Source organism: Sebastes fasciatus, chromosome 10 (genome assembly GCF_043250625.1).
Source record: "Sebastes fasciatus isolate fSebFas1 chromosome 10, fSebFas1.pri, whole genome shotgun sequence".
Lineage (NCBI taxonomy): Eukaryota > Metazoa > Chordata > Actinopteri > Perciformes > Sebastidae > Sebastes > Sebastes fasciatus.
Window position 1 is genome coordinate 33122123 of NC_133804.1, and position 284310 is coordinate 33406432.

At 40.5% G+C, this 284310-nt stretch overlaps 18 protein-coding genes and 5 long non-coding RNA genes across 46 annotated transcripts in view; 11 read left to right on the top strand and 12 right to left on the bottom strand.

Annotated features, from left to right (window-relative positions):
• The window catches only part of LOC141774753 (uncharacterized), a 6002-nt gene extending 637 nt beyond the window's left edge, over positions 1-5365 (top strand). Inside the window, exon 2 of the long non-coding RNA XR_012595448.1 lies at positions 5268-5365. This is a non-coding gene — a long non-coding RNA (uncharacterized LOC141774753). The remainder of the gene's footprint in view (positions 1-5267) is intronic.
• Positions 1-5904, bottom strand: part of csf1ra (colony stimulating factor 1 receptor, a) — an 11808-nt gene extending 5904 nt beyond the window's left edge. For 2 of the 3 annotated variants that reach the window (XM_074647562.1, XM_074647564.1), the window contains exons 1-15: positions 5724-5904; positions 5326-5440; positions 3551-3832; positions 3107-3394; positions 2884-3020; positions 2637-2802; positions 2342-2543; positions 1931-2046; positions 1730-1841; positions 1424-1623; positions 1041-1132; positions 787-913; positions 551-655; positions 355-465; positions 55-217 (exon numbers count right to left, since the gene is read on the bottom strand). In XM_074647562.1, coding sequence (XP_074503663.1) covers positions 55-217; positions 355-465; positions 551-655; positions 787-913; positions 1041-1132; positions 1424-1623; positions 1730-1841; positions 1931-2046; positions 2342-2543; positions 2637-2802; positions 2884-3020; positions 3107-3394; positions 3551-3832; positions 5326-5377 — 2153 coding nt within the window. In that variant the 5' untranslated portion in view covers positions 5378-5440; positions 5724-5904. Of the gene's footprint in view, positions 1-54; positions 218-354; positions 466-550; positions 656-786; positions 914-1040; positions 1133-1423; positions 1624-1729; positions 1842-1930; positions 2047-2341; positions 2544-2636; positions 2803-2883; positions 3021-3106; positions 3395-3550; positions 3833-5325; positions 5506-5723 lie in introns of those variants that run through there. The other variant, XM_074647563.1, reaches the window with a different exon arrangement.
• Positions 5905-8592: 2688 nt separating this feature from the next.
• Positions 8593-36169, bottom strand: pdgfrb (platelet-derived growth factor receptor, beta polypeptide). 4 transcript variants are annotated; one of them, XM_074647560.1, is made up of 23 exons: positions 35869-36169; positions 25614-25691; positions 24791-25111; positions 23491-23748; positions 22752-22882; positions 21888-22053; positions 20860-21040; positions 18963-19078; positions 17931-18054; positions 17581-17792; positions 17275-17369; positions 16998-17130; positions 16389-16493; positions 15999-16109; positions 14129-14285; positions 13843-14009; positions 13317-13432; positions 12533-12655; positions 12206-12317; positions 11466-11565; positions 11281-11386; positions 10686-10975; positions 8593-8866 (listed from the first exon to the last, which is right to left on the bottom strand). In XM_074647560.1, exons 2-23 carry the CDS (start codon positions 25660-25662, stop codon positions 8716-8718), a joined length of 3324 nt encoding a protein of 1107 aa, XP_074503661.1. In that variant the 5' UTR covers positions 25663-25691; positions 35869-36169; the 3' UTR covers positions 8593-8715. The 4 variants fall into 4 exon arrangements, with proteins under 4 accessions (XP_074503661.1, XP_074503662.1, XP_074503659.1 ...); XM_074647561.1 differs by having other exon boundaries at positions 25614-25688; positions 35869-36168; XM_074647558.1 differs by having other exon boundaries at positions 24791-25114; positions 35869-36168.
• On the bottom strand, positions 12925-13193 carry LOC141774754 (uncharacterized). Its single transcript, XR_012595449.1, has 2 exons — positions 13154-13193; positions 12925-13035 (listed from the first exon to the last, which is right to left on the bottom strand). It is a non-coding gene; the product is annotated as an uncharacterized LOC141774754 (long non-coding RNA).
• Positions 36170-42908: 6739 nt separating the features above from the next.
• cdx1a (caudal type homeobox 1a) lies at positions 42909-49431 on the top strand. Its single transcript, XM_074647591.1, has 4 exons — positions 42909-42994; positions 43078-43564; positions 45347-45495; positions 48827-49431. The coding sequence occupies exons 2-4, from the start codon at positions 43234-43236 to the stop codon at positions 49010-49012; spliced, it is 666 nt and encodes a 221-aa protein (XP_074503692.1). The 5' UTR covers positions 42909-42994; positions 43078-43233; the 3' UTR covers positions 49013-49431.
• A 160-nt stretch (positions 49432-49591) lies between these two features.
• On the bottom strand, positions 49592-83891 carry LOC141774756 (hemicentin-2-like). 9 transcript variants are annotated; one of them, XM_074647569.1, is made up of 12 exons: positions 83721-83891; positions 82728-83048; positions 80410-80667; positions 74416-74736; positions 73978-74235; positions 73781-73900; positions 69862-70179; positions 58264-58584; positions 57836-58093; positions 57522-57758; positions 57285-57389; positions 49592-55339 (listed from the first exon to the last, which is right to left on the bottom strand). In XM_074647569.1, the coding sequence occupies exons 1-12, from the start codon at positions 83767-83769 to the stop codon at positions 55146-55148; spliced, it is 2760 nt and encodes a 919-aa protein (XP_074503670.1). In that variant the 5' UTR covers positions 83770-83891; the 3' UTR covers positions 49592-55145. The 9 variants fall into 9 exon arrangements, with proteins under 9 accessions (XP_074503670.1, XP_074503676.1, XP_074503675.1 ...); XM_074647575.1 differs by lacking the exon at positions 82728-83048 and adding an exon at positions 81629-81947 and having other exon boundaries at positions 83721-83849; XM_074647574.1 differs by lacking the exon at positions 83721-83891 and adding an exon at positions 81629-81947 and having other exon boundaries at positions 82728-82866.
• Positions 68210-84731, top strand: LOC141774766 (uncharacterized). The gene is made up of 3 exons (XR_012595451.1): positions 68210-68312; positions 79105-79202; positions 84653-84731. It is a non-coding gene; the product is annotated as an uncharacterized LOC141774766 (long non-coding RNA).
• LOC141774763 (uncharacterized) lies at positions 84582-89236 on the bottom strand. Of its 5 annotated transcripts, none has more exons than XR_012595450.1 (5): positions 89017-89233; positions 87291-88940; positions 86299-86619; positions 85861-86118; positions 84582-85783 (listed from the first exon to the last, which is right to left on the bottom strand). XR_012595450.1 is itself a non-coding variant. In XM_074647585.1 (5 exons), exons 2-5 carry the CDS (start codon positions 86672-86674, stop codon positions 85298-85300), a joined length of 1044 nt encoding a protein of 347 aa, XP_074503686.1. In that variant the 5' UTR covers positions 86675-88940; positions 89119-89236; the 3' UTR covers positions 84582-85297. The 5 variants fall into 5 exon arrangements, 4 of the variants coding, with proteins under 4 accessions (XP_074503686.1, XP_074503685.1, XP_074503687.1 ...); XM_074647585.1 differs by having other exon boundaries at positions 84582-85470; positions 85547-85783; positions 86299-88940; positions 89119-89236; XM_074647584.1 differs by having other exon boundaries at positions 84582-85470; positions 85547-85783; positions 86299-88940.
• A 7050-nt stretch (positions 89237-96286) lies between these two features.
• Positions 96287-97180, bottom strand: LOC141775791 (uncharacterized). The gene is made up of 2 exons (XR_012595684.1): positions 96557-97180; positions 96287-96465 (listed from the first exon to the last, which is right to left on the bottom strand). It is a non-coding gene; the product is annotated as an uncharacterized LOC141775791 (long non-coding RNA).
• An 852-nt stretch (positions 97181-98032) lies between these two features.
• Positions 98033-101877, bottom strand: LOC141774760 (arylsulfatase I-like). The gene is made up of 2 exons (XM_074647580.1): positions 101454-101877; positions 98033-100499 (listed from the first exon to the last, which is right to left on the bottom strand). The coding sequence occupies exons 1-2, from the start codon at positions 101765-101767 to the stop codon at positions 99101-99103; spliced, it is 1713 nt and encodes a 570-aa protein (XP_074503681.1). The 5' UTR covers positions 101768-101877; the 3' UTR covers positions 98033-99100.
• An 8489-nt stretch (positions 101878-110366) lies between these two features.
• LOC141774758 (uncharacterized) lies at positions 110367-116321 on the top strand. Of its 2 annotated transcripts, none has more exons than XM_074647579.1 (8): positions 110367-110627; positions 111898-111950; positions 112042-112118; positions 113775-113828; positions 113955-114137; positions 114747-115868; positions 115951-116054; positions 116186-116321. In XM_074647579.1, exons 1-8 carry the CDS (start codon positions 110520-110522, stop codon positions 116201-116203), a joined length of 1719 nt encoding a protein of 572 aa, XP_074503680.1. In that variant the 5' UTR covers positions 110367-110519; the 3' UTR covers positions 116204-116321. The 2 variants fall into 2 exon arrangements, with proteins under 2 accessions (XP_074503680.1, XP_074503678.1); XM_074647577.1 differs by having other exon boundaries at positions 110368-110627; positions 113775-113833; positions 113957-114137.
• Positions 116322-119452: 3131 nt separating this feature from the next.
• On the top strand, positions 119453-131041 carry tmco6 (transmembrane and coiled-coil domains 6). Its single transcript, XM_074647581.1, has 19 exons — positions 119453-119679; positions 120707-120813; positions 120897-121009; positions 121101-121284; positions 121381-121485; positions 121636-121727; positions 121832-121948; positions 122061-122175; positions 123453-123633; positions 124050-124144; positions 125082-125249; positions 125338-125472; positions 125556-127339; positions 127497-127636; positions 127777-127893; positions 128470-128526; positions 128615-128761; positions 128850-128963; positions 129353-131041. The coding sequence occupies exons 1-13, from the start codon at positions 119589-119591 to the stop codon at positions 125574-125576; spliced, it is 1524 nt and encodes a 507-aa protein (XP_074503682.1). The 5' UTR covers positions 119453-119588; the 3' UTR covers positions 125577-127339; positions 127497-127636; positions 127777-127893; positions 128470-128526; positions 128615-128761; positions 128850-128963; positions 129353-131041.
• Positions 131042-132655: 1614 nt separating this feature from the next.
• aldob (aldolase b, fructose-bisphosphate) lies at positions 132656-135523 on the bottom strand. Of its 2 annotated transcripts, none has more exons than XM_074647582.1 (9): positions 135362-135523; positions 134600-134712; positions 134306-134517; positions 134172-134226; positions 133885-134045; positions 133720-133803; positions 133455-133629; positions 133161-133360; positions 132656-132909 (listed from the first exon to the last, which is right to left on the bottom strand). In XM_074647582.1, exons 2-9 carry the CDS (start codon positions 134709-134711, stop codon positions 132814-132816), a joined length of 1095 nt encoding a protein of 364 aa, XP_074503683.1. In that variant the 5' UTR covers position 134712; positions 135362-135523; the 3' UTR covers positions 132656-132813. The 2 variants fall into 2 exon arrangements, with proteins under 2 accessions (XP_074503683.1, XP_074503684.1); XM_074647583.1 differs by lacking the exon at positions 135362-135523 and adding an exon at positions 135102-135143.
• Positions 135524-139301: 3778 nt separating this feature from the next.
• Positions 139302-151410, top strand: rnf20 (ring finger protein 20, E3 ubiquitin protein ligase). 2 transcript variants are annotated; one of them, XM_074647567.1, is made up of 22 exons: positions 139302-139460; positions 139615-139828; positions 141518-141586; positions 141698-141796; positions 141904-142051; positions 142167-142352; positions 142486-142601; positions 143553-143699; positions 143792-143866; positions 144022-144141; positions 144428-144607; positions 144678-144813; positions 144900-145021; positions 145150-145306; positions 145413-145731; positions 147058-147175; positions 147308-147457; positions 147553-147765; positions 148094-148219; positions 148391-148531; positions 148981-149085; positions 150462-151410. In XM_074647567.1, the coding sequence occupies exons 2-22, from the start codon at positions 139622-139624 to the stop codon at positions 150636-150638; spliced, it is 3111 nt and encodes a 1036-aa protein (XP_074503668.1). In that variant the 5' UTR covers positions 139302-139460; positions 139615-139621; the 3' UTR covers positions 150639-151410. The 2 variants fall into 2 exon arrangements, with proteins under 2 accessions (XP_074503668.1, XP_074503667.1); XM_074647566.1 differs by having other exon boundaries at positions 139303-139460; positions 139612-139828.
• A 1285-nt stretch (positions 151411-152695) lies between these two features.
• On the top strand, positions 152696-158768 carry LOC141774764 (uncharacterized). 2 transcript variants are annotated; one of them, XM_074647589.1, is made up of 4 exons: positions 152696-153693; positions 155894-155953; positions 157604-157706; positions 158053-158768. In XM_074647589.1, exons 1-4 carry the CDS (start codon positions 153460-153462, stop codon positions 158406-158408), a joined length of 753 nt encoding a protein of 250 aa, XP_074503690.1. In that variant the 5' UTR covers positions 152696-153459; the 3' UTR covers positions 158409-158768. The 2 variants fall into 2 exon arrangements, with proteins under 2 accessions (XP_074503690.1, XP_074503691.1); XM_074647590.1 differs by lacking the exon at positions 155894-155953 and having other exon boundaries at positions 152703-153693.
• Positions 158769-163756: 4988 nt separating this feature from the next.
• Positions 163757-172476, bottom strand: LOC141774774 (uncharacterized). Its single transcript, XM_074647602.1, has 8 exons — positions 172142-172476; positions 170177-170446; positions 169074-169376; positions 166882-167184; positions 166495-166646; positions 166293-166391; positions 166128-166172; positions 163757-165338 (listed from the first exon to the last, which is right to left on the bottom strand). Exons 1-8 carry the CDS (start codon positions 172185-172187, stop codon positions 165183-165185), a joined length of 1374 nt encoding a protein of 457 aa, XP_074503703.1. The 5' UTR covers positions 172188-172476; the 3' UTR covers positions 163757-165182.
• A 1176-nt stretch (positions 172477-173652) lies between these two features.
• On the bottom strand, positions 173653-181580 carry LOC141774772 (uncharacterized). The gene is made up of 10 exons (XM_074647599.1): positions 181484-181580; positions 181301-181349; positions 179456-179601; positions 179181-179316; positions 178792-179061; positions 178404-178703; positions 178151-178311; positions 177943-178059; positions 176140-176184; positions 173653-175964 (listed from the first exon to the last, which is right to left on the bottom strand). The coding sequence occupies exons 2-10, from the start codon at positions 181344-181346 to the stop codon at positions 175770-175772; spliced, it is 1416 nt and encodes a 471-aa protein (XP_074503700.1). The 5' UTR covers positions 181347-181349; positions 181484-181580; the 3' UTR covers positions 173653-175769.
• A 1752-nt stretch (positions 181581-183332) lies between these two features.
• On the top strand, positions 183333-192040 carry LOC141774769 (uncharacterized). 3 transcript variants are annotated; one of them, XM_074647594.1, is made up of 11 exons: positions 183333-183482; positions 183769-183826; positions 185734-185748; positions 185839-185966; positions 186056-186191; positions 186708-186992; positions 187168-187506; positions 187606-187787; positions 190678-190779; positions 190900-190998; positions 191085-192040. In XM_074647594.1, exons 2-11 carry the CDS (start codon positions 183775-183777, stop codon positions 191331-191333), a joined length of 1587 nt encoding a protein of 528 aa, XP_074503695.1. In that variant the 5' UTR covers positions 183333-183482; positions 183769-183774; the 3' UTR covers positions 191334-192040. The 3 variants fall into 3 exon arrangements, with proteins under 3 accessions (XP_074503695.1, XP_074503696.1, XP_074503697.1); XM_074647595.1 differs by having other exon boundaries at positions 185839-185963; XM_074647596.1 differs by lacking the exon at positions 185734-185748.
• A 1323-nt stretch (positions 192041-193363) lies between these two features.
• Positions 193364-200482, top strand: prpf19 (pre-mRNA processing factor 19). The gene is made up of 16 exons (XM_074647597.1): positions 193364-193566; positions 194271-194420; positions 195532-195608; positions 195825-195966; positions 196870-196943; positions 197057-197122; positions 197229-197270; positions 197421-197495; positions 197592-197667; positions 197797-197906; positions 198020-198175; positions 198268-198337; positions 198424-198597; positions 198992-199074; positions 199451-199556; positions 199666-200482. The coding sequence occupies exons 1-16, from the start codon at positions 193548-193550 to the stop codon at positions 199761-199763; spliced, it is 1518 nt and encodes a 505-aa protein (XP_074503698.1). The 5' UTR covers positions 193364-193547; the 3' UTR covers positions 199764-200482.
• Positions 200483-202899: 2417 nt separating this feature from the next.
• On the top strand, positions 202900-215576 carry tcirg1b (T cell immune regulator 1, ATPase H+ transporting V0 subunit a3b). The gene is made up of 21 exons (XM_074647593.1): positions 202900-203287; positions 204905-205027; positions 206342-206420; positions 206515-206657; positions 206745-206840; positions 207556-207617; positions 207695-207821; positions 207975-208057; positions 208146-208239; positions 208445-208657; positions 208765-208915; positions 209040-209179; positions 210115-210272; positions 210351-210441; positions 210556-210674; positions 210796-211009; positions 212772-212882; positions 212970-213053; positions 213139-213259; positions 213686-213857; positions 214777-215576. The coding sequence occupies exons 2-21, from the start codon at positions 204911-204913 to the stop codon at positions 214868-214870; spliced, it is 2469 nt and encodes an 822-aa protein (XP_074503694.1). The 5' UTR covers positions 202900-203287; positions 204905-204910; the 3' UTR covers positions 214871-215576.
• A 4037-nt stretch (positions 215577-219613) lies between these two features.
• mrpl18 (mitochondrial ribosomal protein L18) lies at positions 219614-223022 on the top strand. The gene is made up of 4 exons (XM_074649476.1): positions 219614-219903; positions 220822-220990; positions 222220-222454; positions 222543-223022. Exons 1-4 carry the CDS (start codon positions 219831-219833, stop codon positions 222621-222623), a joined length of 558 nt encoding a protein of 185 aa, XP_074505577.1. The 5' UTR covers positions 219614-219830; the 3' UTR covers positions 222624-223022.
• On the bottom strand, positions 221798-234175 carry LOC141775793 (uncharacterized). Its single transcript, XR_012595685.1, has 4 exons — positions 233919-234175; positions 233515-233658; positions 230979-231078; positions 221798-222452 (listed from the first exon to the last, which is right to left on the bottom strand). It is a non-coding gene; the product is annotated as an uncharacterized LOC141775793 (long non-coding RNA).
• A 3355-nt stretch (positions 234176-237530) lies between these two features.
• LOC141774780 (complexin-2) overlaps positions 237531-284310 on the bottom strand; it is a 62181-nt gene continuing 15401 nt past the window's right edge. The window contains exons 2-4 of the mRNA XM_074647608.1: positions 257202-257382; positions 242426-242601; positions 237531-241217 (exon numbers count right to left, since the gene is read on the bottom strand). Of these exons, the coding sequence (XP_074503709.1) occupies positions 241020-241217; positions 242426-242601; positions 257202-257232 (405 nt within the window). The 5' untranslated portion in view covers positions 257233-257382 and the 3' untranslated portion in view covers positions 237531-241019. The remainder of the gene's footprint in view (positions 241218-242425; positions 242602-257201; positions 257383-284310) is intronic.

A 284310-nucleotide genomic window follows, 5' to 3' on the forward strand; every position in this document is an offset into this window, starting at 1 on the left:
TTTTTTTTACAAATCCTCCTCCGTCCTCATCTGACTACATGTCTGGTGACGTACCTCCTGATGAACTTTCTCTGACTGCTGACGTTCTTGTAGTCATTTGAGTCTTCCGTAACGTCGGGAACGTTCATAACAAAGTTCTCAAACGTCTCTGCCTTCTGACGAAGGAAGTTCAGGAGGTCACCGAGGCTGCAGTACTCCGTGATCACAAGCACCGGTCCTGAGGAGGAGGAGGAGGAGGAGGAGGAGACACACACCATGTTATGCAATCGGTTGCATGCAAATGTGTCGTGAACTCAGTGGCTTTCATAAACATGTTTTTACAATATTCAAATTGCATCCAGGCTGCTGTCTGACCTCCGTAGGTGCAGGCTCCCAGTAGATTGACGATGTTCTTGTGGTGTCCCAGGTGGCTCAGGATCTTCAGCTCTGACATCAGAGCTTCCCTCTCATCTGAATGGGCGCTGGCTGCACAAACACAACACAGATCATATTATCACCTTCATCTGATCATGCACATCATGTTTAATCGAAGGTCTTAACGTCGGCTCACCTTTTAACATTTTCACTGCTACACGCAACACGTTGTCTTCCACTCCCAGACCGTAGGCTGTGGCCTCAACCACCTTTCCAAAAGCTCCTGCACCGAGGATCTTCCCTGGTGGGACAGAAAAATACAACGAGAAGATTCAGATTTTCTGATTCTACTCTATTCTATTTTTCTTCAGCACTGAATAGTTGTTTCAAAGTGAGTGTATTTGAGTCGATTCAGGATGACACGGTGCAGACCTAGCCTCAGCTTGTCTCTTGGGAACTCCCACTTCTCGTTGTAAGGCAGCTGAGTGGGGTCAATGAAGGTGTAGTTGTTTCCATCTCTGGCCTCGATGATCTGCCAACGGATCTCATACCGGGGTTTCTGAAGATGAAAACAGGAGCAAATTGTAGTGAAAACCACAACAAAGAAAGCACTGCAGCTAAGTGCTATTGCCCGTGGAAAATGTTGAAACAATATTTTAGACTGCTGTTATGTAAGTACATCTTACCTGCTTATATTTGTATAAAAGAAAAACCAGCAGCACGAGGAGGATCGCCAGAATGCCTGCTGCTCCAGTCAAAGTGGAAGTGAAGAGTTTGTCTGCACAATCAGAGAAACATCAATATGAATTATTAAATTTATACGGACTGACTGTTTGTCATAAAAGCTGATATTCTCTAATGTCATAAGTTGTTAATAAGAGTTATATTATGCAGTTAAATAACAAATAAAAAGGGATCTGCTGACCGTGACAACGCAATTTCATAAACTGGGACATTAGATTTAGCTTGAGCACCATGTGACTGTACAATAGCATATTGAGGAGTGCAGCACTTGTGATCACATCCCTGACAAAGAACAAATGATAATCGAATGATCTGAGAGACTCACCAGAAACCTCCATGGCGAAAGTGTCGCTGCTGACGCCGACGAGGTTGAAGGCCACGCACTCGACTGTCATCCTCCGGCTGGATGGCCCCACGGTGAGGACGCTCTCCACCTCCACGGCCCCGTACTCCTCCCTCTGGACCTCCACGGTGGGAGCCTGGAGAGGGATCGCCAGCTGCAGCCCTGTGGTGTTTTCATTACACCTGCCTCATTGCAAAAAAAATACACAGTCAGACAAAGGCCCCAACTGTTTGAAACGTAAAACACAATACACCAAACTTCTACTGTTCCCTGTGCAGTGGTACTCACGTGGGCCGTATCCCAAAACACTGGTACCAGATGATTCTGGGAGCAGGATAGCCGAACGAGGTGCAAGTGAGTGTGGTTATGTTTTCCCATCTCACCACAGCAACAGGTCTCTCTGCCAGGGAGGAGAAAATGAATGTACCTCAGGGAACTTAATCATGCCACAACACCATGAATGTGATTTGTGTTTACGACGTCACTTACGATACATTTGGACTTGGAACGCGATGGATGCATTGGCCAGGTTGCTCCTGGCGTAGAAGGTGTATTGGCCCTGCTCCTGTGCATTCATCCTCTTCAGCTGCAGAGTAGCATGGTATCTTAAAAAAAAAAAAAAAAAAAAGGATCTTTAAACTGAGAAAAAGAGGAATCCGGAGTGACTCATTCTGAATTCAGACAGTTCCAATGTTTCATCGCCGAGTACGTCAACAGATTAAAAAGAGAACACCACTCTTCCCTCTCGACCGACCTGAGCAAATATGACCTTGGAGTTCCGTGTCAAATGCAACCAAAAATGCACCGACAGCATGTTTCAAACCCAGCTTCCCCTTCCTATAATACATTTGTTTTTTTATTTAAACTAACAATCGGAGACCAGCTCTCGTGGTGTCGTACCTGTTGTTGTATCTGATGAGCTTGTGCTCCTGTGTGGATGTGTTGGGAGACGTCGGGGTGTGCCACCTGTGCTCTGTGATGTGGGGGTATGCCTCGATGAGCACGGTGAGCTCCAGATCTTCTCCCTCGTTCACCTCCACTGAAAGACCTTTATGGGCCAGTTTAGGGGAGAGCTGGGGCAGCAGCCTGATGTAGGCCTTGTCTGTTCACAAGAATCAACAACAGTTTGCGTTTAGTGGTTGATAATGCTCCATGCAGGCTTTTTTTAATAGGAGTGATTGTTTCTGTGGCTCACCTACAACCAGCAGGTACGTCGTCGAACTGTTCAGCCCGGCTTCATTGGTGCCGGTGCAGGAAATGTTTCCCGTGTCTGTGAGGTTCACAGCAGGGATGGTCAGGATGCTCTGTATGTCCAGGCGGTTCTCTCCACTGGAGCGGACCCTCTCCTCTATCGTTGGTTTCTGAAGACAAAAAGAGGAAATCAGAGTTGAAATCGTGACGACTATTGAGAAAAACTCCTAAAACGCCTCATGAATACTGACCGACTTGGTGGTGTATTGCCAGGTGACATTGTAATTGAAGTTGGGGTTGTGTGTCGTGCAGCGAATCTTGAGTTCCTCCCCAACGATGCGCACGTATTCTTCTGTCTCCAAGAGGACATACGGAGGGAATCGAAGCTCTGGAGCAAGAAGAGAAAATCATAAATGAGTATCACTACAATGACTCTATATGGGGTGATCATTCCTGACGACCAAGCGGCCTCACTCTGAATGACGTTGATGGAGAAAGCCTTGGAGGTCCTCTCCACTCCGTTGACCTTGGCCGTGCAGACGTAGTCGGCGTTGAAGCCGGGGTGGAGCCCGTGGATGAGAATACCGCGTTGGCGGTAAACTGTGAAGTTCATCCCCGGCGGCACGGAGGTGCCGTTATCCATACGGAGGCCCAGGTCTGTGGCCGCTGGGTTGGTCAGCAGGCAGGGCAACAGGTAGTCCTCACCTTCCTTCCTCACCACCCGCAGGGACGTGCTGCTGGTCCAGAACAAGCGGTTTGGATCTGATAAAGAAAAACAGATTCATCAGATTATAGAGAATAATGTGAGATCTACACTGGGAGGGAAGTCTAATCACAGACACAGTGTGGACGATGATCCATCCAAGTCAACATTAGGAAGCTCGTCCTACTGTTCTGTTCTCATTTATCCGAGCTCACCTTTAACGTACACATGCACTGAGGAGGTCAGCTGCGGTGACCCAGCAGTGTAAACACACTTGTATGTTCCGGTGAACTCCGCAGAGGGACGTTCCACCCTGAAGGTCCGGACGTTCCCGTTGCCCCTAGACACGAAGCGTTTGTGTTTGGCTAGCCTGGTTTTCCAGCTCACGGGCCCGTCACCCTCACACCTCAGATCCAGAAGGGTCCCGGGTCGGACCACCACCTCCGAACCCGCCACCACCACAGAGTTGAACTTGATCACCGGACGCCTCCATTCCGCTGAGAAGGAACAAAGAAAACATAAACTAATGAATGCATTTATTGACTTTTTAGGCACACTGAGAACAAATGAATCATAGATAGACTTTCAGAGAGTATGTTTGTTCTATTATGTGTTACACTGTTGATAATCCAGACTTTGTTTCTGTTTTGAGAACCCAGAGTTGTCTCGCCGGCGCCGTGATTCAGATCTATTTTTGAAGTAATTTCATGAATTCAGGAAACACATTGAGGACTCGGATAACATCCCTCGACCGTTCTCACTTCTGCTTTCTTTTTAAATGTCGCTCGGAGATGTAAGAAACTGTAAATATGAAAAACTCCAAATCTGTAACTGATGTAATTTTTTTTACTTTGGGCCCTCATGTTCAACGCCACAAATAAGAGAAGACACTCATTCAAGAAAATCATAAGCATGGAAAAAGGGAGTCATATCTTTCGGGCATCTTTTGAGGGAGCTCTAAAAGACCCCGACCCTCAGGGAGCGTAGACGGTTTAGTGATGAAGAACAGAGCTCCCTTTGAGGACTGCTTGTTCAGGATTTGGAAAATTGTAGAAGCCCAGCTGGACAATTCGTCGCATCTGAGATTTTTTCTGGGGTGTTTGGACGACTTCTGTAAAAAACACCAGAGGGACTGACCTGACTTTCCTCTCATTTCGTGTTCACTCTACACTTTCAGTAAAGGTTATAAAAGTGTCAATTTAGAGGTTTGGACGGTGTGTTATGAAGCTCGAAGCAGAACTGAGATTCCACACTCAGCATTTTTTTTTTTTATTCACCACAACACACCAGATAATGTAGAGAACTAGGAATGAAACTAATCAGCACTTTAGCTCTAAACCTCCTGATCATCAGCGTAAACAGTTGCATTTCCTTCAAAGAGTTCATCCAACCGTAAAATGACCCCAATCACACCTCATGCAGTAACGCGCCAGAAAGCCAAACTGATTCATTCAGCCATTATTTAAACCAAACAACAGAAGCTTTTATGTGCTCAAATGCAAACACATGAAATTGCAATTTCCAATGCTTGGCGGGTGATATTCATATGTGTTGAACCCAAAATGGGAAAAAAAGCAGAGAAAGAAGGCGTGTGTTAGATCTCAGACGGAGAAGCATGCAGTGTTTCTCAGCTCTCCGCTGCACGGACCACGAGTTTATGCCATGAAATGTGCGAGTTAGAATTAGAGCGTAATACAATAATAGAAGTCATGTTATATAGAGTATGTATTTTTATACATTTCATACATATCAGTTGTGGTGCAGAGAGAGAATATATATCTTGTTGTCATTGTGTTCAAAACATTGATTTAATCCAAACATTTTAGAGCTTTTGACATCCTACATCTTGACTTTACATCTTTCAAATCAACATGAAAATGATTAAGAAAAATCACTTCTGTGTGCTTTGTCTGCCTCATTGTTTCATTTCAGATTGTTTAAATCTACAGTAGCTGTTCAAAAAGCAACCAGACAGATTTAGCCGTCTTACCTGAAGCAGCTGAGGCCACGATCCCCAGCAGCAGAGCGAGGTAGGACTGCATCCTGGATCAACTCCTCACCTGCAGGTTTGAATGCTGATGTCTCTGATGTGCTCTTCTTTGGATCTGTGGCGTTGGGAGAAATTAGTTAAAACCACCTCTGAAGTTGTGTTATCACTCATCCCCCTCATCCACTTCTCTTTTCTGACTGGTCAGAGCAGCCCATAAAAAACTGCATACTCTACATGCAATCTTCTTAACTATACATTAAAAATCAGGAAACAGCACAAAATACTTTGAGGAAGCGTTTTCATGATTACAATGAAGGGAATCGATGAGTCACTTCAACTTCAAAAATACAGTATTACACATTATGGAAGCATCACTCGTTTATTCCAGAAGTACTCACCTGCTGCAGATGTCTTCAGGTTAACAGAGGAGGGGTATATATGTTTATATATTTATATATAATCACTTCCCTGGGTTTGATGTTTCCAGCATCCAGAGCTGGCAACATAAGCGTCCCTTCTTCCCTTTCTGTTTGCCTCTGCCCTTCTTCTTCTTCTCCCTTCTGCTTGTTTACAGTCACTGAAGTCACACAGCAAACATGAAATCTCTCAGACAGCAAGTGGTGGAGGGTGGAGGGAACTGTGTGTGTGTGTGTGTGTGTGTGTGTGTGCGTGGAGGAGGCGGATCAGCACATCACGCTCAACAAATTAATGAAGCAGTTCCAATTTGCCACAGAAAGGCCCCGATTCTACCGAGATATCCGTTGAGGTGAGACTAATCACCTCCACCACCACTGCCGGACCGTGGCTGCCAGGCTTCTCAAGCTTGGATTTATGGGGAGCGGCAAGGAGAGTCAAAGGGGCTCTTTGAAATCTGACCTAGGAATCAGAAAAAAGGGCACTGAGAGTGTCAATATTTAAGTAATAACATAAGTATGAAAACATCGATGCAGGACTCAGTGTTACTATGATAATACACATTTATTGTCACATTTACAACATATATAAAATGGCACATATAAAAAAATACATTTGTAAACGTTAAGAGGAGCTTTGGTACCATAGCTTGTGATACAGTGATCTTGTGCATAATTGCTACAGAAAAAAACGACATGTTGGTTTTAAATGGTGGACTATTTGTCAATGCTATAGTGTACTGACAGTAGGAAACATTGTGTGAGTGAATGCTAAACAACGCAGCAGAAGACTAAAAGCATAATCTTTTTTTACATGTAATATAAATGGCTATTTATCTCCTTGAGTACAGTAGCCCTTCATATCGGCTACGACGCTCCGTAATCGGCGAGCAACAATAGCTGCGAGGCAAAGATCAGTCAGTCTATATACAAAGGCACTCATGTGTGCCATCTTGTGCTATAAGGCAGTGATACGCTGTGTTTAGTATCTTTTCACTTTGAGACGGTCACCTGTCACCACAGAAACTGATTTACTGTCACATGTTTAAGTCCAAAGTTGAATCTCAGTTGAACACTAGATCATTATTTTTAGAGTATATTTATAATCTTCTTTTATGAATATCCACATTGTTCTAAATAAAGTGCAAATCTGGCACAGATCTATGAATTAAACCTATACAAAACAAGTATTCAAAATTCACAAAATGACATTTCACATAATTCTCACCAAAAAAAAAGAAAACAGGAAACGTCTAACTGAAAAGAAAGTATTTGTCGTAGTAAAACAGTGCTTGTAGAATCTTTCATGTCCTGGAAATAACATTTTACAAAAATATTATAATACAGCTGTTGGTCACACTTAAAGAAAAATGCAACATAAAGTTTAAAGGTCTTATTGATAACATTTTTATGTAGACAAATATTTTTTTCTTTTTGGAAAAGTGCCGCATAAAAGTATGTCTTTTCCTGAAATAATTATTATGATTGTGTATTAATCATTTTAAAATTAACCCGATCGTCGATCTGGACTTTCGTAGCGGCCAAACGGCGGTACTACAACTTCCGTGTCCGTCACGTGATGCCATCGGGCCCAAAAAGACTCCCCACAGACTTACATTGGGAAAGAGACGTCTGTCACTCGGCGGATAATTTTTTTTTTTTTAGGTGAATCAACTCCCCAGTACGAACGCTCTAATAGCCCTTATTTAAAAAAATCCGTTTTTAAAGTTGTAAAACGCACTAATAGCTGAATCCAGAGTTATTTCCCTTCCTCCGTTCATGTGAGTGAGACCCAGACCGAGGCTGGAGCACCAAACTCATGACCCCGCTGGGCCGGGATCCCACCTCAGCCGGCGCGTACCGGCCCTCACTTTCATTGCGCCACGGGGTTTTGCATGTATCCTCTGACTCGCGCACGCGTTAGACTCCTTGGTCCGTGTTTCAAGACAGGTCGGGTGGGTTGGATTCATCGCCGCAGACCCCTAGCGCCTTTTTCCGTGGGCCGAGCTCCGATCTGGCGGCACGACGCGGTTGGGGCGCACTGAGGACAGTCCGCCACCATCGACAGTCGCACCGGGAGCAGGGGGCCCCGTCCCTGGCGGGGAGAGAGGGTGCAGCGAGCCCTTTGTCCATGGTGCAGCGAGATCCGGGGGGGGAGCGCTGTAAAGCTGCGGCCGCGAGCCACCTTCGCCCCGAGCCTTTCCAAGCCGGCCTCGTATGCGGGACTCCCCAGCCTGCCGTGTGTCGCTCACACCCTCCAGCTGGCTGTTAACGAGGGTCTTTTGGTACAGAGAAGTACTCGTATCGGTACTCGGTATCGGAGAGTACCCAAATGTCAGTACTTGTACTCGGTCTGAAGAAAAGTGGTATCGGTGCGTCCCTGCTTTTAATACATCCATGGTGGAGGGGAAAAAAACGGATAAATGTCTGAGATTGATTGGTCAGTGTCTGGCAACGACTTGTTGTGAAGTAAATGCAATTAAACGGGGGGGGGGCTGAATGTTATCAAAAACACCTTTAAGTTCAATTGCTTCCTTTTCATGGCTGATCATGGTTTAGGACATAATGCTATAATGATTCCTATGAATATTGTTCTTGTTTGGACAGTATATTTCTTTATATATTCGTGTTAATCATTTTGTGTTATTAAAACTTTTTCTAAAAATCTACGCTGGTTGTGAACAGGGACATTATGGCTAAATGTGTCTAAGAAAGAGAGCACATATTATCTCTAGAAAATACATCTTTACTTGTCTTTAGAGAGCGAGGAGAGTACCGTATTCATATTATGAAGAGCTTCTATGATAACATCATGCTCATTATTTGTACGCATTTTAGTGTCAGAGGTACTAAGTTTAGGGCTCCGAGTGCTTAGTGGAAACAGAAAGATTTCCTTCTCAGTCTCCGTTTATGCTACATTCTAGTTTACTTCCCTTTTTTCAACTCCCAGAAAAAAGAGGATGTTTTCTCCGGGCGGCTACAAGAAGCTGTCTTCTACCTCGGGCGTCCCGGAGGAGCCGAGCAGAGCGTCTCTCTCGCTGGTCTCCTCCAGCCTGTCCTCTTCTGGGAGAGTGTCGGCATCGTCCTGCGACATGGAGTCCGTCTCCTCCTCCTCCAGAGCCAGAGAGCTGAGGGGTGGGACGACACAAAACAAAACACAACTTCACATTGTGCACTCGGTCACACAGGAGTCTTAGAGAGACACACACCCGCAGTCTGTGTTTGTTCACTTTAATAATAAAGTCTGACATCTTCCCTCAATTCTCACTTCTTCCTTCCAGCAACCGCCAGTCACAACTCAAAAAATGAAATCACTCAGAACATTTAAATGCTTTGTATTCTTCAGAGGAACAAAAGTATTTCCGAATTTCATGAGAAATGTTGTGTACTCCCTGTGTACTCATACACGTGTACTAAACTACTGGTTAGAAGACTTTATATAAGCCGGCCGACTAGAAATTAAACTTTGAAAGGCCATAAATAGGGATGCATCTTTTGATCATCATCATCAAATAATTATTTTGATAATCAACTAATTATTGGTCAGTCTACTAATTAATTAATTTCTACATCTCTAGCCATAACTGTGCAAGTTTTAAGACAATTATTAGGATGACTGTTGAATAATCCTGTTATTGATTGTAGGGATGCACCGATCCAACATTTCAGTCCCAGTCCAGATACCGACACCGATACTGATACTGATACCCGGGCTTTGGGTATCGGCTGATACCGCGTACCGATCCGATACCAGTGTTTAATTAATAAACTGTATACCTCACTGTGTGGAAGTGACTGAGATCATTATTTTATGTGTAAGGAAACATCAGGCTTGACTTAAACTTTATTTTCCTAACTTTGTAAAAACAAAGTGTAACAAATAAATACATAGATATACATTTATTGAGTTGTTATTATTAGAATAATAAATCGTGCACCAGCAACTTGGTAACAAAATCTTCAAAATAAAGAGGAATTACAATTCAAATCGAGGTATATAATGTATATAATATATATCAACATAGAATTGAATTGAATAGATTGTCATTGTGGGCTGCACGGTAGAGGGTCGCAGGTTCAAATCCGGCTCGAGGCCCTTCTGTGTAGAGTTTGCATGTTCTCTCCCGTGTTAGCGTGGCTTCTCTCCGGGTTCTCCGGTTTCCTCCCACAGTCCAAAGACATGCAGGTTCATTGTTGACTCTAAATGTCCCGTAGGTGTGAATGTGAGTGTGAATGGTTGTCTGTCTCTATGTGTCAGTCCTATGATAGTCTGGTAGACTGTCCAGGGTGTACTCCACTTTCGCCCAATATCAGCTGGGATCAGCTCCAACCCCCCGACCCCGAATGGGATAAGCAGTTACGGATAACGGATCGATGGAGATTGTCATTGTTGATACCCGATCCAGCTGTTTAAGTCAGTATCGGCCCCATATCTGATCCGATATCGGTGCATCCCAAATTGATTGAACTATGTAGTGAATATTTCTTATTTTATTTTGAAGCTGCTGCCTGATGTGTCCAACGCTGCTTCTCTATCGCTCAAGCGGGCCAAACACCTCAAACCAAAACCACAATGTTTAAACTCAAATCTATGATCCAGAAATGTAAAACAAAACTATCGCCCCACTGCCAAGATTCAAAACAAAGGGTTGGCATCTGCTAATACTCCCTAAACTGACTTCTACTAAACAACAACTAAATCCTCTTCTAAAACTGTGATTACATTTGTAAATATATCTGGATTTTTGTGCAGTTAAACATTTATTTGGCCAACCTTTGCTCGGCTGCATGTTTATATCTGCCTCCATAATGCAGCTATTGTCTCAGCTCAACATCTGGATGAGTGGGTGTGTGGTGGGAAAAAAAAAAACTGCTCTTGTAAAGCAAATACATCCTCATCTGTCTTGTAACGCCAGCATTTGGCAAACATGTGCAGCAGCTCTGTACCTTGCAGGGCTTTCTGACGGCACGTCAGTGAAAACGTCCTCCGGCTTGGGGTCTGGGATGGGGATGATGTATTCGTTGTATGAAGTTATGACTTCCTGCGTGTCTGCCTCCGGTCCGAACTCTGAGGGGCTCGGGCTCTGGCTGTAGGGGTCCGGGGGGACGTAGAGGGGGGGTGGTGGGGAGCCGAACGCCGGGTTGGCGATGGGAAAGGGCGAGGACAGTCTGGGTTTGGTGCGGGCGACTGCCGGGTGGTCACTCTTCAGGAAGTTGTCGTTGACTTGGCTGTATTTCTGTTGCCAAGGGGACAATAGATGGTGAGGAATTCATCAGCAGATGTGTGCTTGAGGTTAAAGATATGAAACATTGAGCAGCAAAGATTTTACATCACAGCTGATAAAAACTTTCTACTTTAAGAATCAGTGAGGAATCAAACTGTGAACTGAAGTTATCCTGCAAGACTCCTCCAAGCAGCCACTAGGGGGCAGATAGGCTGACTGAGTGGTCGAGTGGACGGATGAATTGGTAGATAAACTCACCCAAATGTGTGGAATAGAGTCCAAGCACATAGTTATATAATATTACATACATAAAGTACCTTTTTATAGCTTTCTGCCAGCATGTTCCCAACACTGTGGACCAGGAAGGAGAACTCAGGCCTTTTCTCAAACGTCTCATCCCAGCACTTCTTCATGATGTCATAACTGCAACAAAAATACAATTCATTTCATGTTCATGTCTGAGTTACTGGAGAGGTGACGTTAGTGGAGAGGTCACACTCACACTTCATCAGAGGCGTGGGCAGGTTTGGCCATGCGGTAGCCTCTCTTCAGAGCGCTGTAGAACAACTCGTTCATGGGCAGATCAGGGTAGGGGGTTCCTCCTGCAGAATGCATTTCATAAGTTAATGCACAGTCTAGACGTCTATCTTGAACCATAAATCTGAAGTCATGCACATTTATTTTCCGGGAAGATCACACCCAACTGATTGTTGTTGTTCTGACCCAGAAAAACCAGTTCTAAAAGGTCCAGTGGAAGTCAGATTAAGACGGGGAAGCACAGAGAATCTTTGGTTATCTCTTACAGAGGCTGGATTGTGAGTTGGTTTTTTTTCACCACTTGGGCTTAAGTTTAAGAACGAAATAAATTGTGTCCTTTGTTTTCATGGTAGGTCCCAAAAAAACGTGGCAAGAAGGGGGGGTTTAAAAAAAAAAAAAAGGAGGAAATGCTGATTTCAAAGCTCGACTGTGCCTAATGAGGTTGAGAGACGTCGTACGGGTCTTCGAACAAACTGGTATGGGCTTTCAATCAGACATTGTCATTTCAGACACCTTGAAACACATAATTTACAGTTTACCAGAAGAATGCAGGGGGGAGTCCGGGAATGATTGTGTGGCTTCAAGAAGGTTAAAAACTGTACAATGTGATATAGAAGATTAATCCCTCTAATGTGTAAACCAGTTCGGGTTATTGGCTTTTTTATGCGTGTTAATGTGCGTACATTTTTATTTTTTTTTACTGACCAAGTGTGAAAATCTCCCAAAGAAGAATGCCATATGACCACACGTCGCTCAGGGTGGTGTACAAATTATGGAAAATACTCTCTGGTGCCATCCACTTCAGGGGCAGGAAGGTCTGAATGAAAGAAATGAGACATTACATATTAGATATTAGATTTAAAGAGTCCAGTTTGCACTTATATTTGCTTCCACTGCGGCCCTACTAATGATTTTATTTGCATTGTGATATTTAGCTAAATTACATTACATTCATTTCGCTTTTGTCGCTGTCAAACTTTATAGGAACAATATATATATATATTTTTTTATCCTTTCTGATTTGATACTTACGCTGCCTTTAGAGATGTAGTTGGAATCGTGCATGATGTCTCTGGCCAGGCCGAAGTCACAGATCTTCACCAGTTTGCCCTCGCAGATCAACACGTTCCTGGCAGCGAGGTCACGATGGACGCACTGTGGTGGAATTAAATTCTATTAAAATAGTTGCTTTCACATTTCAGTCTTTGTACAGATTAAACAAACAAGATATAAAAGTGTTAATTAGTGAGTTGTGGAGGTGCTAGGTGGCTTTTTGTTGTCTTCAGAGAGGGTCACATTGAGGAAGAAAAATAAATCTGAGATTACGAGAATAAAGTCATAACATTATAAAGTAGTAATTTTACGTGTTATTTTCTTTTTTTCTCGTAAAGTTATGACTTTATTCTCGTAATGTTAAAAAAAAATTCTCGTAAAGTTATGACTTTATTCTCGTAATATTACAACTTTTTTTCTCGTAATATTCTGACTTTATTCTGTAAATCTCAGATGTTTTTTCCCTCAATGTGGTCCTAATACTCCGTAGTACATTGTCTCTTTGGCCCTCACTGCATTAGACTTATATACTATATACTTGGACTATAAACTGTGTTATCTTCATCACAATGATCAAACGTTTTGCGGCTCCAAACAGACCTAAAATGTCTCTTTTGATAGTAAAGGTCGCTGACCCCTGTGCTAAACTAAACTGAGAGATTTCCCAAAATGTGGAACTATCCCTTTAAATGTAAACAAACTCACAGAATCCAGTGAATATCAGCAGCTACATCTCATGCAACATTATTTTTTAATATCCTACATTCTTGGAGGCGAGGAACTCCATCCCCTTCGCCACTTGGTAGCTGAAGCCCAACAGATCTTCGTAGGTGAGAGCGGAGGAGTCACTGATGGCCAGGTCCAATCTGCCGCCGTCACCTGAACACACGATGACAAGGTGAGATGACCAAACAATGAGAAGAAGAAGAAGAAGAGGAAAGGAAGAAGAAGAAGGTGGGGAGCATCTGATGAATGAAGACATTGTGTTGCTGTTGTTGGGGGAACTCCAACAGATGTCCTGTGACTGCATGGGCTGAAATTAAGCTCATGCCCTTCATATGCTGTGACATTTGTGAGTCCTTTTTGATCAAAGAGCAGAGAGAATGCGAACTGATGTATTGATTTAAGAGGCGAAAACAATTCATGTGTTCGTGACATGCATTATTGGTTGGCCTCGCATCATACTGCACTACCAGTGTTTATCATCCTTCCTTGTTTCCTGTGTGCTGAATTCTCCACACAACCGAAGTCTACAGATTCATATCAACACAGACACACACAAATCAAACCTTGTTCCTGGTAGACGTCGTGCTGGTAGGGAGACTCGTACGGAGACGGCTGGATGTCGGCGTACTTGATGGAGTCCATCTGCTCCTGCATGGGCATGTAGATGGTGGGCTCGTCTTTACTCATGTCCATGTATCCTCCATCACTCTCACTGCCGAAGGACACGTAGCTGGAGGGATACACCACATGAATCCATATTTAGTCACGTGTCTTCATCATATCAAACTTTATGTGAGGAAGACGTCTGTTTCTATCTCTACACATTGGTTTGTGTGTTCTTCTTCTCACCCTTTCCTCTGGCTGAGCGGAGTGCTTCCTCCAGAGATGAGGCAGCCGTCGTCCTGGTTCTTCTCAGCGTAGCTCTGCAGGAGGCTGTGCTTGTTCCTGTGCAGGTAGTCCACCAGGTCGCCATAGCGACAGTACTCGGTCACCAGATACAGAGGGCCTGATTGGTGGAAGGAGAGAAATCAAAATAAAAACATTGATTTCACTATTGGCATGGCACATTTACTTTTCATACAAGCAAAAATATACACTAAAAAAAGCACATATTAATCTAGATGAAGTTATTTAAATATTTATGAAAGCCTTTACAGTAATATGAACTAAAAAAGGGGGGTTATTTAAATTAGATCAGATTTATTGTCATTGCTCATAGTACAAGTACAAGTACAACAAAATGCAGAGTGCAAACTAGTGAAGTGCTGAATAAGACAATATATAACAAATGTATATTTTTATAAGGATAATTATATCAGTAATTAATTTATATTTCTGTATGACAGAGATAAAAGGTAATAAATATAGTTCGACAGATTTAGTAAAATTGAATTAGAGTATATGTATGGCTCAATAAGGAAGCTGGTTTATTATTAATGAATGATTTATGGAGAAGGGGTGGGATTAAATACGTTTGTACTTTTTCTCACTCCTTTTCGAATATGTAAATAAAGGCATCACGTGTTTGACAATTTCTTTTTCTTATGCTATTCATTGTATGGAAATACTTTTTTATTTTTTGTATTCTACATGTTCGAAATAAATTTTGAAATGAAATGAAATATACAAATAAAGATATATATATATGCAGTGTATGTACAGTACATATACATATATACAGGTTGTAGTTAAGGTGCAAAGAATCGACATGTGTTATATTATGATGAATAAGAGCTTATCTATAAGTTGCACGCTGATAAAAAAAAAATGTGTATAACAGTATTATAAAGAATAAAATGGTATATAAAGGTGGAGTTATATTTATATCTATATACACAGAGAGGTTATGTACATAGAGTTATATGCATATGGGACTAAGTGAAAATATATAATTTTTATATATACAGCTGGAATCATAAGTTATATATATATATATACAGGAGAGATTATAGGGACTAAATTAATACTATATAGGATGAACATTACATATGAGACATTTTATTTAATTAATTTTATACATAAGTCACCTAAATAATATTGTATAGGCCTAAGTTAAGGTTTGACTTCTTTTGCAAACTCGCCCTGCCTCCTCCGTAACTAATCTGTGTGTCTTATCCATTTACCAGAACAGTATTTGAGGTGTTTAGTGTTTCCTGGTGTGCAAGCAGTCCCCATGGTGGCGATGTCTGCTCGTCTACTTCCAACTTTCTGTCCCCACCACTCTTTGCCACGTATAATTGTTGAAGTAAACATTCTGTGTGTTGCTATTAAATCTATCACTGACCTTTTACACAGCTGTGGTTAATAAATAAACGTGTTATAAATAGTTGAGATCATGCATAGGTGTGCAACAACCTCTGAGGCCACGTGAATGATGGAGCCCTTTGCATGAAATCTTAACTGTCTCGTCTTCTTCTCTAAGAAGTAAGAAATATGTCTGTTAATCAGATGAAAAAATCAAATGTAAATCTATTTATATTTTATACTGAGCATATGAGTTTTTACAGTGACATTTTAAGAGCATGCTAAACTATCTTCACTGTGAAGAGACGGGACTTCCCTTTTTGAGAACGTTTAAATGGAAAGAAATGTGGTTTTGCAAAAGTAGGCACCTCAGCCAACTGAAGAAAATGCTCACAGCTGATCTGAGGTACTGTTAATGCATAAACTATCACAGGTGTTGGCGTAGCTCTGGTGCTCACTGTGATGTGATGCTCACCATGTTTGGTGCAAGCTCCCAGCAGGTTGACGATGTTGAGGTGAGGACCCAGGTGACTCATGATCTTCAACTCTGACATCAGAGCCTGAGTCTCACTCCTCCTGGCTGTAGCTGGATGGTGACAGAGAGAGATGTATATAAAGGTATAGGGCAGTATGAGAACAGGAGGACTAAACGTACTGAGACCAGGACACACTGCCTCCTTGCCAAACTGCTCAATGACCTGTTGGCTGAAACTCAAACCAGGCTGGCAACCAAACTACAGCTCAGCAGGCTGCTGCAGGAATACGGCACTGGTGTCACAATAAATGTATGCAGGGGAGCCTGTGCTGTGGTCCACACAAGTACGCACACGGCTTTCCACTGTGTTCTTTACATCGTATGTCTTACATTTCAGCATTTTCACGGCCACTTTAGTGCTGGACTGGGAATGCGTGAGACCGTAAGCAGTTGCCTCGACCACCCTGCCAAAGGCTCCTGATCCAAGAGTGCGACCTGAAACACAAAGAGAGGCTCAGTGGGACGGAGTGTGAATGGAGCACATGGTGAGACCTGAACAGAGACGGGGGACGACCGTCTCTGCTCAGTAAAATATCAACCCATTTCTCTGGTAACCGGCTCGAGCAGCTTCTAACAGAAGTGGTCTAACGTGGAAGCTTCCTGTTTGTAATGAGCAGCTGACTACCGACGACACATCATCAGAAACAAAGAGCTTTGAAGACGAGGTGGGATTAGAGCCAAGAAGACAAGTCTAACAAAGCTCACTTAGTATTCTGGCCTCGACTACGCCCAGACGACCCAAACCACCCACAGCACCAGTCACCTGGTGACGGCTACGTAATCCTTTCTCTGCTCTTAAAGTCTGATATTAACAAGTGATACAGACACATTTTAGTTGCAACTAACAACCTTTATGTCTTTTATTTTTTAGTTCATTCTTACAGCCATATGTCATATAAAGTGTCTCATTGGGCTTCACAGCTCTCCATTCTGACTCACCGAGCACCAGGTTGTCTCGCTGCATTTCCCAGGCCAGGTCATAAGGCAGGTGGATGGGGTCCACATAGATGTACTCATGACCGTCCTGGCTCACCGACTCTATCACCTTCCACCTGATCTCATAGCGAGGTTTCTGAGAACAAAAACACACGACGAGAACGAAACTGAAACACCAAAACAAACACAAAAAGGCTTCTCTTCTACATTTTGATTCACTATACTTGTTATTTACATATAATTGTGAAGAGAGGGACTAAAAGAAAGAAATGTTTCTCACCTTCCTCCACACAAAGATGAGGATGATGATAGATATGATAATGAGGACCACCAAGGCTAAAACAGCAGCCAATACTGCCACCTGGGAGTACAGCGCTGCAACAGGCAAGAGATGAAGGAAAGGTTGTGAATTCAAACAGAACATTTAACCAAGTTGTCTCACATAAATCTTTATAAACATGTTGGCGATGATTTTCTAAGAAAGTTATACTTAGACAGATCTATGGTAAACATACAGACACTATAATGTCAGACATGTCCTTCAAATGGCACTGAGATATAAACACCTATGATATGTGACACCTACTGCTGGACACGAGTTTGACGTCTCTCCTGTCGAGGAGTCCCGCTCGGTTGCTGGTCTCGCAGCGCACCGTGACCTGCTGGGGCTTGTGGAAGGTCACCTTGCTCTCCACCCGGCTGGTTTTAAGAGTCTCGCTGTAGCTGACGTTGGTCTGGATGCTCAGCACCTCTGGCGCCGGTGTCAGCGGCTGCCACACCGCCGTCTGGTTGCTGCACCTGCAGACAGAGAGGACACGAGATCAGCGGTCAAAGCAGACACACACAGAATTTGAAAGTCAAATCTGTTTCTGTGTACGATCAAACACCGGGCGGGGGGGTGTTATGTGACAGTTCAGTGATGAATGGGCGACTTACTGGTGCATGCTGTCACAGCTGTACCACTGGATGGTCGGGGTTGGGACCCCCTCGGCTACACAGGTCACCAAGTGTCTCTTCCCAGGGAGGTGGTGGTCAGTCAGCGCTTTAATCTGAGAGGGAACTACACACAGGGGGGTGCAGCAGGCCATTAATCATTACTGACATGCATAAAAACAAAAGTCACCTGATTTTTCTTATGCAAAAACATTACTTTCAAATTGTCTCGTTCAAGACCAGGGTTGCGTTCGAATAGTCCTTTTCTCTTAGGAAGGTTCCTAACGGAGTGAAATGACCCGGAAGTACCTCAGTAGCAGCCGTGATAAGAGCTGTTTGAATCCTCTAAATGTTAAAGAAAGGAGCTTCAATGCTTCCTTTATTATCTCCTTTAGCAGAGGACACACTGGAGCATCCTTTACCAAAGGATACGAGAGAATAACATCCCACAATTCCTTGAGGCCGCAGCATTTAAAGCGACGCACCATTCGGCCGTTCCTGATAACAAACGATATGCTGATCTTGCATATTATTTTCATATACGAAAAGGAGTTGGAAGAAGTATATGATCCTACACCTTCTCCATAACTCCAACAATTAACTCAATATTTATCATATATTCCTTGTTGATTTCAGATCCAACCTCGGTAATGAAGTGATATTTTTCACCGCTTGTCCACGTTAGGTCAGATAATCCTTTATTATATGTTGATGTAGACTGTTACAGCAGCAGGAGGACCTGTGGTATCTCTCTTTCACACACCACAGGTGAAGGAGTCTGTCATTGAAAGACCTATTTAGCAACGCACGAAGGAAGCAGCGCCTTTTGTAGTCCATCTTCCAACATCCGCCGCCGTCGCATCATAATTACAGAGCTTATAGTGAAAGAGCAAGTCCTTCTGAATTCTCCTTCTCATCTTTCCTTGACCTCATGAAGTTTTCCATCGAGATCAAGGTTAGGAAAAGACATTAGGACGTAATTTTTTTACTTTTCGAACGCAACCCAAGACTGCAGTCTAAGAAACAGCCTCTCACCTTGGACCTCCAGGTCAAAGGTCACTTCCTTCGTGTCATCTCCGTTTGTGACGAGGACGCTGTAGAGGCCCTTCTGCTCCGTCCTCACCCTCACCAAGGTGAGCATAGTGACATACCTGAGGTACAAGACGTGTACAAAAGGTAAGATATATATATATATATCTGACTATTCACTGCTCTTTTGCATTGAATTCATTTAAGTCTTTCCTCAGTAGAAAATGTATATCAATTATGTGTTATCGATGAGTGTGTCACTATTTTATGGAGTGGCTTTTGCCATGTGGGCTTTTCAAGATATGTATATATACTTCTTTCATTATATTGTTGGTTGTCTTTGACTGTTTTTGGCCACTCCTCTGTTGAGCTGATGTGTCCTGACGGTGCAGCCACAGATGATTCCCATTAGGTAATTATGTAGTTCCCTTTTTCCTGATTGGTGTCTGTGTCTCACCTGAAGTATTTAAACTGGCATTACGGCTTGTTGGATCACGCTGATGATGACAATATGTATGAGCTAACAAATATTTGTCACAAAGGGATGAGAGATTTGAGTAATGAATATTTCGAAGATGTTTGTCAGGAGGCCAAAGAGTTGATTATATCTACTTTTCCATGTAACAAAGGGAGTACAAGATTCTCTACAGGCTGCATATCACCCTTCTTATCTTGTACAAAATGAATCATGCTCTCTTTATCTGGTGACGTATCTCCACTCCTTCTGGGAGTACAAAATCAATTCGCGATTTATTTCCAGGGAACTCAGCGGGATATTTAAAGCTGCAGTAGGCAGTATATATTTTTGGCATCATTGGGCAAAAATCCCATAATAACCTTTCAGCATATTATAATTCAAGTGTTCTGAAAGATAACTAGACTTCTGCTCCTCCTCATGGCTCTGTTTTCAGGCTTTAAACGGGAGACTTTGACCAATCACAGGTTATTTCATTGAGAGAGCGTTCCTATTGGCTGACCTCCGGTCATTTGACCGGAACTTGGCATTTCTTCACCAGATGGCACAATGGCGGCGGCAGTGGCGGCACAAACTTTCTCATTTTACAGCTAAACCGTGCACTACAAGATGATCTGAGAACATGTGAGGAGAGAAATAGACATTAACGTAACAGAATATTGATTCATATTTGATCAGCGCTGCCTAGTTTGACCGTTTGGTCGGAGTTCAGAGTGATTGACAGCCGGCTCTCATTGATGGCAGCTGATCAGATCAGATCAACTTTTACTGCTTGTTTTCCTCCGGTGTGTGAAATCTTGCAGATGCCGTTAGGAGCACCGGATTGATGATTTATTTCAGGTTACCTGTTTCATGTACTACTGTCACGATATAGCAACCATTTTATAAAAATAACTATTTTTAAATCATATTTGCTCCAATCTGCCTACTTCAGCTTTAAGAAAAGAAACACCCGATGTCGTCATGTGCTGTTCTCTAATTTATTTTTGTTTAAATTCAGTATAAAGTTTACTATACAGAATAGAGCGGGGGGAGGGGGGAGGTGGTGTTTGTTAACAGAAGGCTTGTTTCTCCATCTGTGCGTTGAGCACATCGACGATATTTCACTTTGTCTTTTTGATTTTTAATGTGTGTTGGCAAAAATGTGAAAACACGATCCTGCAATTACCACGTTGTTTGGCGTTTTTACTGACAGACATTTGTGAGTTGTGACAGGTATTCTGTGTTTATGGTTCCCGTGTGATGAATGATTGGAGTCCTGCCCTCCAGAGAGGATTGTGTTTCTCTCTGCGGAGGCCTTATCTGGTGATGACTGACAAGAGCTGGACGTCACCCTAACAGAGGTCCGGAGGCTAATTATTTAAATATCTTCAATTGCTTTATGGTATGTAGGGTGTTTTTTAATGGGTTTTGGTTGGTATGTCTCACCTGATCTCGTGCTCTGCTCTGGTTATGATGGTTTTGTCTCCCTTGATGGTGGCGCCGTCTTTGCTCCAGCGGACCTGAGGGGGAGGGTAGGCTTCTATCTCCACCCTCAGCTCCACGTTCTCCTGCAGCTTGGCTGAAATGTTCTGTTGCTGAGCGGCCTTCACGTCCACGAAGCCTCGTTCTGAGGAGGAAAGAAAATCATATCATCAGCAACATAATGCGCACGATCGTCTGCACAAATGTTATTATAAAATTACCTCACTACAAGCGACCTCTTTCATATACAAGTGGTCATGCGATACATTGTTATATAAAATATAAAAATGATTGATTATAGCCTAGTTATATATAATTGATTATATTACTTCACTGGAGAGCAGGCTGGAGACAGTACCGTGCTGCTGTGTCGGTCGGTTGCTGACCTTCTGTGGCCAGACACTATCTGTCTTTTCCACTGAGAGCTACTAAACTGTCCTAGTCTCCATGGAGCGTGGCGGTTCAAGTTATTCAAGGATTTTATAAACATAACACACCTCGCTGCAGATAGAATAAGCATTCACCAACCAGAACGCATTCAGTGACTGTCAAGCGACCGAGGAAGAGAAGTTCAGCACGATGAATCCTGCTTCTATCGGCCCTCAAGTTGCTGCTCAAGAAGATCACAAATCTACTGCGATGTCGGGCTTATTGACGTTATTTCTTGTGTATTTGGAGTTTATTCCCAAAGAAAGTCTAAATATAAACTTGACGTATCCCCCAGTATGAAGTTATTTAAGGCATCCACACCATGCGAACGGTTTATTTCACACTTTGAACAGAAATAAATAGAAGTCGTCTTCATTTCCTTCAAAAAGGATTCACCTCTTTCACCTTGAGTTGTAAAGGTTTACATAATAAGCAGTCTTCCCTCTGACAGCGAAACACAATAATAATCTGTCCAGCATCAGTTTGTTTTAGTTCTGTGTGTGTGTGTGTGTGTGTGTGTGTGTGTGTGTGTGTGTTTGTGTGTGTGTGTGGGTTAGTCTAACCGAGCACTGTGATGTTGACGCTGGCAGAGGCCATCTGGTCTTGGACGCTCTCGTGGACATGGCACACGTAGCTTCCGCTGTGGGCCACCGTGGCACGAGGGAAGATGAGGCAGGAGCGCATGTGCATGGCGGACAGGACGTCTGTCAGCGGCTCGACCTCGACGACCTTGAAGAGAGAGGGGAATGACGAGGAGGTGATATTTTTATTATCGTGTTGAATATGATATCATCTGCATAACGAGGCTTCATGAAATGTGCCAGGATATTTATCTCCGAGAAGCCTTTTGGATAACAGAGCTTGATCTTGTTGTTTGAGTTGCTGTTAGTAAATTGACCAAGCAATGTTTTTAAAGTGTCATTTTATGTACTTATGATCATGTGCCCTGATAATTATGTTTTCCTTCAATAGTGATGCGTGTTTGATGTTCTTTGTGTGACATGTGATGATGTCACTTCCTCAACCAATAGGGATGGCAGACACTTCCAATCATCCAATCACATTGATTTGGTGTTTAAAAGAACACACACCACCATTTTATCTTCTTAAAGTCCTGATGAAAGTCCTTGTTGACTGAAACGTTGACTAATAAAGCAGAGAAAAGTGTGTGTGGGAGTAAGTCATTTTTTATTTGAAAAAGGATATTTATCTTCCCCTTGATGGCACACATAGTTGAGTTTTTCCTCCTTCATCATTATTACAATACCAACACTGCATGTTATCAGTGGAGTTTCACAGCGGGATAAAGAATTGAGGTGTGTCTCTACATCTTGATGCGATTTGGGCTCGGCCATGAGGCCTTGAGAGTGATCACGGAGGGGAAAAAGCTGAACAAAAGCGCTTGTTCTTGCTCCACTCCTACTCACCTCTCTGTTGGGGATATCCCAGGAGAAATACACCAGCTCCACTCCGTGCACCGTGCAGTTGACCGTCAGCGGTTCGCCCTGCTTCAGGACGGTCTTTGACGCATTGACGTAGGCGTCGATGGCCTCCGGGACTGGGACGGGAAGAGAAGAGAGAGAGTTTGAGGAGGAGGAGGAGGAGGTGGCGATGATGTGATTTATCAAAACAATATGTAAGAAAAAAGTCTCCTTCACTACTAATCAGTCACAGAATAGTTCAAAAATAAACCCTGACATGAATATTTTAATCTCATCAGTGTTACAGCTTGTGCAGCAGCACTTTTTAATGTGTTTTTTTAGCCAGACTATTGCACTCTGACACCACAAAGTCCAGTATTTACCTTATTATCTCCTCTCTCTGCACACACTCCTGGAGCAAGACCTCCACCAGAGAGTTGTATGGTGACAAAAGCATATGTGATAATATGAGAATGAATTATACTTCTGGACTTGGCTACCGGACTTGTAGATTATGCTGCATAAACTGTTTGAAGAAATGTGATGAACATTTTATGGGTATTTTTTTATGACACTTTAAAAAGATAGACTCATTAACTTTAATAGTTTGGGTGTCGGCTGAGATTGAATTAAAGGGGCCGACTCTGTGTGTGTGTGATTGTTGAGTTCTCCGGCGTTTCAACACACACACGGGTGAGTTGATAATGACCACATTTCTTATTTTGGGATAAGACGTAACACCTACCGACAATGCTGTAGACGTAGAAGGCCTGCGACTCTTTCACCTCCTCGTTCAGCTCTCCTCGGCACATGTAGGTCCTGTCCTCCAGCGGGGCCTTGTACCCCTCGCTGGGAACGTAAAGCCCCCTGATGGGCAGCTCGGTGTCCCTCTCGTACAGGGTGACGTTGATGTTGGGATTGGTGACCACACAGGGGATGGTGGTCTCCTCGCTGGTCTTTGTCACCATGCCGTGGGAGCTCTCTATGAACCACACATCAGGGTCTGTGGACACAAACACAACTTGTTTTATTGTCTAAATCGTGGTGCTGTGTACAGTTCTATAACTCATCTTTACAGTATCCTGTTTTTACAGTTAGTATACATGATATCAGCATTTTCTACCAACAGAAAATGATATAATAAAGTCTCAGATGAACTAAAAATGTTTTCCCAATGATTTAATACTTATTTTTTTGTGGTGCTCTCTCACCATAATGTGCATCAATACCTCACTCAATAAGTGACTTCTCTAAATGTACTTTATTTTGTCACTTTACCAATGTTAAAGGGACTGTTTGTAACTTCTTACACGTATAAATCAATCCGGGTCGTTGTCCCATGCACGCTTGCGTGTGTCTACGCTGTTCAGACTCAGACTCCAACACAAACTACACGGAAGCACCAAAACCTCTTGGTTCTATCTAGTGAAGCCCGTCTGTTAAACAGTGTTGACCGCGGTCGGAGGACGCGGGGGAGACCGTAGCTTTGGTCTCCAGGGCCGGAGTCTCTGCTGTACTCTGCTCCTCTGCCTGCCTCACTCACACACCGCGATCGTTCTCACTCGCTCTCTCGCTCCACCTCACGTGCATGCGCGCACACTCCACACTGCAGAAGAGTTAGTTTAGCTAATAGATGCTGCAGCTCCTCAACAGAGGTTTCCCGTGTCTTGTGAAGTGACGGGGCTCCGCAGCGAGAAACGTTATCGTGTCCGAACAAAACTCCGGTGTCTCCCCTGTTCCCTCCGGCCGCGGTCGGGAGGCTGAAGCAGGAAAAGCCAACACTAGGATCAGCATTGATTCATGGAGAGACCTTCGTCTGGTCAGCTAACATTACTGCCAAGCAGCTGAAATATAGAGTGATATTGTGCTTTTAGCTGACGTGTGTCGCCTCACTGTTTTGAGCGATGCTCGTTCATGTCTATGTAGAGCGAGCACGAGCAACAGGACGCTGACTTTCGTTGACTTAACGGCCACAGGTGTCGCTGTTAACAAGTAAATTCTGATTCTTACATAGAGTCCCTTTTAAATGACAAACCAGGCCTCACCTGGGACAAAAACAGCCACCTCCTCAGATTCTCCAGTGAGTCGATCGATGCACTGATACACCCCCGTGTGCTTCCAGCTCACGTTCCACAAGGTCAAAACGCTGGATGTGTCGCTGCTCTGCACGATCTGGTAGCTCTGACCACCGTTTTGAACTTGTTCCGCTTGGAAGTAGGGCACGTCGTCCCTCTTAAACGTCCACGTCGGTTCCCCTGAGCCGGAGCAGGTGAGGGTTAAGGAGGAGCCCTTGACCAGGACGAGCTCTCTGTCATCGGGTGTGATCTCCAGACAGCTCAGCTCGGCGCAGAAACACAGGAGAGCTGCTGCTGCGGTGGCGGTGGTGGTTGGCACAACAAGAAAAAAGGTCAGGTCGGAGGTCAAAGGTTAAATCAACAATACATGCCAGATCCTGTCCTATCTCTACATGATGAAGGATATGAGTTGTCTGGAGTGGCTATGTGGGAGGGTAGTGATGCCTCGTCAGTGATAGATGTATTTTAAATGGCAGAGGTCAGTTTGAATCCATCAGTACATCAAAGTATTGTGTTATCTCACAGGCTGGACGGCTCATAAATAATCCAATAGAGTAAGTGTCTATATTTTAAGTAACTGTATATACACTAAATGAAACCTCTGGAAATATCCTACCCCCTCAGGAAGTACAACTTTGTCATGACTGCAAGTCTTTAGTGTATGACCCTTTCAGTCGTATAAAGTTTCATTTGGATAGAAGTGTAAAGATCTCTCCCTATTAGTTTGGCATCATGCTCTTCGCTTCCCCGGCAAAAGAAACCTGTGTTCCTTTTATTGAAATTGAGTTCTCACCTGTAACTGTGACTGTCAGATGGAGCGTGGATGCCGTCACCCTCCTCATTGTGGACGCCTTCAATGCACTTGGTTCTGCTGGACAAACAGAAGGGATAACAATGCCGATTAAACTATACAATATAATACCATGCCAACGCATAGCATGAAGAAACACAGATCATTCTGTCTGTAAAATATTCAGTAAAATTCAGCTGGCAAAGCTAGTTTGCTTTCATATTGGCCTCATATCATGATGGATTGATTCCTGCCCTCGTGAGCATAAGAGTTTAGAAAATAAATCACATTGCATGTCAAAAAAATCTGCTTCCAATCATAGAAAAATGCTCTGCTCATACTTAAGGAAAAGAAAATGATTTAGTGCATTGTCAGGCTGCTTTTCTTTAATGGTTTTCTGGCCGGCACACACAGAGAGGTGCAGATGCAGCTCGCTCATGGAGGTTATTTGACGCCTCGCTGCACCGGGACAGAGCGACAATGTCCGGCTGTTTTTGTTCCCGGTTCACCGGCATTCTGCCCGCTGACAAACGGGTCACTGTGTGCAGCTTTTGCAACACGCTCTCTCTCTCTCTGGCAACAATGCTGCGTCCAAGCTATTCCAGAGCCGCCGGGCTGCTGAGCCATTAATTGGTTTTGGTGTAAACAAAAGTGAAAATGAGGGCATTCACACAAGCTGCTGACACAGGAGAGTACTGAGGAGTTTTGAAAGGTTGCTTTGGTTGTGTAATACTAATAGGATATCATGTTGTACACCAACATAATATTATCGTTATTTAGAGCTATTGGGGTCAAAGGTGAATAATACTAAAACTGTACCATCCTCCCAGACTGAACATTAAGCGCTGTTGGTGAGAAGGCAGAAGGAAAGATTGAGGACGGGATGGAATGGTTTGTTATTATGTTTGGGATGGGGGTTAAGCCTTGCAGCACACAGACGTCTGGAAACAGTTAAGGATGGATCACAGGCCTGCATACGCAAGAGGGTGGGAAAGAGAGAGAGAGAGGGCGGAAGAGCGAGGCTTGGGAAGAGCGAGGGTGGAGGAGGAAGTGAGGGAGGGAGGGAGGCAATGGAAAGATTGTGAAATGTATCTTGAGAAATCTTAACCCCATTTAACTTTTTTACTCCATAATGCAATCCCGTTTTACAATCTCTATTTTAAGAAACTGGACTATCTTTACGCATTATGTAATAGAACATATTACATTTCTCCATCTTATCTCAGCGGGAGTTTCGTCTCATTATTCAACACCACCTTTCAGACTGTATCTACAAGTGGATCAAATATTTTTTTATTGGCTATATTTTGAGACATAAATGAGATGAAAGATCACTTTGTCAGTGGTGGTGGTCGTGGTGATGTCCAAGAAGTTCCATGACTAACTCGAACCCCGTTACTCAAACCACAGATACACGTTGTCTCTGTAAATTAACTGCCTTTGGCACTTCCGCTCCCAAAACGAAGAGCTCTTGAGTTGCTCCAAAAACATGACTGGTCCATTTCCTCCCCGGCCTCCTGGTTCTAATAAAAAGGGGTGAAGGAGAAGCAGACGCAGAGAGAGAGTTCACACACATGTGCACATTCACACACCCTTAGTAGCACGTAATGCACACACACTGTATCACAACCCCACCGTCTCCTACATCCACACACACACAGACCTCTCCCCCTCTGTGTCACTGGTCGCTGCGTACAGTTCACGTTCCCACAGTGTTCCTCTGGAACTTTCCCAGGACCGCTGATACCCTTGGGACCCTGCTGCTGGTGGTGATGACGGCGGGACCTCATCCCTTGGGGGCCCCCGAGCAACCGTCAACAAGGGGACCGTCCACTGAGGAAGCCATACATCAGCGCTCTTACGAGAAGCAGTGACCACAGTGTCAGCGGCGATGACTTTGAGCGACAACAGCCAAACGCGGTGACGCCAAAGGCATGTATCACTTGGCAGCATGGAAGAGGAGGACTAAGAAATGTTATCGTGACCGGCTGCTGAGGCTATTTCTGTTAAAACAAGCCACATTAGGGCTACTGCAGGGTACGGCTTTACATCAGCAGAAAACTGAACAAGAATCTCGGTGTGTTCAAATCTAATTTTGGGGGTTCTTTGGAAAAGGACGGAAAAATAATGTTTGGCTACTGCAACACGATGAGGTTTTATGTTATGCTGATCCTCAAGATAGGATGTGCTGACTAGGATCAGAGGGCCAAAGGGAGCCAGAAGACCACTTCAAAAACACTAGAACAAGATTTATTCAAGATTTAAGAACATGCAACACTAATATCAAAGTCGTAGTCTTGGTGCGAGGAGACACTTCAGCTGAAAACATTGCTGTTTTTGTGCTAATCTCTGTCATGGAAGGAAGGGAATATACACACAGTGAAGTGTTAAAAGGGGTCAGGACACCAGTGAATCTGCCAGAAAAGGTTTGGCAACGTTTCAGTGACTTTGTTTCCCACTTAATAATAAAAACACTTGGTAGCAGTTGGACCCCTAAAACAAAAAGTAGCTCTTAGTTTGAATCATGGAGACAACCGAGTGGTGTTTGAGGCAATTTACTGTCAGAATCATCCATGACATCCATCCAGTGAAGTGGCTCTCAATCTCAGGATCTCGTGGAGGGTCTTAAAAGATGATTTAAGGGATCTGAAAAACATTTTTCTAACACAGATGTTTATTGTTCTCGTTTTAATCTTTCGAAATGAGATACTCGCGTTCCCGCAATGATCGTGGAGGTCAAAAAAACAAAACCGTGTTTATGTAAGCGATGGCGCCGTAATCACCGTGGCGAATAAACTGTTATCCCACACTGTATAAGTTTTCCCACAGATGCTGGGAATTTGGTGGCTGATTGACCCCCTCCTGGTTTTCATAAACAAACGCTGCTAAACTTAAAAAGTGTCACCAGCTAACGAGGAAGAATGCTCAGCGGGACGCACGCTAGCCCACGCACAAACCCCACGGCAGCCTGTAATCCCACTTCTGCAGGATTATCTATATGTATACTGTATAGCTGCGTGTTTTAGTTAAACATCTGGCAGTGATGAAGCAGTCCTCGATGAGGTGGGAACTGCTTTGTGAACCGCATTTGCAGCCAAATGTTTGCTCGAGTGAGTCTCAAGGGGGTTGCATTTAGAAAAAGAAAAGGAGAGAGGGGGGGGGGGGATCTATAATAAAAGAGAGAAAGATGTCCAAAAAGCCTGACAAAGTGCAGCTGGAGAGCTCCGACTTCCTGTACGGGGAAATTTTCTGGCCGTGTGTGGGTGTAAGGCTGTGATGCATCAATGACACAGCAGACCACCGCAAACATTAACCAAATAGTCACGGAGACAACAAGAGACACCACAATGAGAAGAAGACAAACTGCTTTAAATAAGCACAGAAAAAAAAGATGTAAGCTCCCAATCAGGAAATCAGGAATGAGGAAAAAACAAGAACAAAGAAGAAACAATCAACAGACCAATTAAAGTGATGACAAAGTGTGACACACCACAAGAACACATGCACACAGCACCAGACAGTGGAAAAGACGACAAAGGGAGCACGCAGACGTACAGAACACACTTTATGGGAAACACCACATCAAAGCAGGGAGTGAGACGACGGAGGGAGCCGTCACAGACGCACACTGATGTTTACTCTGTACAGGAAGATGTGATCTGCAAAACAAACATCTCCAATTTAGAGGTCGCTTCTTTCCAACGCAAACAATTACAGCTCAGATAAGACGAGACCGTCACTGACACCGAACGCTTTATTAGGACATGTGCTCCATCGTGTCACCGGAATAGCTGCAGCGCAGAATAAATGTACTCTTCTTTTTTAGTTTTTAGAAGGATGTCAGGTTTTTCCTGACGTATCTCTGGACAGCTGGACTTTGGCTGGCGAGCTCTGTGGGAAGAAAATGACCCCGTGTGTCTTTGTCAAAACAAACCTCCATTTTTATCACTCGTCTTGAACAGACCAACCCCCCCGACCCTGAGGAAAACCTTCTGGTCCCTCGGCAGCAGACCCACGATGCACTGCAGCCACCCCCAACATGGTGAATACACATACTGTACATTACCAGAGTTGTAATAGTGACGGATAGACTGCGGGCTCTTGAGTAAAAAGGCGGTTTCAGCCGGGAGAGCAGACACGTGTCATTAACATGCTGTCAGAGTGTGAGTTATACTGTAAACAGGAAATGTGTGCAGTCTGCTTATGGAGCCTGTGTTTGTATCATAATAATCCATCTTTCATATTGTAAAAGAAGAGAGGAAGACAGTTACACCGAGGCCCTCGGACATCTTTGTTTATGCAGAAATATCAGTGCCACACAAATCTGTTTTATTGAAACACTTTCCACGACCATGTTTAAAGCTGCAATAATGGATTTCCTTGCCACTTTGGGGGGCAGTGTGGAAACAAGCTGTGAACTTAACACAAGTTTCCATCCAAATGTGGCGTAAATTTTAACAGAAAATCCAAAATAAATGCTTCAAGCCAGTGCCGGAGTGCCTTAAACCTGCATTCTCTCTACCAGCCAGCAGGGGGCGACTCCTCTGGTCGCTAAAAGAAGTCTGGTTGTATAGAAGTCTATGAGAAAATGAGCCTACTTCTCACTTGATTTATTACCTCAGTAAACATTGTAAACATGAGTTTATGGTCTCAATCACTAGTTTCAAGTCTTCTTCAATACAGCATGATGTTCATTTAGTAAATGATGGTCCCATTAAGAGTCAGATAGACCATAAAGCAGGGGATGCTTTATGGGTTTGGTGGCTACCACGTGATTGACAGGTCACTACCACGGCGTTGTCCGGTCTGGGAGTTGTCCGTGTTTTTGTCTTACAACTTTAAAGTTAATCATAACATTTTGGTCGTCTAAAAATGTGTTATTCAGCGTTCTGCGGCACTTAGCTCCATCCTCTAGTGTCACTTCTAGTTGCAAAAAAACAAGATGGTGACGGCCAAAATGCTGAACTTGCAGTCCACCAACCAGTGGGTGACGTCACGGTGACCACGTCCACTTCTTATACATACAGTCTATGCATAAGGAGTCGGCTACATCAAGATAAACAGCTGGTGGCCCTAAATCCTCCAGTCGAATTAATTAAACTATCGCAGAAGAAGACACCGCAGCATTTGATGATGTCATGTCACATGCTTCATGTACGAACTTGTGATGTATTTGCTAATTCTGTTTCCATGATCTGAAAGATGCTAAATAACGCTCTGAGGGGAGCTGCAGAGTCAGGTGATAATTCTCTGTAGTTTCGTCACCACAAGCAAATTAAAAACGCACACCACCAAAATAGAAACGTGTCACATATTCCTACACTACAGAAACGTGTCTGTAATAGTTTTGGCAAATGTTGAGTAAGTATTTGCAGAACAGATTGAGGCTGAAAATAGGTCTTAAATCTTTATTGCGATGGCTGCAGTGACTGACAGAAATAGTTATAGTTAGACTGACCCCCAACAAGAAGTTGCACAGCTGGACACAGGGCTTTGAAAACTTCTGTATCAGCAAAAAAAAACAGCTTGTATGCTGCAACTTTAGAGCTTGAAGCTGCACTAAAGCCATCTCAAGTTTGCAAGATCAGATTCTGGTGCAAAAAATCCCCTTACTGTTATTCCCGCTCATAAACCCCCCTCTGGTGTCATCCTATTCAGCGTTCAGCGTCGGGACTCAGTGACTGTGAGTGGTCTCACCTCAGCAACCAAAGTGACTCTGCACTCACGCTGAGGCAACACATGTTTGGGATACGGTGGATTTTGGTTTGCTTCCTCTCAAACAGAGTTGTAAATGCTGTTTGTAGTGGCGGCTTCTGGGTAAAACTGACGGTTGTAGAACGACAGCCTCAGATGTGGCTTGTGTTTGATATCAGTTTAATGAACCTAAATGAGGGAGAACATGATTAAGATGTCAAAAACTAAAGCAGCTGTTGTCATTGAAGTCCATTTTCTTGAGCAGTAAATCTTTAGGTTACAACCAGTTAGGCTGTAATTGTGTGTATGTGCTGCCCCAGCCCCAGTTCAGACTGCTCATATAGGGAATACAGGGATATCAGATATATTTGCTAGCATAAGCAGCGCCACATCCGCCCACGTTTTCTCCTCCTCTCCCTCCTCTTTTTCCTGCACACCGGCCATCACACCAACACTTGAGGGTATAAGCCCCCCGACCTGCCCCGTGAGAAATGGAGGACGCCTACACACACACTTCCAGCCCCTCCACTCTGACACACCCACACAAGAAACAGAAACAGCTGAATACAATTACGACCGACTGGCTTTAAATTCCACTCGTTTCCCTCAACACGATAATGTCGGAAGGAAGGGGAAAGAGGAGGGGAAAGAGTGACAGAGAAGCATCAATCTGCGTGATAATTCATACAACGTGTGCACTTTTTGATTTTGTTATCTTTGACATAAGATAAATATCCCCGTAAAGCTCAATGATGTTACAACTTTCTCTGAAAGCAGCTTCATGAGACAAACTGAGAGAAATCCAAACTGGTCTCCATTTTCCATTGTGAGGAATATTCGTATCTTGTGAAAGCAAAGGCTGTTTTTCTTTCGTCCTCCTGTCTTGACTGCACTGTATCACCAATTCCAGCATGTTTTTGTTGGACTGAGGACAGCACAAACTCCAGAGAAGAGAAAGAGTATTTGCTTTAAAAGAAGCTGATGGAGACCAAAACTTCCTGCTTTCCTTATGCAGTGAATTCAGAGAGGAGATTGTAATATCTTTCTGATGTTAAACACATACAGCGGTGGAATATGAAGTCAAATCCTTTACTTGAGTAAAGGTAGTAATCTAAAAAAAAAGTCTCTTGCAAACAAAACTTGAGTTAAAGGGGCTCTATGTAAGAATCAGAAATTGATTAACATTGACACCTGTGGCTGTTAAGTCAACGACAGTCAACGTCCTGTTGCCCGCGCTCACACTGCGTCGGCATCGGTCAAAACGGTGAGGCGACACGCTGTTTTGCAAGACGGGCTTCATTAGATATAACTTTGTTTTGGTGCTTCCGTGGAGCTTGTGTTGGAGTCTCTGAGTTGTGGTGGGGAGCTGGTCGTTTGTAGTTGTTAGCGAACTCCATTTCTAACTGAATGTTAGCACACTGTTAGCTCTGTAGTGAAGGTGAAAATACAGGCACTCGCGAGCGTGCATGACACAACACATCCGTTTTGCCGGGAAAAAAATAGTCTGCGTTCTTCAAATTAAAGCAGTTCACTGCAGGCTGTTAGAGGAAAGAAACCCATACATGTCTTGGAAGATCTCTTTTTTTAGGTTAGGTTACAACCTGTTCACACATTGGCAATAAAAAACAATTACGTGTAAAAACTTACATACAGTCCCTTTAAAGCCCCTGAAAATTGTTTCAAAACGTGTAGGAGGAATAGTTCGACATTTTGGGAAACGTATTTGCTTTCTTGCTGAGAGTTACATGAGAAGATGGAAACTCTCATGTTTGATTGATAATATGAAGCAGCAGCCAGTTATAGCTTAGCTTAGCACAAAGAGGATAAAACAATGTTAATTAGTGATCTTAAAAGGTGCTGGTTGTTATGTATTTCTCTATATCGTTAAATATTTCTGACTAAACAAGCAGCACTCAAGTTAATGGGTGGGAAAAAACACCATTATATATCAGTTATAAGAGTTCAACACTCAAAAACTCAGCTGTGGTTTGATCAGCTGAGCTTGACGGTGGATTGGAAACATAAACAGGCGTTTGGTTTATTAATGTGATAAAAGACGTAACTATTGTCGTCCCATGCAGTACATGTAGTGGAGTAAACATGATTTCAATGTAGTGGAGATGTATGCCATATCCACCACTGTGCTGATATGTTTGTGCAGCTTCTCTATTACATGTTTGAAAATGACCTCTTTGCATTTTAAGGCTGATTTTCCTTCTAAAAGTTTTGGCATTATAACTCAGATATTTCCTCCAGGAGTCGTCCTGTAGGAGTGGCTGCTCTCTGGCTGCAGATGAGATGCAGCTGCCTGTCAGCTCTGTGTGAGTGGGAGGGAGGGAGAGAGAGGAGGGAACGAGGGGGGAGGCCAGATGGACGGGCAGCCGTACAGGATGCTGTATCGCAGCACCACTTAGTTCTGATCATTAATGCTATAGGAGTCAGATAAGATTCTAAGTACAGCATTAAAGTACAGCAGTGACCTAAAGGCACGGCGAGGGCATGAGACTGATGGACTTCCAAAGAAACAGCTCAGCTCAAAAGTATGAAAGATGAATAATGAATCACCCAACAAATGACTGAGTCAGAGACTGCTATATTTAAATATTTAAAAAACAAAAACAATAATCATGTGATAATATGACTCTGAATCAAACTCTATACTTCCATCCAGAACGTCACACTAGTGTTTCAGAGCCCCGACGGCTGAACAGCTGTGTGTTCGGCTCACGGAGGATAAATCATCAAGAGGACAGACAGAATGGGATCAATGTGGGTTTTTTGTAATGGCTGTTACACATCGGAACACATACGAGCCTGAATCAGACTCCTCCTGGCATGTTTTTCTGCATGGTCATAATGTGAAGCACATTTTCTTCTCAGAGCGACTGGCATGCATGAGAGCCAGGAAACAGCTGATGACGAAGGATTAGGTCTGGGCCAGGGGAGTGGAGCCGATGGGGCCGCGCTGCATCAGGAGGCCGGGGAGAAGAGCAGTGCTGCGGTGCATACCAGTACATACCAGTACATACCAGCAGCCTGACGCACACGGGGGGGGAGAGAAATCCCCATTCGTCAGGAGACAAATGAAACTTCACTATGTTTTACAAATCCATGCTATAAAGATTTGTCAGACTGTTTTTAAAAGTTGTTGCTGTGAAATGTTCAGCAGGAGACATCCAAGTGATGGTAAAACTATGACATGAATGCAAAACAGTCTAGCACCGTTGATGGTAAAACTATGACATGCATGCAATTTTCCATCAGCTCATCTGCAACAACAGTACTTTAGACCGAAATATCCACAGAGCCAAAGATCAAAAACTTCAAAAGGAAACTCCTGACTGAAGAGGAGACACAAAACACATGCCAACGTTGTTTTGATTGCAGCTGATGCTAATTCAGATGCCCCCATATCAGAAAGGTCATCTGTATAAAGAAGATGGATGTGCAGTTAACCAACCCAACAACTAAACAGTTGTACATAGCAGGGAAGTGAGAGGGGGGGACTTTCAGGTGCAAAACATATGGCGGATTAGAGTGAAAAGACATGCATGCCACACGTGTCCTCCATGAAATAGCTCACATTGCTGTAATGTAACTCATTCCAGGTACTTAAAGCTTCTCCGGTGATGAATGAGAGGAGATGATTCAACTGATTGTTTATGTCTGCCGGGCTCTGCGTTCCTCAGACGAGACTCGAACCACGGCTTTATGAGCTGGAGGCATTAAGTTGTAAATTCAATGTGTTATCACTAAAAGCAGATCCATCCAGAGGATGCTGGTGACAGCGACTGATGCCAGGTCTGATATCAACGCACAGTCAACGCACTTTTTCAATGAGCTTCTCCGTGTGGCAATGCAGAGAAGATAGATTCTGTTAGGGCCATTCACAGGAGGGAGGAAAGAGACTGATGGTGTAGCGGTGAGGACCGCCGGTTCACTCAGGGTGACTGAAGAAGAGAGCTGTATAAACAAGCCCCTTTAGCAGTGGAGCACAAAGTGGAGCACATACAAACAGCTTGTGCTATAAAGCCTCAGTGTGTGTGTGTGTGTGTGTGTGTGTGTGTGTGAGAGACCCTGGGATACCTCGTCATTCTCTTAGCGAGAAGATAAACATTGTTAAAGTGTAAAGAATGAAAAGGTGTCTGTGCAGAGATGCAAGCCGTCACCATGCTGATGTTTGAACAGGTTGCTCACACTCTTTCACATTGTAATCCCTGGTGTGTACACATGCAAGTATGTGGGTGACAAACACCACCAACACATACACATAACCTCTAACTAACCAGCAACAACATCACACAACAAAACCAGACACTGAGGTGTTAAATCAGATTATTTTATCAGTTTCGAATCAAAGTTATCTGAACCAGTGTTGTGAGGAAGGATGAGATGCATCCTCTCGCTCTCTGACAGACTGCTATGAAATTGAATCTGTCACAGCGGGCTATCCCATGCTGGCTAAGTGAATCTTCCCCGCTTCGTACAGTTCATCTTCACATCTGTCAACAGCTGCCAAGCAGCCGTGACTAAAAATCCTTGACAGAGAAGTGAGACGTCTTACCTTCAGAGTGGTCCTAGAAGCATATAGACAGGTCTTCTTCCCTCTCTCTGTCCGAGGAGGTTGTCGGCCACCGGTCAGTCTCCTCCTTCTGAAATCAGAGGAGAGAGTGTCTCTACGGGGGGCTGCTGCCTCAGATGTATAGATCCCTCAGATGTTCAGAGTCTGAGGTTAATCTCTGCTGTCCTGGGAGTCCGCTGGAGGAGGTACCGGCTCTGAGCCCGGCTGTTTGTTTAGTCAAATCACAGTACCACGGGGGTCTCCTCTCTCACACTCTGGAAAAAAGCCTGCCCACCGCTCCCAAAAGAAGTGCTGTAAGTTTAAAAGAAGTGTTCCCAATGGAGACATGCGCACACACACACACACACACACTGCCTCCCTGACAGATTCACACAGAGGAGGGAGCCCGTGGCCCTGGCGAAGTAGAGTAAGAGTGGGTTGGAGAGGGAAAGGAGGGAGGGAATAGTGAGTGGGAGTTGAGCAAAAAAAGCAATAGAGGGAAGTTTGAAAAAAAAAAAAAGAAAGGAGAAGGAGAAAAGACAGAGGGAGGAACAACTTCAAACTACAGGTTGAGTTCTGCTTGTTGTTCTTCGGTAGCGGCTCAGAGGTCCCGGGCTGATTTGTTTATGAATGGAGTGGCGAGCAACTGGAGGTGAACTGAGACAGTCTCTATTGGCAATCTGGACCGCATCTAACCCCTTCATAAAACAACAAACACAATAAAAAGGAAGAGAGAGAGAGAGAGAGAGAGAGAGAGAGAGAGAGAGAGATAGAGAAAGAGTGAGAGGTCCAAGCGGTGCAAAGGGTTTTTTGGCAGAGCTCAGGGTGGCCTGCTTTGGAAACAAACATCTCAGTTTCTCAGGAAAATAACTTCCACACTGCTCGAATCAGGTGTAAAAGAGGATAAACACGTACTTTTAGCTCGTGTGAACACATTTCTCTTGTCTTGTTTTTAATTTCCTCTCTTTTTTATATTCATCCCACATCAAATACTCCTCTCTCTGTCCTCACCCCCCTTCCTCCCTTTCAGACACACACACCGTCTACATTGGCTCTCTCCCTAATTTCTTCCTTTCCCAGGATATGAAGGGGGATGGCTTGAAATTCATAATGCAACCCTGCAGCTGACGAAGGCCTTTTCTCTCTAACAAGGGGGCAGACGGGGGGAGGGAGGAGGAAGAGGAGGAGGAGGAGGAGGAGGGAACAGGGGCTAAATTGGACAGTAACCATGTTCTCCTCTAATTGTGAGGGTAAATCTAAAAGCCCTGCTCCAGCAGTAATTAGAGAGCCAGCGAAGCCCCAGTTATTAGATAGGAGGGGAGCGACACCACACAGGACCGTCCCACCTTCACATCCATCTATTTCTAACTGTGTAATCAACACCTTCTTGCAATAAATCTGCCCCCAAATCCACCGCCTCAGCCCAGCGAATCTATTTTTTTGTACGTTATAGTGCTTGCAATGTCAATTAAAATGTTTGCAAGAGATATTTACATAGATATATAGATAGATACGGAGACAGAGAGATAATATAGGGGTTAAAAGTGACGGAAAGGTAAATGAAGGGAGAGGTTAACAGGTTGCGATGTCCTAATATTTCACCGTCTTGTGCATAAAATAATTGCTCAACGATATGCAACCACAGTGCTTCAACAATATAAAGAAAACAAAAACAGTTAAGTGACTGACTTTATTTACCTCAATTGTGCAGCCATAATACACAGCATTAACATCATGCTGATGCATACCAGTGCACATAACTTATAATGCACATATTTATTTATTTTTATTATAACATATAACTCTTACTAGTGCTTTATTTATTGTATGTCCTGTCTTATAAAGTGCCATCCTATCCTATCCTATCCTATCCTATCCTAAGCAATGCACACAATCCTGTATCAGCTAGAGATAACATGTGCATACATGCTGCATCTTTAACTAAACAGATATTATGTCTAATGTGGCATTTTGTTATCATCTATAATTGCAGCATGTTGTTACAATGGAGTGGTGGAGAAGGAGGATACAAGAGGGTGTCTATGGCTTTATATCCTTGTTTATTCATACAGCCGGACAAAGCGGCCAACCAACGTGATAAACTGGACTCTGAATCATTCTGCCACAACAATAGCGAGCCTGTCCGACCTATCAGAACAGCTACAGAGTGGTTTCTCATCACTGCTGATCTGGGTTGTGTCAATGGCTGTGGAAAAAGTGGGAACAGGTGAACGGGAGTGGTAAGAGTCTGCAGTTCTTGAAAGCAGCCCCTTACCTGACTCCTCCTCCACCAACACACTAATCAGGCCAGGCTATATAACACACCTGTGAGCTTGTTAAGTCCTTCTTTTCTGCCTGGCATGCTGTTGTAGAGTCGGTGCTGCTGCAGGTTTGTGAAGCTGCTGTTTGTCTTTTAAATCATGTGTTTAGTGAGATCTTTGCTCTTTTGGTTTTAGCTTTGACCGTGTGACCCTTAACCTCACCCTGGCCCATGCTTCAACTGATTCTGCTGAACAATTCTTTGTGATGTAGGGTGGCTCAGTATTGAGTAGCGTTAAGTTGCAGCATTGTTAGCCCTGTTAATATTTGTGTTTCATTTTAGGTTGACCTTTGCCCCCTTACCTATACTCATTGTTTTTGTCCCTTTTAAAATACTTCTGTTTGTTTTGTAGTTTATTAGTTTAGTTTGTGTTTATTCTGTTTGGCTGTTTAATTCTTTGTATTAGTTTGTTCCTTCAGAAGCTGAGAGTCTCTTTGTTGGGAGGCTGGTCACCCACGGTGAGGTACCTCCACCTATTGCATGTTGAGTTAAAGAGCACTGGGACACTAATAGACTGCACCATAGTTTTACTGTGAGGTTTGCTGTGTTGCACCCGAGGTGAGTAAGTGGTAGCACCCTCCTCAGTGTAGTCTGCCTCTCCAACAGCGGCCTCAGCTTGGTTTAGTTTTGGACTGGCAGCTGTAATATTTTAAGGTGACATTTAGAGTTTAAATTTAGTATTGGGCCTTTTTAGATATTGTTAAAATAAAGAACAATTTTCATCCCATATTAGTTTGTGTAATTTTGAATCTGTTTAATCATCTTTTCTTTCCCTACAGCTCCGGTCCCATCTTCTTATTTGGTGCTTTTCTTTGAATTCCAATAAAATATTTGACTTGTTTTGCAAACGTGTCTCTGCCTCCTCTGTAACTAATCTGTCTTATCCATTTACTGGAACAGTATTCAAGGTGTTTAGTGTTTCCTGGGGTGCAAGTCCCCATGGTGGTGTCTACTTCCAACTTACTGTCCCCACCAAGCTTTAACACACGGGAAAGGTCAGGTGACTGGGACTGGATGGAAAGTCAAGGGCAGCTGGTGGGACAGGAAGAGACTGGCAGTGGATGGGTTTGAGGTAGAGAGAGAGGGAGAGAGAGAATGGGACACAGTCCTGTATTTGTGTTTTGCTGGATTTCAGATAAAGCTTAAAGTTATCTGTGTCTGACAGGCAGAGGCCCCTGATGGGGGGGAGCTAGAAGCAGGAAACAGCAGAGCTGAACCAACATACCTCTGATGGATGGAGCCATACAACAGTAAGTCTGGAGTCGGATAGATCCATAATAGATTATACCGATAAAGGATGTAATAGTCGGTGGCTCCTAAAGACTTGACTCAGATGTTCAGGTCCAAATCTGAAACTCAGAAAACACTGGGATGTTTCTAATATACGGCAATAATTAAATAATTGGCCGATTAAACAATGACGAATATTTCAATTACCAGTCAGAACATCATAAAAGAGATTAAACCAAGCCCAACATGAGAAACTAAAGGTGAGCATGTAATCACAACATTCCTGGTTTTGAGTCTGGTTTGAGGTCATTCCTCTGTCTCATTTCCTGTCAGCTCTCTGCTGCATACTGTCTAATAAAACGCAGAAACAAATATACTTTAAAAAAAAAGAAACACAAAATTGGGGACAGTCAACAGACGCATAAGTTAAAGATACATGTGCTACTTTTATGTTTTTTGTGTGTGTGTGGTTGGGTTGCATTCAGACTAAACAGAATCTGATTCAACTTTCTTTTTTTTAAAGCTAAAAAAAAATGTACAAAACGTTTTTGTGCATCCTGAACAGTGACCTGATTCAGTCACGCAACATAGTCCTCACTTATACTAAAGTTTGTCGTTAATGTGGCGACACAGACGGACAGAGTGGGTATACAGACCGCCTCATATGATCTAATAAAACTGGAACTGGGCTGGTGATTTGTCGTACTGAGTAAACTACTCAACTTAATGACCACTCTTTTATTAGCCACTATTCCGTTGTTTAGTTTATCAGGATAAATGATGTTTCTTGCACAGCATTTTATATCATTCTCCACATTTCGATGTTTTGACTGTCACGTGAAGCAGAATCTTCCAGACATGCTGTATGTGTTTAGTACGGTTTGCTGTAATGGCTCTTAGACTGTGGAAGATAAAAGCTCTGGGTGTGTCTGGGCACCTTTACAGCAGCTCTCTCTCTCTAACACATGTGAGCTTTTAGAATTGGTGGCCTCTTATTAGTTCCCCCTCGATGAACTTGAACGACTACAAGGAGACCAGTGGGAACGCTGTTTGTGCAGCATTGTTTTAAACTGAATCTCATTCTCTACAGTAACCCGTCCTTTAGATAAATAATATTGACTCACAGCTGCAGACAAATGCTTTAAATTTAAACTCTTCTGAATGTTTGAAGACATTTTTTAGTGCCAGTAAATCTTTAACAGTCCAGTGTGCAAATCAACACATGCTCTAATGTATACTGTAAGTGCTAAAAACCACATTATTTTTATCCAAGTCGGCCGTGATCTATTAGTGTATCTCAATCATTTTGCGATATGTGTTTTGATGTTGCACTTTCCATAATGTTCAGGCCTCTCCATTAACATGTGCCTGATTTATGCTACCAGCTGATAATGAGTGTTCTGACCAAGACATCAACATGAATCTTTTATGAATACTTGGTAGACTCGGACACAGAAAGATGAGCTCAACATGTGGAGCATACTTTGATATCGTGAGCACATCAACTGAATGTATACGATAAGCCCGTATTGATCATTATGTTTGGAAACTGCAGGTTTGTATGTCTGCAGACTCCAGACCTGGTGAATCACTGTGCATTATTTAGGTTTTTGCTGCCCTCATGTGGCTGTTTTAAGCACAGACTACGTCAACCTACACAACTTTAACATCACTTTAAACTTGAATTTTAACTTATTTGCCACGCATCTGTAGCCGATTACACAGTACAGATAGTACTGAAGATAGGGTTTGTATAAAAGGGAAATAAAGATAATTATAAGCTCACTGGTGTCTGTTTTTCACCCATGTGTTTCCCCACCTCACTGTCACGTCATAAAATCATATTACAATTGTCTTCCTGCAATTTGAACAATTATCTAAAGGAAAATAACTCAAAAGATATCTTACTGAAATTAACCTGTTTGATTGGGAATAAGAGGAAGTTTGCTATGTTGTTTAAAATAAACAAAGAGGTTCAATTTCATCCATAACACCTATTCTCGATGAACACGGAACATTTGGCCTTTTATTCAACTACCTACAGTTAAGATGAAATTATTTTCATGTTATTCCGTTTCCGTTTATATTTCTACATTTCACTGGAAAATATTGTGCTCTTCATACCACTACATTTATCTGACAGTTACAGTTACTACTACTACAGACTGACATTTTACATTTCAAATATATGATTAGCTCATTTTAAACTACCCATCTGTATATAGATTCATCAAAATCCCTTCAACCTCAATATAGCTACAACATGAAGATTCTGCCCACACAGTCCTGTCTCAGTATAATAATCTAATAATACTAATACTAAATACAATGTATATACCACCGACAGTATAGGTCCCATTGAGGGCAAGAAGGTCACATTCTCTCTAATATTTCTGTGAATTCAAGTTTATATTCTACTATTACAAAATAATTTGACATGTTGGGTTTCTTAAGGCTGGTTCTGATATTTCTGTAGTGTAAATACTTTAAATAGCAGTGTACAAAAACAACATTTAAATCTTAAATGTACTGTTTGTAACTTCTTACACGTATAAATCATTGTGGGTCGGTGTCCCATGCAAGCTCGTATGTGGCTACGCACCAAAACCTCTTGGTTGTATCTAGTGAAGCCCGTCCTGCAAAACGGTGTTGGCCGTGGTCGGAGGACGCGGGGGAGACCGTAGCTTTGGTCTCCAGGGTCGGAGTCTCTGCGGTTCTCTGCTTCTCTGCCTGCCTGCCTTCACTCACACACCGCGCTCGCTCTCGCTCTTTCACTCCACTCTCACGTGCATGCTGCTCACTCCACACTGCAGAAGAGTTAGTTTAGCTCTGAGAATATCTAGTGGACGTTTGTGCAGAAATAACTGCTGCAGCTCCTCCAGACCAACAGAGGTTTCCCGTGTCTTGTGAAGTGGCGGGGCTCCGCAGCGAAAAAAGTTATCGTCTCCGACCAAAACATTACTGCCAAGCAGCTGAAATATAGAGTGATATTGTGCTTTTAGCTGACGTGTGTCTCCTCACTGTTTTGAGCGATGCTCGTTCATGGCTATGTAGAGCGAGCACAAGCGCCAGCAACAGGACGCTGACTTTAGTTGACTTAACGGCCACAGGTGTCGCTGTTAACAAGACATTTCTGATTCTTACATAGAGTCGCTTTAATGTGGAGATATTGCATTTACAGAAAACACAATTGAAAAGTTAAATGTAATAATAAATCTGCATGGGACTCATTTGGACTCATGACCTCAGTATTTATATACCCCATGCTTACTGACCTGCTGATTTAATGAATACTTTTACTTTTCATGTTATTAATACTTTAACTTAAGATTGTGAATATGTTTTGCATTATGGTTCTGCATAATGTTTAATAAACTCACCACTGAGCTCATATCTTGATTTTACAATCTCTGTGCTGGATGTCACATGAGCCCTTCACATCTACGTGCACGTGCGCGCGCACACGTACATACAAACACCCACACACACCTGACATGATGGCCTGATCAAACTGATCCAGCAGGGCATGCTGGGTGAATCAGGGTCAATGCCCTCACGTCGCCTCAAGACGAGCAGCAGGTAGGCAGCTGCAGATGGGTCTCAGGTAAGGCGTGACGTCATGATGATACTTTTGAACTCTCCTCGGCAGTAAATCTATAAAGGTGTGTGTAGTCTCACCGCTCAGGTAGACCTTCGACTGGAGTGGAAACAGAAAGAGAGAGGCTGCTGGAGATAAACGAGGAGGCCTAATAACATGATCCAGCTATAGTTGGATCTACCTGAGAGTCACCTTACCTGTCGGACCAGGACACCTGAGGATGTACCCCAACTCACAGTCCTCCAGACACCCGGCTCAGACGCTGTCTCTGAACAGTCAGTACTTCCCGGCTCCGTATGACTTCACCGGTTATCCTCATCACGTCCCGGGAGTCGGTGACTCGTCCTGGAGCTCCGTGTACGCTCCCCGGGATGAGTATCCGTACGGCTTACCGGGATCGAGCCCCTCCGCCGGGCAGCTCAGCTTCTCCTCCCCGGAGCTCAGCGGTCCTCCGGTTACTGCTGCTGGAGGAGCGTTCAACTACATGACCGGTCAGGACCCCTTCAGCTCCAGGAGGAGAAACCATGAACCCATCAGACCGGCCGTCTCAGGTGGGCTTCACACACTGGAGACATCCACAGAGGTCACCATAGGGTTAATATCATTATAGGTCAGAGGTCAGGGGTCACAACCTTTACTGTCAAAAGAGACATTTCAGGCAAAACAAACAAAAAAAAAATATATATAAATATATATTTATATATATAAATATATGAATATATATAAATAAATAAATGATGAAGGTAACTCAGTTTATAGTCTAAGTATTTAGTATATAAGTCTAATGCAGTGAGGGCCAAAGAGACATTGTACTACGGAGTATTAGGGCCACATTGAGGGGAAAAAACATCTGAGATTTCCAGAATAAAGTGAAAATATTACAAGAGAAAAATTCGTAATATGACGAGAATAAAGTCATAACTTTACAAGAAAAAAAGAAAATAACACGTAAAATTACTACTTTATAATATTATGACTTTATTCTCAAAATCTCTGATTTATTTTTTCCCCCCCAATGTGGCCCTAATACTCTGTCATACATAAAAATTAAAATGTTAACAACAAACAGTTATTCATTTCCATTTTTAAAAAGATCCACAGGGAGCCCCTGGAGAGGAGCTGAAGAGCCTCAGGAGGCTCTGGAGGTTGCAGACCCCTGTTATAGGCTGAAGATTAAACCCAACATTGACCTATGATAAATAGCCTATGTTAAGATATGATAAAGAATTATAATTTATTTTTAAAATCTCTTATCTCTTATCCATGCTGTGTTATGTTGTATTTTCATTATGTTGTTACTCTGTACACACGACATCTATTGCACATCTGTCTGTCCTGGAAGGGGGATCCCTCCTCTGTTGCTCTTTTCAAAAAGGGTTTATTGGGGGGGAGTTTTTCCTCATCCGATGAGGGTCGTACATGTAAAGGACAGAGGGTGTCGTATATCCTGCTCGGATTGTAAAAACCCCTGAGGCAAATAAGTTGACTTGACTCGGCCATCTAGATAAAACACTTGAGGATGCTCAAATGAACGTAACTTCCTTGGTTCAGTCACAAGATGACTATGACAAGTTAAACCGCAGGCGTCGTGTGGGTGTTACAGATGACAGATATGGTAAAACACATTCATGGACAGGAACAGTTTCGACACAGAGTAAAGTCAGACACACACATTCATCAAGCTTATTTCAACCTCTCCCTTCCGCCAGCACGGCTTGAGATGTCAATGCAAAGCTAACAGTGGCGGCAGACATGTCATTCCCCACCCTCTCTGTCCACTGGGTGGGTGCTAAAGTGTGACAGCCTGCCTAGATAACGCGGGGCACTAGAGGAAGTCTGCAGGAGTCACACCGAGTCTCCTGTTAAGGTCGAACCCTCGGGCCTTTCTTATGTCTCTGTGTGTGTGTGTGTGTGTGTGTGTTGGTCGGCCTCGATCGATGCTGTCACATGGTCAAGACTTCAAATCAATAACTTTGGCTCACCCTGTGTGAACATGAATAGCTGCCTGTGTAAACACCTATGTAAACACCACTCACAGTGATAAGGAGACCCGCTGATGCAATGCAGCGGGGAGTCTTTACATTAGTTATAGTTAGCGTGATTAATAGAGTTGATGAGGCTTTAAGTGGCGCCTGAACTTGAACATGGCACCAGACGTCTTCAAATTAGTCATCTGTTTGCACGCAGCTCACGGTGCACGTGACTCACTGACATCATCATAATCATGTTTAACACACCTATTTAATCCCTAAATCAGTCACTCAGTCAGTCAATCACCGAAACTGGTATTAAGTTGTTTAACTAAATCAGGTGTTGTTTTTTGTGTGATTCAGGATCGAAGACTCGCACTAAGGACAAGTACAGGGTGGTGTACACTGACCAGCAACGCCTGGAGCTGGAGAAGGAGTTTCAGTTCAACCGCTACATCACCATGAGGAGGAAGTCCGAGCTGTCGCTGGCACTGGGCCTCTCCGAGAGACAGGTGAGGCTGGAGCCAATTAAAGTTAGTGGTTAGAAAGGAAAGCAAGTGTAGACACACCGTTATGATCTTCCTGACTCCATCTGCTGAGGAATACAGTGAGACGCAGCTAAAAGCTCCAGTAAATACTAGTAAGTGGAGTTAAGGAGTCTTGCTGAACAGCGGCCACCGTGGACACGAGTTTGCAATCTCAGGATATTTGTAAACGCACCATGAGCCAGGCTGGCTGGCACCTTCTGGCTTCACTAACCCTGACAACCGAGATCACACTAAACGGTCCCACGATGCTGGTTATCAACTCGGTAAATCAACCCAGGGTTTCTCCATCTGGTTATTAGCGCGTTCACATGAACAGGGCAGTGTTTGCAGCATCTGACCAATCACAGACATGGACAAGTCCACAGACTACAGACAGACAGGCAGAGCGGCACATTTTACAAAGGAAGAGTAAACTATATCAGACAAATAGGAAGAAGTTAAACACTTAATTCAGACTAAAAGTAACACAGTTGAAGCTGCCACATGCAAGAAGAACAGCTGGCAAAAGCGGAATACTCAAAAGTCAGATATAGTCTTCTAGATATAAATAGCTTTTAGACGTGTTATGGTAAATGGACAACACTTCCGTATGCCAAGTAAGAAAGATGTGGCGTCTATGACTATTTCAACCTTCTTTCAGCAGCGTCCCCGTCTCCGGCGGTGTGAAACGGACTCAAGACCAAGTAAAAAAGAAAATATAAAAACATAATTCAAAGCGGTAAACATCCACAGCATAAATCCAGCTGTCCTTCCTGCATTTATCAGTTTAAACTGTGTTGTTTTCAGTCTGATTATGACTCTTCGTATGTGTGTAATATTATCATACGATCTGCGCACCGAGCTCTGATTGGTCAGTAGGCGGTGCTTTTATACGAGTTGATCTCTTATCCGGAACATAACCTGCTCTGAAGGGTTAACCCTGAAGTTACCTCGCTAACGCCAAATCCTGCTTCGTAGCACAGGCCTCTTCTAAGGCTGTATAGCACCAAAACCCCAGAGAGTACTGGATTGAGCAAGGGGCGTGTTTACGAAGATATGACATATAATGTGCTAATTCTTCTTTCACATAAGGTCACATAGTCACACTTTAATGACTGGGCCCAGAAAACATTGAGAAATAGACTGCAAATAACTCAAAGGAACGGCAAGAAAGAGCTCCTTCTTTTCAGGAATGAGATCTTGGACACCCACTGGCTTATTTTGATTGACCCTTCATGTTTCTGTTTATATGTTTTTGTGAGGTGAGAGGAGCAACTTAAACTCAAATACAGCTATTGGTACAGAACCTCAGGTCCATGTAGTTGCTTGGTGCTGTATTTTTCTTATTGTCATGGATATAGTTAAAGCATCAGTAGGCGAGATTAGAGCAAATATGATTAAAAAAAGTTATTTTTATAAAACGGTCGCTATATCGTGACAGTAGGACATGAAACAGGTAACCTGAAAAAAATCATGTGTCCTCCGGTTTCCTCCGGTGCTCCTAACGGCATCTGTAAGATTTCACAGACCGGAGAAACCTTCTTTAGAAAGAAACAGCAGAAACCTCTATAAACCATTATGCTATGTGGCCATCAAACATCAAAATACTTCTCTTTTAACAGTCCACTGTACAAACACTCAGCGGTGGAGGAAGTATTCAGATCCTTTAAAAGTAAAAGTAAAAGTAGTAATGCAAATAATATATTTTTTTTCACCAAGTGTTATGTTTGATTACTATTACCCAGAAGTCAATGTACTAATCATGCACACACATGCACATTTGCTTATTCACATCATGCACACTTCCTCTTTTTTTTTGCTATATTGTATTGTTATTATATATATCTTGTTCTGTTTGTCATCACTATTATGTAGTCATATTATCTCTGTATATTAATCTTGTCTCTAGGTGGAAGCCCAGGTTTTTTTTTGTCTCTCCCTATACTGTATTTTATTATTTATTTGTTTGTTATGTTTGTGTAGTCTTAATTAGTGCAAAATATATAAACATAAACATACCACAGTCACAAGTCCTGCATTGAAAATGTTACTAAAAGTACAATCAGTAAAATGTACTCAAAGTATTAAAAGTATTCAGTGCAGAAACATGTCTGTTGTTATACTGTTGTACCTTTTAGATTATTTTTACTCATGCATGAGTGTAAAAGCAGGATTTTACTATAGTTGGTTAATGTGGAGCTCATTTTAAATGAAGTAAAGTAGAACAAAGTGACGTAAAAGAAAACTCAAGTAAAGTACCTCAAATCAGGGCGAGTTTGGAGCAAATATGATTAAAAAAAAGTTTTGTTTTTTTATAAAACGGTCACTATATCGTGACAGTAGTACATGAGACAGGTAACCTGAAATAATTCCGGTGTCCTCCGGTGCTCCTGCAAGATTTCACAGACCGGAGGAAAACAAGCAGTAAGAGCTGATCTGAGGTCTGCTGTCCAGCTGCCGTCTATGAGAGCCGGCTGTCAATCACTCACGAACTCCGACCAAACGGTCAAACTAGGCAGCGCTGATCAAATATGATCAATATTCTGTTACGTTAATGCCTATTTCTCTCCTCACATGTTTTCAGAATCATCTTGTAGTGCACGGTTTAGCTGTAAAATGAGAACGTTTGTGACGCCGCCGCCATTGTGAAATCTGTTAAAGGAACGTCAAGTTCTGGTCACATGACCGGAGCACAGCCAATAGGAACGCTCTCTCAATGAAATGACCTGTGATTGGTCAAAGTCTTTTCTTAAAGCCTGAAAACAGAGCCATGAGGAGGAGCAGAAGTCTAGTTATCTCTCAGAACTCTTGAATTACAATATGCTGAAAGGTTATTATCAGATTTTTGCCCAATGATGCCAAAAACATACTGACTACTGCAGCTTTAACGCAGCACACATTAACAGAACGTTCTTCAACAATCCCGTTGGGAGAAACCTTCTTTAGAAAGAAACAGCAGAAACCTCTATAAACCATTATGCTACGTGGCCATAAAACGTCTCGCATAAGTAGTGTTAATGGTGAATCCCTCATTCTCGCTCTCATGTCATGATGCTATTGTTATCTCACTACTCATTCTGCTTGTCGAACCCACAGTTGAGTGCAACTAATCCATTCTGGGAAAGAAGGAAATTGCTCAACTTAAGCAGAAGTACGTGAGGCAGAGAGCGAGACAATGTACACAAAAAAAAGTCGTCATCCACTTGATAACAGCTCAAAAGCGTGAGAACGGATGATGCATCATAGTTTGCTGTTTCTGATCAATATTTAAGAGCCCGTATACCTAATAAATATGTTTCTGATGTTGCTATCTCAGGTGAAGATCTGGTTTCAGAACAGACGTGCCAAAGAGAGGAAGATAACCAGGAAGAAGCTGCAGAACTCTCAGCAGGCCTCCACAACAACACCCACCCCACCGGCGCTGGGTGGACCCGCTGACACCCACATCAACACCAGCCCCAGCAGCAACATTTTGTCTGATACGATATCGGAAGAATACTAAGGAGGGGACTTCATTATGGAAGACTGATACAGCGTGAAATATGTACATAGCATTATTTTTTTTGTTTTTTATATACCACAGAATGAATGAAGATGATTCACATCAACATGATGTTATAATGCTGCACCTCCTCCTGCCTTTCACAATGACAAGCACTGAAACATGTCTGTTGCACTGATCATCTCTGATGGGCATTTGCCAATCACAGGACTTTAATGTTTTAATATACGTATATGGATCATTTTCAGCACCAAGATACTGATTTAAAGGACAAAGAGTGACTGGATAACTTGAGTTCCTTCTTCAAGAATAGTTGTTTAAAGCCACAATGAAAAAGCATTTCAGTAGTCCTTCTTTCTTTGACGTTTCTTTAATGTTGAAATTTGTCTGAATCTTGTTGGATAAAAGTGACGCTGTCTATTTACAGTCTGCTTTGTGAGTAAGAAAAAAAGGTCTAACCATAACCCCATTTGACGTACAGGAACTGCATGAGGAAATGCGTCTCAAAATCACACTCGGTCTAAAAATAAAAATGAATGCAGATTCTGCAAACATGTAAAAAAACGTAAGTAGATAAGATCTGATAAGATATTCCTTTATTAGTCCCCACAGTGGGGACATTTGCAGTTTACAGCAGCAAAGAGGGTATATAGTGCAGAAACAAGAAGCATCAGTAAAATAAAAAATCAAGATACAACACGGTGCAAAACAAAAGTAGACAAGACATATAAAATATGAACAATTTAAATAGAAGCAAATATAACAAATAGGAACAATATTGACAATAAACAGACGATTTACATAATTGCACAAGTGGAAATATGATATTGCACAGTGGAAATGATGCTAATTCATCTTTTTATTAGCATTTGAATTTACAGCAAATATAAATATAGCAAAGAGTTTGTTACTACGAAGGAAAGAACGGGGGATAAAACATTAAACAAGATGTTCATTTAATGTTCTTTCTGTTGAAATATTAATGCAGGATTTATTATGGGAATAGATCATTAAAAAGTATAAACCAGTGGGTTTTAGAAAGGCAGCTGTGTATGGCGTAACGGTGAACGCACAGAAATGTAAAAAAAAAAACAAGGAAATAAAAGCAGGGTGATTTTGATATGAAAACACTCATTTGGCATTTTCCATTTAGAAACTTGGACTTAAAATATATTTTTTTCTGTTTTAGCTCTAACATTGTGATAACAGCAAGGAACTGAGAACAAAAACGTGTTTTAAAAATGACCGTGTGGCTAACATGTTCAGACAGCAGGGTTTAGCCACATCCTTAAAAAGAGCTGCCTCATGACCCACGACTGTCGACCGACACTGTAACGCTAAATACACACATTCAGCTTTATCACAGTATTGTATAAGTGAAAAAAGTCACTGCTTATCTCGCCTTCTGGGACTCACAGTATGTATGACTTGTTAGTGGACACTGTACATGAAATGTTCACACGCTTTCAGACTGCTCTTGTTTGTAAGACACTTTAAAGAGGAAGGAAATGTGGCAAATGTGGCGATGTAAATTTAGTACCGAGCAGTCGGCCGAGGATTTTCAAAATAAACCACTGTACCACCAACGTTGTGCAACTATTTGTCAATCAATGTGTGCAGTAAAAGAATTCCCCTGTTTTCTCTTTCAACATACATCTCACTAGTGTGCTTGTATTTAGTAAGTTTAATGTTGGTTTTGCTGCACATTATATAAAAAGCATGGTCAGTGCATACTGTAGGTTTATCGATGTGGTTTGTGTTTTTTGTTTTCTGTTACTTGGCAGTAATGTTAGCTGACCAGACGAAGTCTCTCCATGAATCAATGCTGATCCTAGTGTTGGCTTTTCCTGCCTCAGCCTCCCGACCGCGGCCGGAGGGAACGGGGGAGACGCCGGAGTTTAGGTCGGAGACGATAACGTTTCTCTCTGCGGAGCCCCGTCACTTCACAAGACACGGGAAACCTCTGTTGGTCTGGAGGAGCTGCAGCAGTTATTTCTGCACAAACGTCCACTGAACATTCACTAGATATTCTCAGAGCTAAACTAACTCTTCTGCAGTGTGGAGTGAGCAGCATGCACGTAAGAGGTGGAGCGAGAGAGCGAGTGAGAACGAGCGCGGTGTGTGAGTGATGGCAAGCAGGCAGGCAGAGGAGCAGAGTACAGCAGAGACCCCGGCCCTGGAGACCAAAGCTACGGTCTCCCCCGCGTCCTCCGACCGCGGCCAACACTGTTTAACAGACGGGCTTCACTAGATACAACTTTGTGGAGTCTGAGTCTGAACAGCGTAGCCACACGACCGAGTGCATGTTACACCGACCCAGATTGATTTATACGTGTAAGAAGTTATAAACAGTCCCTTTAACCCTTACTCGGTTTTCTCTAAAAATGTTTCAGACGATTGTGGTGCAGTGAAAGCAGACGCTCTGTGCTGCTGAACAGAAAACACAAACCACATCGATAAACAAACAGTATGCACTGAGCATGCTTTTTATATAACGTGCGGCAAAACCAACATTAAACTTACTAAATACAAGCACACTAGTGAGATTTATGTTGAAAGAGAAAACGGGAATTCTTTTACTGCACACTTTGATTGACAAATAGTTGCACAGCGTTGGTGGTACAGTGGTTTATTTTGAAAATCTTCGGCCGACTGCTCGGTACTAAATTTACATTGCCACATTTGCCACATTTCCTTCCTTTCCTCTTACTCAGACACCATACATTTAAGAGAAAGGCTTCTTAATAAGTTCATGCTGCTAGTGAGGAGTGAACTGATGGTGTAAAGCTTTACCTGCCCTCAAAATGACTTAAATAATACACAGATTTAATGAAATTATAACCTGAGATGACCTCCGTTTTGTACTATACAATAATATAGTCACATTACAGGATGATCTTTTCAAAGAAACCTTAATACACTTCTTTACATTCACACTGTTGCGCAGTAGAGATGTACTGTACAAATACTGAACATGTACTGAACAATCTTAAAGTATTTACTTTCTTTACACATATTTGGCAGATGAAGGATATCTGAAGGATATCTGAAGGATATCTGACGTGCCCAGGATTGAAGAATTGAAACCAGCCACCAGTCTTAGTTTTTATAGTTCAATAAATTTGGCACGGCAGAGTAACATCACATGAATGTGTCACGACAATGATAAAAATCACCTGGTTTTTATGAGGAAAAAAATAAATGTTTAATTGTGTGTTCAACCAAAACTATCAAGAGCTGAGGTGCAACAGTATAATCTCTTTAGATTTCCATATTATATAAGTATTAAAAGGGCTGCCAGCTTCAACAACACTGAACAATTTGGTACCATTATGATTATTGTGCTGAACGAAGGGCTGACTGATCAGATGTGCTATAAAGGATACCGGATTGTTGGAGCAGCTTTATTGCACTTTTCCTGTGTTGTCAATTATTTGCTCAGTATGTCAGTCGGAAGTTCAACTGAGTTTCAACGAGAGGGTTCAACTTTAAAAACAAGATCTCAGGTGGTTGTTTGAGGACAACTATCATGAACCATAAACAGCAATTTTATGGCTCAGCTGATCAGCTGATTGGTAGTCCGACCTTTAACCTCAAGCTATCAAACCAAACCAATCACGTAACTTCTCTCTTTATTAAATGCACAGCAAGTAAACAGCTAAAAAATTGCACGGTTGCACCGAATATACATACATATATATATATATATACAAAATTAACATTGGAAAATCTTGTTGATAATGGATGCTTCTTTATATATTTCATGTAAAAACGAAGTTAGCATAAATAATAAAATCACACTGTAAAAAGTTATTTCATACAAAGAGGTCCTTAAGTGTTTCAGAGGGTGATACTAAGCTGAGAAAAGAAGGGTGCCCTGAGGATCAAAGGTCTGGCTGTACACTTCCTGACACAGTCCACGCCCATACCAACAGATGCAATAGCATCTGATAACAGCTTAAAGGAATACTTCACTTGTATATCAGTTAGCTACCCCGTGTTACCTTGAATTCTCTGAGAAAACTTTGTTTTTGCCTCCACAGTTCGACAGAGAATCCACAAACGGAGACAAGTCTTGGTGAATTTAAATGTTGGCCGCGTTTAACAACCACAAAAACTAGATCAAAACATTACGCAACTCCTGCAGTATAATCCAATTCTCATTTATGCTCACGTATGCTCACTACTTTTCCAAACACAGGCATCTCCACTAAATCCGTACTATTTAAAACACTTCACGCCTGCGCAAACGTGAGACTGTTTGTGTGGAAGTATTATAATAAGACTTGGTTTATACTGCACGAGTTCAGTGAGAGCTTGTAAAAACAGATGTTCTGATATAGTTTTGCTGTCATTAAACGCCCCATTTACTTCAATTCATCAAGACTTTGCTCTGTTTTTTAATTCTCCGTTGAACTGTGGAGGCATGCGAGAAAGTTTTCTTCAAGAATTGGAAGTAAACACGGAGTGATTACAGAATATTGATATAGAAATGATCACTATTTGTTTCTGTCCGTGTTGTTTATTGTTACGTCTTGTGCGTGGATCCAGACTGGCTCTTTTAGAAGAGGCATAAAAACCAAGAGTCTGAGGGAGATTTAGATTAGTTAATAGAGCATCTTACAGGAATGTGATGGGTACTGTATATGATGTCTGTGGTCTCACATTCTTAATAGTTCATGCTGAGACATTAATGCAGAATACACTGAGCAGTGAGAGTACAGGGTCGTAGCCAATACTTAAAAACTTACATTTTCTTGTGTATCATTGTCTCTTTACGTCTGACTGACTCTGAATCTGTTAAAATGTTATATTATGTTGTTTTATATGATTAAATCACTCTTTTAAGCAGAAAGTTACTGAGAGTTACTGGTCCTGTGTGAGCTTACATTCTATCATTGAATGTGCTCTGTGTTTTATCCCTGTCATCGGCTCATGGCAAAGAAATTGGCTATGAATTTCATATTGATCTACTTGATCTAGTCCTCAAAATGCATTTAGTTCAATCGATTCCAAGCAAGTGTTTGTTTTCTAACGATAAACCTTTTTGACAGTTGACCAACTGGTTAATACGAGATCATAAAACATTGATGTCAGCAGCGAGTGCGTTCAAGCGAAACCACAATTACATAGGAAACGTGTCAAACCGATGGTGTTATATGATAAACACATTGCGTGCTCGCAGTGAGACAACTTGTTAGTTCCTCACGCCAAATTCGTCTCTCTCAGTTCTCCCCTGGTTTCAGTAAAGGAGAAAAAGAAAGAGAGCAACATCCTCTTTTAAAAGGTGTTCCTCCTTTGCTGCTAACTCTCTTTATTAGGAAACAACTGCATGTACTGTAGTTATATAATGTAATTAGACTGTATGCTACAGTATGTGTGTCTGCATCTACTAAAATAGACAAAACTACACAACCCACTCATATTTATCATTGCATTAAGGACACAAGTGTAATAAAAGTGGTCTTAAAAATCCCCCTCTGCAAATGATAAACCGATTTTGTAAGAATGAAATGCACACGCCTGAAAAGAAGCAGAAGTGTTTACGTCATGGAAACAAATACGTGGTTAACTTCCTGAGAAACGAGACTTTATCTTATGTTCAAGAGAGACAAAGGAAGATATGCAGGGTCAAATATGAGATCGACTCGCACACAATAAATCTACACTACTAATGCAACATATACTCTGCCCACTCAACTAATCCACCTGGTTGATAAATACATTCTTAATCTTAGTAAGTGCAAACTTCATCACTTTGAAAAGTAGCCATTTTAGATGACATGTAAACGGAGACCAACATGAACGTACTGATGACATCTTTACAGAGCACTTTAGAGTATTGCTCATAGAAAAAAAAAGTGTATGCTCATAAATTAAAAACAAGTAAAAACAAGATAAAGGGAGGATTGTAATAATAATGTAATGTAATACTGTAATTAGAATACTTTACAAATATATATATTTCCTTAAGAAATTGTTAAATATTCTACAAAACTGAGTTGATACCTCAGAGTCCAGTCATAACCCAGCAAAACAGTAAAAGCGGTGAAAAATAATAATCATATCTAAGAGTGATATGAGATATTTGTGAAAGACAAACATCTGCCTCCAGTGGTGCACTCTCTGTGAATCACCTGTCCTTACGGACCATGGCGTACACACAGTCATCTGCTGGTGGTTCAACAGTCTGCCGCCGGGGTCGCTCTGAAAACCTGATCTGGCCGTACTCCACCTCAGTCTCCGCTCTCTGCTGCACCTGCCTCCCGGGCCGCTGCAGGATATTGACATCAGCGTAGGTTAACTCCTGGTCGTCTTCTTCTGGTGCTACAGTGAACAGAACAAGTGTCACAAACATATCATAATACATAATGACTAGTTATACTCAGTGTTTGTGGAATGTGACATGTGATTGTGATGCAATGAGAATATTACTAAAAAGACCAAGATGTTGCAGTGCAAGTGAAATGTTTGTGTCTGCAGGCATGAATACTTGTATTAAGGAATCTCATGTACACATTTATATGCCGGTTAAATCACTCTGAGAATGACATCATCTTGTCTATAAGATTCAGCACTACACGGTACCAATCACAGCTGTGGAGGCACTGGTATAGTTCTTTATATGTAAAGCATTGACGTATGTATATATTTATATTAATATTTATATTTTTAATGTCTTTTAATCATGACTTTTATAATGCTTCCTGTATTGCAATGTATTATATGTAATTGTTGTTTTTTCTTTTTTCTTATCTGGACCTTGAGTCTGCAATAAAGTTTGAATTGAATTGAATTGACATTTACTCAAGTGGTAGTAGGCACTTTATATATTTGGCATCATTTGGCAAGAAACATCCATAATAACCTTTCAGCATATTATAATTCAAGTGTTCTGAGAGATAACTAGACTCCTGCTCCTCCTCATGGCTCTGTTTTCAGGCTTTAGAAAATCTAGCCCGTGACGGGAGACTTTGACCAATCACAGGTCATTTCATTGAGAGAGCGTTCCTATTGGCTGTGCTCCTTCACCAGATTTCACAATGGCGGTTGCGTCACAAACGTTCTCATTTTACATCTAAACCGTGCACTACAAGATGATTCTGAAAACATCTGAGGAGAGAAATAGGCATTAACGTAACATAATATTGATTCATATTTGATCAGCGCTGCCTAGTTTGACCGTTTAGTCAGAGTTGGCGAGTGATTGACAGCCGGCTCTAACAGACGACAGCTGGACAGCAGACCTCAGATCAGCTCTTACTGCTTGTTCTCCTCCGGTCTGTGAAATCTTACAGATGCCGTTAGGAGCACCGGAGGACACCGGATTTATTTCAGGTTACCTGTCTCATGTACTACTGTCACGATATAGTGACCGTTTTATAAAAAAAATAAAAACGTTTTTTTAATCATATTTGCTCCAATGTCGCCTAAATTTTAGTTACTTTACTTGAGTTTACTTTTACGTCACTTTGTTCTACTTTACTTCACTTAAAATGAGCTCCACATTAACCAACTATAGTAAAATTCTGCTTTTACACTCATGCATGAATAATGATAATCTAAAAGGTACAACAGTATAACAACAGACATGTTTCTGCACTGAATACTTTTAATACTTTGAGTACATTTTACTGATTGTACTTTTAGTAACATTTTCAATGCAGGACTTGTGACTGTGGTATGTTTATGTTTATATGTTTTGCACTAATTAAGACTACACAAACATAACAAACAAAAAAATAAATAATAATATACAGTGCAGGGAGAGACAAAAAAAAACCACTGGGCTTCCACCTAGAGACAAGATTAATATACAGAGATAATATGACTACATAATAGTGATGACAAACAGAACAAGATATATATAATAACAATACAATATAGCAAAAAAAAGAGGAAGTGTGCATGATGTGAATAAGCAAATGTGCATGAGTGTGCATGATTAGTACATTGACTTCTGGGTAATAGTAATCAAACATAACACTTAGTGAAAATAACAGATATTATTATTAGTATTACTACTTTTACTTTTACTTTAAAGGATCTGAATACTTCCTCCACCGCTGAGTGTTTGTACAGTGGACTGTTAAAAGAGAAGTATTTTTCTTGCTGAGAGTTAGAATAAAACACTGAGTGTTGCAGAGTGCTAGAGAGAAAATAAAGTGTATTTCCCAAAATGTGAATCTATTTGTTAAATCTATAAATAGAGAAGTAAACTGTGAATGCAATGAAGGGTCAGGAAAAAGGAAGTTTAATTTTTTTTTTTTACCTTTGCCACCTTGCTTTTTCTTCTGAGAGCGGATGATGACAGCCACACCGACCGCTACCAGAAGCACCAGTGCAGAGAGTACACCAGCCATTATTGGCCAGTAGTCTGTTTTCAGTAAAGAAAGACACAAGACACAGATCTTCAGTCAACACTACAGGTGTTTTTATGGAGACGGGTAAAGAAAAGGGGGGAAATGACTTGAATGAATCCACTGCAGGAGAGTTAGTTTTCACTTACTAATGTACCATGGGTCATCTCTGGGGGGGGGAGTCACAGTTTGATTGGAGGATGTGTTATTAGTACAGGGGCTAATAGACACTGTGATGCCAGTCTCCTTACCAGCAGAGGAGGTTTCTGTATTCGTGGTAGTAGTAGGAGTTGTTGTTGGCTCAATACACAGAGTATTATTGGCCTCAAACACCCACTGTGATATGTGCGTCCCATTCTCTGAGGTGCAGTTGATGTATATGTATCCTGTTGGAAAGACACAGATTAATGTCTGATGTACAGTTAATCATCACAATAATCAGACAACTCATGTCCTCACTCACCACAGGTAGATATCACCTTTACGTCTGAGACTCTGTTGACGTTGTTCCTGACTGAGCAGACCAGTTTTCCTTCGACGTGTTGTTTCAGAGTGACGCTGTTGGTCTCAGGATTTCCAGAGAGGAGCTCAGCGTCCGTCAGTGTGCGTCCATCCAGAGTCCAGCTGTACTGAGGACTTTCCCCTCCCTTAGAGGAGCAGGACACCTTCATCTCTCCCTGGGACAGACACTCGGTGACCAGCAGGACAGAGGACACAGGAGCTGAAGGAAACACAACTTTCATATTAACAGAATCATTCTGTACAGTTTCTACTACAGAACAGGTCAGACATAGATACAGATATATGTAGAATATGAGATAGTTTAGCAATAGAATATGACGTCTATCAATATTACTAAATTCACCAGTAGTTAAAAAATGAGTTGTTTACCTTGAACGGTCAACTGTAGAGTCCGATTCTCTGATCTCCGTCCATCTGAATCAAAGGTTTGAAGTTTATATTCACCTCCATCAGTCCTGCTCAGCTTATTGATCCTAAATGTTCCATTACTGGGAGTAAAGGAGAATCTGTTGTCTGTCAGATTAGACACAATGGTATTCTTTCTCCCATCAAGTATTACTGTGTTTTTTTTTAACCATAGGTATTTATGTATTTCTGAGGCGTTGTCCATCAGCCGGACGACCACAGTTCCTCCCAAAGCTCCATAACACTGAGCTCCATCCTGTCTGCCATCACAGTAGGTCTCCACACCTGAACATTTTGGGGGCAAAAAGAACAAGTGTTTTATGGCATATGCAAATATCAATCTAAAGCAAATAATAGTAGGTTTGGTGCAGCTGTGTCTCCTCTCAGACCACATTATGCTAACAGCTGTTTATTGTTGTGTAGCTGAGCGTTACACAGGCCTGTGACTGCAAAACAGAACGTCAGCTAACAGATGTGTATTGATGTATACTACATTTTATTATTTAGTAGTTAACCTCATCCAACTCAACTTTAATTTAATTATAGTGGAGATCCAAACTTTCTGCAGAGACACCAAATTATATTTCAGGTTGTTTTCAGGGAAAATGTATAAAATGATGCACATATTGAGAATATAAATACAGTAAAAGCATGATAGAACATGTTTTATCTTAAACTTTCAATTGACTATAAGGTGAAAATCAGGGTTCATAGGATTAATTTAATATCTGAACTGTCAGGGATGAGTAATTTAATAGATTAATCTCATAATTATAATGCTTACTATAATTGAACAATGATGCTATTAGAAATAACTCGATTTTTTTTAAAGCTACTGAACCTCAGAAAAGCTTTCAGTTTTATAAAATAGATTGTTACATCTTAGTTAATCAATAAAAGTGGTAATTTATTCAGAACCAACAGGCGTCTCCAGCCTGCTGGGGTCACCACATTAACTTCCATCAATCACAGACTACTTGAAGAGTAATGAAAATAATCTGATCCCTGAACAGATACCGGTGTCCAACAAGTTATCACGTTTTTAGAGACAAACCAGAACGTGAAAAGCACAATTTTGTACATGAACATTGTCACATTTTGGTCCACAAATCAAACTCCTATATGCAAAATAATATTAACATTAAGATAATAATAAATAAATAAAAGAAATAAATGAATACATTTAAAACAAAAAAATAATATCCACAGAATCCTAGTATACAAATAAAATGCAAAAGAATAAAAATAAATAAATAAAATAAAAGCGACAAATCAAATTCCTAAATTCATCTGCACCATGGTCTAATCCAATTTACAAGCATCTAATCAGTTTGGTTAAATGTACAAGGAGTGCACTTTCCCCAAAACTCTGCCTCCTCTGGACGGTTGGGACACTTTGTTCTGGGCTAAAAATAATATCATTTAAATTGAAAAAAATTATAAAACCTTACATTTACAATGTCGCTTGTTCAAACATTTCTCTGAGAAAAAGAAAACATATAAAATTATTATATTTTCATAAATTAATGAGATAAAAAAAAGGGTTTCTGACTGGCTACTACTTGAGTTAATATTCACTCAGTGGGTCTTATTCAATTAGGAATATGTCTTGTTTTTGTCTGCTTTTTATTGATTTGTAACGAGGTAGGAACTACAAACAATCCCAGCCGTCCCGGGGAGAGCAGACACACTTTGGACTCCTGTGCTAAAACTACCAACAAAAGTTCAGACAACCTAACACCGGTATCAACTGATAGGCCATAAAATAAACTTTCCAACGATATGTTTCCTGTTTTTATATGTGACATAATTAAAAAACAGCTGTGGTAGAAGACAAATAACAAAAGAGCCCAACGTTTACTCTCATGTATATTTTAAACTGTGAATAAAATGTGAGGAAGAGTCAGAAGGGCTCTACTTTGAGGTTGAAAGTGAAGAGGGTGTGGATGAGCGGTGAATGTCACAGTTTCTTTTCTAACTTAGTAAAAAGGTCAACTGTCCCCAACTCACCCCACTCTCCCCTATACTTGAAACCAATACCTACGAGAAGATATTCTCCATAAAATCAATAAAATAAAGTTAAACAGCTCACCATGAGAGACTCCGAGTATCATCACTAACAGTCCAACCACAGCTTCCATGTCTCCTCAGTGTTCAGCTCTGTTGACCTGGTCAGTCAGTCAGTCAGTCAGTCAGCAGCTCCCCAGACACACTTTTCACCCTAACTTCACCCCAAAGAGTAAAACACATGAGCCTGAAATGTGTTCCCGTTATCAGCCTCGGAGGAGATGGTGTGAACACTTTGAGCCGACCAGAGTGCTGTTGTATTCATCTTTTTATAGGCAGTGAGGAGAAAAAAAGAAGTGATGTCGGTTTCACTTCCCCTTTTCAGTCTCCAACGAGACGACCTCAGTATGTGATGGACGGAGTGGAAGAGAGGGACACACTCCTCCTTTACACTGAAAGAGGATTTTGAGACTGACAGCAGGAATATGTCACCACTCCATGATCTCATCCTTTCTGAGAAAATAAGTATATTAATCATTTAATCAAGACATTTCCTCAACCTCTCAAACTGCCTCTAACCCGGCAGCAGGTCATCGTCATCATGAGAGCATGTTGAGCACATTCAAACTATTTACATACACCAAACTATAGATTTTACACTCTGATTAGACAGTTAAGTCTTCAGATGTATACAAAAACTATACTAAATTACAAATAAATATGTATAAAGTTACATGAAAAACATCCAGAATATTGTGTTATTGGATTTACAAAATGTTCAGTTCAACTTTAAAGGAGAAATTTCAGATAAACAAAGACGACACTGAAGATTAAACGGTTATAGTGAAAACACAGTTTGCAGCAAATTGACTCAATGTAGTGAACATGAGTTTTGATCATGTGATTTTGAATACTTGAATACTGCAGTAACAGTGATATTATATATATATTTATCAGCCTCAGTGGTAGAACAGCATTATAGAGCATCTGACTGTATTATTGGCCAATTAATGCTTTTGTTTCCTGCATTTATTATACTTAAAGTCTTTGCAAAACTAAACCTGTAAGACCACTTAAAATGTCCTATACTCTTTATTCCTGTGACAAAAGTTTTCTGTCTTTTGTCAGATGTACAGTAAATATAATAACAAGATAAAAGGCAACACTAGGCATCCCAAGGTACTCACAAAAGGTGCAATACTTAAATCAATACAATATGTGCAATATAAAAAAACAAAATGAATGCCTGTGCAATATTTTTATAATCTCACTGCTCCCAAATACATATATATATATGTATATATATATATATATATACATATATATATATGTGTATATATATATATACAGCGGGTAAAATAAGTATTGAACACGTCGCCATTTTTCTCAGTAAATATATTTCCACTATTGACATGAAATTTGCACCAGATGTTGGTAACAACCCGAGTAATCTATACATACAAAGAAACCAAAAACAAATAAGTTCAGAAACTAAGTTATGTGTAATAATGTGAAATGACACAGGGAAAAAGTATTGAACACGCTTACTGATATTTATTTAATACTTTGTACAAAAGCCTTTGTTGGTAATGACGGCTTCAAGACGCCTCCTGTATGGAGAAACTAGTTGTATGCATTGCTCAGGTGTGATTTTGGCCCATTCTTTCACACAAACAGTCTCTGGGCCTCTTCTATAAACTCTGATCTTCAGTTCTTTCCATAGATTTTCAATTGGATTCAAATCAGGTGATTGGCTGGGCCATTCTAGCAGCTTTATTTTCTTTCTCTGAAACCAATTGAGAGTTTCCTTGGCTGTGCGTTTGGGATCATTGTCTTGCTGAAATGTCCACCCTCGTTTCATCTTCATCATCCTGGTAGATGGCAGCAGATTTTTATCAAGAATGTCTCGGTACATTTTTCCATTCATCCTTCCTTCAATTATGTGAAGTTTGCCAGGACCGTATGCTGAAAAGCAGCCCCACACTATGATGTTCCCACCTCCAAACTTCACTGTTGGTATGGTGTTTTTAGGGTGATGTGCAGTGCCATTTGTCCTCCAAACATGGTGTGTATTATGGCATCCAAAGAGTTAATCTCATCTGACCAGACTATATTCTCCCAGTATTTCACAGGCTTGTCCAAATGTTGTGCAGCAAACTTTAAACGAGCTTCAACATGCTTTTTCTTCAGCAATGTAGTCTTGCGTGGTGAGCGTGCATACAGGCCGTGGCGGTTGAGTGCATTACTTATTGATTTCTTTGAAACAATTGTACCTGCTAATTCCAGGTCTTTCTGAAGCTCTCCACAAGTGGTCCTTGGCTCTTGGACAACTCTTCTGATAATTCTTTCACTCCTCTGTCAGAAATCTTGCGAGGAGCACCTGGTCGTGGCCAGTTAATGATGAAATGATGTTCTTTCCACTTCCGGATTATGGCCCCAACAGTGTTCACTGGAACATTCAGAAGTTTAGAAATGTGTCTGTGGCCAATGTCATCAGTATGTTTGCAACAATAAGGTTGCGAAGGTCTTGAGAGAGCTCTTTTATCTTTGCTTTTATCCATCATGAGTGATTCTTGTGTGACACCTTGGTCATGAGCCATCAGTTGGGACTGAACCAGTTGAAATTAATTTGCACTGACAAGGGGTTGGATTGCTTTCTAATTACTGATAGATTTCAGCTATTGTCTTGGCTTTCCATGCCTTTTTGCACCTCCCTTTCCTCATGTGTTCAATACTTTTTCCCTGTGTCATTTCACATTATTACACATAACTTAATTTCTGAACTTATTTGTTTTGGTTTCTTTGTATGTATAGATTACTTGGGTTGTTACCAACATCCGGTGAAAATTTCATGTCAATAGCACCTTTGGAAATATATTTACTGAGAAAAATGGTAACGTGTTCAATACTTATTTTACCCGCTGTATATATATATATATATGCTTTTATATTTATCTCACTGCTTCTTTATATACTGTATATATATGTTCATAATATGCCTTTGTCTTGCCTTTAGTATTTCCTTTTATTTATTGTATATACAGTAACTTACTTTTTTAAATGGGAGCTTTCCAGCAAAAAGCTTTTCACACGATTCTACTTGTATAACCGGTGTGACAATAAACATCTTCAATCTTGAACTCAAATATGTACATGAGCACAGTGGTCTAAAAATCAATCACCTCTACACCTGAACAATTCCTCATGTCATCCTGTCTCTCTCTCTCTCTCTCTCTCTCTCTCTCTCTCTCTCTCTCTCTCTCTGTCTCTCTCTCTCTCTCTCCCTCTCTCCCTCTCCTCCCCTCTCTCTCTCTCTCTGTCTCTCTCTCTCTCCCTCTCTCCCCCCCTTTCTCTCTCTCTCTCTCTCTCTCTCCCTCTCTCCCTCTCTCCCTCTCCCCCCCTCTCTCTCTCTCTCTTTCTATCTCTCTCTCTGTCTCTCTCTCTCTCTCTCTCTCTCTGTCTCTCTCTCTCTCTCTCTCTCTCCAGACTCTGTCGCCCTCCACTGGTGACTTGATATTAAAAGACTTCTCTGACATTACACTTGCAGCAATAAACAGTCACATTGTTCCACTCAGTATCTAGTGAGACTGTTTCAGTAACAAGCTTTATGATTATTTATTTATTGATGTTGACATGTTGTCAACAGAGAGTTTACAGTTTTTCTCGATTGTTTACACACATTTTCTGAAAGCATGCCTCATACTCTCAGAACTCTACACACAAATCAAAAAACACACACACAATGGGCAGAACCCCTCAATTCTCCTGCAAAATGAAACTTTACATTCAAAACAATGTTATTTCTTCTCAAAATGGTATTTTGTTTTCAAATGACACACAAACCATCATATGAATAGACATTTATAAGAACCAGTTGAACACTGATGTGCTCAATGTAAAACACTATGATGAATGGAAAACACTTCTTCTCCATTCATCATAATGACGTAGGCCCTTTTTTTGTTCAGTGTTACACTTACTACAGACAGTACTTACATAAGTGTGTTGTAAAATATTTTAGAATATTGTTTTTATACTCAGAACACACAAATACATGGTAACAAATATATTTTATTTTCCCCACAAAAACAATGTACACAGTGAACATCCCAACCAACACAAAGTTGCACATTACAGTGGTCTACATACAAAACAACAGAAGAATTTACTGTATACAGTTACAGTAAAAAAAACGGAAAAAAAACTATGCTGCATCCTCTCTTCTGTTTCGGTCTGGCCACAGCACCTCATCCACATCACAAGCAATGTTTTCCCTGGCCAAGCAGCGGGGGAAATATCGCTTAGCATGTCGAATCCAGCCATGAAAAGCATCAACTGATTGCTATTGTAACACTGTGTGACAGGTGTTTGCCCATGTGATGAGTCAGTGTGCATAGTAGGGCAATTGACTTTAGAATTTTGAATGACAGTGTGTTCCTTGTGAAAACGAGATTTTCTCATGAAAATTGTGCCAAATGCAGAGAATTGTGTGTAGTGTTCTGAAAAAAGTGTGTTTTAGAACTGCAATTTGAGTGTAAAGCAGGAATCGTGCTTGTAGTTTAGCAGAATTGGTTCAGGGGGTTGGTGCATGAGTTACATGTTGTGGTCATTGTGTGTCAAGTACCAGTATTTGTGTGTAAACAATTGAGAAAAACTGTAACTGAGTACAGAATTATCAATAAGCAACAGTAACGCCTGTGAACCACTAGAGGGAAACCTCACATGTACTAGAGCAGGGGTCAGCAACCTTTACTATCAAAAGAGCCTTTTTAGGCCAAAGAAAATTAAAGAACTCTGTCTGGAGCCGCAAAACACATCTGAGCCTCATAATGAAGGTAACACAGTTTATAGTGTAATGCAGTGAGGACCCGAGTCCAAATGAGAGGCAGGACATTGAAGAAACATCTCAGGACATTTGGCTGGAAGCTCCTTCTGGCTGTTCGGCAAATGCAGTGTGCTTGTTCTGAAAATGTCTTTCAATTTTACTTTTTTTGTTGTCGAATCTGTCCAGTTACTATTAAATTACTCGAAGACTTTTGTTTTTTGGGATTTGGAATCCATAGCTAGCCTATTGAGCTATTAAGGTTCAGCAAAATTAGAAGATAAGGCGCCAGGCCGAAGACAAACATAGGCTATGACGCACATTTTAGATTGAAATGATGATAATTCTTATTCGGTGTATAGGCTGCATGTTTTTTTACAATTGGAGAATGTAAGAAACACTTTAGGTCTACAGCAATGATGTTAAAAAATAACCGTTATTCATTTCCATATATGTTTTTGTCAAAGCCACTGGAGAGGAGCTAAAGAGCTGCAGGTTGCTGACCCCTGAACTAGAGTAATAAATACTGATGATGAGTCTGAAAGCTTTATTCAGTTCTCAGCAGTAATTAAAGGTACAGTCTGTGATCCACCAAAGGGTAGCTTACCTAAACTGGCTGATGACACATGACTGATTGATTGATTTTTTGGTTCCTCCTAATAGTGTCTGTAGTTCTTGAACGCAGCCCCTTACCTGACTCCTCCTCCACCAGCCCACTAATCATTCCAGGCTATATAAGGCACCTGGGGGCCTGTTAAGTCCTCTCGCTTTCTGCCTGGCATGCTGTTTTAGAGTCGGTGCTGCTGCAGGGTTGTGAAACCGCCGTTTAAAACTGTCTTTTAAATCATGTGTTTAGAGAGGTCTTTGCTCTTTTTGGTTTACAGCTTTGATGTGTGACCCTTAAAGGGACTGTTTGTAACTGCTGTACCCTGCTCCTCTGTCTGCCTGCCTTCACTCACACACCGCGCTCGTTCTCACTCGCTCAGCTCGCTCCACCTCACGTGCATGCTGCACACTACACACTGCAGAAGAGTGAGTTTAGCTCTGAGAATATCTAGTGTACGTGGACGTTTGTGCAGAAATAACTGCTGCAGCTCCTCCAGACCAACAGAGGTTTCCCGTGTCTTGTGAGGTGACGGGGCTCCGCAGAGAGAAACGTTATCGTCTCCGACTGGGTGCCGGTGTCTCCCCTGTTCCCTCCGGCTGCGGTCGGGAGGCTGAGGCAGGAAAAGCCAACACTAGGATCGGCATTGATTCATGGAGAGACCTTTGTCTGGTCAGCTAACATTACTGCCAAGCAGCTGAAATATAGAGTGACATTGTGCTTTTAGCTGACGTGTGTCGCCTCACTGTTTTGAGCGATGCTCATTCATGTCTATGTAGAGCGAGCACAAGCGCCAGCAACAGGACGCTGACTTTAGTTGACTTAACGGCCACAGGTGTCGCTGTTAACACGCATTTCTGATTCTTACAAACAGTCCCTTTAACCCTTACTGCAGCCCATGCATGGTTCGACTGCTTCTGCTGAACAATTCTTTGTGATGTAGGGGGGCTCAGTGTTGAGTAGTGTTGAGTAGTGATGGTGGGATGAAGCTTCATGAAGCACTGAAGCTCTCCAGTAAATTGGTTTGCAGAAGGGTTAATTTCAGAGGCTTCATCTGGACTTCATGTGAACACGAAACCACCTGTTGGTCAAAGAGTGTGAAACGGGTACATATATTCCAGATGTGTGGCAGTGGTTTAACCGGGCAGAGGGCAGTGAATGTGTAACTGAAGGAAAATGATAGATGGGAGACATTATTTGTTTTTATTCAGGAATAATAAGTTCTCAACTGTATTTCGGTTTCGGGCGTCTTCAATGACGTCATTTGTCTGAAACGATACGAGCCTCGATACGCGCTTCACAGGAAACTCTGGATTACTCTACACACGCTCCGAAGCCTCGACACAGCACGTAACATCACTAGCGTTAAGTTGCAGCATTAATAGCCTTATTAATATGTGTTTCATTTTAGGCTGACCGAAGTTACACTGCTGCTGTTTTTAGCCCCTTATTTATACTCAGTTTATTTATTTATACGCATTGTTTTGTCCCTTTAAAATACTTTTGATTTGTTTGAGTAATTGTTCTTTTTGCCCTAGTTTATTAGTTTGGTTTTGAGAAACTGTTTGTTTATACTGTTTCGTTGATTTATTTGAGTATTAGCTTCGTCCATTTGGTTAGTTGTTTGAGTTATTTTGCTTTTTAACCAGCTGGGTTGTTTGTGTTTATTTTGATTGTTTAATTCTGTGTATTAGTTTTTTCTTTCAGAAGCTGAGAGTCTCGTTGTTGGGAGGCTGGTCACCCACGGTGAGGTACCTCCACCTATTGCATGTTGAGTTAAAGAGCACTGGGACACTAATAGACTGCACCATAGTTTTACTGTGAGGTTTGCTGTGTTGCACCCAAGGTGAGTAAGTGGTAGCACCCTCCTCAGTGTAGTCTGCCTCTCCAACAGCGGCCTCAGCTTGGTTTAGTTTTGGACTGGCAGCTGTAATATTTTGGTCACATTAGATTATAAATTTAATTTTAGGCCTTTTTAAATATGTTAAATAAAGAACCATTTTAATAAGCATCTGTTCTTTTCCTACAGCTCCAGTCCCATCTTTTTGTTTAGTGCTTTTTCTTTGTTTAATTCCAATAAAATATTCTTTTCTTTTGCAAACGCATCTCTGCCTCCTCAGTAACTAATCTGTGTGTCTTATCTATTTACCGAAACAGTATTCAAGGTGTTGTTTAGTATTTCCTGCAAGTCCCCCAGTGGTGTTATCTGCTAGTCTACTTCAACTTCCTGTCCCCACCACTCTTTAACACAATATCAAAACTAGAAAGCCACTAAATGAATGCGCTCATTGAATGCTTTTGAAAGGTTTTGCTTTATTGTGAACATGGGAACAAAACAGACCTATATTTATTTAATTAGATGACAAAAACACAAAACTGTTATTTACATAACTCAATCTTTAAGAGATAAAACACTCATCTATCTATCCTTTAATACACTATTAAAAAAAAACATGCTTTGAATGCAAAATCACCATTTTTAAAATATGCAAAGCTACTAAGCAAAGTATTTTTACTGTGACTACAACTTTCAACTCTGCTACATTTCTATATACACAAAAGCATTTATATCTACTTTAGGTTCTAAAAACAACTGAAGTCTCTTTAACTTTAACATGAAAACACAAATGTCTCTTATATCCAGGCTGAAAACTAAACAGAGTTATATTTAAAGGTGAATAAAAACAACTGTTACTTAACTAGAACATAATGTGAGTGAAACCAAACACACACGTGTGAATATGTCCTTAATTTATATGGTGTATAATTACAGTTTGGGCTTAAATACACAATGTTAAAAACATGCTAAAAGTGTTTTAAATGTCTGATTCACGTGAAGAAGTAGGAGAATGTTCTCGACATATAAAGAAACACTTAATCCTTCAATTTACCAGAAAAATTATTATCACCATGTGGAGATTCATTGTTTTCTCCAGAGAACGACGATGTAGAAATCTACAGAACAATAATTTCCAAAAGGCATCAAAATGAGTTGCACTGCTAATATGACAATATCATTATATATAATGTATTCACACTATCACTGTGGAGCTGTGGTCCCCTGAATGTTTTATCACTGGTGCTCTGAACATTTCACAACAAGACACTCTTTCCACTTGAGTTCATTCTACTTAAAGGATCGTACTTTCACCGATCAACAACTGAAGTGACCGAGTGTCGGAGAGTCTAAGTTGTTGGTTTCACAAAGTTAACGTGCAGCAGCACTTCTCATGTCAACCATCACACCAGAGTTCTCTTGTTCCATCTGTCGACGGACGGCCATCTTGTCTTTCTTCTTCTTCCAAGCAAAATAAACCGCGATCCCGATTAATGCGAGAGTCACCACAGCTGCTCGCACTCCACATATGAGCAGGGAGTGATCTGCTCGGATAGAGAGAGAGACACAGAGATCACATGTCAACTCAGGGCTGTGTTGGAGGAGAGTTAGTTTTCACTCTCTGCTGGAGGAAGCAACAGTTTGTTGTCACTCTTCTTACCTGCAGTGGAGGCCTCAGTGATGGGGGTCGAGGCTGTTGACTCACACAGGGAATTATTGCCTGAAAGGACCCACTGTGATAAGTGCATCTTATTGGATAAGGTGCACTCCATTAACGTGAAGCCTGTTGGAAAGAAACAGATCAATGACTGATGTACAGTTATTGATCAGTATAACTATGAAGTTGTTTATTTATCGTCATGTTCTCCCTCACCACAGGTAGACATCCTGCTGACGTTGTTCCTGACTGAGCAGACCAGTTGTCCTGAGACGTGTTGTTTCAGAGTGACGCTGTCAGTCTCAGGATTTCCAGAGAGGAGCTCAGCGTCCGTCAGTGTGCGTCCATCCAGAGTCCAGCTGTACTGAGGACTGTCCCCTCCCTCAGAGGAACAGGACACCATCATCTCTCCCTGGGACAGACACTCAGTGACCAGCAGGACAGAGGACACAGGAGCTGAAGGAAACACACTCAGGTGACTTTTCATATTAACAGAATCATTCTGTACAGTTTCTACTACAGAACAGGCCAGACATAGATACAGATATATGTAGAATATGAGATAGTTTAGCAATAGAATATGACGTCTATCAATATTACTAAATTCACCAGTAGTTAAAAAATTTGTTATTTACCTTGAATGGTCAACTGTAGAGTCCTCTCTGATCCCCGTCCATCTGGATCAGCAGTTTCAAGTTCATATTCACCTCCATCAGTCCTGCTCAGCTCATTGATCCTAAATGTTCCATTACTGGGAGTAAAGAAGGATCTGTTGTCTATCAGATTAGTCACAATGAGATTCTTTCTCCCATGCAGTATTGCTGTGTTTTTCTTTAACCATTGGTATCTAAATATTTCTGAGGCGCTGTCCATCAGCCGGACGACCACAGTTCCTCCCAAAGCTCCATAACACTGAGCTCCATCCTGTCGGCCATCACAGTAGGTCTCCACACCTGGAAGTAAAAAGTTAAAAATACTGTTTAACTTTAAAGCAACTTTCAGGAACATTTGATGTGAAAATGAGGGTTTGCTGGCTTCATTAAGAACACAAGTGAAAGTTTTACATTAGGATTAATTAGTTAATAAGTTTTATTAAATAAGATGTTTGAAAAACAAGATGGAAAAATATAAATAGAATGATTTCATTCTGTTCATTTAAAAAAGAAACAGAAACTGTATGCTTCCCCTTAATGCAGACGGGAAATGTTCTTGTGCAATAGAGCCATGAACAAATATGTGACAGCAAAACATTTCACCAACAACTCATGCACAAACATCCCTCCACTTAATGGTACCTTTACTTATTAAATATATTGTATTTCTGCTGTAACAGCATGTTGTAATTATGACTGAGATTATGATTCAGCATTTGATTTATAACTGAGTTTGCAATCCTCCTTTTTACGTTCAGTAGTTGACTGAGAATAAAATAACATCTTGAGGCTTGAATTTATTTTCTTATGAAATTGTCAATTGAAGATCAAAGGTGAAAAAACATATTTAATTATATTTATGTGTCATGATTCTTGTATCAATTTGGTCCCAGCGTGGGTCAGTGATCACATCAGTGATACTTTTTGATTCTACTTGATCCCATAGCTTTAATTAAAGAAGTTAACCAGCTCACCGTGAGAGACTCCGAGTATCATCAGCAACAGTCCGATCACAGCTTCCATGTCTCCTCAGTGTTCAGCCTCTGTTGACCCGGCAGCGTTCAGACAAACCTCTCTACTTTATTCAATAGTCAACCTGCACACACTACACTGAGCAGCCTGGCACGTCTTCTCTGAGTGATCAGCTTCAGATAAGAAAGGAAGCTGAATATTAAAGCCTATATAGTGGTCACCTCAGTTCCTCATTTATGTTCAGAAAAGCATGACTAAAAACGGAAATAAGATAAAATAGAATTTTATTAATCCTGAAGGAAATTCTTATGCCAGAGATTGCTCAAAATTACAACAAAATTACAAGTTCAAGTGTATAAAATACAAGTGTATAAAATAAAGGAATAACAATTAAGTAAGATACATTTAGTAAAATGTGTAAATAAGATAAGTACAATAAAAAAGGTAAAGTATAAGCTAAAAAAAAACAGAAAAATAAGTAATATTGCACATGTTGGACATCAATATTGCACACAATGAACAGTGCTATTGCACATGAGAATGGAAAAAGTAGTATTGCACATGATATTGATATTATTGTTCTTGTCAGTGTCCGGTGTTTTCAGCTGTCCTTCCTGCAGAAGGGGAGGAGTTTTATAGTCTGATGTACTGGTAGGAAAGACGTCCTGTGGTGTTCTGTGGTGCACCTCGGTGGTCTCAGTCTACGGCTGAAGGTGCTCTGATATGACTCCAGTGTGGCGTGCAGGGGATGAGAGGCGTTGTCTCTAATACTGAGTAGTTTCCTCAGCATCCTCCTCTCTGACACCTCCACCAAAGACTCCAGTTCAACTCCCAGGACAGAACCTGCTTTCCTGATGAGCTTGTTGAGTCTGTTAGTGTCGGCTGCCTTCACCCTGCTGCCCCGGCACACTACAGCGTAGAAGATGACGCTGGCCACCACCGAGTCATAAAACATCTGCAGCGTGGTTCTGCAGAAAGTGAAGGATCTGAGTCTCCTGAGAAAAAACAGGCGGCTCTGACCCTTCTTGTACAGAGTCTGTGTGTTCTTAGACCAGTCCATTTTATTGTCTAAGTGGACGCCCAGGTACTTGGAGTCCTCAACAATGTCCACTTTTGTCCCCCTGATGTTGACTGGTTTAGGATGGGTCCTTTGTTTCCTAAAGTCCACCACCAGCTCCTTGGTCTTTGTGATGTTGAGCTGCAGTTGATTTAGGTCACACCATTCCACAAAACTGTCTACCACTCTCCTGTACTCATCCTCCTGTCCCCTGCTGATACAGCCCACAATGGCAGACAGAAAATGGTTTCTCAAGTTCCGTGTATTAAGATTACATGTTAAGTTTAACCAAACTATTCTACCAAGAAAGACTGTCATTGCTCTCAGCTATGAAGGAAGTGAAGCAAAGTGTCATCATACAGTTTAAACCATAAACACAGCTTCTCCCACAAAGATCTTCTCTTTTATTACTATTATTCCTGTCTGTTACGTTCTGCTCGTTCAATCATCCTCCACATGTGAGATAAGATATAAGATATTCCTTTATTAGTCCCACAGTGGGTAAACTTGCAGTGTACAGCAGCAAAGGGGATATAGTGCAGAAACAAGAAGCATCAGTAAAAACAAAAAGCAAGATACAGATGTTATGATTATAATATTTGCACAACATGTGCACAGTGTGACATCTTTCTATTTACAATAAAGTGTGGGAAATGTCCCAAAATGACATCAGACACAAGATAAGTGGAGTGAAATGTTGCTGTGACTACAACTTTCAACTCTGCTACATCATTTCTATATACACAAAAACATAAATTTACATATTAATATATACTTTAGGTTCTAAAAACAACCGTGAAGTCTCTTTAACTTTAACATGAAAACACAAATGTCTCTTATATCCAGGCTGAAAACTAAACAGAAAGTTACATTTAAAGGTGAATATAAACAACTGTTACTTAACTAGAACATAATGTGAGTGAAACCAAACACACGTGTGTTATACGTGTCAATATGTCCTTAATTTATATGGTGTATAATTACAGTTTGGGCTTAAATACACAATGTTAAAAACATGCTTTGAAGGCGAGACCCCAAAAATGTTAAACTATGCAAAGCTACTAAGTCAATTATCTCCAAAACATCAACTTTGCAGGTTTGTGACGATGCATTTCTCATCTAAAAGTGTTTTAAATGTCTGATTCACATGAAGAAGTAGGAGAATGTTCTCGGCCCATAAAGAAACACTTAATCCTTCAATTTACCTGGAAAATTAAAATCACATGTGGAGATTCATTGTTTTCACCAGAGAACGACGATGTAGAAATCTACAGTACAATAATTTCCAAAAGGCATCAAAATGAGTTGCACTGCTAATATGACAATATCATTATATATAATGTATTCACACTATCACTGTGGAGCTGTGGTCCCCTGAATGTTTTATCACTGGTGCTCTGAACATTTCACAACAAGACACTCTTTCCACTTGAGTTAATTCTACTTAAAGGATCGTACTTTCACCGATCAACAACTGAAGTGACCGAGTGTCGGAGAGTCTAAGTTGTTGGTTTCACAAAGTTAACGTGCAGCAGCACTTCTCATGTCAACCATCACAACAGAGTTCTCTTGTTCCATCTGTCGACGGACGGCCTTCTTGTCTTTCTTCTTCTTCCAAGCAAAATAAACCGCGATCCCGATTAATGCGAGAGTCACCACAGCTGCTCGCACTCCACATATGAGCAGGGAGTGATCTGCTCGGATAGAGAGAGAGACAAAGATCACATGTCAACTCAGGGCTGTGTTGCAGGAGAGTTAGTTTTCATTTACTAATGTACCATGGGTCATCTCTGGGGAGGAGAGTCACACTTTGATTGGAGGATGTGATATTAGTACAGGGGCTAATAGACTCTGTGATGCCAGTCTCCTTACCAGCAGAGGAGGTAGAAGCAAGAGTTGTTGTTGGCTCAATACACAGAGTATTATTGGCTGCCAACACCCACTGTGATATGTGCGTCCCATTGGGTGAGGTGCAGTTGATGTATATGTAGCCTGTTGGAAAGACACAGATTAATGTCTGATGTACAGTTAATCATCACAATAATCAGACTACTCATGTCCTCACTCACCACAGGTAGATATCTTCTCTCCGTCTGAGACACTGTTGACGTTGTTCCTGACTGAGCAGACCAGGTATCCTGAGACGTGTTGTTTCAGAGTGACGCTGTTAGTCTCAGGATTTCCAGAGAGGAGCTCAGCGTCCGTCAGTGTGCGTCCATCCAGAGTCCAGCTGTACTGAGGACTGTCCCCTCCCTTAGTGTAGCAGGACACCATCATCTCTCCCTGGGACAGACACTCAGTGACCAGCAGGACAGAGGACACAGGAGCTGAAGGAAACACACTCAGGTGACTTTTTCATATTAACAGAATCATTCTGTACAGTTTCTACTACAGAACAGGCCAGACATAGATACAGATCTATGTAGAATATGAGATAGTTTAGCAATAGAATATGACGTCTATCAATATTACTAAATTCACCAGTAGTTAAAAAAATAGTTGTTTACCTTGAACGGTCAACTGTAGAGTCCGAGGCTCTGATCTCCGTCCCTCTGAATCAAAGGTTTGAAGTTTATATTCACCTCCATCAGTCCTGCTCAGCTTATTGATCCTAAATGTTCCATCACTGGCAGTAAAGGAGAATCTGGTTCCTGTCAGATCAGACGCAATGGTATTCTTTCTACCATTAAGTATTACTGTGGGGTTTTTTAACCACTGGTATCTATGTATTTCTGAGGCGCTGTCCATCAGCTGGACGACCACAGTTCCTCCCAAAGCTCCATAACACTGAGCTCCATCCTGTCTGCCATCACAGTAGGTCTCCACACCTGGAAGTAAAAAGTTAAAAATACTGTTTAACTTTAAAGCAACTTTCAGGAACATTTGATGTGAAAATGAGGGTTTGCTGGCTTCATATACTGAACGTAAAAAGGAGGATTGCAAACTCAGTTATAAATCAAATGCTGAATCATAATCTCAGTCATAATTACAACATGCTGTTACAGCAGAAATACAATATATTTAATAAGTAAAGGTACCATTAAGTGGAGGGATGTTTGTGCATGAGTTGTTGGTGAATTGTTTTGCTGTCACATATTTGTTCATGGCTCTATTGCACAAGAACATTTCCCGTCTGCATTAAGGGGAAGCATACAGTTACAGTTTCTTTTTTATATTAACAGAATAAAATCATTCTATTTATATTTTTCCATCTTGTTTTTCAAACATCTTATTTAATAAAACTTATTTACTAATTAAAGCTAATGTAAAACTTTCACTGAGAATAAAATAACATCTTGAGGCTTGAGTATATTTTCATATGAAATTGTCAATTTAAGATCAGAGGTGAAAAAACATATTTAATTATATTTGTGTCATGATTCTTGTATGAATTTGGTCCCAGCGTGGGTCAGTGATCACATCAGTGATACTTTTTGATTCTACTTGATCCCATAGCTTTAATTAAAGAAGTTAACCAGCTCACCGTGAGAGACTCCGAGTATCATCAGCAACAGTCCGATCACAGCTTCCATGTCTCCTCAGTGTTCAGCCTCTGTTGACCCGGCAGCGTTCAGACAAACCTCTCTACTTTATTCAATAGTCAACCTGCACACACTACACTGAGCAGCCTGGCACGTCTTCTCTGAGTGATCAGCTTCAGATGAGAAAGGAAGTTGAATATCAAGCCTATATAGTGGTCATCTCAGTTCCTCATTTATGTTCAGAAAAGCATGACTAAAAATGGTAATGGTTTCTTAAATTCCGTGTTTTAATGTCACATGTTAAGTTTACCCATACTATTACTGTATACCAAGAAAGACTGTCATTGATCTCAGCTATGAAGGAAGTGAAGCAAAGTGTCATCATACAGTTTAAACCATAAACACAGCTTCTCCCACAAAGATCTTCTCTTTTATTACTATTATTCCTGTCTGTTACGTTCTGCTCGTTCAATCATCCTCCACATGTGAGATAAGATAAGATATTCCTTTATTAGTCCCACAGTGGGTAACTTGCAGTGTACAGCAGCAAAGGGGATATAGTGCAGAAACAAGAAGCATCAGTAAAAACAAAAAGCAAGATACAGATGTTATGATTATAATATTTGCACAACATGTGCACAGTGTGACATCTTTCTATTTACAATAAAGTGTAGGAAATGTCCCAACTTTACATTAGACACAAGATAAGCAGATATTTCAGTGACTTTTTTATTGTGACTACAACTTTCTACTCTGCTACATCATTTCTATATACACAAAAACATATATATTAATATCTATTTTAGTTTCTAAAAACAACCGTGAAGTCTCTTTAACTTTAACATGAAAACACAAATGTCTTATATCCAGGCTGAAAAACTAAACAGAAAGTTTGAGTTCTTTAAAAGCGCTATATAAGTTGAATTTATTATTATTATGAAGGGGTCACTTCAGTTCCTCATTTATGTTAGAATGGAAATGGTTTCTCAAGTTCCGTGTATTAAGATGACATGTTAAGTTTAACCCTACTATTATACCAAGAAAGACTGTCATTGCTCTCAGCTATGAAGGAAGTGAAGCAAAGTGTCATCATACAGTTTAAACCATAAACACAGCTTCTCCCACAAAGATCTTCTCTTTTATTACTATTATTCCTGTCTGTTACGTTCTGCTCATTCAATCATCCTCCACATGTGAGATAAGATAAGATAAGATATTCCGTTATTAGTCCCACAAACACCCGTGAAGTCTCTTTAGCTTACATGAAAACACAGGTGAATATAAACAACTGTTGCTTAACTAGAACATAATGTGAAACCAAACACAGCCTGCAGATGTCGTCATAACACAACTTGATTAATAAGCTGCAGCATCAACTGATACTAGACGCACGACCTTTAGAAATAAACTACTTAGGCCATCTACTTCCTGCTAGTCTTTAAAGTCTCTGATTGATATGATTTTCAGTAAATGCACTATAACTGCTAAATCAGTCATAGTGATGTTTTCTGGTTTGTTTGTGTCAATTACCATTCGTGTTACTGTTAATAATAATGCAACTTAATTCTAAATATCCAGCATTCAATGCAGCATATACATCTCCCATAATGTAAAGTTCCAGTCACAATACCATATTCAACAATATATTAATTAATATTGTGACTATTATTTTTGGTTTTATGGCTACAACGCACACATCCAACTTCCATATTCTGTATCAAGAGTTTATTATGGGTGAAGACAACAATGTAAACAGACCACATATTAAATAAAATCAAATAGATGAAGATTAAGTACATGATTAAGTGAGATTTTGCTGAATTTACCGTCATTTTTTATGATACATTTAAAAAATGAATGGGCTTTTTAGGGTGTCAATTATGACCAGCAATATTGTATTATTGTTTAACAAAGAGCTCACAAAGCTGCTGCTGAGATTAACATGAAGTCCGTAACATTTCACTGATAGCACAAGTCAGCGTTTCCTATTAAGAAGTGTTTTTCAATACTAGATACAGATGTTATAGCTCCCAGGTCCTGCTAAAAGTCCTGATCTTTCTTGGAGACCTCCGCTCCGCGTTGGTGATCCTGGTCCTCAGTTGAGTTCACTAAAGTCCAAAGTCCAGGCGTTTATTCTCAGTAATTTACCTGAAGATGGATAAAACAGAATAAAGCAACATTATTTTGCAGTTAAGGCTGAACAAAGAGGCCTCGACGTTTCCAACAACATACACTGAAACGCTGCCATTATCTTATTGACCTTTTTCTTGATCACAAACGTGTCGTGTAAAGTCTTACCTGACTTGTGATTTATGACGCCTCAGTTTCCAGCAGGCACAGCAACACACCACCGCTATCAGTAGAGCGCCCACTGCACAACAGACCAGGATCAGGATGTGCACATCCAGGATCAGGATGTGCAAATTGTTTTCTGGGGAGAAGAGACGACAATATACGTATACTTACAACCTGCACAGCATTTAAATGTACACTTTTGCATGTTAACCTGGGTGTTATTCTCTCATCTCTCATCTCATCTCATCTTCAACCTCTTATCCGGGGTCGGGTCGCGGGGGCAACAGCTCCAGCAGGCGACCCCAAACTTCCCTTTCCCGGGCCACATTAACCAGCTCTGACTGGGGGATCCCGAGGCGTTCCCAGGCCAGTGTGGAGATATAATCTCTCCACCTAGTCCTGGGTCTTCCCCGAGGCCTCCTCCCAGCTGGGCGTGCCTGGAACACCTCCCTAGGGAGGCACCCAGGGGGGCATCCTTACTAGATGCCCGAACCACCTCAGCTGGCTCCTTTTAACGCAAAGGAGTCCCTCACGGATGACTGAGCTTCTCACCCTATCTCTAAGGGAGATGCCAGCCACCCTCCTGAGGAAACCCATTTCGGCCGCTTGTACGATCTAGTTCTTTGGGTCATGACCCAGCCCTCATGACCATAGGTGAGAGTAGGAACGAGGATTGACCGGTAGATCGAGAGCTTTGCCAGCCGGCTCAGCTCTCTTTTCGTCACAACGGTGCGGTAAAGCGAATGCATTAACGCCCCCCCCGCTGCTCCGATTCTCCGGCCAATCTCACGTTCCATCGTCCCCTCACTCGCGAACAAGACCCCGAGGTACTTGAACCCTTTCACTTGGGGTAAGGACTCATTCCCTACCCGGAGTAGGCAATCCATCGGTTTCCTGCTGAGAACCACGGCCTCAGATTTAGAGGTGCTGATCCTCATCCCGGCCGCTTCACACTCGGCTGCGAACCGATCCAGTGAGTGCTGGAGGTCACAGACGGATGATGCCAACAGGACCAAATCATCTGCAAAAAGCAGCGATGAGATCCTCAGCACACCGAACTGCAAACCATCCTCCCCCCCCGACCACGCCTCGATATCCTGTACATGAATATCACAAACACGATTGTTGACAGAGCGCAGCCCTGGCGGAGCCTTGGTGTTATTCATATTAGGGATGCATCGATACCGACACCAGTATCGGGTATGATACTGTGCTCATGTTCTCGCAAAACGGCATATTTGCACAACATGTGCACAGTGTGACATCTTTCTATTTACAATAAAGTGTGGGAAATGTCCCAAAATGACATCAGACACGAGATAAGTGGAGTGAAATTTTACTGTGACTACAACTTTCAACTCTGCTACATCAGTTCTAAATACACAAAAACATAAATTTACATATTAATATATACTTTAGGTTCTAAAAACAACCGTGAAGTCTCTTTAACTTTAACATGAAAACTCAAATGTCTCTTATATCCAGGCTGAAAACTAAACAGAAAGTTACATTTAAAGGTGAATTAAAAACAACTGTTACTTAACTAGAACATAATGTGAGTGAAACCAAACACACGTGTGTTATACGTGTGAATATGTCCTTAATTTATATGGTGTATAATTACAGTTTGGGCTTAAATACACAATGTTAAAAACATGCTTTGAAGGCGAGACCCCAAAAATGTTAAACTATGCAAAGCTACTAAGTCAATTATCTCCAAAACATCAACTTTGCAGGTTTGTGACGATGCATTTCTCATCTAAAAGTGTTTTAAATGTCTGATTCACATGAAGAAGTAGGAGAATGTTCTCAACATATAAAGAAACACTTAATCCTTCAATTTACCTGGAAAATTAAAATCACATGTGGAGATTCATTGTTTTCACCAGAGAACGACGATGTAGAAATCTACAGTACAATAATTTCCAAAAGTCATCAAAATGAGTTGCACTGCTAATATGACAATATCATGATATATAATGTATTCACACTATCACTGTGGAGCTGTGGTCCCCTGAATGTTTTATCACTGGTGCTCTGAACATTTCACAACAAGACACTCTTTCCACTTGAGTTAATTCTACTTAAAGGATCGTACTTTCACCGATCAACAACTGAAGTGACCGAGTGTCGGAGAGTCTAAGTTGTTGGTTTCACAAAGTTAACGTGCAGCAGCACTTCTCATGTCAACCATCACAACAGAGTTCTCTTGTTCCATCTGTCGACGGACGGCCTTCTTGTCTTTCTTCTTCTTCCAAGCAAAATAAACCGCGATCCCGATTAATGCGAGAGTCACCACAGCTGCTCGCACTCCACATATGAGCAGGGAGTGATCTGCTCGGATAGAGAGAGACACAAAGATCACATGTCAACTCAGGGCTGTGTTGCAGGAGAGTTAGTTTTCATTTACTAATGTACCATGGGTCATCTCTGGGGAGGAGAGTCACACTTTGATTGGAGGATGTGATATCAGTACAGGGGCTAATAGAGTCTGTGATGCCAGTCTCCTTACCAGCAGAGGAGGGTTCTGTATTCATGGTAGGAGCAAGAGTTGTTGTTGGCTCAATACACAGAGTATTATTGTCTGCCAACACCCACTGTGATATGTGCGTCCCATTGGGTGAGGTGCAGTTGATGTATATGTAGCCTGTTGGAAAGACACAGATTAATGTCTGATGTACAGTTAATCATCACAATAATCAGACTACTCATGTCCTCACTCACCACAGGTAGATATCTCCTCTCCGTCTGAGACACTGCTGACGTTGTTCCTGACTGAGCAGACCAGGAGTCCTTTGACGTGTTGTTTCAGAGTGACGCTGTTAGTCTTAGGATTTCCAGAGAGGAGCTCAGCGTCCGTCAGTGTGCGTCCATCCAGAGTCCAGCTGTACTGAGGACTGTCCCCTCCCTCAGAGGAGCAGGACACCATCATCTCTCCCTGGGACAGACACTCGGGGACCAGCAGGACAGAGGACACAGGAGCTGAAGGAAACACACTCAGGTGACTTTTCATATTAACAGAATCATTCTTTCGTCATCCTGTACAGTTTAAATACTACAGAACAGGCCAGATGTGATTCCAGGATCAGACCTTTTGGGGGTCTCAGCCCCTCATGAGAATGTGACGTGTTCAGTCAAGAGCGGAGGTTTCATTTCAACATTAAGGGGGGACACATATTAAGCGGGGGGTTCTGGGGGTCCTCCCCCAGGAAACATTTAATTTCCTGTGTTCTGGTGAATGTTTATGCACCGATTTCTGCCTTTTCTGCATCAAATTATGGTGGAAATGTATTTTATTTATGTAAAGGAAAACAAATATTCAGATGCCAGCTGACAATTCATTCACAACAATTCAATTTATGCAATTCCAAGACAACTGTTTAGGGACCTTAGTATGAAGCAATATTCAAACGCACCATTTTTTAGAATAGGTAAAAATAACACATGTACACTGCATGTAAAAAACTGTATGTGATTATCATAAAGTGGGCATGTCTGTAAAGGGGAGACTCGTGGGTACCCATAGAACCCATTCACATATCTTGAGGTCAGAGGTCAAGGGACCACTTTGAAAATGGCGATGCTAGCTTTCCCTTGTGAAAATTTAGCATAACTTTGGAGCATTATTTAGCCTCCTTCCTGGCAAGCTAACCTGATACATGCCAATGGATTTTCCTTAACTTTTTCTAGTTTCATAAGATACCAATATCTTCACTCTAACTTTAAGATCGAGCCCGCTACAACCTCTTACAGACACTAATTTCGTCCGGGATCGCCGGCAATCCCACTGCTTGAGCACCCCTGAAAAGAGGCTAAATTCCCAACTGGAACAGGACAAACATAGATACAGATATACAGTATGTAGAATATGAGATAGTTTAGCAATACAATATTACATCTATCAATATTACTAAATTCCCCATGCAGTAGTTAAAAACGTTACCTTGAATGGTCAACTGCAGAGTTCTCTCTGATCTCCGTCCCTCTGAAACAAAGGTTTGAAGTTTATATTCACCTCCATCAGTCCTGCTCAGCTTATTGATCCTGAATGTTCCATTACTGGGAGTAAAGAAGGATCTGATGTCTATCAGATTAGTCACAATGGTATTCTTTCTCCCATCAAGTATTACTGTGGGTTTTTTTTAACAATAGGTATCTATGTATTTCTGAGGCGCTGTCCATCAGCCGGACGACCACAGTTCCTCCCAAAGCTCCATAACACTGAGCTCCATCCTGTCTGCCATCACAGTAGGTCTCCACACCTGGAAATATTTGAAACATAAGATGTAAAAAGATACGTAGTCAGACAGAAACAGAGGGTTTGCTGCAGCTTCTCAGACCACAGTTTGCAAACAGGAAGTTGTTCTTGTGCAGCTGAGAGTTACACCGGCCTGTAACCAGCGGTGAAATGTAACCAAGTATAGTTTTCAGGTACTTGTATTTCTATTTTCTGCCATTTTATACTTCTACTCCACTCCGTTTCAGAGGCAACTGGTGTACTTTTTACTTCACTACATATATGTGATAACTTAAGTTACTTTGCAAATTCAGATTGATAATACAAAATATAATCAACAAATATATGATGATGTATTATCATAGGTTAAGATGTATAAGATTAGACTTTATTGATCCATGGGGGGGGGGATTCAGGCTACAAAGTAATAATTCAAATGAGCTCCACCTTCACCAGCTGCAACATTAAAGTGATGCACATTTTAATGCATCAATAGATAATCACTTAATATGATATACATTATTCTGAAATGGGCCATCCTTAATAACATGTAGTTTTACTTTTGGTAAGAGTGTAGTTTGATGCTAATACTATTGTACTTTTACTTGATTGCAGGACTTACTTTATATATGTCTACACTGTGATATTATTGCTTTTACTTAAGTTAAAGATCTGAGTACTTGTTACATCACTGCAGGTCAGACATAGATACAGATATTAGTAGAATATGAGATAGTTTAGCAATAAAATAAGACGTCTATCAATATTACTAAATTCACCAGTAGTTAAAAAATGAGCTGTTTACCTTGAATGGTCAACTGTAGAGTCCGAGGCTCTGATGTGGTTCCATCTGAATCAAAGGTTTCAAGTGTATATTCACCTCCATCAGTCCTGCTCAGCTCATTGATCCTAAATGTTCCATCACTGGGAGTAAAGGAGAATCTGGTTCCTGTCAGATTAGTCACAATGAAATTCTTTCTCCCATCAAGTAGCTGTGTGTTTTTCTTTAACCAGTAGTATCTATATATTTCTGAGGCGTTGTCCATCAGCCGGACGACCACAGTTCCTCCCAAAGCTCCATAACACTGAGCTCCATCCTGTCGGCCATCACAGTAGGTCTCCACACCTGGAAGTAAAAAGTTAAAAATACTGTTTAACTTTAAAGCAACTTTCAGGAACATTTGATGTTAAAATGAGGGTTTGCTGGCTTCATAAAGAACACAAGTGAAAGTTTTACATTAGGATTAATTAGTTAATACGTTTCATTAAATAAGTTGTTTGAAAAACAAGATGATAAAATATAAATAGAATGATTTCATTCTGTTAATTAAAAAAAGAAACTAACTGTATGCTTCCCCTTAATGCAGACGGGAAATGTTCTTGTGCAATAGAGCCATGAACAAATATGTGACAGCAAAACATTTCACCAACAACTCATGCACAAACATCCCTCCACTTAATGGTACCTTTACTTATTAAATATATTGTATTTCTGCTGTAACAGCATGTTGTAATTATGACTGAGATTATGATTCAGCATTTGATTTATAACTGAGTTTGCAATCCTCCTTTTTACGTTCAGTAGTTGACTGAGAATAAAACAACATCTTGAGGCTTGAATTTATTTTCATATGAAATTGTTAATTGAAGATCAAAGGTGAAAAAACATATTTAATTATATTTATGTGTCATGATTCTTGTATGAATTTGGTCCCAGCGTGGGTCAGTGATCACATCAGTGATACTTTTTGATTCTACTTGATCCCATAGCTTTAATTAAAGAAGTTAACCAGCTCACCGTGAGAGACTCCGAGTATCATCAGCAACAGTCCGATCACAGCTTCCATGTCTCCTCAGTGTTCAGCCTCTGTTGACCCGGCAGCGTTCAGACAAACCTCTCTACTTTATTCAATAGTCAACCTGCACACACTACACTGAGCAGCCTGGCACGTCTTCTGAGGGATCAGCTTCACATGAGAAAGGAAGTTGAATATCAAGCCTATATAGTGGTCACCTCAGTTCCTCATTTATGTTGAAAACAGTGTGACATAATAAAAGCCTTAACACGATGCTGAAGACAAAACAGAAGTGGAAATGGTTTCTCAAGTTGCGTGTATGAAGATTGCATGTTAAGTTTAACCAAACTATTACTGTATACCAAGAAAGACTGTCATTGCTCTCAGCTATGAAGGAAGTGAAGCAAAGTGTCATCATACAGTTTAAACCATAAACACAGCTTCTCCCACAAAGATCTTCTCTTTTATTACTATTATTCCTGTCTGTTATGTTCTGCTCGTTCAATCATCCTCCACATGTGAGATAAGATAAGATAAGATATTCCTTTATTAGTCCCACAGTGGGTAAACTTGCAGTGTACAGCAGCAAAGGGGATATAGTGCAGAAACAAGAAGCATCAGTAAAAACAAAAAGCAACATATGGATGTTATGATTATAATATTTGCACAACATGTGCACAGTGTGACATCTTTCTATTTACAACAAAGTGTAGGAAATGTCCCAACTTTACATTAGACACGAGATAAGTGGAGTGAGTTTTTACTCTGACTACAACTTTCAACTCTGCTACATCATTTCTATATACACAAAAACATATATATTAATATCTACTTTAGGTTCTAAATCAACCGTGAAGTCTCTCTAACTTTAACATGAAAACACAAATGTCTCTTATATCCAGGCTGAAAACTAAACAGAAAGTTACATTTAAAGGTGAATAAAAACAACTGTTACTTAACTAGAACATAATGTGAGTGAAACTAAACACACACGTGTGTTATACGTGTGAATATGCCCTTAATTTATATGGTGTATAATTACAGTTTGGGCTTAAAAACACAATGTTAAAAACATGCTTTGAAGGCGAGACCCCAAAAATGTTAAAATATGCAAAGCTACTAAGTCAATTATCTCCAAAACATCAACTTTGCAGGTTTGTGACGATGCATTTCTCATCTAAAAGTGTTTTAAATGTCTGATTCACATGAAGAAGTAGGAGAATGTTCTCAACATATAAAGAAACACTTAATCCTTCAATTTACCTGGAAAATTAAAATCACATGTGGAGATTCATTGTTTTCACCAGAGAACGACGATGTAGAAATCTACAGAACAATAATTTCCAAAAGGCATCAAAATGAGTTGCACTGCTAATATGACACTATAATGATATATAATGTATTCACACTATCACTGTGGAGCTGTGGTCCCCTGAATGTTTCATCACTGGTGCTCTGAACATTTCACAACAAGACACTCTTTCCACTTGAGTTAATTCTACTTAAAGGATCGTACTTTCACCGATCAACAACTGAAGTGACCGAGTGTCGGAGAGTCTAAGTTGTTGGTTTCACAAAGTTAACATGCAGCAGCACTTCTCATGTCAACCATCACAACAGAGTTCTCTTGTTCCATCTGTCGACGGACGGCCTTCTTGTCTTTCTTCTTCTTCCAAGCAAAATAAACCGCGATCCCGATTAATGCGAGAGTCACCACAGCTGCTCGCACTCCACATATGAGCAGGGAGTGATCTGCTCGGATAGAGAGAGACACAAAGATCACATGTCAACTCAGGGCTGTATTGCAGGAGAGTTAGTTTTCACTTACTAATGTACCATGGGTCATCTCTGGGGAGGAGAGTCACACTTTGATTGGAGGATGTGATATCAGTACAGGGGCTAATAGACTCTGTGATGCCAGTCTCCTTACCAGCAGAGGAGGGTTCTGTATTCTTGGTAGGAGCAAGAGTTGTTGTTGGCTCAATACACAGAGTATTATTGTCTGCCAACACCCACTGTGATATGTGCGTCCCATTGGGTGAGGTGCAGTTGATGTATATGTAGCCTGTTGGAAAGACACAGATTAATGTCTGATGTACAGTTAATCATCACAATAATCAGACTACTCATGTCCTCACTCACCACAGGTAGATATCACCTCTACATCTGAGAAGCTGTTGACGTTGTTCCTGACTGAGCAGACCAGGTATCCTTTGACGTGTTGTTTCAGAGTGACGCTGTTAGTCTTAGGATTTCCAGAGAGGAGCTCAGCGTCCGTCAGTGTGCGTCCATCCAGAGTCCAGCTGTACTGAGGACTGTCCCCTCCCTTAGAGTAGCAGAACACCTTCATCTCTCCCTGGGACAGACACTCAGTGACCAGCAGGACAGAGGACACACGAGCTGAAGGAAACACACTCAGGTGACTTTTTCATATTAACAGAATCATTCTGTACAGTTTCTACTACAGAACAGGTCAGACATAGAAACAGATACATGTAGAATATGAGATAGTTTAGCAATAGAATATGACGTCTATCAATATTACTAAATTCACCAGTAGTTAAAAAAATAGTTGTTTACCTTGAATGGTCAACTGTAGAGTCCGACGCTCTGATCTCCGTCCATCTGAATCAAAGGTTTGAAGTTCATATTCACCTCCATCAGTCCTGCTCAGCTTATTGATCCTAAATGTTCCATCACTGGCAGTAAAGGAGAATCTGGTTCCTGTCAGATCAGACACAATGGTATTATTTCTCCCATCAAGTATTACTGTGGTTTTTTTTAACCATTGGTAACTATTTATTTCTGAAGCGCTGTCCATCAGCTGGACGACCACAGTTCCTCCCAAAGCTCCATAACACTGAGCTCCATCCTGTCTGCCATCACAGTAGGTCTCCACACCTGGAAGTAAAAAGTTAAAAATACTGTTTAACTTTAAAGCAACTTTCAGGAACATTTGATGTGAAAATGAGGGTTTGCTGGCTTCATAAAGAACACAAGTGAAAGTTTTACATTAGGATTAATTAGTTAAGTTTTATTAAATAAGATGTTTGAAAAACAAGATGGAAAAATATAAATAGAATGATTTCATTCTGTTAATTTAAAAAAGAAACTGTAACTGTATGCTTCCCCTTAATGCAGACGGGAAATGTTCTTGTACAATAGAGCCATGAACAAATATGTGACAGCAAAACATTTCACCAACAACTCATGCACAAACATCCCTCCACTTAATGGTACCTTTACTTATTAAATATATTGTATTTCTGCTGTAACAGCATGTTGTAATTATGACTGAGATTATGATTCAGCATTTGATTTATAACTGAGTTTGCAATCCTCCTTTTTACGTTCAGTAGTTGACTGAGAATAAAATAACATCTTGAGACTTGAATTTATTTTCATATGAAATTGTCAATTGAAGATCAAAGGTGAAAAAACATATTTAATTATATTTATGTGTCATGATTCTTGTATGAATTTGGTCCCAGCGTGGGTCAGTGATCACATCAGTGATACTTTTTGATTCTACTTGATCCCATAGCTTTAATTAAAGAAGTTAACCAGCTCACCGTGAGAGACTCCGAGTATCATCAGCAACAGTCCGATCACAGCTTCCATGTCTCCTCAGTGTTCAGCCTCTGTTGACCCGGCAGCGTTCAGACAAACCTCTCTACTTTATTCAATAGTCAACCTGCACACACTACACTGAGCAGCCTGGCACGTCTTCTCTGACTGATCAGCTTCACATGAGAAAGGAAGCTGAATATTGTAGGAAATGGTTTCTGAGGTTGATTGTATTAATATCACATGTTAAGTTTAACGAAACTATTATACCAAGAAAGACTGTCATTGCTCTCAGCTATGAAGGAAGTGAAGCAAAGTGTCATCATACAGTTTAAACCATAAACACAGCTTCTCCCACAAAGATCTTCTCTTTTATTACTATTATTCCTGTCTGTTACGTTCTGCTCGTTCAATCATCCTCCACATGTGAGATAAGATATAAGATATTCCTTTATTAGTCCCACAGTGGGTAAACTTGCAGTGTACAGCAGCAAAGGGGATATAGTGCAGAAACAAGAAGCATCAGTAAAAACAAAAAGCAAGATACAGATGTTATGATTATAATATTTGCACAACATGTGCACAGTGTGACATCTTTCTATTTACAATAAAGTGTGGGAAATGTCCCAACTTTACATTAGACACGAGATAAGTGGAGTGAATTTTTACTCTGACTACAACTTTCAACTCTGCTACATCATTTCTATATACACAAAAACATATATATTTATATCTACTTTAGGTTCTAAAAACAACCGTGAAGTCTCTTTAACTTTAACATGAAAACTCAAATGTCTCTTATATCCAGGCTGAAAACTAAACAGAAAGTTACAATTAAAGGTGAATAAAAACAACTGTTACTTAACTAGAACATAATGTGAGTGAAACCAAACACACACGTGTGTTATACGTGTGAATTTCCTTAATTTATATGGTGTATAATTACAGTTTGGGCTTAAATACACAATGTTAAAAACATGCTTTGAAGGCGAGACCCCAAAAGTTTTTAAAATATGCAAAGCTACTAAGTCAATTATCTCCAAAACATCAACTTTGCAGGTTTGTGACGATGCATTTCTCATCTAAAAGTGTTTAAAATATCTGATTCACATGAAGAAGTAGGAGAATGTTCTCGACATATAAAGAAACACTTAATCCTTCAATTTACCTGGAAAATTAAAATCACGTGGAGATTCATTGTTTTCACCAGAGAACGACGATGTAGAAATCTACAGTACAATAATTTCCAAAAGGCATCAAAATGAGTTGCACTGCTAATATGACAATATCATTATATATAATGTATTCACACTATCACTGTGGAGCTGTGGTCCCCTGAATGTTTTATCACTGGTGCTCTGAACATTTCACAACAAGACACTCTTTCCACTTGAGTTAATTCTACTTAAAGGATCGTACTTTCACCGATCAACAACTGAAGTGACCGAGTGTCGGAGAGTCTAAGTTGTTGGTTTCACAAAGTTAACGTGCAGCAGCACTTCTCATGTCAACCATCACAACAGAGTTCTCTTGTTCCATCTGTCGACGGACGGCCTTCTTGTCTTTCTTCTTCTTCCAAGCAAAATAAACCGCGATCCCGATTAATGCGAGAGTCACCACAGCTGCTCGCACTCCACATATGAGCAGGGAGTGATCTGCTCGGATAGAGAGAGACACAAAGATCACATGTCAACTTAGGACTGTGTTGCAGGAGAGTTAGTTTTCATTTACTAATGTACCATGGGTCATCTCTGGGGAGGAGAGTCACACTTTGATTGGAGGATGTGATATTAGTACAGGGGCTAATAGACTCTGTGATGCCAGTCTCCTTACCAGCAGAGGAGGTAGAAGCAAGAGTTGTTGTTGGCTCAATACACAGAGTATTATTGGCTGCCAACACCCACTGTGATATGTGCGTCCCATTGCGTGAGAAGCAGTTGAAGTATAAGTAAACTGTTGGAAAGACACAGATTAATGTCTGATGTACAGTTAATCATCACAATAATCTGACTACTCATGTTCTCCCTCACCACAGGTAGATATCCTGCTGACGTTGTTCCTGACTGAGCAGACCAGTCGTCCTTTGACGTGTTGTTTCAGAGTGACGCTGTTAGTCTCAGGATTTCCAGAGAGGAGCTCAGCGTCCGTCAGTGTGCGTCCATCCAGAGTCAAGCTGTACTGAGGACTGTCCCCTCCCTTAGAGAAGCAGAACACCATCATCTCTCCCTGGGACAGACACTCAGTGACCAGCAGGACAGAGGACACAGGAGCTGAAGGAAACACACTCAGGTGACTTTTTCATATTAACAGAATCATTCTGTACAGTTTCTACTACAGAACAGGCCAGACATAGATACAGATATATGTAGAATATGAGATAGTTTAGCAATAGAATATGACGTCTATCAATATTACTAAATTCACCAGTAGTTAAAAAATTAGTTGTTTACCTTGAATGGTCAACTGTAGAGTCCGATTCTCTGATAGCCGTCCATCTGGATCAACAGTTTGAAGTTTATATTCACCTCCATCAGTCCTGCTCAGCTCATTGATCCTAAATGTTCCATTACTGGGAGTAAAGGAGAATCTGGTTCCTGTCAGATTAGACAGAATGATATTCTTTCTCCCATGAAGTATTGCTGTGTTTTTTTTTAACCATAGGTATCTATGTATTTCTGAAGCGCTGTCCATCAGCTGGACGACCACAGTTCCTCCCAAAGCTCCATAACACTGAGCTCCATCCTGTCTGCCATCACAGTAGGTCTCCACACCTGGAAGTCAAAAGTTAAAAATACTGTTTAACTTTAAAGCAACTTTCAGGAACATTTGATGTGAAAATGAGGGTTTGCTGGCTTCATAAAGAACACAAGTGAAAGTTTTACATTAGGATTAATTAGTTAATAAGTTTTATTAAATAAGATGTTTGAAAAACAAGATGGAAAAATATAAATAGAATGATTTCATTCTGTTAATTTAAAAAAGAAACAGAAACTGTATGCTTCCCCTTAATGCAGACGGGAAATGTTCTCGTGCAATAGAGCCATGAATAAATATGTGACAGCAAAACATTTCACCAACAACTCATGCACAAACATCCCTCCACTTAATGGTACCTTTACTTATTAAATATATTGTATTTCTGCTGTAACAGCATGTTGTAATTATGAATGAGATTATGATTCAGCATTTGATTTATAACTGAGTTTACAATCCTCCTTTTTACGTTCAGTAGTTGACTGAGAATAAAACAACATCTTGAGGCTTGAATTTATTTTCTTATGAAATTGTCAATTTAAGATCAGAGGTGAAAAAACATATTTAATTATATTTATGTGTCATGATTCTTGTATGAATTTGGTCCCAGCGTGGGTCAGTGATCACATCAGTGATACTTTTTGATTCTACTTGATCCCATAGCTTTAATTAAAGAAGTTAACCAGCTCACCGTGAGAGACTCCGAGTATCATCAGCAACAGTCCGATCACAGCTTCCATGTCTCCTCAGTGTTCAGCCTCTGTTGACCCGGCAGCGTTCAGACAAACCTCTCTACTTTATTCAATAGTCAACCTGCACACACTACACTGAGCAGCCTGGCACGTCTTCTGAGGGATCAGCTTCACATGAGAAAGGAAGTTGAATATCAAGCCTATATAGTGGTCACCTCAGTTCCTCATTTATGTTGAAAACAGTGTGACATAATAAAAGCCTTAACACGATGCTGAAGACAAAACAGAAGTGGAAATGGTTTCTCAAGTTGCGTGTATGAAGATTGCATGTTAAGTTTAACCAAACTATTACTGTATACCAAGAAAGACTGTCATTGATCTCAGCTATGAAGGAAGTGAAGCAAAGTGTCATCATACAGTTTAAACCATAAACACAGCTTCTCCCACAAAGATCTTCTCTTTTATTACTATTATTCCTGTCTGTTACGTTCTGCTCGTTCAATCATCCTCCACATGTGAGATAAGATAAGATATTCCTTTAGTAGTCCCACAGTGGGTAAACTTGCAGTGTACAGCAGCAAAGGGGATATAGTGCAGAAACAAGAAGCATCAGTAAAAACAAAAAGCAAGATACAGATGTTATGATTATAATATTTGCACATGTGCACAGTGTGACATCTTTCTATTTACAATAAAATGAGGGAAATGTCCCAACTTTACATTAGACACAAGAGAAGCAGATATTTCAGTGACTTTTTATTGTGACTACAACTTTCAACTCTGCTACATCATTTCTATATACACAAAAACATATATATTTATATCTATTTTAGTTTCTAAAAACAACCGTGAAGTCTCTTTAACTTTAACATGAAAACACAAATGTCTTATATCCAGGCTGAAAACTAAACAGAAAGTTTGAGTTCTTTAAAAGCGCTATATAAGTTGAATTTATTATTATTATGAAGGGGTCACTTCAGTTCCTCATTTATGTTCGAATGGAAATGGTTTCTCAAGTTCCGTGTATTAAGATGACATGTTAAGTTTAACCCTACTATTATACCAAGAAAGACTGTCATTGATCTCAGCTATGAAGGAAGTGAAGCAAAGTGTCATCATACAGTTTAAACCATAAACACAGCTTCTCCCACAAAGATCTTCTCTTTTATTACTATTATTCCTGTCTGTTACATTCTGCTCATTCAATCATCCTCCACATGTGAGATAAGATAAGATAAGATATTCCGTTATTAGTCCCACAAACACCCGTGAAGTCTCTTTAGCTTACATGAAAACACAGGTGAATATAAACAACTGTTGCTTAACTAGAACATAATGTGAAACCAAACACAGCCTGCAGATGTCGTCATAACACAACTTGATAAATAAGCTGCAGCATCAACTGATACTAGACGCACGACCTTTAGAAATAAACTACTTAGGCCATCTACTTCCTGCTAGTCTTTAAAGTCTCTGATTGATATGATTTTCAGTAAATGCACTATAACTGCTAAATCAGTCATAGTGATGTTTTCTGGTTTGTTTGTGTCAATTACCATTCGTGTTACTGTTAATAATAATGCAACTTCTAAATATCCAGCATTCAATGCAGCATATACATCTCCCATAATGTAAAGTTCCAGTCACAATACCATATTCAACAATATATTAATTAATATTGTGACTATTATTTTTGGTTTTATGGCTACAACGCACACATCCAACTTCCATATTCTGTATCAAGAGTTTATTATGGGTGAAGACAACAATGTAAACAGACCACATATTAAATAAAATCAAATAGATGAAGATTAAGTACATAATTAAGTGAGATTTTGCTGAATTTACTGTCATTTTTTATGATACATTTAAAAAATGAATGGGCTTTTTAGGGTGTCAATTATGACCAGCAATATTGTATTATTGTTTAACAAAGAGCTCACAAAGCTGCTGCTGAGATTAACATGAAGTCCGTAACATTTCACTGATAGCACAAGTCAGCGTTTCCTATTAAGAAGTGTTTTTCAATACTAGATACAGATGTTATAGCTCCCAGGTCCTGCTAAAAGTCCTGATCTTTCTTGGAGACCTCCGCTCTGCGTTGGTGATCCTGGTCCTCAGTTGAGTTCACTAAAGTCCAAAGTCCAGGCGTTTATTCTCAGTAATTTACCTGAAGATGGATAAAACAGAATAAAGCAACATTATTTTGCAGTTAAGGCTGAACAAAGAGGCCTCGACGTTTCCAACAACATACACTGAAACGCTGCCATTATCTTATTGACCTTTTTCTTGATCACAAACGTGTCGTGTAAAGTCTTACCTGACTTGTGATTTATGACGCCTCAGTTTCCAGCAGGCACAGCAACACACCACCGCTATCAGTAGAGCGCCCACTGCACAACAGACCAGGATCAGGATGTGCACATCCAGGATCAGGATGTGCAAATTGTTTTCTGGGGAGAAGAGACGACAATATACGTATACTTACAACCTGCACAGCATTTAAATGTACACTTTTGCATGTTAACCTGGGTGTTATTCTCTCATCTCTCATCTCATCTCATCTTCAACCTCTTATCCGGGGTCGGGTCGCGGGGGCAACAGCTCCAGCAGGCGACCCCAAACTTCCCTTTCCCGGGCCACATTAACCAGCTCTGACTGGGGGATCCCGAGGCGTTCCCAGGCCAGTGTGGAGATATAATCTCTCCACCTAGTCCTGGGTCTTCCCCGAGGCCTCCTCCCAGCTGGGCGTGCTTGGAACTTACTAGATGCCTGAACCACCTCAGCTGGCTCCTTTTAACGCAAAGGAGTAGCGGCTCTACTCCGAGTCCCTCACGGATGACTGAGCTTCTCACCCTATCTCTAAGGGAGACGCCAGCCACCCTCCTGGGGAAACCCATTTCGGCCGCTTGTACGATCTAGTTCTTTGGGTCATGACCCAGCCCTCATGACCATAGGTGAGAATAGGAACGAAGATTGACCGGTAGATCGAGAGCTTTGCCTTCCGGCTCAGCTCTCTTTTCGACAAAACGGTGCAGTAAAGCGAATGCATTAACGCCCCCACCGCTGCTCCGATTCTCCGGCCAATCTCACGTTCCATCGTCCCCTCACTCGCGAACAAGACCCCGAGGTACTTGAACTCCTTCACTTGGGGTAAGGACTCATTCCCTACCCGGAGAAGGCAATCCATCGGTTTCCTGCTGAGAACCACGGCCTCAGATTTAGAGGTGCTGATCCTCATCCCGGCCGCTTCACACTCGGCTGCGAACCGATCCAGTGAGTGCTGGAGGTCACAGACGGATGATGCCAACAGGACCAAATCATCTGCGAAAAGCAGCGATGAGCTCCTCAGCACATCGAACTGCAAACCATCCTCCCCCCGACTACGCCTCGATATCCTGTCCGTGAATATCACGAACAGGATTGTTGATAAAGCACGGCCCTGGCGGAGCCTTGGTGTTTTTCATATTAGGGATGCACCGATACCGACACCAGTATCGGGTATGATACTGTGCTCATGTACTCGTACTCGCAAAACGGCACCGATACCACTTTACGGCAGTGAGACGTTGACCTCTCATCACCATCTTTCGGGTCCTCACGCTCCACCTCCCCGGCGGTGCAGGTGAAACGGGCCGGTTGTGCGCCCGACCCCGCTGGGCCGGGATCCCACCTCAGCCGTCGCGCGCCGGCCCTCACTTTCATTGCCCAACGGGGTTTTGCTTGCACCCTCTGACTCGCGCGTGTGTTAGACTCCTTGGTCCGTGTTTCAAGACGGGTCGGGTGGGTTGCTGACAACGCCACAGACCCCTGCCGCCTTTTACGTGGGCCGTGGAATGACGCGGTTGGGGCGACAGTCGCACCGGGAGCAGGGAGCCCCGTCACGGTGCAGCGAGGTCCGAGCGGGGAGCGCTGTAAAGCTGCGGCCGCGAGCCACCTTCGCCCCGAGCCTTTCCAAGCCGACCTAGAGCCGGTCGGAGCCGGTCATGGCGCACCGCCTCGTAAGAGGGACCCCCAGCCTGCCGTGTGTCGCTCACACCCTCCAGCTGGCTGTTAACGAGGGTCTTTTGGCACAGAGAAGTACTCGTACTCGGTCTGAAAAAAAGTGGAATCGGTGCATCCCTATTTCATATATGTATTTTGTTCACAGCCTCAGCTATAGATGTATGCTGAGGATGAAGGATGACTTTAATCAGAGAGAAAGTAGTCCTCTTTGCCGCAAACTGCATAACATGGCAGATCCCCTCTAACTGTGAGCGTGCACCGGTTTGTTATGTTAGCGTGAGGCTATAACAAGGTACACCCCCTGCACTTTTTATCAACTATACGATAAGGAGTCTCCAGTTGTGGACTCTACATCTGTTCCTGTACAGTGCAGGAGCTACAGTATGCTACACACAACACAATAATACCCACAACAACCAGAGGGATCTCCAGAGTAATACCTTCTGTACTTACTTGACTGTTGAGTTAGTTTTGTTTTGCATCACTGTTTCACAAAACTTAACATTTAGCATGTTTATATATGAGAACTACAGTAGTTTCACACCTATTTCCCTGATTGATTGGACAAAAAAAGAAAAAGAGAATAAGACCCAAGTTGACAAATACTGAAAGTTCCCTTTGAACCACAGCCAGTTCCTGTGACTGGTCTACTGCATCTAGCACCTCTTTTTCACAGCACCTTTCATCACCCACAGAGTAACCTATATTTAGTAGTAAATGTATAAATAATCAGCGCCTAAATAGAAATGTATTTGAATATTCTCAGAAATGATTAGCTAACGTGCAATGCAGGACTCAGTTATATCTTTATATGGGTTTTCTTTCTACAAACGCAAGAAGAAGAAGAAAGAAAAAATAACCACTGTTGCTGCTTCTGTATTCACATACTGTATCTGTATCTAGCGAGCAACACGTCGCTACTGCAGTATCACCCCGAAATAAACAGATTGTGCTGTGATTTAACTGCAATAAACAGATCAAAATGATGCCGAAATAACGACATAATGATGCTGATTAGTAAAATGCATGAATTCATGCTTTGTCAAGTCTGTCCGCAACACAAGAAGCAAACAACTTTTAAAATGCTTGTTTTCTGAACGGAGTTCGGATCGATCAGTGCCAGGCTTTGCAGCTGCTCCATTAACACTCAACATAACGTTATCTAGGCCTAAATACTGCAGCGACGTTGTTGTAAACGGATCAAAAGTGAAGCCGAATTAACTACATAATGATGCTTATTAGTAAAAAGTCTGAATGCATGCTTTGTCAGGTCTGTCTGCAACAGGACAAGCAAACAACTTTTAAAATGCTTGTTTTCTGAACGGAGTTCGGATCGAATATTAAAGTGCAAAATAAGCTGGAAGATAAATCTTGAACCACTTGCCTTGAACATCCAGTGTAACATTAATTTTTCTCAGGAGCACCCCGTTGGGATCAAAGACCTCTGTGGTGTATAGACCTGAATCATTCCTCTCCACGTTATTGATCTTCAGAGTTCCACTGTTGATGAAAAACTCTGTCCTGTTTCTGAAGGGCTCGTATACCGTCACCTTGTCTCTCTTCAGGGAGAACACGTTCAGGGCTACGGGGGAAAGCTGCTTCTTACACCGCAGCTGGTGGCCGCTGGCGTTGGTCATCAGCTGGATGGACACAGATCCTCCGGGAGTCACGGAGCACACAGATGTGTTGTGTTTGGCATTACATTTAGTCTCAGCAGCTGGAAGGAAAGCTATAGAAAAAAAGTCCAAATAAATCAGCTTAAACAATTCACCTTTTTTTACACATTATTAAAAATGTTTCTTTAATAATAAGGATTTTACCATGCGATACTCCAGCTGACATCACAAGAAGAATAAGAACTGGCTCCATGCTCATAAAAAGATTAGTGACCTGCAGAGAAGTGATGATCTAATCACTGTTAAAGCTCAACAGTATGTGATGAAGCTCAGGTTGTCACAGATACTGACTGACAGGAAACAGTGCATGGGTGGCGGTTTTGATATTGATCGTTAAGTCAGGAAATGAAGTCAACATGTTTCACTTCTCCTTGCAAACACAAGTGTTTGGCAGACCTTTCTACTGACTGACTACAGAGGTGGGGAAGTTTAGAAAAAAAAAAAAGAGGCCAAAGTTTTCAGGCTGGACGGCAAACTGTAAAAAAAAAGGTTGAAATGTTTTAATTTAAAGGGACCGTTTGTAAGAATCAGAAATGCTTGTTAACAGCGACACCTGTGGCCGTTAAGTCAACGAAAGTCAGCGTCCTGTTGCTCGCGCTTGTGCTCGCTCTACATAGACATGAACGAGCATCGCTCCAAACAGTGAGGCGACACACGTCAGCTAAAAGCACAATATCACTCTATAGTTCAGCTGCTTGGCAGTAATGTTAGCTGACCAGACCAAGGTCTCTCCATGAATCAATGCTGATCATAGTGTTGGCTTTTCCTGCTTCAGCCTCCCGACCGCGGCCGATACGCGATGATGTCATTTTTGACTCACGCACCCTCGTGCCGGGGACACTGCGGAGCATAAATCTGGTTTAAAACTGATAGAATGCAGCGGCGACATAAGCAAAGTTTCCATGGAAACTACATAATGTTTTTTTTCTATATATATAAATGTAAAAGTGAGATAGAGGTTATAACTCAACTTTGGCCATATGTGCAGCCTATAGTTACTGAGTTTTGCCTTCGTAGTGTGCTGATGTTAGGAAATACTTGCAGCATGTGAAGAAATATTATTTTCTCCCTCTCTGTTGAAATCACATAAGTGAAACTGAGCCTCAAGTTTCAACATGTTTCAACATGTTTCAACATGTTTCAACATGTTACAACATGTTACAACATGTTACAACATATTACAACATGTTACAACATATTACAACATGTTACAACCACAGTACATTTGCCAATTAAGGCAACTTTGATTTTTGTTTTGTTTTTGGAAGTACTGCTTGATCTGCTGCAGAAAAAACAAGTGAGAATTATAAATGCATGCACATGTGGGTGACTGTAAGAGACAAAAGTAAGTGTTACTTATAAAATAAGGCTTGCAGTTTACTTGCCAGAGATCTTTCAGTGCACTTAATCAAAGGTTCATTATGGTCACACAACTTTCATGCGGATCTACCCGTCGGTCAGGGTAACCTTAACACTAACCTCTTCATGCAGAAGGACAACGTTATACATTTCCCATCAGCAAACATTTCTGAGCACGACTTTCTACATGATGAAATATTCACTGATTTGCTAATATCGCTTGATGAGCCGACACACAAATACACGTTCTTCTGTGTTTTGACCTGTGTTTGATGCTTTTTTTATTTCTGCTTGCAGAGTGCATGATCCAAACCAGACTGTCCTGACAAGAATAATGACTTGATTCTAGATCATATTGCTGTTGTGAGCTATACTGAACATATCCAACAGATACGGAGCAACATTAACATTCATTTAGCTCATTTTAATACAAAAGGTCTTTTACTGACACAAATAATAGAAGAAAACCCCTCTTCTAATATTAGAGGGAGACGTTGAGAACTGGAGTTTGAATGAAAGACATGAAGCCTGCAACTAATGTATTTATAGTCATTATAGTTACAGATGGTTGCAGATACTTTCTCCTGGTCATCCATGTCAAATATCATGACTAGGGATGCACCGATACTGTGCTCACGTACTCGTACTCGCAAAACAGCTCCGATAAAACAGCACCGATACCACTTTACGGCAGCGTGACGTTAACCTCTCGTCACCATCTTTCGTCCCCGGGAGGGAGAGAAGGCGCTGCGAGCACTTTGGCCACGGCTCCGGGAAGCAGCAAAGCCGCGAGCCACCTTCGCCCAGAGCCTTTCCAAGCCGTCCTAGAGCCGGTCGCGGCGCACCACCTCGTATTCAGGACTCCCCAGCCTGCCGTGTGTCGCTCACACCCTCCAGCTGGCTGTTAACAAGGGTCTTTTGGCACAGAGAAGTACTCGTATCGGTACTCGGTATCAGCGAGTACCCAAATGTAAGTACTTGTACTCGGTCTGAAAAAAAGTGATATCGGTGCATCCCTAATGACATTATAAAATAACCCTATATCTTGTATGTCTCCCTCTCACACACATTTGCTTACTTGTAGGATGAAATCATCATTTTCACTAGCGTTTTTTAGTGATTTTAGGGGCACACACATTTATATTCTAAACAGATACAAACCAGTCACTACTTCCTCAAGAGAGACTAAACATACACATGCAGTTACAACGCGGTAACCGCAGCTGGATTTTGCTGTTCAACAAAAGAGCAAATTCAAAGAGTTTCATCAACAAACAGAAATGTCCTTCATATAACCTTTTCCTTCAGGAGTGCCTCCGAATGTCCTTTTTATATCCTGTTGGACATGATTCTAGTGTTGAGTCTCCTGAAAAATGACCTGCTTTTGGACAGTTTAAGCTTCTTCTTCCAGTCCTTCTTCTTCTTCTGGTAGACGGTGTCCCAGCTGTCCTCCTCCTCGTCTCCTACCCAGGGCACCCAGGCACCCCCGTTGAGGTGGGGGTCAGCCCGGAAGTCCTCCGATGGGTACCTCACTGGCACCGCAGTGCGATTGTAGTACACCAATCTGGCCAGCAGCTCTTTGACAACATCTGGTCTCTGCTCAGAAACGTCAAAACGTTCGTAAGGGTCTCCGGAGATGTTGAAAAGCCACACAGATTTCCGGGGTTCGGTGTGGCGCTCCAGGTTCCACCAGCTGCCGGGGAAACCTGGGAGCATCTGTGGCGGTGTCCAGTCTCCGTAGCCGGGGTCTCCTGTTAGGAGTTTCCAGTCTCCGGCTCGTATGGAGGCCTGAACAGCTGTATTCCAAATCCCATATCCATTCTGCAGGGAGCCACTGCGTGCATGGTTGTACAGAGGGTCGATATTGTGGAGGATCTCCAACCTGGGTGACTCCTTCCCCTCACTGATGGCTTCCCAAACATCAAACCCATCCACCCCCTCCGTCAGGGACTCATTGCCACCTGCTAACCCCACAAGTGTTGGGTACCAGTCAGTGATGTGCACCAGGGCTTTACTCACCCTCCTCTTCTTCCTCAACAGGGGGCTGTGGACGAACCCCAGACCCCGGACGCCGCCTTCCCAGTAGGTGCCTTTGCGTCCTCTGAGCGGCCAGTTACTGCCGCCAGACAAAGGCTGGCCACCGTTGTCAGTAGAGAAGATGATGACACTGTTCTGGTAGTAATCATACTTGCGGAGAGCGTACGTTATATTACGTACTGCCTCGTCTACAGCTGAGACCATAGCAGCATATTTCCTGCGCGCCACATTTTCCAGCCCGCGGTACGGGTAGATGTACTCGCGCGGGGACTGCAGAGGTGTGTGAACAGCTTGGTAGGAGAGGAAGATGAACAGCGGCTGGGACTTGGGATCGTGGGTCGCCAGGATCTTGCGGACTCTCTGCGTGTAGAGATGTGTGGAGTATTTGCCCCTCTGACCCCAGGCGACCGACTCCCCCTCGTGGAGGTCGAAGCCGCACCGCCCGGGGCCGTCGCAGGAGTCGTAGGTGTAGTAGTTCACGCTGCCCGTTAAGGAGCCAAAGTACGTGTCGAAGCCACGGCGAGTGGGCAGGCACTCCTTCTTGTAGAAGCCCAGGTGCCACTTGCCGACCATGTGGGTGGAGTAACCGAGCTCCTGCAGCCTCTGGGGGAGGGTGACCTGGTCAAAGGGCAGGCAGCTGGGCTGGCGGGGCCGGATGATGGAGTGCTGCAGGCCAGTGTGAATTTGGTACCTGTAGGGTTAACACCATTAAGAAAACTGTCAAATAAATAATCATATTCAACAGAGGATTAGCGCCCAGAAGGATGGAAGTAACAACTTCATGTGTGGTTAACAAATGTTGAAGAGGTGAAGACAGCCACAGAGCTGTGAAACAGTTTGTCACCGACATGTTTTGTATTGTTTTTTTTGTCTGACACTTGATCGGAGCTTGTTTTACTTATCTCAGGTAGATATACAAAGGAAATACCCCCGTGGTGTTTACAGTATTTGCATCATCAGGGCCTAAATGTGGCAGTTAGAAATATTTAATCAAGATTAATCTCGGATCTAGGGTCCTTATACCGCGGTGACCTTGGACTCGAATCAGACCTCTGGCCCTTTGCTGCATGTCATCCCTTCTCTCTGTCTCTCCCCCTTTCACAACTATCACTGTCCCTATCATTTAAGGCATAAAAAAAGCCCAAAAAATAATCTTGAAAAAAAAAAAAAAGGATTATTCTCAGATCTCTTATTCAGGTCGTTACTAAAGATCATAAACAGTTAAAATTGGAATAATTCTGCTTTTTCAGACAACAAAATGTAATTATTATTATTGTTATTTAAATTAAATTAATTAATACAATTTCATCTAAATATTATTAGTAGCAGTAGTAGTAGTAGTAGTAGTAGTATTTATTATTGTTATTATTATTTGTATAATTATTTATTATAATATATCAATATGTTTTCATTGTTTGCATTTTCATTCATATATCAATATTAATAATAATATATCATATTGAACTATGAGGCTCCTTTTTAAGACAAAATTAATCACCATGCTCTTTTGATTATATCAGAAAACTGTACATATAGGCATTTCCACTGCAGTTTATTTTTCTCAAAAACAAGTTTCAAAAAAACATGCAAATTGCTCAAAAACTCGTTTAAAGGAATCTGATCCGAACAGACAACCGATCTTTACCTGCCGGTGATGAGCTGGCTGCGGGACGGGGTGCAGATGGGCTGGATGTAGTAGTTCTCCAGCTTCACTCCGTCCGCAGCCAGTTTATCCAGCGCCGGGGTCCTGATGTCAGAGCTGTGGTAGCCGATGTCGTTGAACCCCTGATCGTCTGTCATGATGAAAATGATGTGAGGAGGCTGCGGGACCGGAAACGTGTCAACAAACGTCTGATCCGGCTCGTTCTCCACCTGGTTAGGACTCATCATGTCCCAGCTCAGGTATCCGAGGCTGAGCAGGCTCATCATGGAGAACCCGGTCAGAGCTGTCGTTGCCATGGTACCCAGTGACACTTTTATGTGAACAGATGTAATCCTAGGGTGCTCTTTAAAGTCCAGCAATCCGATACGTGCCACTCGAAGAAAATCCTCATCCTCACTGCTCTCCGAAGTGTTTCAGCCTCCTTTGAAAACTTTTCACTTTCCCTCGAGGTCCCTTTAACCCCACCCCCTTTGCCTTGCTGCCTCACTGAAATAACATCAGCCCCCTATATGCCACCCAAAAACACATGTTTCTGTTAAGTCCATGTTCAGTGTAAAAGCAGCTTCAAACAGGAAAGCAAAGAGCCTCACCTCATGCACCCTCCTCTTCATTCATGCCATTTCATGGTATTTTGATTTCAACGAGCCACACTGCCAACTTCACAAATTACTAGAAAGCAAGAAAAAAAAACATCATTCCCATCTGACCTGGTTCAGCAGCAGGAGATGACAGAGACTCCACAGAAAGACCCCTCGCTCAGGAAAACACACTGTGTGGGGGAGCAGCTATACGAGGCCCTGCAGACACAGTCACGGACACTGTTCCCCGCTCCGCTCCACTCCACTGCACTCACAAACACTCTTATTATTCCTGCTGTTTAATGAGTGCTGCAGACCCGAGGAGAGAGACCGAGCAGGCGTCCCAGACTCTGATAACATCTCAGGCCCTCAAAGAAACCACTTTACAAATCACCTAGCGGGGTCAACAGCCACATGCACACACACACACACACACACACACACGCTGCAGATTCACCTTGACTGGGAATCAAGGAAGTTCTGTGGAGAGATGGCAACGTAGAACAATTAAGGCACAAAATACACTTAAAGCGTCAGTAGTCAGTATATTTTTGGCATCATTGGGCAAAAATCCCATAATAACCTTTCAGCATATTGTAATTCAAGTGTTCTGAGAGATAACTAGACTTCTGCTCCTCCTCATGGCTCTGTTTTCAAGCTTTAGAAAATCTAGCCCATGACGGGAGACTTTGACCAATCACAGGTCATTTCATTGAGAGAGAGCGTTCCTATTGGCTGTGCTCCGGTCATGTGACCAGAACTTGGCGTTCCTTCACCAGATTTTCACAATGGCGGCGGCGTCACAAACTTTTTCATTTTACAGCTAAACCGTGCACTACAAGATGATTCTGAGAACATTGGTAAATTAAATTGTATAAATCAAGAAGACACTGTATTGATTTTATTACACGGCTGTGTTGAATACTTGATTGTGATTAGTCAATCACGGCGCTCTGCGGTCTGTATTTCTGTATAACAGACCGTTGCTCTGTATAACAGACCATTTCTACGTATAGCAGACCGTTGCTATGTATAGCACACTCTTGCTATGTATAGCAGACCGTTGCTATGTATAGCACACTCTTGCTATGTATAGCAGACCGTTGCTATGTATAGCAGACCGTTGCTATGTATAGCAAACTCTTGCTATGTATAGCAGACCGTTGCTATGTATAGCAGACCGTTGCGATGTATAGCAGACCGTTGCTATGTATAGCACACTCTTGCTATGTATAGCAGACTGTTGCTATGTATAGCAAACCGATGCTATGTATAGCAGACCGTTGCTATGTATAGCGGACCGTTGCTATGTATAGCGGACCGTTGCTACGTATAGCAGACCGTCGCTACGTATAGCAGACCGTTGCTATGTATAGCAGACCGTTGCTATGTGTAGCGGACCGTTGCTATGTATAACGGACTGTTGCTATGTATTGCACCCTCTTGCTATGTATAGCAGACCGTTGCTATGTATAGCAGACCGTTGCGATGTATAGCGGAACGTTGCTATGTATAGCAGACCGTTTCTACGTATAGCAGACCGTTGCTATGTATAGCAGACTGTTTCTACGTATAGCAGACCGTTTCTACGTATAGCAGACTGTTGCTATGTATAACATATATATATATATATATATATATATATATATCAGAATATAATTTTCACTTCAGTCTGTTGAGTAACTCTAAAGGTCGTTGAGGTGAAATGTGTTCTGCACATAAAACTGAGATCTGTGGTGAAGTCAGGAGTTAGGTCAACACACTGGAAGGTAAAACATCACACCTGGCAAATGTTGATATTGGTTAACGGAGAGACTCGTGGGCATGGAGGTCGCAGAGCAGCCAAAGGAAGTATGCGCCTCCCGTAAAGGGCATGAAGCTGCGGCCGGGGATGTTTGACCAGCAGCAGCAAAGGCATCTTTGGAGCGGAGCCTCTGAGTTTAAGGCAGGTCAAGCCGGGAAATAGAGAGAGAAGAAAAAAATTATTGAGGTGCACCTGAAGTTTTACACCCTCGTGTTTATTTATGTCGTTTTCCTAGAGGGAGCGGCTTGGACAGCTCTGAGAAGAACACTCTAAAGTCTGAGAAGATGTTGATACCGCAGATATATCACAGCTTGCATCACACATTTGCTAATCCTTTTTTGAACTGTCATATTGCCAAAATAAAGAACCTCAACCGTGAACCGAGAAATGGTTTGGTGACAGTATTTATGGAAACAGTTACCTTACAATACACCACAAGTTTGGTTTCTGGGGGTTATTTTCAGTTATTTATTTGTCATAACTTTTCTTGGTGTGCTACTCAAAATGAGCTAAGAATAAAAAAATATGTTAATTTATGAGCTGTCTAATTCCAGTAATAGCACGATTCAGACCCAGTCAGCAGCGGTCATGTCAGGTAGAAGAAGGTCACTCCTCCTTTAATGAGCCAGTCATGCTGAGTTGCTGTTGACCCATTTGTGACTCAGTGGAAATTTAAGTTTACGTCCGCAGATCACATTCTCAGACTCTTACTTATTTATTACATTATTTTCATCTCTTCATCTCCTTGATCACCCTCCCCTGCTTTCCCTAATATCAAACGAGTGAGGTTCTGAGTGGAAAATCTGTCTTATTAAAAGATGCTTAAAGAAGAGAGCAACCAGATCATGCTACACCAGAAAGACTCAGAGTTGGATTAAACTTCTTCCAGAGGAGGTGAACAGTGTCGTGGAACATTGTAAATTGAACAAGGCTTCCTTTTTCTCTACTTCTTAATTGAAAATGTATATATATATATATAAAACACAATCAAAGCGTGGTTTCATTCAGAAGGAGCTCATTACTTATAGCTTTTTTCAGCTAAGGCTTTCGGCTAAGGTAAAGGCCTATCTGTCTCCCAGGGATCTTGAGAGAGTTACCCATGCTTTTATTACCTCTCGGTTATCCATCCATCCATCCATCTTCAACCTCTTATTCGGGGTCAGGTCGCGGGGGCAACAGCTCCAGCAGGGGACGTCAAACTTCCCTTTCCCGGGCCACATTAACCAGCTATGACTTGGGGATCCCGAGGCGCCCAGGGGGGCATCCGTGGTAGATGCCCGAACCACCTCAGCGGTTACATTTTCTTACTGTCACATCGAGAGTAAACTTAATGAACAAAAACCAAGAGTAGTATAAACACATGTGGGTTTTATCTCCAAAGACTCTGTCTAATCCACTCTTAATCTCCAAACAAACACACAGACATTCACAATGTCTTCTCTCTTTACGTCACTTTCCGACCAGGTTCTCAACCTTTTTCTGGGGAACCATGAAATACAATAATGAGTTGAAAGGGAAGCAGAGACTGAGGCTGCTGCTGCTGCTGCTGCTCTGTGTTGGTCGGCACCAGATGTTGGCTTTGGCTAAAGGAAGAGGTGCTGTTACTCAATACGGCTGCTCCCCTTCACCATGAACACTACCCTCTTTCTAATCAACGCAGCCCTGCCAGTAAACCTGCACATTACTCCCCCCTCTTTGCCCAATTTTCTAATCTGAGTAAGACTGGATGGAGGTTTTTCTTTCTACCATGTGCGCCAAAACCTTCACGTCTGTATTCAGCTCGTCGCCCCTCTACAACGCACAAAAGGTACCTTTGTTTCTAGAGTTTGCTCAACATCTCATCTGTTATCCTTTTTCATAAAATCTGGGGTAATTTTAGGGCGAAAGAGTCGGCGACTGTTGCCCTACAAAGGTAAGACAGACAGCAGTAACTACAGAAGCACAGAAGTTGAGAGAAACAGGTTCAAAGTGCAAACTGTGAAACAGATAGAATTTTTGTAATGCCTTGACGGAACAGTGTGTAGGATCTGGCGGTATCTAGCGTTGAAGTTGCAACCAACTGAAGCCTCTCCCGTGTGCCAAGCGTTTAGGAGAACTAAGGTGGCCCCGCGAATGGCCCTATTATAGAACCAGTTGTTGTAAGAGTACCGGAGGTCATTAGGATCCAAGCCATCAGTGCATGTGTGTATGTGGGAAGTGAGTGGTGAAGCAAGAGAGAGAGTAAGGCGCACATGGCAGACTCTGTGAAGAGGCTCATTCCAAGGTAACCAAAACACAATGATTCCTATTTTCAGTTGATTTTACACTAAAGAAAACATAGTTATTAATATTAGATTCCATTTCTGCCAATAGAATACGTTACAGTTACATACTGCTCCTTTAAAGGGACTGTTTGTAACTTCTTACACATGCGCGCTCGCGTGTGGCTACGCTGTTCAGACTCAGACTCCAACATAAACTACACGGAAGCACCAAAACCGCAAAGTTCTATCTAGTGAAGCCCGTCTTGCAAAACAGTGTCAACTCTTCCTGCTTCGGCCTCCCGACCGCGGTCAGAAGACACAGGGGAGATCGTAGCTTTGGTCTCCAGGGCCGGAGTCTCTGCTGTACTCTGCTCCTTTGCTCTTCTGCCTGCCTTCACTCACACACCGCGCTCGTTCTCACTCGCTCAGCTCGCTCCACCTCACGTGCATGCACGCACACTACACACTGCAGAAGAGTTAGTTTAGCTCTGAGAATATCTAGTGAATGTACAGTGGACGTTTGTGCAGAAATAACTGCTGCAGCTCCTCCAGACCAACAGAGGTTTCCCGTGTCTTGTGAAGTGACGGGGCTCCGCAGAGAGAAACGTTATCGTCTCCGACTGGGTGCCGGTGTCTCCCCCGTTCCCTCCGGCCGCGGTCGGGAGGCTGAGGCAGGAAAAGCCAACACTAGGATCAGCATTGATTCATGGAGAGACCTTCGTCTGGTCAGCTAACATTACTGCCAAGCAGCTGAAATATAGAGTGATATTGTGCTTTTAGCTGACGTGTGTTGCTTCACTGTGTTGAGCGATGCTCGTTCATGTCTATGTAGAGCGAGCACAAGCGCGAGCAACAGGACGCTGACTTTCATTGACTTAACGGCCACAGGTGTCGCTGTTAACAAGACATTTCTGATTCTTGCATAGAATCCCTTTAAGGTTGATTATTTTACCTCAAAATAATTGCCCTATCCTAAAGGAGCAGTGTGTATAAGGGGAATCTAGTGGCAGAAATTGTCTGTTTCTCCGTGACAAAGTGCTGTAGGATAAGTGAGCCCAGACTGTGATTTAATGGTTTGGTTTGTTCTGTTTTCTAGTTCACAGATATGATACGTTTATATGACATTATATAACACATACAGATCTCAAAAAGTCTGATTCAGGACTCAATTTTGACCAAATATGCAGTTACTTGTTTTGCCTTTGTAAAGATGATAAGATAAATACTGTATACGATAATGAAAGCACAATGAAGCAACAACTAATCCTGCAGTTGTTCACGTTCTACCAGATTTGGGTGTGGCGGGTTGAACATGTCTCTAAAGGTGGATGTGGTTTAGTCAGTTTTAACAGCCACACCCTCCATCTGTACATCTGCAGAGCAAAAAACAAGCGGATGTTAGAAAATCTGTTTCAATCAGTGTAAACAGCACTCAGTATTCAGCTAACGTCTCCTCTCTCTCTCTCTGCATCCACACATCACAGCGTACCAGGTGGGACCTCATGGGTGAGGCCGTCCAGGGCTCCAGCGCTGGCCTCGGCCCCCTCAGACTGAAGGTGTGTTTGATTTGGCTCTAGTGGATCCGCAGCAGCACCTGGGCAGGAAGGCCAGACTCAACACTTCATTATGACCCTCCATAGCAAAGCCACCTGGATGGATCTGACAGGGACTCGACGAACAAAGAGTTCTCGCTTTTTAATTAATGAACCGATCAGTCGTAATCTTTTTAGAACTAAATGTTAAAACATCTTAAAGTGTTCTTCTTAAAGTTGCAGTTAAAAAAAAAGGCAGGTTAAAGGTTCCCAGTAATAACAAATCTCCGCCGGGCGTAGTTGTAGGTAATTACCTGCAGAGTGAGCGCAGACATGAGCTGCTTAAACGTGTGGAATGTAAAGTAGATTTATTTCCTGTGAAACAGAGTGCCATTTACAAGGGTAACCTGTACCAATATTTTGACTGCGACGTTTTGACTCATCAAAGCTGAGGGGGGAAATGCCCTGCTTCTTTTTTTTCTTGAGCTCAAGGTTGTAAAGTTATTTTGGCCTCCTCTGTGTCTCCGATAACTTTACCTCACTCTCTCTAAAATGCTATTTATCAGTTATTAGATCAATGTATTATTGTGACATTTAGAGGAAAAGTTTCATTTTACAAAGTGTTATTCTTCCATAAAACCTTGGTGGTCTGTCCCCGTCAACACGAACAGGAGCTGAGTCAGCCTCATAACCAGCTCGTTTTTGCCAAACCTGCGGTGTGTGTGTGTGTGTTAGAGGGTCTGTGGGAGATGGTGAAATCAAGCTGACCCACTGACGCTGGTTTTTGCTCCGTGAATGGGACTCTTTCAGCCGTCTGCTCCTGCTGACCCTCAGCTTACCCAATACTCTCCTCCAGTTTGACCCGAGGTCTCACCACCAACCACCAGCCAGCTCTCTCAGATCCGCCGCCCAGACGCACCTTTAGTTCCCAAACCAACCGGCCGCTTTCATCCAAATGCACACCTCAATCGACGGGAAATCGACCCTCGTGGCAGCTTTTTGAAAAAGTTAGTCTGATTTGACTCGATAGCTTGAGGATCGTCTGGCTCTTTTTCCAACATGAAGAGATTTAAGGAGAGAGAGCTGAGTCAAGAAACGGAGAGCCACAAGAGTAACAACTGAAATGAAATGGCAGCCAGGAGGGACAGAAAGAGGCAGTTTATTTTAAGACAATAGGGTCAGTGTTTTGGGGGGATTGGCTCAAGCTCCCCCTGCAACCCTGAATAGGATAAGCAGTTATGGATGGATGTTATGATGACCCCTCTGCTTTAACTCCTCACCTTTTAGTGTGTGCACACATAGCCAACACAGCTGGAGATATCAGGGACTGCTATGAAAGACACCATACTACTAAGAGAAGTGGCCACATCACACCAATCCAATCACTGGTTACCTGTGAGGTTTAGAATTGATTTTAAGATTTTACTGCTTGTTTTTAAAGCCTTGAATGGCCTGGCTCCCGCCTATATCGGTGATTTGCTGACTCCCTACGAGCTGGATCGATGCTTGAGATCCTCCGGCAGGAGATCCTACTAAGGCAGCGGTCAGAAACCTGCGTCTCTTCAGCTCCTCTCCAGTGGCTCCCTGTGGATTTTTAAAAATGGAAATTAATAATTGTTTTTTGTTTACATTTTCATTTTCATTTATCATTGCTGTAGGTCTACGGTACGACGGTACAACGGAGTATTAGGGCCACATTGAAGAAAAAAAATAAATCAGAGATTTTGAAAATAAAGTCATAATATTATAAAGAAGTAATTTTACGTGTTATTGTCTTGTTTTCTCGTAAAATTTAAAACTTTATTCTTGTAATATTATGACTTTATTCTGTAAATCTCAGATGTTTTTTCCCTCAATGTGGCCCTACTACTCTGTAGTACATTGTCTCTTTGGCCCTCACTGCATTAGACTTATATACTATATACTTAGACTATAAACTGTGTTACCTTCATCATAATGATCACATGTTTTGCGGCTCCAGACAGATTTTTATTTATTTTTTTGCCTAAAATGTTTCTTTTGATAGTAAAGGTTAAACTAACGGTTCCAAAATCCGAACTTGTCAACAAAGGTGACCAACTGGGCTTTTGCCGTCCCAGCCCCTCAGCTGTGGAACTCCCTCCCTGAGGATCTCAGTATCTTCCTTTAAATCTCTTCTTAAGACTCACTTTATATTATGGCTTTTTCAACTGAGCTGTAAAGTTATGAGCAGGTAGAAAAGAAAGAAATAGGAAGAGAAAGGGTCTTTTCTTTTCAATATAGTACTGAGGCCGCTGTGATATTCTGCTTCAAAAAGCAAATATAGGTGAAACTGTACAGACCAGAAACAGCAAAAGACTTTCCTACATTATAACATAATGGGATATATTATATTAAAATATTAGCATATTTTGCATGGACCACTGACAGCTCAGCTGAATAGTGCAATAAACAAGTGCAATACCTCAATCAATACAAAATGCCTGTGCAATGTTTTTATAGTGCCCAACTCTGCTTCTATATTTATCTCACTGCCTCTTATACTGTATATACTGTATGTAATGTTCTTAATGTGCCTTTATACAAAGTATTTCCTTTTATTATTGTAATTTAACTTATTATTTTAATGGAGCTTCCCAGCTAAAAGTATTTCACACGTTTGTACTTGTATAACTTGTGACAATAAACATCTTGAATCTTGAATAGAGGCTGTTTCAGGGGAAGAACTACATCTCCCATGGTGCATTGCAGCGGTAAAACAGGAACTACATCCTGAGTTCAGAGTTCAGCTGTGCTGCTAACATGCGTGTTTCAGTGTGAGTAGCAGTGAATGTGTGTGAGGTGTTTGTGTGACCAGTTTTAATATGAAATCATTATAAGTTAGTGGTTTACTTGTCTCCGTATTGTCGAACATGTCAGTGAACGCACCACAGCTGGAGCTGACCCAGCTGATCTACAAACATCTGAAGGAGCAGGGCTTCCACTCTGCTGCTGAGGAGCTGCAGAGACACAGCCCACAGGTCAACACGCACACACACACACACACACACACACACAGCCCACAGGTCAGCATGCACACACACGAACACGAACACACACACACACTGGCTGTTAACCTGTGTTTCTGCTGGGGTTTACAGTGTGAGAGTTTCAGGTGCTGCAGTTTTGAAACAGGAAACAATCCCAGTGATCATTAACCGGCCTTCTTATTCTGTGCATCAGCAGACTGCATCTACAACTAAACGGAACTTTGTGCAGTTTGTATCTTGCATTGGATTCTGTTATTGGGGCAGTTTGTAAGCAGCAGAAACACAAATTAATAGAAAAACTCAAAAACGTTCCTAAGAAATTAATTCTCTATCCATTATTTTATGTTTTCTCACTCTTACCTCATTGTCAATATAAACATATTCCAACTGATGAGGCACTGACTCAGTGGCAGTGGGTTATATTCCAGGTGAAATGTGAAAATGATGTTCACTTTTTTATAAAGGCATGAAACTTGGTACACTTGAACAGTTTGGAGCTCTGGACATTTTGTGATATGGAGCCATCGCAACCAAAATTCTTGTAATTCAAATGATGTATTTTGCATCATGTCTCCTGTGCCAAACATGATAACACAGAAAAGGTGATGTCTATCCCTTTGTTTGGATGTCCAACGTTTACAATGATTCCATTCACAATATCATAAACTGTTCAGGTGAATAATTAATGGTGAATTCAGTGATGGTGTATGAAGCAAATCACACTATCTGAGAACCTAGGCTAGACTTTATAATATCCTGTCTGTTGCATATAAACTCTTCATCCTTTTGTTCATTAACCCTGACAATACAGTGACTGTGAAGAGTTTAACAATACTTTTACTTTTACTGAAAGGTTATTATGGAATTTGTGCCGAATGATGCCAAATATATATATATATAGTGCCTACTGCCGCTTTAACTCCCTCACTCTTCTTTGCAGTATAGTTTTTATACTAGTATTTTTGTTTTATGTGTATTCATGTTTTGTTTTTTAGGACATTGCCCTTTAGGAGCTGTTATTGTCAGCCAGTCAGGACCCAGTTGTAATGTAATGTTGTTACTGATGATTGGGTCTTCAGTCTGACAAGTCGAAATGTCTGCTCTAAAGAACATCTATGAATCACGTGGGAACAATCTTTTAAAAAATGCTCTTGTGCTAGTAAAGCTATCAACCTCAGGATTGTATTATGTATTATAATGTAATATATACCTAATAAACTGCCCGTCATTGCATGGTTTGATGTTGTGATTTTTTCTGCAGGGGGAGACAAAAGCATCTGCATCTTTGTTGGACATCTACAGTTCCTGGTTAAAGTGAGAATGATTTCTCAGGAATCAGACGTCTTCATTTGACTTTGTTGGTAGTGATGATCTGTCCGCTAAATTTTGTTTCTACTCCCGTCAGTGACTCTAAAAAGAAAGGGAAGCTGAACTCAGCCAAGGGCTCCAATTGTGAAGAACAAGGAAGGACTCCGGCTAAAGGTACGACCGCCTCTTTTATTTATACTCCTGAAGAAGTTCACTCCTGTTGCAGGAGTTTTACTTCTTCAGGCTTTTTCCCTTCGTAGGTGAAGTTGTGCTGCAGGTCCCTACTCTTAAAACATAAAATACACTCCGCATGGAAAAGGTCCAACTCTTTGTGAGTGGCCTGATAAATAGATTGAATTGCTTTCTCAGTGGAGCTGGAGCTGGAGTCGGCGGTTCAGAGACCCAGAGCCGGTGTCCGGACCGGTTCTCTGACCAGTCGGACTCGTCCTATTTTGCCTCCTACTTGTTTCAGGATGACTTGGGGTTTTTCCTCCTATTTAAAAAACCTTCTAAGATATACTGTTTATTATGCAACACTCCTCAAACTTGTATTGTTTGAGGAGTTACGTCAAGTTTAAGTTACGTTAAATGATTCTGTGAATCAAGGAAAGAAAGGCAGCAGCACCTCTCAGCAGGAAGCTCCAGCTGCATCAACAACTAACAGCTTCACAGAGGTTTACTGCAGTCACAGAAGAAGTAAGAAATCATAGTCTGGTTGTGCTCTTGAATCAGAGCTGCACAATTAATCTAATATTAATCGCAATCAGGATTTTGGCTTCCAACAATTAACTGAACATGATCGCGCTCCACTCATAGAAAACCCTGCTGCATAAATCAAGCGCTTCCTAATCTAACAGTTGGTGATCCAGATGTTTCGGCTTCACTTTTAGGTATAGATATTATCTACACAACCAATGTGTTTAGGATTAAATTGAGAGCATAGAGTTGTTTATCTAGCCTTTTATTGTTGCTAATTTTGCTCTCGAATGCACCAGATTGATGCATTCAGGTTCAGGTTCAGGTGACTTTATTTGTACCCGTAGGTAGATTTGTTTTGCAGCAAAATAGAGGATGGCATCCGTATTGACAATAAATGAAGCAGTAGGGCACAGACAAAAGACAGACACACCAAAAACATGACAAAGAGTACTCAAAGACCTGCTGGCATCAGGACCCAGCAAAAAGAAGGTCACAAGCTGTAACTGCCTGGTATACAGGGACGCTAAACTCAGCTGGGACTCACCAATCAGCCGACTGGACCATTTAACAATCTGACTCAGTCTATTTCTGTCCTTCAGAGGCACATTACCAAACCATGAAACTAGTGAAAAGGATAAAACCGACTCAATAAAAGCAGGATTAAATAACGTCATCGTGGTTTTTCCGATGTGGAAGCAGGACAGCTTCCTTCAGCAGAACAGACGCTGGAGCTCCTTCTTGCACACAGCTTCACAATTTGCCTCAAAGTTCAGTGTAGCGTCAATGATAGTCCCGAGGTATTTATATGATTGCACATGTTCAACAGCATTTAACTTTAAAATGTAGCTAACAGTAGTGTAGGGTGAATATTCCTGTATTTTCTCATATTGCAATGTCAGTTTTTTTCCACCACGTGCAGCCCTTATTTGTACATTATCAGGAATGTAGCACAGCATGGAAGTGAAATCAGTGCCATGTTTAGTTTAATATGAAAGTGCAATAAAAACATGTTGCCTCTAAAATCAATGAATAATCGTGATCTCGATATTGATCAATATAATCGTGATTATCATTTTGGCCATAATCGTGCAGCCTCTAACTTGAATACATGTTTTAACTTTTTATGTCCAGCCACGCCAAAGAAAAGGAAGGACAAACCTGCAAACAAAGCAGAGACACAAAAAAAAAAGGTGAGTTTTTATTTTATTTTCATTTTTTAATGCGACATTTTGAGCCACTGATTTAAGAACTGATTTGATTCATGTTCTTTTAACTTGACTAATTATGCTGTTCTTTCTTTTCTTTTCTTTTAGTCTGTGGCAGCGAAAAGGAAAAAAGATGACGGTAAATCTGCAGAGAAAGTCATCAAGGCGAAAAAATCCAAGAGCCAAACAAAAGACAAGGTTGTGTCTGCCGGAGGAGGAGACGAGGATTCAGACTCTGACAGCAGTCTGGATGTAGATAAATGGAAGAAACTGGTCCTGCAGATGACAGGTAGGTAGGTAGGTAGGTGTGTGTGTGTGTGTGTGTGTGTGTGTGTGTGTGTGTGTGTGTGTGTGTGTGTGTGTGTGTGTGTGTGTGTGTGTGTGTGTGTGTGTGTGTGTGTGTGTGTGTGTGTGTGTGTGTGTGTGTGTGTGTGTGTGTGTGTGTGTGTGTGTGTGTGTGTGTGTGTGTGTGTGTGTGTGTGTGTGTGTGTGTGTGTGTGTGTGTGTGTGTGTGTGTGTGTGTGTGTGTGTGTGTGTGTGTGTGTGTGTGTGTGTGTGTGTGTGTGTGTGTGTGTGTGTGTGTCTTTGAGGGCATCATTCATGTGCAAGTATGTGAAGGATGAGGGGATGAAGAGGATGAAGCATAGAGAGGTGGAGAAAGTTAAGAGGATTGGAAAATGCAGGACATGATGGAAGATGAAAAGACAGAGAGACACTTAAAGGGAAAGAAAGACAACCACCAGACAGGACAGCACCTCCCATGAACATCCTCCCCGTGGGGGGAAACAGTGATTTCATAGAAACAGAGCTGTGTACAGAAGCTGCCGTTGATGTTTTCTTTTTTGTGCCACCTAGCCGTGTTTGTTCAACGTCTTCGCCGTGTTTACTCTGTCCACAGAGACCGACGTAGCCAAGATGGACACCATCAACGCACTGGACTCGTCTGCACCGCCGACGCCCGTGGTGAAAAAGAGAGTGAGGAAACCCCGAGCCAAACCTCCCGCGAAGACCGACCCCATCGTTCAACAGAGTAACGGGGCGGCTGGAAAGAATGAAAAGGTGGAGGAGAAAGCCGCGACAGAAACGTCAACAAAGAAGAGTCCAGCCAAGAGAAGCAGGACGAAAAAGACCCCGTCTGTCCCGCCGAGCCAAGAGACAAACATCAACGCCGTAGAGGACGGACCGGCGCCGTCCACTCTGTCCCCGTCAAAAGAGACAGAGATAGGAAAAGATGTGTCTCCCAGTGATGAGACAACATCTGAGCCCAAGAAGAAAAAGAAGAAGAAGAAGAAGGAGATGGATGAAGACAAGGTGGAAGAGAAGGAGACTGGTGGAGATGGAAAAGAGGAAAAGAAGACTGAAGTCACAGAGCGAGAGCTCGCTGTTAAACCTGCGGAGGAAAAGAAAAAGGCAAAAGGAACAAAGGGAGACGGTAAAATGAACAAGACTGAAGAAGAAACGACGGAGAACAACATCCATGGGGAAGTTAATAATGAGGAAATATCAGAGCCGATAGTGCCAGAAAAGAAAGCCAAGAAGAAGAAAAAGGAGAAAACTGATCCAGAGCAGATAGTTGAAGAAGAGACGGGTGGTAGTGAGGAGAAGTCGGAGCAAAAAGTAGAAGAAAACGGGGAAGACTTCGAGCAGATAGCTGAAGAAAAACCAGCAAAAAAGAGGAGAAAGGAGATCGCTAACAGTGAGGAGAATCCAGAGCACATAGTTAAAGAAAAGAAAGCAAAGAAGAAGAAAAAGGAGAATCCTGATGAAGAAAGTTCAGAGCAGATAGTTAAAGAAAAGAAGAAGAAGAAGCACAAAGCCGATCCAGAGGAAGAGAAGTCGGAGCCGGTAGTCGAAGAAGATACAACGATAAAAAGGAAATCAGAGAGCGGTGACGAAGACGAGAAGCCGATCACTGAAGTGAAGAAGAAGAAGAAAAAGGACGCATCGCTGACTGATGACGCAGAGCCGATAATTCCCCTCAACCTCGACACACCGAGTCCTCCGACAGAGAAGAAGAAAAGTGAGTAGATAAGTCTCATTAATCGTCGCAAAATGTTTCTGTTGTTTGTTAAATTCATGTTTTTCATTTGTTATTCTGTCAGAGAGAAGCAAGTTGAAATCAGCTGAGCTCCCAGAAACACCTGCAGCTTCTGTCCAGGACGCCGCGGAGACACAAACGCCATCGAGTGTCACTCCCCACAAAAAGGTATCGCAGCACTGAACTCCTCACCGGCTCTCGTCACGGCAGAATAACATGTTATCAGTTTGAGCGCTAGAGGATAATTCTTCATCTCTTTTTTAATTGACTTTTATTTTTTTGTCTGTAATTCTTCACAGAAAAAGAAATCCTCCTGAAGATGTTCGACTCTTCATCAGAACACAAAGGATGAAGGCAACGCATCCTGTCCGTCTTATTCCTAATCATATTTTAATGTTTAGAAGGATCACTTAAAAAAACTGTAAAAAAAGAAAAGTTTTCTATTTTGGTACATTTCTTATCATCTTCATTTGTTTTATGTGTTTACCCACAGAGTGGCATACTATGCTGTATTTTTTTTATCTGATATTGCCATTTTAATGGCATGAATATGTAAAAGAGATCAAAGATAACTGATTGTTTTATGGAACGGATGATTTAATGATATTTTGAGTAAAATTCAGTCATTGATTGAGCAGAAAATTATAATCTCAGGAAGTTTTCCCATGACAGTCCTAAATCTTAATTTGTTGTTAATATATATACACCTACTAACGCAGCTCTTGGGGAGATTTAAAAAAAAAAAAAGCATTTTCTTGATCTGTTTTATATTTATTCCAAAATATATGGAAAATGTTTTTTAACAGCCTATTTTTGGTATTTTGGGTTAAATATCTGTTTGTGAAAAGCATGTTTGTTTTTTTTAAACAGAACTGTTTGATAAAGCTTTCATATATGCATTATACACTAGGCTTTTAATACAAATTAAACTACATCGTGTTTTTTTAAATGCTCTGTGTCCTGAAGTCTTTTAAGTCTGTTATTTTGTGGACAAAAAGAAGATTAATGCAGTGTGTTACTATTTATCAGTTCCTCGCTGTCACCACGAGAGGGCAGTTAACACTTGTGATTTTAAATACACATATCAACATCTCCAAGTACAGGTCTCGGCAACCTTTACTATCAAAAGACATTTGATCATTGTGATGAAGGTAACACAGTTTATAGTCTAAGTATATAGTATATAAGTCTAATGCAGTGAGGGCCAAAGAGACAATGTACTACGGAGTATTAGGGCCACATTGAAGGAAAAAACATCTGAGATTTACAGAATAAAGTTATAATATTAAAAGAAAAAAAGCTGTAATATTACAAGAATAAATTCATAACTTTATGAGAAAACACTCATAATATTACGAAAATAAAGTCATAATATTATGAGAAAAAAAGTAATATTACGAGAATAAAGTCAGAACTTTACGAGAAAAAAAGAAAACACGTAAAATTACTACTTTATAATATTATGACTTTATTCTCATAATACTAAAACTTTTTTTCTCGTAAACCTATGACTATAATTATCAGTAAAATATTAGCAAAATGTCAGAAAATATTTGTGAAATATCCAAAATAATTTCAATTAAATAATAATAATAATAATAAAAAATCCCAAAAATATAAGTAAAATATCAGAAACATTAATGAATTATCAGACAATTCCTTTTTAAAATATCCCCAAAATATTAGTAAAATAGCATACTGCGTCATACCATAGACCTACAACAATGATAAATAAAAATTGAAAATGTAAACAAAAAACAGTTATTCATTTCCATTTTTCATTTCCCAGAAGTGTCAGTATGTTAACTTGAAGAATTTAATATTGCAGTTCTTCACAGTGACCACTAAAGGGCATCTTCTTGTCAACACAATAATACAATACAACAATATAGGAAATACAAAGATAAACACTGTTGGGATGTTGCGCTTCTTTTCCTTTAAATAATCCCTAAAAATACTCTGTATAATTATAATACACTAAATTATAATTACACTAAATATTGTGTAATTGTCATGCTATTATTGCGATGACTATATCTTGAAAGTTTTATTTTGAAATGATTCACCGGAAGTGATAGTATGCCATAATGTCTGCATTGACGCTATTTTGACTAATTGATCAGTTCCTCGCTGTCGCCACTAGAGGGCAGCACACACTAGTGATTTAAATACACGGATCAACATGCAGGGCTTTATATTGTATTATAACAAAGTATACATTAGAAATACAGATACTATTATGAACATATAAATGTCTTATTGTTGCCTCTAAAGAATATCATCAGTATTGATAACTGTATTATTCCTATTAAAGTCTCCAATGAATCTAGTTTGACACATTATGGAGGACATTAAAACTCTCAGCTTTAAACACTCAGCTCATCTCTTTGCTTCGTACAACTGGTGAGCATTTTGTTTTGCCTTTTACTTTATAAAATAGTCTGTATAACATTAAATAGTTACACTAGAGCGGGGGTCAGCAACCTTTACTATCAAAAGAGACATTTTAGGCAAAAAAACAACAACTCTGTGTACCCCACCAAAGAGCACCTTCATCACACTGATTTGAACTTCCGAGAACTCTGGACTTTTTCCCTTTTTATATAGTATATAAGTCCAATGAAGTGAGGGCCCAAGTGCAAATGTACTACGTAGTATTAGGGTCACATTGACGGGAAAAACATCTCAGATTTACAGAATAAAGTCATAATATTACGAGAAAAAAGTCGTAGTATAACAAGAAATAAAGTCGTAAATTACGAAAATAAAGTCATAACTTTACAAGAAAAAATTTGTAATATTACGAGAATAAAGTCATAACTTCACGAGAAAAAAAATCGTAATATTACGAGAATAAAGTCATAATTTTACGAGAAAAAAGCCGTAATGTTACGAGAATAAAGTCATAATATTATGAGAATAAAGTCATAGCTTCACGGTAAAAAAGGCGTAATATAACGAGAATAAAGTCATAATATTACGAGAATAAAGTCATAACTTTACGAGAAAAATGTCGTAATATTACGAGAATAAAGTCATAACTTTACGAGAAAAAAGTCGTAATATAACGAAAATAAAGTCATAACTTAACGAGAAAAAAGTCGTAATATAACGAAAATAAAGTCATAACTTTATGAGAAAAAAAGAAAATAACACGTAAAATTACTACTTTATAATATTATGACTTTATTCTCATAATACTACAACTTTTTTTCTCGTAAACCTATGACTTTATTCTCGTAATATTATGACGTTATTCTCGAAATCTCAGAATTTTCTTTCCTCAATGTTGCCCTAATACTCCGTCGTACCGTCGTACCATAGACCTACAACAATGATAAATAAAAATGAAAATAATTAAACAATTATTCATTTCCACTAATTTTTTTAATAAATCCACAGGGAGCCACTGGAGAGGACCTGAAGAGCCTCAGGTTGCTGACCCCTGACCCCTGACCTCTGACACCTGCACTAAAGTATTCACTGGTTGAGTGTAGTACCTGTCTCTACCACATGTGTCCGCTAGATGGCGCTGCAGCAGCTCAACTGGCTGTCAAAAAAACACCAAAGAAGAAGAACTTCCGGTTGTGTTTGGTTTGGTGGCGATAATCACCATAACATCCTCCAGCATGAGCTCTACATGAATTAACTAACGTTTAACTGATTTAACTGCTCAGTTATAAACCTATAACATAATAAACAATGTGGAGGTTAAACAAAGTCCGTCACAAAGCTGGTCGAGCAGCAGACAGCTCAGAGGAGATGAAGGTGAAGAGGAGAGAGAAGGAGAAAGGTGAGTTAAAGATGGTTATTAGCAGCTCAAACTGGGTTTAAAGAATCATTATAACACCTGTGAGGATGATAGCAGGAGCTCATCCACTAGCTGTGGTGGATGGGATGTAACCAAGTACATTCACTGAAGTACTGCACTTATATGGACTATTTGACCAGCTGCAACATTAAAGTGTCGAACAAATAAAATATCCCAAAATATCAGTGAAATATTAACAAAATGTCAGAAAAAATGAGTGAAATATCCAAAATAATATCAGTTAAATATAAAAAAAAAATATTAATAAAATATCCCAAAAATATTAGTAAAATATCAGAAAACATTAATGAATTATCAGACAATTATTTTTTGAAATATCCCAAAATATTAATAAAGTATTATACTCTGTCATACCATAGACATACAACAATGATAAATAAAAATGAAAATGTAAACAAAAAACAGTTATTCATTTGCATTATTATAAGTCCACAGGGAGCCTCTGGAGAGGAGCTGAAGAGCCTCATGAGGCTCCGGAGCCGCAGGTTGCTGACCCCTGGTATAGCACCTTTCTAAACATAATTACAAAGTGTTTGCACAGATGCAATGAATTACAGACAAAATAAAAACAACAATAAAAGAACAAAGACCCAATAATGAGAAAACTAAAACCTGTAACCAGAGGTACTGTATCAACACATATGCCAAAGGAGGACAATATAAGGTGTGGGTAAAGGTGCACCAAGCTGTTGCCTTACGGAGTTACAAAAAAACTTTTTTATAAAAATGTGTTTTTAAAAGAGATTTAAAATGTGTAATAGAGCTGGCTAACCTGAGGTCCTGAGGTCGGCTGTTCCAGAGTCTAGGGGGCATTGATGGCAAAGACCCCGTCACCCTCAGTCACCGGCCTAGACCTGCATGGATACAACCAGCAGAGCCAAGTCAGAGGACCTCAGGTTACAAGGTGGCACGTAGGGAGTAAGGAGCTCTACTCTCAGATGACTGAAGCAGAAGGTGATGTGATATTTGTCCGTGTTAAATGTTGTAGCACTGAGACAAGCCCGCAGAGACAGACAGCTTGTGAGCAGGAGACTCCTGCTGAATGACGATGAGGACCAGCCAGAGGTCACCATGGACACTACCTCAGGAGAACAGGTGAGAGACGGACAGACGTTGTGATAGATAATGTTTTCGGTCAGGTCAAGCTCCCGTCTGAATCTGCTCCTCGTTTCCTCCAGGATGTGGTCGGGTTGTTCCACAAACTTCAACACGGCGGGCCGGAGAGGGAGGCCCACATGAAAGCTTTGAGTAAAGCTCTCCGCGACCCGTCAGCTCAGCGCACCTTCATCAAGTATGGCGGTAACTTTTGTCGCATCCATCAACGGAGTTTAAATTACATTTGTATTTTCTCATGTGTCATGGTTGTGTATAAATCCCTGTAGGCAGGAGAACAGTATTCATCTTCTGGTTGGTCTCCTCACCGGCTCTGATGCTCCGCGCCGTCTGCAGGCCGTCCGGTGCCTCCATGAGCTGTCTCACTCGCCCCACAACGACGTGGCACCAGCTTGTCTGCCTGCCACCCCCTACCTGCTCACCTACCTGTCTGGCCAGAGCACCAAGTTCACCGTGAGTAGCCACCCGTACCGGGCGGTGTGTAATATCATCACCTAATTATGCAGGAGGTTTTTCACTTTCCATGTGTTTACGTTCATGTACACACAGGAGCTGTGTCTCTACACGCTGGGTAATTTATGCCCAGACAGTGATGTTGTAAAAGACAAACTCCTGGCTCAGGGAATCATACCAGCTCTGGCCAACTGTATAGAGGTAAACTAACAAGATTCATTAATCAACATTGTAACAACACCTCAGTCACATCAATATCTTCACTGTGTTTCTCTCATAGCTCTGAACTGGTGTCACACGGGGTGAAATACAGTGATGTTAACATGTCCCTCTTGATGTTTCTGTGTCCAGAACCAGAGACATAACCTCGCGGTGGTGGAAGCTGTGGGATTCACTCTCTCTCAGCTTCTCCAGACCAAAGACGCAGCAGAGAAAATAATCCCGTAATGACACCAGTTATCTCTCAACTCTCTGCGTTGCTGTTTTTCTCTTTTGTTCTGCTCACGTTAAACACTGTTCTTATGATAGTCTTCCTCTGTGTCTGCAGGACAGTCCTTGCCTCCAGCTTACCTTCAACCTTGCTATCGGTCCTGACTCCTGACCCAAAGTTTGGCCTGGCACCTGCCATCGAGTGTGCATGGTGTCTGCACTACCTCACGTGCAGGTGAGAGAGAGAAGTACGTTGTCATTATATGTAATCTCTCCATAAACAGTGTAATTGTAATAATCATAACATTGATGATCTGTGTCTCTTCTGCCTTTATCTCACCCCAAAGCATGAAGGACAACAGAGAGCTGTTGGCTCAAGGGGCCCTGTTCCAGTGCAGTTCCCTGTTAGTGTCACTAGGTGGAGCCGTGGCTGAAGGAAACAAAGAAGAAGGAATGGAGCTGGTAAGGAAATTCATGTTTGTTGATTTTTAAGGCTCTTGCTTTGTCTTTGTTTGAAGGCTTTAGAAGCAGACTCTGTGGCATGCCAATGTTTTAAGCCCGCTTGTTGTACAGCTGACTCCCAGAAAAGTTCCTTTTCGTCCCCCCATTTGTCTTTAGATAGTTCTCTTTTAATGCAAATTTTAGTGCTTTTTGTGAATTGTATTTTATCTCTATTTGTGTCTGCAACTTTGTGTTCTTGCTGCTGACCGTCTTGGACAGGTCTCCCTTGGAAAAGAGGTTCTTAATCTCAATGGGACTAACCTGGTTAAATAAAGGTTAAATAAAATGTTCTGTTTTTACTGTCTTAAAAGAAATCATGTGAACCCGTACTTTTTATCACTGCAGAACTTTTTTTCAAACCATAACTTAAAGGGACTGTTTGTAACTTCTTACACTCTTATACATTATTGCTGGTCGGTGTCCCAATGCTCGCTCGCGTGTGGCTACGCTGTTCAGACTCAGACTCCAACACAAACTACACGGAAGCACCAAAACCTCAAAGTTATATCTAGTGAAGCCCGTCTGTTAAACAGTGTTAACTCTTCCTGCTTCAGCCTCCCAACCGCGGTCGGAGGACGCGGGAGAGACCGTAGCTTTGGTCTCCAGGACCGGAGTCTCTGCTCCTCTGCCTGCTGGCCTTCACTCACATACCGCGCTCGTTCTCACGTGCATGCGCGCACACTACACACTGCAGAAGAGTTAGTTTAGCTCTGAGCATATCTTACATAGAGTCCCTTTAAGTATTTAGAGATTTGAAACATGCTTGGGACAGTGAATAATTTAAGATGTTATTTATGTGTTTATTTATTTCATCAGAAAAGCAGTTGCATGTTGTTCTTTGTTGGTGCGTTCAAGGAAGCCTTGACATTCAATCTGCTGCTGAAAAGCATCACATTCACCAGCCGTGTTATCAGACAACCTAAAAACAGATGACCAAAACTTAAAACTATGAGACTAAATATGTGGTTTTGTTTTTTCTTGCAATACACCGTATCGGCCTGTATCTATATTATCTCGTTATAACTTTGACAAAAAAAGAAAGATATATATTTTTACTTTGACATATGAATAAATGAAGGTGAGTAAATATTCACCGTGATGAAGTACTTATCTAAAGGACTAATTGATTTTCATAGTGATGATAAACCTTACTCAGGAAAATCAGCCAGAATATAAAGTATACACCGTTTGTGATCTTTAGGCTGCAACCGTTTAACTGACATGTCCTCCCTCTCCAGTTTATCTGTCCTCTGCTGAGGTGCGTGGGAAACCTGCTGTCCTCCTGTCCAGTGAAAGACCTCAACACTCAAGTGGGTGACGTTCGTGTGGTGGTCGCTCTGTGTGCACTTCTTCAGGCCTACCTGCAGACTCAGCCAGCGTTGGCTAGAGAGAGCGCCTGGGTCCTCAACAACCTCACAGGTTTGAACAGTCTGTCGTCGTCACACCTGATCTCTGCTGAATCAAACTTGGATTAAAAAAAAAGAACAGGTCTTAATGTAATTCAAATAAACTTTTCCAGCGTGAAGGTTTTTCATTTCCGTTTAAGTTTGTCCGTAGTTAGGGTAGAAGATCTAGCTGGTTTGTCGTAACAGTGTAGTTTGTGGAAAAACAGTTTACTGTGGTCCTCCTGGAAATGTGCCCCTTTTATCCCTTTTTGAAATATACATGGTACCAGATTTATCTTCATATTACTGTAAACTTCAGTTTTGCGGAGGAAAATCTCTCGTCAGGATATGAAATTCTGTCTTTTCCCGATGTACTGATGATTGATATATTTATTAGTTCATGAGTGTAATGAAGTTTGTTCCAATGCATTTTCCATCTCGCTGCTACAGCTCACTCCAGTGCTCTCTGCTCTGCTCTGCTGACTCTCAACTTGGTCCCTGGACTGATCCAGCTCCTCCCTTTCTCTCAAGGCATCAATACCATGGTCTGTGCAAACTAAACTTTGATATTTCATAGAACATTTCACCTTGTCATTGTTGCATTTAAAGGGACTGTTTGTAACTTCTTAAACATATAAATCATTGTGGGTCGGTGTCCCATGCACGCTCACGTGTGGCTACGCTGTTCAGACTCAGACTCCAACACAAACTACACGGAAGCACCAAAACGCAAAGTTGCATCTATTGAAGCCCGTCTGTTAAACAGTGTTGGCCGCGGTCGGAGGACGCGGGGGAGACCGTAGCTTTGGTCTCCAGGACCGGAGTCTCTGCTGTACTCTGCTCGTCTGCCTGCCTTCACTCACACATCGCACTCGTTCTCACTCACTCTCTCGCTCCACCTCTCACGTGCATGCTGCTCACTCCACACTGCAGAAGAGTTAGTTTAGCTCTGAGAATATCTAGTGAATGTTCAGTGGACGTTTGTGCAGAAATAACTGCTGCAGCTCCTCCAGACCAACAGAGGTTTCCCGTGTCTTGTGAAGTGACGGGGCTCCGCAGAGAGAAACGTTATCGTCTCCGACCAAAACTCCGGCGTCTCCCCTGTTCCCTCCGGCCGCGGTCGGGAGGCTGAGGCGGGAAAAGCCAACACTAGGATCAGCATTGATTCATGGAGAGACCTTGGTCTGGTCAGCTAACATTACTGCCAAGCAGCTGAAATATAGAGTGATATTGTGCTTTTAGCTGACGTGTGTCGCCTCACTGTGTTGAGCGATGCTCGTTCATGTCTATGTAGAGCGAGCACAAGCGGGAGCAACAGGACGCTGACTTTCGTTGACTTAACGGCCACAGGTGTCACTGTTAACAAGACATTTCTGATTCTTACATAGAGTCCCTTTAATGATGAACAATGTGTTTGTTTTTGTTGTATTCCTCACACGCTCCCTCTCTCTGGTCCGTTCCTTCTTGTTCTATCCTCGTTAGATCCTGAGGGTTCTGGCAAATATTGCCCACAAGAAAAAGGAGTTCTGTGTCCAGCTGGCACATCGCGGATTGCTGTCTGCACTCTGTGCCACGCTTAAAATGGCCGACCAAGAGATGGTGACCCTGAGTATGGATGTCCTGTTCATGCTGGTAGTTAGCGGTCCACAGGTAGGGATAACCGAACCAGACAGTGATTAGCTTTTAGCAAGCTTCTGTAGTTGTCACAACTTTTACCCAAGTTGTTCCTTCCCTTCAGGTGGCAGAGGAGTTTGTGAGGCAAGGCGGGCTGTCACTGTTAGAAGCCGTTCAGTACAACAGTGAGGGAGAGATTCGACTCAGAGCAACACACCTCCTGGAGCACCCCCCGCTGTCCTGCTCATCCCGTCGCTCGGTAAACACTCTGATGCAGCTTGTTTGTTGAATTGTATTAATTCAGAATTAAAAAATAACTGACTATCGTCTGTTGTGTTGCAGGACAACATCCCACGTTCCTGATGCACCGGAGAGGCATCAAACTCACACCTATGGGGTACGGAGTGTCACCGATACCATGCAGACACACCTGTCTGCATTGGTATGTTGTTATATTTAAAGTCATTTTTAATACCCTTTGAATATGATCACTGGTATTTTAATGTTTTACGATCTTCAGTGTTATCAAAGGTGTTTTAATGAATGTAAAGGAAGAGGAAGTATTATTTTTTTAATATCCGAGACTCCGTAGTCTTTTTGTCTGTCACATATATATATTAAGAAGACGGGTGTATACAGCTCCTGTGTGTACTGAGGATGTCTGTATAAGACTGACTGTAAATATCTAGAATGAGTGTGATGCAAAAGCATCCTTTGTTTTTTGTGATGATGACGGATTTTAAAAGTATCATGTATTTTGAGCCAATAACACATTCTCATTAATGACTGTACATTCATGAAATATGTAATAAATTGATAAATATCAACTTCACTACAGATTAAAGAAATATTTTATAGTAATATATTCATCTGGATAGCAATATTTAAGTTTCATTTGTTTTGGTTTATTGACTAAATAAGGGGTTATGATAATGAGGACAATAATGATCAGATCAATCTTCTCAGCTAATCCGACGCTTGGGACTGTAATCCAGCTGTTGGACTGTAATCCAGCTGTTGGACTGTAATCCAGCTGTTGCTCTGCCTTCAAACCTCAGGAATATTATTCTGATCAATGCTCGTGAATCTTTTGAGAGCTGAAACGATTTTAGTCTATTTAACAGATCAATCAACAGAAAAATAACCAGCAACTATTTTTGATAATTCATCATTATAATTGATTAAATTATAATGACATCTTTAGTTGCAGCCTTACTTCTGTCCACATCCACCTGCAAAAAAAATCAAAATTAAGATTGTTGATATCACCGGTGCAAAGGAAGATTTAATCTGAGGACTGTAGAATTTATACATTAAATAAACATGGTAATGAAGCCTGTGGTGGGACGCGTATTATTATTATTGAACTCAGAATATTGAGGTTAATTCACAGAGAGACACATTAGTCCAGGGGTCAGCAACCTTTACTGTCGAAAGAGCCATTTTAGGCAAAAATCCTTCTGGAGCCGCAAAACGTGATCATTGTGATGAAGGTAACACAGTTTATAGTCTAAGTATATAGTATATAAGTCTAATGCAGTGAGGGCCAAAGAGACAATGTACTACAGAGTATTAGGGCCACATTGAGGGAAAAAAATCGGAGATTTACAGAATAAAGTCGTAATATTACGAGAATAAAGTCATAAAAAAACAGTGTTAACATAAAAACAGTTATTCAATTCCATTTTTAAAAATCCACAGGGAGCCACTGGAGAGGAGCTAAAGAGACGCATGTGGCTCCGGAGCCGCAGGTTGTTGACCCCTGACCTAGGGAGACATATCGGCATCAATAGATGGCTCTTGTGTTTAGTACCTTTTTGAATCTTTTTAAAATCACCAATTCTACTGTTTTCATATTAACATTTGACATAGTTGATTTGTGGTCCGTGGATTTCCACACAGATCTCAGTGGGGTTTTAACTCGACTTGGTGAACGTTGTACTGGTAACAGTGAGGAACAGTCTCAGTCTGTACTTGGAGGAACTTGAAAACAAAAGTGTTGAGCTCCTCCCCTTAATGAAAAAAAAAAAGCAAGTCTCAAATTCCCCCCACTTCCTCTTTCCACCCACAACATTCCCTTCCCGTTATCATTCACACTGCTCCTCTGCATGAAAAGCTAAAACAAGGTGGGTCACGCATTCTTTGAGACTGTGTTTACAGCCATGTATGGTATCAGCAGGTCATCTGGACTAATTCTGTCTCTTTAACAATCTGCTTAGTAGAGGAGAGTATTTACATCTGGTTTGATTAATTCCTCTGCTCTCCTTGCACAACCTAACACAGTGTGTGCAATGGAGGGAACTGAGTCAACAGCTAGAGAGAGAACAACAGGAAAGGATGGAAATCAGGCGACAGACCAGAAGCTGCTGAATGCCAGCAAACCTCTGCATCGCTTCGTCCAAAGAGAGCCCAGAAGTCTTGGGGTAACACATCAGACCATCCAGGGGCCACAGAAATGATGTTATGTGAACTTGGATGTTTACGCAAACTGTTCTTCTACCGTCGGCACTTTAACACCCATCCATCCTTCCATCCTTCCATCCTTCGCCGTCTCTCTTCCCAGATTGTCCTCCTGATGTTTGGCTGTGCAGAGGTCGTGATGGGATTCGTGCTGGCCCAAGGCTCAGATCAAATTCGCACTTCTTTTGCGATCTACATTCCCTTCTGGCAGGGAGCTCTGGTACATACGTTTTGGCTCACTTGTCTTCAAAATGACGATGTACAGTGTCAGAGTGGCTCCTTAACGCCCCTGAAAACTTGGTCTCAAAAGTTACAGTTTTAACATTTTGGTAAATTTGCTTATTTGCAGAAAGTTTAATGAGAAGATTTATTAATCTTCAAATTCACGTAGTTAGGCTCAAGAAGCACTTACATTTGATAAACTTGTAAATTTAGGACCTTATTCACGTAATATTATGACTTTTTTCTCATAATATTCTGACTTTATTCTGGAAATCTCAGATGTTTTTTCCCTCAATGTGGTCCTAATACTCCGTAGTACATTGTCTCTTTGGCCCTCACTGCATTAGACTTATATATTATATACTTAGACTATAAACTGTGTTACCTTCATCACAATGATCACATGATTTGCGGCTCCAGACAGATTTTTCTTTTGTTTTTTTGCCTAAAATGGCTCTTTAGATAGTAAAGGTTGCCGACCCCTGTACTAGGCCCATGTATGTATATGAGTATATGTACTATGTGAATGACAAAGGAAAAACAATGTGATCATTTTTTGTTTGTTTGTTTTAAGTTTCTTACCTGTGGAATCCTGTCGATCTACACGGAGATACATCCATCCAAGAAGTTGGTAGGTATATTATGATTTTATGATCTTGTTTTAGTGTTTAACTTTTATCTATAACTCACTTGACCTTGTTGAACTTGATCTTTCCCAGGCGACCGTGTGTTTGGCGATGTATGTGGTTTCACTTTTGGGAATCATAGTCTCCGTTGGCTACAGGATTTCCCTCTTTACAATGTATGGCCACCATTGGTACAGGTACCATCATTATGAGTATGATGAATGGGCCCTTTACACAAGGGTGAGTTACAGCACATATTGTTTTAGGCTAATTTGACGTATTTTCAATGTGTATGAATAACTTTCTCTTAAACTTTCTCTTGCTTTAGAACCAGATTTTTGCTATTGAAGGCCTATTGTTGACTTCCTCTCTGTGTGTGTTGGGGCTTCTCATCTTCTTGGCTACCGTTGCACGTTTAGCTCTGAAATCCACACACACTCAGGTAAAAAATGTTGCATCGTTACTTCATCTAAAACATAATGGTTGATAGTTTGAAAGGTATAGCCTCTTTCTTGAAACTGAATTCCTTCATATATATAATCTTAACTTCACTAAAAAGAGTCCCTGACTGAATCCAAATAGTAATGTCTTTCTATTTAACCAGAAGAAGCATCGACTAAGCAACAATTAGTCAAACAAACAACATAAGACAGATGACACAAAGCCAGAATTAAACTGAAATGCAATTATAAAATCATGGTGATAAATTTGCCAATACATTTATATGACATCTGATAAATAATGTTATTCACCAGCTGTGTGTCAGTCATCATGTCATTGCCTTCTCGTTGTCCTCTTCTCTAACATGTACCACCTCCGTATCTTCAACAGGTTATTATCCAGCACATCCCGCCACCACCGAGGGACACAACACCAAACTAATCTCAACCTTTTGAAGTATTATCCTACAATAACTAACGCTGGTTTTATTCCTGCAGCATAACTATCCTGTGAAAGAAAACGTGTGGTCATTCTGTACAGTATATCAAATGTGGATGTTATTACACCACCTAGACCAGGGGTCAGCAACCTTTACTGTCAAAAGAGCCATTTTTGGCAAAAAATAAATAAATAATCTGTCTGGAGCCGCAAAACATCTGATCATTGTGATGAAGGTAACACAGTTTATAGTCTAAGTATATAGTATATAAGTCTAATGCAGTGAGGGCCAAAGAGACAATGTATTACGGAGTATTAGGGGAAAAACATCTGAGATTTCCAGAATAAAGTCATAATATTACGGGAAAAAAGTCAAAACTTTACGAGAATAAAGTCCTAAATTTAGGAGAAAAAAAGTCGTAATATTACAAGAATAAAGTCATAACTTAACGAGTAAAAAAAGAAAATAACATGTAAATTACTACTTTTTTTCTAAATATTTTATTGAATTTTTATATATAGACATATATACATATATACACATACAGACAGACTAACAATATTAATAATTAAATCATACAATGAAATGTTTAGTCAGAATTTCAAAGAAAGAGAGACATGACATTTCATGTATTTCACTTATCTAACAAAGAAAACAAAGAAAATAAAAGATAAGTCAAAATAAATAAATACCTCAAAGAAGAAGAAAAAAAAAAAACAATTTCACCTAAATTATTACTTTATAATATTATGACTTTATTCTCGAAATCTAAGATTTATTTATTTGTCCTCAATGTGGCCCTAATACTCCGTCGTACCTTCGTACCATAGACCTACAACAATGATAAATAAAAATGAAAATGTAAACAAAAACAGTTATTCATTTCCATTTTTAAAGATCCACAGGGAGCCGCTGGAGAGGAGCTGAAGAGCTGCATGTGGCTCCGGAGCCGCAGGTTGTTGACCCCTGATCTAGAGGCAGTAGCCCTATAAAGCCTCAGTCACAGATTTTATTTAGTTCCCTACATCTACAGTACGTATAACCGCAGTGAGGAATGCATCACTGAACCACGTTTATTTGCTTTTGGTAAAGCTTGTTTTGGAATCAAAGTGATTCCTGTCATCTTCTTGACATGCACTTATTAAGGGAACATAGTAACCACTGTTGTGTACTCACTGAATGGGTCTTATGGTAGTAAACACTCTGCTAAATAACCCTTATGTCATCAACATGTGTGGCATCATCATTATTATCACAGTACGGGCATCGTTTTTAAACTAATTTTTGCATAATCAATGTGAACCTCTGCATACACTCAACTGTGATCACAACTTTAGAGATGTTTAAGAAATAAATTACAATATATTTGAATGCATTTGGCTTTTAATATCCTTACAGACATCCATCCAGCATATTCTTCAAAGCTTACGGCTTAATGTAAATGTTGATATAGTTCAGCGTGTTCATCTACATGACTGTGATACGATATGTGAAGAGCCTGGGAGGGGGCGGGGGGGACCTGTTGACATCGTTTGGCTGTGAATGTGTGCAAAAACACAGATTTTTATTTAGCTTTTGTGCAATAACTGTAATGTATATTGTCTTTGTTAATTAAATAAACAATAAAATGATCAAATAAATCGATGCTCAGATTGATGATCGTATGCATAGACTGCACTAACACATACAGTACCGTCTGCACAAGTTAAACTACACTGTAGAGTAATTATCATTGTTAATTATAGACTGTCTGTAGTAAAGGTTGCACCTGCAAGAGGACTTTGAACACCTTTATTAGATGGCCAGCAAATAATCAGGATCTTTGTTTTAGGTTTAAGATACCAAGTTAAAAGCCCAACCTTTAATTCTGTTGGACATTTTAGGGTATATTAAAATATGTATAATTTAATACCTTGATTTAAAGATGAAAAAATAATATTTTATTGTTACCAAACTGATCAGTATCAGAACATTTGTTGGTGTTTTAAAACAAAGTGCTACTCTGGTTCTAATCCAGTGTTGGAGCAACACATTTATAGTGCGATCGCTGGACTGTCCTTAAATGCTTTCAGTATTTCCCCATGGCTGTTGTGTAAGCACATTGCATCATCCCAGTTCGGTTATTTCCACAGACATTTCATGAAGTAAGCATTTGTTTAATTCCTCGGGACTGATTCAAACTTGTGTGTACGCTGCATTTATTGTTGAAATCACTCCTGCTGTGGAGCTCAGCATAAAGGTTGTGGTAAACTTGGATGAGCAGCACAGCCGTGCACCACACTTAAAGTCATCGCGTCTTCTTAACTATTATACCCCCTACTGCAGGGATCTGTAACCTGCGGCTCTTCAGCTCCTCTCCTGTAGCTCACTGTGGATTTATAAAAATGGAAATGAATAACTGTTTTTTGTTTACATTTTAATTTTTATTTATCATTGTTGTAGGTCTATGGTACGACGGAGTATTAGTGCCACATTGAGGAAAAATAAATACATCTGAGATTTCGAGAGTAAAGTCATAATATTATAAAGTAATAATTTACGTGAAATTGTTTTTCTTCTTTGAGGTATTTATTTATTTTGACTTATCTTTTATTTTCTTTGTTTTCTTTGTTAGATAAGTGAAATACATGAATATGTCATGTCTCTCTTTCTTTGAAATTCTGACATTTCATTGTATAATTTAATTATTAATATTGTCTGTATGTGTATATGTCTATATGTAAAAATTCAATAAAAATGTTTAAAAAAAAAAAGTAGTAATTTACGTGTTATTTTCTTTTTTTTCTCGTTAAGTTATGACTTTATTCTCGTTATATTACGACTTTTTTCTCGTAATATTATGACTTTATTCTGGAAATCTCAGGGTTTTTTTCCCCTCAATGTGGTCCTAATACTCCGTAGTACATTTGCTCTTTGGCCCTCACTGCATTAGACTTATATATTATATACTTAGACGATAAACTGTGTTACCTTCATCACAATGCTCAAATGTTTTGTGGCTCCAGACTCCAGATTTTTTGTTTTGTTTTGTTATCTAAAATGTCTCTTTAGATAGTAAAGGTTGCTGACCCCTGACCTACTGTATGTGCAAGACATTTAGTCCGTGGTGGATGAAACCCACAAGCACAATGGTGTTGTGATCCACTAGTTTTTCACCCACAACAGCCGGGCTCACAGGCACGAAAGTCTACAATTTATAGCCGACAACTATGTAAATGACATTTTCCACGAAAACAAAAACTGCACCAGAAACATTTTGGTCACTTAATTTATTTCCAGTCGTTTTTCTTTGTGCAGACAAACAGTAGTTCAACAGTATAGTGTCGCCCCCTGGTGTTGGAAGAAGGAAATCCAGCAGAGGCATTTCTTGTTGTCATATTTGGTCCGTTTTGTTTTTTTATGTTCACAGTATTTAATAGACGTAGCTGGCTGTGAAGAGAGACTTCATTGAGGCATCGTCAGCAGAGCCGGAGGGCTTGTACTCTCCTTTGCTCGCCAGGCCATTGATCTGAAAAGAGCAACAGAAGGGAGGGGGGAGTTAGGGCAAAGTCAAACCTGAGTGTTAATGATCAGCCTGGACCACATTAGTGCAAGACTGAATGGACAAAAAGCTTTTTAGAATCATTTACCAGTCAGTGTAAAGTTGAGTAATACAAGGTAAGAGTAGTTTAATAGACCGTTTTGTGCACAGTCCACGACGACACATTGATAAGTGGTATCATTTATTAGTGATATCTGTTCATGCCCTCGCAGACTGACCTTGGCCCTGCTGCAGAAAGCTTCCTGTGCAGCCGCCTTGTTGGCAGCTTTGCCCTGCCAGGCTGCGAGAGCAGAGGCCTGGAGCGCACGGCCGTAAGAGAAGGTCAGCTTCCAGGGGCGATGGAGGGGCACCTGGTTGATGGCGTTCAGGTTGCGGGACGCCTCCTCCTCGCTCTGACCTCCAGACAGGAAGCAGATGCCTGGAAAGAGACACACAGAAAGCAGCATGAGAAACTCTGCGCTTTTTCTTAAACCAGTTTATTAAGGAGGAAAAGCTGGCATCACGACACTCACCGGGCACAGCGGCGGGGACGGTGCGCCTCAGAGCGGTCACCGTGGCCATGCCAACCTCCACAGGGGTGAACTTCTTAGCGCAGGACTGTCCAGCCATGACCATGTTGGGCTTCAGCAGCGTGCCCTCCAGGTACACGTGGTGGTCGGACAGAGCCTTGTACACGGCAGCCAGAACCTAAACGCGAAGATGCAGACTTATTCCGACACGTGCTTTAAATATAACCTGATGGGGAAAATGTTTGACGGCCGAAGTTTATGAACCGACCTTTTCTGTGACGTACTGGCAGCGCTGCAGGTCATGGTCTCCGTCAGGCAGGATCTCTGGCTCCACGATCGGCACCAGGCCGTTCTGGTGGAGAACATGAAGGTCAAATTAGTCACTTGCAGCCAATAGTTTTGATTCAGTCATTTCTGTAGAGAGACAACACACCTGTTGGCAGATACTGGCATATCTGGCGAGGACATTGGCGTTCTCTGCGATGGCGAGAGCTGATGGGCAGCCATCTGAGATCTTGAGCACAGACCTCCACTTGGCAAAGTCACAACCGTCCTTCTTATACTGAGCACAGCGCTCCGAGAGGCCGTCGAGACCTGAGGGGAAAAACAAATCTGGATTATGTTGCTGAAACATGCAAAAAAGAAAAAAGTGCAGATTTAGCGATAAAAAAGGCGTGCACTTCTTCTGGGCTTTGAATTAGAATAGAAATCCATTTTCACCTTGTGTGGTGGTCTCTCCATCTGTTCCAGTTAGACCAGCTGTGCCTTTGTCCACCTGAAGCAAGAAAATAAACATTAACCTACAAAGACGTGTGCCGTCGACTAGGCTCAATGTGCACTTCCAGGCTCCTCACCTTGATGCCGACAACGATGCCCTTATCCTTGACGACTTCGGGGAAGAGCTTGCCGCTGTTTGATTTCTGGTAGAGCGTCTCGTGGAAGAAGATGACGCCACCCACACAGTTGGAGATTGAGGGGTCGGTGGAGAAGAGGAGGTCACGGAAGCAGCGACGGTTCTCCTCGCTGTTCTCCACCTTGATGTTCTGGAGACGCTTTCCCATGGTTCCTTGAACGAAGAAGAAGAGAAATCAGTTCAGTTGCACACTCTGCATTTACCACTCATCATACAATAACAACCAGAGGCTCACCTGTTGATTCATCTGCAGCCAGGATTCCCTTTCCTGGAGCCACAATCCTCTGAGCGATGTCAGAGAGCTCCTTCTTCTGCTCCGGAGAGAGCGATGGGTACTGATGAGTCATGCTAGAGGAAGAGGAAACAAGTTATTTTTTCACAGTTGATCAGAAAATGCTTCAAGACTTAAGTATGAGGAAGATGTTTATCTTTTATTTCCCAATTACCCAACACAATGAGCCTCTAACTTCCTGCCTCTCTCCCTTGCATCACCTCTGTAAATATTTGGCCTGAATGGTTGAACTTTGGCCTTCAAAAAGTTAAGATAAGTTCTTCCTTTAGATGAGCAAGTTCATAGTTCACTCAGGAGGAGTTTGGCTGCACCAACACTTTCTGCAGAAGTCCTCCACACTTAAACAAAGAATAATATAGCATATTAAGACTATAAAATCAGGAGCATAATCTTGCTCAGTAAGTGCAACGCGGATGTTTGCAAATATGCAAATATTTACACAAACCTTAAAGAAGCATTATGCAGTAATCGACCATTTCAAAGTAAAATCATCTATTGTGCAAAAGTTGCTAATTTGTCAATGCAACTCGAACTTGACAACTTGTTTATTCAGTTCAAAGTTTAGACTATTAAAAACATCTTAAATCCATAACTGCAACATTATTTCCATCGCTGCACATTCAGAAACCCTGAAGAGGGATACTATAATCTCACAGAAAACAGAAGTAAATGCAACAGTTAAAAGACTGCAAAAACAAGTCTTACTTGAGAGTTTGGTCAAACAGCGACGGCAACAGAAGTCCAGCCTCCCAGCAGCAGTGTGACTGAATGAGGAGGCCGACAGGAGGCCTCTAACCGGTATTTATCTCCGGTGTGTTGCTGAGGAGGAGGAGCTGCTCGGTGATGTGGAGGAGGCGTGTGTCGCCCTGGCAACGCTATTGGACCAGTGTGTCGCCCTGGCAACGCTATTGGACCATCAGACCTGGAGGGGAGGGGTTTGCATGATGATGATATATGTGGCATCAATGCTCCTTTATGTTCATATCAGAAGCTGTTGAAAAAAAAAACTAAGTGAAGGGAACACTGTGTGTCGTCTGCATCCTGAAGCACCTCCCTTTGCAACGTTACACTTTGAGGAAATGATGTAATCTGAGAGGCAGGCTGAGATGTTGTAATTCAGGTTTTAAAGTTGTTGTTTTTTTCTTTCTTTATTTGTTTATTTATTTATTTATTTTTTCTTTGTTTTTCTTTTTTTTCTTTCTTTAATTTATTTTTCTCTCTATTTTGTTTTATCCGTATTTCATTTCATTTTTATTTTGTTATGAGGAAAAGGAAGAAAGAAAAAGAAAAAAAAACTCCTCAACTGGCCGGGCCATGATGCCTCAGTACCAACTGGGCTCCTCCTCCATCTCCTCTCTCCTCCCTCCAATGGTTTCCTCTATAGATAGGAAATGGCATAAGCCCTGAGCTGTCAAACCATGCTCACGAATTTATGAGTTTATGTTCATATCCGTAGCTGTTAGAAAAAATATTAAGTGAAGGAAACACTGTGTGTCGTCTGCATCCTGAAGCACCTCCCTTTGCAACGTTACACTTTGAGGAAAATTATGTAATATGTGAGGCAGGCTGCCAGGTTGTTATTCAGGTTTCTTTGTTTCTATTGTCATGGTTAGATTACAACATCATGTGATTCCTACTGTCTCATTTGGGAGTCTTCAGAGGACATGTTTTTAATTTACAATCCTGGATGGAATTAATTTAGTTGCTTTAAAGCTGCAGTATATTTTTGGCATCATTGTGCAAAACTTCCATAATAACCTTTCAGCATATTGTAATTCAAGTGTTCTGAGAGACAACTAGACTTCTGCTCCTCCTCATGGCTCTGTTTTCAGACTTTAAAGGTCCCATATTGTAAAAAGTAAGATTTTCATGTCTTTTATATTATAAAGCAGGTTTAAGTTCTGTATAAATACTGTGAAAGTATCGAAACACTCAATATACGGAGAAATACACACAGCCTGTATTCAGAAACTCTGCATTTGAAACAAGCTGTCATGATTTCTGTCCATTTGTGATGTCACAAATATACAATATATAGACCCTTTACACAGATTTAAATGTAAACATTCTAAATGTGTCCCAGTTTATTTCTTGTTGCAGTGTATGTAAATAACATCAGCTGACAGGAAGTAAACATGGACCCGAGCTGTTGCCTAGCAACGCAATTCTGTTGCAATTCCATCGCAATTCCGTCGAAATGCACTAAAACTACTGTCAGGATATAGCGAGATTAAAAAGGACGATCTTACATATGTAAATCCTTTTCTCATTTAATTAAAATTATATAAGCTATATTCAAAGGTCCTTCAGAGCATATCACAGTGTGAATTTCTTTTTAAATGATTTAGGTAGAGAGATAATCAATCACCTTTTCCTCTCCCTGCACAGGACTTTTCTTTATTTGTATGTTGTTTATTCGATTTTAACCTGTGTGAATAAACAAAAGTAATGCATCTAATCGGGCCTGCCTACATTTACACCAGGAGAACGTTAAGTAACCTTTTAATTTGATGTCATTATAATTGATTCACTTTCAGATTAAAGCAACAGCAAAAAAACAACCTGCTTTTTCATGCTACCTTGTGTATCTGCCTCATGCGTCACATCGCTTGTCAAGCACGTCATGCATAAACAGTTCTCCAATCGATTGAAAATTGCTCCCAAAAAGCTTGTAGGGGTGTTTGTAAATGCTCTCACCAAGTCCACGAGTGAGCTCAGCAGATAAGGATGTTTGAACCGGTAGGCATGGAGTAGTAGATCTGTAACTCACAACTAATGACTTTTACACAATCTGGACTCTGCACCCTGTGCAATGTAATCTTTAATAGTGCTGCAGATCAGAGTTCAGTCTCTGTCCACGAGTCCCTGTTTACATAAGGACTGACTGAGAAAAAGAGACAGACAAATGTTGTTTACCCCCCACAGTGTGAACTAAATCAAATCAATGTGAACAATAACACCAGAGGCATGTTGGTGTCGTTGTTTTGGTTGCAAAATAATTGCTACAATATCCTCGAACATTGCAATCTGTGGGAGTTGCAATCCAACCGAGCACGAGCACAAAGTGTCTGTACTGTGAAGCCATATTGCTTTGATTAGGACATTTCTGATTCGTCTCAGTAGTTTCAGTAAAAGGAAATCATTCATGTGCATTTCAAATGGCTTTCTTCATTTAGCTGCAGGCTTTTCAATTTCTTCCGATAAAAAATTATGTTTAGGATCTAGTGAATTTATATTACAGGAATTTTTTCCCACCTAATCTGTCTAACAGAGAACTCTCAGCTCTATAGTTTCATTTCTCAACCAGACTCCATTCTGTTTTAGTCTGTAATAATCTTGCAAATGTTGAATTTTGCACAGCTACATTTGCACATTTGTAGTAGTCAGGTATACATTTATAGTGTATTGCAATAATCTTTTTGTTTTGTATTCTCTATTTAGTGTTGACATTTACATTTTATGTACTGTTCCTGTGCATTGCTGGATGACCTGCTGCTGTGCCGTACATCTATCTATCTATCTATCTATCTATCTATCTATCAATCTATCTATCTATCTATATTATAAAACTGCACTCTATACACCATGCGATAGGGCTGGATTACCAACAGGTCAAAAGAGGGCAACTGCCCAGGGGTCCCCAAAAGGCCAAATGTTCACAGTGTCAGATGCTAATTGGGAATTTTTGGGGGGAATTTGCACCAATATCAAGAGTCCTACATTATTTTGTAATATTTTGGTCATGTTTAAAATGGACCCTGTGTCAAAATCTAGTCCCAACACCTAAATTATTGTAGTTTTATTTTGTGCTCACGTGGTGTATTTTGCTAAATTAAATTGTGTTTCAATAATTAATCTGCAAATCTAAAATGGGTTATATGCATTTCTCTTTATGGGACAACTATTGCCAGGGGACACCTAAACTGAATGCATGTTGAACAGTTTTTTTTGTTAAATTTTTTTTTTCAATAGACTTTATTTTAAATTTGTAAACAATACAAAAAAAATGAAATCGTAGGTCAACAATACATATAAATGAAATAAAGGGATAAATAAAAACAAACATAAAAATAAAATAAATAATTAAATAATAAAAAAGTAACATAAACACAAAACATGCCAGGGGTTAATATAAATAAATAAATAAATAATACAAAAGTAACATAAAACACAAAACATGCCAGGGGTTAATATAAATAAATAAATAAATAATACAAAAGTAACATAAAACACAAAACATGCCAGGGGTTAATATAAATAAATAAATAATGAAAAAGTAACATAAAACACAAAACATGCCAGAGGTTAATATAAATAAATAGGTAAATAAATAAATAACTAATACAAAAATAACATAAAACACAAAACACGCCAGGGGTTAATATAAATAAATAAATTACAGAGGATATTGTCTTAATATATATTTCCATTTCTTTCTTGAAAACATTAAAGTGAAGTTTAACTGTCGCAAATTTTGCATTTATTAGTGTAAAACTTTGCGACAGTAATAATGAGATTGATTAGAAAATATTCTTTCTCACATATTGTGTTGAACCTTAAAGAATATATATATATATATATATATAATATTTTCCCAAGATAAATCTACTAACATCTTGTACTGGTGTTGAACAGAATCTGGTTCCCTCCCTGACAGCAGGGGTCGCTACGTCACCGGAAGTTTGTCCCACTAAAATCGGTCCGACTTCCGTTTCCGGCAGGCAGGCAGAGAGCCGCAACATCAACAGCCAGAAACCACCGACACATCCAGTTTAACTCCTTTAAACTCACTACAGTTAACGCGGTAAGTCTTCTGTTAGGTTGAGTTATACTGACAACATCACAAAGAACCTGCTGCATCAATCTGTCGGGTCAGAATGGAGTTTATCTGAGCATCAACAGCATTTAAACAGCTAACACTAGCAGCTAACTCCTCTCTTCTCTCTGTGTGTCAGCAGTCTGAGGATGTCCGGACTGAAGCGACCTGCTGCGGACCTCAGCAGCGGCTCCAGCGGCTCCTCGTCCTCCGGGCCGCCGCCGGAGAAGCGCAGGGAGCGGGAGGGAGAGGACGGAGCTCCCGGTGTCAGCGCTGCGGCCGCTGCTGCTGCTGCTGCTGCCGGGGGGAGCACCGCGGTGGAGACGGTCATCAAGCTGGGAGGAGTGTCCAACTCAGTGAGGACAACTCTACTACTATTATACACTACTATAATAATAATCTTTATTATCCACTACTGCTATAATAATAATAATAATACTAATACTAATACTAATCGGTCATCAAGCTGGGAGGAGTGTCCAACTCTGTGAGGACAACTCTACTACTATTATACATTACTGATATCATAATAATAATAATAATAATCTTTATCATCCGCTACTGCTATAATAATAATAATAATAATAATAATCTTTATCATCCACTACTGCTATAATAATAATAATAATAATAATAATCTTTATCATCCACTACTGCTATAATAATAATAATAATAATAATAATAATAATAATAATAATAATCTTTATTATCCACTACTGCTATAATAATAATAATAATAATAATAATCTTTATCATCCACTACTGCTATAATAATAATAATAATAATAATAATAATAATAATCTTTATCATCCACTACTGCTATAATAATAATAATAATAATAATCTTTATCATCCGCTACTGCTATAATAATAATAATAATAATAATAATCTTTATTATCCACTACTGCTATAATAATAATAATAATAATAATCTTTATCATCCACTACTGCTATAATAATAATAATAATAATAATAATAATCTTTATCATCCACTACTGCTATAATAATAATAATAATAATAATAATAATCTTTATCATCCGCTACTGCTATAATAATAATAATAATAATAATAATAATCTTTATCATCCACTACTGCTATAATAATAATAATAATAATAATAATAATAATAATAATAATCTTTATCATCCGCTACTGCTATAATAATAATAATAATAATAATAATAATAATAATAATCTTTATCATCCACTACTGCTATAATAATAATAATAATAATAATAATAATAATCTTTATCATCCACTACTGCTATAATAATAATAATAATAATAATAATCTTTATCATCCACTACTGCTATAATAATAATAATAATAATAATAATAATAATAATCTTTATCATCCACTACTGCTATAATAATAATAATAATAATCATCTTTATTATCCACTACTGCTATAATAATAATAATAATAATAATAATAATGATAATAATAAAAATAATCTTTATTTCACAGAGTGCTTTACAAATAAAAACATATTTTAAAACCGGGATATCAAAAGGTATTAAAAAGCCAATAACTAAACGCATAAAAACCTAAAGGTTAAAACAACTAAAAGGGAGCCAGCACCGGGGAGAGGATCCTCCCACACAGAGCGTCCGTTTTCTGTCCCACCGAGTTGAATCCCCCCGGGCAGACACGCCACATCTGACCGGCAAAACGAGTAATATAGCGTATGTTATTCTCTCTGGACTGTAGCCTCAACGTTCAGTAAAGTTCTGCAGGCTGCCGCTGTAGGGCGTGTAGCGGCATGACATGCTCCCCAAATGTGAAGCCAAAACATCTTGATCGCCGGCTGGTGGCTGGCTGTTAGTTTAGGAAGCGTTTGATTTGATACGCAGCTATGAGCAGAGCACACATTTTAAACGTCAGTATCTCAGGCGATCATGTTCATTTAATTATGGGAAGCCAAAATCGTGATCACGATTCAATTAATTGTGCAGCCCTACCGTCACCTCAGAGGTGTAAAGCCTGTCTTTTTGTTTGTCTACTTGTACTCATGTTTGAATCAATTATTTTTCAGGAAGAACAAGACATAAAAGCTCTCCAAGCTAAGAACCGAAAGTTGGGAGAATCTCTTGATCAAAGACAGGTAAATAAGTTCTCCAATATGTGTTTACAACTTTTTATACACACACACACACACACACACACACACACACAGAGAGGAGAGATGTTCATCTCTTGGCTCGTTGGTTTTCAGGTGATTGAGGATGAATTGCGAGAGCGAATTGAGAGACTGGAGACCCGCCAGGCCACTGATGATGCCAGTCTGCTGATCCTCAACAGATACTGGAACCAGGTAAACGAGTCCAGAGAAGGAAGCAAAAGTAAAAAAAGAAATGCGTTCAACATTAACAGTCTCCTCTCCTATAGAGTCTAAATGTGATGTACTTCTTTCTCCCTCAGTTTGATGAAAACGTTCAACTGACCGTCAGGCGTTATGATCAAGCAAGCAGTGAACCTGAGAAATCTCAGACAGGTGAGGGACGGAGCCTGAAGCCGGACACTCCAGAACCCGATGGCGACTCCAACCAGGAGCGAGCCAAGGACAGAGGTAAAGACGGAGCCGACACAGAGATCAGGACTTTGAACACAACAGATATTTGATTTAAGAAAACCAGACACCAAAGCCAAAACCCTCTTTCCTGTTCACCCGTTGCCACATTTAGGCCACCAGGGAGAGACAACCAACTCTTTCCTGGCAACGCTGGCGAGCAGCAGCAGTGAGGAGATGGAGGCTGAGCTTCAGGAGCGGGTGGAGTCCAGCCAGAAGCAGGCCAGCCACGTGGTGGAGATCTATGAGTGTCTAAAGAGCACCGTGGACCAACTGAAGGCAGAGCTGGACTCTGGAGCAGGTGAGATAAAAGACGGAAGGTTTGGGGTGGAGGAAGACGTGATGAAATTACAGTAATGGAGCATGGTTGAGATTTAAATGTATTTAAAGTGTATTTTGTTTACACGCATAAAATGTCTGCTTTTCTTTTCCAGAGGGCAGTCTGTGGCCGGCAGCTTCCAAACTGAATACCCTCCTGACCAGCGAAAACAAGCGGCTGCAACAGCTGACTGAGGACCTTAAGCAGAAGCACAGTCACATGACGAGCGAGGTACAAATCATAGGTCCTTCCATATTCACTGTTGCAGTGTGTTCCCCCTCAGGTTGAGCCAACATTAAAGGCAGGGTTGACGATGTTCTCCAGTAAACACTATCTGTTATATTGGTTGAAATGGTCTTTAGACCCCGACAGCGATCCATTACTGATGAGCTCTGAAAAAGGAGCGGAAAAGAGCCGTCATCTGTAGCTGCTGTAATCCTGTAAAAACGTCTACCAATCACTGCCTCACGGTCCGCTTGGAAAGAACCAATCAGATGCCTCCCTGCCTCCCTGCTCGTTCTCTACCCTTGGCGTGCACCGGCCTGAACTTAAAGCGCGTCGCCGCCGCACGTTTCCTGGAGAATGGAAGAGAAAACTCAGCCCTGCAGTAGCACTGCCGTGGTTACCTGTCATGAGGTAGCGTTGTTGAGTTGAGGTCCTCTCTCCGCTCTGTGTCTGTGAAGTAGTTACGATGCGGTGGAGCTCGTGCATGTGTGTGGGGGGGGGGAGGGGTCGTATCCTTCGAAGGAGCCCCGAGGGGAGGGGGGGTTTAGACGGAGCTCCTTAGGCGATGCTACTTTCAAATGATGCTAGCTTCCCAACATCGTCGACCCTATCTTTAACAGTTACAAAAATGTATGTTAATTGTAATTCTGGAAAATAACTGGGACTACTGAGCTTTTGCTGCCACATCGGAGGCTGATTATTTGTAAGAGAATTTAGGCACTTTTAGTCTTTGAATAAGAAATTGGTAGATTTAGTAAAACATTAAATTCCTTCAAACTCATTATGACTCTGTGAAAAGTAAGTTATCAAGTATGTTGTTCATTTGTTTTTTCTCTTAGTCCGCCTCCTCCAGTAACAGCTGCTTTGTTGCAGAGTAATATCTTCGTAAGGATTATGTTTCTATCAGCTCTTGTGTGTGTGTGTGGTGTCAAGCCTCTGTGTTCCTGTCTTGTCCAGTCCCGGCCGCTTGGTCGTGCAGCTAACAAAGCAGACCAGCGTGTCAGCGAGCTGCAGGTTCTGATCGAGGAGCTCCAGTGGGACATGGAGAAGATCCGCCGCCGAGAGAACAGACTGAATGCTCACCTGACTGAGATACTGGAGAGGGTGAGGATGTGTTATCTCAGAATCTGTCCGTGACAGCGTAATGTTTATGTTATATTGAGGTATGTTATAACACTCCCTGTAATGCATCCCAGGTGAACAGCAAAGGCTATAAGGTGTGTGGGGAGGCCAGCAGCGTTTGTGGGACCATCACTATTAACAAGAGAAAGGTATGAATTGTATTTCACAATTTTTGATAATTAAGAGAAAGGTGTGATTTTGTAGTATCTTACTTTTCATACTCGTTGACATTGTCCCTCTCCTCTCCTCTCCTCTCCTCTCCTCTCCTCTCCTCTCCTCTCCTCTTCTCTCCTCTCCTGTCAAGTTTGAAGAGATGAACAGTGATATGGAGGAGAACACGGAGCTGGCAGACAACCGCTTCGTTGAGCTGCAGAAGCTCCAGCAGGACCTGCAGAGTGTTCACCAGGAGAACAACAACATGAAGGTGGACTTGTGTTTCTCACACCGTTCTTTTGACTTTCATTTGTTAAATGACCCATTAATGGATTACAGTATTCTCTCAGTCATGGTGGCGCAGCTATAACTTTAATTTACTGCTATGATGAGTACAAAAACAGGTCAAAAATGATCCTTGGAAAACCACTACTGCCTCAGTGTAAATGTTTACAGGTGAACTTCTAAAACGTTATTCAGTACTTTTATTGTATTAAATATTATTTTTCTCTTTGGCTACTGTCCCTGCTTCTCTTTCTTTCTTTCCTTTCTCTCAGGTGGAGCTGCTGAGTCGAGCAGAGGACTTTGTAAAAGAGACTTCAGAGTACCGCTGCCTGCAGTCACAGTTTTCTGTGCTCTACAACGAGTCTCTTATCCTCAAGGGTCAATTAGATGAGACGCGCGCTCGTCTCAACACTACCAGGACGGCGAGGCTTCGACAGCTGGAGCACATGGAGGTAAGTGTGTGTGTGTGTCTATCTATGTGACCTTTTGTCCTTTCCTTACTCTCATCCGCTCTGTGTGCAGAATGATGAGGTGGCTCTGCAGAGGAAGGTTCGTACCGAAGTGTTTCAGCTGGAGGACACGCTGGCTCAGGTCAGGAAGGAGTACGAAATGTTGCGCATTGAATTCGAACAGACTCTCGCTGCCAACGAGCAAGCAGGTAACTAACAGAATTGGGTTACATGGTCAATTAGGTTCAAGAATTTCTTGTTTCCCTGTTTCACTCTGCCTACCTCTTTCTCTCAGGTCCCATCAACAGGGAGATGCGTCACCTGATCAGCACGCTGCAAACCCACAACCAGCAGATGAAGGGGGAGGTGGTGAAATTCAAGATTAGACTGAGAGAGACACAAACTGAGCTCAACCAGGTAAGTCACAAAGAGAAACTCATGCAGCAAAATAAATTAAATAGTTATGTCACTTTCATAGTAACACATTTGTATGTGTATAGTATAGTAAAGCACAACCACACATCACACATCATCTTTTGCTTCAGGTCCGTGCTTCGAAGGGCAACGCCATCCTCCAATCCCAGTCGAGCACAGAGATGGACGTGAAGGATGAGACGACCTCTCCTTCGACCCCGTCCATCTCTGGGGAACCTGTTGTCAAGACGGAGCCCGACAACGGCTCCTCCACACCCAGCAGCACCGGTAACTAACACCTAGTTGACCGACTATGAATGTAAACAAATGAAATGGACGCGTTAGGACTGTCCTGGTTGACAATTTCTCATTTAATTTAATTTTCTTTCTACAGGAGCCTCTGTGAAAACGGAGCCTGGAGCTGAACCGGATGCAACAGTGAAAGACGAGGAGAAAGAGGAGAAGAAGGAGGAAAAGAAAGATAAGGACATTATAAAGAAAGAGGAGAAAGACCGAGAGCGGGACAAAGAGAAGGAAAAGGAGAGAGAGAGGCCGACCCGCGGCGGTGGGAGCAGCGGTTTGATAAAGGACGAGAAGGAGAAATCGGGGAGCAGCGGCCAACCTGAGGAGTCGGCCGGGGAGCGGCTGTCTGTGGTCGGAGGGTCAAAGAGGAAGGAGATGGAGCAGCTGAAGATCGTCCGAGCGGAACTCAAGTAGGTCGCACAGAATGATTGATTGAATGACGGTATCATTAATCATTCAATCATGCTAGATCATTGAGTATTCTGCAGGGATGGTCACAAACACCTCAGTTAATACATAGAAATAAATAAACATAAAATGCACACATATGTGTGTCTTTCACCCAGACCTAGTGACAAGAAGCAAGGAAGTTTTCTGTCTGGCATTTTTTTGCTTCTTGTCCTGAATTTTGAGTTGATTTTGGGAGATTTTGATTTTAAACAATATTCATTCATTCATTCATCTTCAACCTCTTATCCGGGGTCGGATCGCGGGGGCAACAGTGTGGAGATATAATCTCTCCAACTAGTCCTGGGTCTTCCCCGTGGCCTCCTCCCAGCTGGTCGTGCTTGGAACACCTCCTCACTAGATGCCCGAACCACCTCAGCTGGCTCCTTTCAACGCAAAGGAGTAGCGGCTCTACTCCGAGTCCCTCACGGATGACTGAGCTTCTCACCCTATCTCTAAGGGAGACGCCAGCCACCCTCCTGAGGAAACCCCTTTCGGCCGCTTGTACCCGCAATCTAGTTCTTTGGGTCATGACCCAGCCCTCATGACCATAGGTGAGAGTAGGAACGAATATTGACCGGCAGATCGAGAGCTTTTCCTTCCGGCTCAGCTCTCTTTCCGTCACAACGGTGCGGTAAAGCGAATGCAATACCGCCCCCCGCCGCTCCGATTCTCCGTCTCCAATCTTACGTTCCATCGTCCCCTCACTCGGGAACAAGACCCCGAGGTACTTGAACTCCTTCACCTTGGGTAAGGACTCATTCCCTACCCGGAGAAGGCAATCCATCGGTTTCCTGCTGAGAACCAACAATATATTTACATTCCATTTGCTTTTCCTATTGGAAGACAAAATATGTGCCATGTTGATATTTATTTTAAGAAATCATAATATACGTCACGCACCACGGTTGCAGAAGAGGACGGTTGAAAGAAACAATGTTTTTTCCCACTATATTGTTGTTTTGTTTTTGTGCTGCTCTGGTTTCTGTGGGTCAGCGTCAGACTGCAGCATCCAATAACAATGTGCCTAACCCACAAAACATGGGAATGAAATCACCAGTCATATGATTCTGTGAGTCACCAGCAGGGGCTCACATGATGGAATAGTAGACTCTTGTCTTTATATATGGCAGGTAAACAATAAATCACTGAGAAACAGGTGAAAAATACGATGATTTCCTCCCTCATTTTCATTTCAAGGTCTTTTCAGAAACGTGTAGCAGTGCCGTTATTGATTTCTGACCCTGGAGGATGGAGTTTAGTTAATGGCTCTTACCTTTACTGTGCAGGAAAGCCCAGGAGTCCCAAAGGGAGATGAAACTGCTGCTGGACATGTATCGCTCAGCACCGAAGGAGCAGAGGGACAAAGTCCAGCTCATGGCTGCAGAGAAGAAGTCCAAGTCAGAGGTGATCAACACTGCACTCTGTAGAAGTTTCTGTTGATATGTAGAAGACTTAAGAATCGGTTCTAGCATGATTCATGGATATTTGTGAAATTGTTGTGTTGTGGCAGTCCCATAATAAGAATACTGATTCCAGGGAGAGGAGCTGCGACAGAGGCTGAGGGAGCTGGAGGAGAGGGAGAGGAGGGAGGGCAAGAAAATGGCAGACGAAGAGGCTCTGAGGAAGATTCGCTCTGTGGAAGAGCAGATCGACATCCTCAACAAGAAGCTCTCTATAGCCAAACAGGTGTGTGAGCCGGTCGTTGTGTTTTTTATGCACAAACAAAACCTCCTTTTGCTCTCTTAACACTATCACCCCCCCCCCCCTACTCTCCGCCGCAGGAGGAGGACGCACTGCTGAGCGAGATGGACGTGACGGGCCAGGCCTTCGAGGACATGCAGGAACAGAACATCCGTCTGATGCAGCAGCTCAGAGAAAAAGACGATGCCAACTTCAAGTTGATGAGCGAGCGGATCAAGTCCAACCAGATCCACAAGCTGCTAAAAGAGGAGAAGGAGGAGCTGGCCGACCAACTGCTCACTTTAAAAACACAGGTGAGCCACCAGGCAGCAACGTGAGGTGCAACCTGCAAGAATAAGGGTTTCGTACACACGTTTTGTGGTTTGTATACAGTTCAATTGCAGTGATCACCACCTTATATTCTCAATATACTCTTCAATAAAATGGCTTGTTGAGTTAAAGTTTATACAATGCATACTTTGCTCTTCACTGTTACTTTTTTGTGTGTCTGCTGCTACTTGTTTGCCCAAATTCCTTTTAATCGTGTATTCCTCAAAAATTCACGTCTGTCTTTTAGCTCAGATTTTTTTCTAAATCTTCATTCACCATCATAATTTTTCTGGGATTGTGCCCATTTGTCAGGTGGACGCCCAGCTGCAGGTAGTGAGGAAGCTCGAGGAAAAGGAGCGCCTCCTGCAGGGCACCATCAGCACTGCCGAGAGAGAGTTGGCACTTCGAACACAAGCTTTGGACATGAACAAACGCAAGGTAACATGTCGTTCAGTAACGATGAGCCACGGCTAAACAGAGTAAAATTATCTTAAAAAGGGTGAGCTGCTAGTGAGGGAATTAAACTGTAAGGACATTTAGATATGCACAGTTGTTGTAAACATTATTCCCATTTAGGCTAAATAACATCTCTCTGTCGTCGTCCTCCAGGCTCAGGAGTCTGCGTTGCTGTCGGAGGAGGTGCGAACTCAGCTGGAGCAGGTTCAGCAGAGGCTCAAACTAGTCCGAGAGGAAGTCATAGAGAACAGCATCTCCAGGGAGAAGGAATCCTTTAACGCCCGACGAGCACAGGTAACAACGTCCACAAATAAACTCAAGATATAAAATGTCTAGAAGTGCATGGACTTAAAAGACAAGACATGGTCCAAACGCACATTTACATTTTTTAAAAACATATCGGCATAGATCGAGGTGAAATGTTTTTATTGTTATTTATTTTTTCATAGCCGCGATACACAGTAAAACTAAATTATCTTAAAGGTAGGGTTGACAATGTTGGAAAGCTAGCATAATTTGAATGTAGCATCGCCTCAGGAGCTCTGTCTAAACTAAAATCCCAAACCCTTTCATTGTGGGGCTTATCCTCGTTAGTTTCATGTTGTGCGTTCACATGACGGTGGGAAGCTCCAGCATGTGAGTCTCCAACATTGACTGCTAAGAAGGACTATTGCTTTCCTAACGTCTGTTGTCAAAGCGGAGTCCTTTCACTTCCAGCCGTTAACTCTCTGACTGTGTTTCAGGAGGACATTTCCAAACTAAGAGGAAAGATTGAGAAGGCCAAGAAACCAGCTGAGAAAATAAGCAACGGAGACGATATCCTAAATGAAGAAATCAATGACTATAAGGTAGGTTTCTGGGATGTTTTCACTTCTGCTTCAGGAAAGTCAAATCATTTACTGAAGCATCAGGTCAGGGGTTTATGGAACATCCACACAGATGAACAATTCCTCTCAAAGTCAAGTGTCACTAAATTAACTAAACCAAGATGCCCCAATAGTTAGGTTTTTGTCCTCTATCAAATTGTTTCTGTGCGACTGTTGTCTGCATAAGAGCACCTACATTCACATTTAGTGAAATGCACTTTTTCACCTCCTTGCAGGGAGTTAGACATGAAGGTGGTATAAATCTTCTGATCTGTATTCTAAATATGAAACTATAGGTAGCAGCTGGTTAGCTTAGCTTAGCACAAAGACCGGAAATAGAGGCAAACGGTCCGAAGGTAATAAAATCCACCAGCACCTCTAACGCTCACTAATGAACTTGTTATATTTCATTTGTTTTTTTCTGTATAAAAACAGAAATATAAAAATAAAAACGTTATATGCCAGACTGTTTCTTGGCTGTGAGTGTTGCACAATCACAAAATACCAAATCAATTTTAAATATACATTCTTTTACAGATGTAGTCATTCAGAAACATGTTCAGAGCTTGTATCTCTTAATGTATGGCAACATGCAGCTAATGTTGTACATTTATTTTTCTCCCCACATAAATATGGTATGTTCTGAGGATCGGGGAGACGGATCAACTCAGGTTACATCTCTCACATCCTTATATTCTCTCTCTACTCTCATGTGTCTCGTGTAAGACGGAAGTTTAACTGAATGAATAATCTTTGAGACCAGCTGTCTCTGTGATCACACTATTTCAACGGGAACACACAAGGACACTTTACAAATTCAGACCAACTGTGCAAAGACTCAACATCACACATTATGAACGACTGGCTTTTTACAAAGAGTAGTTTGTGTAGTCAATGATTAGATTTAGATTTCTGCAGCTCAAATGGGTCATGATTAGAGTTATTCAAGATTTGGTCATAAATATGTGTAATAAGTGTAAGAGGTTTTAACTTAATCGTGATTGGTCCAAATGCTCTGATGCACGCTGCACATACCACAAGATTTGTGGGTCAACTGTTCTCTGTACTCTCCGCTGGTCTTGAGGATCACTCGTGGCGACATCGGAGTTATAATCTGTCTTCATATCATGTGATGTGTTCCTGAAATCCGTGTTCTTGCTTAAGGGCAGCTGAGCTTGAAGATATTTGTGGCCATTCATTAGGAACCACTCAGCTCGGGAACAAAAATGGCTTCTCAGTTTTATTGTTCAAACCATTCCCTCTCTCCCTCTCTCTCTGTCTCTCTCTCCCTCTCTGTCTCTCTCTCTCTCTCTGTCTCTCTCTCTCTCTCTCTGTCTCTCTCTCTCTTCCTCCCCCAGGCACGCTTAACGTGTCCTTGCTGCAACTCTCGGGTGAAGGACGCGGTGCTGACAAAGTGCTTCCACGTTTTCTGCTTCGAGTGCGTCAAGACACGCTACGACACACGCCAGAGGAAGTGCCCCAAGTGCAACGCCGCCTTCGGAGCAAACGACTTCCACCGCATATACATCGGCTGAAGCTGCGTCTCCCCCCCCCCCCTCCATTTGGATGCTTGTGAGGGGAAAAGTGTCAACAAGATAAGATATTAGTACAAAATGTCCTGGGAGCGAGACTCACCATGCACTCCTGTGAACATGAACCTCCCCCTGCTCCTCCTGCGTGTAGAGGACACCATCAGTGTGATATTCCATCTCCAGAGGAACGCAGCGATGCTCTGAACTGAACGCTTACAAATCTTTTGTGTTGTTTTTGACTGAATTCAGCCCATCCAGTATCCACTACTAGTATGTTTTCAGATTACTGGTGCAGGAAGAATGTAGAGAAAGATGTGAGTTTGCATCGCATACTGAGTTTTGTGGTGTGTATGTATGTGAGTGTGCGTGCGTGCATTTGAGAACAATTACAGAAGCCAGTAAACACAGAAAAAGATTAGTACAGTGGATGTTTGTATGATGGTGTGTGTGTGTGTACATACTGTGTCACTATTTCTTTTTTTTCTTTTTTTTTTACTTGCTCTAAACTGTCTCTCAAATCTGACATGATGCTGTGTAATTGCTGCTCTTATTAGTTATTAAAGTGTCATCTGAACTGTCCAGCTTCTCCTTCCATTTCACAGTCTTTCCATCTTAAAGGTCCCATATCATGCTCATTTTTAGGTTCTTACTTGTATTTGTGTTTCTACTAGAACATGTTTACATGCTTTAATGTTAAAAAAAACACATTATTTTCCTCGTAGTGTCTGCCTGAATATACCTGTATTCACCCTCTGTCTGAAACGCTCTGTTTTAGTGCATTTCAACGGAATTGCGTTGCTAGGCAACAGCTTGGGTCCATGTTTACTTCCTGTCAGCTGATGTTATTCACATACACTGCAACCAGGAATAAACTGGGACACATTTATAATGTTTACGTTTAAAACCGTGTAATGATATATATACACTCACCGGCCACTTTATTAGGCACACCTATTCAATTGCTTGTTAACACAAATAGCTAATTAGCCAATCACATGGCAGCAACTCAATGCATTTAGGCATCTAGACGTGGTGAAGACGACTTGCTGAAGTTCAAACCGAGCATCAGAATGGGGAAGAAAGGGGATTTAAGTGATTTTGAACGTGGCATGGTTGTTGGTGCCAGACGGGCTGGTCTGAGTATTAAACTGCTGATCTACTGGGATTTTCACGCACAACCATCTCTAGGGTTTACAGAGAATGGTCCCAAAAAGAGAACATATCCAGTGAGCGGGGGTTGTGTGGACGGAAATGCCTTGTTGATGTCAGAGGTCAGAGAAGAATGGGCAGAGTGGTTGGAGATGATAGAAAGGCAACAGTAACTCAAATAACCACTCGTTACAACCAAGGTATGCAGAATACCATCTCTGAACGCACAACACGTCCAACCTTGAAGCAGATGGGCTACAGCAGCAGAAGACCACCCGGTACTAGCAAGGTGTACCTAATAAAGTGGCTGGTGAGTGTATATTGTATATTTGTGACATCACAAATGGACAGACGGCTTGTTTCAAACGTGCAATTTCTGAATACGGGCTGTGTTTATTCCTCCGTGTATTGAGCGTTTTGATAGTTTAACAGTATTTATATAGCACTTAAACCTGCGTTATAATATAAAATACATGAAAATCTCACTTTTTACAATACGGGACCTTTAAGATGTAGCCGGTCTAATCTCATCGGGTAGAGTAAAGTTTATATAATAGAACGAGGACTCTGCTATGGCGAGCTCTAAAACCTGACTGAAAACAATTCAAGGATTTATTAAACATTAATGAAGTCATTAATTACTGTACAACTTATAAACCCATTACCAATGTAATGATGAACTCTATTAGAAACCTTCAGTAATATTCCAGTGTATGTGAGGTCTATAGGAGATTAATAATAATAATAATCAGATTAATTCTGCTTTATAATATAAAAAACATGAAAATCTCACTTCTTACAATATGGGATCTTTAAAAATGTTAATTAAACTCTGTGAACAATCTCAGCATTTGAGCTGCAGTAGTAAACCACAAATCCCAGTGTGCAAATCTCTGTTTATCCGTGTGCAGAGCTCCTTCCTCTTCCTCCTCCTCCTCCTCCTCCTCCTCCCTGAAGCTACAGTCGTGTTTGCATACTAACTGGAACTGGAAACGGTCGTTGGAAACGCTGGAAGGAAGGGAGCGCCATGCGGGGAGAAAAAGCAGCTTGTGCAACAAAATAATAATCCATCGAGGCAGTTTGATTGAAGCTCACACAGACAGAAGGAAAGCAGTGAAGTTGTGTGGAGCTCAGAGCTGAAATAAGAAGCTTTAGAGGAGACTCGTGGTTTTTTATTTTTACGCACAAAGGAAAAAACCACTCCAGGACACATTTCTGCTCTATATCTTTTTTTGTATTATTTTCTGCTGACGGTGAACTATCTGGATCTCCTCCTGGATGTTAAGCCTTTAACGGTTTCCTACCAGATATAGCTCCTGTTAATGCTGCTGGAGTGTCCTTGGCTGTCCTAAATTGGGTATTTGCAACGCTGCCAAAGTTTATAATTAAATTCTCAAGATCATTTTTAACTCCTTAAGGTGTTTTTTTTTATTGAATCTAATTTGGACACTTGATATAGTTGATGTTCTAGTAGAAGCTGCTGGTGCTGGTTCTCTGCATGTTGTTTTAAGAGACTCTGTGTCTCTCCAACAGAAGCCATTTTTAAGTCTTTGATTTCATTGAGCTGTTCAACCTGCTCTGATCTGCAGCTTTTAACTCGTGCACATACATTTTTTTTTTTGCACATTATTTTTTTATATCCATTATTCTCAAATTCACCCCTCCATCCACGACAATGACCTTTTACGCGTCTGGATCTGGGCGCGGTGGCTGCACCATGGCTCGGTTTCTCATCACCATGATGGTGATGCTGCTGGCTGGAGCTGGAGCTGGAGCTGAGGAGGCCAAGCCGGCCGAGGAGAGCTCACAGACGGTCACTCTGCGTACCCTGGTCCTGGGAACCTGCAGGGAGATCCAGCATTATGCAGAGTCCGTGGTGGGGAGCGGTGTGATCCGGTCAGCTGCTGAGGTACAGAGAGGAGCTGCACCACACTGTGTTCATACTGTCTTCTGTTCCTCCAGGAAGTGGCTTTATACACTCCACTCTTTTTCTTTACTGGGTGTTTGGTCTAACTTCACTGTTTGCTCTGAACACTACACTAACACTTTTTATTTGAGATCAAAGAACATGAGTTCATCATGTATGGAAGTTTTTATTGGACTTTATTAGTTGTAACTCAGAAGACATTCCACAAATGTGTACCATGATCTGCAAATATTTCACTATCCACAAACGTATTTTGTATTTGTGTTGTGTAAAGTCATATCCACAAAAATACAGGGCGATTTGCAAATACACATAACTTAAATAAAACTGTAAATACATATTTTAAGGTTTACATGTAAAGTGATATCTACACATTTGTGCATCTATTTTGCATTTGCAGATCACTTCCTGTGCATTTGTGGGCCACATGACATTTGTAACTTTTCTCCTGTTTGTTTACAGAATTTTGTCCGATTGGTACCGCAGCAGATCTGTAGATAATAGTTGTAATCCACAGAAGACAATTCACAAATATGTAACATGATCTACAAATATTTCACTACCCACAAACATGTATTTTTGTATTTGTGTTGTGTAAAGTCACATCCACAAAAAATACAGGGCGATTTGCAAATACACATAGACGCATTTATGCATCCATTTCTACATGTGGAATCATATTTGCACATTTTCAGATCGCTTTCTGTGCATTTATTATGGAAGTTTTTATTGGACTTTATTAGTTGTAACCCACAGAAGACATTCCACAAATGCATGTGCATGTATTTGTGTTGTGTAAAGGTCACCCTTTATTTTTGTGGATGTGACTTTACACAACACAAATACAAAAATACATGTTTGTGGGTAGTGAAATATTTGCAGATCATGGTACATATTTGTGAATTGTCTACTGTGGATTACAACTATTATCTACAGATCTGCTGCGGTACCAATCGGACAAAATTCTGTAAACAAACAGGAGGAAAGTTACAAATGTCATGTGGCCCATAAATCCACAGGAAGCGATCTGCAAATGCGCAAATATCATTCCACGTGTAGAAATAGATGCACAAATGTGTAGATATCACTTTACATGTAAACCTTAAAATACGTATTTACAGAGTAAGTTATGTGTATTTGCAAATCGCCCTGTATTTTTGTGGATATGACTTTACACAACACGAATACAAAAATACATGTTTGTGGATAGTGAAATATTTGCAGATCATGGTACATATTTGTGGAATGTCTTCTGTGAATTACAACTGATAAAGTCCAATAAAAACGTCCATAATCATGGGTGTTACAATGTCAGATCCCAGTACATCTTTGTAAATACATCTTAATATACAATGTCACACTTCAATCAACGGTGTAAATACACAATCCATTTTTTCCCAGTACTTTTTTCCAATTTAAGCCTTAAAATAAATGTGAGTCTTTCCATACAATATATTTGATTTATAATACCTCGCCACTGGTCTAATGTTGGAGGATCAGTCTTTCTTACTACTTGCCAAGAAGATCTTTATTAAATATTTATCTTTGTGTAAAAACATTTCTGGTATTTTTCCCAAGTATAGTGTAATGAATGAGTACTTTAACTTTATTCCCATTATTTTATGGATCTCAGTTGCCACCTCTTGCCAATATGGTTGTATTTTAGGGCATGACCAAAAAATATGGAAATGATCAGCCGTTGAGGTTCCACATTGCCTCCAACAGAAGCCCCGGCTCTGCGTGCCTGTTTGCAGTGCTGTTAATCTAGGAGTGATGAATGTCACTATATTCTTGATACAATACTGTACTAATTTTCCACTCCAACCCTGTCATCTCTCTCTCCATCCATCTCCATCCATCTCCGTCACCCTTCACCTTTACTGGGTGTTTGGTCTAACTTGACTGTTTGCTCTGTCACTATTCTTGATCAATACTGTACTAATGTTCCTCTCCAACCCTGTCATCTCTCTCTCCATCTATCTCCATCCATCTCCATCCATCTCCATCCATCTCCTCACACATTCCTCTCCCCCCAATGCCCCTCAACTTGTTAATCTCTCCCCTGATCCCCTCATCTTCTCTGCCCTCATCTCACGTCTCCTTATATCCATGCATCCCCCCCTCTCACACATGCACACACTTTTTCTGTCTCCCTGCTTCCACTCGGCTCCCTTTTCCCCAGAGTGCAGTGTTGTTTCTTGAGTCATTGCTTGGTCAGGAGAACGTCTATAAAGTGGCCATGGTAAGAACAACCTTCCTGGGTGTCTCCATCTATACTAGCCTGCCCGGCTGACATGGATCCCTTAAACAGAGCCCTCTCATGGGGGGCTCTGTTTGGGCTCATGTCAACCTTATAGTTATAGTGCAGAGAGTATAGGAGCATGACTGTATAGTGAAGCTGTGGCTTTATGTGTGTGTTTCAGTCTTGTTTGCATGAGAGGCCACAGTGTAGTCATTGTAGTGTAAGTGCTGGCAAGCTGATAAGTAGGTTGACTCAGTATGTCAAAGTATAGGGTGTGTACATGATCCTTGGATTAGAAATAGATTTTTAACGTGTCCCGGAACTGAAATAGAGCCTTATCCCGTGTGAATTTGGTTTTACATGATTCTGTTTCCGGTGAGAGAAATTAAAACATAATATAATCCTGTGGTGAAATTGAATCCTCAAGGTTAAAAGTTAGACAAAAGATCTGCATGCCACACTAACAGCTCCCAGTAACGTCACCGAGCAACATTTCTTCGAGGTGTTTGTTTGTGAGTTATTATCAGATAACGTTGCTCTGTTATATTTACTGGGAGCTGCAGTACTTTTGTCTGACTTTTGCCTACAGATTTTTTTTTTTTGTCCACCTGTAAAAGTTTTTGGGATGTTTATTATGTTGCTGCAAAAGTTAATCAGCTTTGAAGCATAAATATGAGAGATTGCATCACGTAAAATACAAGCAAGTACAGTATTGTCTGCTTGGAAGCACACAGAAAGACACTATGCTATTCTGCATGTTCAGCTTTTTGGTTTAAAATGAAAGATTTATTTATATATATATACATAAATAAAAGTCTGTGGCTACACCAGCCTGCGATTAGCATTAAAGGTGAGCTTTTTTTATTTTATTTTTTATTTGTTTTAATTGGAATAACATCACAAAATTAAAAACACACTTAACACATGAAACAATATAACACATACAATATTCACATATAAACACAAATAAAAATAAATAAATACAATTAAAAAAATAAATAAAATAAAAATAAATAAAGTTGTAAAAAAAAAGAAAAGGCAGGCTTTGATCAGGCCTAAAACATGATGTCATTGCTTGAGAAATTGAGCCTAATAATACCAAACAGAGCAGATGACATGATTTTCAGTTTAAATACACACATGGAGACATGGAGTGACAGATGCTTGACTCGTGCTCTGACATACTGGACAGTCCTCACGTATGTATAGTGCCAGTGAGTAGCGCAACAGGTGCAGATAAGATAACTTGTCCCTTGACCTTGCCTGATGAGGCTACACTGTGTATTTGAGGGGGTGGTGAGCTGCTGCAGAGACTGTACAGGAATAGAGAGGGGCACTGGCATGCACAGCTGTTTGTCCAAGTCAACAATACAACACTTCTTCTATCTTAAGGTGCAGCACTTACAGTCTGTAAGAGTTCTCTATTGATGCAATCAGCAAGTTTGTGCAAATGTCTTGCTGATATATATACACCAGAATAATGCATTGGAGCCATGAGAATACGTAGGTAGGCTGTGTTTCTGTAAACTGATCTGTATCTCTGCTCTGCATGATTTACTATTATGATCAGAATGCTGCCTTTCTTCATTGTTATCTCATATAATAACAAAGTGAGACTTGTCTCCACCCTCCCTCCCTCCACCACCACAGTTTTTGCAGATGGTGATCCGATTCCTCGCTGAAGGAGCTGCCAGCGGCCTGAACGTCATCGCCGTTTACGTCACAGAGATCCTCAGGGTCACAGGATTCGATGGTGGGTATATACCAGGGCTGCCCGTGTGTGTGTGTGTGTGTGTGTGTGTGTGTGTGTGTGTGTGTGTGTGTGTGTGTGTGTGTGTGTGTGTGTGTGTGTGTGTTTCGGCCTTGCTGCACGCTCCACTTTTTCCTCCCTGCATGTGCAGCTCGCTGTGGTTGGAGTGAGAGAGAGTAGATCTGTGGCAATGAAAGTTTGAAGTGAAAATATGCAGACGTGCCTCTCCCTCAGGCAATTTGTGTGCCACTCCTTTTATTAAAGTGTGGATGTTTACTCGTGTTGCTAACAGACAACTGTATTCCTGATAAAAAAAAATATGCCTTACCTGGATTTCCTGCCTCCACAGTTGCACAGACATTGCCCCGTTTCACTCCAGAGGGCGTGGCTGCCATCGCCCAGTGGGGTCTGGTGGCCCTCATCGGCTACTGGGTGCTGACCATCCTTCTCCGTCTGCTGATCGGCGTGGTGAGGCGGGTGTTCTGGGTGGTGAGAACCGTCTTGGCGCTCTGGCTTTTTGGACTGATTGTGACCGATAAGCACGCCACCGCAGACATCACGGCGGTCCGGCTGGGCGGCCTGGTGCTGGGATGCGTCCTGTTGACTCTGCTCACTTCTTGCTCTGAAAAGACTTGTGCGGTGGACGGCCGTCTGAGCTCCCTGGAGGGCCGGCTGAAGGCCGTAGAGAAGAGGAAAGGGGAATAGTGACCGGAGAGGGTGGAGGAGGGGGAAGGAGTTCAGATGGACAAACGGGTGATGGTAATGTTGGTTAAGGTTGATGGTTTCTTTATGTGTGTGTCGAGCTATCATGGGAAATAAAGTAATCTCTGGGGTTTTTAATCAGAAATGTTCTTTGTTTGCCTTGAGAGAGAAAAATGCCAAACTAATGAAACCACATACTATAATAACTAATCACAGACACACAGAGGTAGTAGAAGTCTAACCAGTGTGCACAGAGGGTTGAATAAGTCAGATTGTAAACTGTCCTCTTTCTGTATTGTAATTTTTCACAATTGCATATGAATAAAAATCAAGGCATTTTACACAAGTCTTTAATTAAAACAAGGCAGCCATGCTAACGTCGTTTTTAGCAGGTAATGTTTACCACCACGTTCACCGTCTTAGTTTAGCGTGCCGGCATACTAACGTTCACTAATCGGCACTAAACACAAGTAGAGCTGAAGCTGAAGGACGGATAAAAAGTCAGGAGGAAAAAGTCATTAAGATTGATTCTCTGGGCTCCATTGATCTGTACTAAATGTCACGGCAATCCATATAGTTGGACCAGAGGTCAGCAACCTGCGTCTCTTTAGCTCCTCTCCAGTGGCTCACTGTAGATTTATAAAAATGGAAATGAATAACTGTTTTTTTGTTTACATTTTCATTTTTATTTATCATTGTTGTAGGTCTATGGTACGACGGTACGACAGAGTATTAGGGCCACATTGAGGAAAAAAAGTAAATCTGAGATTTAGAGAATAAAGTCATAATATTACAAAGTAGTAATTTTAAGTGTTATTTTCTTTTTTTCTCATAATATTATGACTTTATTCTGGAAATCTCAGATGTTTTTTCCCTCCATGTGGTCCTAATACTCCGTAGTACAATGTCTCTTTGGCCCTTACTGCATTAGACTTATATACTATATACTTAGACTATAAACTGTGTCACCTTCATCACAATGCTCAAATGTTTTGCGGCTCCAGACAGATTTTTTTTTTTGCCTCAAATGGCTCTTTTGATAGTAAAGGTCGCTGACCCCTGACCTGGACCAAAGTGGTCGACCGACCAGTGGACCTAGATTATCTTTATCAGGAAACTGGAATAAACCAGTATCAAGCAGTCAAATTTGATCTTGTCTCAGTTTTAACTCACAACAATTAATTAAATATCTTCGACCCCGGCTGACCTGAGGCCGGTTCACAGCCTCTTTAAGTCCCCCGTGCCTGGTTGGTTTCCTGCTGCTCAGTCAGCTGGAAGCTTCTTTTTTTTATCCTCCGGGTTCCCACCGACGGTCTTCTCTCCCACTGCCCTCCAGCCGAGTGGAACGACCTGACCTCAGAGTTATCACTCCTGCTAGCTCTGCAGCAGCAAAACTCTCTTTTCCTCCTACTCTTTGCTTTGTGGTGGAGCGACTAAGTGGGACGGATATGAAACCACAGTGAAACTAACTCAATGTGTCACCACTTCCCTGCATCATCACGAAGACGGAGAGCGATGATCATCTGACTCTATGGAAATGGTAAATGGTAAATGGACTTGGACAGCGCTTTTCTAGTCTTCCGACCACTCAAAGCGCTTTACACTACATGTCAGTATTCACCCATTCACACACTAAGGTGCCAACTTTGCCCATCAGGATTTAATCTAAATACTCATTCACACACCCATGGCTATGCCTCTGGGAGCAATTTGGGGTTAAGTGTCTTGCTCAAGGACACATCGACATGTGACCCGGAGCAGCCGGGGATCAAACCACCGACCTTCCGATTGGTGGACAACCTGCTCTACCCTCTGAGCCACAGCCACAGCCGACTCTAGACCTAAATGCATTTACAAAATGATTATTTGATGATAATCTTATTGTAAAAAATAAACTACTGAGAAGATCACGCTGAAGATGGTTATGTAAATGGAGCCTTTGACTTTAAATCTGCTTTGATTAATATTATTATTATTTTATTTTTTGACTCCAAATGGAGTAGTTTTATTATTATAATGAAATATGATCAAGTAAAACTTAGATAATAACAAATTAAATCAATAACAATGTAAATAACATAACAAAAAAATAATTCAAAGTCAAGTATGTACATTCAATATAAAAAAGGTCAAAAATATTATAAAGTAAAAATACTTGTGCGTTGATTTTGTAACAAAAATATTGAAATCATTGCCAAACAAATATTGTTTGGACAAAATACAGACGATTGACAAAAATGTAGAATGTTAAAAATGGATTTAATGCACACCAAAACAACCAATATAAAAGTTTATTGAATAAGAAATAAAAGATGGGTATTTAACATAATAACAGATAAATAAAATACAAGGAAATAAAAATAACAATAAAAATAAATAAATAAATGCAAATTATGAAACTACACTAAATAAGCAGATTGCATTAAAATAATAACATTTTAATAAAATAAAATAGAATAAAAGAGTTAATAATGATCAGCAATAAAATGTTGATTAAAAATAGATTAAAATAAACACTATAATGACGATGATAAATAAAATAAATTTAGAAAAAAAAAACATAAAATTATAAAACTCTACATAAAAGCCAGACTAAATAGATGGGTTTTTAGTTTATGTTTAAAAAATGTCAAACAATATTACCAAACACAGATTCAGTTAACTTTGTTATTGACTCATTTAATTTGAGAAATATTATATTGACATTAGTTGTATTCAATCATTGATATGGATAACTGAGGACCTATTAACCTTGACATTACCATCATTGACATTATGGAATGGGAATTTGTGGTTATCTGACTACACTCTTTGTGGGTTTACAACTGTGATAGCCTATTTCTTATTTATCTAACATTTTATCTTTGGTTATTTGATGCAGATATGAAGCTTTGTGTGCTTATGATGTGTTTTCTATTGCGCAAAAATGGTTTTATGGGTTTCTGGCTGGGTTATGAGTACAAACAATAAAACCATAAAATTATAAAATTATAAAACTATACATAGAAGCCAGACTAAATAGATGGGTTTTTAGTTCATGTTTAAAAAATATCAAACAATATTACCAAACAAGCTGTAATTTTACGGTCGAAAACACAGATTCAGTGATTGTTGTGTCCACTCACTCATATTATTGACTCATTTAATTTGAGATTTATTTGATTGACATGAGTTGTATTCAATCATCGATTGTGATAGCCTATTTCCTATTAACCAATATTTTATATTTGGTTATTTTATTTTTTTTAAACAATATTGTTATTGAATTTTACATATAGATATATATACATATATACACATACAGACAGACTAACAATATGAATAATTAAATTATACTAAGAAATGTTTAGTCATAATTTCAAAGAAAGAGAGACATGACATTTCATGTATTTCACTTATCTAACAAAGAAAACAGATCAAATAAAAGATAAAACAAAATAAATAAATACCTCAAAGAAGAAGAACAAAAAAAAAATATATATATATATATCTTTGGTTATTTGATGCAGATATGAAGCTTTGTGTGGTTATGATGTATTTTCTATCACTCAAAAATGGTTTCATGGGTTTCTGGTTGGGTTATGATTTTGACTGAAAATTGTCTGATCTGGCAACATGGCAACATGGCTGGAGGACCTTTCCTAAACATTCATGGTATGAAACATCACACACTAAATAACCCTAAAATGATGACTGTTTCTAACTGCCAACACTAATAAGATGTTGTTTTATAAGAATCTCAGCTGTGAAGGTGTGTGAGACAGTTTCTGTGGAGTTATTAGTGTTTGAATCTCAGGTGAGTGAAGCACATGTTCCTTACCTGAAAAGCACAGTATGGATCAGTAGAAGTGAAGTGAAGTCTCATGTTGCAGCACATGCATTAAGGCATTAAAGTAGCAGTAGGCAGTTTATATTTTTGGCATCATTTGGCAAAAATTGCATAATAACCTTTCAGCATATTGTAATTCAAGAGTTCTGAGAGAAAACTAGACTTTTATTTATTTTTTATTTTTATTTCAGTTTTAATGCGTCGCTGACAGAATAACGATACGATTTACTCAGACTTCACTGTAGTGCAGTTAAACTTTCTTCTTCTACTAACCAAAAGTGAAACAACATTCATTTAGGAGGAAAGTAGCTTTAGCTTCGTTAGCTTCTTTTTTAAAAAAAAATGTATTTCAAAATGACAGTATCCATAGTAACAGCAGAAAACATCAAAATCATTTACATACAAAAGAAGCATATCGAAAACATAAACAAAGAGCTGTGACAAACATAAAAGGACAACAGAAATGAAACAAAACCAACATAAATTTAAAAAAAACACAATAAAAGTAAATAGATAAGTAGATAATAATAAAAAAAAGAGACCACGCGGAGTTCAGTTCATTGTTTTCCATAAATCCCATAATAACCTTTCAGCATATTGTAATTCAAGTGTTCTGAGAGATAACTAGACTTCTGCTCCTCCTCATGGCTCTGTTTTCAGGCTTTAGAAAATCTAGCCCGTGACGGGAGACTTTGACCAATCACAGGTCATTTCATTGAGAGAGCGTTCCTATTGGCTGTGCTCCGGTCATGTGACCAGAACTTGGCGTTCCTTCACCAGATTTCTACAATGGCGGCGGCGTCACAAACGTTCTCATTTTACAGCTAAACCGTGCACTACAAGATGATTCTGAAAACATCTGAGGAGAGAAATAGGCATTAATGTAACATAATATTGATTCATATTTGATCAGCGCTGCCTAGTTTGACCGTTTGGTCGGAGTTCGCGAGTGATTGACAGCCGGCTCTCATAGACGGCAGCTGGACAGCAGACCTCAGATCAGCTCTTACTGCTTGTTCTCCTCCGGTCTGTGAAATCTTGCAGATGCCGTTAGGAGCACCGGAGGACACAGAGGAACATGATTTTTTACGGGGTAACTGTTTCATGTTCTACTGTCACCATATAACGACCGTTTTATAAAAATAACTTTTTTTAATATTTGCTCCAATCTGCCTACTTCAGCTTTAAAGCACAAGGATGTGGTAAACTTGAGGAGATTTTCAGGACGACTGAGGGTAAACGTGTCTACAAAAGAATTGTTTATTGTCTCGTATACAAACAGATTTACGTCTCTGTAGTTCGTATTTGCGACACACAAAGGGCTCTGTCGTGTTCTGACTTCTGCTCGGTTGAGTTTCCTCTGTGAACCAGTTGGTGTGGTGGGAAAAGGAATTCATAGGCTTGGATGAGCTTGTGGCCGTGTGGGGGACATGTTGGGTGGGTGGTGCTTGTTGCTGGCAGTGACGTGGTGTCACAGAACTACAAGTGAAGTATGTGAAGAAAAAAATACAAATACAAACCATATAGTTTGGTATTTAATGCAACCGACACAAACGAGACAAACACAACATAATTACTTGTTTAGACATACATGTTCTACAACATATCACATTCTCAAAAAGCAGTGCTTAAACAAAACCATATTTACATATTATTATAAACTCTAACATGCATTACAAAATGTTCAAAAACGCACAATTCAAATTAAAACAATTATTAAAAGTTCCAAATATGGCTCTAAAGTCGTGTTTAGTGCGTTATGTGAGAGAGACGGATAAAATGGAGACATGCAGAAATAAGCACATTGCAGCTATAGTCAAGTATTATTGTTTGTAAAAGTCACAAATGTATTGATTTATACTAAGTTATACTTTTATAATAATGCACTTCTGGTACAACATTGACATAAGTGCAGTGCAAAGCTGTTTTTATGCCGTTGAAAATATGTTCAAGGAAAAGGCAACCGGTGCTTGTGATACTTTTATTATTTACTATAATGTAACTTTATCACATTTAGATATGTGTGTCTGAGCAAATGAAATACAGTGTATATATATCAATAATATGAGTAAAGATCTACAGCTCATTTGAAGTTAATTCTAATTCATAATCGACAATAAACTGTACAAGGCAAGCATCAATATGACGTGTTCTTAAAGAGCTACGAGCGAGAGAGAGAGTTCCACGCAGCAAAATGCCAAGTAAATGTGCAAATAACTCAAGTACGATGTGGACTTCTTTACCACTTTTTAAATACAGAGAGCTTTGCAGAGATTAGGCGACTTTACGTTTGTGTCTTCCCTGAAAATGTTCACAGTCAAGCTGGTCTGCATTAAACGATGTGCGTCCCTGACAGAACAGCAGGAATGAGGAAGCTATTCCGTACTAATGAGAAACTGATGAGCCCTTTAAAGTGAGACTCATGAGGTAGAAAGTTATAGTAAATAATGCAGGCACTCACAATTTAGATAACATGCTTTTCACCTATGGTTTTGATCTAGTGGTTCAAGCTCTGCTCTGTAAAAATAACATAAAAGCCACTGACTCAGATGCAAAATACTGGCTTTACTCTTTCCTTCAAACATTTTTTTACAAACGAGTTTATTTATTTATTGCCGACAGTTAGACGAGAGGAGCGATGCCACCAGCTACAGCCACCAGCTACAGCTTAGCTTAGCATAAACACTAGGAACAGGGAGAAAGCTTGACTAAATTTGCTACTCTAAAGATCAATTATTAACATGTTGTATCTTGGGGTTTTTTTAAGCCATAAAAACGGCAATTTGATTTTATGTGCCAGACTATTTTCTAGGCTGGAACCAGTGGAGAGACTCCAGGAAGCCACTGGTGAATAGGCATACTTCCCAAATTGTCAAACTATTCCTTTAACGCCACACTAATAAATGAGTTTACTCAGTTTGAGTGTACCTTTTCAAAAATCAAGGCTCTCAGAGGAAGTTGAGTTTGTCTGAGGTATAAACAGCACAGTGCTCTGAGTCTGAATAGAGCGGGGGAGCGGAGGGAAAGGTCACGCCCTTCAGTTCAAACTGCGGCCCGGGGTCAGAGTGGACGGGGACAGTCGGAGCGTCTGCCGAAGCTGAAACCTGAAGAGAAAGACAAAGACGAGACATGTCACGATGTATCAGAGTATCACAAATACTCACTCATACTGATGCAAAGCTGTCTGAATGAAGTCTAAAATACAGTCTATTACACAATTTGAAACGTAAACATTCTAAATGTGTCCCAGTTTATTTCCTGTTGCAGTGTATGTAAATAACATCAGCTGACAGGAAGTAAACATGGACCCAAGTTGTTGCCTAGCAACGCAATTCCGTTGCAATTCCATTGAAATGCACTAAAACGGAGCGTTTTTCATACAGAGGGTAAATACAGGTATATTCAGACAGACAGCATGAGAAAAATAAAGTTTTTTTTTTAACATTACAGCATGTAAACATGTTCTAGTAGAAACACAAAATACAAGTATGAACCTGAAAATGAGCACGATATGGGTCCTTTAAATAAATTACCAGCTATTTCTTATTTCTTATGGGAACTAGCGGAATATAATTATTGAATAGTGTTGTACTAATTTTTGTTACATTTTGAGGTAAACGTTGGGGTAATTTGACAATAATTTCAAAGACATTTTAAATAGGTTACTTGCTAATTATCACCTCTGTAAAATGAAGTGTTACCAAAAAGTCGTATGTAAATGTGTTTTGAGGAAATAAATGAACCCGACATAATTATAAGGCCTCAAACACACAAACACACCCGAAACTCCTCAGGGCATATTTCATTTGGAGAAACACCGACTAGACAATTTTGGTTCGTAAATAGATGTTGAAAATTACAATTGCACTTTTATGTATCAAGCATTTCTCTACCTCTGAATAAGGTGGCGGCACATCCACTGTAGGATGGTCGTGTATCTGCAGAGTGAAGCAACACATAACATGTTAGTGGTGGAGATGGGAAAACATAAACAGAGCTCTAGTGTTGTGCCAACAAGAGAGGAGAAGGTCTCTCTATGAAACGCGACACACACTAACCAGCGGGACAGTCGGAGTATAAGAAGGCTGAGCGGGGTAGTGTGTCTCAGAGGGCTCCGTGAGTTGGTCTGACCTCGGTCCAACAGGCTCATGGTCATACTGCAGTTTGAATTAAACAGAAACACGATGGGTCATTATGATGTCAACAGCAGGACTTGTAACTATGGAGTATTGTACACATACACGTGTAACGTAGCCTCACCTCATGGTAATGCACATCAGGTTCGGCAGCAGCAGCCGTCTCCTCTTTGGAGGAGCTCTTTCCGCAGCAGCAGCGCCTCACGCAATAGCAGAAAAGTGAGGTGAGGAAAACACCAAAACCAATACCGATATGAGACGGCTCAAAAGGTATCGCTGAAACAATGAGGCGATCAGTTAGTCCATGGGCAGAAAAAAATATCGCAAACAATTTTTGATAAATCGTGTAATTTAGCAGGAATGTTTTTATATATTTGCTGCTTTGATTCCTCTCAAATGTGAGCATTTGATTTGTACTACTGTCTTGGACATAGAAAGAGATGTCAACAGGAAGTAGATAATGACAATATGACATGGTGACATAGTCATGTGACACACACAGGTTACTTACGCTTCATTTCCAGTGACAACACCACAGCCACGTCGCCGTTATGATCTGTGATCTCATAGCGTCCGTTGCATGCCATCTGGAGGGCCTCATTTTCAATCCCACATGGGTGTAACAGATTAAACCCTGTGCAGTCATGGTCATCCAAATCCCACTGAAGCCTGCCTTCACGAACTATGTCGATCGACATATCTCCCGGCTGATTGTCGATTTCAGGGAAGAAGTCAATGTTGCAGGAGTCTGGCTTCAGATCAGAAGTGAGGTTGAAGCGTTCACCAGATTTCCGTTCAAAGTTCCATTCGATTCCTGGAAGACAGGACGCGTTAAGACCCCAAATCTTCTTAGTACCAAACACTCCTCCTGTACAGTCTTGGTTCTTAGTGTAGAGTTTCTAGTTTAGTCTTTCACATCGCATGGCAGCTGTGATCAGCTTAAAGGAATAATACAACATTATGGGAAAACTGTTTATTCGCTTTCTTGCTGAGAGTTAGGGGAGAAGACTGTTTTTGTTTCCAGTTTTTGCGCTAAATTAAGTTATATTTATATATATGTGTGTGTGTTATCAATCTTTTCATCTAACTCTCAGCAAGAAAGCGAATAACCAAATTTCCCAAAATGTGGTCCTTTAAATTCCTGTCGGTTATAATGGATCTCAATGATGATTTGGACGTTTTTTGTCCATCTGCTCACGTTCCAAAGCATTTCCAAAATATGGCAACATACAAACACGTCTTCCATTGGTCCATTCACTTAAGAAAAAGCCCTGTTTGAGTTGGGGCTGCACGATTATGGCCAAAATGGATAATCCCGATTATTTATCATGATTATTATTATATGATTTTAGGGAAAAAATATTTGTATTGCCCTTTCACATTTAAATAAATAGAGCAATACTTTCACTTCCATGTTGTGCTACATTCCTGCTAAGGTCCTTATTCACAGAGCCTCTCCTAGAAGCAAAATATTAATACAAATTAATTATGAATAAAAATTCATTTTCACATTTTATATTCCGGCTAATTAATTATGTTAGTCTTTGCATCAAAATAAGACTTAAAGGTAGGGTCGACGATGTTGGAAAGCTAGCATCATTTAGCATCCTCTCAGGAGCTCCGTCTAAACCCCCTCCCTCCCCTCGGGGCTCCTTCCAAGGCAACGCCCCCCCCCACACACACACACACACACACACACACACACATGCACGAGCACCGCCGCATCGTAACTACTTCCCAGACACAGAGTGGAGAGAGGACCTCAACTCAACAACGCTACCTCATGACAAGTAACTGCAGCAGTGCTACTGCAGGGCTGAGTTTTCTCAGGCAGTGATCGGTAGACGTTTTTACAGGATTACAGCAGCTACAGATGACGGCTCTTTTCCGCTCCTTTTTCAGAGCTCATCAGTAATGGATCACTGTCGGGGTGTAAAGACCATTTCAACCAATATAACAGATAGTGTTTACTGGAGAACATCGTCAACCCTGCCTTTAATATTAAGTTTGGTTCTTCATCTGATTTTAGTGCATTTTCTTTTTGCCCGGGTAAATGGAGTTATATACAGTATATTATTCTTCTACTCTGGACTGAAGCCGCAACATTAAGGAAAGTTTTTCAGGCTTCACTTTTGGGGAGTCGTCATGTCGCTGTAGGGTTTGCACGCAGCAGCAGCGTGAAGGCTTCTCAAAAATGAAGCCAAAACATCTGGATCGCCCCCCTGGTGGCTGGCTGGTAGACTAGGAAGCGCTTGATTTGATATGCAGCGGAGTTTCTATGAGCAGAGCATTTTAAACGTCAATATCGCAGTCGATCATGTCCAAAAATCGTGATCGTAATATTCGATAAATTGTGCAGCCCTACTTTGAGTGACGTATCTGGGAGCCAATCAGTAAACTACAACGATTTTACACCAAAAGCCGAAGCGGAGGCCGGTTCGTCAGATTGGTCGGTGAGTGAGCATCTGGATGAACAGCAGAGAGGCAGATTGTGCTGCAGGAGTCGTTTCTAACAACTTCCTGATGCTTTTTGATTGTAACAGGGTGAATCCAAATCTGACCACAGCCGCCGTCCTCTGCGAAGGATAAATCTACAAACGCTTGAGGTTAGAAAGATATTTATAAGTAAGTTAACAAGTTGATTCTGAAGTATATACTTAAAGTCATCTGACACTTATTAAAAAAAACACAGAGGTTACTTACGCTCCATTTGCAGTGACACCACTAAGGCTGTGTTGTTGTCCTGATCTCTGATCTCATAGCGTCCCTTGCACGACATCTGGAGGTACTCGTTTGAAATCTCACATGGCTTTAACAGATGAAACCCCACGCAGTCGAGTTCATCCAAACCCTCCTGCAGCCTGCCTCCACGAACTATCTCATTCTTCAACACCCTCGACCGATGGACTCTCTCTGGGAAGAAGTAAATGTTGCAGGAGTTTGGTTCCAGATCAAAAGAGAAGCTGAGGCGTCCACCAAGTCTCCGGGAAAAGGTGTTTGTGGACGCTGGAAGACAGGCAAGAGAGAGAATATATCAAAGTGATATCCCAACATCTTTACAGTGTCAAACACTCCTCCCGTATAGTCTTGGTTTCTGGTGCAAGTCTCTCACATGGCGGCTGCGATCAACTTAAAGGAATAATCCAACATTTTGGGAAATTTGGTTATTTGCTTTATTACGGAGAGTTAGATGAGAAGGTCGAAACCCCTTTCAAGTCAAGTACATTTTAAGTTATCTCATGACACTTTTCATATAGAGCAGGTCTGATGATACGTGTCTACGGGGGCGTTTTTTATTGTGAGGGATCGTCTCGCTTCCCAGCGTTGGACGCTTGATGGGCTGCCACTAGACACAAGGCAGTCGGCACCTGATTGGACAAAGGCTTTCCGTCCGTGGGCTGCTGCTCCCAGCTTTCAAACCGGAAACAACATGGCGTTTGGAAACTTTCTTCTCTTATTTCACAAAAATAGTTCACCGAAACGTGTTTCTGAAAACATTTTATGCGAGAAATACGCCACGCAGTTGCTGAATCTGTCTGTACTTGGGATCGACAAGGCTTAGTTTAAAACTGCGAGTCGCATCAGACGCCCTTGATTTGCATAAAGTAGCCTAGACCTCAACTTCATGCAAATGAGGAGCGGGCGACCTATACTAACCCAAACTAACTTATAGTCAATATAATATTACACTTAAATGCTTAAAACCAAATGACCAAAAGAAGAGTGTGACATCCACAGTGTCTTGACAAAAAAGAAGTGCTAGGATAGGAAATTAAATTAAATTGAGAACTAAGAAGGATCTTCACCTTTTACTCTAAGTGTGTGCGTGGACACCTCATTCCCGTATTTGTCTCTCATTACGTAGCGACCGCTGTTTTCCTGAGTTAAATCAAGCAACGAAAGGTAGCCCGTCACTATGAGCTTTCTGTCCGCTGAGATTTTGTCGCCCTCTTTCCACAAGATCGTCACATTCGAGCTGTCCTTGGGGATGAACTCGATGAGGACGACCTTTCTGCGCCGTTGGACGTGATATTTGCCCCCGTACTCCTCCTCCTTGTAACTGTCATCTGAGAAGCCTATAGTGAGAGAAAGTACAACAGAAACCGTATGAATGTACCAGACATCTTTTTTTCCCATAATTTTTCTTAACGATTTTTTATATATTTTAACATGATTTAAATTTACATTATGATGTCAATTAATTTGGCAACCTTTGTGAGTAAGTAATAAACCTGGACATATAGTATATCACAGTAAAATAATATTGTATGTACTAGGCCAAGAGTCAACAACCTGCAGCTCCGGAGCCACATGCGGCTCTTTAGCTCCTCTCCAGTGGCTCCCTGTGGATTTTTTAAAATGGAAATGAGTAACTGTTATTTGTTTACATTTTCATTTTTATTTATCATTGTTGTAGGTCTATGGTACGACGGTACGTCAAAATATTAGGGCCAGGGTCAGAAGTTTACGAGAAAAAAAAGCCGTAATATGAGAATAAAGTCATAATATTATAAAGTAGTAATTTTACGTGTTATTTTCTTTTTTCGCAAATCTCGTAAAGTTATGACTTTATTCTCGTAATAATGCAACTTTTTTCTCGTAAAGTTATGACTTTATTCTCGTAATATTACAACTTTTTTCTCGTAAAGTTATGACTTTATTCTCGTAATAATACGACTTTTTTCTCGTAATATTCTGACTTTATTCTGTAAATCTCAGATGTTTTTTCCCTCAATGTGGCCCTAATACTCCGTAGTACATTGTCTCTTTGGCCCTCACTGCATTAGACTTATATACTATATACTTAGACTATAAACTGTGTTACCTTCATCACAATGATCACATGTTTTGCGGCTCCAGACAGATTTTTTTTTTTTTTGCCTTAAATGGCTCTTTAGATAGTAAAGGTTGCCGACCCCTGGATTAGGCTATACGTTTACACTACTATGGATGCTTATTATAATTCGTATTCAGATCTTTTATTTAAGTAAAAGTAGAAATACCACAATGTTACAAGTAAAAGTCCTGCATTCAAAATTAAAGTACAAAGGTACTTTTAGCTAAATGTATTGGGTAGTAAGTGTTAAATTATGAACCTAAAATATGACATAACTTGAGTGCACAAATTATTATCAACATACAATACAATAATAATAATAATAATAATAATTAAAGACTTTAGGGGGTTACCTATTAGTGTTGCAGGACAAGTTACAAATATATAATTATTAAGACATTACAATATATACAATATTGTAGCACATTATTTTTAATTAAATTTTTATCTCTAATAATGCAGTTTTGTATATTATATAACTAACTATATAATGAAGTAAAAAAAGTACAAAGGTACTTTTAGCTAAATGTGTTGGGTAGTAAGTGTTAAATTATGGACCTAAAATATGACATAACTTGAGTGCATAAATTATTATCAACATACAATACAATAAAAAAATATAATAACACAGAAAACATAATTATAATAATAATAATAATAATAATAATAATAATAATAATTGAAGACTTTAGGGGGTTACCTATTAGGGTTGCAGGACAAGTTACAAATATATCATTAAGACATTACAATATATACAATACAATATTGTAGCACATTATTTTTAAGTGCATTTTTATCTCTAATAATGCAGTTTTGTATATTATATAACTAACTATATAATGTAGTAGAGTACAAGTGTAAGACATACTATTACTTAACTTACTGCTGAGTCTTAATAGTAATATTATTAATATTTATTTTAACATTTACTCACCTTTACAGACAAAGGCACCCAGCAACAACAACAACACTATCATCATCTGGTCCTGTGTGAACCGTCTTCCACCGGTTTATAGTTAATAAAGACTTAAACTAAGAACTAAAACTAAGATATATTCACAGTATTGAGACAGGGGTTGCACAATGCACATATTCCGAGTCCGCACTATGTTTATATCCTTGTTATTATGAGTCCTATCTGCTGCCGGGTTGCAGAGCTCCGTCTCTGGGCTCTGGTTCCACCCAACAGGGCGTTTCTATGGAGGCTCTCATGATGCGTTTACGTACTGTCGGAAATAACTGAGAGGTGCCAGCATGGCTGCAGACTGCTGCATGGCAAGCCACCAAGCTCAGTGGGCATGCGTGGTGTATATGGTGTTTTTATTGGACTTTATTAGTGGTAACCCACAGAAGACATTCCACAAATGTGTACCATGATCTGCAAATATTTCACTATCTACAAATGTATTTTTGTATTTGTGTTATGTAAAGTCACATCCACAAAAATACAGGGCGATTTGCACTTTATTCTCGTAATATTACGACTTTTTGCTGGTAAAGTTATGACTTTATTCTCATTAAATTACAACTTTTTTCTGGTAAGTTATGACTTTATTCTCGTAATATTACGACTTTTTTTCTCGTAAAGTTATGACTTTATTCTTGTAATATTACGACCTTTTTCTGGTAAATTTATGACTTTATTCTCATTAGATTACGACTTTTTTTCTGGGAAAGTTATGACTATTCTCGTAATATTACAACTATTTTTCTCGTAAAGTTATGACTTTATCCTCGTAATATTACGACTTTTTTTCTTGTAAAGTTATGACTTTATCCTCATTAAATTCCGACTTTTTTTCTCGTAATATGACTTTATTCTTGAAATCTCAGATTTTTTTTCCCACTCAATACCCCTTTCATCAATCATAACTAATGATTTCTGCTCTTCACAGAATGCTTTTATGTGGCATTCAGATGTTACACTTAAACTCTCTCCACTTGGGTCCCATTTTACTGACCCTTTACACCTATGGAAGTTTTTATTGGACTTTATTAGTTGTAACTCAGAAGACATTCCACAAATGTGGACCATGATCTGCAAATATTTCACTATCCACAAACATGTATTTTTGTATTTGTGTTGTGTAAAGTCACTCCCACAAAAATACAGGGCGATTTGCAAATACACATAACTTACTCTGTAAATACGTATTTTAAGGTTTACATGTAAAGTGATATATCTACACATTTGTGCATCTAATTCTACACGTGGAATGATATTTGCAGATCGCTTCCTGTGGATTTATGGGCCATGAATAAAAGTAATTTCCTCCTCCACAAAAGAGGCAGTTTCCCCATCAGGTCCGTGTGATTCTTTCTTCAGAATGAACTCAGTTTCTTGCACAATCTTTTCAAAGTCCTGATACTGATGATAATGATGATGTGGTGCTGATGTGCCAAAAGATGAAGTATTTTGTTATTAACACGTTAACTCTGACAGAATTAAATAAATTGCTGGAATATGCCTTTAATAGTTTAACAGCTAGAAACTCAGCTAGTGTGGTTTGATCACATTCGATCAACAGCGGGGAACTTCCTCGTAACATTAGCAACAAAAAGAGAAGAAAAACAACAAAAGCAAAAACAACAAAAATTGTTCCAACTTTATAAGTAAACAGAAAAAGACGTTGATTGTGAAAATAGTTTTTCGGGCGTTTCACCAGCAGCATGACGTAAGGCAATTACAGAAAACATTCAACCATAAACAAGTCGCATCTGTGATCTCATGCATGCAACAATAACGTAACACTGAAAGGAGCACATTCTTACAAAACAATTAAAATGTAGAGTACTTCTGTTGTTTGCATCCATTTTTTTCTTTAAATGCAGATTGTTTTTGGGGTTGTATTGTGGCGTCAGTACTTTTACGCAGTTCCCTTTATACATGTTTCTTTATTCATTAAATGTGGTGGTAGCTGACGCAAAAATTGTGGTTCAGATTAAATTTCATACATAAAAATTCATTCAATGCAGCTAACTGCAGCTTTCCTCTGGGATGTAATAATTGGCTTAATTTCAAAAAGTCAAAACACAGTTACATATCTTTACACATATAACGCAGACAAATATTTGTATCACATATAACTATTTTACATTGATTTCAAGGCTTCATGATCGGGGGAGTTTCTCAAAGCGGAAAGAATAGCTTATTGAAAAAAACAAAAAATCCAGTTTAAACAAAATCTAGAAATATTCACCAAAAGAGTGTAACAGTTTCCAGTATAGGACTTACATGTTTAAAAAACATAATACAAATAAAAAATATTGCATATAATTTCTCAAAATGTAAAAGATAAAAACCACACAGACACGTTGATATATGATGTATGTAAGGCTGAATTGGCACATAACGGTTTGAAACAATCATAATAAAAATATTATATTAGTAAAGCTGGTTGAAGTGGCTTAAAGACTCACTGGAACATCTGTCCTTCCTCTGATATCCTTGGCAGCAGGAGGAAGTGTACATTATGCATAACCTGAGTTTATGGTGCACACATTAATATTACACACTGATTATAGCAGTTCACTCTACGATAACTACAGTATGGAGCTTTAATCTTCCATACCGGTAATATAATCATTTGCAGGAATCAAGTTAAAATTATATATGGTCTTGGTTTATTACTCCTCTAATGCTGAGTAGTGATGCTCATTTTGAAAAATGTTCTTAACCGATAACCGACCCTCGTTAACCGATTATTAACCGTTAACCGACAAGATTTGTGCCTCTCATGCAGCGGTGCTCCAGCTGCAGGAGCACAACAGATATTGGTTGACGGGAGTCTCCAGTTCACCGTCTTGGAGTGTTAACTTAGCAGCTATGATGCTGCGTGTAGTGTCGCGGACATGCAGCCACTTTCCCAGTAAAAGTCTCCACCGCACATTTAGTTTAGTTTAGCAGGTTGTCCGCTGTGTGTCTGCCCGGCGCAACTTTAGCGAGTGTCCAACAAACAGTGTGTGTGTTTGTTCTACGTTAGCAGCTCTAGCATTGCCGGAGGCTTCGTGCTCGCCGCCGCCACACGTAGTCTGCGTAACTTTAGTGAGTTTCCATCAGACCGTGTGTGTGTGTTGGCGGTGAGTGTGAGGTTGTTGGTGGCGTTATAGCTGTGAGCGTAGGTGTAGCAGTGTGTGGACAGTTTATTTGTCGGTGAATAAATGCTACTAAACTACAACTCCTCCGCTCCGCTCAAGCGAGCCGGAGAGACCGGAGCCGACTTCCTGTATCCTGTAACTCCGGCTCCGCCTCTTAAGGTGGGTTGTTAAGGTGGACCAGCTTTTCTCCTTAAAGAGACGAGCCGCTCCTCTGATCCGCTCAGCTTTTGAGTTAATTATTAATATTTCTTTTAACCGTTTTAACCGATAGCGTTAATTGGTTCAAATGTTTAATGTCGGTTAACGGTTAAACGGTTATTTATGGACATCCCTAATGCTGAGTAATCAAGAGTTACTGGAGCACTGGCCTCTTTGATCACACCGCATTAGTGTTTATATTCATAGAAAGACTATATTCCGCATTTTAACCTACGATAAGTCCGGTCAACATGGTGTGAATGATATCATGAATGATAGCTGTAGCCGTGGCTGAGTTTATCTGAGGTATAAACATCACAGACAGTTGAGTCTGAACCGAGGGGGGGAGCAGAAGGAAAAGTTAGTCCCTTCAGCTCAAACCTTTGCGCGGGGTCCGAGGAGAGACAATCGGAGCCGAGTAGAGGAGCTGGATCGAGTCCCTGCCGTCCTAGAGGTGCAAACTGGAGAGAGAAGTGGGAAATATGAACAAGGAAAACGTGTTTTAATGAAACAGTGTCGGTGAAGAGAGTGTGCCTTTTGAAGGGCCAAAAAAATGAATCAGAATGAGGACTCTCTTGATTTTTGTTTAGATAATTACCTACATTTCATGAATTTTGTGTGTTTGTGTGTGTGTACCTCAGGCTGAGGGGGGTTCACATGGATATTCATTGAGCTGTACGCCTGTAAGGTAAAACAAATCATGCAAGTCAGAAAAAGGAGTACATAAACAGGAAGTATAATGTTAGCATGGATTCAATGCGTTATGCTGTGGGCCTTGTTTTTTTTTTTTTTAAGTTATTTTTTTGGGGGGATTTTTCCATTTTTATTGAGGACAGTGGATAGTCTTGAAAGGGGGGAGAGAGAGAGTGGATGCGGAAAGGGCCACAGGCCGGATTCGAACCCGGGCCGCCGCGGTCAGGACCAAGCCTTGATACATGGACGCCCGCTCTACCAACTGAGCTAACCCAGGCGCCCGGCCTTGTTTTTTTAGCCTATATTTCTATACATTTGGGCAAAATTGGCACCATCAAAAGTATGCAGAATTAGCTATTAGCAGTTCCTGTTTGCAATGTACCCATGCATATACAAACAACTACCACTGGATTACTTTTATACTGAACAAAAACATGAGTTCTGGAGTTATAAGAAGTGTTGGGCATAATGATGGGGATCACACCGAACCTATAAATGTGTGTATCATGTCTGTGTGTGTTAGAGGATAGGTTCACCTTCTGTCTGCCTTAAAAACAATAGACTGGTGCTCACTATGAAACAAGTTTTACTTGCTGTAATCATTCATACTGGTCATACTGACCATCAAGAGTTCCCTTCTTAATGTGATACCAAGTTAAAGGGACTGTTTGTAACTTCTTACACTTAGAAGTCATTACTGGTCGGTGTCCCATGCACGCTCGCGTGTGGCTACGCTGTTCAGACCCAGACTCCAACACACACTACACGGAAGCACCAAAACCACAAAGCCCGTCTGTTAAACAGTGTTGGCCGCGGTCGGAGGACGCGGGGGAGACCGTAGCTTTGGTCTCCAGGGTCGGAGTCTCTGCTGTACTCTGCTCCTCTGCTCCTCTGCCTGCCTTCACTCACACACCGCGCTCATTACTCGTTACTCGCTTGCTCAGCTCGCTCCACCTCTCACGTGCATGCTGCTCACTCCACACTGCAGAAGAGTTAGTTTAGCTCTGAGAATATCTAGTGAATGTACAGTGGACGTTTGTGCAGAAATAACTGCTGCAGCTCCTCCAGACCAACAGAGGTTTCCCGTGTCTTGTGAATGACGGGGCTCCACTGAGAGAAACGTTATCGTCTCCGACCAAAACTCCGGTGTCTCCCCCGTTCCCTCCGGCCGCGGTCGGGAGGCTGAGGCAGGAAAAGCCAACACTAGGATCAGCATTGATTCATGGAGAGACCTTCGTCTGGTCAGCTAACATTACTGCCAAGCAGCTGAAATATAGAGTGATATTGTGCTTTTAGCTGACGTGTGTCGCCTCACTGTTTTGATGGATTCTCGTTCATGTCTATGTAGAGCGAGCACAAGCGACAGCAACAGGACGCTGACTTTAGTTGACTTAACGGCCACAGGTGTCGCTGTTAACAAGACATTTCTGATTCTTACATAGAGTCCCTTTAAAGGGACTCTATGTAAGAATCAGAAATTGCTTGTAAACAGTGAGGCGACACACGTCAGTGTGCTTCCGTGTAGTTTGTGTTGGAGTCTTGTCTGAACAGCGTAGGCACACGCGAGCGCGCATGGGACACCGACCTGCAATGATTTATACGTGTAAGAAGTTACAAACAGTCCCTTTAAGGGGCAAAATCTTCCAAAGTTAAAACTTTCGTTCAACATGTCCTCCTCACACAGTATCTCTGCCTCAAGTATCTCTCCCTCCGCACCACCCCTTACCCTGACAAGGTAACACCTACCGGTTGCTCAAGAGAGATATTTGTAGGTTCTCTAGAAAAGAGGGAATTCATCGGCTGATATGAGTTATCCGGAGCAGGTGCAGCAGAGGAACTTGGGCCTGCAGGTTGATTCAAATCCTGCAAATTTGGAAGGACGATAGTGAAGTAAAAATAGCATCATAATATTATAAACAGTTGGTCTGAATGCCTGTTTTGAGGAAGTACTTACATGGTAATACACAGTCGGCGCAGATGCAGTCTGAGGAGCGGACTCGTCCCTTTTAGAAGAGCTCTTTTTACAACAGCACTTTCTCACACAGCAACAGCACAAAATCAGCGCTAGGGCAACCGCGACACCGATACCAACATAAACAAACGTATTAAATGGTTCTGTAAGAGCAGAAGAAGGGGGAGAGGAGGGTTATGGTAATTCTTTATCATCATTTACATACATTTTTCCAAAATAATGTGCTGCTGCTCACTAGGGTTATTTTGTACCACCACTTCCGTAGTCAGGGCCAGGTTGCCTTGCGGGTCTATGAACTCAAAGGTGCCAGAGTCGGTGCTTTTCACAGGATCAATAACAAAGCGATCCTGCTTGACCTCAATAGGGAAAAAGTTATTTCCTATTTTGTGTTGGGTGCTGTGACCTCTTTCTATCAATGTGAATGGCGGCTTCCCCTCAAATGTAAAAGTCACAGTCCACAGGGTGTCAGTCGGTACTCGAGGATACTTGATGGCGAGCATCTCGTTCACCTTTGCAGGAATGGTTCTTTTGTTCGCTGTGTGATAAAGAGTATAAGAACATTTAATCAGATGTGCAGCAGTCTAAAAGCTCACATGCAGCTTCTATCAAGTTCCTAATATCACCTTCTATTGCGAGCCCTTTCCGAGACAGCAAAGTGTTGTCTTTTGCTCTGACGTTGTAGTGGCCCATGTCAACCTGAGTGAGGTCCTTCATCACCCAGGCATTACGCTTTATCGACCCTCTACTTCTCTGACTGGTCGGAGCAGTGCGATTCCACAGGACCGTTTGCGTTTTCACTTTGCCAAGGGGAGTGAACTCCAGGAATTCAGCCTCTCTAGGAATATTAATGGAATATATATCCCCGTAATACTGCGTTATCGTCTCAGAACATTCTGAAAAAAGCACATACAAAAAAAATGTATTGCACACACCTAATAGAAATACTTATTCCCACAAAGGTTTTCTGATTGAATAGAGCCTTTAAATATAAAAAATATTGTAAAATTCTCACCCTTAATTGTCAGTGTGAGGATAACATGTGTTCTATTGCCATTAGTTGACACGGAAAAAGATCCGCCGTCATGTCTTTCAGTCAAATCTGTGAATCTAACCCGGCCAAAGGAAACTTTGAGGCGTCGGTCCTTTGACTGGATCGGTGGACGACACAAAGACATTTAACTCAGGACAGACTTCAGTTTGCTGTATGACTTCCGTCATATATTCCACATCTTGGATGTCATAGCAACATTGGTGATGGTATAAATTATTGCGCCAAAAGCTGCTCACCTTCCCCTCATCCATCAGGAGCTTCCTGGATCCCGATTTCGAAATGAAGTACATCTGTCCATCAAATATGGGTGGTGAATAAGAAAACGGCAACGTCAAACTGCCGCCGTAGCACTCCAACACATCTCTAAAAGGATTGGATGAAGCTTCGATCAGACAGGCACAAGAGAAGAAGAGATAGATGGAGGGATACGTTAAGATAAGTCAGATATAAAACATCTGAGAACATGTGGATAACATACTGTAAGCAATACATTTGATACCACTCACAGAACAAATTGTGAATTATTTTGTATATGCGTGAATGTAATAATAGCTGCAGATGTAAACCAACTTCTTTTGGCTGGACCGCAGAGGGCCAGCCCGACAAACGCAAAAGTCTGTCACTGACTGACTGAGTGATGAAGTTACAGGATTGGTCGGCCGACTGTTGGAATTTCCTCATTGGTCGTTGCTCTTTCAAAATGAAAAGGCGGAGAACAGTTCTGTGTTTACGTTTTCTGAGGAGCGTGTCAGCGATTCAATGCATCATTACATCGTGCTGTTGTTGTGCATGTGCTATTGTTTATGTTCGTTTTGTGCTTCGTATTGTGTTACCGTGCATTCACACCAAGCGCGAAGCAAATTTTCGCTTCGCTTTCCTCCAGAAATAACCACTGTTGCTGCTTTGTACGTGTTGTGGAAGTCCCAGATATGTCAGAAAACCAAACGCTGTCGTGTCTGGGTTCATAACGTCACCCGGCGGCGAGCTGTATTCACATACTGTATCTGTATCTAGCGAGCAACACGCCGTCAATATCGCTGTCGATCATGTTCATTTAATTGTGGGAAGCCAAAATCGTAGTCGTAATATTTGATTAATTGTGCCGCCCTACTTTGAGTGACGTATCTGGGAGCCAATCGGTAAACTACAACTACTTTCAAATTATGCTAACTTTCCAACATCGTCGACCCTACCTTTAACTAAGTGAATGAATTTAAAGGTCAAATGTAAGTGTAATGTAAGTAGGGCCTAGACATGAACGAGCATCGCTCAACACAGTGAGGCGACACACGTCAGCTAAAAGCACAATATCACTCTATATTTCAGCTGCTTGGCAGTAATGTTAGCTGACCAGACGAAGGTCTCTCCACGAATCAATGCTGATCCTAGTGTTGGCTTTTCCTGCTTCAGCCTCCGGGGCTCCGCAGCGAGAAACGTTATCGTCTCCGACCGGCACAATAACGTTTCTCTCTGCTGAGCCCTGTCACTTCACAAGACACGGGAAACCTCTGTTGGTCTGGAGGAGCTGCAGCAGTTATTTCTGCACAAACGTCCACTGTACATTCACTAGATATTCTCAGAGCTAAACTAACTCTTCTGCAGTGTGGAGTGTGCAGCATGCACGTGTAGAGGTGGAGCGAGACAGCGAGAACGTGCGCGGTGTGTGAGTGAAGGCAAGCAGGCAACGGAGCAGAGACTCCGGCCAAACACGAGCTTGCATGGGATTCCGACCCGGTAGATTTATACGTGTAAAAACTTACAAGCAGTCCCTTTAAAGCTAATAAAACGCAAAAGGATGTAGAATATAGACCTGGTCCAAAAGATTATTTTGTATACTTGATAATCTGTGTTTGGGTTGTAAAATAAATGCTGTGAAATTCCAAAGGGTCAGGAAGGAATGATGTCAAAGGTGAAACTGATCACATGACATCTAAAGTCATTGATCCCTTCTGTGTGGTGCCGGTACAACCGACCCCGGTCTCCCCTACAGCGCACAAGTAAGGACAGGTAAATGTGAAACGGGTTAAACCCGGAAGCATTTCTTCTGCGAGGCTGTTTGATCTATTTTATTATATACTCACCACCCAACAGGTGGACGCAGCAAACAGTCAGGTAGAAGATCAACATGTCCTGCAGAGACAGGAGACGTTTATTATCAGTTTATTATCAACACATGTGACCAGTTCTACCAGAGAGCTCAACAACATCTGGACACATCCAGCACAACATTAGAATAAAACCTGACAAACAGTTGAACTACTCACTGAAAGTTCTTCCCTTCTGTGTTCCGGTCGAGTTTGAGTTTTACTAGAGGAAGAAAGAAAACAACAGAACTGGGAGAGGCTTCTCTCCTCTCGCTGCTCTGTCTGCGTTATCACTGCGCAAACTGCAAACTGCGCAAATCTATCAGGCGGTGATCCCAACGAACCAAGGTGTGTGTGTGTGTGTGTGTGTGCGTGTATGTGTGTGCGTGTGTGTGTGTGTGTGTGTGTGCGTGTGTGTGTGTGTGTGTGTGTGCGTGCGTGCGTGCGTGCGCGTGTGTGCGTGCGCGTGTGTGTTTGTGTGCGTGTGCGTGTGCGTGTGTGCGTGTGTGTTTGTGTGCGTGTGCGTGTGTGTTGGCCCCAAGATAAATCTTAGAGGTCATAATATGATTAAATGCTTTAGATCAGAGGTCTTCAACGTTTTTCAGGCCAAGGACCCCCAAACTGATGGAGAGATGGAGCAGGGACCCCCTGCTATATATATTGTATAAAATTGTGTTTTCTATTAAACTGGGCCTAGTGCCATGTATAAATGTACCTGGTTCAAGTGCATTCAATACTAAGCTATTCAAATAATACACAGGTTCATATATTCATGTTTTTATTCTATACACGTGCAAGGTACAGTGAGTAGATAAATTGTAATAAATAATAATAATTCGAGGACCCCCTACTGAAGACCTCTGCTTTAGATGATTTTTTTTTGTCTTGTCTGATTCAAGATTCAAGAGTTTGATTTGCCATTAGCACTATCAGTACATTGGAATTCTGAGCAGTTTACACCGAGTCAGCTTTAAGAAAAGAAAAAAGGTAGAAAAGGCACAAGGTAATTACAGTACAAAATAAGTAGCACATTCAACTCAACACAATAAATAAATAAATTATTAAAATGTAAAACACCCTCAGTGTAGTCAATAAATAAACTAAACTACCCTCTGCACAGGAATGATACCCCCAGAATACAAACATACAGTATATATACACGTATATATATATATGCTCCATGACCATGTCAAAAGAATTTGTAACTCTCAAAAATATTTTAAAAATAAATAATTAATATATTTCAGACTATTACACAGTGGAAGGCGGCATTACAGTCCATTCAGTTCAGGTGTATTGTGTGTCGGTAATGGTATGGAGGTGAGGTGTGGGGGCTGAACACATCTGTTGGCAAAACAGAACAAATTGTTTTCTTCTCAGGAGTGAAGTTGATATATATATATATATATATATATATATATATATATTGATATATATTGATATATATATTAAGTTGATATATATATAATAATAATGTTGAGTTCAATAATGACAGTAGTTCTTTAAAATAATAAAAGACAGTAGTTTCTAATACTAAAACCAGGTATACTAATCATACCAGATAATAAATAATTATTTCTCTTTCTCACAAGCAGCCATCTAAAAAAGTAGGAATGCACCGATACCGGATCGGATATCGGGGCCAATGCTGATTCAAATAGCTGTTTATACACTATATACATTATATACTGGCATTTTAATTCAATACCAATTTGTTGCTGCAATAAAAATGTTTAACACTTGAAATCTAATTCCTTTTAATTTTGCAGATTTTTTTTGCCAAGTTGTTGGTGTAGGATTTATTATTTTAAAGGTACTATATGTAACAATGTACATGTATTAATCGCTTTGTATTGCCATTGTGTGAACGGATTGTAATGTTTCAAAATGAACAAAAAAAACAATAAATATAATATTGAAAAAAACAAAACTGTGCTCTCTGTGCGCTAATTGCGTATTTTATACCCAGGAACTGGCACAATTACGCAGCAAACACGTGACGCACGTTGCGCAGCAGCAGCTGAGAATATAATCCATCAGGAGGAGAAGAGGAGCTCAGTGCGCACGCGCAGCTCTGCAGAGGACGGTGTTATCCTCTTATCACCATTCAAACAGAAAAACAGTCACCTCATAACATCCAGAGGAGGATTTATTCAGTTATTCTTCACACATCCTGCAGGTGAGTTCACACTGAGAGACTGATCATGTGTGTTTACTTTAACTGGAGCTGATAGAACTGCTGCATCGCAGTAAAATGTTGTTGGACACCTGAGTGGACATGAGACAGCAGACAGCAGACAGGGCGTCATGCATCACTGTGGACATTATTCATGTGTAGAGGATGTGTCTCTCTGCAGGAGCATCACCACAGTTCATCACCTCCTGTAGCTGGTATTGATTGATGATTGATGATGGAGGGTGATGATGAATGACAATATCTGTCCACACGACTCTGTCCTTTACAGGTGAAGATGTCCTCCTGTGTCCTGCTCGCTGCCCTGTTTGCCCTTCCTCTCTCTATGGGTAAGTTCATGAATATAACATTGGTTCCACTTTTAATCCTTTTGGTTGTAATGGCTTAAATAATAATTTACTAATGCTGTATATATGTATATATATATATATTGTCTTTTATTACTTTTATTATTTTAAAGAACTACTGTCATTATTGAACTCAACATTATTATTCATATATATATATATATATATATATATATATATCAACTTCACTCCTGAGAAGAAAACAATTGGGTTGCCAGGTTGTGGAAAATCCCCTTTGACTGGTGTTAATCCTTTTTTTTAATGTGGTAGTAACAATGTTGATAAACCACCAACTGCATTCCCTATTTTTGATAATTGCCGTACATTTTTCATATACAAATGTTAATGAAGTCATCAACAAAGAGTCACAGATTTCTCTCTTTAAGATAAGATAAGATAAGATATACTTTATTGTCCCACAGGGAAATATAGGCCACTGCATCACACAACATACCAAAGTCACAATGTACACACACTCACGCATAAAACATGGATCATACATACACTCGTGCATGAACGTGCTTAAATTCACATGTTGAGTGCGAGACAGTAGTTCTTAAAATAATAAAAGACAATAGTTTGAAATACTAAGATCAGGTATAATAATCATACCAGATAATAAATAATCATACATCATCAACATCAGTACTCGGTATCGGCCGATACTCGAAGTCCAGGTATCAGTATCGGGGCTGAAAAAGTCGTATGGGTGCATCCCTACTAGAAAGTCACGTAAATGTAAATCCAAACTGTACAAGACATCACTAAAAGGTTCTTAACATAATCTGTCAAATCCACAGTTGTAAATCTTAATTTGTTGTTAGTAACTGGATTATGGTCCAGATAATCCGCAGCTCTTTTCCTGGAGGTCAGAGGTCAAACAGTCCATTTGAGAGTCTGAATTTTACATAAACAAAGTCAGGGCTCTCCTGATTTGTCAGCCTATTAACTGTTAATAAAACCCACTCAATATATCAATTCATTTTATACTTATATACTCAATTTATACTCATGTCGGGTTCTTTTGCTGACTTTGTTTTAGGGCAGAAGTTCAGCGTTTCACTGATTTAATGAGCTAAAAAGTCAAATGAAGTATCATAAATACCACAACCTGGAAAAACCCAAAGTTATTCTTAGAACTGATCTATAAAGAATTAGACGTAATAATAATAATTATTATATTTAATTTTAATAGTTACAATGATGTGTTTCTACTAGAACATGTTTACATGCTGTAATGTTAAAAAAAACACTTTATTTTTCTCATACTGCCTGTCTGAATATGCCTGTATTCACCCTCTGTCTGAAACGCTCCGTTTTAGTGCATTTCAACGGAATTGTGTTGCTAGGCAACAGCTTGGGTCCATGTTTACTTCCTGTCAGCTGATGTCATTTACATACACTGCAACAGAAAATAAACTGGGACACATTTAGAATGTTTGTGACATCACAAATGGACAGACGGCTTGTTTCAAACGCGCAATATCTGAATACGGGCTGTGTGTATTTCTCCGTATATTGAGCGTTTTGATAGTTTAACAGTATTTATATAGCACTTAAACCTGCTTTATAATATAAAAGACATGAAAATCTCACTTTTTACAATATGGGACCTTTAAGATGTAGCCGGTCTAATCTCATCGGGTAGAGTAAAGTTTCTATAATAGAACGAGGACTCTGTGCTATGGCGAGCTCTAAAACCTGACTGAAAACAATTCAAGGATTTATTAAACATTAATGAAGTCATTAATTACTGTACAACTTATAAACCCATTACCAATGAAATGATGAACTCTATTAGAAACCTTCAGTAATATTCAAGTGTATGTGAGGTCTATAGGAGATTAATAATAATAATAATCAGATTAATTCTGCTCTTCTCACCGCAGGTTGGGTCGTACTAAGTGAGTCAAATGCGTCACATGTCCTTCACCTACAGAAACATCTTCTCTGGAGGAGGTCAATGACCTTCTTTTCTTTTGTCTCTCCTGCAGGTGAAAGAGAAGCCCAGGTGGTGTGTGCTGGGAGGGAGTTTCGTCTTCCCGTGTACTCGACGTCCAGAATGGTGACTTTTACACCGGACCCCGAGGGGCCGAGGCGCGTCCTGCTGGACAAAACCGTAGTGAGTGGAAGTGTGTCCGTGCTTTCTGTTTGTTTCATGTGTGTGTGTGTGTACAGATTTCCAAAAACCTGTTGACTGTACAACTGCAGGTGAAGGACCGGCGGTTCGAGTGGACCAGAGATAAGATGCTCGTCCTGAAAGAAGTGACTCACGCCGATCAGGGACTTTACGCCATCAAACTGTTCTCTGGATTCACCTACGAGGCCGTTCGCTTGACTGTTTCAGGTACAATAGTTTCACAGTGCATCAGCTGCTTCTTTGATTTGCTTGACATTGATGTAAAAATATTACGTTACAAGTAAAACAGTCGTAATATTACGAGAAAAAAGTCGTAATATTACGAGAATAAAGTCATTACTTTACATGAAAAAAAGTAATTTCCCTTCTCCACTAAAGAGTCAGTTTCCTCCATCAGGTCCGTGTGGTTCTTTCTTCAGAAGAAATGCAGTATTTCTTGTGCATCTTTTCCAGGTCCTGATACTGATGATAAAGTGGTGCTGATGTGCCAAAAGATGAAGTTAAAGATTGGTTATTTGTGAAACCTAAACTAAAGTATAACTAAGATGCTCCAAGTTCCTCATTTTCACACAGCTGCTCTATTTCCCCTCTAAAATAACATGTACAATTACTACTTTATAATACTATGACAAGTATAGCACCTCACAATTGTACTTAAGAACAGTACTTGAGTAAGAGTACTTTCCACTGCTGCTGATCGTTCTCTCCTCCATCCCTCTTCAGAGTGCATCAAGTCCTACCCCAGAAACTACGGGGAGAAGTTTGAGCACAGCATCCCTGAGAACGGCTCCCTGCTGGAGTTTTCTCCCCGCGGTGCTCCGCCCGAGGCCATGCCGGTCGTGCTGTGGAACCGGACGGACCCCGAGACCAGCGACGCGGGCCGGGGCCGGCTGCTGCGGGGCGGGAAGGTCTGGGTGGCCGACAGAGTGACGCAAGCGGACCAAGGCAACTACACCGTGAGAGACGGCGAGGGGAAGGTCGTGTCCCGCTGCACCCTCTCCGTCCGCGGTGAGCACAGACAGACGATGGAGAGGATCACTTTTAGGAAGCTGACTGATGAATATCTTTAGGATCCTGTCATCTATAACATTTATATTTTGTATCTTTTCCTTCCATCCTCTCATACCGTCCTTCATTCTGCACCCCCTTGTCTTTGTGTTGGTGACCCTGCATGTGGGTGCAGGGCACTCCTTCAATGTCACCCGCTTCACCAAGGAGTCTCTAAACCTGCCCCTCTTTCTTCCCGTCCCTCACGCCCACCTCATTTTTACCCCCACCCGATACCCTGACGAATCCTCCCTGGGCCCTTTTGACCCCAAGCCCCCCCGCGGCCCCGTGCAGCTGCTCCGCGAGGGCCACGTAACGGACCACGACCTGCGCTACAGGGGCCTCGTCTCTCTGGGCAGGAACGGCACCGTCAATGAGGTCATCATAGTGAGGCTGACGTCGAGGCACGACGGGGTGTATGAGGTCAGAGATGTGGTCGGCAACCTGGTGTCCTCCACCTGGTTGCAGGTGATCGGTGAGTGACGGCGTTGCGTTTAAATGTCGAGGTTTCCTTCGTTTCCTCACATTCTGACCACTGATATCCGTCCCGTCTCCGTGTCTCTGCTCTCTCCAGAAAAGGGAGGCAGATGGCGATCTCTTCTCAAGTCCATCACGGTCCCTTCTGGCATGTTTGTGTCGCTGGCTGGTTTCATCCTGTTCATGAAGCGGTACCCAAACTGCAGCGTGTCGCAGATCATCGCCAGCATCAGGGCAAATCGCACGCCACCGGCCAACCCTCCGAGGGTCAACATCCAGGTGAGGAAATCAGGAGGACCTGGTTAGTGGCTGAGACAGAATTAATATGAGGTCCATACTACATATTGTTCTGCTTATATATACATCAATAAATACACCAGTTAACATGAAACTAGAGAGTAGAAGTAGTGTTGGTTATTAGTACGACATGTGGGTAGTTTATATAGAACAGATTAAATATGGTATTAACAGAACCAATACGGGACTCCATCGCTTTATTAATCCAGTGCTTTGCAGCTTTACTGCATAATGTGATTTAATCCATCTCTTAAAGCTTCCATACTGTCTGAAGCCATATCTTGTATGAGGCAGTTCTGTCCGTTGAGAATCCGTCATAAACGCGTCTAAATGCTGAGGTTGACTGAAACAGACATAAAACATACAGACAGGCGACAAATTAAAGAGTTAAACTGAATACATGAGTGGAGAAACATGAGAAATGCAGATAGCTCCATACAGGGTGAGAGGGGTCACTGGATGGTTTGATGGGTTTGAAGAAGATGAGAATCATTTGTTGTTGTGTCCTTCACGGTCTCAGGATCTCAACCCAGTTGAACACCTGTGGCAGAATGTTCTTCATCTGTCCAGTAGAGACCCAAATACCTCCACAATCTATGACAAGGAGCATTAAAGCTGTTCTTCACTTCACTAATCCATAAATTTATCTCCTTTTTTTCTTCATTCGTCACTCACCTGTAGGTCATATGATGATATACGATTGCACATCCCTTGTTTTTTTCTTTAGGCCTATTGTTTAAATGTAATGGAAATTAATATTAATATTAATTTAAATTAAAATGTGTATATATATATATATATACAGGAATATACAGGTGGGGGGAGAAGAAGTAGTGTTAGTTATTAGTACACCATGTGGGTAGTTTATATGGAACAGATTAAATATATATAAATATATATAAATTAATCTCATTGTAAATGAAGTATAGCCTTTGTTATTTATGACGGAGTATGAAAGGCCACATTGAGGGAAAAAAAATCTGAGATTACAAAAAAAAGTCATACTATTTCAAGAAAAAAGTCGTAATTTAATGAGAATAAAGTCATAACTTTACGAGAAAAATAGTTGCAATATTACGAGAATATATAAATATAAATTTAAATTAAATTAAGTTAAATTAATTTCCATATATATATATATATATATATATATATATATGCTTCTTTACCTCCTCTATGTGTATGAAATAATCCCTAATAAATAAATAGTTTGTATAACATTGAATAGTTACACTAAATATCGTGTTATTATTGCTTATGGACAATTATTGCCATGACTATACACTCTCCTCCTGCGGTAACCACGAATAACTTCACTTTTGTGTACGTTGTAAGTTTTATTTTGAAATGATTCACCGGAAGTGGGAGTCTGCTATTATGGCTGCATTGATGCTACTGTGACTAATTAATCAGTTCCTCGCTGTCACCACTAGAGGGCAGCACACACTAGTGATTTAAAATACACAGGAGTGTGTGCTGCCCTCTAGTGGTGACAGCGAGGAACTGATTAATTGGTCAAAGTGACGTCAATGCAGACATTATAGCATAGTATCACTTCCGGTGAATCATTTCAAAATAAAACTTTCAACATACACAGAAGTGCAGTTACTCGTTGTCACCAGGAGGGCAGTGATAGTCATGGCAATAATTGGCCTTAAGCAATAATAACATGACAAATACACGATATTTAGTATAAATATTTAATGTTATACAGAGTATTTTACTTTGGACACATAAACAACAACATTTCCTTTGTATGTCCTATATTGTGTTGACAGGAAGATGCAAGGGATTATTAACAATAGGTCACTGCTGTTAAATTGTTAATAACTATTAAATATAAATCATCATAGCCCTTCAAATTAAAGCAAAAAAACATGAATGTCACGCAGCATTTAGTGTGACGTCATTATAAAGATTGATTTGTATCAAAAAACCCTCACAAACAAACAAAGCATGTGAGTGGAATCATGAGGATCCCCCTGATATTACTGGATTAATGAGGTAAATTCATGTGCTCCCTTGGAAAAAATAACCTCTGCTATAAGAGGTAGCCCACAGCTTTTCTATAGGATATGGGATCCATGGATCATTTATATACAATCTGCTTAATCTAACCTTTCTATGGTATTTACTTAATTATTAATTATTATTTTCTATGTGCTGTTTTTTTTTGTTTTTTTCTACATTTATTTAATTAATTAATTTATTTATTTATTTCTATCTTACTACCATGCATTATTTTATTGTAGTACTTATTACTTTTATCTTTAACTAGCTAATTAAATTATTTAAAAAAAATATTTTTATGTAATTTATTCTGTAACTTTTAATTAATTAATTAATTAATTTAAAGTTTCTATCTTACTACCATGAATTATATTATTGTAAAACGTATTACTTTTAATTCTAACTAATTAAATTACTTTAAAAATTAAAAAATATTTTTACGTTATTTATTTTATTTTATTTTTTATTTATTTTATTTATTTTATTTATTTTATTTATTTTACCTTTGGTCAAAAATAACATAACTTTACCTCTCAGGGTGGGAAGAAGGCTGGACCTGTGTCTGTGGGAGTGGGAAGCGATGTGTATGTGTGTATATACTGTATGTATGTACATATTAAAGGTTAAATGTAAGATATAATATTTTTGTATTACGGCACCGGTGTTATGTTTTGTTATGTTTGTTATGCTATTGTTTGGAAAAAAGGAATAAAAAGAATTTTCCAAAAAAACAAAAACAAAACATGTGAGTTAGTTTCACTATAATAATAATATAAAATCAGTTGTGAGTTAATTCTCTGTGACTCATTTAAACCAAGTAGCTGTGACTTATACGTGTCTATATGTGTGTTTATCTGTGCAGGATTACAGCCAGCCCAGCCCTCAGCCCTCAGGCTTCTACAGTCACTCTCAACAGCCGGGGACACCGAGAAAATTCACCCCGAGAACCAGTCCGACTCATAATGTAAGGCTGATTACATCAAATGAGTTAACAGGTTTTGTATCTTTGTTTAGAAATGTTAAATATGATTGTGTCTGTGTACAGTACGTGTACCATAATATGTGTCTGTGTTTGTATTTCCAGAGTTACAGTCCGGTTATGGCGGGAACTCCGAGAGCTGATAACCAGGAAGCGTACAGATCGGCAGCTCAGAGCTCCCCTCGTCATAATTTAACCACTGAGGTACAGTAGTACTACAACTCCAGCTGTGAGTATTTCCATATGTCACAAACTAAAATGTATTTTTACATTTGTATCCCTTCCTATAGCGGGACACATCTCATCACAACAACAACAACGATGAGGCGGAGGAGGAGGAGAGAAGGATTTCCTTCTCGGTGCCCGGGGCGTCAGACTGCCTCCACTCCTCCGAGGACTGCGTTCAATTCCAGATCAAAAAAGATGGAAATATAGAAAAGTGGAGCAAATCACAAGGATGCTTTTCCACGCTGCCGCTAGACAGGGACACGTCTGACTCCTGCAGCGTTTACACGTCAGAGAAACTGAACTTCTTATAAAAGAAGCTGAAGGAAGAAAGAATAAAGCGTGGAGAAACTACAGTGTTGGATTCTCTGGTGGAGAAAGAAAACACCTCACCTGTGCCTTTTGCATCTTAGATTTAACAGTTCGGTATCAATATTGCATGTCATTTTTCATGTAATTTTCTGAAGCATGAGTTGAGCCTTCCTGTCTCTGATTACATATTTCTTGACACTATTTGATGGTGCTCCTGAAATCTCCTGCTGTTACCTACCTCCAGACCCTCAGGACCAGTCTGATCTGCACCGTATTCGCTGAGTGTCGGTACGTTTGTGATGTGATCTTTAGGGCTAACGTAGAAAATTCGAATTATGATACAAAAAAAGTTTGCAAAAAGGGAATTCTTAATAAGTACTGTACAGTAATAGAGAGTTAGTGGACGTGTTTTTCTCCATTCATCATGTTAACCATTCCTAACTTGTCATGTTAAATATCCGCTCTGCAGTACAGTGATTTTTTGCAATGATATATAGTGTATCTTACCCTCGAGGTAACTGTAGTAAGAATAGCTATGTGAAACGTAACATGTTCCACCAAATATTGCAATAGCCTATTAATGTGTGAACTGTGTGTACAGGATAATATCTGATCACCAAATCTTTATAGTGAGCAAAGAGGTCGGACTGCTGCTTGTGATATTTTTGGACGTCATCTCTTAAACAATAAAATATATCTTTATCTTTAACACACATTTTAGATGATTTTTTCCCCCTCCAATGTTCTGTGTGTTTGTCGGTAACCCACAATTATTTTCATTATCGATTAATCTGTGGATTTTCATGAATTGTATAAAATATCAGGAAGTGAAAAATAGTTAAAAACTAAAGATATTTAACTTATTTTAATTTTAACTGAAGAAAGCACATTATACCCACAATTGAGAAGATGTAAACATTAAATATTTTGTATTTTTGCTTGATAAATTACTACAACGATAACCGACTGTCAAAATGATTGTCAATTTTCTGTCTATTATTTGTAACCTTTCAGACAATATTGGGATATTTAAGTTTATAAAATGTTAGAAAATAATGAAAAATGCCAGTCACAATGTCTTAAGGCCTAACATGGTTTTGTAATGTATTGTTTGTTTTGTCCAACCAGCATTACAAAACCCCAAAATATTAAATTTAATGTCACATAAAACCAAAAAAAATCCACAATGAAAAGCTGGAAATAGTGAATATTTGGAATGTTTGCTTAAAAACATTATCATGATCGTTGTTGATTATTATTCTGTCAGTTGACCCTTTGATTAAGAGACCAATTGGTTAGCTCTAGTGATGTTTACATGCATATTTATTCATGAATTGTATAAAATATCAGGGAGTGACAAAAGGTTCCCAAAGCTCAAGGTGGCATGTTAAAAACTAAAGATATTCAACTTAGCTTAGCTACAGTTTTTCCTTTGTTTTATTTATTAGTAGGATTTTGTGTGCCCTCTTTGTAAAGCGTCCTTGGGTTTCTTGAGAAGCGCTATATAAGTCCAATTTATTATTATTATTATTATTATTATTATTATTATTATTATTATTATAACTTATTTTATTTTGAGAATATGTAAACATTGAATATTTTGTATTTTTGCTTCATAAATGACTAAACTATTAACAGACTGTCAAAATTATTATTATTTTTTTTATTTCAAAATTACAGTTTACATAGTAACAGCAGAAAACATTAAAAACATTTACATACAAAAGAAGCATAGCGAAAACATAAACAAAGAGTTATGACAAACATAAGAGGACAACAGAAATAAAACAAAACCAACATAGAATAAAAAAAACACATAATAAAAATAAATAAATAAGTAGATAATAATAAAAAAAAAGACAATAATTTCACTTAAAAACATTAAAGATATTTCATACATTCATTGTTTTCATTGCTTTTTTGTTTTGTAACTTCTGTCTATCCCAGTTGGTGGTGTACTTCCAGCGGCAGAGGGCAGTGCAGTGACGTCCTTCCGGCGGTGGAGGGCGCTGCAGCACAGTGAGGCTCCTTGGAGACTACAGGAAGAGAAAGCGTAGAAGAAGAGTCGTCCCTTATAGCGGGATGAGAGAAACAGCGTGCTGCTAAACATCTGATCTAAACACCAAACACAGACTTCACCAGCCAGAATCACCGCCACAGACCAGCACCAGCATCACTACAGCTCCAGAAGAGACTGAGAGGACTCTGAAGGGAAGATGTCTCTGGTTTGTTCCAGTAAGTCAAGAATCAATCAGCCTGCTAGCTCAACATGCTAATGCTACTAGCTGGTTTAAGCTAGCTGCTAGCGGCCATGCAGCGCCTCTCCTCCTGATGGAGACTCAGTGAGACTCTGTGAGACTCTGTGTGACTCCGTGAGACTCTGTGTGACTCCGTGAGACTCTATGAGACTCCGTGAGACTCTGTGTGACTCTGTGAGACTCTGTGTGACTCTGTGAGACTCTGTGAGACTCTGTGTGACTCCGTGAGACTCTGTGAGACTCTGTGTGACTCCGTGAGACTCTGTGAGACTCCGTGAGACTCTGTGTGACTCCGTGAGACTCTGTGAGACTCTGTGAGACTCCGTGTGACTCTGTGAGACTCTGTGAGACTCTGTGTGACTCCGTGAGACTCTGTGAGACTCCGTGAGACTCTGTGTGACTCCGTGAGACTCTGTGAGACTCTGTGAGACTCCGTGTGACTCTGTGAGACTCTGTGAGACTCTGTGTGACTCTGTGAGACTCTGTGAGACTCTGTGTGACTCCGTGAGACTCTGTGAGACTCTGTGTGACTCCGTGAGACTCTGTGAGACTCCGTGAGACTCTGTGTGACTCCGTGAGACTCTGTGTGACTCCGTGAGACTCTGTGAGACTCCGTGAGACTCCGTGTGGTTCTATTGTTGGTCTCCTGTGCTCTCTAAGCTGTACCTGTTGTGTCTCTAGTCTCCAACGAGGTGCCGGAGCACCCGGTGGTGTCTCCGGTGTCCAGCCAGGTGTTCGAGAGGAGACTCATCGAGAAGTACATCGCGGAGAATGGAACCGACCCGATGAACGGACAGCCGCTGTCTGAGGAGCAGCTGGTCGATATCAAAGGTACGGATCCCACACCAGCTCATTCAGTAGTGTTACATCTAGTTCAATCATCTATCATGACTCTATTCAACTACTAACACAAACTAGCAGCGTTACAATGAATGAATGAATGGACTTCTCTAAAAGAGCATTATAACCTTCATGAAAGTGGGATTACCTGCAGGGTGGTTGTGTGAAGCTGCATCAGAAGTGTCTGAGAGAGAAGGCTTTAACACGTTATATCAGTGGTATTAATATTTGTAACCTTTTCAGCCAAGAAGAAGCTGAAAATATGGAATATTTGGCTTTTTTGCTTCAAAATATTATCATTTTTCAAGTCATTAATGACTTTAAACTATTAACCCAACACAGTTTAATCATCCAGTATAGCCGGATGTTATTTAACTGCTAATACAGCTAACAACTTTTAAAATGAATGAATGGACTTCTCTAAAAGAGCATTATAACCTTCATGAAAGTGGGATTACCTGCTGGGTGGTTGTGTGAAGCTGCATTAGAAGTGTCTGAGAGAGAAGGCTTTAACACGTTATATCAGTGGTATTATTTGTGACCTTTTCAGACAATATTGGGATATTGATGTGCAGTGCTGCAACTAATGATTATTTCCATTATTGGTTATTAATCTAGGGATTCTTTCCTCAACAAAGCCTTTACTTTATATAAAATGTCAGAAAATAATGGGAAGAAAATGCAAGTCACAATGTCCTATTAATGTTTTGTATTGTTTGTTTTGTCCAACCAGCATTATAAAACCCCCAAATATTCAGTTTAATGTCACATAAAAAAAACAACTGACAACTGAGAAGCTGTAAATTTGGAATATTTGGCTTTTTTTTCTTAAAAATATTATCATGATAGTTGTTGATTATTATTCTGTCAGTTGACCTTTTGATTAAGTGACCATCTGTTTTAGCTGTAGTGATGTTTACATGCATATTTGGGCAAATATCAGATGTTGTACTTGCTCCGATATATAGAGTACTGTATGACTTGTTCTAACCTGCAGCGAGTGTCGGTGAAACCTCGAAAACATTACAATAAATAAACAAAACAAACTTGATTTAAAGATGAGACTTCTTGTTCTGAACACGAGCAACTTTTCTGTTTTTAGTGTCCCATCCTATCAGACCAAAGGCTCCATCGGCAACAAGCATTCCTGCCATTCTCAAGTCCCTTCAAGACGAGTGGGTAAGTATTGTTAACCTTGAGGAGAAACCCACAACAGAACACCTTCATACTGTACATGTTGCCCAGAATTTCTGTTTTGAACTAAGACTTATTGAGCCAAGTTGTCGATTGCAAAAGAGCCTGTAATATAACAGTAGCTTTAAGCTGCTTTTTCCTTTTTAAAATATTGATTTTAGACACCGAGAAGAGTTCCTTCATCCTGTTTTCTGTTTTTAGGATGCTGTTATGCTTCACAGCTTCACCCTGCGGCAACAGCTGCAAACTACTCGCCAAGAACTGTCCCACGCACTCTACCAACACGATGCCGCCTGCAGAGTCATCGCTCGACTCACCAAAGAGGTCACCGCTGCGAGAGAAGGTGGGTTGACAGCGGTTTGTGGGTCCCCGGGTCCCCTATCGTAGTTCAGTTCAGACAACTTTATTTATCCCCAAGGGGGCAATTCATTTGTAGCATTCCCAGTTTATACATCCAAACATACAACAGACAACCAATAATTAGTTAAGTCAAAGGAAACATATTAAAGGCATTGGGCAGTTGGAGGGACAAGTTACAATAAGAACCATAGAAATACATAGAAATATAGCAATAAAAGCCCAAAAATAAGAAACAACAAATAGAACAACATATTTTAAAATTCCTCTAAAAACAGTCATTTAAAATGGGTATGGTCTGTGTTCAGCAGCTTAACAGCAGAAGGGATAAAGGACTTGGAGTAACGATTTGTTCTCCTTAAGGGCACATTATAACGTCGGCCTGAAGGCATCAGAGAGAATTCAGCCGAAACAATGTGATCTGGTTGGCTGATAAATGTTTTTGCTTTCTCAGACACCTGTTTCTCCCAAATTGTGCCCAAGTCCTTCTGCTGAACTCCAAAAATCTTGGAGCACACCGTGACTATACTATTTAGACTGTTCTTGTCTTTCACAGACAACCTATTAAACCAGCAGATAAAAGAAAAGGTTAAAAGGCTTTCGGTAAAAGTTACATAAGATCGTATCACAGACCTTAAAAGAATTTAGCTTCCGCATTAAATGAATCCTTTTGTTGACCCCGTTTGACAATCAGTTCAGTGTTAACATCAAATTTGAGCTTTGAGTCAAACATAGTACCAAGAGATTTGTAGTAATCAACAATTACAACATTGTAAAGCACATAGAACAGCTTTTTTTTTATGATCATCGAGTCCGTCCAGAATCCAGAAACATGAGCTCATAGATAATATTGTGAGATTATGTTTTTCTTCTATTTCCTTCTTTACAGCTCTTGCCACACTCAAACCCCAGGCTGGACTGGTTGCCCCTCAGGCAGTCCCTGCCTCTCAGCCAGCTGCAGCAGTGAGTGATTGACTTTTTAATTCCAGTCGATGAGATACTGAACACAAACGCTCATCATAACCTTTTGTCTTACCTCCTCCTAACAATGTCCGTTGCTCCCGTCTGTATCTCAGGGTGCTGGTGGAGAGCCCATGGAGGTTAGTGAACAGGTGGGAATGACCCCAGAGATCATCCAAAAGGTAACAGTTTTTCTTTTTATCTACATAAATCATTATCTGGCTATAAGCGTTCCATTTCTTTAGCAGGTTTAAAATGTGTTTCAATATACCTTTTCTCTGTTTGCAGCTCCAAGACAAAGCTACTATCCTCACGACAGAAAGAAAGAAGGTATTGTGTTGCTCTTTTATTAAGCTACTTTATGCCCATTTCTGCTGTGATATCTCAGTGTTGTGTAAACTTGTTCTACCACCAAGTCTGTAACTGTTGCGGTACGATGTAATAAACACTCATTTTAACAGCTTTACTGTGTTTCTCCAGAGAGGAAAAACTGTCCCAGAGGAGCTCGTTAGAGCTGAGGACCTCAGCAAATACCGCCAAGTGGCCACGCATGCTGTAAGTGTAGAATTCGAATGTTTCCTAATAATAAGATAGCTGTTTTATTATCTTGATGTACATAGTGCTAACATCCTATCTCTTTGATGCCTTCAGGGTCTTCATAGTGCCAGTGTGCCTGGTATTCTGGCTCTGGATCTGTGTCCCTCAGACACCAACAAAGTTCTCACTGGTACATTGATTTCATCCAATGCTCAGCCGCGTCTTTCAATTTTAAAAGTTTTTTTATTATTATTTGTTTACAAACCACAAGTCATTTGAAGACTTTTATTTGATATCGACCGTCTCTCGTGTTCTTCAGGTGGAGCTGATAAGAACGTGGTGGTGTTTGACAAGAACGAGGAGCAGATTGTGGCAACACTTAAGGGTCACACCAAGAAGGTCACCTCTGTCATTTACCATCCATCCCAGGTAACGTTTGAACGTTAGTCTCAAACATCAATCGTTCGGACACATTGCTCTGTGCATTGCTGTTATTCTTACTGCTCTTTTTTTTCATCCCCTCGCCGTCTCTCCCCTTTTAGTCCGTGGTCTTCTCTGCATCTCCAGACAACACCATCCGTGTGTGGTCCGTTACCGGGGGAAACTGCGTCCAGGTGATTCGTGCCCACGAGGCAGGCGTCACTGGACTCTCCCTACACGCTACTGGGGACTACCTGCTCAGCTCCTCTGAGGATCAGGTGTGTGCACTGACAGACCTTCAAGTTATATTTAACACAAGAGATCTCTTCACTGGGGAATCCCACTAACTCTCTTCATTCTTGTTCTGCAGTACTGGGCCTTTTCTGACATCCAGACTGGAAGAGTCCTCACCAAAGTTACTGATGAAAGTGCTGGCTGTGGTAAGTGCCCCTGTTTAAACGTGTGTGTCTGGCGGTCTGTCCTGCTGTTCCAGGTGGTAATGTTTCTGCCTATCTGTCCCCTACAGCTCTCACCTGTGCTCAGTTCCACCCTGATGGTCTCATTTTTGGCACTGGGACAGCTGATTCCCAAATCAAGATCTGGGATCTGAAGGAGCGCACCAACGTGGCCAACTTCCCGGGCCACTCTGGCCCCGTCACCTCCATTGCTTTCTCTGAGAACGGATACTATCTGGCCACAGGTTAGAACTACTAACATCATCTTACACAGTGTTGCTGCTAATCTGTGACGTGCAAGTGTTTGACATTGGGTTGCAAAGTTGGTAGAGCGGGCGCCCATGTAACAGGCCTCAGTCCTGATCGCGGTGGCCCGGGTTCGAATCCGGCCTGTGGCCCTTTCCGCATCCACTCTCTCTCTCCCCCCTTTCCAAGACTCTATCCACTGTCCTGTCAATAAAAAATGCTTAAAAATGCCCCCAAAAAATAACTTAAAAAAAAAAAAAAAAAAAATTGCACACACTTCACATTAATTTCTACAGTGACCTACAGTATCTTAAAATTCTGCACTAAAGGGATCTGGAACTGTATATTTCATTGTTTTAAATACCCTATCATCCTTCTGGTTCTGTGCTCTAGGTGCCCAGGATAGCTCTCTGAAACTGTGGGATCTGAGGAAACTGAAGAACTTCAAGACCATCACTCTGGACAACAACTATGAGGTAAGACACTGCAGGTATTTCTCCTGTAAAAGGAATAGTTTGATACATTTTGGCCTTCTGTAAATGGTATTGATCTTCGCAACTAACTCACGACAAGAAGGCAAATAAACGCATTTCATGTGACCTCGTTACTATGACGACTTAAAGTAAGAGTCTGATAAGTGATACGAACAGAATGTTAATTGGAAGTATGAGCTTAGCGAGCATCATTTAGTTGATTTAACTGCAACACACTGAGCATGTAAGAAATGATCATGCATGTTTTTTTTACAATGATTTTGATCTGGTCTTGGCTGACGTTCCTCTGTTCTCCAGACTCTCGTTCCTCTCTCTGCTTCTGGATCTCACTCCTTTTGTGCGTTGTTTTCTGTTTCAGGTGAAGTCCCTCGTGTTTGACCAGAGTGGTACCTACCTGGCTGTCGGAGGGTCTGACATCCGTGTCTACATCTGCAAGCAGTGGTCTGAGGTCCTCAATTTCACAGGTGAGAGGGGGAAAGAAATGCTCTTTTCAAATGTTCATCCAGTATGCAGCACATGTCTTCTGGTCTGTGTGTCCGATTTCTGACCTTGCTTTTGCCTTTCTAATTGTAGACCATTCAGGATTGGTGACTGGAGTGGCCTTTGGAGAGAACGCTCAGTTCCTGACCTCGGCAGGGATGGACAGAAGTCTCAAATTTTACAGTTTGTAGAAAAATGTGAAAGTCAGGATGAAGGGAGGAGGACAACTTAGAGGAAGTTAAAATGGTCTCTATGTCTGAGCAGTTACTATCCTGAACACAGACCTGTAATTCTTAGAAAAAGAAGAGAGAAAAATCACCGCTAACTTGCTTCATTAGTGCGTTAGTCCTCGTGTCTGAGAATGAGAGCCCATGAAATTGTCTGCTATATGAAACCACAGCAGCATGGTTGGGATAACATTGTACGTCTGACATGTGAATGATGTGAAATGAGATGCAGAAGCCAGTGAAATGTTCCTGTCTGATTTGCCAGCAATTATTATTTTACTGTAGTATTTTTTTCTTTCTTTGTGTGTGTGTGGATGGGGAGTCTAAAGTTGCTTGTAATACAACTCCAACAGTGTTGTAGTACACTGTCGGGGACTATTAATTGGTGTGACAACAATCTGCTTTGCTTCTTAATGTAGACCTTCCTTCATTACAGTATCTTTAGGGCGAGATGAAAATAAATCTGTAGTGAATGTCCAGTACAAAAATAAGCAGAAACAATAGAACAGGTGTACGAGATTCATGTTCGACTTGTTTAACTTCCCTTCGGTTTAACTTCCTGTTTCAATTGGTCCATTTAAAATATTTTTTTTTTTTCCAATTGTATATTTCTCATTACTTGCTATTTTACCTGTTCAAACTTTGCCCTTTTACAATAAAATAAAATATCTTTTGTATTGCCATTCATCTGTTTGTCAGATCAAGACAAAGGGCAGTGATTTCACTTCATTTACAGACATTTTACCAGCTGACACAGATAGTGGCCCGATTCCAATCCACCCCAACACCCTCTCTACCTACTTCCACTCCATTTGCGTGGAGGGTCCGCCATATGAAGGGCCATTCAAAACCAATTCACGGGGACTGGAAGTGGGTTATGAAACCCCCCAACAGTGAGTCTGCATCGATGCCTGCTCATCTCTATTGTTGGGTTGGATGTTTCTCATCTTCCTCTTGACAATACCCCGTAGATTCTCTCTGGGCTTCAGGTCAGGCGAGTTGGTTGGCCAATCAAGCACAGTAACATCATGGTCAGCAAACCAGTTCGTAGTAGTTTTGACACTGTGGGCAGGTGCCAAGTCCTGCTGGAATAGGAAATCGGCATCTCCATAAAGCTCGTCAGCAGACGGAAGCATGAAGTGCTCTAAAATGTCCTGGCAGACGCCTGCGTTGACTTTGGACTTGATAAAACACAGTGGACCAACACCAGCAGATGATATGGCACCCCAAATCATCACTGACTGTGGAAACTTCACACTGGACTCCCAGCAACTTGGATTCTGTGCATCTCCCCTCTTCCTCCAGACTCTGGGACCTTGATTTACAAATGAAACGAATTCAAAATGTACTTTCATCTGAAAAGAGGACTTTGGACCACTGAGCAATGGTCCAGTTCTTCTTCTCCTTAGCCCAGGTAAGATGCTTCTGACGGTCTCTCTGGTTCAGGAGTGGCTTGATACAGGAATGCGACAGCGGTAGTCCGTTTCCTGAAGACGTCTGTGAGTGGTGGCTCTTGATGCACTGACTCCAGCCTCAGTCCAGTCCTTGTGAAGCTCTCCCAAGTTCTTGAATCAGCTTTGCGTGACAATCTTCTCAAGGCTGCGGTCATCCCTGTTGCTTGTGCACCTTTTCCTACCACACTTTTCCATTCCAGTCACTCCGTGAACATGCTTTGATACAGCACTCTGCGAACAGCCAGCCCTTTCAGCGATGACCTTCTGTGGCTTACCCTCCTTGTGGAGGGTGTCAATGATTATCTTCTGGACAACTGTCAAGTCAGCAGCCTTCCTCATGATTGTGGTTGTGTGTGCTGAACTAGACTGAGAGATACACGCTATTTATTCTGTGTGGATAGCAATTTACTGAAACTCAAAATGAAATATTCCAATACTTTGAGATACCTTTTTCTTTCTTTTTTGAGCTGTAGGCTGTAATTATCGAAATTAAAATGAAAAAATGCTTGAAACATTTTAGTTTATGTGCAAGTCTATAATATATTACATTTTCACTTTCTTAAATAACTGACAAAGAATATTGAACTTTATCGTGATATTCAAATTTTTTGAGCTGCACCTGTACAACATATATTTATTATTTTTACCCATCAGGAGTTATAAACCCATAATTTATTATATCTTCAACTGGGCAATACTGACTTAACAGTACAATAATTTAGTGCATTCATTCAGCTGTGAAATACTCTTAAACTAATATTCTTATTTTACGCTATTCTTGAATTTGTATAAATGCGTGCAGTTATATCATTTGCATAGATACACATATAAATATATATTTATTTATATATATATACATATATATGTCTGTATATATATATTTTTATACAGAGACATATATACGTAGACATATTTTTATTTTTATTTTTATATATACATATATATATATATATATGTGTGTGTGTCCTTACTGTAAGGACTTTAAACATTATAATTGCAATATCTGTCATAAAAACAACATATTTTATATTTTTTGTGTATGAAGACTAACATCTATGGTTGCTGTCTACAATTTTCTGGGTGTAGAGAAAATCATGAAATCCCCCATTTTTAGAAAATGTTATTATAATCAATATTTACAAGGATGCACAAAGCTTGATGAAAATGAATTTAAATGTCTTAAAAGTATTATAGAATTTTAAAAGGGGTAATGTATAAAATTATTAAACATTATTGTAATGTTGTAGTAAGGACATTTAGTATAACAACAAGTGATGAAAACCATAAAAAAATAAACATGTTTACAGATTAAAACCTTAACAACTATATGTGCTGCTTCATACATTTTATTAAATCACATTATTTAGTGATTGTTTTTTTATGTCAAGATGGGTAATAACACTGGTGTATATATTTATCAAGCACTGCACTGCACATTTTAATTTATAATAATTTTTAATTAAAAAATTTAAAAATATGTCCATGTCAAACCAGGACACGCATTTCTAGGAGGTGACGTCACCACATTCTTTAATATATGTGTTCTTTTCTTGGTTTTTAAACCTAACGGTCGGTTCTAGAACGCAGCGTCACGTCACAGAACGTTCCTCTAATGAGAGTCACGCCACCAACGTCATCACGGTGTCGCTTAGCAACTAAAATTCACACGACATTATACAGCGTAACACAATAACATAATTCAACATTTAGCTCATGTTAGACGTTAAACTCTGATAAACTGATCATAATGATGCTCTTTTGTTTTTACCGCCATTTAAAGCAACAGGAAGGAGTCTCGAGCCCCTCGTGGCCAAACGGGAGAAGAACAGAACGTTAACAGTCGTCACGTGAGACCGCAGCAGTAACGTGACTCTCTCTAAACGGGAAGTGAGAGACTGAACGGAGAACTTCTAATAAACAGTCTGGTTCAGCCCGGTTAGCAGTCACCGGGTCTGTCCGTCGGTACGGGAACCGGACAGTAGGTCAGAAGGACAGAAGGACAGCAGGACAGCAGGACGTAGTGTACCTGAACAGGTGAGTTCAACAACATTTAACCTCTTCTAGCTGTTGTTCTACCTCTATCCAGTTTATTAGTGTCATCATGAGACTATTAAATCACAACCTGCTGCTACTTTCTTTTTCTTCCTTCACGGAATTCCCCGTTTCATTAAAACACAACACTTCATTTATAACGTTTTAACCATCTTCTGTTTAATTACCATTCTTTAAGACTTCTTTATTTCATGGTTATAAAGGGACACTAAAAACGAAACTTATTGCTCTGATTCTGATTTATGGAGACTAAAGAGACAGAGTCTATGAGGTGAAACAAGCTGGTTATTATTCATTTAAGGAAAGTTCCTTTAGGAATATCTTTTTCTTTGTCTACTTGTGTTAATGTGTGTGTAGTCTAATATAATAATGTTCCTTTTAATGTTTATTTTGGGTAACACCAAGTCTATAAATGTTAATTCTTCAAATCTCTAAAACTAGTATAACTTCCCTGTGAAGACATGCAACCTTCACGGAGGCTATGATGTCCAGATTTAGTTTAAAATATTATTATTTGTTAGTGTTAATGGAACTTCCTTTCTGGTGCTGTTGGGGGTGTTTTGTCCACATCATTTACATTAATGAGGTTAGTCTAAAGCAGGGGTCAGAAACCTTTACTATCTAAAGTTCTACCTCTATCCAGTTAACTAGTGTCATCATGAGACTATTAAATCACAACCTGCTGCTCCTTTTCTGTTCTGCTCTTCTGTTTAATTACCATTCTGTATTTCATGGCTATGGAGGGACACTAAAAACGAAACTTATTGCTTATTGTTTCTGATTTATGGAGACTAAAGAGACAGACTTTATGAGGTGAAACAAGCTGGTTATTATTCGTTTAAGGAAAGTTAATTTAGAAATATGTGTTTTTCTTTTTCTTTGTTCCCTTTAATGTTTTTTTTAGGTAACGCTGGTCTATAAATGTTAGTTCTTCACACACTCTGAAACTAGTATAACTTCCCCGTAAAGACATGCCACCTTCATGAAGGCTATAATGTCCAGATTTAGTTGAAACTATTATTTGTTAGTGTTAAATGCAACTTCATTTTGGAGTTTCTGTAGTTTTCTGGTGCTGTTGTTGTGGTGTTTTGTCCACATCATTTACATCAATGAGGTTAGTCTAAATCAGGGGTCAACAACCTTTACTATCTAAAGTTCTACCTCTATCCAGTTTGTGTCATCATGAGACTATTAAATCACAACCTGCTGATACTTTTCTTCTTTTTCCTTCACGGTGTTTTAACTAGTGCCTGCCCAGGGATGGAAGATGAAAACCGGCATATTTTCAGAAAATGTTATTAATATTGCACCGTCCCTGTCAAATAAAGCAATAAACTAAAACTAAGAGGGAAACAAGTCTGTGCAAGAATGGAAATCCCACCTGATCATCACAGTCAGGAGGACTTGTTGCTTCCCTTTTCTTCAGTTTCCACTCATGAGCTTCTCCATTGTCACAAAGAGGCTTTCATTGTCCTGACTGTGAACTGTTTACTGCGTCTCTCCTCATCACTTTATCCAATAATATCCCTCATTCCACTATAAACTGCAGTGCTTTGGCTACCTATGTTGTAATATTGATTTGGATTTGTTTCCTTGCAGGCAGTTATGGGCTCCATGTTTCGCAGTGAGGAGGTGTGCCTGGTGCAGCTCTTCCTTCAGTCCGGCTCGGCTTACAACTGTGTCAGTGAGCTGGGAGAACTGGGCCTGGTTGAATTCAGAGACGTGAGTAACTTAAACTATTGGTTCATGATCTTGTGGTGAAAAGTGTCCAATAGGAGGCTAGATCTGGGTGCTATGGCCAAAACCTTCTATCGCGATGTAACTCATTTCACATCTCAAATAATGATCTATATCACAATATAGTATGTTTTTTGGTAATTCAATAAACAAGTAGTCCATATGAAATAACCACAGATTAAAGCCTATTTCTGTATACTCCCGTGTGAATTAAATACTTTTTTAATTTTTATTATACATACATGTACACACACCTAACATGACGATACCAAGAAGGAAAGGAAAAATAAATAAATAAAGAAAAATAAAGAAAAATAAAAGGGCAGGGAGTGTGGAGCAATCATGGGTTACAACAAACATTTTAACTTTTATTACCGACCGACAGCAGTCACACAAAAATGATCCATTCCACATTGCATGTCATTTCAGCATAAACATAATTTGAATTAAATATTTTGTATTTATTTTATTTTTTATTTTTTATTTGCACATATATAAAACTTCACAAAATCCAGTCAATGAAAACACAACACGAAATGGATAGTACTGACTGGTATTGTCTCATTTTATTCAGAACTGTAGTTAAAAATTAACTGAACAGTTTCAAGTGAAATATATATATAGAGGAAAAAAACTAAATATTTCCAGCTGTACACTGACAATACCCAATACCAGAATCTGAATCTGTATTTATTGCCAGGTGTATCAGGTACACACCAGGAGTTTGCTTTGGTTTGTTGGTGCAAATAAGCAGTAAAATAAGAATAAAAAAAAAATTAAAAAAAATGAAATTCTACCGATATACAATATAAGATATATACAAAAAATAAACATAACAAAAACTAAAGAAAGAAAAAAACAAGAAGAACAGCGCGCACCGACTCGCCGTAGTTAGGCCATCTTGATTGTTTCCAAAGTCCGATTAGTCTTGTAAATTAGTCAGCTACTGTTTACGCCAGAATACTTTTCCCACGTGCAACTATTTCGGCCCCTATTATGCCTAAGATGCTTGACGTGTGAGTGACAGATTGATTTCAACCCTTGTTTTCACGTGTTTGGGCTCATCTCACAAGCATCTGATGATCATTACTCTCACAACGACCCCGGAAAACAGTATCTGATCTATTTACTGAACTGAATGAGATTATCTCGTGAAGTCACTTTAGAATCTGCAGCATTTTTTCTAAATCCGAGTTTTAGATGAACTGCCGGTTGCTTTGAGTCACTGTGAGACACGGCTAATCAATGTCATGAGATGAACATGAGTAACCCTCTTCCTCTCTCCCCTCTCTGCTCTAGTTGAATCCTAACGTGAACGCCTTTCAGAGGAAGTTTGTCAGTGAGGTCAGACGATGCGAGGAGCTTGAGAAAACTTTTAGTAAGTCCTGACTCATTGTTCCCACCTTATATTCCCCGCCATGTTCCTTATTTATTTATAATTTCCTGTCTGACCTTCTTTATCTGCCCTTCAGCCTTCCTGGAGCAGGAGATCAATCGCTCCTTGTCTCAGCGGTGTCCCCTCCCTCCTCCATGCCCGATTCCTTCGGCCCCTCAGCCCCGAGAACTCATCACCATAGAGGAGGAGTGTGAGAGGCTGGCCAGAGAGCTCAAAGAGGTGAGCACTTAAAGTGAGGATGAGATGATCAGTTAAAGAACGCCTCATTAGTACATTAGAGGTTGAACAGTTTTTGTGTCTCACCAGGTGTCCAGAAACAGAGACAGCCTCCGGACTCAGCTGACCCAGCTCTGTCAGTACCAAGGAGTCCTAACCAGGACGCACTCTCTCACAGCCTCACAGGTGGGAAAAACATTTTACATTTTCTGCTACAATTCCTGCATTGTTTATTCTTTAAATATAGTTCTAGTGCAGGGGTCAGCAACCTGCAGGGGTCAGCAACCTGCAGGGGTCTGCAACCTGCAGGGGTCAGCAACCTGTGTCTCTTCAGCTCCTCTCCAGTGGCTCACTGTGGATTTTTAAAAATGGAAATGAATAACTGTTTTTTTGTTTACATTTTCATTTTTATTTATCATTGTTGTAGGTCTATGGTACGACGGAGTATTAGGGCCACATTGACGAAAAATAAATAAATGTGAGATTTCGAGAATAAAGTCATAATATTATGATAATAAAGTTATAATATTTCTCGTAAAGTTCTGATTTTATTCTCGGAATATTACGACTTTTTTTCTCGTAAAGTTATGACTTTTTTCTCGTAATATTACGACTTTATTCTGTAAATCTCAGATATTTTTTCCCTCAATGTGGCCCTAACACTCCGTAGTACATTGTCTCTTTGGCCCTCACTGCATTAGACTTATATACTATATACTTAGACTATAAATTGTGTTACCTTCATCACAATGATCAAATGTTTTTTGGCTCCAGACAGATTTTTTGTTTTTGTTTTTTTGCCTAAAATGGCTCTTTTGTTAGTAAAGGTCGCTGACCCCTGCTCTAGAGTGAGTCTGCAAACTACAAAGATAATCACTCTCCTTTTGGCCTCATCTCACAGGCACCACCACCGGTACTGGAAAGCCAAGGCCTGTTTGATAACCGCCAAGATGTCCGCCTCAGGTACATCTCATTTTCTAAAGTTGAATGTTTTTATCTCTACATTCAGCGTGCTTACCAACATGCATCTTCTCTCTCAGTTTCGTGGCAGGAGTGGTCCATCCCTGGAAGGTTCCCTCATTTGAACGGTTGTTATGGCGGGCGTGTCGCGGTTATATCATTGTGGACTTCAGAGAAATGGAGGATCGTCTCGAGCATCCGGACACGGTACAGAACTGGGAGACGGGGAGAGAGAGAGGGAATCATGGCTGAGAGATAGTTGTGAAAGTTATTTCAGTCACAGGGATAGTCTCTGATGATTTGTCATAACTAATGAGTTTGGTTATGGGTCTTTTATCACAGCTGTTTCTTCGTTTGCAGGGAGAAATGGTGCAGTGGACGGTGTTCCTCATCTCCTACTGGGGAGATCAGATCGGACAGAAAGTGAAGAAGATCTGTGATTGGTGGGTAAACCGGTGCATCAGTTGTAGATTTCCACACTACAATGTCTGTCGAACCTGTTGAAAATCTTTTGAATTCACTTCCTCACAGCTTCCGCACGCAGACGTTTGCATACCCTGAGAGCACTGCTGAGAGAGAGGAGATTCTCCAGGGACTTCAAGGCAGAATTGAAGATATCAAAGCCGTGAGTGTGGTGCATGTTTATAAAAGCACAGCACTATTTGTTGAACGCTGGTACAATCACCAGCATTTGCCCTCTCTTTTGTGACGCCTGTATTCCACTTGAAATACCAGAAAGCACAAAAATAGCAGCTCTGTTTTCTTAAAAAAAAAAGTATTGTTCTCTGCTCAGTATTTCTAAAAACCCGTCTCACGTCCCTCTACTTCAGGTGTTGTCGCAGACCGAGTCCTTCCTGCAGCAGCTGCTGATGCGGGCGGTGGCGGTTTTGCCCCAGTGGAAGGTGCGGGTGCAGAAGTCTAAGGCGATCCAGATGGTGCTGAATCTCTGCAGCCCCTCCGTCACAGACAAATGCCTGATCGCTGAGGCCTGGTGTCCCATTGCCAAGTTGCCTGAGCTGCAGAGCGCTCTGAGAGAGGGAGGGGTAAGGCAAAGACGGAGCTGTAGATGCGGAGACGTGACACAAATAAGTAAAGCGCCCAATTTCTAACACTCGTCAACCTTTTTTCCAACCGTCTTCTCCATCCTCAGAGGAAGAGCGGCAGTGGTGTCGACTCTTTCTACAACCGCCTGCCTTCCTCCGCCCCCCCACCGACCCTGTTTCCCATCAACTCTTTCACAGCCGGTTTCCAGAACATTGTTGATGCCTACGGAGTGGCCAGCTACCGGGAAGTCAATCCAGGTACGTCTGCACATTTCACTAAAAGAGTTTCTTCATTAATTAAAGGACATGATCAAAGTAGACAATGCTCAACCTCACATGTATTATTATTATAGTCAAGTCTTTCCTGTCGATGCCTCTGCAGCGGTGTACACCATAATTACATTCCCCTTCCTGTTTGCTGTGATGTTTGGGGATGTGGGTCACGGTTTACTGATGACTCTGGCTGCCCTCTGGATGGTCCTCGAGGAGAAGGACCCCAAATTCAGGAACAACAACAACGAGGTAACAAACACTGAGTGTGACCGAGTACTAATCCCGATCTACATTGTTTGAATGATAACTTAAAGGTCCCATATTGTAAAAAGTGAGATTTTCATGTCTTTTATATTATAAAGCAGGTTTAAGTGCTTTATAAATACTGTTAAACTATCAAAACGTTCAATATACGGAGAAATACACACAGCCCGTATTCAGAAATTGTGCGATTGAAACAAGCCGTTGGGATTTCTGTCCATTTGTGATGTCACAAATATACAATTTATAGATCATTACACGGTTTTAAACATAAACATTCTAAATGTGTCCCAGTTTATTTCCTGTTTCAGTGTATGTAAATAACATCAGCTGACCGGAAGCAAACATGGACCCAAACTGTTGCCTAGCAACGCAGTTCCATTGCAATTCTGTTGAAATGCACTAAAACGGAGCGTTTCAGACAGAGGGTATACAGGTATAATCAGACAGACAGTATGAGGAAAATAAAGTTGTTTTTTTTAACATTACAGCATGTAAACATGTTCAAGATTCAAGGGTTTTATTTGTCACGTACTCATACAGGATGTGCAGTGAAATGTGAGGTGGCAGTGCTCACGAGAGCAAAACAACATCAACTCTACAAATATTTAAAAAATGTAGTACAAACTGTAGGGACAATGGTAATATTTACAGTGAGAGAGGTCTATATACAATATGGAATATAAATATAAGTGAGTGAATAGAATAATAATGAGTGTGTGAGTGTGTATGCTCTATAGAAACACAAAATAGAAGTAGGAACCTGAAAATGAGCACGATATGAGACCTTTTAATATTTAGGAAGTAATATTTAAGAACTAAGGTCACAAAGGTCTTTACTGTGTTTTCAATAAAAGAGCGGAACTATGTTGTTGACCTTACATATTAAATACTGAAATGAAATGGTTCCCCGTGTGTTTCAGATCTGGAGGATGATGTTCGGAGGAAGGTATCTGATTCTGCTGATGGGACTGTTCTCCGTCTACACGGGGGCCGTTTACAACGAGTGCTTCAGCCGAGGCCTCAGTACCTTCGACTCAGCGTGGCACGTCGGCCCGATGTTTGAGAACAACATCTGGAAGTGAGGACATTTCATTCACCTTCTCCACACACATTATTTTCTTGTCCATCTCAACTAACTGTATTTTATTTCTCTCAGTTCATCAGTCCTGGCAGGGAACCAGTACCTGTCCATGGATCCTGTCGTGTCGGGTGTTTTCACCACCCCCTATCCGTTTGGCATCGACCCGGTACGGCCGTCACACTCATCAACTCTTCCTTCACGGCTCTGTTTTTCTACCATGCTGTAATTGTGGTTGTCGCTGCATCAGTCCTCATTCTCTCTCCTCTTGTGTCGTCGTCAGGTCTGGGGTCTGTCCAACAACAAACTAACTTTCCTGAACTCGTACAAGATGAAGATGTCGGTCATCATCGGTGTTATTCATATGACCTTTGGAGTCTGCTTGTCGTTCTTTAACTACTGGTAAGTCATGTTATGATGCATGTTGTTGTGTTTACACGTCCATTCATGTTTCTTTTCATAAGTGTTTTGCCTTCACACGTCTTTGTTTCCCTGCTTTCCCCTCGTCGTCGTTTGTCTCCAGGCACTTTGGCCAGCTAAGCAGTGTGTTCTTTGTGCTGATCCCTGAGCTGTTCTTCATGGTGTGTCTGTTTGGCTACCTGGTGTTTATGGTGGTCTTCAAGTGGCTCGCCTTCACTCCCGCACAGTCAAAAAAGGCTCCCAGTATACTCATCCACTTCATAGATATGTTCCTCTTCACAGACAACGCTGAGAACCCAACGCTCTACAATGGACAGGTGTGTGCTTTGTTCATTTCCCTAAAAGGAACATATCAGTTTTAACTCATGTCCTACAGTTTATCCTCCAGACATAGTTTCTATACTGATGAATACATCTTCTACATTCTTGTTAACCACTGGTTTCATTTTATTTTGTTAGTACAGTATGAAAATCACCTTGAAGACATTTTTCAGATCTTTTGTTTTCAGACTTTTGTTTCGGACATTTTTCAGATGTTTTTTTTCAGACTTTTTTTTCGGACATTTTTCAGATGGTTTTTTTCAGACTTTTTTTTCGGACATTTTTTCAGATCTTTTTTTCGGACATTTTTTCAGATCTTTTTTTCAGACTTTTGTTTCGGACATTTTACAGACTTTTGTTTCGGAATTTTTTTTCAAATCTTTTTTTTCAGACTTTTTTTTCGGAAATTTTTTCAGAACTTTTTTTTCGGAATTTTTTTCAGACTTTTTTTCAGACTTTTGTTTCGGAATTTTTTTTCAAATTTTTTTTTTCAGACTTTTTTTCGGACATTTTTCAGGTGTTTTTTTTCAGACTTTTTTTTCGGACATTTTTTCAGATCTTTTTTTCAGACTTTTGTTTCGGAATTTTTTTTAAAATTTTTTTTTTCAGACTTTTTTTTCGGAATTTTTTTCAGACTTTTTTTGTCCGACATTTTTAGATGTTTTTTTTCAGACTTTTTGTTTCGGACATTTTTCACTTTTTTTCTGAAATTCTTTCAGATCTTTTTTTTCCCATCACAGCGAATATTTAGTCTGCATTATCTTAATCAAGGTTATTTATTTGTTCATGGATTCTGGAGCCCCCCCCCCCGTGTGTGCCTGTGTCCTCTGGGTTTTATTTTCTGAATCTATAACTTGTGAGTGTCGTTTGACAGATTACTCTCAAACCTCAGATGTGGAAGTTTGCCACAAACGCATGAACACGCCAACACAAGACTTCTTAAAGTTTGAAGAGTTTACACTACGGTCACACTGATATCGGTTCGCTTATATTAGCTTCAAATCAACATGGTCGGCTTCCTCTTTGACTACTTCCCAAACCTGCAATTAAATATGTCTTGCATTCAGATAGATAGCAGCATTTATTGATTGCTGTACTAATATTACATTTTAAAGGAACGTGTGTGTGTGTTGTCTTAACCAGAATCACATGGGAGTATTGATTATCGGTTTCATCTTAGCCTAGCTTAGCACCACAACTGAAAGCAGAATAGCACAATAACTCCAGAGCAGTTTTATTTACTTTTTATATGATGTTTATTGTAGAAATAAGACACTAGCCATGTTTCTATTCAGGTGTTTTTATTTGCATTTCGATTATCGCATCAGAAAAGCTGTATGGAAAATGAAAAATGAAAAGCTAAATAGGAGATACTCAGTGGAAAAAGGAACTTCTCAGTGCTATAACAATACAACAATATAATTGCTTCTTATATTTTAAAATAGTAATAATGTGAGTTTGACAGAAGAACAATGAAATGCTCATGGAGTATCGATCTTGAACTAGTTTCAAATCTCTGCAAGCTCATTTTCATACTGTACTAATATGAACTGAAACCAGTGAACATCTGGAAGGTAGAAATAAAAAGCACTTGAATCCCCCAAATCTATGGCATGCTGTGGAAAGTAGTTTGCAGAAGTGAAAGTGCATGCTCTCTGTAGGTGCAGTAGTACTGTATTTCCTTCAGAATAGCTTTGCTAAAGTGAGCATGTGTCGCTCAGAAGCGTAACGGCCGGTCTTGTGACTCTTCATGTGCAGATTGTGGTGCAGAAGATCCTGGTGGTGCTGGCTCTGTGTTCTGTCCCGGTCCTCCTGTTTGGGAAGCCCACGTACGAATACATCGCATTCAAGAGTAGACGACGTCAAACAGTGAGTCTGCGTTTGACTGAACTTTAACCCTTTATTCTAGAGTCGGATGTATTTTCTGACTCATTTCTGGTTTCTCTGCACCATCAGGAGGAAGACCGACGACTGCTAATGGCCGACGAAGGCTCCATCAACACTCGTCAGGGGGAGACGGAGGGAGCTGCTGAAGAGGAGGTAAGAGAGAAGCCTGAATAACTTCATTCACTAAACAGATTAAACCAAGTCAGAGATGTAAGTGTTTAATCTGTTCTGTCTGCAGGAGTTTGATGTCGCAGACGTATTCATGCATCAGGCCATCCACACTATAGAGTACTGCCTGGGCTGCATCTCCAACACTGCCTCTTACCTCCGGCTCTGGGCTCTCAGTCTGGCACACGCACGTTAGTGGCACCCGTACTGACACACACACACACACACACACACACACACAATATACACTTTCATACTCACATGACATATACACACACATACACACACACACACACAATATACACCTTCATACTCACATGATATACACACACACACACACACACACACACACACAATATACACCTTCATACTCACATGATATACACACACACACACACACACACACACACACAATATACACCTTCATACTCACATGATATACACACACACACACACACACACACACACAAAATATACACCTTCATCCTCACATGACACACACACACACACACGCTGACACACTTCCTCTCTAAACACTCATACTGTTCTTTTTTTAAAGCCAGTTATTCACACACACATGATGGCTGTCTGACGGTGAGTTATTTGTGTCTCCACAGAGCTCTCTGAGGTGTTGTGGGTGATGGTGATGCGTCTCGCCCTGAGGTGGGATGGCTATGTGGGATCTGTAGTCCTCTTTGTGATTTTTGCCTTCTTTGCTGTGTTGACGGTCGCCATCCTGCTGGTTATGGAGGGACTCTCAGCTTTCCTGCACGCGCTCCGTCTGCACTGGTAAGGAGAGGAGGGAGGAGGAGAGGACGAAGGGAAAAATGTGTTAAAAAAAATACTACGCTGAATATCTGCACTGAGTAAAATGTGTGATAGCTTTTTGCTTAAAGGTCCCATATTGTAAAAAGTTAGATTTTCATGTCTTTTATATTATAAAGAAGGTTTAAGTGCTATATAAATACTGTTAAACTATCAAAACGCTCAATATACAGAGAAATACACACACATTGTATTCGGAAATTGTACGTTTGAAACAAGCCGTTAGGATTTCTGTCCATTTGTGATGTCACAAATATACAATATATAGATCATTACACGGTTTTAAACATAAACATTCTAAATGTGTCCCAGTTTATTTCCTGTTGCAGTGTATGTATATAACATCAGCTGACAGGAAGTAAACATGGACCCAAACTGTTGCCTAGCAACGCAATTCCGTTGAAATGCACTAAAACGGAGCGTTTCAGACAGAGGGTGAATACAGGTATATTCAGACAGGCAGTATGAGGAAAATAAAGTTTTTTTTTTTAACATTACAGCATGTAAACATGTTCTAGTAGAAACACAAAATACAAGTATGAACCTGAAGATGAGCACGATATGGGACCTTTAAGCTCAGGGAGGCTCCAAAATGAAAAGGGTACATCCTTCATGTAGGATTAATGTGTTCACATGTTTCATGGCCGTCTGCACGTTACATTTTGATTTTTCTTGTGTGTAAATGGAAATATTTTCCTGATGGTAGTTGCTAGAGAAAAAGCTTCATAGGTCACCAAACCATCCATCAGAAATTCATCTTTACGTCCACTGTAAAATAAACCGGACAGGGTTGTTGGTGAAGAGACGTAGAGAAACGGAGAAGGTGGATTATGTGTTGTGGTTTTGTATTGTTGCATGTTGACTTTGCTTCTCTCTTTTACAGGGTGGAGTTTCAGAACAAGTTCTACAGTGGTACAGGCTACAAGCTGAGCCCTTTCTCTTTCTCAGCTCTGATCAATGCATCAGCTGCTATATGATCACCCAAACGGTTCTGTTAATTTATGTCTATTACTGAGCACTTGGACTACAACTACACACATCCAAATGACTGTGTCTCCACGTCTATTGCCTGTAGGCTGTGAAATGGTTTAATTGACTTGCACAATGATCATGATGGTAAAGACTGTTATTTTTGCATTTTTGAATGAGTCCCTATATAATGAATTACAATTAATTATATGAAAAATATATACTTTTGTATCCCCTTGCTAATTTCACTCAGTGTTATGGGCTGCTTTCTAATTACTCAAAAATAGTAATCATTTACTTTTCACTGTATGAACATGTATTATAGCCATCAAAAGGGAAATCACACCAAGTAATGAATCTGTTCTGCAGTTTAAGGGAAGGTATGATTGTTGAATTAGGAGTATTATGCTTCTATAAACCGGCCCTGTAAGAGTCTTCAAATGATAGCAGGGAATTATATGAATGATTTTCACGAGCCAAAGATACTTTTCCCCTAACTGTCACGTCTTCCGATCTCAAAACACAACAGGTATTTATTGGTAGTAAACGTTTTTCAGTGTTTTGGACAGATCTTAACCTCCTTCATCACGCCACTATCTTCAACAAAACTCTGCCCGGACAGTTTCTCTCTCTTTTCTTTTTCCTGCCGGTTTGCACTGTAAAATGGATCAAATCTGAACTGAAATTAAATAATGATTTTCTTGTTTAATCTTATTAGGGAGTCCTTCACTGAACAGGCAACCTTACACCATTTACTGTGTCACGTATGTCTATAACTCATTTAATAAGTTACTAATGATGGAAGAAGTATTCAAATCCTTATAAGAATAAGGAGTTAATACCACAATGTACAAATATGCCTTTACAAGTAAGAAGTCTAGCATTCAAAATCTTAGGTGAAAGTATCACCAAAATATACTGTACATATCAAAAGTACATAATGAGTATATTTATTAGTGATTCATTAAATAAAACATGCATTTTAATGTTGATGACCTAGGTCAGGGGTCAGGGGTCAGCAACCTGCAGCTCTTCAGCTCCTCTCAGTGGCTCCCTGTGGATTTTTAAAAATGGAAATGAATAACTGTTTTTTGTTTACATTTTCATTTTTATTTATTATTGTTGTAGGTCTACGGTACGACGGAGTATTAAGGCCACATTGAGGAAAAAAAAACATTTTGAGAATAAAGTCATAATATTATAAAAGAAAATAGCACATAAAATTACTACTTTATAATATAATTACTTTATTTTCATAATATTACAAGAAAAAAGTGGTAATATTATGAAAATAAAGTAATTATGTTATAAAGTAGTAATTTTACGTGCTATTTTCTTTTTTTCTCGTAAAGTTATGACTTTATTCTGTAAATCTCAGATGTTTTTTTCCTCAATGTGGCCCTAATACTCGGTAGTACATTTGCACTTTGGCCCTCACTGCATCAGACTTACAGACGTAGGCAAAGTTGTTGGTAACGTTCCGTTAAAGAGAGAAAAACCCACAATGGTCACTGAAATAACTTGAAACTGACAAAAGTAATAATAAATAAAAATTCACTGGAAATTAACTAATGAAAATCAGATATTGTTTTTGAATTATGGTTCAGCAGAATCATTTAAAAAAACAAACTAATGAAACTGGCCTATACAAAAATGATGGTAACATTAACTTAATATTTTGTTGCACAACCTTTTGAGGCAATCACTGCAATCAAGTGATTTCTGTAACTCTCAATGAGACTTCTGCACCTGTCGACAGGTATGTTGGCCCACTCCTCGTGAGCAAACTGCTCCAGCTGTCTCAGGTTTGAAGGGTGCCTTCTCCAGACTGCATGTTTCAGCTCCTTCCACAGATGTTCAATAGGATTTAGATCAGGGCTCATAGAAGGCCACTTCAGAATAGTCCAATGTTTAGTTCTTAGCCATTCTTGGGTGTGTTTAGCTGTGTTTTGGGTCATTATCCTGTTGGAGGACCCATGACCTGCAACTGAGACCGAGCTTTCTGACACTGGGCAGCACATTTCGCTCCAGAATGCCTTGATAGTCTTGAGATTTCATTGCACCCTGCACAGATTCAAGACACCCTGTGCCAGATGCAACAAAGCAGCCCCATAACATAACCGAGCCTCCTCCATGTTTCACATTAGGTACAGTGTTCTTTTCTTTGGATGCTTCATTTTTGCGTCTGTGAACATAGAGCTGATGTGACTTGCCAAAAAGCTCCAGTTTTGTCTCATCTGTCCAAAGGACATTCTCCCAGAAGCTTTGTGGCTTGTCAATATGCATTTTGGAAAATTCCAGTCTCGCTTTTTTATGATTTGGTGTCCTCCTCGGTTGTCTTCCATTAAGTCCACTTTGGCTCAAACAGTGACGGATGGTGCGATCTGACACTGATGTACCTTGACCTTGGAGTTCACCTCTAATCTCTTTGGAAGTTGTTCTGGGCTCTTTGGTTACCATTCGTATTATCCGTCTCTTCAATATGTCATCAATTTTCCCCTTGCGGCCACGTCCAGGGAGGTTGGCTACAGTCCCATGGACCTTAAACTTCTGAATAATATGTGCAGCTGTAGTCACAGGAACGTCAAGCTGCTTGGAGATGGTCTTATAGCCTTTACCTTTAACATGAAGGTCTATAATGTTCTTTCTGATCTCCTGAGACAACTCTCTCCTTAGCTTTCTGTGGTCCATGTTCAGTGTGGTACACACCATGATGCTAAACAGCACAGTGACTACTTTTCACCCTTTAAATAGGCAGACTGACTGATTACAAGTTTGAAGATACCTGTGATGCTAATTACAGGACACACCTTAGTTTAATATGTCCCTATGGTCACATTATTTTACATCTTTTCTAGGGGTACCATCATTTTTTGTCCAGGTCAGTTTCATTAGTTTGTTTTTTAAAATGATTCTGTTGAACCACAATTCAAAAACAATGTCTGATTTTCATTAGTTCATTTTCAGTAAATTTTTATTTATTATTACTTTTGTCAGTTTCAAGTTATTTCAGTGACCATTGTGGGTTTTTCTCTCTTTAACGGAACGTTACCAACAACTTTGCCTACGTCTGTATATACTATATACTTAGACTTGCCTAAAATGGCTCTTTTGATAGTAAAGGTTGCTGACCCCTGATATAGGTGGAGCTCAGTTAGTAGGTTATTCTCTAACTAGAAAATGCATTTCCTGCTGAAAATGTGTGGGAATGCTGACAGCTGAAATGTATTGCAAAGCATTGCTGAAAATGCAGAAATGTGAAATGACTTGCCTAAAAATGTTAAAGCTCAAATGCATTGCACTGCACTGCTGAAAACCCTAGAAGATGAAGTGTACAACTGGCAGAGTTGGAAGCTGAACTGCATTAGCTAAAGAAGCTAAGACCTGAAATACATTGCTAGAAAAGCTGGAAGCTAAACTGTAATACTGTCAAAAGTGGTAAATTTGAATTTCCCTGAATAGGTGGAAAGAAGAAATGCTTTGTATGTATATCAGACAGATGAACTGCATTGCTAAACACAAACAGAGACTGAATCAGCATTCCCACAATAATGCATCCTATTTTTAAGACATGTTTTGTATGTCAAATCTGTGAACCTACTAGTTACTGTAGCTGTCAGATAAACACTAGGCAGTATATATTTTTGGCATCATTGGGCAAAAATTCCATAATAACCTTTCAGCATATTGTAATTCAAGTGTTCTGAGAGATAACTAGACTTCTGCTCCTCCTCATGGCTCTGTTTACAGGCTTTAGAAATATAGCCCGTGACGGAGGCTTTGACCAATCACAGGTCATTTCAGAGAGAGAGCGTTCCTATCGGCTGTGCTCCGGTCATGTGACCGGTACTTGACGCTCCTTCACCAAATTTCACAATGGCGGGGGCGTCACAAACTTTCTCACTTTACAGCTAAACCGTGCACTACAAGATGATTCTGAAAACATCTGAGGAGAGAAATAGGCATTAACGTAACATAATATTGATTCATATTTGATCAGCGCTGACTAGTTTGACCGTTTGGTCAGAGTTCAGAGTGATTGACAGCCGGCTCTCATAGACGGCAGATGGACAGCAGACCTCAGATCAGCTCTTACTGCTTGTTTTCCTCCGGTCTGTAAAATCTTACAGATGCCATTAGGAGCACCGGAGGACACAGAGGAACATGATTTTTTTCATGTTACCTGTTTCTTGTACTACTGTCACGATATAGCGACCGTTTTATAAAAATAACTTTTTTTAATCATATTTGCTCCAATCTCGCCTACTGATGCTTTAAAGTACCAAACATAAAAGTACACATTATGCAGAATAATGTATATTATTGGATTATACTTATTGATGCATTAATGTGTTCATCACTTTAATGTTGCAGCTGGTTCAGGCGGAGCTCATTTTAATGACTTTATATACTGCTGGGTAGTTTAATCTATAATAATACATCATTTATTAGTTGATTATATTTTGTATTAATAATCTGAAGTAAGTACAATATTTCCCTCTGAGAGTAGAAAGTATCAGATCATGGAAATACTCGAGTAAATTACAAGTACCTCAAAATTGTACTTAAGTACAGTACTTGAGTAAATGTACTTAGTTACTTTCCACAACTGAGTACATGTTATACTGTTGTGTTTTACATAGCGACCGTTTTATGAAAATAACTTTTTTTTTAATCAATATTTGCTCCAATCTCGCCTACTTCAGCTGTTAAGCGGAACGTCTGAAGCGTTGGCGTTTGTTTCCGTCAGTGCTGCTTCTATAGGAGCACCGAGTGAACCGGATGTTGTGTGAATGACCGCTGTAGATGGAGCTCCACATGTCGCGGTGTAGTTATTAGTTATTAGGACATGTTTAAGGACATGTTGTTCTACCGGGTTGTAGCACACTGACTGATCGTTACTGGCTGTGCCCGTGTTTACTGAAGCTTTATTTATATGAATGTAGTAACACAGTAGAGGAGGAGAAGATGATGATGTCTCTGAGTGTTCGGATGTTATTGGGTCACATTCAACGGTGTCGTCCAGCTGCAAACCAGACAGGTGAGTTATAGTTATTTACCTTAATGTAGCTACACAGGTGAGTTATAGTTATTTACCTTAATGTAGCTACACAGGTGAGTTATAGTTATTTACCTTAATGTAGCTACACAGGTGAGTTACAGTTATTTACCTTAATGTAGCTACACAGGTGAGTTACAGTTATTTACCTTAATGTAGCTACACAGGTGAGTTACAGTTATTTACCTTAATGTAGCTACACAGGTGAGTTACAGTTATTTACCTTAATGTAGCTACACAGGTGAGTTACAGTTATTTACCTTAATGTAGCTACACAGGTGAGTTACAGTTATTTACCTTAATGTAGCTACACAGGTGAGTTACAGTTATTTACCTTAATGTAGCTACACAGGTGAGTTACAGTTATTTACCTTAATGTAGCTACACAGGTGAGTTACAGTTATTTACCTTAATGTAGCTACACAGGTGAGTTAATACCGGGATGTATCACAGCTCAGTTTAAAGCTACCTAACGTGACATGCTGGTATCCTGGTTTCATTCTATGTCTAGAGAATGTTTTGTTTGGTTTCCATAAAGGTAACAGTAATATCAAAGAACATTATATTATTAATCTGATTATTCTCTTAGCTAAATTTCATAAACATAAATCAAAATTTAGTAAATCTAAACCTTCATTTTTTGTATTTGAACATGAAACCAAACAGTACATTAAATTGATTCTCTAGAGACGGTAACTTTATGCACCTCCTTTAGTATATTGATCTAGATGTTTATTTATCCCTGGCTTTGTACTTGTAAGCTGTTTATCTCCAAGCATCTGTAATTTGTCTTGTTGTTCCTTTTACAGTTTTGCACATGTCTTTGTAATGAACCTGGAAAACGTGCCATGCTGGTGTTTCTCTCTAACCTTTGTGTTTATTATGTTGTCTGTTTACCAGCTCGGTGTCTGAGTCAGGCAGCCTCTCAGCCGGAGCCGAGCTCAGATGAGAACGAAGAGGTGAACCCGACCTTTGAGAACAGAAACCCCCGGAACCTGGAGCAGCTGGCTCTGGCTGTGAAGGACCGCGGCTGGAGGACGATCTGGCCTCACCGGGAGTTCTACCACAGGTCTGTGTGTTGTTACTATTAATAACATTATTATCATAAAATATTTATGAAATAAATTATGTATAAATATATAAATACATTTATAAAATGTATTTATATATATTTTATTTTTTTAAATATTGTTTTATACTTCCTTCTATGGTTCATATTTTGTTACTTTGTTTAGCTCTTATTTAACTGTTAGCTGATGCTTCTTGTTTTTTGCACTATCCCCCCCTTTGCTGCTGTACACTGCAAATATCTTATCTTATATGGATAGAGGTGCATCGTAATAGCGGTTTTGTAAAATCATAAATCAAGTGTTTTTTTCATTTTTCGTGTAGATGTCCATCACACTGTCAAACAGCGTTGTTAAGTTATGACTTTATTCTCGTATTACGACTTTTTTTCATAAGTCATATTACAAGATTAAAGTCGCAATATAACGAGAATAAAGTCATAACTTTGAGAAAAAAATTAAATAACACATAAAATTACTACTTTATAATATTATGACTTTATTCTCGAAATCTGATTTTTTTTTTTCCTCAATGTGGCCCTAATACTCCGTCGTACTGTCGTACCATAGACCTACAACAATGATAAATAAAAATGAAAATGTAAACAAAGAAACTTATTCATTATCATTTTCATAAATCCACGGGGAGCCACTGGAGAGGTTGCTGACCCCTGATCTAAACGGTCAGACACCAACATATCGTAAAGAGCTCATAGTACCCCGTTATCCCACTAGAACACTGCGCTCCCAGAATGCAGCAGGGTTACTTGCGGTTCCAAAAGTAGAATGGGAGTCAGAGTCTTCAGCTATGTTTATTTATTTATACACAAATTAAGATTACACAACAATACATAAATAAATATACAGTGTAGGAACAGACAACAAACCCTCTGGGCTTATCTGAAGCCTCCACCTAGAGACAAGATTAATATACAGAGATAATATGACTACATACTAGTGATGACAAACAATCAGAACAAGATATCAATTATATAATAACAATAACAATACAATATATTTAAAAAAATAATCACATCTGCTCCGTTTCCTCCCGCTGCAGCTTTAAGTCCCACTGAAACTGAGACTGAGCTTATTTTAAAGGGAGACATGAGAGCTGAACGACAAATCACAACTACATAAATTCCTCTTTACCAAGACTTTTATCCTACAGATAGAAATTCCCGTTATTCTTCCTCTCACCCTCATCTGTTTGTCTCTCCGGTGTCTTCAGGTTAGAGTTTTCTCGCTCTCAGCATCACGCGACGGCACACGTGTTCTCCAGCAGCTCTCCCGTCCCGGTGCTCTCCTGCTCCACTAAGGAGTGGGCGCTGAAGAAGGAGCTGGCTTCCACCAGCTGCGTGGCGGCGAGTCAGGCCGTGGGCGAGGTGCTGGCACATCGATGCCAGCAGGCGGGCATCACCAGGATGGTGTACAGGGCGATTCCCTGGACGTACCGCTCTGATGCTGTAAGTACACGCAGCACAAACTGCTGTTAGAAAATTGATTTGTTTTATTTTTCATCACCTGCTTCATGTTTCTCTTCTTTTTTCACAGGTTCAGTCGTTCAGGAGAGCTCTGAAAGAGGGAGGAATCACCCTCAGTGAACCCAGAAGGAAATACATCGGTACCGGTTAGGTGTCATCTATCACATCTGTTATTCAGTAAAAATGTCCTCTGTATTTGTTACTCTCTGCTCTTCTGTGAATTATGACTATACGGTTATTAAGATGACAATATAGAGAGAAATGAGTGATGAAAGTAAGGTTGCTTATCCCTGTGTTAGTTTAAACTTGCACTAATAGTGCCCTGATATCTGCCCTACACCTCAAAGCAATGTGAATATCAAAATATGTATTTATAAAAATACGAGAGGCTTTAAAATACAAAGTGGTCATAGGCAGAAATTTCACACAGATACCTTTTGAAAAGAAAGTTACTCTTACCTAATAAGGTAATATATGATGGTATGTTGGCACAGTTCATTGATTAAGAAACTTTGTACACAAAAATCAATAAAGTTGGTGCAGTAAAGCACGATGTGTGAAGTGCATTTTTTTAATGTTAACTCTCCGAGACTGTTTACTTTCTGTAGCTTAGAGCTAGAGGGACGGTACTGGTATCATATGAAACTAGAAATCAAACCATCGGTACCAGTTAGTCCTAATAGTAGCCGTTTCATATCATGATACTTTACCTTACTGTATAAAATTACTGGTTGTAGCTTCCAGGATAATCACAGCCTCATGAAACTTTACAAACTAGAGACTGAGAGCATTCACAGGATGGAGGCTTTCTGAGGTATATTGACACCTGTGAACGGGATATCTCAGGAACGCCTTGAGGGAATTTCCAAAAATTTGGCACAAACGTCCATTTGGATCAATAGTGAAGGTCACTGACCTCACAAAACACGTTTTTGGCCATAATTCAAGAATTAACATCCTAATTTTGAACAATTTCACACAAATGTCTAACAGGATAAAATGATGAATTGATGACATACTATGCTATGACTTTTTTCATGAAATCTTTCAACATACTATACTATGACTTTTTTCATGACTTTTTTTAAAAAAACTATACTATGACTTTTTTCATAAAAACTTTCAAAAATCTATACTATGATTTTTCCATAAAATATCTCAAAAAAACTATACTATGACTTTTTGTTCATAAAATCTTTCGACATACTATACTATGACTTTTTTTCATAACTTTTCGAAAAACTATACAATGACATTTTTTCATTCATTTTTTCAAAAAACTACACTGACTTTTTTCATAATTTTTCGACATATTATACACCGACTTTTCTTCATGACATTTTTCAAAAAACTATACTATGACTTTTTTTCATAAAATATTTAAAAAAACTATACTATGACTTTTTCATAAAAGTTTTTCAAAAACTATACTATGACTTTTTTTCATAAAAGTTTTCAAAAACTATACTGACTTTTTTTTCATAAAATATTTCCAAAAACTATACTATGACTTTTTTTCATGACATTTTTCCAAAAACTACTATGACTTTTCATAAAATTTTTCAAAAACTATACTATGACTTTTTTTTCATAAAATATTTCAAAAAACTATACAATGCCATTTTTTCATTCATTTTTTCAAAAAACTACACTGACTTTTTTCATAAAATTTTTCGACATACTATACACCGACTTTTCTTTGACATTTTTCATAAAACTATACTATGACTTTTTTTCATAAAATATTTCAAAAAACCATACTATGACTTTTTCATAAAAGTTTTCGACATACCATACTATGACTTTTTTTCATATTTTTAAAAAAACTGACTTTTTCATGACATTTTTTCAAAAACTATACTGACTTTTTTTTCATAAAATATTTCAAAAAACTATACTATGACTTTTTTTCATGACATTTTTCAAAAAACTATAATATGACTTTTTCATAAAATTTTTCAAAAACTATACTATGATTTTTTCTCATAAAATATTTCAAAAAACTGACTTTTTCATAAAATTTTTCAAAAACTATACTATGACTTTTTTTTCATAAAATATTTCAAAAAACTACTATGACTTTTTTTCATAAAATATTTCAAAAAACTATACTATGACTTTTCTTCATAAAACTTTTCGAAAAACTATACTATGACATTTTTTCATTCATTTTTTCAAAAAACTACACTTTTTTCATAAAATCTTTCGACATACTATACACCGACTTTTCTTTGACATTTTTCAAAAAACTATACTATGACATTTTTTTCATTCAATTTTCGACATACTATACTATGACTTTTTTCATAAAATTTTTCAAAAACTATACTATGACTTTTTTTCATAAAAATTTTCAAAAACTATACTGACTTTTTTTCATAAAATATTTAAAAAAACTATACTATGACTTTTTTTCATGACATTTTTCAAAAAACTATACTATGACTTTTTCATAAATTTTTTCAAAAACTATACTATGATTTTTTCTCATAAAATATTTCAAAAAACTATACTATGACATTTTTTTCATTCAATTTTCGACATACTATACTATGACTTTTTTCATAAAATATTTCAAAAAACTACTATGACTTTTTTTCATAAAATTTTTCAAAAACTATACTATGACTTTTTTCATGAAATTTTTCAACATACTATACTAATACTTTTTTTTCATAAAAGTTTTCGACATACTATACTATGACTTTTTTTCATAAAATTTTTCAAAAACTATACTATGACTTTTTTTCATAAAAGTTTTCAAAAACTATACTGACTTTTTTTTCATAAAATATTTCCAAAAACTATACTATGACTTTTTTTCATGACATTTTTCCAAAAACTATACTATGACTTTTCATAAAATTTTTCAAAAACTATACTATGACTTTTTTTTCATAAAATATTTCAAAAAACTATACAATGCCATTTTTTCATTCATTTTTTCAAAAAACTACACTGACTTTTTTCATAAAATTTTTCGACATACTATACACCGACTTTTCTTTGACATTTTTCATAAAACTATACTATGACTTTTTTTCATAAAATATTTCAAAAAACCATACTATGACTTTTTCATAAAAGTTTTCGACATACCATACTATGACTTTTTTTCATATTTTTAAAAAAACTGACTTTTTCATGACATTTTTTCAAAAACTATACTGACTTTTTTTTCATAAAATATTTCAAAAAACTATACTATGACTTTTTTTCATGACATTTTTCAAAAAACTATAATATGACTTTTTCATAAAATTTTTCAAAAACTATACTATGATTTTTTCTCATAAAATATTTCAAAAAACTGACTTTTTCATAAAATTTTTCAAAAACTATACTATGATTTTTTTTCATAAAATATTTCAAAAAACTACTATGACTTTTTTTCATAAAATATTTCAAAAAACTATACTATGACTTTTCTTCATAAAACTTTTCGAAAAACTATACTATGACATTTTTTCATTCATTTTTTCAAAAAACCACTTTTTTCATAAAATCTTTCGACATACTATACACCGACTTTTCTTTGACATTTTTCAAAAAACTATACTATGACATTTTTTTCATTCAATTTTCGACATACTATACTATGACTTTTTTCATAAAATTTTTCAAAAACTATACTATGACTTTTTTTCATAAAAATTTTCAAAAACTATACTGACTTTTTTTCATAAAATATTTTAAAAAACTATACTATGACTTTTTTTCATGACATTTTTCAAAAAACTATACTATGACTTTTTCATAAATTTTTTCAAAAACTATACTATGATTTTTTCTCATAAAATATTTCAAAAAACTATACTATGACATTTTTTTCATTCAATTTTCGACATACTATACTATGACTTTTTTCATAAAATATTTCAAAAAACTACTATGACTTTTTTTTCATAAAATTTTTCAAAAACTATACTATGACTTTTTTCATGAAATTTTTCAACATACTATACTAATACTTTTTTTTCATAAAAGTTTTCGACATACTATACTATGACTTTTTTTCATAAAATTTTTCAAAAACTATACTATGACTTTTTTTCATAAAAATTTTCAAAAACTATACTGACTTTTTTTCATAAAATATTTAAAAAAACTATACTATGACTTTTTTTCATGACATTTTTCAAAAAACTATACTATGACTTTTTTTCATAAATTTTTTCAAAAACTATACTATGATTTTTTCTCATAAAATATTTAAAAAAACTATACTATGACATTTTTTTCATTCAATTTTCGACATACTATACTATGACTTTTTTCATAAAATATTTCAAAAAACTATACTATGACTTTTTTTTCATAAAATATTTCAAAAAACTATACTATGACTTTTTTTCATAAAAATTTTCAAAAAACTATACTATGACTTTTTCATAAAATATCTCAAAAACTATACTATGACTTTTTTCATGACATTTTTCAAAAAACTATACTATGACTTTTTTTCATTCATTTTTTGAAAAAACTACACTGACTTTTTTCATGACATTTTTCAAAAAACTATACTATGACTTTTCATAAAATATCTCAAAAAACTATACTATGACTTTTTGTTCATAAAATCTTTCGACATACTATACTATGACTTTTCATAAAACATTTCAAAAAACTATACTATGACTTTTTTTCATAAAATATTTCAAAAAACTATACTATGACTTTTTTTTCATAACATTTTTCAAAAAACTATACTGACTTTTTTTCATAACATTTTTCGACATATACACCGACTTTTTTTCATGACATTTTTCAAAAAACTGACTTTTTTTCATAAAATATTTAAAAAAACTGACTTTTTTTTCATAAAATTTTTCAAAAACTATACTATGACTTTTTTTTCATAAAATATTTCAAAAAACTATGACTTTTTTTTCATAAAATTTTTCAAAAACTATACTATGACTTTTTTTTCATAAAATATTTCAAAAAACTATACTGACTTTTTTTCATGACATTTTTCAAAAAACTATACTACGACTTTTTTTTCATAACATTTTTCGACATACTATACACCGACTTTTTTTCATGACATTTTTCAAAAAACTACTATGACTTTTTTTCATAAAATATTTCAAAAAACTATACTATGACTTTTTTTTCATAAAATTTTTCAAAAACTATACTATGACTTTTTTTCATAAAATTTCAAAAAACTGACTTTTTTCATAAAATTTTTCAAAAACTATACTATGACTTTTTTCATAAAATATTTCAAAAAACTATACTATGACTTTTTTTTCATAAAATTTTTCAAAAACTATACTATGACTTTTTTTCATAAAATTTCAAAAAACTGACTTTTTTTTCATAAAATTTTTCAAAAACTATACTATGACTTTTTTTTCATAAAATTTTTCAAAAACTATACTATGACTTTTTTTTCATAAAATTTTTCAAAAACTATACTATGACTTTTTTTTCATAAAATATTTCAAAAAACTGACTTTTTTCATAAAATATTTCAAAAAACTAAGTTATGACTTTTTTTCATTCATTTTTTCAAAAAACCACTGACTTTTTTCATGACATTTTTCGACATGCTATACGTCGACTTTTTTTCATGACATTTTTCAAAAAACTATACTATGACTTTTCATAAAATATCTCAAAAAACTATACTATGACTTTTTTTCATAAAAATTTTCAAAAAACTGACTTTTTTTTCATAAAATTTTTCAAAAACTATACTGACTTTTTTTCATTCATTTTTTCAAAAAACTACACTGACTTTTTTTCATAACATTTTTCGACATACTATACATCGACTTTTTTTCATGACATTTTTCAAAAAACTGACTTTTTTTCATAAAATATTTCAAAAAACTATACTATGACTTTTTTTTCATAAAATTTTTCAAAAACTATACTATGACTTTTTTCATAAAATATTTAAAAAAACTATGACTTTTTTTTCATAAAATTTTTCAAAAACTATACTATGACTTTTTTTTCATAAAATATTTCAAAAAACTATACTATGACTTTTTTTCATTCATTTTTTCAAAAAACTACACTGACTTTTTTTCATAAAATTTTTCGACATACTATATATACATCGACTTTTTTTCATGACATTTTTCAAAAAACTATACTATGACTTTTTCATAAAATATCTCAAAAAAACTATACTATGACTTTGTTCATAAAATCTTTCGACATACTATACTATGACTTTTTTTCATGACATTTTTCAAAAAACTATACTATGACTTTTTCATAAAATATCTCAAAAAAACTATACTATGACTTTTTGTTCATAAAATCTTTCGACATACTATACTATGACTTTTTTTCATGACATTTTTCAAAAAACTATACTATGACTTTTTTTCATTAATTTTTTCAAAAAACTACACTGACTTTTTTTCATAACATTTTTCGACATACTATACACTGACTTTTTTTCATGACATTTTTCAAAAAACTATACTATGACTTTTTTTCATAAAATATTTCAAAAAACTATACTATGACTTTTTTCATGAAATTTTTCAAATACTATACATGACTTTTTTTTCATGACATTTTTCAACATACTATACTATGACTTTTTTCATGAAATTTTTCAAAATACTATACTATGACTTTTTTTCATAAAATATTTCAAAAAACTATACTATGACTTTTTTCATGAAATTCTTTCGATATACTATAGTTAAAATTTTTTCCATGAAATTTTTCGACATACTATGACTTTTTTTTCCATGAAATTTTCGACATACTAAACTATGATTTTTTTTCTTTTTTCGACATACTATACTATGAATTTTTTTCATGAAATCTGGCCAAAAAAAAAAGTGGCCAAAAAAACTGTTAGAATGTAAATGAAGACTCATGCTGACCGGTTTTCTGATGTGGAAACCGACACATCAGCAGCTGAGTTGTGGTTTGAGGTTTGGTCATCAGGTCATAGATCGACCGCAGCACTGACCCGCTGTGAATCCTCACAGCACCTGGGAAGTGTCTGACCTTTGATACGTCAATGATCTCGCTTTTAATTTTGATGACACACAGAAGGCCGGATACAATACAGTCACAAAATGTCCTCACTAATACAGATACATTGGTGAATACAGGTTGTGTTCCAAGTGTTTCTTGTCCACACTAATGTTGTTTTCTGAATATTTGCCACTGTGGGAACACGAACACTATAATATTACTTTTTTTCTTCCTTTTTTACATTAACGGTGGTTCACCAACAACAAAGCTGAACAATACTCTTATGCAGAATTTAAAACATGTTTGGGCCACATACTTTGGTTTCTTCCAACCGAAAATATGCCTTCATCTTTGACCAAAATCTGTAAAAACTGACCTAATTTCCCATTTTTTTTAGACTTGGCCCAGCTCTGGTCGTCACACTCTAAATTGGTGATTTTGGTGTTGCAGTCTACTGCATGGAAATCTGCCCCAGGCCTGGCTGCATGATGGGTAATTAAGCTGCAACAGCTCCTTACACACAGTAGGTGGCACAGACGTACTGTTGATGTACTTTGATATATAAAACTACATTGATTGTAATTGTAGTGGAATACTGTTACAGGTCTTTTTAGTAACATTGGTTCAGCTTGTTTTCAGTATAAATCAACTGGTTTATAAAATGTCAAAGATACAGACTAAAAACGAGATACGGTACATACAGTAAAAGGTGTATTTTTAAATATATCTGCATTAGTGTAGTGGACATTAAGAAGTGAAGAATTGGTCCTTTCTGTTGGCCATTACACGGCAGATATTTCAACCAGGTGAGAAAGTGACACATGTCCACTTTCCTCATTTTATCCTGCCTGCAACTCACAGCTATAATTTTTGTTCCCACTTTAAAGCACTGCCTCGCCTTCCCTCTCCCTCCTCCGTCATCACTCATCTCCTCCGTTCTCCCTCTGTCACCCTCCTCCATCCACTTCTGTTTCTCTCCTCCCTATCCTCCTTTCTGCCTTCAAATGTCTGTGATTTTGCTTCCTGGCTGCGTCTCCGTGCAGCTGAGGGTCCCACCCCTGCACTCAAAATACAGGGACCCAAACCCATCATCTACTGACTGATGGCTTCAGTTCAAACGAGGGAATGGATGCAGCAACATCTGCCTTGTTACGCATTACAAATACTTTGAGTAACTGTAATAAAAGTTAGAGTAAAAGTTTAAAATGAGGAAATTTCAGCATTTTCTCAACTTGTTTCTCAAGATTAACTTTAGTGGACTCTGACTTCTGGTCTAAAACCAGCATCTGGTCAGAATTACTACCATAAAAGCCTGGCTAGGAAATGTATTGAATATATCTCATCTCAGAGGATGAACCTTTCAGTTTCTGGACACCCAATGGTGCTCCAGCACCACCATTAGATCTAATTTCAATTAGTCACTTCTGTGACTAATTATAGTCCACAGAAGACAGGATACATCTCGATGACTTTGATGACCCCCTGACCTTCAGTTCAGCAACACCATCGTGTCAGAAAGTGGAACATTTAATGGAGACGTTGAAATTACCTGCACACATCTATGCTCCTCAGGAGACGAACCTTCTCTGTTGCTCAGTCCATCATGGTCAGCTTTGCTTTCAGCGCCACCATCAGGACAAACAGTGAACCTACACATGAAATAAACACATACAGGAACATAAACACACATTTTAGTCCCAGTAAATTTATAAAATAAATGAAGAACTGTGACTTAGATGTACTGAAAAATAGACTTGTCAGTGCTCTCTGGTGGACAAACTATGAAATGGTGACACTGTTTCTAAATGAATGCAAGCATATCTTTGGCAATTAGGTACTGCCAACACGTGCGTTGATATTAATATATCTGCAGTAAGATAATATCGGCCTCTACTCTGGAGATCAATAAGATGCTGAAAGAACAGACGCAGATCTTACAAGGTGAGAATGAGCGGGACATTTCACGAAGACCTGAATGTTAGGCCCTGTTCAGACCTGGTATTAACATGCGTCCTCAGTGATCCGATCACAAGTGGACAGCTTTAAGTGCGTCTGTTCACACCTGGTATTAGAATGCGTCTTCAGTGACCACTTGTGATCCGATCTCACTTCTATATGCAAATAAACAAGTAGTAAACACACGGCTAATACAGCAGCCGTTGTGACGTAATATTACATGAATGTCAGTAGTAATATCCATCATATTCGTGAATTCTGGTACATTGTATTAACATCAAAATTAAAGGTTATTGTACTGGCGGTCCCTGAGGACCTCCACGCCGCCGGCACAGCTGCTTTTGCCAGACAACAGCGAGTACAGAGCTCCAGAGAGCCGGGGAGGACAGAGAACAGGCGGGCGGGCGGGCGTGGCCCAGGACTGCAATTAATTATGGCAATGTTATTCTGTGCCGAGCCTTGTATCGTCATCCAGTTTACCTTAAATATCACATTTTACACAGAGAGAGAAAACATAAAAATATGCTTTTCCCTCAGGACTGTTTGTTTTTGTTGCTTTGAGAAGAAATAGTGGAAATATAATTAGACCTATTCCAAGATGCACCGTGGATACGCCTGCCTTCAGGCAAATAGAATGAAATAACACACACTAACACGTATGCACATACCAAACACACACTATTACACAACCTCTGTTCTTGACATTTAGTGTCCCCGTTAAATGTGAGCATTAGCTGGAATAAACAGCTAATCTCTCTCTCTCTGCCTCCACATGGAAAGGCCTCGTGTTGACTTTTCCTCAGGAGACGGAAACACACTAAACCACTTCTCTGCCGTCTGTCATTCAAAGACCTTTAATGAGGGAAGTCTATTGGTCTCTGGAAATTACAAACAGCCCACACACGCTAATCTGTCACCGAGTCTTTCATTCAGGATTAACAAGACTGTAAAAGAGCAGCAGCGGAATAGAGGAGCAGGCGACTGTTTGTACCCGACAGTGTGTGGATGTAGTGAATGTGGAGCCGGGTGTCACTGAACAAGACTCGGTCAAAACCGAGTATATGGCTGGACCGTATAGTCAGTAGGCCTATGTGAATGTGTGGCTAAATTGTTACACAAATAGTCAGAGGTCATGTCTATAATGTTTATTCCACTTATATCTTTATGTTTGATTGAAGTTTATCAGCATTGAGATTCTCCCGCTGTCATCACTGACGTTGTTGCTGCCGTATTTATTCCTAGATGGAGCGTTGATGGAGCAGCTACGATGTTAGCATAGTCTGGCACTGATCGATCCGAACTCGAACTCTCGAATGAATTCGGTCTTTTTACAAATCAACATCATAATGTTGTTATTTCGGCATCATTTTGATCCGTTTATTGCAATTAAATCACAGCACAGTGTGTTTATTTTGGGTTCATACTGCAGTAGCGACGTGTTGCTCGCTAGATACAGATACAGTATGTGAATACAGCTCGCCGCCAGGTGACGTTATGAACCCAGACACCACGGCGTTTGGTTTTCTGACATATCTGGGACTTCCACAACACGTACAAAGCAGCAACAGTGGTTATTTCTGGAGGAAAGTGAGGCGAAAATTTGCTTTGCGCTTGGTGTGAATGCACAGTAACACAATATGAAGCACAAAACGAACATAAACAATAGCACATGCACAACAACAGCACGATGTAATGATACATTGAACCACTGACAAGCTCCCCAAAAAACGTAAACACAGAACTGTTCTCTGCCTTTTCATTTTAAAAGAGCAACGACCAATGAGGAAACTTTATTCTGGAATTCTCAGATGTTTTTTCCCTCAATGTGGCCCTAATACTCCATAGTACATTTACACTTTGGCCCTCACTGCATTAAACTTATATACTTTATACTTAGACTATAAACTGCGTTACCTTCATCACAATGATCAAATGTTTTGCGGCTCCAGACAGATTTTCTTTTTTTTGTTTTTGCCTAAAATGGCTCTTTTGATAGTAAAGGTTGCTGACCCCTGCAATAGTCAGACGCTATGGAAGAAAAACAGCCCAAAACAGTGCATGAAAGATATGTTTTAGCCCTGTTGTGTCTCTCCTTAACCACATTGATCCCCAGCTGTCTCCCGGGTTACCTGCTGCTCCAGGTGTCCTCCTCCTCCAGGTGAAGAGAACAGTGAAGCTTCTCCCACGTCGTCGACTGTCAAGTGTGTCCTCCAGGTTCCAGAAGCAGAGATGTCTTCTTCTTCCGTCTCCAAGACCTCCTCACGGTCACTAAACTGTGTACCGATTTGAATAAATAAATAAATAAATATTTGTGTGTGTGTGTGTGTGTATATATATATATATATAGATATATATATCTATATATCTATATATATATATATATATATATATACCAAATTGTAGTATATTGCTGTAACACAATTTGAAAAAATAAATATATATACATATATATATAAAAGATAAGATATTCCTTTATTAGTCCCGCAGTGGGGAAAGTGTTTACCGTCTCTACAGGTGAGTTTACCGTGGTTACCTTGTTTTCTCGTGGAGTTTGTCGCCCTTAGTAATATTTAATCTCAGCGGTTCCTTCAGTAACATTAAAGTGGTGTAAAAAAACGTTCTCTTCATGACTTCACGGTAGAACTGGTAGAAATCATCCGTTCATTTACAGCAGCACCGGGAACACACCTCTATACCACCATGCCAACATGTGTTCACTGTTCAATCACCTCACTGCTCCATGTGTTCAATACTAGCACCTACACCACAGTCACACTCTTCTTCTGTGGTGTTTACCCGGTCACAGACAGGTCATCCTGCCACCTACTGGCGAGAGTAACAATGCGCCACTGAACAAAAACAACCACATTATGGTATATTATTATTAAACAAGATTTCAACCAAAGAGATTGGGCATTTAGCAAAAATATAAAAAATATTTATTTATTTATTCATTTATTAATTAATTAATAAATTTTTTCAAATCATGTTTAACATTATACTACAATTTGGTATATATATAAATACAAACAAATATTTATTTATTTATGTATTTGTTTATTTATTTTTTCAAATCATGTTTAACAATAAACTACAATTTGGTATATATATATATATATATACATATATATATATATATATATATAAATACAAACAAATATTTATTCATTTATTCATTTATTTTTTCAAATCATGTTTAACAATATACTACAATTTGGTATATATATATATATACTGTATATAGGAATAAGTAAAGGCAAGCAGAACAGAGGAAAAACACAGGTAACTTTTTATAAACCTTTTTTTTTTTTATTAGTGTTATGCATTTAATTTCCAAAAAGAATGATTCAGTTCCATTGATGAGACAGTTTTACAGTGATTGGGCTCCACATAGAGTATATGACATGCAATTAAGGAACAAATAGCATAAGAACTTATATTTTTACATTCTTAACCTCTGCACCCTGAAATTATTTCACCCTGAATTAAAAAAGAAAGACCCTCTTGATTCAAATGTAGGAACTTTAAGAAAAATCCATTCCCTTATTTCAGTTGTTTATCCCTCCACAGCCCCTCCATCCACACGGGGTCTCCGGCTGCTCCGAGAGCTAGTGCAGCGACCAGAACGAGGTCACATCATCAGCAAACCTGCGAACGTCGCCAATTGCGTTGGTTGGCACAAATGGCCAGACTAAAGGGATTGCTGCCAGGTTTTGAACCCTGATCATTACGGTGATACACTTTTTCACCTGTCATACCTTTCAACTTTACCGTTTAGAGGGCTGGCGGACAGTAAAAAATAAATAAAATACAGGTAGTTGATAGTGGTGACTCCTTAGATGCCATAACTATTGTTAGTGTAACATATCAACGTATTCTAGTGCAAATGCCAAAAAGACTGGAATGTATTTAAAGAGCTTCTCTTCACAGTTGTGAAATCTCGTCTTCCACTGGAGGGAACGTAAACGCGGTGATAAGACGAGATTTTGTCTTTGTCTCGGCAAAACATTCGCCAAGCGAGACGCGTCAACTTTTACTGGCAGGAATCAGCAGGGCAGTTACAATAAAAGTCGTAATAAGTGTATACGTGAAAAAATGTTACAAAAAAGACAAATGTTATGACATCATTACAGTGTTTAAGTGTTCAACAGTCCAGCCTTGTTACGAGGAATGATAAAGTTTAAAGGATTTATTCTTTTCTCCATCTCAGTCGCTCGTTGCATTTCATAAAGTTATATTTAAGAAGTAAACATGTGTGGCGTGTCTTTTGTACACTGCCTGAATAAATTATTTTTGGGTTGATATATAATAGTTATGAGAAATATCACCAATCCTAATGGAGAATCTTTGCTCTTTTTTTTGGAGGATGAACTTGTGGTTCTCTGAATGTTTCTGGGCTCCTGACAACAGAAGATGCTTTGATAATCCAGTTTTTCACTTGCGTCTCCTCTAAACCCGTCACAACGGTCGCCTTTGAGCTGAGACGTTTTGGAGAAACACCAGCCAGGATTTGATGGAGCCATTTAATGTGTTTGAGGCCTTTCAATGTCAAGATCTACACTCTCATTCACCCACGTCTACTTCTGTTAGGAAAATATATAGTTAATATTAGGGATGCACCGATACCCCTTTTTTTCAGACCGAGTACAAGAACTTAAATTTGGGTACTCGCCGATACCGAGTACCGATACGAGTACTTCTCTGTGCCAAAAGACCCTCGTTAACAGCCAGCTGGAGGGTGTGAGCGACACACGGCAGGCTGGGGAGTCCCGCATACGAGGCGGTGCGCCGCGACCGGCTCTAGGTCGGCTTGGAAAGGCTCGGGGCAAAGGTGCTTCCCGAGGCCGTGGACAAAGTTTCACCGGGGCAGATTGCCCTCAGTGCGCCCCAACCGCGTCGTGCCCCAAGGGCGGGGCTCGGCCCACGTAAAAGGCGCCACGGAGTCTGAGGCGATGTCTGCAACCGACCTGACTCGTCTTGAAACACGGACCAAGGAGTCTAACGCACGCACGAGTCAGACGGTGCAAGCAAAACTCCTTGGCGCTCCGGCTGAGGTGGGATCCTGGATCCCGTCGGGGAGGTGGAGCGTGAGCGCGTGCAATAGGACCCGAAAGATGGTGACTAGAGGTTAACGTCACGCTGCTGTAAAGTGTTATCGGTGCCGTTGTATCGGAGCCGTTTTGCGAGTACGAGTACATGAGCACAGTATCGGACCCGATACTGGTATCGGTGAATCCCTAATTAATATATTCCATGTAAAATAATCCTGGTAGTCTTTACCACCCCCTACTGACAGAAACTACTCCTAGCTTTTCCACTATTGTCTATCAAACTAAGGATTTATCTAAACTTAAAAACAACATGTCGCTCCACAAACACAGTTTTACACACTCATGCAACCACAATGAATTAAAACAACACCGGGACAAGCGACAGATGAGTTACCACTATAATCTCACATACAGATGACATGGTAATAGCCCTTTTCAAAAGGCAGTTCACATGCCGTGACGCCTCGAGACGAGTCCCGCTGAGAGACTATTTAACACACAGAGAGGATGTATGGCTGTAGTTTCCATGAAGGGCCGACGGATTAAGACTAGTCCAGGATTCATGTCCCCTTTTTTCCCATCCACCCGGGAGATCACTACAAGGCTTGAATAAACTTAATGATGTTTGTGTGATAAATAAAATAAATCAAGGTGATTCTCAAACAACTCAAACACTGCATTGAAAAACCATCTGAATGTGGCTGACGGTCATGCATTACTCCAATCAGTTTATGATGATGAGAAAAGCATTAAAATAAATCTCTCTGCAGGTTGGTTATTCTTTTGTTTTTAATTGCACGTTCCCCGTTTTCTTTTTTAGAAGCCTTCAATTAAGCACAGAGGTGATGTCTTCAGGCCGTGATCGCAAAGGACGATATGTCTAACAGGCAATTCATGATTTAAAGGAACAGTTTAACATTTAGGGGGATCTATTTGCAGTAATGGAAAATAATATTAATAAGTATGTTTTCTTATAGTGAATAATCACCTGAAAATATGAATCGTTGTGTTTTTGTGAGCTTAGAAAGAGACGTTCATATCTACATAGGGTACTGTATGTTTCTACAGTAGCCCAGAACGGACAAACCAAACACCGGCTTTACAGAGGGTCATTCGCGTTTTCACGTCGGCCACCGTCGTTCTCCAACACGCTTGGCACACGGGAGATGTTGGACCGCTAGATGTCACACCAGATCTTACACACTGCACCTTTAATATTTGTGTATCTGCATACCAAACTAATTTGGCAAGAAATCACGCAGTTGTAGTACCGCCGTACGATCGCACGTCAATATATTTTTTCGAACTCTTGTTTTTGTCTTGAGTACTTTCACACAGAATGCAAATATTACCTGACAAAAAAGCGACACTTCTTTTTTTTTGGAACAAGCTTGGTTTTTCTGAGCTTCTGCACCGTGAATAAAGGCATCAATCAATCACGTTGTGCAGAACGGGTTGAGTTGTGCCTGTATTTATATGGATTATAAAACAACACGGAGGCTCCGTAGTCCGAACCAAGGCGGCAAATTTATTACTCCTTTCAACCTTGACAAAGGCAGCGCAGACCAGATCAGTATTTCCGTTCTTAGCCCTGGACATATAATCGCCGGTGAATATTTCACATTTTCGTGTTGTTTATTTGTGTGTAAAGGCCTTTAGTCCACAAACTGACATCTTTGAGTATTTAGTAGTATTTCTATCATACTTAGGCGTAGGTATAGAACCGGGACACAGTTATAGTTACAACAACAACAGAGCTCCTGTGCGATCGCGGCCTGAAGCTTCACCAAACCTCCAGTCAGCTCACTCAGACAACAAAGAACATCGAACACTCAACAAGCCCATCGCACAGCCGATCTTTCTGGATCCAACGCACAGATTCTGTTGTCTGGAGACTCCCACAGAAACAGGAAATTGTCTATTTATTTATTTTTTTTGTCTTTTGACATTTGGTGTATTCTCTTCTCTACCAAACATTTTGCATGCTCAACATTTGAAAGGAATGTGTTAAGTATAATTTCTTTTTTAAGACGTGGCACGACTAGGGAGCCGCCCTAGCTTCAGCCTGTGTGCACAAAATAGTTCAAAGACACATTTACGTAGTATAAACCAGGACTATATGAATCAACGCCGTGGTCTCACATCACAGACAACGTAGAAAGACACACACATACAAACACACACACACGCACACACACGTAGTACACTGAGACAGTTAAAACAATGGCTTAATTTTTTCTACATACATTTTTTCTTTGCGTATACATTAGTATACATTTTTTTAAAGATTCAAGAACGGTGAAGATTTACAAACAGATATGCAAATATTTTTTTTTCTATTTTTTCGTTTACAGAAAACAAACATGAGACACTTTTAATGAAATATTCTCTTTTTAAGTAATTATTGCGATCTAAACAATATGGCTTTTTCTAGTGAAAAGTCCTATCTGAGCTAGAAAATAAAAAAAAGAAAAGAAAATGTTTTTATAGTGCTTATGACAACTTCATCATTAATCCTTAAAGTTATTTTAAATTACATGGAACAATGTGTTAACCGTACACCGTCGCAGATCAACCCACATGCTTAATGTCTACATATTTAGGTAGTTTCACTAAATAGAGATCGTTTCCATTTACAGTACGTCTACTTTAAATGCTATTATGACAAATCACTATGATATTTTTGTTGGATTAAGAGATGCAGGATGCAGAGTATACTCGGCTCTAAGGGAGCTCTTCAGGCAGTGAGACGCGACGAACTCACAGACTGGTTTTCTCAGTCTACAGTTAAATCATCTGCTTTTATTCAGCCACGGAATACTTTTGAAGGAAAATAGGATTTTAGTTTTAGTGGTGTTCTTTGGGATGCATGCACACGCTGAACAGGCTGCTGTGTTTCTCCTGCAGGCCTCGCACGTACAATAAAAAAGCCAGGTTCAGTTCGGTTCGGCCGGCATGCACGTCTTTGTTTCCGGCGGTGACAAAAGAAATAGTAAAGGTCTCACCAGTATTTCTTTGGTCTCGATGTTGATGAACTTCGATCAAGGTAAATTAAAAGATGAGGGGGGGAAAGGTCAGCTCAGCTGGAATGTGAATTAAGTCACAAGTTCAGTTGCATTAAAACAAATTGGCAGCACATTCACAAAAAATAAGAGTCAAAGTAAGTAAAAAAAAAACACCCAGACGTTGCCTGGCATTTGCATTCATGTGTGAAGAAGAAAATAAACAATGAATAGTTTAAATTAAGAGACACTTCAGTTAATCAACCCACTTTTAACCGATCATAGATGGAGTGACAGGAAATGACAACATGTACAGTACCGGCTACCCCCCCACTGTTCCCCAGTGGTCAATGCTTTGATTGTCTATGGGGACCTAAAAAAAATCTGTAATTTGTGGACGAAACAGCAGTGATTTATCTTTAAAGATGGGATTCAAACAAGGTAAAAAAAGAGTTGTTTGCTTGCATGGATGAAACCTTGAGCTAAATAAAATCTATTCCTAAATCCACATATTGACATGAGTCCTTGACACGTTCAAGATCTTAAATTTTACTTTTTTTTAGCATGAAGGCAGTCTAACTAGCTGACAGGCTTATAAAATCTATCTTATGTAAAACTAGAGGTGGAAGTAGGAGGAGGGAAATAAAATGTTTTCTCCAGCAAACAGTTCTCCGGAAGCTCGTAGCCTTGTAGGTTAATTATGTTTTTAAATCGTTTTGTGGACCTTCAAAACCTGGTCTGGGATTTCCAGAAGTAGTTTGAACAATATCTTCTGGAAACCACAGAATATGCCAACTTTATATCAAATACATTATTCCAAAAGTGTCCGACCTGCCCGGCCTACATGCTACCAACAACTGTACACCTGTTTGACTCCTAATGAAACCCTCATTTACAATTCCTCTGCTAGAGGAGATGGTATGAAGGCACATGTCCTAAAAACTCAAATGTTCGATTTTTTTTTTTTCTTCAATATAAAGACCTACACGAGGTTCATAAAAGTAGAAAACACTCACTGAAATAAACACAACATGCTCCATCTATTGGAAAACATGGTTGCAGTGCCATTTGGAAAAAAACACAAAAGCATGAGGACAGAGCGGTCCGCTGTCCTTCTTTAAGGGAATACTGGTCTCCATTGGTTCACCATCGCCCCGACGACAGATAACGGCCAACCAATCGATCGATAGGTGTAAAAATAGCAACAAGAAAAAGGACAATAGACATTACTAATTGTAAGAAATGTGCTGTGTGGCAGTTGAAAAGTTGTACGGCAGTTGTGGCAAATAAAAAGGGGGAAGAATGACGCAGTCGTCGAGGAGTAGAAAAGAACAACGTAAAGGACTTCTAGAAAGGCAGTGTGTAGCCTCTAACAGTTTGGCAAGAACCCCCCCTCCCGAATCCGCTTCCACTTCTACATCTACACTCAAACCCTACCTGCTTACAAATACCCAAACCAACCCCCCTCCAGTCTCTCCTAAAGGTCACTCAACCCGACAGAAAGACCCCCCGCAGCCTGACCCGGGCCAGACTGGACCCTGAACTTAGGGTTCCTTTGATTTGTTGTTGTTGTTTTTGTTTTTACTTCTTGAACATGTCCTGTAGAGGTCCGGGCAGAAACTTCAGGACGGTGTCGAGGATGCTCTCCTCGTCCTCTTCGTCGTCGTCTCCGCAGCCCCGCGGGATCGCCTTCTTCGGGCGCGTCAGCGACCCCTCGCAGGCCTGCTCCATGGCCGCTTTCTCCTCCGCCTCCTTCTCCTCCTTCTTCTTCAGCCCGTACTGAACAGAGGAGGGACAATCAATCAACATTTATTTGTATAGCCCTTTACAATAACTAAAAGGTACCTTTACATTGACATCAAGAAATAACAGGAATAAAAACATAACATGATACGAGATATTAAAAGCCAATCTAAATAAAAAAGTCTTGAGCTTAGATTTAAAACGTAATAGGTCAGTGATGGTGCGTATATCAGAGGGTAAAAGCACGATCGCCCCACTGCTTATATATCAACCTCGGGACTTCTAAAAAAAGATGACCCGATGACAATCTCGGACAAATAAGGTGGGGCGAGCCGTTAATGGCTTTAAAAACAAACATCAGGAACTTCAAATCGATTCTTAAGCCAATTGGAAGCTGTACGGGGGTAATTTGTTCTCGTCTGGAAGTGTTAGTTAAAAAGCGAGCAGCAGCATTTTGCACAAGTTGGAGGCGCGCGAGGGAAGACTGGTTGAGACCAACATACAGTGCATTACAATAATCAAGTCTTGAGCTAATGAGTGAATTAAAGCTTGTTTTAACAACAGAGTCAATCTGTTTATCAAATTTCAAACAGCTTCCAAATGTCACCCCCAGATTTTTCACAGAGGTGACAAGAGGTGGTATGCAGGGAAAGGAAATCAGGGTGAATGAGAAGAAGAAAAATCGTAACGTCAACGTTACTCCTCGTAGATCATAAACCCTTGAATATAAAAAGACTCGGTGGAGAAATGTAGTTCTTTTTATCCAGACAAAACGGCAGCTCCCCCGTTCACTTGTATAGGGCTACAGGCCAGTCTTGCCATGTCCAATATGGCGCCCAAGGTGACGTACGATCCAGGAGTCAATGCGACGTCTATTGGTGCCTTCAAATGGGGTCGTGTTTACCGTGTTCACGAGATGGGAAGTCGTGTACAGGATATTCTTGGCGTTCAAGTGATTAAGTCGTAAAGAACACCGCTGCTAAGCAACGACAATATTAACGTTACTGTCGGGGTTTAGCAAGCTAGCAAGTGGGTAACATAATGCAGTAAATGCAAAGACATAATGACAGAGGGAAAAGATGAGGCCGTTGGGAATATCAACATTTTGGCGTTCATATGGGCCCAACTCGTAAACACGGTAAACACCACCTCATTTGAAGGCACCATATGTAAATACGTCTGTGTTCTGGTGTACGTGAGTCAGAACGTTGAAGCATTACTCAAACCAGAAGTGACTCTCCCACCTTGTCCCTGATGGTCTGCCGTACTTTTTCCCTCTCGGCCTCCATGCGGGTGTGTTTGGCCTTCCTCTCGTCCTCCTGCTGCCTCAGCGCCTCCTGCCGCTCCTCCTCCTTCTTGGCTGCATCCGGGTCCTTCTCCTCCTCCCCACCCAGCATCTTACCCATGTCTTTGGTGGCCCCTGGACAGAAAACAGACACAGATATTGGAGGTTAATGGAGTGACCGTGCTGATTTACTGACTTTTCTGTCAATAATTGCTGGGGGAAAATACTAAATACCCAAAGAACACGTGCCGACCAGATTTCAGTACCAAAGGAAAACATGAACCCCAAACTTTGGCAAGGGGGATCATAAAAGTACTCCGATTCCAAATCCTTTGTCACTTCTGTTTTAGCACATACAAAACTAAATTCATACATGAATAAAAACACATAACAACAGACCACATGTACGCTGACACCCACGCCCGTCGTACTGAGCTATGGAAACCCCGCGTGCTCCCTGAGGATCCTCGAGGCGTCTCAGAAAACGAGACGGGCGAAGAAGAAGAGCCAGCTGGAAAACCTTCAAAGAACCACGGAGACAGAGGAAGACACGTTCTCCCATCTGGTGTCGGCCATCTGTCAGCGCTACCTGTCCCTCCACATCCAGGTATTCACTCTCTCTGTGAAACGGAGCTGAATTATTAATCATGGATAACGTGCGTGGTGTGGGTTGTTGTTTTCGTAACACTCTTGTTCAAGAAAGACACGCCTCTTTTTCCAATTATTACGGCATCCTCGGACTGAACATATCAAACTGGTCATTCTTCGTAACTGCAGTATCCATGGCGATAGGTAAACAGTACACTGTACAGAGAACTTCCGGTACGAACCAGAAATACCAACACAAAGCCAACAGCAATGGCCCATCCCATGTTGTCATGGGGAATAAGGTGAATACAGTATTTGGAGGGAAATCTGCTGAATCGCTTTCCGTCACATAAGAGGAAGAGGGCGCTGTTCTTCTCAGATGACAGATGAATACATCGAAACAACAAGGGAGAGTCATTTTCAACATGAAGAAGACAAGATGTGGTGTTAGTGATGAAATAATTAGTCAATTAAAGCTGCAGTAGGCAGTATATATTTTTGGCATCATTGGGCAAAAATCCCATAATAACCTTTCAGCATGTTGTTATTCAAGTGTTCTGAGAGATAACTAGACTTCTGCTCCTCCTCATGGCTCTGTTTTCAGGCTTTAAAAACATCTAACCCGTGATGGGAGACTTTGACCAATCACAGGTCATTTCAGAGAGAGAGAGCGTTCCTATTGGCTGTGCTCCGGTCATTTGACCAGAACTTGGCGGTCCTTCATTTTACAGCTAAACTGTGCACTACAAGATGATTCTGAAAACATTTGAGGAGAGAAATAGGCATTAACGTAACATAATATTGATTCATATTTGATCAGCGCTGCCTAGTTTGACCGTTTGGTCGGAGTTTGTGAGTGATTGACAGCCGGCTCTCATAGACAGCAGATGGACAGCAGACCTCAGCTCAACTGCTTGTTTTCCTCCGGTCTGTGAAATCTTGCAGATGCCGTTAGGAGCACCGGAGGACACATGATTTATTTCAGGTTACGTGTCTCATGTACTACTGTCACGATATAGTCACAATCAGACTTCGTTTAGCAACCAGAGGAGTCGCCCCCTGCTGGCTGTTAGAGATAATTAATTTAATAAGACACTTCAGCATTGTCTTCCTTTCTCAGAGCTGGAGGTTGCCGCCTGTTTTAATGCCTTGCACAAAGGCACCTCTACTCACCTCTGTTCCATCTTCACTTTCTCTGCCTCTGCTCCTGAAACAGGCTCACCTCTTTATCTGTGACAGAAGCTGCTTTCTAGACGTGAAAGCGACTCCCTCCGGCCTATCGATGCTGCCGCTGTTACCTCCGTCTGATCGATAGTAAATACAGGACCACCTGAGTGTGTATGAATTATGGATCCTCCAGCAGAGAGAAAACTTCATCTGTGTATTGATCTTCCTCTCAGGCGCTGGTGAGAAGAGAGCCTGGCTGTCGGCCTGCTTCGCCATCCAGCGTCTTTCTTTAGCCGGAGCCGGAATAAAGACTAAACATGTCGTACTGCTGAGGAGATTATTTGAGGAAAGGAAAGGCTGAACAACGGAGAGCTGTATCAAGATTACACGTCTTATTACAAATAAAATAATGCCGTTGGTTGTGTAGCCTCCTAACATCATTTATATTCAGCTGCATTAATTGAAAAGTCATTAGTGCTTCAGTGGCTCACTGAACGTGATTAACTGCTAACAAGCTGCTAACAAGCACTTAACTATCCGGTAGAATGCTAAAGACCGACTATCAAAATAAACTATACGGATCACATGTGTCTACGCTGTTCAGATTCAGACTCCGACACAAACTACACGGAAGCTCAAAAACCTCTTGGTTGTATCTAGTGAAGCCCGTCTGTTAAACAGTGTTGGCCGCGGTCGGAGGACGCAGAGGAGACCATAGCTTTGGTCTCCAGGACCGGAGTCTCTGCTCCTCTGCTCCTCTGCCTGCCTTCACTCACACACCGCGCTCGTTCTCACTCGCTCTCTCGCTCCACCTCTCACGTGCATGCTGCTCACTCCACACTGCAGAAGAGTTAGTTTAGCTCTGAGAATATCTAGTGAATGCACAGTGGACGTTTGTGCAGAAATAACTGCTGCAGCTCCTCCAGACCAACAGAGGTTTCCCGTGTCTTGTGAAGTGACGGGGCTCCGCAGAGAGAAACGTTATCGTCTCCGACCAAAACTCCGGCGTCTCCCCTGTTCCCTCCGGCCGCGGTCGGGAGGCTGAGGCAGGAAAAGCCAACACTAGGATCAGCATTGATTCATGGAGAGACCTTCGTCTGGTCAGCTAACATTACTGCCAAGCAGCTGAAATATAGAGTGATATTGTGCTTTCAGCTGACGTGTGTCGCCTCACTGTTTTGAGGGATGCTCCTTGATGTCTATATAGAGCGAGCACAAGCGCGAGCAACAGGACGCTGACTTCAGTTGACTTAACGGCCACAGGTGCCGCTGTTAACAAGACATTTCTGATTCTTACAAACAGTCCCTTTAATTAGTGAAAAGTTGCCATCCTAAATTATAGTCATGGTCTGATGGTCCCATAAATTATAGGGAGTATGAAAAAAAATATACATTTTCAGTTTGCCTCACTGATGGTAAAGATGTAAGAATATTAAAGTTGTTAATTTGCTAATCTGATCAGCTGGTGTTTTTAGTCTCCACTGACTGCATTGTAGAGGTTTTAGTTTGAGAACAAGGTCATTAAACATTAATGGTTCAGTCATCTCTATCGATTACCGACCTTATCAACCCTCACAGATATATCGTCGTCATTTGGTGTTATGTGGCAATAAAAACCTGAAGTTTATGGCGTCTTTAAGCACACGGGAGCCAAAGGAGAAGATTTGTGAAGGACCAGAGTAGATTACAGCGTGGTTCCCTCCAGGGTTTGTGACCGCCCTCGTACAGCCGTTCTAATTGCCCTGCAGCGCTGTGAGGTGGCAGTAAACCTGACGATGACAAATTAGCACTCAGCTGGCGGCGGTGAAATGTTCCCCAGGACTCGCTGGGGAGTCGGGTTAAGGTCAGACTGTCCGCTGTGTGTGCTTCATTGTGTTGAAACACTCAAACACACACCATATGTACTACGTGCATGTGTGTGCAAACACCTTAAGAGCAAGTGTACACACACAGTTAGGTTTAGAGCAGGGGTCAGCAACCTTTACTATCTAAAGAGACATTTAAAAAAAAATAAATAAATCTGTCTGGAGCCACAAAACATTATACAACTTACACACAGTTTATAGTCTAAGTATATAGTATATACTGTACGTCTAATGCAGTGAGGGCCCAAGTGCAAATGTACTACGGAGTATTAGGGTCACACTGAGGGGAAAAAAATCATAGATTTCAAGAATAAAGTCATAATATTACGAGAAAAAAGTCATAATATTATAAAGTAGTAATTTTACGTGTTATTTTCTTTTCTTCTCGTAATGTTACGACATTTTTCTCTTAAACTTATGACTTTATTCTCGTAATATTACAACTTTTTTCTTGTAATATTACAACTTTTTTCTCGTAAAATTAGGACTTTTTTCTCGTAATATTCTGACTTTATTGTGTAAATCTCAGATGTTTTTCCCTCAATGTGGCCCTAATACTCCGTAGTACATTGTCTCTTTGGCCCTCACTGCATTAGACTTATATACTATATACTTAGACTATAAACTGTGTTACCTTCATCACAATGATCACATGTTTTGCGGCTCTAGACCGATTTTTTTTTTTGCCTAAAATGTCTCTTTTGATAGTAAAGGTTGCTGACCCCTGCTCTAACAGATAGGACTCATCTAACCTTCCTCTTTCCTTCCCTTTGTTCCCTCTCTCCTCCTCCTCCTCCTCTTCCTCCTCCTCCTCCTCCTCCTCCATCAGTCCATTAGAGGCCAGCTCACAGATTTCCACTGCAGACAAAGGTGGGCAATTCAGGGCAAAGTGCTCCAACGGCCCCGGTTCCTCTCTATTGTGCATTCAATCGCTCATTACTTCCCACAATCGGTCCGTGGGCCTCGTCTTTGTGCCGTGATGTACAAACGCTCTGAACGTAAAGAGGCAGAGATACGGTGGCGTGATGTTTACTCCTTCAACGCTTCAACAGACGCCCAAACAGTTTGATTGATTTAGTAGATTTCGTTGAAGCTGATTAAAGGAGTGAAGTGTAAAACTGTTTCTGCTGTATGAGGAGAAATAACAGTGAAACTTGTCATTACATCCGACTGAAACTTTTAAAAAGAACTACTCAGAAATAACCTCCATCTATTTAGTCTGGCTTTTATTATAGTTTTATAATTTTATGTTTTTTTTTTTAATACTTATTTTATTTATTATCATCATTATAGTGTTTATTTTACTCTGTTTTATTTAATCAACATTTTATTGCTGATCATTATTATCTCTTTTATTATATTTTATTTTATTAAAAAAATATTATTTTAATACAATCTGCTTTATTTTGTGTAGTTTCATAATTTTTTTTTATTTCCTTGTATTTTATTTATCATCATCATCATCATCATCATTATAGTGTTTATTTTACTCTATTTTATTGAATCAACATTTCATTGCTGATCATTATTATCTCCTTTATTCTTTTTTATTTTATTAAAATGTTATTATTTTATACAATCTGCTTTATTTTCTGTAGTTTCATAATTTTTATTTATTTATTTGTATTGTTACTTTTTATTTCCTTGTATTTTTTATCTTTTATTATCTTAAATACACATCTTTTATGGCTTCCTTATTCAATGAACTTCTATATTGGTTGTTTTGGTGTGCATTAGTCTCTAAATCCATTTTTAACACTCTATTTTTGTCAATTGTCTGTCCAGCACTTTGAATTACATTTGACTTGTTTGAATGGTGCTATATAAATAAAGTTTGATTGATTGATTGATTGATTGATTGATTGATTGATTGATTGATTGAGGCTAAAACTGAAACCGAACTGTAGACGTCTGTATTACAGTTTCTGCCAGCCGTGTTGCACAGCAGATCATGAAAAAATCACGAAATCTAATGTATTGATTCGTGCACATCGACACGAAATTTCAAGTTTTTTTTTGTGATTTTCAGCACAAAATCAATTTGTATGTAATCCACGTAACCGTAAACCGGTAAGTTATAAAGAAAGGAACTCATTCATGACGAATGAAAGCATAATGACATTAAGATATTCTCTATTGTTTTCTCTCAGGTCATGCTGTAGGTAGGTTGAAACCGCTCAGAGACAGACGGACAGACGGAGAGGAGGTTGAATATTTGTTAATGAATCACGATAGTGTTGCTGGAACACAGCCTGCACGCTCAGCGAACCCTCCTCGGTTACTAGAAAGGTTAAACAAACTGGAGCCGAGGCCACGGAGTGAAGACGACGTCTCTCTTCAACCAGATGATGTCATATAATATTTATCTGAAAGTGCAAACACATCTGAACTGCTGTAGTCTGCACCCCCGTCCTCCCTGCTGGAAGGCAGCGAGGGAGGTGACGGAGAAAGATTAAAGAAGAGAGATAAAACGTAAGTAAGAGCAAAAGAGAAATATACAGGATAAAAGGATGAAAATGAACTGAAATGGAAAACTACAAAACTTTGTTTTCTTTAAAAAGATGAGTTAATTCAACAAGAGAGCTTAGTTGAGCCAACTTTTATTGTGATGTTTACACAACTAAAATGATAAATTGATTAAACAAGATGCTTAATTTAACCAACTTTTATTTTCATGTTTGTACAACTCAAAATATCAATACAAGTGAGTTGGTTTGACCAGTCATTCTATGTTGTCTCAACTAGGATTTAAGTTTATACAACTTAAAATGTCTTGTTGGTATCACTAAAAAAATGTGTTGATTACACTTAAAGTATAAAGTTGATGGGACTATTTTGTCAGCTTCACTTTTGTCACCCCAACTATTTATTCTAAGTTTAAGGAACCGCCGATATTATGTACAAACAACTTAAGTTTCTTAGCTTGCCTAAATCAAAATTTTAAGGCAGCGAGGTTACAAATTATTTCAAGTTGAATCAACTTGATCTTTTGTACAGTGAAGGCAGCGAGGGAGGTGACGGAGAAAGATTAGAAAAGAGATAAAACGCAAGTAAGAGCAAAAGAGAAAAATATACAGGATAAAAGGATGAAAAGGATGATGGATTACAAAAAGAACTGAAATTGAAAACAACAGAACTGTTTGTTTGCTTGAGGTAAAGTTTTTTGGCAGAAGGAGAAAATGTTACAGAAATTCATTTGTCAAATAAATTATGCCGCTGCGACATTTGCAGCCACGCAGCCTTCGAGATGTGTTTCCATGATGGTGGTAATGTATGAACATGAATTAGCTGGCGCCTCACAAAAATGCCAAGTTCATTTTTTTTTCTTCTCATGAATTATTATAGGATGCTGGTATTTTCATATCTGCTCCCTCTGGAGAGAGTATCATACACAGGGGTTTCTGTTGTTTTTTTAAATGTTGAGTATGCTATTTAAATTCCCCTCCAGCCAGTTTTACTTCCTGTTTTTTGGTTAACGTTCTTTCTCAAACAGAGAATGGGGGGTGTGTTTAATAGTAAAAAAAATAATTTACTGTATATCAGATCACAAATGAGACCAGAGTTACAGTATCTCAACACACTGACTCTTTCTCACTCACTCTCTCTCTTCTTCACCGTCTCCTCCTGGCGAGGCGGCCGTCTGGCTGTTTGAAATGCAGTTTCGAGACGTTTTGGAGGTCCACCGTCCACCAGCACCGGCCGCCCTCGCCTCAGCTCCAGCACCGACACCGCACCGGGCTGCACTAAGATTTATTTATTTCTCTAACGGGAATTTTCTCTTGTTTTCTTTTGGGCTGAAAGTGGCGCTCCCCGTCGTCCGGACCTGTTAGAGGCCCGCAAACCTCCGGTATCGGCTGATTTCTGTTACTTTATCTCCAGCAGGAGGAGACGGTGAAGAAGAGAGCGAGTGAGAGAGAGACAGCCAGTGTGTCGTGTTAATTCTGACGGTGGGATTTTGTGTAACTCACTACGTTGATTACACCCGTTCTCAGCACACAAAAACGCCATGGTGAAAATAAACACACTAAACTAAGGTGGACGAAACTAAAAAATAAAATGAAAACCCTCAGTTAACTGATGCAACAAGTTGGGGTAGCTAACTACACTTAACTAGTTAACTAACTAGAAAGACTAACTGACAGACAGATGAACAGATTTATCAGTTTGATGCTGCTTAAACTCAAACGAGCAGAGCAAAGACCGGTCAACGACGGTCTCGAACGGCGGTCTGCTGGTTGTTGGACCCGTCCACCTCCACTCCCGCCTGCCATCAGCGGTCTTTCTCACTTTTTATTCTACATCACTCACTCTGATCGTAGCATATTTATGCTGATGCATTTACATTACAGCAAGTACAGACTACATGGCTTACAAATGACACGCTAAAAGCAAGAAAGGCGTTCTTATTGCACACTGAATGCTGTGCACATTATCGTGTCATTCATACGCCTTTACGGGTGCCTAAAAGAAGTAACCACCATCATATTTTCACTGGCCTCCGTGCTGCTTTACTGTTTAATAACCCTGTTTTCCGACGTGTTCGTGACGTTGAACCTGACACACCAGAAGAAAAAAAAGAGGCATCTACTGGCAGTGGGAAAGGAGTCTATTGTCTATTTTTAGGGGGTTTCCCCACAAAATAAAATACATACACGCACTAATTTTGGTGGAAAAAGGGTAGAGGAAGCGCCAGTGTAAAGACAAAGTTAAAAGGCGAAGACGTGAAGGAGGAGCTGAAGAATGACAGAGAACATGAGGACGGTTCGGAGGAGGACACAAGACAGAGACGAAGCACGGACCATTGCCTCCCCCTCCGGCGGTCAGACGGATGGCGGTGCTGCTGGATAATTTGTTCGGGGTGGAGGGGTTTGAAAAATGGAGCTCATTTAAATAACGGATGACCTCCATCTCCAAATTACGCCCTCATAAGTCACATGAGCGCCTGGACCGACCGGCGGAAAGATCTGCAACATCAATCAGATGTTCGGGAGGTGGGGCGGGGTGGCCTCGTGGTTACGTCACTGCCTGGTTATTTCTTTGAGCCCAAACCCGCCATGTTACTGCTGAAGTGCTCTTAAACTGTGCGGTTCTGTGTGGTCGACTAATCAACCTGCGCGTGGCTTCCTGTTATTGCACCTTCCTCGCCTGCTCGTCATCGTCCTGCCTGAACACAGGAAATGAAACGGTGAGCCGAACCCGCCTGGTTCAGGACCGGTTCACGCTGATCGCTCAGAGATTATCTCAAAGTTCATCTTTCATATGAGCTTCTTTATGAGAAGAGGCGACATGTTCACGTGTTTGATTTCCTGGCGAAGGCGGGAGAGGCAGGAAGTACACGTCGGGGACAAAATAAATGTTTTGATGGCACCTTTCAAGGCCTGTGGTCGCATCCAATCCCCGACGTACATTTCAAATATCACAACTCTCACCTTATACATGCTCAGTCATATGTAGTGTGGCAGGGCTTCTGGGGACTAAATTAATTGTCTCTGGAAAGTCCCTTGATATTTTTTGCTGATTCAAATTAACCTTGATCTTTGCTCATTTCAAACGTAGCTTTGTGCTGGAGTACACATGAGAGACAAAAAAATATGCTCCGGTGTATTTCACATATAAGAGAGTATAGAAGAGTCTATTCAGTATGCTTCTGGTCTACCAGAACCTCTGTCCTGTCCTATTTCGTATGTGTTGGTCAAGGTGAGAACGATAACATAAGAACTGTGGTGGCATCAATATAAATACAGAAAACGGGCGCCTGGGTTAGCTCAGTTGGTAGAGCGGGCGTCCATGTATTAAGGCTTGGTCCTGACCGCGGCGGCCCGGGTTCGAATCCGGCCTGTGGCCCTTTCCGCATCCACTCTCTCTCTCCCCCCTTTCAAGACTCTATCCACTGTCCTGTCATAAAAAATGGAAAATGCCCCCAAAAAAATTACTTTAAAAAAAAATATATATAAATACAGAAAAAAAATGTCTCATTCCACAAACAATAGAATAGTTACCGTGCTGCATATTGCCTCGAGTTTGGTTTGTGTTCACACGGCAGCATTTACAAGCAGACCAAAATTTTGGTGCGCAAAGAAACTGCTCTCTGATTGGTCAGAATTTCCATGCTGGAAAACTCCCAGAAGTAAACAAAGAAGAGCAGACTTCCAGAACGCAACAATGGAGGGACAACTACGTGACTTGATCTCGGCCCTGGTCATCTTTTTTTTACCTCGTAGCAATTTTTCACTCAAGGCAACGATCCAGTTTGAAAATGAGGCGCAGCTACAACTGGAAAACAATGTTTTGATGCACTGGAGTCACCGAAGGAGCATATCAAGACGTACGGAGGAGGAGGAGGCGTGCATTAACCCTCCTAAACTGTGACATGCTCATCGGCCGAAAATATTTCCAAAGATCCATCAGGTATGCCCGAGGTCTTCAACACAGCCTGACGTTACACGTGTTTAGTACTGATGTGAATAGCGAGGGCGAGCGTCGGCTCTTTTGTAGTAGTGTTGTCTAGTGTTGATGTGCACAGCGCTGCTCGCTACCGGAGCTGGTTTAATCCAAAAACTTTGCAATGCTTTCTCCAGTTGGGCCGGATCGAGGTTGGATCATGTTCTCACCACAAACGAACCGTACCAAAACGTACCAAACCGTACCAAACCGTACCGCAGTTCGTTTGGAAGCGAACCGAGACCACCCCTTCAAGGAGGTCTCGGTTCGCTTGTTTTGGTGCTGCACCAGAGTGCGATTGTTGTGTTCACACCTGCCCAAACGAACCGCACCGAGAGGGTGAACGCTCCAGGGTGAACGCTCCAGGGTGAACGCTCCAGGGTTCGATTCAACCGAACTATGAACTAAACAAGGCAGGTGTGAATACGCCTTTAGGAGTCATTCGGATTCATTATCTGGAGACCATGAATGTTTGCACCAAATTACATGGGACTCAAAACAAACATAGTTCAGTTTTGATGTCTTTATAATGTCTTGTCTATGTCCACAGAGTGAGGCTCACCCCCCACCCCCCTGTCCTGATTAATCTGACACACAACGTGGAAACTCTGATGAATCCGATTTCTAATTAAACAACCAGTAAATACGATCTGTGGCCCACGGCTGAAATCTATAGCTCAGTCTGGACCAATGAAATGTTCACGAGGTGTCCCACATCTAATGACATTAGTGAGGCCTGGGGGGCCTATTTCTGTGTGTGTGTGTGTGTGTGTGTGTGTGTGTGTGTGTGTGTGTGTGTCGGGCTAAATTAGATAAAACTTTGAGTGCAGCTAAATTGGACAGAGTGGATGTTTGTGTGTGTTTGTGAGCACACGTATTCTGGTAAACCAGGATGTGTTGTGTTCCTGTCTGTGTTTGTTCTAAGCTAACAACATAGTTATGAATATTATATTCCATTTCGGCTGATAGATCCCCCCCAAAATGTTACACACCGGACCTTTAATTAATATATAAAAAATAAATAAAAATAAATACAGAAATATTTTGGCTGCTAATAAAATCAATGCGGTCGGGTCGTTTCTCTACATGAGAAACACTGCAGGGCTGCTGTTAATCTACACAATCACTGGCTGGAGTACACTTCATCTGGAAATGGTCTCGTCCCCCCCCGTCCCCGTCCCCCCGGGACCAAACCCACGACTGAAACCTGAAACCTCATCTGTGTGAGTGTGTGTTTATATTCATGGACGGCCAGCTGGGTCCCAATGAAATAAAGGGCAGTCTGTTCCAGGAGAAAAGGTCACGGCACTAGACAGCACCTCTACGGGAGGTAAATTACAACACTTCAATCTGGGATGGACGGACGGAGGAGAGGGAGAAGGAGGGAAGGAAGGAGAAATGAATGGAAGCGATGGGTTGAAGGGATGCAGGAAGATACGGGAGAAATGCTAACAAGCTGCGGCAGGAAGGACAAAAGGATGGAGGGAGGAAGTGGGGACTGAGTAGAGAAAGATGGAGGAGAGTAAATTGCAAAAAGCCTGTGGGAGAGAAGGATGAGTGAATTAGAAAAGAAAGAGGGATCAAGCAGTGGGGAGCAGGGGAATTGCTCCGTCCCAGGCCTGAACCGAGCTCAGAGGAAGAGGAGAGAAGAATGAAGACAGAGATGGATGAAGCGCCCGGCCTAATGGTGTTCATACTGAACGTCCTTTTATTTGGGCAGATTTGAGGGCTGGAGTTCAGACATATACCAAACCAGGACCAGACTACGTGTCCGGATCTGGTTCTGGACCATTTTATTGCATAAAGTCTCAGGTCAGGTTTAGATTTCAAACGTAATTTGTTAGAAAATGTCTCTCTTTCTGCCGTCGTCTGCGTCCGTGTGTGTCAAGTAGATAAAAAATGCCGTGTGGGGAAAAAAGGCAAAGATATATAGAGTAGCCAACGTGTTGGATTAGCCGGGCAAAGCTAGCGCTCAGCAGAGATTAAATAAAGCTAAACTATATCCACGCTTCAAGTTGGAGCCTCATTGTTGGCAGCACCAGTTAAGTGGTGGACACGCAGCCAACGTCAGGAGCGCATGGCGGCTGCGTGGCTTGTTGTTTTTTATTTCGGCGTCCGTGTTAACAGGTTAGAGCAGCCACACTGCCCGCGTGAGACGCGCGTCTATTTTATAGAATAGAGGTCTCGCATATTTTTCACGCGAGCCACGCGCGTTTCAGCTGCGTCTCACTGCAGACAGGGAAGGTGATCTATTGACTGTAAGCCTCGGCCACACCAAGAACGCCAGCAGCGCATGGCGGCTGCGTTACCAGTTGTTTTTTATTTTGGCGTCCGTGTTAACAGGTTAGAGCATCTCAGCTGCGTCCCTTCTAGTGATTCGAGGTCTCGCCTATTTTTGACGCGAGCCGCGCGGTTCACAGCAACAACAGACAGTGAAAGTGATCTATTGACTTATATTATCATCATACCAGCAACATTACTACAGTTTACATGTCTATCTGTAGAATATGTTACGGAGATGAAAAAAAGTAAAGACTTATTTTTAAATCAACACTTCCTGCTTTCATTTCGAAATAAAAGCCCTCAAGCGTTTTTTCTGTGGACCGAATTCCTTCATTTGTTAACACGAGGCTTTTATTCTGAAATATGTGCCAGACAGTGTTCTAGAACATGCAGTGACTTGGAGAGCTCCATGAATGAATATTGTACGGAGTTTTAATTGTGGATTATTACTATTATTTACTAATTACCACACGTTTCTGAACCTTTCTCTGTCTAAAATAAATATAAATCACATTTATCATGAAGTTAAATGGCCATTAAAAGGCAAACTCTATGCAGAAAGAAAGGGCTGACAGCAGCAGACACGCAGCCGACACGCAGCTAGTGTGAACACCAGACGCGTGTATCACGCAGCCGCCACGCGCTCCTGACGTTGGATGTGTGCCCCAGGGCTTAGTTTCATCCAGAACGTGGTCGACGTGAACAGATCCAGATAGAGAGGGAACGCCCGGACCAGACCAGACCAGACCAGACCAGAACAGAACAGACCAGAACAGACCAGACCCAGTTAATCTGAATATAATTCAGCTCCAGACAGAAGAAATGAGGTAAAGGACATTTAAGAGAGAGAAAGATTTAGTAAAGAGAGCGAGGGAATAAACCACGGAGGAATCGATGGAATGAAAACCGAGAGGAAGAAATGAGAAAGGGGGGATGTGAGATTGAGATGGAGAAGGAGGAGGAGGAGGAGGAGGAGGAGGAGGAGGAGGAGGAGGAGGAGGAGGAGGAGGAGGAGGAGGAGGAGGAGAAATAATAGAGTGATGGGAGGAAGAGAGAGAGAGAGGGAGGGAGGGAGGAAGGGAGGAAGGGAGGAAGGGAGGAAGGGAGGGAGGGAGGAAGGGCAGGCTGAGCTATAAAGGAATAAATCTCATTTCATTCTGGCCGCTGGTCGCTGAGCTGATGAAACTAGATGAGATGGTTGATTTAAGGAGACATTGACCTTTGGCCCCCAGGGGCCCCTCACTCACAAGAACATTCACACAGCCTGTTTTATGTTGCTCTCTCTGAATCAGTCCAACCTCGACCGACGTACGAGTCACCTGAGGTGTAAATGAAAAGCAGCGACAAAGCTATCAACTTATAAAGGAACTTATCTGTATCTATAATTAATGTCTCACATAATCCTGATTATTATTTTATAGAGTTTAAACAGAAATACTCCGGCTGGGACGATTCACCCATCCTGATTCGATACTATCACCATACTCGATTCGATATATATTGTGATTTTTGTTAACGTTTTTAACACTAAACCACAGGGAAAAAGATGAATCATACACTTCTAGGGACTTTTACTTTGGAAAATATCTAAATGAATCCAGTAAGAATGTTTGATTTCCAGCATGTCTGTAGTCAGAGATGTCCTGAAGTCAAATATATCAGGATCATTGTCAGGAATTATTTATTATCCAGCAACCCAAAAATCAAAGAATAAAGACATTTCCCTCACAGATTAGTGGTATTTTCTTTTTAATTTATAATGTTTTATACTTCTGGTGAATATAATCCATCAATCTGATTTCCATAGATGTATTTTGTAGATACAGTTCCCTTTGTTAACACTTTATTTTGAGCAAATGTAGTCCCACGTGTCTACTTCCTCTAACTTCTCCAAGGTGGTCTCTAGCTCTCCCGTCAGCTCCGTTCTCTTTATCCATCCATGGTCAGCTCCATCGGGGCCGTTTCAATGCAGAGAACACAAATGTCAGTATCTGGGTGCTCTACAGTTGTAACGTCGGCCCATTTGACCACGGAGACGAGAGCGACGGCCGGCTCGACCACAACGTTACCTCGATAACGCTAAGCTATAGCTCTTGTGAAGTGTGAACTTGTACTCGTTCATTTTGACCTGATGATGGTGATGCTACAACGGTCTTTACAAGTTGAGCAGTTTAATGATCGTTGATCTCTCTGGCTCAATTTTCATCATGTAACTCTGCACAGAATGATGCTTTATATATTATATATTTGTTGGCCGATGTTTCGTTTTGTTGGAACCAACAGAAGAACGCGGTGTTACCGGACTCAGAGCTAAATCTCCAAACCTTCTTCCAACAGAAATGAGCCGACTCTTGTTCCCACATGAGGACGGAGCTACAGTTGAGTACTCACCACCTAAAGCTTGCTTCATTACAAAATCCATGGTTCCTGCTGATTTGGTGTCGTTGTTCTTCTCAAAACCAAAGAGAGCTGAGCATGTAGCCACCGAGCCTGCAGGGATCTCTGGGTGTCTGGATCCTTCTCACGTTCCACCGTCCTCTGTTTGAGCGTCCTCAGCGACTCTCTTCTGGACCTGAGAGAGAGGAAATGAGATTAAACAACCTGAGTTTTAAATACATATTAGTGTTGGATCTACAATCTCCAATACGTCAACAGAGACACTAAACACACCGATAGATCTCCAACATGTCAAGTATTGGACGGTGTGAGATCAGCGGATCACGGCGATGTTAAGACAACAGATAATGTGATCTTCTTAACGCTCTCTACCCAGCGACAGGAATCCCATTCTGGGAAGCTGGTGGATCAATACTGAGGCCATTTGCTTCAGGTCATTTCTCTGTAACTCGATACCGATGGATCAGGATCATCTGGTGCTGCTGACTGATCGTTAATATTTTACGCTAAATGAAACGATGTGGTTGATTTCTTTTTAAATCCATCCAGCTCATATATGACACACCATCCAGCATGCATGGAAATCAGCTTATATCCACACATACTACTGTATATAAAAACACTGTATGTAAGGGAAATCACAAAAAGATAGTCCCATCCATAGTTTCTCATTAATATTTCATAAACTATGACAATCTACTGTCTCCGTTTCAGACGCTGGTAATACAATCTGTGTGGACTGAACATAAAACAATGAATTTGAACATTAAAACCACTGACAGGTGAAGTGAATAACATGGATTATCTCGTTACCATGGCACCTGGCAGTGGGGGGGGGGGGGATATATTAGACAGCAAGTGAACATTTTGAGCTTTGAACTTTGTGTTGGAAGCAGAAAAAATGGGCCAGCGTAAGGATGTGAGCGAATTTGACAAGGGTCAAATAGTACTGGCTAGCGGCTGGGTCAGAGCATCTTCAGAACTGCAGCTCTTGTGGGATGTTCCCGGTCTGCAGAGGTCAGGATCTACCAAAAGTGGTCCAAGGAAGGAGAACCGTTGAACCGGCGACAGGGTCAGACCCGAGGCTCATTGATGCACGTGGGGAGCGAAGGCTGGCCCGTGTTGTCTGATCCAATAGAAGAGCTACTGGAGCTCAAACTGCTGAAAAAGTTGATGCTGGTTCCGATAGAAAGGTGTCAGAACACACAGTGAGGAGCAGTTTGTTGCGTATGGGGACCGGTCAGGGTGCCCCGTTCTGACCCGTGTCCACCACCAAAAGCGCCTACAATGGGCACGTGAGCATCAGAACTGGACCACGGAGCGATGGGAGAAGGTGGCCCGGTCTGATGAATCACGTTTTCTTTTACATCATGTGGACGGCAACGAGTTTGAGATGTTGATTCGGCCTCCAAATTCTCCAGATCTCAAACCAATTTGTGTCTCTTTGTAGTTGTTTTGTGTGTCTTTGTGTCTTTTTGAAGTTGTTTTGTGTCTCTTTGTGGTCATTTTGTGTGTCTTTGTGTCTCTTTGTAGTTGTTTTGTGTCTCTTTGTAGTTGTTTTGTGTCTCTTTGTGGTTATTTTATGTCTCTTAGTGTCTCTTTGTAGTTGTTTTGTGTCTCTTTGTGTCTCTTTGTAGTTGTTTGTGTCTCTTTGTGGTTATTTTGTGTCTCTTTGTGGTTATTTTATGTCTCTTAGTGTCTCTTTGTAGTTGTTTTGTGTCTCTTTGTGTCTCTTTGTAGTTGTTTTGTGTCTCTTTGTGGTTATTTTGTGTCTCTTTGTGGTTATTTTATGTCTCTTAGTGTCTCTTTGTAGTTGTTTTGTGTCTCTTTGTGTCTCTTTGTAGTTGTTTGTGTCTCTTTGTGGTCATTTTGTGTCTCTTTGTGGCATGCTGACCCGTGTCCACAGCCCAAAAGCGCCTTCAATGGGCACGTGAGCATCAGAACTGGACCACGGAGCGATGGAAGAAGGTGGCCCAGTCTGATGAATCACGTTTTCTTTTACATCATGTGGATGGCAACGAGTTGGAGGTGTTGACTCAGCCTACAAATTCTCCAGATCTCAATCCAATCGTGGGATGTGCTGGACAAACAAGTCCGATCCACGGAGGCCCCACCTCGCAACTTATACAGGACTTAAAGGATCTGCTGCTGACGGCTTGGTGCCAGATACCACAGCAGACCTTCAGAGGTCTAGTGGAGTCCACGCCTCGACGGGTCAGGAGGGCCTACTCAATATTAGGCAGGAGTTCATAACGTTATGTCTGATCGGTGTATACATACACATATATGCAGTGATATGATGTCTTCCAGCAACACATCGGCTTGTGTTGAACATGAAGCCCTGTTGTCCAGTAAACTCTCACTGTATCTATCTGATAAACTCTTCTACTGCACCAGCGTCACCCCAAGATGAAATCCTCATCATTTATTGCACCTGGCGAACCGGAACACCATTTCCATTTTGAATCCCTCCTGCTCTTCCTCACCGGAGCGCCCGACGTCATTTCGCTACACGCCGATATTTGGCGGAGCTGAATAGAGCCGGGATGGGATGAGATGGGACGGCAGATTGAGCTGCGCGGCTTATTCTGGGAGGCAGCGGGGGAGACGAGGCTGAGCGGGACCACAATCCATTTGTAACTGTGACCGAGCGCTTCGGGGGGTGAAGAGCCTCATTTCCATACACACACACACACACACACACACACACACACACACACACAATGAGGACACACAATATTTCATTAACAATACGCTGATACACAATACACACAAACACAAACACTTAACCTTGTGTGAGGAGAGTAAACTGCCTCTGCAGGCATTAATGCATGTTTGTGTGTATACAATAAATAGGTGCATCCATAAATGTGAGTGTCCTCAATCTGAGCTTCTCTACAACTGAAAGGAGGACAAGAATGAAATCATTTTAGAGGTTAAAAAACGACTAAAAGAGGATGTACATACACACACTCAGGTCTCGTGAAGAGCCTTTGACAGATCTGTGTGTGTGCATGTTTGTCCGTGTATGAATGAGTATACTGGAGCATCGTTACTGTCAGGAGAGGATGGAAGGAACCATTTCAGAAATAGAACCAATCATTTAGAAACTTTAAAAACTGCAAAAAGTGACAGCTGAAGGAAGGAAGGAAGGAAGGAAGGAAGGAAGGAAGGAAGGAAGGAAGGAAGGAAGGAAGGAAGGAAGGAAGGAAGGAAGGAAGGAAGGAAGGAAGGAAGGAAGGAAGGAACGAACGAACAATAAACCACGACATTCTTCTGCTGGGGAAAAACTAGACGCTCGTCCATTCATGTCAAGTGTCACAAACATTAATATATGTTAACAGATAAATCACCAGAAGATCCGATGTCCTGCAAAACGAGGCAGACCAATGACTGGACGTGTTGTGGACACGCAAGTTTTTCAAAATCAGATTATTGAGCTTCTTTTGTTCCGATAAAACTGATGATTTGACAACATTTTTTTTTTTTTTTTTTAAACCCTCAACTGAGTTAATGCCATGAGAGCCTTTGAAAGGTAAATCCACACTTTTTGGAAAATAAATAAAATCCAAGACGAGCAAAAATCAACCGTAGTTTATGACCATGACAACCAAGATAAATGTGTACTTTAGTCCAACAGCTAAGTTACTCCTTTTTGTTTTGTTTCAATTGAAAACGTCAACGTGTTTAAAACTGCGACCGCAATCCGAAACGTAATTGAGAATGCAGATAAGTGGTATGGGAAGGTAATTTTATAGGAGACAGGGTTGTACACATTGAGTGTTCATTCATTTTAAATGTTTGATTGGTGCTGATCACTCAAAAATGCTGCTAAAAATTCTGTGTGTGGACAAGAAGCAGCAGCATTGTATAACTGAGTCATTCGTATGGGCTGTATTTCTCCCTTTAGGGGAGTAATAGATTACTTTCACAGATTGAGTATGATGCTTTTTATATGTGTGCATCCATTGAGATGTTTAAAAGAGGGAAAAAGACTGCAGTGGACCAGTATCGGTGCTCAAGGTAGCGGTATCAGTATATGAAACAGTGGTACTGTATATATCGAGCCGTCCCTCCTTAAAGTACATCGGTTTACTTTAAACCTTCAGGATAATAAAAGAAGAGAAAAAAGAGTTTTTTCTTATTATTAGAGACGTGAGTTTATTTCACATGATTTTACGTTATTTGTTGGTCTTACATCAATACATCACAGTACAGTAGACGGTTATATATATATAGTGTGTGTGTGTGTGCGTGTGTGGTCTCTGGCAGCAGAACATTTCTCTTATCGTTACAGAAACAGACTCAAGGACACACTAATGGAATAAAGAAAAGATGCTGCTGTCAGACAAGGAAGACATCTGGAAGAAAAGGACGCACACACACACACTCCTGACCTTGACATTAAAGTCATAATCCATGAAAATAAATGTTTCTGTAACGTGCGATCACTCCGTCCCAGCGGTGATGTTGCCTGTATGAAACCTCTCCGTCAGATCTGAAGCACAACAAGTGACATGTAGGGCTGCAACAACTAATTGATTAAAATCGATTATAAAAAATATGGGAACGAATATCTTCATCGTTGCTGATGATATTTTTTATTTTTTGTTTTAAGAAATAGAAAATGAAAATCAATCCGTTTTTTATGTTTAGTTCATCCCTTTTTGACCCTGATAAAGAAAAACGTCTTGTATTTCAATTTAAATTTTTGTATTTTAAAGGGACTGTTAGTAAGAATCAGAAATACTTGTTAACAGCGACACCTGTGGCCGTTAAGTCAACGAAAGTCAGCGTCCTGTTGCTCGCGCTTGTGCTCGCTCTACATAGACATGAACGAGCATCGCTCAAAACAGTGAGGAGACACACGTCAGCTAAAAGCACAATATCACTCTATATTTCAGCTGCTTGGCAGTAATGTTAGCTGACCAGATGAAGGTCTCTCCATGAATCAATGCTGATCCTAGTGTTGGCTTTTCCTGCCTCAGTCTCCCGACCGCGGCCGGAGGGAACGGGGGAGACACCGGAGTTTTGGTCGGAGACGATAACGTTTCTCTCTGCAGAGCCCCGTCACTTCACAAGACACGGGAAACCTCTGTTGGTCTGGAGGAGCTGCAGCAGTTATTTCTGCACAAACGTCCACTATCACTAGATAATCTCAGAGCTAAACTAACTCTTCTGCAGTGTGGAGTGAGCAGCATGCACGTGAGAGTGGAGCGAGAGAGCGAGTGAGAACGAGCGCGGTGTGTGAGTGAAGGCAAGCAGAGGAGCAGAGGAGCAGAGGAGCAGAGTACAGCAGAGACTCCGGTCCCGGAGACCAAAGCTAAGGTCTCCCCCGCGTCTTCCGACCGCGGCCAACACTGTTTACCAGACGGGCTTCACTAGATACAACCAAGAGGTTTTGGTGCTTCCGTGTAGTTTGTGTTGGAGTCTGAGTCTGAACAGCGTAGCCACACGCGAGCGTGCATGGGACGGCGAGCCGAAATGATTTATGCGTGTAAGAAGTTACAAACAGTCCCTTTAAAATGAAAATCAAATAACCTCTAATTTTTTGTATTCTAATATCCTTTTGTGAAAGGAAAATCGAATGACCAAAAGATACACTGACCAGGACACAATCTGAGGAAATCCTTCATGTGAGGAAGACGGGAACGATTCATCACGTGTGTTATCGTTCTTGTACCTGCCTCCGTTTACATCCTCGACAGAAACCAGAGGCCTGAGCGGCGTCTCGTTATGTAAGAGCTTATCAGTGGGCGGTTGGCGTTGGACTGGGAGCTGAAGCGGCTCTCCAGCATACTGAACTTCTCCATTCTGGTGATAGCGGAGCGGCTTTAAAACCTTACATAACCCTCCCTTTCACACAGGGCCAAATATACCATACAATCACTGACGCCAGCACCCAAAGGCATCCCCCCCTCTCATCATCTCCCATCCCCCCAGCACCCAACCATTTCCCTTCCATCCTCCACCACCACCCTTTCTTCTTCTACTTCTCCTTAATTTTTTTAATTTCATAATCCAGGCACTGGCAGCGGTGCGTGACGTTGGGATAATGTTATCAGGGCCGGGCAGGACGGCGCACTGATCCTATCCAGTTAATTGGAAGTTGTTTCCGAGTTTCACGGCCGGAGACGGGGATGGGAGCGGCTCGCGAGAAGGCGAGCACGAGTCTGTCAGCAACATGTTTATGACAGGCGAAAGGAGATGTGTTCTAGAGGGAGAGGAAGAAAGAAAAGGAAGGAGAGAAAACGCTCTAAATGATGAGTTCAGCTCAAACTTGACGGGTCAATTACAGGACCGGTATGGAGAGAAACATGTTGATCCAACGGCGTTTTAATGATGGAAAAAAAACAACATCATCAGCAAAAAATCATTACTCCAGTTGGCTGATTTTCAAGTTTAGCTTTAAAGGATAAAACTGATATTCTAAATGTTTCTTATAGTCAACAAATCCCATGAAAAACTAAAACCAATGTGTTAAGCCTCGGCCACACCAAGAACGCCAGCAGCGCATGGCGGCTGCGTTACCAGTTGTTTTTTATTTTGGCGTCCGTGTTAACAGGTTAGAGCATCTCAGCTGCGTCCCTTCTAGTGATTCGAGGTCTCGCCTATTTTTGACGCGAGCCGCGCGGTTCACAGCAACAACAGACAGTGAAAGTGATCTATTGACTTATATTGACATCATACCAGCAACATTACTACAGTTTCAATGTCTGTATCTGTAGAAAATGTTACGGAGATGAAAAAAAGTAAAGACTTATTTTTAAATCAACACTTCCTACTTTCATTTCAAAATAAAAGCCCTCAAACGTTTTTTTTTTCTATGGACAGAATTCCTTTATTTGTTAACACAAGGCTTTTATTCTGAAATATTTGCAGGACAGTGTTGTAGAACATGCAGTGACTTGCACGGCTCCATGAATGAGTATAGTAAGGGGTTTTAATTGTGGATTATTACTATTATTTACAAATTACCACACGCTACGTAACCTTTCTCCGTCTAAAATAAATATAAATGACATTTATAATGAAATTAAATGGCCATTATGGAAAGCAAACTCTATGTAGAAGGAAAGGGCTGTATCTTTCTCTCTGGTCCAGTGGTTCTCAAACTTTTTACACCGCGTACCACCTCAGAAAATATTTGACTCTCCAAGTACCACCATTATGACCGTGGGTGGGCAATTATTTTTCCTGGGGGGCCACATGAGAAACCCAGATTGTTGCCGTGGGCCAAACAAAATCTATCAGACGTAACCTCTATTTTATCACTAAATTAATTTATAGAAAACATAATGCGCACTTATTTTTCAGCATTTATTATACTGAAAATCACTCCAAACAGCATGTTATTAAGAAAATTACATTATATGCAGGAGTGTTTGAACCGTACAGGACTGACTGTTTTGGGTAGTTATGTTTCTTATATTGATGTGAAAACATCTTCAAACAACTGGATTTATTCAAGTTTCTCAACAAAACTACATTTTACGAGATTACATTTCAACACATCATGATAACGTTGTAATTTACCTCCGCCCAATAGTCATTTTTCCTGAGCCAACTTTGAACGCCTCATAATAATAACTCAATGGCACCTCCTTTAACGTTCGTATCTCCGGTATTTAGCCAATCAGGACTGTGCTGCTAACGGCTGCTAACAGATAACGTTACTAACTCCTCTCCTGCTGATTTAAACACAGATTTGTTGTTCACAGTGTCGCTTTATCAGAGACAAATAGGGTGCACCCCCTCAGGTTTAGTGGCGCCATGCTGTTGAGCGCTTTTTTTTCTGTCCACCGTGGCTCCGGTCCAAAACAAACTGAAACATGATACAGCGTGCGTATGCGTCATTGTGCAGCGTAAATGTGGGAAAGCATCAATACAGAGTAGTCGATAGTCACAGACTCCTCCATGTACCACTAGAGAGAGCACGCGAACCACCAGTCTATAGCACACAGCGGTCGGCACTGAAGCAAACTACAACATGAAACTCTGAACTCAGTCTGACTGATGGAAACCTTTTTCTGGTCCAACTTTACAAAACAGAAACTAAACTCTCAAGTTTAGAGAAAGTAACATGAAATAAATCAGAGGTGAAATGTTCCCGTCCCCTTTAACCAGCTACAAGGACGGATGTTAAAAACACACACACACACACACACACACACACACACACACACACACACACGCCCCCAGCTAGCCTTTCATTCACCCTGTTTGATGAGCTGAGCCTTGGGACACTCGACTGGACCTGAATGGGAAAATCAATACAGAGAGCTGGATGAATGAGTCAAGATGGATCCCTGACAGGAGCTGTTTCCACAACCAGGTTAGCAGGACTCCACCAGGACACCAGACAAATTCACTAAAGCTAAAACCTGCACAATAAGAAACCGTGTAATTCTCAAAGCACCCGCAGAATGTGAACTGCACCTCTATCTGCTCCGCCAAGCAAACAGAGTCTCGCACGTATTTAAATTAGATAATAATATGCAGACATTTGGCGCAAAATCGGTCAAAGATGGAGAAAGATCAGCGCTAACGCAGTTACAGTGAAATTATTAGCGTCTTCAGATAGTTGGTGGTAAATGAAGCATATTTATATGATTTGATTTTATTATATTGAGTTTATTTTTGGTATCATTGGGCAAAAAGTCCATAGTAACCTTTCTGCATATTGTAATTCAAGTGTTCTGAGAGATAACTAGACTTCTGCTCCTCCTCATGGCTCTGTTTTTGAGGCTTTAAAAAATCTAGCCCGTGACGGGAGACTTTGACCAATCACAGATCATTTCACTGAGAGAGCGTTCCTATTGGCTGTGCTCCGGTCATGTGACTCTGACTGCTTGTTTTCCTCCTGTCTGTGAAATCTTGCAGATGCCGTTAGGAGCACCGGAGGACACCGAGGCACATGATTTTTTTCAGGTTATCTGTTTCATGTACTACTGTGCGTGCGAACCAGTAAGTATACGGCGCGTAGGGAGGAGGACGGTGTTGATGGGTGTCACGTAACTTCCGTACTTAAGTTACGCCACTTATGAAGTTATTTTAATCCCAAACCACGATATTTTCCTAAACCTAACCAAGTAGTTTCCTGTGAAGATGGAAGTTTATTTTGAAAAGACTGGATGCAATCCTTAGGACAATGCATGAAAAATTAGGAATAACTTTTAGTAAGATATCATACGAACCAAACTGATAACTCAAAAACAAACAAACTGAATCTTTATCCTAAATGCAAAGCAGTTTGAAATTCAAATCTTCCATTAAATTCTCTAAGTATCCTAGAGTAGAGAAAACTGACCAATAGAAGCAGAATGAGTCAAAGACAAAAGTACAAAAAAGACAAATTTTCCACTTTGGTTCAGACTAAAGGAAAATCAACGAGATGTTTGATCTTGTGACTGAACATCACGCTCACTTCTTTGTTTCTTAACAGCTGCTTTACTAAACTCAATAAGTCTCTCACTCACACACACACACACACACACACACACACACACACACACACGGTAAACAAGGTATAAGGACATTTTTCATGTTGTTTATCCGGAGTAAAACACGTCTGTCCGTCGTTACAAAACAACACGTCCACGTTGCAAAAAGTCACCAAAGACGGAGAATAAATGTTGGAGACGTCAGTGAATGAATTAATGATGAGCTGCTAACGCCGGGCCTCGCTCTCAGACCTGCCAGGCAGCGACTCCACCGCCACCGCCACCGCCCGCCGACATTATTTATTCATGTGACTTTGCCGTGATGAATTATTCCCCTCAGCACAGACTGGAAGGCAGAGGAGGGACATACATGAAGTCCATTTCATTTTTCTTTCCTTGAAAGTGAGCGAGCCGCCTCGGATGAGAGATGATGTCTCGCAGAGGAAGCTAATTTTAACCTGCATATTTTATATTCTAATTATACTTAATATGGTTTATTATAGCGCCGACTTCCTGCAGGTTAGACATTATAACAGATTAGTTATCACACCATTTATTCACATGCAGTTCTATTTCTGCTTTGGGTCTATATGATTCAGTGGATGAGTGATTACTATAAATGTGGTTCTAGTCAGAACAGATGTTTGTGAGTAAATTCGTTATGTGACGTATCCAGATCCTTTTTCTTCTTTCTGCTTTTCTTTATCTTTATATTTGTTGGGTCATTTGTTTTCTCACTTCTTGTTTTGCCTTTTGGCGTTGTTCTTGGTTTGGTAATAAATCTGTTTCTAGGAGGTGGGAGGACTCTCGGGGGGGTGCAGGTGGGAGGATGCTCGTGTTTGTGTTCATGTTTCTGTTTTTCTGTTTCGTTGTTTTAAGGCCGGCCGACACTAAAAGATTCTTCAAATGTTAACAGATGCTGAAAATGTGAGAGACCTCACACATAACGACATGTTCTGATAGATTTAACAGTTTTGTTCCTGTAGTGTGACGTGATTCGGCCAAAACATCACCACACACTAACAGATTCATTCCTGAGCAACAACAACAAAAAAATCAGAAATCTCTGGCGATCAAACGTGACTTTAATGTAAACAAACGTGGCGGACGACGGGCAGGAAGAATTAGCAAAGTGAACTGAGAATTCACAAAGAAAAAAGGAAAAACTCTGGATGAAGACACAGAAACACGTTAAATAAACACTTGTGTTGTTGCTCCTCCATTTCTGAGCTCCATCTCACTTTATGCTTTGTGTTTAGCATTAGCTCATGCGTTAACCACGGCCGCCATGTATTTAATCCTCTTATAAACATGGGAGTGGACAAATATGCTGCTTTATGTAAATGTATGTATATATTTATTATTTGAAATCAATGAACAAAAAACAGAAACCCTCACAGGTACTACATTTAGCATAACACTTCTGGTGTTATTTTAACTCAAAATGCGTTATTTTCCTAAGCCTAACTAAGTCGTTTTATTTTGAAAAGACTGGAGCGGAAATAAAAACACACGAAAAATACGTTGTTGAAAGTCGTGCAGAGCATCGCAAGAAAAAAAAGGGAAATTTGCGTCTATGAACACGAATCAAATAGATTAAATTTCACATGAGACTGTGTCGAAATATTGCACTACTCTTTCACAATCAAAGAGAAATTAAATTCATACACAAAGTATATGGAGAATCCTATTAATATGTGCTTGTTTTGGTCATTTCTATATAGCTGCCTGGCTCTAACATTGTGGAACCTACATCTCTGTCCCGTGGTTGTTAGTGAGCATCAAAGCGTTACACGCCATCAATAATCCCTGAGGTTTTTTTAACGCTGGTGACATGAATCCATCTGGTGTGAAGAAAAATGTGACCTCATCATAAACCCTTCGACTTCACGTTCAACTATTGATCTGTGTCGCGTTCACTGTGCACTGAGCGCTGGCGTGCAGGTTTATACTCAGATGAAGACGAGAGAGAGAAAACTGTGTTCATGTTTATTCACGCTCTCTGCTGTATTCCATCTGTTTCTGTGTCTCTTCCTCCGCTTTGTTTCACCCTGCCAACATCTTCTTCCTCTTCTATTGTTTCTCTCTCACTGAGTCACTCCGTGTCTCTCATCTCTCTGAGTTTAGGATTAGATCTGCTGGAGCTCGAGGTAAATGTTTTACAAGCCTACCAGCAGACCTGTTTTTATTTTATTTTTTTATTTTATTCAAACCATGAGAACAGATAACGAAAGATTTCTTATCATTTTAAGAGAAAACTGAACATGATTTTACAGTTGAATAACGAAAATAGAGGTTTGTCAGTGTCATTGTTCAGCCCAGTCGCACAGCAGTTTGTGAAATAGTCACGAAATTGTAATGTATTGATTTGTGTACATAGACACAAATTGTGACAACGACGAACGCCGTTTAGAGACGAGGTCGGGGTGGATGGGTGAGGACTTTCACCAGGAGACTGCTGTTCATGTCTCGTCTGAAACAAGAAGTCAAAGTTGATTTATTTGAAACGTAACTTTCGTTTTGTCTTTGACGTACGGTAATAGTTCGCGGACGGGCGTAGCAAGTGACATATAGTGCAAGTGATGTGCAGAGCAGGTGATGTATATCGAGCATTAATGAAAGTTCTGTGGTATAATAATGAGTATAACAAGCGAGAAAGTCCACTACAGGACTTTTCCCTACGAGTCACGTTTGTAACTAAACCTAACCAAAAGTTTTTTTTACGTTTTTTGTTTTGTTTCAATTTAAAACGTTAACCACGTGTTTAAAACCCTCGCAAAACGTCACCGGTACCACTTTATGGCAGCATGACGTTAACCTCTCGTCACCATCTTTCGGGTCCTATCGCACGCGCTCACTCTCCACCTCCCCGATGGTGTGGGCGAGACGGGTCGGTGGTGCACCCGACCCCACGGGGCCGGGATCCCACCTCACCCGGCGCGCGCCGTCCCTCACTGTCATAACGCCACGGGGTTTTGCTTGCACCCTCTGACTCTCGCGTGCGTTAGACTCCTTGGTCCGTGTTTCAAGACGGGTCGGGTGGGTCGCCGACATCGTCACAGACCCCTGGCGCCTTTTACGTGGGCCTCGCCCCGCCCTGGGGGCACGACGCGGATGGTGTCCACTGAGGACAGTCCGGCCCAGTCGACAGTTGCACCGGGAGCAGGAGGCCCCATCCCTCCCCAGCGGGGAGAGAGGGCGCAGCGAGCACTTTGTCCACGGGAAGCACCTTCGCCCCGAGCCTTTCCAAGCCGACCTAGAGTCGGTCGCGGCGCACCGCCTCGTATGCGGGACTCCCCAGCCTGCCGTGTGTCGCTCACACCCTCCAGCTGGCTGTTAACGAGTCTTTTGGCACAGAGAAGTACTCGAAACGGTACTCGGTATCGGCGAGTTCCCAAATGTAAGTACTTGAAAAGAAGTGGTATCGGTGCATCCCTAGTGTTTAAATATGACAAAGCTGCTCCAGACTAATAGAAGACATTAAGCTACTGTTTTCTCAGGTTGAGTCGTATCAACCATGAACTCATTTTGGTGTATTAAATGTAAAATCAGTGGAAGTGCACTTAAAAAAAAAATAGATCCATCGTGCACACGGTATCAAATAATAATAATAGAATATGTGCAAAAAATACACTTCATTCTAGAAAAGACTTCAAACAAACATTGATACTGGAAGGAGGTTGATAGTTAGATTATTTGTCTCTTGTTTTGTTAAAATAATCCTTTTAGGACTGGAACACAATGAAGGTTTGAAGGCGTGATGATGTAATGATGTAATGGTTGTGGAGGAGCGAGGGATCATCACATAAAGAGGAAGTGAAGCAGACACACAGAGGCAGGTTTCCTCACTGGAGGCAGCGTGTTGAATGTTATGTAATTAATGAGGCGATTAGCTGCTACAGTACGGAGCGTTCACTCAGCCATCTGTTCAGATGACAAACAACGAAATCGATACGGCGCCGCGTCCCGACGCTCAGCCGCCGTTCAGGCTGTCAGCCGTTAAACAAACAGTTCAGAGTCAATCTGAGGAGGAACAACTGAGGGATTCATTTACACTCCGGCTGGAATCTTTACCAGGTAGTTTCCTCTTGATCTCTTTATCCTGATTCACATTCACCGGGTTTACCTTGTTGGATTAGAACCAGATTAGAGAGACATGCAGGTGTCTTTTTAACAGATTCAGCCGGTTATCAGAGTTAAATTAAGGCTCAGTTAAACATGATTAAAAGGTTATTTGTCTCTTAAATGACACGTTAGTCTGATTTATTTATTTCTGTTGACTCTGAACTAAAAGGTTGTAACCCTTTGTTCTATAAAATTATGTTCCCATACAACTAAACTGTATTCTCAATCATGTTTCGAGGGAAACATATTTTCTCCAGCAGCTATTCTTCCTGCGGTCCACATAGTTTACATGGTGACAATACAAAAATACACATTCACACTACTATTCACACTATTACTAACATAACACATCGTAATGCACGTCTTCTGTAAATAAAACAATAACAACTGACACTGTTTAAATAACACAAACACAAAGAAACTGACTGAATCTAACAGATAAATATCATCATTTAACATGATAATACCCTCACACACCCGGGAATACTTATTAATTACTAGAGTTTCTTCTTAAGTAATGCTTTTTTAGTGTTTTTTTGGAGTGAATTCCATTCTTGCATTACTCTGTATATTGCTGTACGTTGACTGGATTTGGTTTGGGATTTTGGTAAAACAACCTTCAGCAGCATGCCTTGTGGAATAATTGTGTGTATCTGAAAAAAATAAATGGAGTCTTTGTTGTTACTCAAACTGGACTTCCTGGATTATATTCTATGTCTCACATGTACTGTTCCTGAAGACAACATGGCCCCCCACCAACACCCCCTGTGTTGTTTTAATGGAGGCGGTTTTCTGTGTGAATGACCTCTTGTACTGCTGAACCTCTCAGGATGGAGGGCAAACACAGCATGAGGCTTCAATACTGTAGCTATGAAGGTGATCTTTCCTTGAAGGGACTATTTGTAACTTTCAGAAATGCTTGTTAACAGCGACACCTGTGGCCGTGAAATCAACGAAAGTCAGCGTCGGGCTCGCGCTTGTGCTCGCTCTACATAGACATGAACGAGCATCGCTCAAATCAGTGAGGCGACACACGTCAGCTAAAAGCACAATATCACTCTATATTTCACCTGCTGGGCAGTAATGTTAGCTGACCAGACGAAGGTCTCTCAATGAACATGATTTAGATCTGATCCTAGTGTTGGCTTTTCTTGCCTCAGCGCAGGCTGCCTCAGCGGGGCTCTGCAGCGAGTCTTCCTGCTCTCTCCGCCCGCAGCCGGAGAGAGCAGGGAGACACCGGCACCCGGTCGGTAACGAGACAACAACGTAACTCGTTGCGGAGCTCCGTCACTTCACAAGACATGGGAAACCTCTGTTGATCTGGAGGAGCTGCAGCATTTATTTCTGCACAAACGTCCCCTGAACATTCACTAGATATTCTCAGAGCTAAACTAACTCTTCTGCAGTGTGTAGTTAGCGCGCGTTCACGTCTAGAGGTGGAGCGAGCTGAGCGAGAACGCGCGCTCTGTCTGAGTGAAGGCAAGCAGGCAGAGAGCGACTACACGCGAACGCGCATGTGTCCCGACCCGGTACATTTATGGGCTTAAAAAGTTACAAACAGTCCCTTTAATTACTGTCATACAATGCATCCTTTTGGAAGACAAATAACTTTTTTTGTTCTTTTGGTATGAAGAGTTTTTGAAACATTCACAGATGGAGAGAGCCACGGCGACAACCGCGGCGTCAACACGACAGAGAGATGATGTATGTGGTTGACATTTCTGCAGAGCAACGTGGAGGCGGCGCCTGCAGTCATCCATCAGGCTCTGATCTCTGTAACATTCAGCAGGAATATAAATCATATATTCTATAAACAAGCAGCGTAATAAACGCTGTCTGATTTGAAATATTGTTTCGTTCAGTTTATTAAGTACAACGAACCTACATTTACATTTGTACAACGAAAGCTGAGAGAAACATCACGAAGCACGTTCTCTCTGGAAAGAGCAGAAAATCGGAGCAAAGTAGAAGAAGTTAAACTCTTCATCACAAAATGACTAATGGAGTGTTTTTGGAACAGATGGATGAACATCCTCACAACGGAGTAGAAAGGAGAGCGATTTGCATGAAACATGACACAAATAAACAAACAAACAGGCGTTCAGCGAAAGAGAAAGAGGCGACTGGTGATGAAGTGGAATCAAACAGCCGGTGACATTTTCAGACTGAACTCATTCAGCCCGAAGACAAAAGAACCAAAGAGACAAAAGATCCTCCGACGCTGCCGACGCGTTCACCTCTGACAGATGCCGCTCATTTGTTGACATTTAATTATCTGCTGATATTTTAATATTTGCATTGATCCAGAATGTCATCTATCCATCCATCCATCTACTCATCCATCCATCCATCCATCCATCCATCTACTCATCCACCCATCCATCCATCCATCCATCCATCCATCCATCCATCCATCCATCTACTCATCCATCCATCCATCCATCCATCCATCCATCTACTCATCCATCCATCCATCCATCCATCCATCCATCCATCCATCCATCCATCCATCTACTCATCCATCCATCCATCCATCCATCCATCCATCTACTCATCCATCCATCCATCCATCTACTCATCCATCCATCCATCCATCCATCCATCCATCCATCTACTCATCCACCCATCCATCCATCCATCCATCCATCCATCCATCTACTCATCCATCCATCCATCCATCTACTCATCCATCAGTGTTCATCCATTCTCTCACCAATCATTCTGCACGTTCATATACCACTCCATTAATGTGTTTCCATCCATTCCTCCATCAGTGCATGTACCCTCGGCATATTTCCATAATTCTACCTCCACCTATCCAACCATCTATTAGGGGTGGGGAAAAAAAACTATTCACCTACAGTATGTAATTGCGTATTTTTTTAATGCCTGAATCGATATATTTGCTTCATCTGAGTTTATGTGGAGGTAGAAGGAAGTTACTGCTTTTATTGTTGTAGTCTGAGTAACGTGACGTCATATCCGTTCCGTATCCGTCAACCAAAACAAACCGCAGCGAGCCAAAACGACAAAAAGTAGAAAACGTTGGAGGGTCAGCGTGGATACGACCTGCACCCTCCCATGTTAAATCCAGCGTGGTAAACACTACACATCCAGTAAAGGATGGAAACACTTTGGGTTTCACACATTGACAGGAAAAGCAGAGCTAGACATCACGGCTAAAGCTGCATGCTAACTTAAAAAAAGGCCGATATAGTATGTCCGAAAAATGTCTGAAATATGTCAGAAAAAAGGACGAAAAAATGCCAATGTATGTCCAAAATATGGCCCAAAAAAAGGCAGAAATATGTTCAAACAAAAGTCTGAATATGTCTGAAATATTTACGAAAAAAGTCAGAAAAATATCTGAAAAAAGGTGTGAAAAAGTTTGCAAGAAACGTTATCGTAACGTTGCGGTGGAGTCGGCCGTCGCTCTCATCTCCGTGGTCAAACGGGCCGACGCTACAACTGTAGAGCACCCAGATACTGACATTTATGTTCTCTGCATTGAAACGGCCCCGATGGAGCTGACCATGGATGGATAAAGAGAACGGAGCTGACGGCAGAGCTAGAGACCACTTTGGAGAAGTTAGAGGAAGTAGACACGTGGGACTACGTTTGCTTTTCAAAATAAGGTGTTAACAAAGGGAACTGTATATACAAAATACATCTATTGAAATCAGATTGATGGATTATATTCACCAGAAGTATAAAACATTATAAATTAAAAAGTAAATCCCACTAATCTGTGAGGGAAAGGTCTTTATTCCTTGATTTTTCTCATTTAGAGATTTTCCAAAGTAAAAGTCCCTAAAAGTGTATGATTCAACTTGTTCCCATGTTTTACTGTTAAAAAAGTTAACAAATATCACAATAAATCGCAATAATCGTTTGTCAATGTTCTTTATCCGAAATGCTATCCGTCCACTTTCTTCATCCATCCATCCATCCATCACTTCATTCACTTGTCCTCCATTCCTGACTATCACTCTTTTCTCTTTCCATCATCTTCCCATCCATCATCTATCTGTGCAGCTGTTTTGTTAGCCCCTTAATCATCCAATCCCTCCATCTATCATCTACTAATTTATCCATCCATTCATCCATTAAGCAGCTCATCCATTTTTCCTGCACATTCCCCCCAACCTCCACTAATTGTATTTATCCATCAATCGGCCTGTTTCTTCATCCATCAGCTCCACCTACCGATCCATCAACCTACAGTATCTTTGCACTCCATTCATTTGCCCTTTAATTCAGCATCAGTTCATTTATTTTTCATTCATTCAGGCTTTCCATCATTCCTCCGCTTCTCCCGACCCATCTGCCTACGTTAGTATCTGTTATGTTGGCCAGTTATCCGCCTCGTCCTTCATCTATCAACTACTGTTGTGCCAATATATCAAACCCATTCATACATACATTATACACAATTCATTTATCCACCAGTAGTCTATTTTTATCCATCCATCCATCTATTATCTTCCTCTTATCCGGGCCGGGTCGCGGGGGTGTCAGTAGGCGTAGCAGTGTAATCCAGACATCCTTCTCCACATTAACGTGGTCCAGCGTTCCTGGGGAGACCCCGAGGCGTTCCCAGGCTAGACGAGATATAAAATCTCCCTAGTGTGTTCTGGGTCGCCCCGGGGCTCTTATTTTTAGTCAATCATTAATGGTGTTGTTAAGCGGAATAAGCATTCAGTCGTCACTGGGAAATGCTAGTCGAAGCGTTGGCATCACAGTGATTTTCACCATAAAATGGATAATAGATTTAACAGCGTGTTTGTCTGTTCTGACATAAGCTGCAAACGTTAACATGCCTGGGTAACTAACTTATTACCAGCAGCGGTGTCTTGCTTCCAAGAACAAATGTTAGCTAACTAGATTATTACATGGTTCTTATTCTAAAACAAAAATTATTTTTTAAAGCAGCTGGAGGTTTTTAACCAACTCACACAGTTAGCGTTGATTAGCTACACTCTAAAAAATATATATATACTGTATATCCTCCGTACCGAGCCAAACAGCAGGCCCAACCTTTTCATTCTGGAGGGAAAACAGACGCTAACACTGCGTTTATACGTTACCTATCAGTCTTTGTGGATCGCCTGAGGCTAAAACTGGAGCTAACTCTACCTGACGTCCACTGAAGTCTAAAATATAAACATTGTTGAATCATAAATTACGATACCAAACTCGCTTTAGTCTCAACATGAGTCAGCAAAATATTCCTGCGTATCTGGTAACGTTAACGGTCGACAACAACAGCTGAACTAAACAACAAAACAGGTTTCCAACTAAAACGACACCGAGTTAACGTTAAGTCCTCAACATAAATCATCCTGGTTCGACATTAACTGTTGATTTTTTTACCGCAGAAGTGTGAGAAGTGGTTTCTCTGAACTAAACTTTGCCGTGTGTGATGGTCTCTGACTCTTCCAGCTTTTGCGGCAGCCGACGCTCTTGTTCCCACAATGCAATGTGTATTTAAAAATACGGGTGAAAAATCGTTCAAATTAACGCGGTGCACTGGCCCGTATTTTTGCAGACTTTTCTTAGAGTGTAGCTGGCTAAAACTAAGAGCCATGTGTTGTGAGAGTAGCGGAGGTCATTTGGAGCAGAGCCAATGCGTAAGAGTGTACGTGGAAAGTGAGTGGTGAAGCAAGAGAGAGAGAGCGGCGGCGACGGGAGCGAGTAGCGTTATGGACTCCGGTATGAGCAGTAACGAAAACACAACAATTCTTATTATCAGGTGATTATACACTAAATAAAACAAACTTATTAATATTATATTCAACATCTGCCAATAGATCCCCCTAATTGTTAAACACTGCACCCTTAAAGGTCCCATATCGTGCTCATTTTCAGGTTCATACTTGTATTTTGGGTTTCTACTAGAACATGTTTACATGCTGTAAAGTTAAAAAACAACTTTATTTTCCTCATACTGTCCGTCTGAATATACCTGTATTCACCCTCTGTCTGAAAAGCTCCGTTTTAGTACATTTCAACGGAATTGCATTGCTAGGAAACAGTTTGGGGTCCATGTTTACTTCCTGTCAGCTGATGTCATTCACATACACTGAAACAGGAAATAAACTGGGAAACATTTAGAATGTTTATGTTTAAAACTGTGAAATGGTCTATATATATTGTATATTTGTGACATCACAAATGGACAGAAATCCTGACGGCTTGTTCCAAACGCACAATTTCTGAATACGGGCTGTGTGTTTTTCTCCGTATATTGAGCGTTTTGATAGTTTAACAGTATTTATAAAGCACTTAAACCTGCTTTATGGAAATCTCACTTTATACAATATGGGACCTTTAAATATCTAAATACTAATAATTTTGAGTGGTACGCCACTATTATCAATTTAAACTACATGTGTGCGGAAAGCTTGGGAAGTTATTTTATTGCAGTTTCATCAAATGAATCCGTGTTTCAGTGAGTAATTTATTCTAAAACAGTGAATCCAGAGACAACAGGACTAAAGCACACTGAAGACTCAAACTACAGCAGAACTAATGCATGGAAAAAGAGCCAATGGTGCCACACAAACATCCTCCATGGACTCTCTTCTTGGCGTGTATATATATATATATATATACTGTATGTGTAGCTGCAGACCTCGCCCCCTCCTCCCCTCCGGCGGTGGAGGATGGAGGATGGAGGGGGAGGAAGCAGCCTATATATCACCAACGAGCCATTCGTCCATTTGTCTTGTGGTTGGGTGGCTGAAGGATGAGAAAGAGGAGAAGTACGAAGGGACGGATGGGAGGGGGTAGGATGTAAAGAGAGAGGGAGGGTAACGAAGAGAAATGAGGACAGAGGAAGGGAGCGGAAAAGGGGGGAAGTTAGCAAGGAAGGATGGAGAGATGATTGGTGGAAAAATGTCGAGAGCTACAGTGAATGTAAAGAGATAGAAAGAGGAATTTTAGAGGAGAGGAAGGGAATGAATTATATGAAAGTGAGGCTGGAGGAAGAGGGAGAAGAGAAGTTGTGGGTGAAAAGAGTGACGGATGGGAGGAAGGGAGGTGGGGAGAATGGAAGGAGACAGTGACAGAGTGAGAGAGAGGAAACAATAGATGGAGAGGAAGTGACAGAGGGGTGAGAGAAGGAAGGAAGGGAAGACGAAGGAGATAATCGAGGTGGAGAAGAGACAGAGAACGAAGGGAAGGTGAGAGAAAAAAGGAGAGAGAAGATGCAGAAGTAAAGGAAGTGAAGTGGGTCAGCAGGAAGAAGAAATATCTCTAAAAGACGAGCTGCTTGTCAAAACTACGATACAACAAAAATCTGCTTCAGGCTGAAATTATATATAAATGAATTTTGAGTCTAATTTGACTTTATTGGACTTTATTAGTTGTAATCCACAGAAGACAATCCACAAATATGTACCATGATCTGCAAATATTTCACTTTCCACAAATGTATTTTTGTATTTATGTTGTGTAAAGTCACATCCACAAAAATACAGGGCGATTTGCAAATACACATAACTTACTCTGTAAATACATATTTTAATACCATATAAAATTGTTATAGGTTTACATGTAAAGTGATATAAACGCATTTATGCATCCATTTCTACACTTGGAATGATATTTGCGCCCCTGTTGCTCGCTCTATATAGACATGAACAAGCATCGCTCAACACAGTGAGGAGACACACGTCAGCTAAAAGCACAACATCACTCTATAGTTCAGCTGCTTGGCAGTAATGTTAGCTGACCAGACGAAGGTCTCTCCATGAATCAATGCTGATCTTAGTGTTGGCTTTTCCTGCCTCAGCCTCACGACCGCGGTCGGAGGGAACAGGGGAGACGCCGGAGTTTTGGTCGGAGACGATAACGTTTCTCTCTGCGGAGCCCCGTCACTTCACAAGACACGGGAAACCTCTGTTGGTCTGGAGGAGCTGCAGCAGTTATTTCTGCACAAACGTCCAGTGTACATTCACTAGATATTCTCAGAGCTAAACTAACTCTTCTGCAGTGTGTGCGAGCGTGTATGGGACACCGACCCACAATGATTTATACGTTTAAGAAGTTACAAACAGTACCTTTAAAAGAAAACTTTCAAAAATGATTTTTGCATTGGTAAAAAAATACTTGCAGAACACTATTATATTTATCCAGTAACACAGCTTGTGATATAATGTTTGAGCTAAATGAACAGACTGATCCATGTCAGGACACAACTCAGACAAAAAACTGTCAGAAAACAAAACAAAAACACTAAAAACTGAATGCAGAACATGTTTTCTTGATGGAACTAAACCACAGGCAACATTTCTAGAAATCTGCCTGAAGAACGTTGCAGATGTTTAGAGATTTCAAGCAGCATCTTCGGTAGAAAATAGTTCCTACGGCTTGCTTTGAGCACAACCAATGTAATTCCTTTCATCTCCATTGTATTATGGTGGACGCAGAAATCTCAGTGACAGATATCTGAAAACCTCAGCAGACCTTGGGATAAAACTAGGTAAGGAAAAGATTGTTGCTGCCATTCTGCAACACATTTATATAAAAACTATTCACTCAGAGAGAGAGAGAGAGACGACATCAGAGACGTCAGAGCAACATGACGGACGGCGATGGACTGTATGTTTCACTTCACGGTCTGATGACTCGCTCACAGGCGTTTTGACAGTTTGATGGCCCCACAGGTGCTAACTCTCGAGCTGTAGCCACAAGTCACCTGCTAACAGCTGCAAAAAGCACCCTCACTTTCCTCGTCAACCCGCACCCCCCTCGAGGTCAAACATCTGTTCTCAGGCCTCTCTAGACCTGCAGGTGTCGGCTGCACAGCTTGCTGCTGGAGGACGGCACGGCGGGTTCAGGCAGTAATGTTCAGCGAGGGGAAAACTGATGGCTGTTGAAATGAGGTGCTAAAGGTGCTAAAGGTGGTAAAGGTGGTGTTCTTAGAGCTCCGCTAGTTATATATTAACATTAAATCATGTGTAATTTGAAAGGGGTGTGTTGCAGTGAGTCAACCTGTGAACCATTAGCTTGAGTTTTATTCTTTAGGATGTAAACCTGTGAGGGTTTCTGGACAATATCTGTCATTGTTTTGTGTTGTTAATTGATTTCCAATAATAAATATATACATGCATTTACATAAAGCAGCATATTTGCCCACTCCCATGTTGATAAGAGTATTAAATATTTGACAAATCTCCCTTTAAGGTACATTTAGAACAGATAAAAAATGTGTGATTAATCTTGGTTAACTATTTGGACAATCATGCAACTAATCGAGATTATATATTTTAATCAGCCCTATTTTAAGTCTAATTTTAGGAAAACTGTCATAGTATAAAGAACACAGCACCATACAGTTTACAAGCATTAACGCCACATTATTATGCAATTGAACAGTGGGATCTGTATTTCCATTTATTCAATTCAATTCAGTTCAAGCGTCTCGAGATATAACTTCTGTTATGATTTGACGCTATATAAAAATGACTTGAATTGAAACTGACCGAGGCTGAGAAGACAGACCTTTGAAACCCCTTAAAATTACCATTAAATGCCCCAAATTCATAATTTTATCTGTCAAGTTGTCAAATATTCACATGCGATTGCGAGCGATTCTTTGACGACTGAATTAAAAGCCTAAAGCGGTTGAAAACTGTTAACACCACACAGCAAGCAGAAGAACAACATTCAGAGAAAGCAGAAACACCGCAGTGAGAATAAACACGTCAGCAGTGGGGGCTGAAAGTTGGACTGCTTGAGGACAGAAAACCTTCTTCGACCAGCTTCCACCAGTGAGAGTCTTCTTTTTCTTTTTACAAATGTTAAGAGTCACAAAGCTAAGTTTGTTTTTGCCAAAATGCAATGAGGATGATGATGTACAGGAGGAGACGTCAGACCAAACACTGAATTAGTAATCACAAGCTGTGCAGCTCTGTGTTTGTTCGTCTCTTTGTAGAGGACAGAAGTCCTCAGAGAGACCAACGCTACATAATGCATGGAGAGCTGAGTGGTTTGTGTTCAGTCTGGGTGGGACAGATCTGGGTTAAAGGAGACGTCACACGTCACGGCAGACATGCCGGGTTTCTGCAGCGGCGGTGAGGTCACGACAAACAAGTCAGACGAAGGAAATCAACAGTCTCACGGCATTTGATTTATGTTCATAGACACCAATTTCCCTTTTTTTCGTGACGCTCAGCACGACTTTAAACAACATGTGTCAATTTCCGCTCCAGTCTTTTCACAATTAAACTGCTTAGTTAGGATTAGGAATAGATCGACTTGGTTAGGTTCAGGCAACAAACTACTTAGTTAACTTTAGGAAAAGATCGTGGTTTGGCTTAAAATAACACCGGAAGTGCCGTCACTTAAAGCTGAAGTAAGAGCAAATATGATTAAAAAAAGCTATTTTTATAAAACGGTCGCTCTATCGTGACAGTAGTACATGAAACAGGTAACCTGAAAAAAAATCATGTCCCTTTGTGTCCTCCGGTGCTCCTAACGGCATCTGCAAGATTTCACAGACCAGAGGAAAACAAGCAGTCAGAGCTGATCTGAGGTCTGCTGTCCAGCTGCTGTCTATGAGAGCCGGCTGTCAATCACTCTGAACTCTAACCAAACGGTCAAACTAGGCAGCGCTGATCAAATATGAATCAATATTATGTTACATTAATGCCTATTTCTCTCCTCAGATGTTTTCAGAATCATCTTGTAGTGCACGGTTTAGCTGTGAAATGAGAAAGTTTGTGACGCCGCCACCATTTTGGAAATCTGGTGAAGGAACGCCAAGTTCTGGCCACATGACCGGAGCACAGCCAATAGGAACGCTCTCTCAATGACATGACCTGTGATTGGTCAAAGGCTCCCGTCACGGGCTAGATTTTCTAAAGCCTGAAAACAGAGCCATGAGGAGGAGCAGAAGTCTAGTTATCTCAGAACACTTGAATTATAATATGCTGGAAGGTTATTATGGAAATTTTTGCCCAATGATGCCAAAAATATAAACTGCCTACTGCAGCTTTAACGCTGCTCACGTCTCCCCTCACTGTGGCGGAGTGATACACAGACTGCGTTAACAGTAAAAGCAGTAGAGCAGCTCTTTTAAGCTGCAACGCTTGTTAGAAAGGAAACCAAACTGTCTGGGACAATATGTGGGACAAATTGAAATGTCGATGACACTATATGAAAAGGTCAGTAGAAGCCAAAGTTCACAAAGACCACGAATGTCTGAGCCATGTAGGCCAATCCTGAGTCATTGTCTCAAGACAAAGACAATCAGAGACAAAGAGCCGTTAACATTCGCTGGTCTGTAAATGTGACAGATTACCGGTGAATATAAATGTTGTTTGTTTCCTTCCTTCAGCTATATTTTTTCCCTCTCAGTAAGCGCTCGCTCACTGAGCCTCTCCTTCTCTCCATCAGGGTTAAGAGGGCTCTGGTAAGTGGCCAGCAGCATGCTGGGAGGGTGGGCGGCGATGCTGTGTAGGTGGGAGGTTTGCTACGCCTGCCAACTGCTCGAGTACGGATGATGAATGTTGCTGAGAGATGGAGCGCTGAACAACAAGAAAACTAGAGAACAAAAACAAAACAACTGAAACCAGAAAAACAAAAAGGAGGAGAGAGCACGGATACATTCTTCAACTCTATTTACCGTCTGTAGAAATACTGATTGTGTTCACTAGATTTCTATTTGATAGATTATGGTTCCCAGACGATGAATCCTACAGACCTTAGAGATCACGCTGACTTTTTGTTTGTGGATTTGGGTGAAATATAATCTATTTTTTTCTTCTTTTTTTTATTTATTGACTCAATTAATCCATACATGTACTTCAAGATACAAACTAAAGAAACTAATTTCATCATACAATATAAATATAAGACAAAGAACATGCCATAATCATCATGTGTAAATCCAAACGCAGTATTTTTATGTGAGGGGAAAAGAAAGAAAAAAGAATATAAATAAATAAATAAAATGTCCTTGCTTTTATTTTATTTATTTGTTTGTTTATTTATTTGTGAAATATGTCTTATTATCTGAATTGAACACATTTCATCCAGCGCCATCATCAGGTCAACATTTCACTTCATCCAATAATACTTTGATTTATGACCAAATACCTGCTGAAAGTATGACGTTCCCATCAGCCTCGACTGATAAAGAGCTGGTGAACATTATTCCTGCTAAACATCAGCATGTTAGCATTTAGCTCAATATTATAGCCTCACACTCTGCAGATTCTTTGTTGATAATTGTTTAATAAAAAAGAAATAGTTAAAAAAGAGAGATCATAAGTTCTCAGAGGCCGAGGTCTCTTCAAATTGATTTTATTGTCGAGTCCAAAGTCCAAATATTCAATTTACAATGCAGTCTGTAAATTACACGATAATGCTCAAGGTGTTTAGCGTGCAATAAATACGCCTTTCTAGATTTCCGCGTGACATGTTTACGCCATGTATCTTGTACTGACTGCAATGTAAACGCTTCTGTGTATAAATGCTACGGTAAGAGTTAGAGACGTAGAATAAAAAGCAAGAGAGACTGCTAATGGTGGGCGGGAGGAGAGGTGAAGGAGTCCAACAAACACAGGACTTTAACCAGGAGACCCTTGTTTTGTTTAGTGAGTTATGTTAGTGACGTCTTTTCTGTCGGTGTGTTACGTTGTTTGCATATTTTACTTAGTTTAAATGCTTCATTTTAACTGTGGACGTTTACGTGGCGTACAAATGAGACGTGAAAAAGGATAAAATGCGTACTCATGACACGCGGAATATCCGTGTAATGTCGAGGTATTTTTACGCCTCGCCTTGCGACCGGGTTGTACGATGATGTAAATCAGAGAAAAGCAGTAAGATAGAATATTTGCTAATTGGCTTTTTGGCATTTTAACATGATAAATTACTTAATTAAGCAATTATAATAATTATTATTGATTTGTTTTTGTCAATCAGGTAATTGATTAATTGCTTGAGCACTGATTTTTTGGGCTTTGTGGAGGGAATCTGAGGGAACGCACGTTATAAAAACACACCTTGACCTTTGACCTTTCCTCTTTAGTGATGTCTCACGGGGCTGAAACCTTTTCAACTCTTATAAATCATTTAGACGAGAGCATCGTCTGTACAGTCGTCCACATCGGGTTGGAATAATAAAAACTGTGTTTGAGCACATCGGGGTGGAGGGGCAGGGGGTTTCTGTTGGTGGGGGGGGAGTACATAATCAAGTTACGCTCAATATAGCTCTTCCTCCTCGACAAAGTGGATGTGACAGCAGGAACAATGGATGATTAGCATTGAACGCAGCGCTCTGGAGCTCGCAGTGGGTCGCTCGCTGCCCCACGCCGACGGGGAGCTCTGCAGAGAGTTTAAAACACTGAGAGATCTCAGAGAAGCTCTTCAACACATCAAAGCATTATTTAAAGAGAGGAGCTGATTGTGAAGCTTATACTGCACGCTGCAGGAAGTCCTGAGAAGATCTGATTCTGATGTATTTTTGTGCACAATTTCTGTATTTGCATCGAGGCTGCAGTGAGTTTTTTTTATACGTAAAT

Bases quoted from the DNA above. Each gene is read 5' to 3' on its own strand.
- pdgfrb (XM_074647558.1), bottom strand. From the start codon at position 25,662: ATGAGGAGGGTGACGGCATCCACGCTCCATCTGACAGTCACAGTTACA. The intron at 22,883-23,490 runs GTAGGTGTTACG...TTCCCGTCCCAG, and splicing joins CTACGTCTACAGCATTGTCG to TCCCGGAGGCCATCGACGCC. The intron at 22,054-22,751 runs GTGAGTAGGAGT...TCTCTCTTCAAG, and splicing joins GGGATATCCCCAACAGAGAG to GTCGTCGAGGTCGAGCCGCT.
- cdx1a (XM_074647591.1), top strand. From the start codon at position 43,234: ATGTACCCCAACTCACAGTCCTCCAGACACCCGGCTCAGACGCTGTCT. The intron at 43,565-45,346 runs GTGGGCTTCACA...TGTGTGATTCAG, and splicing joins CATCAGACCGGCCGTCTCAG to GATCGAAGACTCGCACTAAG. The intron at 45,496-48,826 runs GTGAGGCTGGAG...TTGCTATCTCAG, and splicing joins TGGGCCTCTCCGAGAGACAG to GTGAAGATCTGGTTTCAGAA.
- LOC141774756 (XM_074647568.1), bottom strand. From the start codon at position 83,103: ATGTTCCTGAAAGTTGCTTTAAAGTTAAACAGTATTTTTAACTTTTTA. The intron at 80,668-82,727 runs GTAAACAGCTCA...TGTTTCCTTCAG, and splicing joins TCTACAGTTGACCATTCAAG to CTCCTGTGTCCTCTGTCCTG. The intron at 70,180-73,780 runs GTAAGGAGACTG...TTTTACTTCCAG, and splicing joins TGCTTCTACCTCCTCTGCTG to GTGTGGAGACCTACTGTGAT.
- LOC141774763 (XM_074647585.1), bottom strand. From the start codon at position 86,674: ATGTTCCTGAAAGTTGCTTTAAAGTTAAACAGTATTTTTAACTTTTTA. The intron at 85,784-85,860 runs GTGAGTGAGGAC...TCTTTCCAACAG, and splicing joins AGAGGTGATATCTACCTGTG to GCTACATATACATCAACTGC. The intron at 85,471-85,546 runs GTAAGTGAAAAC...CTATCCGAGCAG, and splicing joins AGATGACCCATGGTACATTA to ATCACTCCCTGCTCATATGT.
- LOC141774760 (XM_074647580.1), bottom strand. From the start codon at position 101,767: ATGGCAACGACAGCTCTGACCGGGTTCTCCATGATGAGCCTGCTCAGC. The intron at 100,500-101,453 runs GTAAAGATCGGT...TTAACCCTACAG, and splicing joins AGCCAGCTCATCACCGGCAG to GTACCAAATTCACACTGGCC.
- LOC141774758 (XM_074647577.1), top strand. From the start codon at position 110,520: ATGTCAGTGAACGCACCACAGCTGGAGCTGACCCAGCTGATCTACAAA. The intron at 111,951-112,041 runs GTGAGAATGATT...TACTCCCGTCAG, and splicing joins ATCTACAGTTCCTGGTTAAA to TGACTCTAAAAAGAAAGGGA. The intron at 115,869-115,950 runs GTGAGTAGATAA...TTATTCTGTCAG, and splicing joins TCCGACAGAGAAGAAGAAAA to AGAGAAGCAAGTTGAAATCA.
- tmco6 (XM_074647581.1), top strand. From the start codon at position 119,589: ATGTGGAGGTTAAACAAAGTCCGTCACAAAGCTGGTCGAGCAGCAGAC. The intron at 121,486-121,635 runs GTAAACTAACAA...TTCTGTGTCCAG, and splicing joins CTCTGGCCAACTGTATAGAG to AACCAGAGACATAACCTCGC. The intron at 125,473-125,555 runs GTAAACACTCTG...GTTGTGTTGCAG, and splicing joins CCTGCTCATCCCGTCGCTCG to GACAACATCCCACGTTCCTG.
- aldob (XM_074647582.1), bottom strand. From the start codon at position 134,711: ATGACTCATCAGTACCCATCGCTCTCTCCGGAGCAGAAGAAGGAGCTC. The intron at 133,630-133,719 runs GTCGGTTCATAA...CTTCGCGTTTAG, and splicing joins GCCAGTACGTCACAGAAAAG to GTTCTGGCTGCCGTGTACAA. The intron at 132,910-133,160 runs GTCAGTCTGCGA...TGCTCTTTTCAG, and splicing joins CTTTCTGCAGCAGGGCCAAG to ATCAATGGCCTGGCGAGCAA.
- rnf20 (XM_074647567.1), top strand. From the start codon at position 139,622: ATGTCCGGACTGAAGCGACCTGCTGCGGACCTCAGCAGCGGCTCCAGC. The intron at 142,052-142,166 runs GTAAAGACGGAG...TGCCACATTTAG, and splicing joins GGAGCGAGCCAAGGACAGAG to GCCACCAGGGAGAGACAACC. The intron at 144,814-144,899 runs GTAACTAACAGA...TCTTTCTCTCAG, and splicing joins CGCTGCCAACGAGCAAGCAG to GTCCCATCAACAGGGAGATG.
- LOC141774764 (XM_074647589.1), top strand. From the start codon at position 153,460: ATGACCTTTTACGCGTCTGGATCTGGGCGCGGTGGCTGCACCATGGCT. The intron at 153,694-155,893 runs GTACAGAGAGGA...CCTTTTCCCCAG, and splicing joins TGATCCGGTCAGCTGCTGAG to AGTGCAGTGTTGTTTCTTGA. The intron at 155,954-157,603 runs GTAAGAACAACC...CCACCACCACAG, and splicing joins ACGTCTATAAAGTGGCCATG to TTTTTGCAGATGGTGATCCG.
- LOC141774774 (XM_074647602.1), bottom strand. From the start codon at position 172,187: ATGATGATAGTGTTGTTGTTGTTGCTGGGTGCCTTTGTCTGTAAAG. The intron at 166,392-166,494 runs GTGAGGCTACGT...TTCAAACTGCAG, and splicing joins CTGATGTGCATTACCATGAG to TATGACCATGAGCCTGTTGG. The intron at 166,173-166,292 runs GTTAGTGTGTGT...TTCACTCTGCAG, and splicing joins ATACTCCGACTGTCCCGCTG to ATACACGACCATCCTACAGT.
- LOC141774772 (XM_074647599.1), bottom strand. From the start codon at position 181,346: ATGTTGATCTTCTACCTGACTGTTTGCTGCGTCCACCTGTTGGGTG. The intron at 179,062-179,180 runs GTGAGAATTTTA...TGCTTTTTTCAG, and splicing joins CCTCACACTGACAATTAAGG to AATGTTCTGAGACGATAACG. The intron at 175,965-176,139 runs GTACACACACAC...TTCTCTCTCCAG, and splicing joins TGAACCCCCCTCAGCCTGAG to TTTGCACCTCTAGGACGGCA.
- LOC141774769 (XM_074647594.1), top strand. From the start codon at position 183,775: ATGTCCTCCTGTGTCCTGCTCGCTGCCCTGTTTGCCCTTCCTCTCTCT. The intron at 186,192-186,707 runs GTACAATAGTTT...ATCCCTCTTCAG, and splicing joins CGTTCGCTTGACTGTTTCAG to AGTGCATCAAGTCCTACCCC. The intron at 190,999-191,084 runs GTACAGTAGTAC...CCCTTCCTATAG, and splicing joins GTCATAATTTAACCACTGAG to CGGGACACATCTCATCACAA.
- prpf19 (XM_074647597.1), top strand. The intron at 196,944-197,056 runs GTGAGTGATTGA...TCTGTATCTCAG, and splicing joins CCTCTCAGCCAGCTGCAGCA to GGTGCTGGTGGAGAGCCCAT. The intron at 199,075-199,450 runs GTAAGACACTGC...TTTCTGTTTCAG, and splicing joins CTCTGGACAACAACTATGAG to GTGAAGTCCCTCGTGTTTGA.
- tcirg1b (XM_074647593.1), top strand. From the start codon at position 204,911: ATGGGCTCCATGTTTCGCAGTGAGGAGGTGTGCCTGGTGCAGCTCTTC. The intron at 208,240-208,444 runs GTGAGTGTGGTG...CCTCTACTTCAG, and splicing joins GAATTGAAGATATCAAAGCC to GTGTTGTCGCAGACCGAGTC. The intron at 210,442-210,555 runs GTACGGCCGTCA...TGTCGTCGTCAG, and splicing joins ATCCGTTTGGCATCGACCCG to GTCTGGGGTCTGTCCAACAA.
- mrpl18 (XM_074649476.1), top strand. From the start codon at position 219,831: ATGATGATGTCTCTGAGTGTTCGGATGTTATTGGGTCACATTCAACGG. The intron at 220,991-222,219 runs GTCTGTGTGTTG...CGGTGTCTTCAG, and splicing joins CACCGGGAGTTCTACCACAG to GTTAGAGTTTTCTCGCTCTC. The intron at 222,455-222,542 runs GTAAGTACACGC...CTTTTTTCACAG, and splicing joins GGACGTACCGCTCTGATGCT to GTTCAGTCGTTCAGGAGAGC.